This window comes from Rhinolophus sinicus, chromosome 8, assembly GCF_057876585.1.
Source record: "Rhinolophus sinicus isolate RSI-liver-muscle chromosome 8, RSI-T2T, whole genome shotgun sequence".
NCBI lineage: Eukaryota > Metazoa > Chordata > Mammalia > Chiroptera > Rhinolophidae > Rhinolophus > Rhinolophus sinicus.
In genome coordinates this window covers 40,621,804-40,846,218 of record NC_142508.1, presented here as the reverse complement: position 1 = coordinate 40,846,218, position 224,415 = coordinate 40,621,804, and the positions used below count along the sequence as shown (strand labels likewise).

Here is a 224,415-nt window from a genome sequence, read left to right as displayed (position 1 = left end):
CTGTAGAAGACACCAGGTTTCAGCCAGGTGCCCAATTGTTATGTTGTCTGGATGGCTGAGGAACTCAGCCACCAAGCAAGGAGATTGAACTGGAAGATCCTTGAAGCAAGAAGAATCACGTATTTGGGATCAAGGAGTTAGGAGGCTGGAAAAGTCAGTAAGGACCAGAGCAAAGTGGTCCCGTGGGCTGTTGTAAGAAGCCTGGACTATTCCCCCAAGGGCACAGGTTCCGAGCAGGAGAGGGACAGGGTTTATATTTTAGTAAGACCTTTCTGGCTGTATCCTGGAGGTAAACTGAGGAGAGGAGGGGCCTGGACTTAGGGAGGAGGATGAGGAGGGGAAGGAGAGGAAAAGGCAGATTTGAAAGACAGTCAAGAGACAGGAAGGACCAGACTTGGTGGCTGAAAGGCTGTGAGGGGAAGGTGGGCCCCAGGATAAGGTCCAGGTCTCCACCCAGGTGACAGGGTGGATGGTGGCATCTTCCCCGAGATGAGACTCAGGAGGAGGAAGGAGCAGGTGTGGGTGAAGGATGCCCAGATAAGTTTCAAAGTCAGTCCAGAGATGGTAATTTTTAAATAATAAAAAAATGAGTTTTGTTAAAATATTGGCTAATACTTTTTCAAGGTATATAATGCCCTTTTGTAAATTTCCCTACTCTCTCTGATCCCCACTTGTTACTGTTAACTATTTCTTAAGTACCTTGGCCAATAGTATTCACTGAGCTCTCATAATATCCCCAGCCTGTGCTAAGTCTGTCACAGAAGTGTCCTCGCTCAAATTACCACTACTATGCCCATTTTTAGAGAGGTGGAAACTGAGGCTTGAAGTGGTGCAGGGATGTCCTTTCGAGGACCTGGCTTTGAAGGCTTTTCAAACTTGAAGGCAAACTGAGTGGGAGTGGGTGAGCTCAAAAAGGGAAGGTCCAAAAGGCCAGAGCCCAGTTGAATTAAAGGAAGGCTGCCTGGAGGAGGAGCGAGGGTAGCCAGGAAGGTGCCTTCCAGAGTCTTCTGATTAAGGGTTTGGATGGACGTAAATCAATCCCTTTGGGGGACCGAGGTAGCAAGAGGGCAGTGCCTCCTCCTCAGACCCACAGGGCCCCACAGGTGTTTATGGGAGGAGACTGAGGCTGCCTGATGACATCTCAGGGACACTATGATAGCACAGCAGGCTCTTATGACGTCTGAGTGAATCGCCAACTGCCTGTTAAAACCAGCATCTCTAGTCATGCCCTGTGGGGGAGATGAGAATAGGAGGAAGTGACAGTCCATGGGGTGGGGGTGGGGGCAACACGGATACAGTCATGCGGAGACCAGGGACTCAGGAGCTGAGAGATGTGTTCTGCCCCCTGCATTAGGGAAGGGTCTCCCAGAGATTGGCTGTGAGGATCCACATTTTGGGGCTGTGTCTAGTGAAAGAGGTCTGGCTTCAAGGAGGTGTGGCTGGGGTGTAGTCTGGGCTCAGAATGGGGTCAGTCCAGGGACTGCTGGGCTCAAGGACTTCTGTTTTGTCTGCTGCTGTGTCCCCATCACCTAGGTTGGTAACTGGCACACAGTAGGGGCTCAATACATATTAATTGAATGAATGGATCAGATGAAAAGGGTCAGCACGCCCTGGCACTCAGTTTACACTGGGGTAATAGCCTTGACCAGCAGGCCACTTCAGCCAACAGCATCACTAGGGACACCCCTCTCCCCACCCAGGGTCTCAGCTCCCAGTCCTAGATCTGAGTGTGGGGTAGGTGGCAGCAAGAAAATCACGCCTCTGGAGTTCGCGCCTCTGGTGGACTCCTCCCACCTGTGAAGTCACAAGCTGCTGGGGGATCCTGACCCGCGGGGGCGTGGAGAGGAGCCCAGGAGTCCTGACTCCGGCCCCTCCCTTGGGCCTGGCCGGTGTTACATAACCTGACGTAGTGTCCCCAGGGATGTCACCGGACTTCCTGGCCAGGCCAGGGACAATGGGCAGGGAGCGGCCCTCTCACCAGGAGCCTGAAAGTGGCAAGGGAGCCCCCTCTGATTCACCCTTGGTTCCGGCCCGTTTCAGCCTCCTCCTTCTCAGGGATCCTTATCGTCCCCAAAGCCTCACTTCTTGTACCCCCCACAATTCAGCTCTTTCCCCGACACTGCACACATCTGCCGCCTACACCTGGCCTGCCCTAAACTCTCTGCCCTCAAACCCGTCACTTGTGATTCTCGAATGTCCTCAATTTCCAGGTTCCCGTGCCTTCCTTCACTCACCCATCCTGCCCCCCCCAAACTTCACCCTACTTTCCTACCCCTGCCCTCCCAGTCTCCTCCGGTGGCTCCCCCAAGCTTCCCTCATGATCTCTGCCTTCCCCAAACTCCTCCCCACCTCCTAAACAGACCCTATATTCTTTGTCGTCCCCAATCCCAGCCACCTAGCCCCTCTTGTCTCCCTGAAACTGTCCCAATATCCCAATCGTGTCCCCCGTTAACCCCCTACACCGCCCCAGACAACCTCCCGTCCTCCCGGCCCCTCTGCACATCAGGCTGGGGCCGCTCCCACGCTCGGCGCGGGTTCCCAGGCCGCTCCCCCCCTTCCCGCCCCCCCACTCCCGCGCGGTGGCCCAGAGACCCAGTTTGCGGTGGCAAAACATTGGTTTCCGGGCAACAGGCCCCGCCCGCCCCAGGCGGCCGGTACGAGCTCCATACGGAGCTGCGCACGGAGGCGGGGCAGGCGCAGCGAGCCCGGAGCCCTAGCCCCAGAGGCCTACAGGGCGCAGAGACCCAGAGACTGAGAGACAGCAATACGAAAGTAGAGATTGAGGGACGCCCCCCACCCCAAGCAAAAACTCGGAGAAATTGGTGGCGGCTGGAGCCACAGGGAGTTGTCTGGGACGCAGTGATTAAGAGATCACGCGACCGAGCGCAAGGACTGGGCCTGGAAATAAACACGGAGATAGTGAGATTAAACACAGACAACCCCAGGCCCACAGGGATGCCCCTGAAAGCAGGATAATCTACCTCTGGTCTCAGGGCCTTTGTGCTTCTGTCACAGTGACTTCCCCTGTCCGACAGTTTCTATATCTGAAAAATGGGTAGCTTAGGAAATAGGGTTGTCACAATAGGGCTGCTTTGGCGATTCAGTGAATACGCCATCCTAGAGCTTGTAGCGCAATTCCATTTGTCATTCATTCAACAGGTATTTCTGGAGCACCTACTATGTATGTGCGAGCACTGTGGTAAGTGCTGGGTATACAATAGTGAACAAAACACAGTTCTCTGTCCTCCTGGGAGCTTACACTTTGGGAGTGGGGAAAGGGGTGCTGAACAATACATAAATAAGCAAATTATATAGCACATTGGAAAGTAGTAAGCGCTGGGGAAGGTAAGAGAGAGGGAGAAGTGGGGTTGCCACTTTAAACAGGGTGGTCAGGGTAGGCCTGCATGAGAAGGTGATGTCTGAGCAAAGACTGGAAGTTGGTGAGGGAGAAACCATGCAGGTATTTGGGTGGAGAGCATCCCAATCAGAGGGAGCAGCAAGTGCAAAGGCTTTAAGATGGGAGAATGTCTGGCATGCTGGAGGAACAGGGAGGAGGCTGGTTGTGCTGGAGCAGAGATCAAGGGGAGGGGAGTGGCAGCGATGAGGTCAGAGAGTAAGGTCAGAGTGTGCAGGACCTTAGGGGTGACGGTGAAGCCTTTAACTTTTACTCAGAGTGAGTCAAGAGCCATGAGAAGGTTTTAAGCAAAAGAGGGACATGAACTGACTGATTTTAATAGCATCCCTCTGGCTGTGTGTGGGGAATAGACTTTGGGAGGCAGAAAGACCAACGAGTAGGCCCAGGCAATGGTCCAGTTGAGAGGGGATGGTGCTTGGACTAGAGATAGCAGGGATCCCATTCTGGAAGTGTGTGAACTTACAGCTGCAGAGTTTGCTGAGAAGCACATTAGTGGCAAGCCCTCAATAGATGGCAGCAATTCCCATTATGTTAGGCAGTGCTCACAACATCCCCATAGACATCATTATCATCCCCATTAGACAGATGCAGAAACGGAGGCCCAAAGAGGTCACTCAGCTTGCCCAAAGACTCACAGCTCAGTCTGGCTCCAAAGATGGTACTTGTCTATTAGGGCGATTATTCTCAAGTCCACATACCCAGACACAACACCCTCAGTGACTGGAGCTACACCAAACTCATCCATGAGGGCCCTAGGACCACTAGAACAATTTCCTCATCAGCCACACCCAGTGGGTATAGAAAGTGGTGGCCTAACAGGAGAATGTTGCCTGACTGGTATTTGGGTTGTCAGGCAGTCATCGGTGCTGGCCCGGGACACTTGCTTAGAGGCAGGCATGTACACGTAGAGAGGGTCCACCCAGAACCTTCCAGCCCAGCATCTGCCTCCCACACTATCCCAGCACTGGACCCGGCACACCCCAAGGGCTGCCTGCAGCGACCTGTTAAACATAGTCACGCATTCACAGTCACACAGGTTCACGGCCCTCCATTGTGGAGGTAAGTTTTCAGGCAATGTGCAGAAAACACAGTTTTTCTTTCTGTCTCTTTAGGTCTTGGTATCTTTTTGTCTCTATCCTGTCTCTATCTCTCCTTGTCTCTGTCTTGCTATCTTTGTCTCTCTCTGACCGCACCCTCACCTCCAGCTCTGTCTCTCTCACTCCTCCACACTCAAAATCCTGTACCTGCAGTGGAAATCACTTTTATCCCTGGCTGTGTGTCTCTGTGGAACCTCATCTATTATGTGACTTCAGAACCTGGCACTGGGACAAGTGTGTGGAGGCCTCAGGCCAGCAGTTCTGGCTGGCTGCTCAGAATCTCCTGGAGAGTATATCATCTGACATGTTCCCTACCATCTCTTCCTCTGAGATGTTGACCAACAGCTTTTGTATGCTGGCCTGGAGAAATTTGCCTTTAAAAACCTCCCTGGGTGATTGGGACCCCTGTGGGCTTGCAGTAGTTGTTCCACCTATAGGTTGGTGCAAAAGTAATTGCAGTTTAAAAGGTTAAGAATAATTGCAAAAACCACAATTACTTTTGTCCCAACCTAATAATTTGATAGACAGGGAAGAGCAGAGGCCCAGAGAACAAGAGGGCACACTCCAATATCACACAGCAATCAACTACGAGGGGCTTGGTGCTTCCAGATTCTCCTTGGAATCCCTTTGGGAAGAAGTTTGGGAGTTAAATAATAACAGAGAATCACAAAGACACAGAGAGACCCAGATATGGATAGAAATTCGGGATCCAGAGACTCAGTGTATGAGAACGGGGGTGGGGGGTGTTGGGGTGTTGGGGAGAGGAAGAGACCCAGAAAGGGAATCCAGAACAGAGACAGAGAGTGACAGAGATACACAGAGATGGTGAGACAGAGACAGAGATATAAGGGTCAGAAAGATGCAGAGCGAGATGGAGACCTACTAAGAGGCAGAGACTGAGAGACACACACAGCCATTTAGGAGGACAGACTCCAAGAGGGGCACATTTTCTTTTCAATAAGACAGAACACAAATAGTCCACATTTCATAGGCCCTACTTCCTAGAAGCAGCTGGTGCCATTGTTTGGCAGTTGCAGGCTTCCCAAGCCAGGATCCCTCCCCAGGCCTGATATGTTAAATACACATTAAACACGTTTATATAACCTGCCCTCTGTACAGAACCTAGGAGCTTTACATAACATAGCCCCATGAGTCATGCTGCTGACATGGGGCACTGACTGGACATGCCCAACAAGAGGGAACCCCTAACCCAGGACCGTTAGTTACATGGAAGTGACTCTGTGAGATGTGAGGGGTCACCAGTTTCACTGAGGAGAAGCAGAGAGTCAGAGAGGGCAAGGCACTTGCCCTGTCTGACCAGGATCCAGCAGGACAATGACTTCAACCATATGATTGCACCCAAGTCACTAAAAAAGACAATGACTCCCAAAGCCCTATCATGTGTTCCTTTACAGAGTGGAGGAAATAATAAAAACAACAGTAATAATACAACAGCCCCTGTGTATTGAGTGCACTATGCTGCAGTAAGTACCTTACAAACATCGTCTCATTTATTCCAAAACCCAGTGAGGTTGGGACAGAACTCAGTTATTAGATAACATAATTATACCCATTAAGTCTGGAACATTTACTATGTACTAAGTGCTTAATAGGATTTCATAGTCACAATTCTGGAGGTGGGTGATGTTATCGCCCCCATTTCAGGACGGAGAGAGTCTCAGAGAAAGGGAATCACAGGTCAAGGTCACAGAGCAGGTATTTGACCCCAAGTCTCTCTAGCCCTTAACCTCTGCTACCCATTCCCCAGCGGACGTGCCCACAAGTGCGTGCGCCTATACACACGTGCAATCTAACATCTAACACTAGCATCTCAAATACTTTAGTTCAAATATCAACAGCTTTCCCCTCATATGCTTTCTCTAGCCTCCAACCCCCCATATCTCCCCGACGCCTAGGGAGCGAGCGACCCTCTGTTTTCCCTGCAGCACCTCAGACCCACCTCATGGCCTGAGCCGGAGCTTGTAAAATGTTTCTGCCCCTTTAAGATAGGGAACAATCGGCCTGCGTTGCCCAGCAGCGCCTAGCCGGTTGCCAGGCAACGTCAACAAACGACAAGGCCGCCGTCTCCGTGCGCCCCACACCCCGCCCGCGCAGACGCGGTGACGCGACGGGCTGTGGAACGCCGTCGCCTAGCAACGTGAAGGCTGTTTGTTCCCGGCCTGGCCGCGCGGCCGCACAGGGCGCAACCAGGACCGGCCCCGGCAGACAGAAGGGCCGACCGGGAGCCCGGGATGTGGGGGCTGCGGTGATGGGAGCGGGGGAGAACTGGGTCCCCAAATTGCTGGTTTCCCTTTAGACAGCCGCAGTCTGCTTTTCGGCCGCTCCTCCTGTCTGACCCCGGACCACCTCCGCTCGGGTATCTGTCCGTCTGCGCCCCTTCCTCCCCGGCATGTCTGTCCGTCCCGCGTCTCCCGCGCCGTGCCTGTCTCATATTCCCCCAAACAATAACGAACAAAACAGATACAGGCACGCTTTTCTGGCCTGCCGCTTTTGCCTCAGACTTTCGGGTGCGCATGGGGTCCCAACCAGTGGAAACAGACGCACGGTGGACAACCAGTACCCACATACACTCGGAGTCACAGCCCGAAAGCTCCCTCCCGTTCCTTTCCCCGCTCCCCTCAGGTTCTCTTGCCTGTCTTTCTGGAGCCTCTTCCATCAGACAAGCAGCCCGCGGTCCTTCCATCCTGTGTCCGGGAAGCTGTCCACAGCTGGGAGGTTCTAATAACTCATCCCCACCACACACACCCACCACCCCCCATCCAGTAGCTTCATGTGATCAGGACTGGGGCGAATCTCCAAGCAGAGAGAAGAAATTGGATGTGTGACAGTGTGAATGGATGTGACTGTAGGTGAGTGACTCTGCCAGTGACAGTGTGTACATCTGGTATTTCCTGTATGAGAGCGTGATCATGAGGGCTTCCTCTGTATATAAGAGCAACAGCTGGACTGAGTGAGTGGTTTCCCCAGTTTGCATTTGTTTATCTGGATGTCTAGGTATTTGGAGCCCTGCTGATTGTGTAAGAATGAGTGTCCTATGGATGTGCATGGTTTTGCCTCCAACTTACATTTCTGGATCTCTGTATATGTCATCTGTGTGTAACTTTGCAGGTACCTGTGTTTGTGAACACATTAGCTCTCAGTTTTCTTTTTATCCCAATTACAGCATTTATCACAATTTCTAATTCTGTATTTGTTTCTCTACTGTCTGTCTTCCCCCCACTTGATTGTGCACCCCTTGAGGACAGAGCCCAGGGCTGTTGTGGTCACTGCTGGGTCCCCAGCACCACCCTGCATACAGTAGGTACTCAGTAATTTGAGTAAATGAATTAATGAACTCGTGTGTCCATGTCAAGTGCACATGTCTGTGTAACTGTGTGAATGGTTCTGTGCTTCTGAATGGTGGTCCCCTGTGTGTGTCTTTGTGGGTCTGAGCACAGGAGCATCGCTGTAGCTGTGTCCGGCTGTGTAGCTCTAATTTCAGCACCCATCTTGCTGTAACACATTGCAGGGCTTCAGTCAATACTTGTGGACTTGAACTGTGTGGTTCTCTCTGTGCATTAGGACCTCTCTGTACCTCAGTTTTCTCATCTGTCAAATGGGGATAATAATTGTACCCATTCATGGGACTGTTATGGGGAGTAAATGAGTTAATATAGAGAACATTTGGAAATGCCTGACATTTCCCACCATTACAAAATCCCACTTATGATTGTCAGCAGTATTCTCACTTTCTTTTTGTATGCCCCTGTATGTATGTCTCCAGAACTCAAGTTATGGACTCAGGTCTTGTGTGGTCCTGAGCTAGTAGGTACCAAAATACTTCTGGGTCTCATTTTCCTTCCTATAAAATGGGCATGATAACAAACCTCCTCCGGGGTGGCTGGGACCAAATGAAGCTATATCTGAAAGTCTTGATCCTGGTGTAAGTATGCAGTCAGCACTTAGTGGCTACAAGGTCCAATCATGACCATCACTGTGCAGCTCAGGTTCTGGGAAAGGCAGATTCGGGGTGAAGTATGGGGGTGGGGATAGGTTCAAATCATTCAATTGGACTGGAGATGCAGAAAGTCAAAGAGGGAAGAAAGGGGACCTGCTGAAGCAGGCTGGTTAAAGGTTGGATTCCAGGAAGGACTTCCTCCAAGGACTGTCTGGGGGCTAATGATGAAAAGGCGCTGGAACTGTTTGAAGAGCTGCCTGGAGAAACAGACACCAGCCTGATTCCTGCAGGCTGGTGAAATGTGGGGTGGGGGGTGACAATAGCAATAATAATAACACAGTGTATAGACTCTGTTAGGGGCTTTGTGAGGAATTTGCCTTGTTCTCAGCTCTGTCTCCAGTGCCTAGGGTGCCTGACATAGGGAGGTGCTGAGTAAATGTGTTTGAATGGATGGTTGAATTAATAAATGAATGAATAATTTTCATCCCACAACAACCTGTGAGTCCTAGTCTTGGGGGCAGGTGGGAGGGCCTGATGGGCTGCCAGGGCTGGTGTGCGGCCCTAGCCTCTGGGACCCGCCTCATTCTGTCCCTCAACCCGCTGCTCCTACAGCTCATGGCTGGGGAGAGCGTTGAGGGGGCCCGGAAGGGAGGGAGCGTTAGGCGGCTAAGCGGCTGCCTAACCTGGACAGATGCCCAGAGTGTCTGCAGGATGCAGAGGGCAGCTCAGGCGCCTGAGTCACCTCCGAGAAACCCCGGCCGCATACCTGGCCGCTGACATCACCCAGATAGGACACCCCTGGCGGCCCAGACAAGCGTACTGAATCACAGGCAGAATTCAGCCACCGCGGGCTTGGGCACGTGGCCCGCTGTGGCCACCCCCATAACACCCCCGCTTGTCTGTCTGGCTGCGGGGGCCGAGCAGGCCACACTGGGGTCAGTGAGGGGACAGGGGGCCTGAGTCAGGGACCAGGCGGCTACAGCCAGAGATCCCCCCAGCCACAGACGCCTTCAAGGTGCAAGAAGGAGAGTTTGAGGAGGAGAGCTGGTGGGGAGGCCCCTGGAGGAGAAGAGGAAGCCCGTGTGGGTTTGACCGGGAGGCTGCGGGTTGTGGGCAGCTGCTGGATAACCCACTGGGGGTGGGATAGGGTCTGGGTGATTGCGCAAAAAACCACGGGGTCGGGGAACAATGTAATCTCTGTACAAAGCGTGTACACACGCACACTCAGAACCCTAGCATGGAGAGGCCAGGCCTCCATCCACCTAGGGACTCTGTTGCCTCACTACCTGGGTTGGCACCCAGGCCTCACTCCGCACAAGCCTGCAGGTTGGGCAAGTTCCCTAAGGGCTTGGGCCTCAGTTTCCTTATCTATTGAGCGGGGGCAATATAAATCATTGCTGCAGTAATAGTTTACACTTACAGGGACATACTTTCTGCCAGGAACTGTTCTAGACATTTTACATATAAACTTATTTACTCCTCAAAAAAACGCCAGGAGGGAGGTGCTGTTATTAGTCCCACTTTACAGATGAAGAAATTGGGGCTCAGAGAAGTTAAGTTACTGGATCAGGGTCACACAGCTAGTGCCCTCTTTACAGTTAGTGATTTTGGAAGGTTAAAAATACTGATCTGTATAATGTAGCACCTGGCCCATGGTTAGTCTTCTCAAATGACTGTCAGCCATATTGTTAATACAGCACATATTATTTACATCCTAAGGCCAGCTGAAAAGGTCTCCAAAACAGTCATCCTCACCACCTTGGTCTGGTGCTTCCTCTTAGTTACCCACAGTCTCTCTTGCTTCCTCTTCTTTGGTCTTGCCTGTCCACAGTAGGGAGGGAGTGCTCTAGGGGATTCCCTCGTTATTTAAATCTTCTCAGGACTTGACAATGGTTGGCTAGACCCACTTCCACCAGGAAGCCCTCCTGGCTTGCTCCAGCCTCACTGAGCTGAGCAAGTCTGTGGAGGCCCTTTGTGCCCCTGCAACTGTGGGTGGACCTCTGCACAAAGAATATCTAAGAAATCCTGGGAGCCCACAGCTCTGGGGATCTTACTGGCAGTGGGGGTGCTTGGCTCTGCCAGTTGTGTGTGTGGAGTTGTGTGTCTGTGCAGACAGACAAAGGTGTATGCCTGTCATTATCTGTGTGGTTTGGTGTCTGCACACCTCTGTGATGTGTATGCACAACAGTGTGTGTGTAGCTCTGTGTGTACAATTGTGTGTTCGCTTAGTTATCTGTATGTCAGTGCAGACAAAGATGAAAGGTCTGTGCATGTGCAGCTGTGTTCGCCTGCACGTACATCTGACTATCTGTCTCCCCGGTTTGGATTCTATAAACCAAGCCTCCTTCTTCCCACCCCTAACAAATGTGTCCACCCCATCCCACACCACCCCTGGGAAGACCCAGGGTCACCAGCTTAGCCCAGTTCCTCCTTGGGAACAGGCAGGAAGAACGGGCAGGCTGATTGTTCATCTATACCTGGAGCCAGGCCCCAAATCCATGTACAGTCTTCTCTGCCTGTCATCTGGTCTATAACATCTGCCCCCATGAACCAAGGCGATGGCAAAGGAACAGAGAGGCCCAGATAGGTTTCTGTCTGAGACCATCTGTCAGAGTTTATAAATGAATAAATGAGTGAATGGTGAAGATTCATTTGACCAACAAATATTTGTTGAGTACCTACTGGGTGGCCAGTACTGTGCTAGGGACATGGCAGTTACCAGGACAGCCTCAGCCCAGGCTTCAATAATAATACAGCCCAGTGGGGGAGACAGGTCTGTCCCCAGACATGCAGAGCTGGGAGGAGGGTCCTGCGGGGGGGGGGGGGGGGGGACTGACCCAGCCTAGGATTAGGGTGATCCTGCAGGAGGGGATATAGGAGCTGAGACCTGGAGGAAGCGTATGAGGAAGCAAAAGGAAGAGAGCTCCAGGTAGAGGGAAGAGCATATACAAAGACCTGAAGACAAGGCAGAGAGACCATGACATGTGGAATGATGAAGAGGAGTGGGGAGAGGTGAGACCGGGGGGGGGGGGGGGGGGGGGGGGGAGGTCAGCACTGAGCCATGGTGAGTAAGGAGTTGCAATGCAGAATGCCAGGCTATTGGGAGGGTTAAGCTAAGAGTCCCCAATCTGGATCATTCTGCTTTCCTGGAACCACAGACACGCCCTCCAGGAGGACCTCCAGGACTGCTCAGTGGGGAGCTGGCCCTGCCAGCAGTAACACTCACTATTCAGTGCTGGGCACTGAGGAGCCGGCAGTTACTAACCAGCCTGGCTCTACCCTCACAAAGGTCACAGTCATGCCACCAGGATATACAACCACACATGCATACCCCTTCTCTTCTCATCTCTCAGCAACACTTGCAGAGCCTTCTCTTGGAGCGGAAGTCTTGGCATCCCCCAGGGGCTTGCTGGAAATGAAAAAGACGACATCAGGTCTGCATTGTAACCAGATCCCCGGGTGAACTGTGGTCACATTAGCAGCTGAGAAGCACTGCTCTCAGGCTTAACCTCCATGTACTTCAGTTTTCTTCTCCAGACAATGGGGAGAATAACATAACCTATTTATGGGGCTGGTGTGGCGCGATGATTAACTAAGATAATGCGAGTGAAAGCACTGAGCACAACTTACTAAGGGTTTGCTTTCAGAGCCATCCTCCTCCTTCTTATTTTTATTATTAAATTTTAGAGCCCACAGTCATCCAAACTTCTTGCTCTGTGGATGGGGAAACTGAGGAACAGTGTAGCAGGGTTTTACCAAAGGAAGGATAGAAGGACATGCTGAGGCCTTCCTTTGGCAGAGTCAGCCCGGCGCTGTTTACAGGATGCACTGAGCAAGCCAAGCTGGTACTGCCACCCCACCTCTCACCTGTGGGGGCAGAAGGCTGAGGGTTCTCCCTGCCCACTTCCCATGCAGAGCCAAATACTGGGGAGTCAGAGCAGGGGTCCTGCCCTCTCTACACACCCAAGTCCCCCTCCTCCTGGAAGCTCCCCAGATTGAGCCCCATAATTGCCTTGCCCATCCCGTGCTCTGTGCGTAGGTGTGCATGTCTGTTTGTGTGCATTTGAATGAGACTCTGTGTGTGTGTGTGTGTGTGTGTGTGTGTGTGTGTGTGTGTGTGTGCCAATTTTTCCCTTAGGCACAGCAGGCACAGTGCTAGGGCCGATGACAATTTTAGGGGGCCATAAAAATGTCTAATTTCTTTTAAAATAAAGAGAAAAAAACTGAAATTCTAGGTAAAAGAAAATGTTTTCATATTTAATGTTGTTTGTTTTTATACCAATGCAGTCATGAAATATAACTTAAAAGATGTCTTTATGGAGGAAGAAGCCCACATAGGCAAAAGTGTCAGGTGCCTGTGAAATATGTTATAATGTGATTTGTGTGTCTCCGCTTCCAGTGTGTCTCTAGAAATGTCGATGTCTGCGAAGATCAGGGTGGCTTTGTTTTGATAACAGAACAAGCCCCTGCAATGTGCCAGGCTTGTTCCATGAGCTTTACTCACATAATCCTCCCACCAGGCCCATGAGCTGGGCACTATTCTGTCCTCATTCCCAGATGAGAACACTGATGCTTTCTCATCACTAGCTCAAGTTCACGCAGCCACTACTTGGTGGGGCCAGAATGTAAGCCCAGGCTTCCTAGATCCCAGGTCTGCCCATCGGGAGTAAATGCCCAGTGTCTGCCTGCGTGTGGCCATCTATGTGTGCATATATTGACATACATACCTCATTTTAAGATAACTGAAATCACAGGCTCTGAAGCCCACACACTGCATTCTTATCCTAGCTCTGCCAGTCATGTGCTGTGTAACTCTAGGCAAGTGACTTCACCTCTCCGGGCCTCGGTTTCTTGCCTGTAAAATGATAGTTCCTACCTTATAAGAGGGTGCTGAGAATTAAATAAATTAATATAAGTACTCGTGAAGAATTAGACCTTGTTATTGTTGTGTGAAGATCTGAGTGCACCTGTAGTGAAGGCGTGCATGCTGTGTATGTGTGCCCTGTGCTGGTAACCATGTGATGCTGTGTGTTCTGTGTGTGCAGGAAGCTGTTTCTCCACGTGGCTGTGTGTGTTGCTGCTTGTGGGTGAATGTCTGAATGCCCGAGTGTGACCCTGGGAGTATTTGCCAGTGGCTGTGTATGGGCCACCTATGTCAGGGTGTGACAGTCTTTGAGCAGGCAGGCTAGGTATTTGTGTGTCTCTTTTATATCATGAGAGAGGAGATGAGGGGCTTAGATGGGACAGGGGAGTGAGGGGTCACTCCCTGTCTGATGCTGGGGCCGAGTCACTGCCAGCTGGTGGTTGCTGTGTCATTTCCTAGTCCCTGTCCCTCTTTCTAGACGGGTGGCAGACAGGGGGTGTGGGGGAATGAGGCAGAGGGCAAGCTTGAGGCTGGGCTTTTGTCTGGAAACCTCCACCTTCCCATATTACTTCCCATGTCCCTGCAGCCTTTCACATCTCCCTCCATCCTCCCCACTATTCAAGCAGAGAATCAAGGCTCTCCTGGAAATCAGGAACCACTCCCTCCAGCTCTGCCTCAGACCTGCTGTGTGACCCTGAGCCAGACCCTCCCCTTCTCTGGGCCTGTGGGATTCAAATTTTAAAGTGCTTCTCCTTCTGTGTGCAGGGCTGGGCCAGGCTCTGCACTTGGAGGGAAGTGCCAGGATCTCTGAGATTTGTGAAGCAGCTGGTGGGACCCTTTCAAGTGGATGCTTTGGAGTTGGGCCTGTGGCTTCCAGAATACTCAAATTAGACTCTTGAACCCCAGCACCTAACTGGGTGGCCCCAAGTAAGCAGCTTTACCCCACTGAGCCTGGGTTATCACAGTATGACTGAGCAGACAGGGGTGGGTCTGTAAGGATTATAGCTCCAGAGGACTGGAAACTGCTATTATCACCACTGTCACTTAAACAATCACAACACTCAGGTTTTTTCTCCAGAAGTTTTACTGAATCAGGCAGCTCTCAGAAATCAAGAGAGTAGGAGCTCTAGAGTTTGACAATTTGGGTTTGAATGCCTTGAGATGGGACCTGGGGCAAGTCACTTAACCCCTTCAAGTATAATTTTCCTATTTTAGAAAATGAAGATTTTCCTCCCTTAACAACTTTCCTCAAAAGTTGTTTTAAGGATTATAAATCTTGTACTGAAAGGCTTAATACAGGAGCTGGCACTTGGTAATTGTTAAATATATGGCATCAATAATTATTATTACATTAATTATTACATTGTTTGGTACACCTGAAACTAATAATAAAATAATAACAACAATTATTCTTATTATTATTAGTTACCCCCCCCCCCCACACACACACACATATTCTTTCTATCTATGGATTATAAAGTGAGAAGAAGAGGTTACCAACAACATCAGCAGGGACTTTTCACCCTAAGTTTCAATCCTCATCCCCTCCAAACTCGGATACCTCCCAAACGCTGAACCTAAGGGGGCCAGTAGTGTCCAAGACACACATAACTTTGTTCAGCTGGAAAAAACTGAAGCTCAAACTCAAGAGGGGGAAAACATTTCCCAAGCTCGCACAGCAATTCAGGGCAGAAGCTGCCCTGAGCTTCGGGACTCCAGCCCAACCTCCACTTTCACCTGGAGTATGCCAGCCCCTCCGACCTAGCTCGGGACTCAGTTTCCCCACCTAGGTGACTACAGCACACTAGCCAAGGTCTCCTTTCGGAGATCTAACCTTCCTCTCGAGTCGGGGCGCTGCACCACTGGGAGATTTGGGAGGGGCTGCCAGAGGGAAAGGGTACCCGCTAGCTGGGGTCTCCCCCACCTGAGGGCTTCCCTGGGCTAGTTTAAGAGACTATTAATACCTGCCCCCGGGGCGGCGCGGCACTGCGCAAGCGCGGGCTGGTTCGAGAAGCGCGCAAGCGAGCGAGGGATTCCCTCTGACGTAATTGCTAGGTTACCAAACAAACACTCTGCCTTGCCGGCCGAGCTCCTTATATGGCTAATTGCGTCACAGGAACTCCGGGGAGGCGGGGCCGGGATCCCCTCCGGCTGGGTGCTCCGGAACGCAGCCCCCGAGACCCTTGGGGCCGCAAAGATGGTACAGGTGACCAGATCCAGGCTAGGGCAGACCTCTTGCCGGGCGGCACGAGGCTCGGTTCAACAGGGCGGGAGATCTGGGGAAGTTTGTGGAGCCCGAGACAAGTGACGTAAGCAGGAGGCGGGTCGGGCATATAAATACAGGCTGATGGTGTTGGGCTTCATTCATAAGACTGAGAGCTACCGCCGCCGCAGGGACACGCGGAGCTGGGACTTGGGACTTTATTGTTGTGGTTCTTGGAGACTGTGAAATTCGGTTTATTATTTTTTTCCGGAGAAACTTTTTGGAAGGATTCTTCTAGATAATTCTACATTTTATTTTGGAAGACCGATTTACTTTTTCGCCTTCTTTATTACTTCCCTCCCACCGTGGGACCCGCCGGACGCGTGGAGGAGACCGCACCCGAAGCCGATTCTGTACAGCAGGACAGTGCTTTCCGCCTCGAGGGGAGCAACCTTCCCACCCCCCTGGGTCCTACCGAGCCTGGACTTTCAGGAGGCACAGCGGCATCTTGTGGGGGCTTGGGCACCACAGAGGAATTGCACAGAAACTTTGCCATTGTTGGAGCGGGACGCTTGCTACCCCCACCCCGAATTTTCCCGGACAGCGCACTTTGGGGGCGCGCTCGGCTCACACCGGACTCATACATTTCTTCCCCCACCCGGCCATAGCCTTGGCTTCCCGGCGACCTCAGCGTGGTCACAGGGGCCCCCCTGTGCCCAGGGAAATGTTTCAGGCTTTCCCCGGAGACTACGACTCCGGCTCCCGGTGCAGCTCCTCACCCTCTGCCGAGTCTCAGTATCTGTCTTCGGTGGACTCCTTCGGCAGTCCACCAGGTGCCGCCGCCTCTCAGGTAAGTTTTAATGGTTTGGGGTACTGCTTTGTGGGGTTTAATTTTTTAAGTCAAGAGTGGAATGAGCAATCTCCCCACCCCTAATAAAGACGCGTCAAAACCCAGGATATGCGAGGGATTAGGCTCACAGCGCACTTTGCAAACTGCAGAGTCGGGATTTCTTTGCAATTGGTCGTGTGCGTGGAGTGCAGGAAGGGAACGCAGAGGGATAAGCTTTGGGGGTGGAGAGAAACCACTCCGTTCAGTGCAACGTGTATGCGGTAGCAAGGCTGAGAACTTTTAGCTGGTTCCGGGACTGTCCCGGACCTAGGTCCCCAACCTGCAGCTAGCGCGGTTAGGCAGGTGAGACAAATCCCGGGGAAGCTTCCAGTAGCCTCTTCCCTTTACCTCCTCCACCGGTGCGCCCACTCCGGCGCCCGGTCGCCCTCTATTCTGCGGGAAAGCGGGCCTCGAACCCTCGGCTGCGCTGCCTCCGCCTCCTGCGCGGAGACGTAACGGGGGACCCGTGCGTAACGGCTGACGCGCTGGAATCCTCCGTCTGACGCGGGGCACGCACGGCGCGCGGCGCCCCCTTCGTCCGCCCCGCCCCTGACGTCCCGGGAGCGTTCTATTTTGGAACGCCGGGGCCACGTTGCTAAGAGAGGGGGTAGTCCGGCGTTCCGATTGGCCACCGCGGTGCGGGCTTTGGCCAATCAACTTCCCCTTCCTATTTGTAGAGTGCAGTTCCCTTCCTCCTCTCTGTCCCCGGAACCCGTGTTTCCTCCGCGCTAGGGTCCTTTTGCGGGCTTCTACAGGCAGAGCGAGGGGATTCCTGTCGCGACAGGAGATACCTTCTGCGACGCAATGGGTCCGCGAGGACCTATTGGGGATCCCATCTCTCTGCTCAAGGGGACAGAGGATGTCTGTTTGTGGGCCGGGGTTTCTTCGGGAGATATGGTGACCGTCATCCTCTTCTCCAGGCACACAGGCACACTCCCACTCCCTGCGCTACGGACGCCCGGTTCCTCCCGGGAGTCCGACGACAGGACCAGAACCGTTAAGTCTAGGAGGGGCAGCCAGGTGGTCTCCAAGAGCCCCACCTCCTCTGGGTTTCCAGGGCGTTGATTGGCTAGCAGGCCAGCCCATCCCTCACCACGCCCCCTGGGAGAGTAGTTCAGCGTTCTGAGCAGTTCCAGGATTCCATTTAGAGGTGGGGGGAGATGAGCGCTGCTTGGGCTTGGGGGCCCAGGACCTACACCATTCCCCCTCCGCTACAGTCTGAGGGAGCCCGGGTCGCCACTTTTCTCTACCTGTCGGTCCACCGTAACCTGTCACTGTCAGCCTCACTCTGGAGAGAGACAATTACTTGAAACGTTGTTCTAAACTCCTAGGCCCGTCCCCTAACACCCTTTTAACTGGGACCCCCGCCCCTGCATGGGGGTCTCATGGACCTTCCAATCGCTCATCCCCTCGCTCAGAGGGGTGTGTGTCTGTGTGTGAGTGTAGAGGAAGGCTTGGCCTAAGGCCTCTCCCTCTCCCTCCCCTTGCCTCTGGTGTGGGGGTGGGGAGTTGTGGCTGTGTGTGTGGCTGTGACTCCGTCCCGGGGGTTCTGTCACCCGGCTGTGTCCAGCCTCCTCCCCACCCCCCACACCTAAGAGTCACCATCCCGGGGTGTGATTCACCACCCGCTGGAACCGTGCAACCTTTCCCCGAGGAAGAAGGAGGAGGTAGAAGCCAGTTGAGCAGAGATCCTCTCATTAACCACTGCGTCACGGTGTAGTGGAAGGGTGGGTGTTGTGGCTTTTTGCCTGTGACACACAGATCCACACCCGCTCACCCTGTGCTCACTCACGGGGTCGGTGTGTGTATGTGTGCTGGGTGTGTGTGTGTCGGTGTCTCTGTTTGTGTGTCTACGCCTGTGTGTGTATGTGTCACCCTGTAGGAGTGCGCCGGTCTTGGGGAAATGCCCGGTTCCTTCGTGCCCACGGTCACCGCGATCACAACCAGCCAGGACCTCCAGTGGCTCGTGCAACCCACCCTCATCTCTTCTATGGCCCAGTCCCAGGGGCAGCCACTGGCCTCCCAGCCCCCGGCCGTCGACCCCTATGACATGCCTGGAACCAGTTACTCCACACCGGGCATAAGTGGCTATAGCAGTGGTGCAGCCAGTGGCAGTGGTGGGCCTTCCACCAGCGGAACCACCAGCGGACCTGGGCCTTCCCGCCCGGCCCGAGCCCGGCCTAGGAGACCCCGAGAGGAAACGGTGAGTAAGGGGCATCAAAACTTGGTCTGGGAGGAGGAAGCAAGAGAGGCAGGAACTTTCTCACTATTGGGGTGAGGGACCACTAAGGCATCAGTGCTGCAGAAACCCTATCATCCTTGCCACAGTCAGTGAGGAGTCTGGCTCCTTGGGGTTCTGGAAGAAGAGGACGTTCAGGATGGGTGGAGAAGGTACACTGTGTCCCCAAACCTCATGGCCTCTATCTCCCCTACTCAGCTTACACCGGAGGAGGAGGAGAAGCGAAGGGTTCGCCGGGAACGAAATAAACTGGCAGCAGCTAAGTGTAGGAACCGTCGGAGGGAGCTGACTGACCGACTCCAGGCGGTAAGAATGGCTCCTGGGGTGGGGTGAGGGTATGAAGAAGGGGGGTCTCTCCCCATCCTGTGTCACCCTCCACCTGCGCCCTTATCCTGGGCTGAGAACCAGAGGTTCCACATATGGAACTAGGTACAGGTGTGGCCAGAGGGGGTAACCCTGTGCACACTTATGTGCACTTATGTAAACTTCTGGACATTCCTTGCCCTGGTTTATGACACCCCCCCCACTTACACACCACTTTCCTGGCCCTTAGTTCCTCCTGAGGAGACATGTGAGGGACCTTTAATAGAAGGGAGCTCCAGGCATTTCTCCCTTTTGGTCTTGGGCAAGCGATTACTCATTTTGCCTCAGTTTCTGCATCTCTTCCATCCCTTATCAAATCTCTCAGGTTCCTTCTAGCTTTAACATTCTGGAGAGTCTATGAAATGAAATCCTCTTATCCTATGTCAATTCCCCACCACCTGCCCCAACTACCCATAGTTTTCTCAAACCATGGGCTGATGATGTCTGCCAAGGCCTCCTCCCCTTTTATGCCCTCCCTCAGTCTGAGTTTCCTACTTTAGACTTGCGGGGTGACCTGCTGCCCCTAGAGGAACCTTGGCAAATTTTGTACCTCCCTGCACTACCTAGTTTCTTCCCTGGGAGGCAGAGTGGGGCAGGTAACAGAGATGGCATTAAAAACATAACAATCGTTAATTCATTCAACAAACCTCTGAGTGCCTCCTGCAACCAAAGACTTCCATGTGTGCCTGGCCGCGTCCCAAACATCCACTGGACAGATGGGGAAACAGGATCCTAGAAGGCAAGACCCTGGCCCCAAGTCCAATAGCACACAAGGACTCCATCTCAGCGGGTCTTTCCTATCAGTCCAGAGCTGGCTTCCAGCCCTTGGGCCTCAGCAGCAAGTTTAGGGGAAATGGCTTCCGCCACCACCCACCCTCTCTAGTCGCTCACAGTGTTTTTCTCCTTCCTCCCTCTTCTCCATGACTTGGCCACCGGGGCTCAGGAGACAGATCAGCTGGAGGAAGAAAAGGCAGAGCTGGAGTCCGAGATCGCCGAGCTCCAAAAGGAGAAGGAGCGTCTGGAGTTTGTGCTGGTGGCTCACAAACCCGGCTGCAAGATCCCCTACGAAGAGGGGCCCGGGCCCGGCCCGCTGGCGGAGGTGAGAGATTTGCCGGGGTCAGCATCCACTAAGGAAGATGGTTTCAGCTGGCTGCTGCCGCCCCCGCCACCACCGCCCCTGCCCTTCCAGACCAGCCAAGACGCAGCCCCCAACCTGACAGCTTCTCTCTTTACACACAGTGAAGTTCAAGTCCTCGGCGACCCCTTCCCTGTTGTTAACCCTTCGTACACTTCTTCGTTTGTCCTCACCTGCCCGGAGGTTTCAGCGTTCGCCGGCGCCCATCGCACCAGCGGCAGCGACCAGCCTTCCGACCCCCTGAACTCGCCCTCCCTTCTTGCTCTGTGAACTCTTTAGCCATAAAGCAAACAAACACACAAGGGAGAGAGATTTGGAAGAGGAGGAGGAGTAGAGAGAGGGGACAAGACTAAGCGGGTGTGTGGCCTCTCTGCCTCTCCTGTTTGACTCTGCCGCCACTATCATCTGACAGGAGGACCTTGTGTTTTGTGCCACCTATTGTTTCTGTGGCCTGGGGAGGCCAGAGCGCTGGTGACTTTGAGGACGGGGTGGGGAGGGGATGGACACCTCTGGCTGCCTGTTGGTCCTCTCACTTCAACCCAATATCTGGAGATGGGTGGGTGGGGAGTGATGCCCACCTGTGGGCTGGAGGGAAAGGGGTTCTGGCAGTGGGCTGTGGGGTGGGCTGCAGTCCTCTCTAGAGAGGCCCAACAAGGAAGTGCCACAGAGCCCCCCACACCCACCCTTCAGGGGGGGTGACTATGCTGGTTTTCCCTGCTCCCCCGACCGGAGCTTATTTATCCAACATTTCCATGTGGTCAGATCCTCCTCTGAATTGAGCCCCCCTTTAAAGGGAAGTTGATGTCCCCTTATGATAATCTTCCCGCCACCCAGACTTAGTCTGAAATGTGAACCTCCCTCACTGGCCGTCCAGCCACTTCCTCCCCGCAAAACCGGCTCTGGTTCAATTTTTCACTTCCTAAGGATCCCCTCACATTCAGCCCCAGCCCTCCTGTATGATTACAGTATTAGTCCAAGCCGACCCTCTTCCCCTCCTGGCCTTCCTTGTTGGGCCTCTCTGATTCAGGCAGCAGGGGGCGCTGTGATGCCTGTCCTGCTGGAGTGTTTATACTGTGAAATGAATTGGCCGATTGTGGGGGGAGCCGGGTGGGACAGAACTCTTCCGGAGGGATTGTGCCCCCCATTCCCCAAAACCTTTCTTTGGTCTCCTCTCCCCCCATCTGCTTCCTTCCTCCCCTCAACAGAGAGTTAGACTCAAGGGGGTAAGAGAATCGAGAGGGGTGTGACAGTTATCTATCTGTGTGGCCTCTCTCTTCAGGACCCCCAGCCTCCAGCCCTAGCCTTTTTCTATAAGGCCTGTCACCCTACCCCGGCCTAGGACGCCAACTTCTCCCTCTTCTTGGCACCCCCACATCCTTTTTAGAAAGGGAGTAAGGGGGGCGTGCCAAGGAGCCCGACATTTTTCCGGAGATTTAAAGGCTGAGGCTTTGGCCCCCAACACCCAATATTTTTGGACTGGCAAACTCGAAGGGGCTGGGTTCCTGTGATCCCAGCTTCCCCACCCCATCCCCCCAGCCTCGAATCTTGGTTTTGGCTCCCCCGCCCCGCGTTTCCTTGTGCTTCACTTCATGAGAATTTTATTGTGAGGCAAATTGATATTTTTTAATATCGGGTGACCAAGTCGCCCTCGTGCTGCATGGAGAACATTCCACGTGCCCTGTCCCGTGCCTTCCCACCCTGAACCCAGACTCCTCCCGTTGCTATTTATCCCTTTCCTGGTTCCCGAAAGGCACTTATATCTATTATGTATAAATAAATATATTATGTGTATGTGTGTGTGTGTGTGCGCGCGCGCGAGCGTGAGTGTGTGAGCGCTTCTGCAACCTCGGCCTAGGTCACATTGGCCCCCCAAAGCCATGCCATTGAATTGGAAACACTGCTTCTGGAAACTTTGAGGCAGCCTGTCTCTCCTGCTGTCTCTATCGGCCTGTCTCTAGCTGTCTCTTTTCTGATTGTCTTGGCCCTCTGATTGTTTCTGGCAGTCTCTGGCTGTCTCTTTGACCAGCGTCTTGCCCCCTCCGCCTATTTTTCTCTGACCATTTCCATCTGTCTCCTTTCTGACTGTTCTTGATCCTCCAGCTGCCTTCTGACTCTGGGTTCTTTGGGGACATGAGATTTTATTTTTGTGAGTAAGCCTGAGAGATCATAGATTTTTACAATCTGTATCTTTGAGAATTCTGGGTGCGAGTGTGAGACTGTGAGCAGGGCCTGCCCCTGCCGACCACAATTTATTGAACCCCCAACCCCCCACCCCATTCTGTATTTGTGATTCTCTTTTTGTATTTTGCACCTGACCCCCGGGGGTCTGGGGCTGGCTGGCACTAGGCCACTACCCTCCCCCCATGGTTCTACACTGTCGCCAATAAAGAGCTCTTAAAAATGCATCCACCAAGCCTCAGGATATATTTTCTTCTGACTCCCATCACCTGCCTTCCTTTCAGCATGAGAGAGTGAGGTTAGATTGCTGAGGGGGTGGGGAACTACAAACAAGTGCTGGAACTCCTAGTGGATCAGCCTACAGCAGGATGGAAGAAGGCTAGATAGTCAGGAGGACTTCCTAGAAAACAGGTTGTTCCTCTTCCTAGAAAAAAATGATCCATGAAGTGTGTGGTGCTAAAATGCTAAAGGGCCATGGAGGCTCCTGGTGAGGGAGGAACTTTTGCTAGATCATGTATGCTCTGAACAAAAGGTGTAAAGAAAAGTAGAGAACTTTACAGAATGTATTCTAGTTTATTGAAGATTAAGCCCAGTAGCGTGTCCTCAGAATTATGTGAACCACAAAAATAGGAATCCCTTTTTTACAGTAAAGATGAGTTTCCTTTTGCTTTTCACAGGACCATTTCTGGGTTATTAATGTATTGGGGCCAACCAAAGATCGACTAAACCAAAAATATTGTCTCTTTGTGAGTCAAAAGATACAGCTGAGCCATCCCCCTTATAAAAGCCAAGCCTTCTCTTATTTGCATAACAGCAATCACTCTGGGAATTGAAGTGATGGTCCGGAGGTCATTTAAATGCCTTAGGACCATAATGAACTAGCAGAGGAAGTTGTTATGATGCAATCACTTAATTTATTAATTAATCTAAATGTTTTGCTGAGTACCTACTGTGTGCCCAGCCCTGTGCTGGACAGTGGTGGGGACATTACAGGAACTGAAACAGCCCCAGGCTATCCCCCCCTAGGGTTCACACTCCAGTAGGGGACACAGACCTGTCCCCAGTCAGGGGCGATCCAGAGTGGGCAGGATTAGGGGAGTCTGTGGAGCTGGAGGAGCCGAGTGGGAGTATCTAACCTGGTTTGGAGTCAGGAAAGACTTCTTGAAGGAGGGGACAGTTAAGCTGAGTCCTAGAGGATAAATAGGAGATACATTAGATTGGTGCAAATGCTATTGCGGTTTAAAAGGTTAAAAATAATTGCAAAAACCGCAATAACTTTTGCACCAACCTAATAGAAGAGAATAGAAAAAGACTGAGGTTGCTCAAATAGTGAGTTCAAAGAGCTGTTTGTGGAGAGAGGCCTTGAAATATTGAGGAAGCTAGAGGTTCATGGTGGCTGGGACAAAAAGTGAAGAGAAAGAGATTAGCAGGGACCAGATTCTGCAGGCTTCAATTCCAGAGGAAGAGTTTAGATCTTCTCTTGACGGCACTGGGGAGCCACAGCAGATTTGGGACACAGAAGGGCAGGGACAGGTTTGTGCTTTAGTAAGACGCCTCTAGCCTTCAGGTTGAGAGTAACTGGGAGACAAAGCGGCAAGAGACCAGGGAGGAGGCTAGGGTGGGGACACTGGAGAGTGAGGGGGGCCTGGAACAGTGCCAGCGCTATGGGAGAGAGAGAGGAGGGGAAGTATTCAAAAGTCATTCAGGAGGTAAAACAGACAATACTTGGTGAGTAGCTAGCTTGGGAAAGACAGACCAGGGCACTGGTAAACAGCATGGACCAGAGGTCTGAGAGCTTGGGGCTGGAGGTCCTACCAAAGCTGGGTGACCTTGGACAAGAGACTTCATCTTTCTGAACCTGTTTCCTCAGTTGCAGAAGGGGGCTTTTGTGAAGAGTCAGTGAGCTCGTGTGTGCCAGCGCTGAGCAGAGTGAAGGTGCAGTTATCGACATTATTTGAGTCACCCTGATCCCCAGCCAGGAATGTTCCCTTAGCCACCCCCACCCCCCACCCGCTGCTGGCTAATCCTTTCTCATCCTTCAAGTATGTGCTCAGATGTTACCCTGACACCCTACCTGAACTCGGGTCTCCTTAAGGATTAATTGGCCTCATATGATCTGTACTTTCCTTTCCAGTAGTCATCACCTTTCTAATTAATTGTGTAATTAATGATTTGTCTGCTCCACTGGACTGGGAGTACCATGAGGCCAGGGCCGGGATTGCCAGTCACCACTGTGTCCCCAGCACCACCCAGTGCAGAGACGGGCTCGGAGCAAATACTTGAATGAGTGAATGAATTAATGAACAAATGAATACATATTGGACTGGTTAATAAAGTACATGCGTCAAGGGGATCAAATATATGGTGATGGAAGGAGAATTGACTCTGCGTGGTGAACACACAATGTGATTTACAGATGATACAGAATTGTACACCTGAAATCTATGTAACTTTACTAACAATTGTCACCCCAATAAACTTTAATAAAAAACAAACAAAAAATAAAAAATAAAGTACATGTGTGATTAAATACATGAGTGAGCAAATGACTGAATGAATAAGTAAGTGAAGGGGAGAAACCCAGCATAGTTCTCAAACCAGATATCCTAGAACTGAGAGTGTAGATGAGTTTTTCTTCATCTTTAGGCGTTGTCTTTGATATTCGCGGAAAAGATATAACCACAGGAAGAGACCTGCATGGTGGGGGATAAACTGCGATGCAGAGGACTGCAGCGAACTCTTCAGGGGCCGGCGTCAACACACTCTAATGTCCCTTGTGGGGGTGAAAAAGCACAACAAGGAAGCCGCCCGAAAGGTGGAATTGAACCACTCTGTCGCTAGACAGCTACAGGTTTGAAGCCTGCACCCCAGACCACTGAGGATCATCCGGGCAGAGCTTAGCTTTCCACATACAACTATATAAAATCCAATAATATATATCTTTTTAACTTATGGTTTTATATCTTGCCCGGGTGTAAGATTGTTCATTTCAATATTTACATTTTTCCAGTCGTCTATTATGGCATATAACTCTCCAAAATGTTATATTTGTCTCGCATGGCATGAACCATCTTCGCTTTGGAAACCGTCTTATTTGCATAGCGCCGCGCATTCTGGGAAATGGCTCCTGAGACCCTGGCCCACTCGCCTGTAGCTGTCACATTTTTCCAAGTGAGAAAACAGTGTTTTAAGAGAAGAGACTCATAATTCGGCCTTCGGTAGCCCCTTCTCTGAAAAATTCGAATTTGAGTGAGTGGGTTCCTGCTAGAGTCTGGTGTAACCAATTCACGGAGGCTTCGGCGGGCAACTGTAGGGCTGGTGCGACACCTGCTGTTCTTCTGTGGAATTTCAGCGAACCACGGAGCCCCACGTTCAAATGTTTATTGAGCGCGTACTGAGTCCCAGGCACTGTCCTAGCTGCTGGGGATGACAGAAATTCTGTCTTCATTCACCTGAGACACTAGAGCTCATCCATTTCTGCACCTGAATTTTATGGCCGGGGAAGCTGAGGCTTAGAAACGGATAGTACTGTGCTCCGCTTCACAAAGCCTCCCTCCCCCGGAGGAATTGAACCTGTGCCATAATAATTATTACCAAAAAGGTGATCCTTTAATAACCTAAGTCAGTGAACCTTTGACAACAATATCATTCCCTGACATGAAACTTTTCCATAGCTCCCATATCAGAGCTCTCACCACGGCCTTACAATCCCTATAATCTAGACCCTTTCACTCCTCTGACCCCATCTCCTATTCCCCTCGCCTCATATTCTTGACTTCCGGCATAAAGGTCTTCTGCTACACACACCAGGCATACTCCCTTCTCAGGGCCATTGCGTTTGCTGGTCCCCTTTGTCTGAATCTCCTTTCCTTTACATGTTCATATGACTCACTGCCTCCCTTCACTCTGGTCTCTGCTCGAATATCACCACTTAGTAAGGACTTCCCTGACCACCCAGTTTAAAATAGCAAGTCCTGTTACTCTATCTCCTTACCCTTCTGGCCTTTTCTCCATCACCCTGATCACCACCTGCCATATTCTATGTCTGTTTGTTTACTCTCTGTCTGCTCCCACTTGAATATTAGTTCCATAAAACTATGGACCTATGTTTTGGTTCATTTCTGTGTACCTAGTGCCTAAAACAATGCTTGAGCACATAGCAGATGCTCAGTAAATGTTGTAGGATGAATGAAAGAATGTTATTACTATCATTTACTGAACCTGTTTCTCCATCTGGAAAGTAAGACTAGTACAACTGACTTCGCTGGAGGAATGGTAATGAGCAGATAGGTATAAAAGTCTGGCATGAGGCCAGGCAACGCACTCAATAAAGGTTAAGTCAGTCTATAACCTGTTTCCTGCCTGTGGGGGGCAAGGATGGGCTTGGGGGCTTTAGCCATTCCTGGACCCATAATTCTAACCAGTCCCTCTTCTTTCATTCTTTGATATAGACAAATGGACACTTTGTCTTATGGAAAATGTGAATAAAAACATCTTTAGGAAATTTTGCTCTTTTTTTAAAATTTGCAAATTTAAAATAGTGTCTCTGCTTAGCAAATCCAGGTTCAAGAGAAGCCCCTGAGCTCTGTTTCTTTTAGTTAGATACCTACTTCTAGGCAATCCCTATATACAAATTCTGGGGCTGTAACTATTACTCGTATAATTTCATTCTCTATCTCCTAAAATGTGATGTGCAATGCTAGAGGCAAGTGAGATGATTTTAGGTGATGCACAAACAAACATTTTAAATGAATAGTTTTGTGTTTATTTTTACTGTTATCTTCTATTTCTGGCAAGCAATACCAACTTCCTTAGTGGTGAAGTAATATTTCCTTTAAAAAGACATTTGTTTTATTTCTTTTTAATAAACCGATTTAAAGAAAAGTATTAGGTAAAGAGCTGAACAGGTGATATAATGATCAAAAAGCTCGTGAGGGAATGACTGAGATTTGGGAAAGCACATTATAGATGACAATACCAGCTTCTGTTTGCTGGACATTTATTATATGCGAAGCCCTGTGCCAACAGCTTTACATGTAGGTATGGTTACAGCGACACTTTTCCGTTTGAGGAAACAGGCTTCAAGAGGTGAAGTCGCTCAACGTCACACAGCCGGCAGGTAGTAAAGCTGGGATTCAAATCCAGGTTTGTGGATCTTTAGACCTCATGGTCTCTCTGGGCCTCAGGTTCCTCCCTCAGTTTATAGTTTAGGAACCTGAGGCCCAGAGAGGCCATGATGGTCCCAAGGCAATTGGAGAGAAGTGGGTGGATGACAGACGTTTGGGAGATAGAAGAGACCTGGCTTCGTTATTGATTAGATGTAGGGGTGAGGGAATGGAAGTCCAGAGCCAGACCTGGGTCTCAGGCCTGGTGACAATGTGGGCAGAGAGGACATCCCTGAGTTGGAAATCAGGTAAGACAAGTAAGAGGTTTGGGTGTGTTTGCGGGGGCAGTCATTCAGAACGCAGTTGGACACAAGAGTCTAGGACGCTGGTGAGATGGCTGCATAGCAGGCAGTGTAGTAATAGACTAGTGATGTCTGCCTTGAGCACAATATTGAAGGGGGCTGCCAAGTCTTGGTTAGCTCTGGTATGGGCAGTCTCTTACCGTCCTCCCCTCAATCATTTCATAATCTAAACAGATGGTTGATGGGGCTTCTGCAGAGATGGGGAAGGTTCCTCCTTGAATGTCACATAGGTGCTTTTCGGTGAGGAAAAGTGAAAGCTGGAGGGGGCTGGAAGCACAAGAAGCTTTGGGTTTTTCACAGAAGTCTTTATTACAGTGTAAATCCAAGCTCAGGCCTCCCCTGGGCCCCATGCAAAGCCCCCGCGTTGGGGCTAGTGGCGTCCCAGAGACACCAACCCCTCACAGCGCCTCCAGCGGCGGGGTCACGTAAGTACAGGGCGGGTGCCCTAGCTAGGTAACTACAAGCCCCAGCAGGCCCCGTGGCCAAGGTGCCTCGTCTTTCCTGGATTCCTAGAGCAGAGCCTCATGGGAAATGTAGTCCTGGCCGCTCAGGCAATTTGCGCAAACTCCCTGGTGTGAGTGATCCGGACACCCGCCAGGAAATGGCTCAGGCCGAGGCGGGAGGAGGGCGGGAATGGAAGGGTGGTGGCGGAAGGCAGAGGGTTGCAGGGGTGGGGGCAGGCGTCCCGCAGGTAGACACCCTTTTCATTCAGCTTTGGTTTTGGATCCGGAGACTGCAGCTGCTGCTGAGGCAAGGGCTCCGGTCCCTGGGATCTTAGCTCGAATCCTGAGGGAGAAACAGGTGGAGTCAGGAGGTGGGGAAAGAGACAGGGTAGGTATCTGAAAACTGAAGGGAAAGCTAGATGGAGGAACTAGCTGAGTGCCCCAAGCCAGCCCCTGCCCTCCACCTAATGGCCTGCGTAGGAATTGTTTGGCACCCTTCTTCGAGAAAGGGGCATTCAGCCTCAGGATATTTAAGGACAGAATGGTGGTGGAATGTGGGGCGGTAGTTCCCAAGTTTCCCTCTTTCTCATCGCATCCATTGCCACACTATGACCTTACTTAGCTTTGATGTGGCTCAACTGATTGGTCACCAATCCCACATACTGGTCGATCTGGGCCTGGGGAGACCAAGAAGGGGTGAAAGGAGAGATTAGAGGGGGTTCCTCTGCCTAATTCAGGAGGCTGCTTCCTCCCTAACCTCCAAATCAGGAGTTGGGGGGAGTGGCCCACCACTTCACTTTCAACTTTAAACCTAATAAAATACCCTTGGAACTCAGAAATTCAAGTTGCAGTGTCATTCGGGCCATGCTCTGTGTGGGGAATGATGTCAGGTAGACACACAATAATTTGCTGGTGAGTCTGTGTCCTGGGCATGACTGTTAATCTTTGAGTGGTGTGTGTGTGTGTGTGTGTGTGTTTAGGGGTGTGGTGAGGGTGGAGGCCATTAGTGTTGGCTGTCATTGATTTAAATATTAGTTTAATTCAGTGTTAGTTGACTTTGAGCATGTGAGGAAGTTAGGACTATCTCTCTGGCAGGGACATGTATCATTTGGTTCTCGGCTGTACTGGAAAAGGGAACATCAGTCCATCTGTCTGTCTCTGGATAGGATATATGTCACTTGACATTTCTGTCAGTGTTTTGGGCAATAGTCATCCACCTGATTTTCACTGAGATGCCAGTCTCTGGCAGTTTCAGTCAGTTCACTTGTTTGGCTGGGATAGTGTCCATCAGACCCAGACTATGTGTAAGGATAGATGGCATCAGTCTGTCCATGTGTCTGTCTGTAACAGGAATATGTGTTTATCAGTTTCCGGTGGTATAGGGGGAGAAGGCATTCATCTGTCTGCCTGTTTCTGGCTAGGATGAGTGTTGTTCCATTTCAGGCTATGTCAGGGAAAGACAACATCAGTCAGACTGACTCTCTATAGCTAGTACATGTCTGTCAGACCTTGGATCCACTGTCAGGGAGAAGCATCAGTTAGTCCACCTGCCTTGGGTTGGGGCATGGCAGTCAGATCCTGGCTCTGTCACGGGACACCAATCAAACAGCCTGTCTCTGGCTGTTGAAACATATTAGTTACACTCTAGCTGCATTGAGGTGGAGGCAGCAGCCAGACCACCTGTGCCTGGCTGGGACATATGTCAGTCAGACCCTGACTCTTTCAGGAGTGGAAACACCAGTTGGTGCTTCTGTCTCTGGCTGGGACATCCATCAATGGGACCCTGACTGTAGAGGGTAGGCCACCCATGTTTGGCTGAAATACTGCCAACTGAGGCCCTGTCATACTCACCTGGTGCTGCCGATACAGCAAGGGGACGGTGAATAAACCAATCACTCCTGTGAGCACAGAGACAGGGATCAAGGTTCTCCCAAGAGATTAACAGTTCCATTTAGAGCCCCGTCCACCACCAACCCCGATGACCCACCTCCTCACCCAACCCTCCGCAGTCTTCCCAGCTCACCCAGAATGAGAAGAGTCAAACCATTGAAGACGGCACCCACGAAGGTCAAGATGTAGAATAGAAGGGCCAGCTGGGGGTGAGGGTCAAGGTCAGCAGAGCCTACAGGGCATTCCCCAGGCTGTGAACTTACCCAGAAATGACCGTCCTACCCCCAGGGGCAGGAAGGTGAATGTTGGGAACCCAGGAAGGAGTGGGGGATTCAGGGCACCTTGAGGGAGTCCACGAGGTCTTCTACCAGGAAGAAATGCCGCAGCTGGGTAGCTGCAGAGACCACTTGAGAGGCAATCTGCTGGGACAAACGTTCTGTCTGTTCCCGAGTCAGGGTCAGGTCCACATCCAAGTAGGCCCTGAGAGGACAAAAAGATGTGAGGTGACTCAGTGGGTGGATGGGGCCCAGGCTAAGGGGTATGGCTGGGATGAGGGCAATAAATGGGGGTTGGGCGAAGGCCAGATGTAGAGGGTTAAGGTCAAGGTCAGGGTCAGTCGATGGGATCAAGGATTAAGGGTAAGAGGTTAGGATCAGAGGTTAGGGCTGGAAGTGAAGCATCAGAGAGCAGTTTATAGTCAGGATTGGGATCGGGTTGGAGTCAGAAAGAGAAATAGGATGGGTCGGGGCCAGGATCATGACTTAGGGTCAGCACTAGCATCTCGACAGAGTCATGGTTAGGGGCCTGGGTTCTCACTGAAAGGGGTTGGCACCGTCCCCCCGGTGCACAGCATGCAGCACTTTTCGGTAAACCCTGAGAGAGATGGTGCCGCAGAGCAGCAACAGGGCGACATGGGCTGCCACAGACACGATGCTAAAGTGCAGGAGGCACAGCAGGGAGACCATGAGGCCTGTGAAGATCACTCCTGATGTCCTCGTGTCCTTCCAGTACAGCAGGTCCACCACTGTGGAGGAGGCAGGCGATCAGGCTGGGGTTTGGACCTGGCCTGGCTGACCTCTTGACCTCCCATTTCCTGTCTCAGGGCTGAACCATGACCCCATGACACACCTCTCAGCCTTTACCTGATCTCCAAAATTTTAGTGTCTTCTTTTATTCTGTGTTTGCTTCCCCTCTCCTCTAACTAGAAAACTCAAGTTAAGCATCTAGCAAGTTCCCTTAATCTTAACCCTTACCCATAGATTACGTGTGGACACACTTTTTGGTCATTATTTATGAAAAATGGAATCATAGATACACTTTTCTACATCACGCATATCTCACTCTACTTTCCCTCCTAGAATTCCCTGCTAGTCATCAGGAATAGCTCTTAATTCATTCTTTTTAAGGGCACCATGATATTCTGTAGTGTGGCTACACCATCATTCATTTTATTCAACTGTGTATCTATTGTTGAGCCATTCACTTTGTTTCCTACTCTCTTTTCCCCAACAGTGCCACAAGCATCAGCCTTCTACATATATTCTTACCTCCTGGAGGTTCTATTTCTGAGATAGAATTCCAGGGGTGGAATGTCATAAATATTCCCAGAATGCTTACTAGCAAGACTAACAATGTTTATTTCCATGTGCAAAGTGAAGGTGGTGATCTTTTCCCAGCATCCTGCCCAGCAATGGGTGTTATTGTTCATTTTATTTTTGGCCAATCTGACAGGTGTGAAGTGGTATCTCCTTGATACCCCTACCAACACATTTTTCTCAGTACTAAATGTGTTAATAACACCATCCTCCTTCTTAAGCCCTAATTCAAATTTCTAATCCTTTTCTGAGACCCTAAACTCACCTCCCAAGCCCAAACCGAGCCCTGATTAGTGACCTTCCCATTCCAGCATTTCATCTCATCCATCTAAACTTTAATAGCCCTCCCAATAATCCGCACCCATCTGAACCCTGAACCAGGCCAGTAGTACCCTTCCATTTCTTTCCAGACCCTCTCCAAACTCTAACCCATCCCGACCGGTCCTCTACAGAGTCTGACTTCCCTCACGTCTGTATCTTCCCTATATACACTTTCCCATCTACCTCTAACTAGGGCAGGCCTCCCCTCCACCCCAAAGCGCAGGGCCCTGCCCTGCAGGCTCCCCGAGGCACGCGCCAGAGGGTGGGGGAGGGGCCGGGTCGCCTGAGGCGGGGGCTAAGTTTAGGCACGCTGGGGGGAGGGGGCCTCGCCTGCAGCTGTGCTGGCGCGTCCTGCTCCTGAGTGACAGCACCGCCTGGGCCTGAAGATGGGGGAGGGGCCTCCCTGCTCTTAGGCCCCAAAGCCCCATCCTGGGGGGAGAGGGCACCCCACGCTCCCTCCACGCCCTCCCTAGACACCCCCAAAGCCCCCAACCCCAATCTGCAGCTCTAGGGAATCTGGGACCCATATGAAACATCCCCCCCCAGAGAGATAACGAATCTGGTTCCCTTTCCGCTGTCCCCCAGCTCCCGTTCCAGCCCGCCCCGCAATCCCACCTTTACTCCCCATCTCTGCTCCGAGTGAGAGGCTGCGGACACCGCTGCTTCTCGGGGATTTCGCCCACTTCAGTGGAACCCGGAGGGAGGGAGTAGCGGGGCGGGCCCCTTTGTACCCAGCCAATGGCTCTCCATAGAGGTGGGGTCACTTCCAAAAAGGGGTGGCTCTCTTTGTAAACAGCCAAAAGCAGTGATGCCTATAACCAACCCTTGGCCGTTCGTGAAGGCTGAGAGTATTTTAAAGTAAGGCGGGGTCTATTTGTCACCGGTTAATTGATGCGGTCAAGGAAGAGGAGAGTTTTTAAAAGGCGTAGAGTTTACTTATAAATGTCCCAGGGCCACATCCAGAAGAGAACCTTATTTCTTCAGGGATTTGGCCTGTCCAAAATCAGTCTCTAGGGGGAGGACTCCAAAAGAGGGATAGATTTTTAGCAATCAGCCAATCCTAATGCTCGCAGGGGAGCTAACTTCTCATGTGGCGAGGGGGTGGGGGTGGGGGGGGACTAGTATATAAAAAGAGCCAAGGGCAATTTAGATTATGGGGAACATTTTTTAAAGGGTGGAATTTATGTCTAGCCAACAGCAATACCTCCTCCCTTCTCCATTCTCCTTGTTCCTTGGCAAGGTTGGTTGGTCCCTTTAAATTGGCAATCCTCCCACCCTTGCTGTGGTCCAAAAGAGCATCTTCACTCAAGCAGTTTACCTAGAAGGTGTAGTTCCAATGTGAATTCTGATTGGTCCGTGCTAACGAGGCACTGCCCCGTGATTGGCTCCCGCTCCAGCTGCCCCCACGGCTCTTCCTCTTTCTCGTCCAGCGAGGGCTCATCAGGCCAAGAGTTCGAATCCCGGGATTCAGGTGGGGTTGGAGTATGAGTCTGGGGGGTCCCAAAGCCAGGAGTGGGCTGTGCAGTCAAGACTTCGGGCTGGGAGGGCTGAGCGAGTCCGAGTTGTAGGTCCAGTTCTGGTGCATTAGAGAGATAAGGCAGTGAGATTTCATCTTGGAGGTGCTCTGCAAAGAGACCACCCACCCCTGGTGACTTTGGTCCCAGTACCTCGGACATCTCACCTTTCCTAGCCTCTGATCCGTTGGGCTCCTCGTCTTCCAGCGGGGTGGAACTACTGGTGGCAGAGTCCTCCGGCTCCCCGGCTCCCGGGGCCGCCCAGCCCAGCTGGTCTAGCTGGAGCCCCAGGTCCTCCAGTGGACGCTCAGCCCGAGGGGCAGTGTCAGGGTCACCGCGGCGCCGGGGCTCCGGGGACTGGCTCAAGCTGGGGATGCTCTCCAAACTGTCGCCCAAGCCAGGTTGCGGGGGCAGATCTCGCGGTTCCGAGACAGAACGGCCCTGGGGCCGGGGGCGGCGTGCAGCTGAATCCCGGCGCGCCCCGGCGCCCACCACGCCGCCGTCAAAGGCGATGTAGGAGAAGGTGAGCTCCCGGGGGGTGCTCCAGTCCTGGGACGTGGTTTCTTCCTCGTCGTCCTCCGAGAATTCCCGGGCTGTATGCAGCTCCCGAAAATCCGAGTCGTCGTTTCCTCCTTTAGTGAGCAAAGGAGGGCATTAGCTCCTCCAAGCAGGACCCTGACGCACTCTCCTCAAACCCCCTACCTAGCTGTGAGCCCCCTTCAAGTCTCACTCTCACATCCTTGCCCTCCACTTACCTTCCGTGGAGTCAGGGGTAGAGGAGGCTGTAGAGGGAGCTTCTTCTGCGAGAGGGAAAGAATCGAAGATTCTTAGAAGCTTCCTGTTAGAGACACTGAAGTGTGCCAGTCCTGGGAACTTGGATGGTCCGAATTAAGGAATCTTAGAATGTCACTGCTTTATCTTAGAAGTTCAAATCCAAGAACCTTAATCTTAGACTCTTCAAATTAGGATTTTTTAGGTTTCTGTTCATTCTTTTAACAACCATTTATCGAGCCTATGTACCAGGCACTGTTTTAGACCCTGAGGATACAACTGCGAACAAAACAGACAAAAATCCCCGCCCTCATAGAGCTTACACTCTCTGAGGGAGATAATAAACAAATATATGGTGTTGGGTGCTAAACATATGGAGAAAAATAAAGCAGGGTAAGGGAAGAGAAAGTGAGAGGGTGTTATTTCAGACAGGGTGGTCAGAAAGACTTCTCTGATAAGGTGACATTTGAACAGAGACCTGAATGAAGTGAGGAATCCATGCAGATATATAGAGAAGAGTCTTCCAGGCAGACGGAAAAGCTCAGTGTAAAGGCCATGAGGCAGGCACTGTTTGGAACATTGTGGAACAGAAAGGTGTGAAGGTGTGACTGGAGCTGAGTGACTGAGGGGAAGGGGGTGGGAGATGAGGAAAGAGAGATAAAGTGGGTGGAGATCATGTAGGGTCATCCTTTGTAAGCTGAGGTAAGGACAGTATCTTAGAATGTTGAGATGGTACTCTAAAATGTTGAAATAACAATTTTTAGAAATTTGGCATCTGGACTCCCCAGATATGCAAGTGGCTAGATCTGAAAGTGTTGAAATCCCCAGCTGTCAGAACCATGGGAGTGTGGGGCAGAGAATGTTAGGCAAGGATTCTTAGAGCCCTGGGGTCAGAGATCGCGAGGATTAGACACAGCGTTCCCAATTGTAGAATCTAGCCCCTCAGAGCTAGCTTTGGGCTTTGCCTAGCAGAGATGCTCAACACCGTTTGGAAATTGAAATCTGACGCCCCACACCCCTACCTCATTTCCTCAGCTGGAGAATCGGAGGCTGGGAGTCAGAGGCCCTGAATAGAGTGGGTCTCCTCCAGGATTACTAATAATCAGTGGTAAAGCCCACTAAGGAGCCAGGAGTCTTGGCTCCAACCCAGGGATGGCTGTTTCCCAGGGACAGAAGGTTGGACATTTTGGGCGAGGTCTAGGCTGCCTGTGAGTCAGGGCAGAAAATAGAGGTGGGATGCGAAGGTGGGTGATGAGGGTATCAGACTCCTCTTCTCCACGATGGCTCTACCCCTCCATTCAACTGCCCTCCCCGCCGGCTGCGGCCAGCACCAGGGCGAGGGGACAGCTCCCCGCGTGTCCTCATCCCCCGGCGGGGCCCGCCGCACATCCCAGCTCCCAGCGCGCCCCCACGCCAGCTATCTCAGTGCCCCCCAACTCCGCCCGGTCTCACTCAGGTCCTTCGGGTCAGGTCGCCCCCGTCGCCGCTAGAACGCGGGGGGGAGGGGAGAGCTTTCTTTGTCTCCTCTGCCTCCTCCCCCATCCCGGCTCTCACACCGCGGGACGAGAGGATTCCGGGGAGGAGCCTAACCGGGCCTCTGAGACCCACACCAGGCCTGAGTCTCCCCCTACTCACTGCAGTGGGCGAAGACCGGCAGGACCTGCCCCATGGCCCCCCTTGGGCCTGCATCGGGACCCCCGCCCACTCCGGCCACGCCGCCCTGGGCCTGGGGCCGCGAGCACTCATCTCCGCCGCGCCCACGACGCTGCCGCCATCCTCGCCGCCTCCTCCTCCTGGTCTGTTCCAGCAGCAGTCGCCGCCGCCGCCGCCGTCCTCAGTTCGGCTTGGAGGGGGCGGGCGGGGCCGCGGTGGGGAAGGCACTGCAGCGCGAAGCTGGGGGCGGGGACAGAGGAAAGCGGGGCGGAACCTGAGGGAGGGCAGGGGGCGGGGAAACACCCTGGGGCTCGCGTTGAGGGGCGTGGCTTTTCTACCAGAGGGGCGGGGCTAGAAGAGTAGGCTAAGGGGCTGAGAAGGCTTGGAAGGCTGTCAGAAGGAGAGTAGGGTGAAGCTCAGGGTAAGGTGAAGACCTCTGGGAGAGAATGGTGAAGGTGCCCAGGCGGAGAGGATGGGGGCGTGGACCTCAGAGTGGATTGGGGCTAGAGGAGGTATTGAGGAGAGGATATAAAGATTCTACTTCTCTGAGGTGGGATCTAAGTCTAGATTCTCAGAGGGAGTGGAAAGAGGGGCGGGAAGAAAGGACCTAGAAAGTATTGAGACAAGGGGAGGAGCTCAGACGTGGGTGGAGCTTAAACCAATTTAGAATTACGTATCAGACAGTTGGGCGGGGCTAATCAGACAGGAGCTAGAGGCGAGGCCAGACTGGGAACATTATAAGAAGTTGAGGCTGTAGACTTGAATGGGTGGGCGGGATCTGGAAAAGAAGATGCAGGGAAGGGGGGCGAGACCCAGAGGGGAGGGGTTGAACCAAAAAAATAACGGATTGAAAGATTTTGAAAACGGGGGCGGGACCACTGAAGTGGGCGGAGCTTGGACCTAGCCGGGCTGGGGACTGGAAGCCAAGAGTGTAGGGTTGAGAACACGGATTATAGAGTTCGTGTCCTTGCTTGTTCTGTGACTCAGTTTCTCCTTCGGTAAGTAGGAGATGAGGATGTAAAATAGTGGTAAACGCTAGTTTGCTACTATTATTTTTCCCTGACCCTGATCCCAAAACTCTCTTTGAAAGAGCAGGAGAGAGGAGACACAGGAGTCCAATCTCTTCTAGTGACTTGACTTGAGTGCAAGGCAAGGGCATAGGAAGGAGATTTCGGTGGTTTAAAATCTCACAGTAGAGGGAGAGGCAGGTGCAGAGGTGGACATTTCCTGATCCTAGGGCCAAAGGTGGTGGGCCTTGCCCGTCTGCTCGAGTGTCTTCTCTGGCCAGCTCGTAAGGAAGAGGAGGCGGAGGAGGAGGAGAAAGAGGAGGGACGCAGAGCTCCCTACGGGCCTCGGTCCCTCCTGGACGCACCACGTTGTGCCCAGAGGCCGCACCGGGGGTGCGGCCTGCGCTTCCCGGCGAGCGCTGCGCAGGGCTGGCGCACGCACATTACGCTTGGCTCGCGCTACCTGGGCTGCCCCCCGAGATGGGCTTTCTCCGCTGTCCTCGAAGGCCACGGTGGGGCGCGAGCCTCCCTCTTTGGCGCGCGCCACCTGCCGGGCCACGTGCTGGAGGTGTTGGGCCCAGCTCCTGGTGAGCCGCAGGGCGTGTGCCGGGCGCTTCGCCTCGCCTTTCTGAGTGCAGACGCACGCCTCCGCTCGCTCTGGCCCCACCTCGAGCCGGGCGGCTCCACCGCGGTGGCGTTGCTCATCTTCCCGAGCTTTCTGTACTAGGCGCTGTGGCGTTCAGCCCCGAGGACCGTAGGCCCCTCGGGCCTCCGAAACGCGAGCGCATCCATGACTTGGGCGGCAGCATCTGCCGCCGGCGCCTGGAGGGCTCTCTGGCAGTGTTGAGAGCACAGGGAGACTGCCTACAAAAAGGCTCCTGAAAGGCCCCCTGAGCTGCAGCTCTTTTCCGCGGAGCCTGAGGTGACCGTCCTGGAACGGCGGGCCAAGGATGGCGTGTGGGACGCGAAGTCTGGAGTGGACCTGGTGGGACTGGTGGCATCACGCCTCTGCTTGGGCCTTGCCCCAGAACTTCTCTGCGCTCAGCTGTTGAACACGTGTCTGTGCAAGGTCCTGGGGGCAGGGCTTGGGACCACTGAGGGGACGAACTTAAGGGATTTAGGAGGCAGGAATTTTAATCAAAGGCTAGAGTAAAACTAGAGGAGAGGTTGGGGCTCCACGAAAAGGGCGTGGCCTGATGAAATGGGGAGGGGCCAAAATACGGAGAGGGTGGAGCCTGATGGAGGCCTTGCGGCAAGATGGCAAAGTGAAGTGTTAGATAAGTGGGAGGGATTTAAGAGAAAGGGCAAGGATAGGCTCTGGGACACAGGAGTGGGCCCTGAGGTATAATTAGTACCAGAAGCAGGAGCAGCTAAACAGCAGAGTGGGAGGGGCTTTGGAGAAGGGGCGTGGTTCTCTGAGAGCAGGGTGAGAAGTGAAGGGGAGTCATCTAAGGGATTGGTCCTAGTGAGAGGGATTGGTTTAGACTGGCAGATGGGCAGGACTTGAGAGAAATGGACAAAACCCAATTAGGGAAAGGAGCAAAAGAACACCGGGATTGTTGGGGAGCTCAGCTTCCAAGGGCATGGAGCCTTGTGCTGGGGCATTCAACCAGGCTCTCCTTTCTCCACCTTCTCTAAGGCAGCCTGGACAACATGACCTGGTCCCGGTCTGTTTCTCGGGGGCCCCAAGGCCTTGTGAGGAGGCAATCTGGAAGGAGCAAGCACTGGATGTAGCTCTGGGCTGCAGGGTCGCCGGTAGGCAAGCTTTAGGAGCTCAGCGGGAAGGGTAGTCGACAAGCAGGGCACCCGAGTAACTCTTGCCTCCTTCTCAGAACTGTGTTCCTCTGCCTAGGAGCCTCCCAGATTGAACACGGTTTTCAAGACTCTGGGTGGCCTCAGAGGACATCCCGGATTTACCTCCTGGGGGAGGGCTGTATGGCAAGTGAGTCAGGGTAGGATGGGGGTAGAATGGGGAGAGGGGTGGCAGGAGGAGGGTCCCCTCCTGAGGGTCTTCCTCTGCTCTCCAGGGCCTCTGTCATGGCTGAAGGTTATTCTCAGCTCTGCCAGGCCTCAGGGGAGCACTGGGAGGTAAGGACCCTGTGTTCTTGAATGTTTCTCTTAGAAACATGTAATCCAGCACACCCTACCTTCTTTAGTGATGAGGAAACTGAGGCCAGAGGGAACAAGGGACTTGGCTAGTATATTAAAATAAATTCTCACTCCTGGCCTGAAGCACTGTTGGTGGGGCAGCAGAAGCAGACTGTGCTTCCCCTTCAAGAAATGTGCCCCCAGCAATGCTCTGTAAAGCCCCGTCATTCCAAGCACGACCCCCTCCATCCAGGAATAAGGCAGAAAAATTCAAAGAATGTTGCTAACCAGTCCCCAGGCCTGGATACACTGCAGACACTAGGTAATCTCTGAGGATGGTCTGGATCTTGGAGAGAGGTTGTGAACTGGACCCAGATAGTTTGGGGGCATTTGGAGAGGTCCAAATATGTGGTGGGTGAGGTATAAAGAAAGTGTGTAAGGTGGGACTTGGGGGAAATGGGAGGGAGAAAGCTGGGGCCAGAACCCAAAGGCCTTTGCATAGTAGAGAAGACAGTTTTGTTATTCGCACTTGAAGGAGGGCTATTGTTGATAGTACTCAGCAGCAGAAGGAGGTATTTGTGAGGGAAGGAAACCCAGTTCAACCTGGAAAAACAAAACAATTTACTGGGCCATGTTAATTGAAGAGTTCAGGGACTTAAGGCATGACTACATCGAGTTGTCAGATGTAGTTTTATTTCCTCTGAGTTGGCTTCGTTCCCAGGCAGAGTCTCTTCATGAGGTAGCAGAGAGTTGCAGCTCCAGCCTCACATCCCCCAAACCTAACATCCTCAATGGAGAGAATGTACCAGTTCCCCAGTAGTTGCAGCAGTAGTTTCAGAGCTGGTTCTCCTTGGCAGCACTGGGTCACATGTCTGCTCAAGTCACTGTTGTCTCTGACTGGCCAGGCTAGGGTCATATGTCCATTCTTAGTGCTTATGGTTGGGATTCACTGCATCCAAACTTGATGGTTTTAGAGAGGGGGAATTGTGGTCCCTCAAAGAAAAATAGGAGTGATGCTTCCAGAATATAGGGGAGTAGATACTGAGAGGAAAAGAAATGTACCGTCTCTTACATTTTCTGTTACAGAAGGGGCAGAATGGGAATGGGAAGGCCATTGGCACTCATTCAAGCTCTGCCTTAGACTTGGAGGCCTGACAGCTGTTGTCTTTTGGGAACCCTCTGCCCAGCTGGGGCCCCAACGGAACTAAGAAAACTCCCCTTCCCCAGCTACAGACCAGCGGAAGGAAGACGAGCCGATGGAGGAACCCCAGAACGCCTATTTCCCCTTCTCCTACTTTCCTGTCACAGAAAGTCTTAGGAGGAGAAGTTCCTCCCACCATCTACAGGGGGGAGGGGGAGAGGGGGAGGAAACCCCAAACCATGGACCTGAGAGAGTTCAACCAGTTCAATAACCTTCTCTTTCCATTTTTCATCTGTTTTGGGAGAAGTAGGACAGAATTTTTATTATTAAATGTTAATTACATGACTCAAAATACATTTTTCTTGTAGAAAAATAAACCCGCAAACATTATTTACCCAGTCATTTGCAAATACGTATGGAGCACTGTTCGTGGCCATCAACCGGGGGGACTCACTGAGATTCGTGCCTATTGTAGGGGCCCACCTAGTATGTGTGTGAGGAAAGAGCAAACAAGAGAACCGATAAATAAGGTCATCTCAGACACTGACAAGTGTCTCAAAGAGAATAAAACGGGATGCGATAAGTAAATCTACTTTGGTTTTTTAAATTGTTATTCATTTATCTTTTGAGTGGTAATAAGTTCAGTTGGTTCAAAATTCAAAGGGTACAAAATGGTGTACAAGGAGGTCTTTCTCCATCCCCTGTCCCTCAGCCACTCAATTTTCCACCCGGGGATGGATGCTTTAGACAGGGGTATCAAGGAAGATCTCTGAGGAGGGGACAATTGAGCAGAGACCTGACAGAGAAGCAGCCAGCCATGCAAATAGCCCTGAGAAGAGTGTCTCAAGACAGAAGGAACAGCCAGTGCAATAGCCTAGAGGCAGGATCGAGCTTGGCATTTTCAAGAGGAGGCTTAAGATCTCAATCACCATCGAATTCCCCACAATCCCATTCCCTATCCTATTGGTAACCACTGCAATGAGTTTGGAGTGGATTTTTCCAGAACTTTTACTCTGCATGTACACCCCAGTTGTTTCCTTGATTTTTTTTTTCATACTCTATCATTTGGCAATTCTTAAAAAAAAATTTATTGGGGAATATTGGGAACAGTGTGTTCCTCCAGAGCCCATCAACTCCAAGTCGTTGTCCTTCAATCTAGTTGTGGAGGGCGCAGCTCAGCTCCAAGTCCAGTTGCAGTTTTCAATCTTTAGTTGCAGGGGGTGCAGCCCAGCATCCCATGGGGGAATTGAACCAACAACTCTGTTGTTTAGAGCTCACGCTCCAACCAACTGAGCCATCTGGCTGCCCTTGGCAAATTTCTTTTTGATTTTTGTTTGTTTAAGTGCGTTTTTCCAGGACCCACTAGTTCCAAGTCAAGTAGTTGTTTCAATCTAGTTGTGGAGGGCACAGCTCACAGTGGCCCATGTGGGGATCCAACCGGCAACCTTGTTAAAAGCACCGCGCTCTAACCAACTGAACTAACCGGCCGCCCTCATTTGGCAATTTTTTTCACTCAGTAATATGTTGGGGACTTCTTTCATGCCACTTACACACCTCATTCTTTTTAGCTGCTGCCCAGTGCTTCAGACAAGAAGATGTGCAATGGTTTTCCTATCCATCCTCTTCTTGATGGACAGGCTATTTTCAATTTCTTGCCCTCACATCATTGCTGACATAAAGATCCTTGGTCAGGCTCCTTGTGTATATATGCAAGGGTTTCTCTAATGCAGGGATCTTGCTGTTTTGCATAGCACTTGAGCTAAGAATGGTTTTTACATTTTGTAGGAGTTGTAAAAAAAGAATGTGTAAAAGAGACCCTATATCGAATATGCCTAAGATATTTCCTATTTGGACCTTTGTAGAAAAAGTTTGCTGACTGCAGTGCAGGTGGCACACAGAGACACCACACCTCCCATTTCACAGATGGGAAAGCTGAGACCCAGAGAGAAGAAAGGATTTGCCCAAGGTCACACAGAAACTGGGGTTCTCATTCAGTTGGATAAATGTGTATTGCACTGTTGTTCTGGGCTTGGCTGGCTTAGTGAAACACAGAAATCGATGAAGTCTACCTGTGCCCCCAAAGAACTCACAGCCTGAGAAGACACACAGAGAAACAATTATAACCCAGGTGGATCAGGGTTCAAGGTCTCCCAGGGTGGGGTAGAGTAGGGGAAAGGATTATTCAATTCTGCAGAGAAGAATTAATGTTAGAACATGTCCTAGAAGTATGAGATGAGGTCAGGACAGCATCCAGGCAGAGGATTCTTCTTGGACAAAGGCTGGGAAGGTTGACTCCTTAACCTAGTCAACTGGGCCTTAAGAATTGTTGGTTTTACACTCATACCTTGCACCCAAGTATCACTGGAGTTCTGGGGGTTCAGGCAAGAGGGCTTATAGCCCAGATGTATTCCCTGCCTCCAGGCCTCAGTTTACACATTTGGAAACGTCAAACTGATGATTTCCCAGGCTCTGGCCCCTGGCTAGGGCACCTTACCCAGGACAGGTGGCGCTCTACGGGAGAGGCGGGATCGCAGAAGTGACGTCACGTGGGGCGGAGCCTGCGGGAACCACTGCGGAAGCCTTGGAGGGTGTGCGGGCTAAGCTTGGAGCTGGCCTGTGGGGGAAGGGGCTCGCGAGAGCCACCACTAGGGAGTATCTCCCTGCTTCGGTGCCCTCCAGTTGTGGGATGATCCCGCCATCCTCCGCGGGCGAAACTGAGTCACAGCGGGGCGTGCGTGGGGAAGGGGCCAAGGGTTTTATCCCGGAGTCCAACCCCCACCCCCCTGCGGCTGTGAGTCAGCGGCCGGCCGCGCCCCCTCGGCCCACTTCCTCCTCACCTTCCCGGGCTGGGCGGGGGGCAGTGATGGGGGTGGGGCCCTGCCCACCCATCCCCCTCCTGTGGAGGGGGAGACGGTTCATTCCTAGTAACCTTTTATAAATTGGCCAAGAGAGACACTGGGTCCGAAGAGAGGATATAAGGGAGAAAATTTGAAAGAACCTATGCTAAACCAGAGGGTCCTCCTCGCCCCCCAACCCCCTAATTGAACAGAATGTAAAGAAATGGAGAGGTCGATAGGGAAGAAGGTGAGAAGAAACTGCCCCCATTGAGATCCCCCTAAGAACTCCTATCATGGGAGAGAACTAGGGATCAAGGAAGGATCCCTTCCCGTCCACCAAGCTTGCTCCCTAATTTGGGGGTGACCCCAGCTTGCATCCCTGCAATAATGATGGGGGAGAGGGAAATAGCGGGTCTAGGGTTCCGCGTTGCCCTTTTAAGCGCCCTCCACTCCCCTCTCCACCTTGAGTAGTCCGCGGCCCCTTTAAGGCGCAGGGCATTGTGGGTGTGGGGAGTGGAATTTTGGAACGAAATGTAGCGAAGAGAAGTACAGTAGTAAGAGTAACATTGTAGCTGCCGCTGGCCGAGGGGGCGCGCCGGGGAGGGGACGCCGCACGCCCTTTCCGCCGCAGGGACCCCCGATCAAACCCCCACAGGCAGGAGGCGCCCGAAGACCCGCCCGGGCCGCGTCCACGTTCCCCTCAGGAAGCCGGACTCTATGGGGCGGGACCCTGGGGGAGACTGAGCAGAACCTGGATCCAACCCCGAACCTCTGAACCTCGAGCCAGGGGCTCCCCGGCAGCACCCACCCAGTGGGTGCGCTGCCCGCCTGCCGAGCAGCCATGAGGTGAGCCTCCAACTTCCTACAGACCCTTCTCCACCCGGGGCGGGTTCCCCGCCCCGCCTTTGTCCCCCTCCCCCCAGCTCGCTCCGGGCTGAAATTTGGGGACCGGCCACTCGGAGCCTTGGATTTGAGGCCGAACCTGCTTGGATGAGCTCCAAATATTGCCCATTTCCCCATGACTCCCAAGGCTCGAGGTGGTGCCGGTGAAGCTCTCCAGGGAGCCCTCAGATTTGGGGCGCTCGGAGGACTCCCGAATTTCTTAAAGACTTCTTCAAAAGACCTCCAAGTTGGCAGATACTCCCTGTAGGGAGGTCAGGATTTAGTCAGGGCTCAGACTCCCCCCAAATCTAAACTCGGACTCAGAGACGGATTGTGGGGGGCCAGTCTGAGGGTCCCTGGCACCTGAGAGATTGAGACGTAGACATTGGTTTGCAGGGTTCCTCTTTACGTGACGCTGGAAAGTCTTACCATGTGGGACCTCGCTCCTTAACTTCGAGGGTACTTAACCCCCTAAATTTGGAGGGGCTCTCATCCAATGGAAGAGGTTGTTGCGGACGGAGACAGACGTAGCCTACAGGGTCTGCTTAGGACGCCCCTCCCCCGCCGCTCCGCACTCCCCATCTGTTTAAAACAGGCAGTGCCTAGGACCGAGGGAGTGCTCTATGCGGAGGGCGGCTCCCCGGCTCTGGGCCAGAGAAGGGCGGCCCCTCTACCCCACCTGCGCGGCCCTGGGAGGGAGGGGGTGCGGCAGCTGTGGAAAGGGGGGCCTTTGTCTTACTGACTCACCTGTCGAGACAGCTGGTGTGTGGGGGGCGGGCCAGGAGCGCTGTGGGCAGGCTGCTTTCCCCACCACGGCGCCTCCCCCTTCTCGCTACCCCAACTCTCCAGCCATCGGAGCTCTGGGGTTGGAGGAGGGGGCGCCGGAAAGCTTCAAGGTCATAGTCCTCTCCTCCCGAGACCCAGGCTTCCCAGATAGTTTCAGCTATCTTCCCAGGAATTTAATCCTGCGGGAGGGGGGGGGGGCCCAGGTACCTAAGGATTTTGTCTTATCCAGGCCTCCCTCAAAACTCCTGGGCGCACCTGAGGGCGGGGCCAGTGCGGGCTGGGACACACGACTGGATCCCCTCATTCTCTCCTCCCCTTGACCCCCCATAATCTCTCCCTTGGGGCCAGAGCCTGACAATACTATCTCCCTTCCTTTACTCTCTCAGGGACTTCCTGCCCCAAAGCCCCCAGTTTGAGGAGGCGGCCTCTGGGGACGGCTGGGGATTAACCCCCTGGTGCCTACATCCTCCCACTTCCCCCACGTTCCCCATACCTCTGCCCTCTGACATGAGGGTGGCATTCCTTTTTATGACCGTGAGAGAATCCCCCTCCCGTATTTGTTTCTTCTGATGTGAAGGAATGGTTGGAAAATTTAGAGCAAGGGGGCACCTAGAGACACCCTCAAGACTTCCTGCCTACCCTTTCTCCCATTATAGCAACAGTCCCTTCAAGGTCTGTCTGGACAGGGGGCAGTTTTCAGGAGCCAGGCTCTCTTCACCCTCTTCCCGGAGGTAGGTGGGGGGACTCTTCTCCCACAACCCACAGCCCCCAGCCTCGCCCCTCGCCCCCACCCCCCCGCGTTTCCGGTCCCAGGGACGGTGGAAGGCGGATGGCGGATGTCCGAGTTAGTGCTGCCTCACTCACTGAGACCGTAAAAGGGCAGGAGCAGTGTCTGGGCCGGCCTCCCGCCCCCCCCTTAGCCCAGTCCCGGAGGCCCCGGCCCTCCCACAGGCCCCCTACTAATGGCCGTGGCCAAACCTCCCACTTCCTGGGGGGTGGGCAGAAGTTGCACTGTTCCCTGTCCCACAAGAAGGTTACTCCCACCTTCTGAGGGGTCTTCCCTGCCAGTAGTCACACCCGACTACCTGAGCTGTGCCCCTTCTCCAAAGACAGCTAGGATTCATATTGACCCAAGCCCCTGTATGCAGCTGGGGAAACTGAGGCTCAAAGAGAAAGGATTGGCACAAGATCCCTCAGAAATTCCTAGGCAATATTGAGGGAGGGGAGGGGACTGGGATCCTTTGATTTCTGGCTGGTTTAGCTGAGGACAGCCTTGGGGGCAGTTGGAAGAGAACATGTTAAGATGGAAAATTACAAGATAATAGTTCTTTTTTCTCCTAGTTTGACAAATATTTGTTGAGTGTCTGCTGTGTCCGGTACTCTGAGCAGGGATTCTGGGAAGGCGGGAAAGTTGGGCAAAGGTCTGAGAATCTCAGGGCAGAAGGGATTCTGAAGAATTTGGATCCGTTTCTTTCTTCTTCCAGTAATAGTAATTATTTTATTTTAAAAATAATAAGAGACAATTTAATCAAGCATCTACTTTGTGCCAGGCGTTGTAGTAGGAGCCTGATTCAGTTTAATCCTCACAGCAATTCAGCAATTCTAAGAGATTGACTATTTTGACGGCGCCCCACCGCCTGCCAGTTTACAGATGGAAAAACCAAGGCACAGACAAATTAAGCAAATTGCCTATTACAGCCAAAAGAGTTTGGAAGTGGGCAAGGCTGAATTCGAACCTAGGACTGTCTCCAGACTATTATGCTGTTAAAGAAAAATAAAAATAAAACCTTTAATGAGCTTTACAAATAAAATACATGCTTTCATTGTACGAATAGTTAAGATAATGGAGATACACAAAAACCCAGGTGGAAACCTTTACCTTCCTGTTTACTTTCGGGAAACTGAGTTTGGTCAGGGAGGAGGGACTAGAGTGAGCCAAACAAGCCCCACAGACCCTAGATCTGGTTTCCTCTGCAGGGTTGTTGCAAAGATTTATAGTTTGGAAATGTTGTGTATGTGTGGGGGTGATTGTGGGTCACAAGTTTTATAATTTAAGGAAGCTATAGGTTAAGTCTTGGGGTAGGAGTGAGGGGTGAAGCGAAGGGCAAGCCTCTAATCTGGAAGGTTTACGTAAACCGGAGTGACTATGCTTGATTGCCTCCAGTGATGGCAAGCTTTCTCCCTCCTGTTTTGACTTTCAGCTTCCTTGTATGGACCCTGTGCTAAATTCCAGGTCCTGAGCTTTAGGGCTTTTCTTATCTCTTTGAATCCTTACAACAAACCCAGTGAGTTATGGTTTCCAGGGCTGGAAACCATAGAGGTAAAGCCACACAGCAAGGGAGTGACTTGAATGCTCTCTCATCTACCTCATGCTAGAGTTTTCCAGAATATGGGGACTTGTGGGGAGGGGTGGGTGCTAGGCTGGCTGGGGATTAAGGTTCTCTCATGTCAAATCAAGTGTGTGAGACCCCAGGGAACCCCTGGAATCAAGCAAACCCTGTTTGAACCTTACTCCCCAGCTTCCTGGCTGTGGGATTTTCCGTTGCAGCTTTTGCCTGGTTTATAGTTTTGTTTTTTGAACTTAAGTGATGAATGAGTTTTTTATAGGTAATACCAGCCCATGCTGAAAAAAAAAAGAATCAAGCAGTTCTAAAGAGTAAACCGTGAGATGTGTCCATTTTCTCCTTCCTCGGGTCCCCAGGACCCCCCTCAGAGCACGGTTAGTCTTCTGAGAAGCAGCCTCTGCATATATCACCACTGCGGTGCGGATGTAGTTATATCCTCCCCACCTTTTTTTAAAACCTCTGATACCACTTTAGGCCTTGGCTTTTCAAATTTCAGCTTAGCTGTTCCCTCATCTTTAAATGAGGTTAAGAACTTGGGCGGGCTTAGGTTCAAATGGGAGCCCCTCTGCTTACTTGCTGTGTGACCTGGGACAAGTGTCTTCATCTCTCTTGACATTGCAAGGTTCTTTGTGGAAACTGGAGCTGAGTGCCTAGAAAAGTGTCTGGGATGCACACCAATCCGTTACTATCAGCTGAGTTTTCCTTTTTTTTAAACGTGGCTGATTTAACAACTGTTGAATACCTCCTGTGGGCTGGGTAGAATTCTAGGTTCTGGGGAAAGAGCAGTGAACAATAAGGACAAAAATCCCTGCCCTCATGGTCCTGACATTTTGGTAGAGGAGACAGGGATCAGTTAGGCAGGGACAGCTGCTACGACATGTGGGACATTCGATGAGAGGGAGAGGAACTTTACAGATGGGTCTCCACTTAGACAGCACCCAGAGGAAGGTGAGGCTCCAGGTCAAGGAAGGACAAGTGCATAGGCCCCAGGCAGGAATGGCCTGGCTTGTGGAAGGAGCAGCGTGGAGGCCGGAGGGGCTGGAACAGCGAGCTGGGGGGACGGAAGGGATGAGATCGAGATCACACAGAGCAGAAAGCCACAGATCACCACGAGCCAGGGGAGCCAGGGGAGCTTCCGAGAAGAGGAGGGACTTGATCTGACTGGTGTTTTCACAGGGTCCTTTTGCTGTCATGGGGACACTATGGCCTGGGGAGGGGTAGGACCAGCCTGGGGTCACTCAGCAGGCACCTTCAGGCCAGACCAGGGCCTGAGCAGGCCAGAGCTCTCTGCTTGGGAGAGCAAAGTGCAGCCAGGGTGGGGTAGCAAAGACAACCCTGGCACCTGGCCAGAGTCTGCCCTGGGTATGGGTGGCAGGTGTGGGCGAGGCCTTAACCCTGCCCTGCCAGGGGCAGTAGTGGGAGCCAGAAATGGCCCCTGAGGCTGAGCTTGTCTGGAAACAGCACCTGGTGTTGGGGTAGGGCCCACGCAGTCCCTGGTGGTTAAGACTATGGGCTTGGGAGCCAGGTGGCCTGGGTTCAAATCCTCGCTCTGCTACTTACTAGCTCTGTGACCCTGGGGAGGGGGGCAAGTCACTCAACCTGTCTGGGCCTCCATTTGCATTCCTCACTTGCGAAATGAGGATAAAATAGTGCCCACTTTGAAGGACTGTAGTGAGAATAAAATGACAGGAGAAGGCTTAGGACTCCTGACCAGTGGAAGTGCCTGGAAGGAGGTGCCACAATTATGTAAACTTGGGAGTGTCAGGGGCTCAGCCTCCTGGCCTGGGAACCCAGAGCTGGGTCTGCTGAGGGGCTTTCCCTGCCCTGTCTTCCACAGCGTCGTCGTCACACCCCAGCCCCCAGCACCCGCAGACCAGAGACATAGTGGGGTATAATTTCTCTCCCCGGAAACCTCTGACCACCAACTTCCTCTTTTCAGGAAAAAGTTTGATGGGGGTGGGGTGGGGCGGGGTGGGGCGAGGACTAGCACTTCCCCCTTGTCTGTGTGGGACCTTGGGCAAGTCACTTCCTGTCTGGGAGCCTGAGTTTCCTCATTGGGGGAGGGGAGATTAAACCTCCTCACGACTGCTGGGGGATGGTTCCAAAGGAATGTTAGGGTGCCTGTGAAGGATGCTGACAGTTACCAAGTGGTCAGTACATGCCAGGCACTGTGCCAAGTGCTTTATGTGCCCAGACTCACTCCTTCCACTGCCTGGGAGGTGGGGACTGCCATTTCCCCAGTTTGCAGTTCTTGAGGGGGAGAGTCACTTGCCTGAGTCACATGGAGTAGATGGCTCAGTGGGGATTTGAACCCAGGTCCCTGGATATCAGATCCTGAACTCTGAACCAATTTCTTGACCCCTCCTCCCAAGGCTGAGTCAGATGTCACCTGCTCCAGGAAGTCCTCTGTGACACCCAGGCCAGGGCAGGTGCTCCTGGGCATCCTGGGCCTAGCCCTGGGTTGTCACTGTCTGGGCACTGGACTGTCTCTTGCAGTGGAGGGTGGGGCTGGGGCTGTCTGGGTCACTGCCCAAAACATGGGTCTGACAGAGTGGGGAGTGTCTGCTGATGGCCATTGAAGCCTCGGGCTGGGGTGGGGGGACAGATGGATGAGATGGGGGGGCAGCAGGAAGTGGAAACGACTAGGATGTAGCATGGGCCCCCAGCTTGCTACAAGCCTGACCCTTCTCCCTGAGCCTTAGCTTCCTCCTCTGACCTGAGTGGGGAGTGGGGACGGGGAGTGGTCCCTGGCAGAGATAAGGAAACTGAGGCTCTGGGCAGGGGCTGGTTCCCAGTGCCACCTAGAGTTCCTGCCCTGTGCCCACTTCCAGCTCTTACTCCGCCCTTACCTGCATCTCTCCTGACTGTCCATCTCTGTCTTTCTCCATCTGCCTATCTCTTTCTCTACTGTGCTGCTTTTCCATCTGTTTTCCCTTCACCTTGTCTGTCTGTCTCCCTTTTGTGAGTCTGACTCTCCCTCCCTCCCTCACTTCTCTCTCCATATCAGCCTGCGTGTTTGTCCCTTTTCAACCTGTCTATCCGACTTCTCTCCCTGCCCCTTTCTCCCTGTCTCTTTCCTCATCTTTCTCACATCCCCAGTTTGTCTCTTTGTCTCCCAGTCTGTCTGTCTTGCTCTGTCCCACCTGTCTGTTTTTCCTTCCCAGTCTGTCTGTTGATCTCCTCAAGGGTCTGTCTCCCGTAGCCTTATGGTGTGTCTCTCTCATCCTCTCACATTGTCTCTGAATCTTCCAGGGGGACCTAGACGGAGAATGTGACCAGCCCTGGAAGGAGGGTGCCATTCTCCCCTCGGCTAACCGGCTTTTGTCCCTTTCTCTCTCCTTCCTGGCAGCGAGACAGTTATTTGCTCCAGCCGGGCCACCGTGATGCTTTACGATGACAGCAACAAGCGGTGGATGCCTGCTGGCACAGGCCCCCAGGCCTTCAGCCGAGTCCAGATCTATCACAATCCCACGGCCAAATCCTTCCGGGTGGTCGGCCGGAAAATGCAGCCAGACCAGCAGGTGAAGCCTCCCTCTGCCTTTCCTTCTGTGGGCTGTGCTGCCTACCCCCGTGCCCACCACCCCTCACCTACCTTGCTCCTCCTGCCAGGTGGTCATCAACTGTGCCATCATCCGGGGTCTCAAGTATAACCAGGCCACCCCCAACTTCCACCAGTGGCGTGACGCCCGCCAGGTCTGGGGCCTCAACTTTGGCAGCAAGGAGGATGCCGCACAGTTCGCCACTGGCATGGCCAGTGCCCTAGAGGCGTTGGAAGGTTAGAAACAGTGGGCAGAGGGGACACCGAGCCCTGCCATGTGTCCAGGGGCAGACACTTTACCACTTGGGGCCTCAGTTTACTCATCTGAAAAGGAGGTTAATGCATTGCTACTATGGCGAATTATTCTGACAATTTTGTGTGGGTTCCCATGTGTTCCCTGTGCACCTGATTTCAAGGGTATAGTACGTTCTGTGAAGTTTTGCACACACATACACTCTCCTGTGACCAACTCCCAGATCAAGATATAGGTATTTCCAGCCCCCAGAAAGCTCCTTCTGTGCCCTTTTGCCAGGCAACCATTGTACTGGCTTATGTCATCATCAGTGAATTTTCAGGCATCAATATTAAGAAAAAAACATCCAGTTGGTAGTTCTTAACTTGAATGTGCCTACAAATCATCTGGACATCTGGATAAAATGCAGGTTCTTGTTGGATTGGGCTGGGGTGGGGCTTGAGCCTCTGCTTTTCTAATAAGCTCCTGGCTGATGCCGGGTGCATGGACAGTGAGGCTTTAGATGACCACTGAGTATCCAGGAGCTGCTGTGGAACTTCAGATCACCAAACGACAGAGGTGTTTGCCTCCTAGAGCAACCTCAGCACCAGTGGGGAAGGGATTGCTTGTCTGGGGGCATAGAGAACAATATGGTGGGCAGCTCAGGTCCCTGGGAGCCAGAGACTTGGGGATTGGTGAGGAAGAGACTCTCAGCCTTTCTCGGGTTCTCGGGCTGGGGATCTGAGTGGCTGGGCTAGTGATTAAGAGTGGATGCTGGAGTCAGCCTGAATTCAAGTGTTGTCCCTGCAAATCCTGGTCGTAGGACTTGGGGCAAGTGACTGCTCCCTCTGGGCCTTTGTTGTCCCACCTGTCACTTGGGCATCACCATAGCACCAGGTGCCCACACCCCAGCCCAGAGTGTCAGAGTCCCAGAGGAAGAAGGAAGTGGCACCTCAGCAGGATTCCTCGGAGGCCTGGGAGAGCTGGGGGAAAGTGACAAGGGCTGGGGCAGAGTCCTGGGGTTGATTCGTCACCCTTTTTTACTCTCACCTTCCAGGAGGTGGGTCTCCAGCACCACTACCACCATCGCAGCCGCCGGCAGCACCTCCCATCTGGTCTGTCCAGAATGGTCCCTCCCCAGAGGAGGTGGAGCAACAGAAAAGGTGGGGCCAGTCCCTGGGTGGGGAACCTTACCACTGCCAGAGTTCTAGGATGTTCCAGAACCCCTGACTCCTAGAGTTCAGAACTCCAACTTTTTAGTTTCCAGAGTGTTCCAGCTCCCAGGGGACTAGAAATTGACAGCTTTCAGAAACTCCCGTCTCCTGGGGTTTGCGAAAGTCCTCTGACACCCAGAGTTGCAAACCTTCTGACCCTTCAAGTCCTGGTTCTCCAGATTCCCAGAGTCCAAAATTTGGTTGTTTAAAGGATCTTGGGCGTGTTGTAATTCAAATGTTCTTGACAGTCTGATGACTAGAATGCTTGCATCTTGGTCTTACCCTGTCCCTGCCCTCCCCCCCACCCCCATTTCCTGAGCCCCCAAGGAAGAAAGGCACGGGTTGGGGTTAGGAGCCAGCATCACTGGAGACCTCAGAGACAGGCCAGAGGTTGCTGGCCATTCTTGGGGCCCGGAGTGATGGTAGCTCCATCATCCCTCCTCAGGCAGCCAGAGCACGTGGAGCGGGAGCGCCGAGTCTCCAATGCAGGTGATTGTTCAACTAGCCTCGGGAATCGGGAATCGAATCAGGGGATCTTCCCAGAGGAAGGGGTGGGCCAGTTAGACAACAAAGAATGAGGCTTCTCTCTCAGCACCCCTCCTTTTTTGTGTTTGTTTCAGGAGGCCCACCTGCTCCCCCAGCTGGGGGACCATCCCCACCTCCAGGACCTCCCCCTCCTCCGGGTCCCCCCCCACCCCCTGGCCTGCCCCCCTCGGGGGTCTCAGCTGTGGGGCATGGAGCAGGGGGAGGCCCGCCCCCTCCGCCCCCTCTCCCTACAGCAGGCCCCAGTGGTGGAGGGACCGGGGCCCCTGGCCTGGCCGCAGCCATTGCCGGAGCCAAACTCAGGAAAGTCAGCAAGGTGAGGGGGCCAGGCATGGCTGGCTGTGGGGTGACTGGGGCCCTGATGGAATAATGGGAAATGAGACCAGAGTTGCCTGGAGCATCATGGGAGTGGCTGGGAGGCCATAAAGCCTCCTCCTCTTTGTAATTTCTCCAGCAGGAGGAGACCTCAGGGGGGCTGTCGGCCCCCAAAGCTGAGAGCACTCGAAGCACAGGTGGGGGGCTCATGGAAGAGATGAATGCTATGCTGGCCCGGAGGTGAGCCTGAGCCTGGAGCCCTCAGTGCCTGTGGAAAACTCTGGAAACAAACCCTCAGACCTGCAGTTAGCACCAGGAGATTCCTGCTCAGTAGGGCGAGGTGGGGGGAGGGCTCAAGATTCCCGCCTTTGTTTTTTTGGGTGAAATTTCCCCCTTTGATAGCCAGCTTTGGGATATGCCGGAGATTGCATTCTCCTGAGATGGCCGAGGTTGCAGCTAGCTAGTAGCCTCACCCAGGATTCTAGGACTTTAGAAATTACTGCCTCGGTTCCTAGAATCCCAGCATCTAAAATAGAACCCAGAGCCTTTAGAATTTTGTGATGCCCAAATGTGAGAAGCATAATCCCCCCACCCTACTTCGAGAACAGTATTCTCTTTAACTGCTAAAACTGAAGTTGTCTTAGCCTTCATGAATTCCAGAGCTCTGTACCCTAAAATCCACCTTTCTGGAGTTTGGGAAGGGGAATTGTTGAATGGCTGAGGGTGGACTGAAGTCATCTGTTTTTTGCGTTTCCCTCCTGCAGAAGGAAAGCCACACTAGTTGGGGAGAAACCCCCCAAGGATGAATCTGCCAATGTGAGTGAGGGGCTCTTCCTGCTGTATATACCTTCAACTTTACCATTTGGGTAGAGATATTGGGGAGGTGATGTGACAGGGATGGGTTGGGTTGAACCTGGAAAAGAGCCAGAGGGGTGGCAGGGGCTGGCTCGTGACACTTTTATTTCTCACCAGCAGGAGGAGCCAGAGGCCAGAGTCCCAGCCCACAGTGGTGAGTGAGAGCAGTCCAGCCACAGGAACTACAAGTCTCAGGATGCCCGGTTCTCACACATAAAGCACCCTTCTGAGAGAGTGTGCGCAAATAATGCTGGAGATAGTCTCTGAGATGGTTCTTTGAACAGGGGCTAATGAGGCTGTGGGAGAAAGATTGAGGCGAGGCATGCTTTGCTCCTAATCTTTCTAATTTGTTGCCTGTCCCCCAGAGCCTGTACGGAGACCCTGGGAGAAGAACAGCACAACCTTGCCAAGGTGGGCTATCAGTACTGGGGCCCCACCTACCCAAAGTGGTTGGATTTGCCAAATTTGTAGGGAGGAACATAACGTTGACCCCTGGAAAGGGAGGCAGGCTCTCTCTAACCTCGTTTCTGTCCCAAACCGCACCCTGTCTCGTAGGATGAAGTCGTCATCTTCATTGATCACTTCCGAGGCCCAGCCCTCTACACCCAGCTCTGCTGATGAGTCAGACTTGGAGAGGGTGAAACAGGTAGCCTGGGGAGGGGGCTGGAGGTGAGGTTTGGGAGCTACCAAGGGGCCCCAGGAAGGAAGGGGATGTGAGTCCAAACTGCCACTGACCTGCGGTGTGATTCTAGAAAAGGCCTTGGAAACGCACACTTTTCCAAGTCTGAAAAATGGAGATTGGATCGCATCAGGGATGGCACAGACACCAACCTCCTTTTCCAGTGCCCTTGATGGACCTTACTAATATCACTGCTCACATTCCTGATGAGTACCCAGAATCCTCTTCAGCACACTGGCCCCAGACATACATCACCAACTGGAGTTGGCAGGAGACTAGAACTTACTTGCCAACCCTGGTACTGGATCTTCTCCAGTACTTTTCTTCCTGCCCCAAGGATCCAGAATTCTCCCCTAGGTTTCTCCAGTCCCTCTGTGACCATGTCAGTGATGTCATCGTGTGTGGGTGGGTGGGAGGAGCTTGAACCTCCTTCCTCTGGCCCTTCAGTCATTAAGAAAGGAGATTCATTTCTTCAGGTCTAGGCACTCTTCCTGATGGGTTGCACCCCATTATTTTCAGGAGCTTCTGGAAGAGGTGAGGAAGGAACTGCAGAAAATGAAAGAGGAAATAATTGAAGGTGAGGTTTTTTATTTTAAACATTTATTTGTTTTGGAGGCATCGTGTCCCTTGGAAAGAGCCTTGTTTTGGAAGGGAAGGGGGAAGAGGCTCTGCCCCTGATCTCTGCCCCTTGTTTCCTTCCAGCCTTTGTCCAGGAGCTGAGGAAGCGGGGTTCCCCCTGACCACAGGGCCCCAGAAGATCCCGTTTCTCCTTCCCGCACACCCCGCCTGTCACCCTGCTTTCCCTGCCTCTACTTGACTTGGAATTGGCTGAAGACTACACAGGAATGCATCTTCCCCACTCCCCATCCCACTTGGAAAATTCCAAGGGGGTGTGGCTTCCCTGGCACCATGTCCACGCGCCCATACTGGCTGCTGATTAGCTGGGGAGGTCCCCACCCTTTGCTCCCTTTGGTCCTTCCCCTCTGCCATCCCCTTGGGGCTGGTTCCTCTGCTGGGGATGTACCAATGAACCCCACGGTAAGGGTGAAGGAAGGAGGGAATTTCACATTCCCTTGTTCTAGATTCACTTTAACGCTTAATGCCTTTGAATTTTTGTTTTTTTTAAGAAAATATATATATATATTTAGGTTTGGGGGGGAAAGGGAAATTTTTTTTCTCTTTGGTTTTGATAAAATGGGGTGTGGGGAGTTTTTAAATGCCATAGCCCCAGGCTTGTCCCATTTGGGGCAACTATTTAAGGGGGGGGGAAGTTCCACTGGGCTGGGGGTGCCTCCCCCTCCCCCAGGGACCTCCCTTCCCTCTGGCTCCTTCCCCTTTTCTATGAGGAATTAAGATGCTGTAACTTTTTGGAACCTCAGTTTTTTTGTTTTTTATTTGGGTAGGTTTTGGGGTCCAGGCCATTTGTACCCTCTTAGGGGAAAATTAAAATGGGGGAGAAAGGAAAGGGGAAGGAAAGCTCCCCTCTCCCACCTTCACCTTTAGCTTCTTGAAAATGGGCCCCTTGAGAATAAATCTGCCAATTTTTATAAATGCTAAGATTTCTGGAGTGATTTGAAGGGGTGCTCTGATGAGGATGGGGAGCAGGTGTCATGTCCGCCCCTCCCCCACTCTCCCACCCCCCAGTAATCTACCTGCCTCTCATTTTCCTTCTTCCCACCCTACACCATTTTCCTTCTTCTCACCCTGTACCCATTCCAGTTCCCTCAGGATCCTGCAGCCAGGGTGCTCTCTGGCCCCTCTGGACCTCTCAGCAGACCTCCCTCCTTCCCCTGCCTCTTACCAGGCCACTTCCTCACTCCTTTCCACCCACCCCCCCCAACCAATTCACCACTATAGAGAAAGCCAGGGTGGCAGTTCCTCATGGACTGTGTGGCCTTTGGCAAGTCCCTTTGCTTCCCCTGGACCTCAGTTTTCCCATTTGGGCTCGTAGGATGACTGACTGCCCACTTCCCACAAGAACCCTCCCAGCTTCTCTAATTTTTTCCCCCTTCCATCTCTCCCTCCCCACCCCCCACCCCTTTGGTTCAAACCGTTGTTTCTCAGTCTAGTTGTGTAGGACACAGCTCCCTGGCCCGTGCTGGTGTTATGAGCCTTGTGCTCCCCCCTGCTGAGGCAGTTGGTCGCTGGTCATCAGACAACCATTCTCAGCAGGTCATGGCAACTCGCGCTGGCTGGCGGCCTCCCAGGATGGCTGGCGGCCACTCACGCTGGTCACTGGCTGCTCCTGGCAGCACACAGTAGCCCACAGCAACACAGCAGCCTCGGCAGCCGGCAGTCCCACAGCAGCCCACGGCAACTTCCAGCTGCTCACAGCAGCCCAGCTCCAGGGAGAGCTGTTCACATCGTGGCTGTAGAGGGTGCAGCTCACTGGCCCATGTGGGAATCGAACCTGCAACTTCAGCTTTAGGAGCACGGCGCTCCAACCACCTGAGCCACCAGGCTGGCCTTTCTCTCGTAATTTTAATGAAACTTGTACCCACTTTACAGACGTACATCATGGTTCTCAGACACGTTCTTAAGGTGACTCCTTTACCCCAGAGCTCCTTTAATTATAAAACATTTACAGTCCAGAAAAATGGAATTCAGTAGTCACAGAGCTCACACACACCTTCAGTGGTTCAGTGGGTTGGCAGGGAGTAGGTTGGGTGGGCAACACTGCCTGGTGGAATAGTCTCTTTGGATGGGGATGGGGAACTTAAGGGCTGAGAGGCCAGTGTTCCCATGGAGGAAGGCTTTGCATGGAGGTTGGGTGTGCCCAGTCCAAAGGCAAGGACAGGGAATCCCTGAGTACTCTGAAGAGCAGTTTTAGATGGAAGATGGGGGAATATGACAGTTACCCATGTAGTAGGGGAATAGGTGGGTCCTTATGAGGGCAGCAAGGGAGGATGGTGGGTACCAACAGCAGTAGGTCCAGAACTTCAGGACAGGTAAAAAGGGGCTTTGACCAAAACAGAATTGTTCAGCCTTAGGCAGGATCAATTTTTCCACCCCAAAGGGTGATGTCCTCCTGAAACAGATCACAGAAGGGTGGGGGGCGAGGAGGAGGTAGGAGATTTGGTGGAATTGCATGTGGGGACCCTGCATAGCCTTTCCAATGGGTTGTGCCACAGACTAAGGGTGTAGTTCTGTTGGGACGATCCACTTGGGAGGACCCCAGTAAAGGTAGACTAAAGATAGGTGCCACAAGGTGACTTATTGCAGCAAACGCATTCCCACAAGGTGAGGTAGATGGAAGTTCTTTGGAAGGACCTTAGGTTGGTGCAAAAGTAATGGCGGTTTTTACAATTATTTTTAACCTTTCAAACCACAATTGCTTTTGCACCAGCCGAATACATTCTCATTACAATGGTCTGTACCAATGAAAAAAGGGCAACGGGTATTCTGGTGTAATGGATGAGGGCCCTCAGGGAAAGGCCACTCTTCAGGTAAGTGGAGGTGTGAGTGACAGAATGAGAGTTGGATAGGGCCATGTGTCCTGCTGGCCCACCCAGTGGCAGGAAGTGACCGAAAGCCTGATGGATCAGCCCGTCTAGACTACCTTCTGCCCCTAAAAATACCGGGTGGTATTAGGCCGGTTCAGAAAGGGACAGTGTGGAACGAAGGCTACGTCGGAGGAATCGCAAGCAGGACAATGGTCACGTCCAAGACCAGGGCCTTGCAGCCTCCTATTCCTCGGGCGTGGGCTCCGCCTGGGGCGCCGACGGCGCATCCCTGTCCGAGGCGTCCCTGTCCGGGTCGCAGAGCTGGGCGCGCACTTCCTGTATCTGTTCCCGCAGCTCCACCAGGGCGCTCAGCGGCGCCACCGCCTGCATTTGCGTCTGCAGCGCCTCCAGCGCTAGCTCCAGGTGGTTCACCTCGTCCCGCATCGAGTCCCAGGCGACGCGCTTCTCCCTCTCCTTGCGACGCTGCTGCGCCTTTTGGCGCCAGTACTCCAGCACCAGACAGCCGCCGGCCACCACAAAGATGGTGGCCTCGCCCAGCAACTCGGAGCCCAGCTGGGTGGCCACCTCCTCGTTCAGCGGCTTGACGGCTTCGGCGTTGAAGCCCAGGATACGCATCTTGGTCCGCATCTCCACCCAGTGGTACACTGCGGGGAAGAGACGGGTCAGGGATCTTTTGCTGGGGAGCCCCTTGCCAGCCCCGCCCCTCGACTCCTCGGTGTCCTGGTGGGAGAGCCTTGGGGACACGACAGCCCGGATCTCTGTGATTGGGCGCGATAAAGACCTGCGCGCGCTGAGCTTCGCACGTGGAATGGGGAATTAGTTATCTGGGCTGGGGTAGCCAGGAGCGCATCTTTTGAGTGTCCAGAAGATTGTAGAGAGCAATTGAGGATGAGAAATGCTGCCCTGGACGGGAGGTCCTGAGTGGGGGCCGCACCTCTGGGGTGGTCACAGGTCCAAGGCAGGCGTAAAGCTTGCTCCCTCTGATCCTAACGCCCTCCCGCTCTGGGCCATCAAGGCTCCTTCCCTCCTCCCCAAAAGGTGGAGCTGACAGTTCTGAGCTCCTGAAGTGTGTTCACTACGCGGTTTGGGGCTTTGGAAGGAGCTCGGCTTGAGCAACGCTGCTCTAACGACAACTTCTTAACCTAATCACTTATTCACGTGAATAAGGATTATCAGTATTGTATTGTTTATATATATAACACAGACATAGAGTTGATGCTGAAACCTCACTCATGAAGTAATAATCTTCATGCATAGGCACATGAATTAATGAATTAATGGGGGAAAATAAGCCTCTTCAGGCTCATTAAGAGATGAATTCCTGAAAACATTTTATACTTCACCCCTTCCAACTATCCAGCTTCCCAGGCTGAGCTAATTACCTTTTCTTCCTTTTCGTTAATAACATGCACATGAGGGGGTAGGGATTATTTAGATTACATAGAAAGGGGTATATTGAAAAAGGAAGTCCATCTTCCCACCTGCAGCTTTATTCCTACTCCTCAAAGGTTAACCACCTTTAATCTTTTCTACATTTATTTCTTCCACATTAACCCTATGATGCCAAATTACAAGCTTATAAATCTATTTCTTAATTTACTAGATTGAATTAAAAATATGTATTATGACTTGATTTTCCACTGCCACCCCCCCCCCATTGTGTGAATTTAACACATTCGGTGTCCTTTCCTCTCTCGATCTTTGCAAGTGATTCTTATTTTATTTGCTACTATTCCTTGGTAAACTTTGTAATTGTAAAGAACATGCCTATTGCCTCAACTTCCTGATGTATGTGTGTATATTAACTGCCCTACTCTGACTTTACTCTCCACCCTCTCCACCTCCAATGGTCTGTCTACCATACTATTATTTTTATATTATGAAGGTATTTTCCTGAGGTTATAATAAGTGTTCACTGTGCTTTGTACATAGGCTGAGTCTGAAATGAAATATAGTGCATGTATAATATTAAGGTTATGTAAATACTAATCACTGTGGATCCATAATGGAGATGTCATTTTATTTCACTAAACCCGTGCTATCTGAAGCATTAATATTAACTGGCGGCTCTACACATTGCTTCATGTCATGCCATATTTTAGCTTTCTCCTATTTAGACCTTGATTTTACTGTATGAAACTTTCAGTTTTCCCTACAGTGGTGTTCCTCAACCTGCCAGATGTGACCCACAAATGGCTAACTCACCATATGACCAAGATCATCCAGTTTTTTTGCTCCTATTCTCTTTATTAAGTCATCAGCTTAATACGTGGACCCATTGGTTGTTTTCTGGGCTGCTGCATGGCTGCCCTCCCACCGTGTCTTCACATTGCCCTCCTTCATACTGTTCTTTCTCTTGAGGAACCTGCGTCCTCTTTTTTGTTGAATTCCATTTTAGTTTTGCTGAAGTATATCCCTAAGTACCTTTTTTCAGAAAGGGTGCTCCATAGGTAAGTGATCTCTGCATATTTGAAATATCTTTTTCCACTTTCACACTAGACTAGATGATAGTTTCTAGGCCCAGAATTACTGGTTCAAAGTTATATTCCTCAGCAGTTTGGCGTCCTGATGCCATTACTTGTAATGGACAGAGGGGTTTTTTTGTCATTCCTGTGGCTCTCACATTGCACCAGGATGGCTTTATGAGTGAGTTTCTTGTTTCATTATTTTACACTCTTCTGTCTGAACCTTGTTTCTCTCTTTAGTCCTGGGAATTTTTCTTGTCTGCGCAGTAAAGGATTAAGTGTACCCAAATAGGGGCGTGGTCTTTGCCGTCAGGTCCAGAGAGGTAAATGTTGAAGTCCTTGGAATGTCCTGCCTGATAAGAGTGTCTTTGTTTACCTGGGCCCTTGTGCTGTGCCAGGTAATCTATACAAGAAACATGATTTCTGTTGAGGGCTTTGAGCCCCATGGTATCAGCTCAACCTCTGGAAGGGCGAGAAACTAAGATCAGCCACACGGTACACCTTGTCTACATGACCCCTCCCCATTATAAAAACCCTAGATACCATGGCTCAGGTGAGCTTCCCTGGTTGGCAATACTCCATGCATTTGTCACTCACTGTTGCTGGGAGAAGTTGAGGCTGTCCCCTGGGAGAGGACAACTACAAGCTAGTTGACACTCTCTTGAATTCTGCCCCATGTACCTCTTCCCGTGGCTGATTTTAATCTGTATCCTCTCTCTGTAATAAACTATAACTGGGACTATAACAATCAGTGAGTCTTGTGAGTCCTCCTATCAAATTATTGAAATTGGGGCCCCTGGAACTCGCAGTTGTTATCAGAGTGAGGATGGTCTTGACAAACCCCTAAGTTTTGAAGCAGGGCCTGGTTAGCACTCCCATAGCAGAGGCCTCACCATGTCCCCAGCCTCACCTTTCTTGACCTACCTATAGTTTAACAGATCATCTCCCTGGGGCTTGAGCTTGGGACCTTGTCGCACTGAGTTCCCAGTTTTACAAAATTACCCTGAAACTTATGATTAACTTACGCCCTTAGGCGTATTGATCATGATCTCTATGGTCTAGCATTCTTTCCAGGCTACTCCCGTCATTTTTTCTGGGTTGGGGATGCCACCAGAGAACCACATTGCCAAAGGGCAGGCTCCATGCAGACCCCCAAAACCATCAAGTAGCCTCTGGAGGAATGCCCAGATTTTCCCTTAGATTCCCCAAGCCAGTCTGAGAATGTTAAGGCAGCTTTTGGAGGTGTTAACCCGCTGTCTTCTCGGACCCCCGGTGCTCTGAGAATAAACGCTTCTTCTATGACCCAAGCCCTGTGTCGGGCTATTGGCTGAGCGGCGCAGGCAGCAGGAGCCCCGGACTCAGTTGCCCTCCAGTTTCATTTGTATACATTCTGCATTTCCTCCTCTCTATTTTATCTTTATACTCTTATGAAACACTTCCCAGTCTGGAAAGCTGCCCTGCCCTGGTCTCTAGACTTTCCTGTTTCTTTCATCACTCCTTTTTGTTCCATATTCTGGGAACTTTCATCCACTTTTCCTTCCATAACATCTATCAGTTTGGATTTTTTTTGGAATCCTATTTGTGATTTTCCTAGTCTTTATTTAAAAAAAAAAAAAAGGTATTTAAAAGATCCAAACATAGAGACAAGTTTAGATCTCCATTCAGCTTTATCAAATCTACATCTTGATAAGTGAAACTGAAAACTCTGAGAATATGGGTCCATCATGTTAACTGACAGCTGCACTTGAAGTTGTGGTGCAGGGAACAGGAGGGCAGGCCCCACCCAGCCAATGCCAAAATCAAGGCTGGACTGGCACCAGGGGCTGACTCACGAAGTAGCTCTCCTGGGGCCTCCTACTCCCTCCTTTCCCATCCCGTAGCTCATTTTCGGATCCAGGCCTCTCCTCTCTCACCCAACTCTTGCCCCAGCTTCCTCCCTGGTATTTCTTCCTCAGTCTCTCCCCCCGCAACCCAGCCCCCATGAGGCAGCCAGAGGAGGCTTTCTAAAGCATAAATCTGACCAGGACCTACCCCTGCTCAGAACCTGCTATGACTCAGTACCCTCAGGAGAATGACCAAAATCCTTAGCATGATTTTTAAGGTCTCTGAACATCTTTCCTGGCTCATCTTGGAAAGAACTCCCCTCATGCCCCCAAGACTGTTGTTTCATAAAGACTTTCTCTGTATTTAATTTTTAAATGATCAGATATCTCTCATGATAGAGGTATATGCCGGTTCCTTTCCCCCTGCACCCTTGGTGCAGGTACGTTAACCATTGGCAGGATGCTAATCTAGGAGACTTCAGAGAGGTCAGTTCACTGGGAAATCCCTACTCCAGGGCAGGCCAGGACAAGCTTCCATTAGTTGAGTGAAAATGGCAATGAAGTGTTGGAATTCATTCCAACACTTTTGGTGGGAGGGGCCCTACTGGCTGCTCTGCATGATCAAGGTCAAGGTAAAAACCCTGGAGCTGGTTTCACAAGGTTCAACAAATGCCACTATTAAACAGCAGGCAGGGTATCCTCTGACTGTGGCCTGGACACAGTCAGATTTAATCTATGTGAACTTTATAATCAATTCGTTAATTCACACATACACACATACAGATACACACACAGCTTTTGAGATTATAATTGGGATTAGTTGAGTCTATAAATCAGTTTAGTAAGATCTGACATCTTCATAATATTGAATCTTCAAATCCATGAACATGGTATCTCTATTTAGGTCTTTTCAAATTTATCCCAATAATGTTTTGTAGTTCACTGAATAGAGGTTTTGTATATATTTAGTTCAGTTAATTTGCATGTATTAGATATTGTTTTATACCATTTTGATGGCATCATTGTAAAATTTCTTTTTCTGTTTGTTTGTTACTGGTACTGATGATAGGAATAAATTGATTTCTATATATTGACCTTAAATCCGGGGACCTCGATAAATTCTTATTCTTATTAGTTCTTATAATTTGTCTACAGATTCTTTAAACTGTACATACCTGATAAGCTGCAACTTAGAACCATTTTTTTCCTTCCCAATTCTTTTGCCCTTTATTCCTTGGCTCCTTTTGTTATCAAGGAAGAAAGCATGATAATTGCTTTAGAATTTTATCAAATTAAGGAAGTCCCATCTATTCCTAGATTTCTGAGAGTTTAGTTTTACTTTTATGAATTGGTGTTGATTTTTATTAATTACTTTTCTTAACCTATCTAAAGGATAAGTCATTTTTTCTTTTTATTCCTGTAAATATAGTGAATTACATGGACTAATTTTTCAAAATGTTAAGACACACTTGGATTTCTGAAATAATATATTTTCTTTTTTATATATTGTTGGATATTGTTGGATTTGATTTGCTTGTTTTATTATGGACATTTATGTCTTTGTGCGTGAGAGAGTTGGACTTTCATTCTTGCAAAGTTCTTGTCGGGTTTGGGTGTCATAGTGATACTGGCTTCATAATGCAGGTTGGGGTGTGTTGCTAATTTCTTAAATCTCTGCATGAAAAATTTGTAGTGGATTGGAATCAACTGTGTTGTAAAAATATCAATTTTCCTTGAATTCATCCACTGATTTGATACAATACCAATCAAAGTCTAAGCAAATTCCTTTTTCCATAGAGAAAAATAAATAAATCTTGACGCTTACCTCACATTTTACACAAAAGTCAATTCCATAGGGATTACAGATCAAAATGTGAGAGGCACAAAAATAACACTTTTATTTAAAAAAACAGAGAAAAATATCATCACAACTTTGAGCTGGGTGGTATTTGTTAAACAAAACATAAAAAGGAGTAGGTATAAAGAAAAAGTTTGACACAGTGGAATACACTGAAATTAAGAACTTTCATTCCTCAAAAGACACCAGCAAGAGCAAGAAAAGGCAAGTTCTAGATTGTGAGAAAACACTTGCAATCACCTATCTGACGAGGAACTCAGATTCAGGACATGCAAAGATCTCCTGTGAATCTTAAGAGAAATGCCCTTTAGTTTATTTGGCCGGGTCCAAGAGGTATGACCTTGAGATACTTAGAGGGCATTCTGTTTTGTTGAGGGTTTTATGTGGCATCACCATGGATATTTCTGAGGTCTTAAAGAGAATATAACAGCCTCACCCTGGATTTGATCTTTGCCAGGAATCTGGTTTCAATTTGGGAATCTTGCAATTTGAAGAGGCAGTTTTATTTTTGAACTCAGTTCGTCCTGGTAGTTCTAGATACATAACCTAAAATTTGCTTGAAAACTGAACTCTCTCTCTCTCCCTACATCTCATATATTTACTCTTATCATATGTGGTGATAAAGATAAACTAAAACTTTAAGCAAACATAATCAGTCCGGAGGGTTTATGGGAAGAAGAAGGGCTTAGGGAAGTTCTCTAGCTCTACTAAATCGTGAGAGCCCTACAGGAAGAACTCTGTTTACAATAACGCTCTACGGTTCTAACTTCCATGTCTCTTCTATAAATACCCCTCCATCTTGAAATGCAGGCCATAGTGACTTGCCATGTCTGCATGCACTGGGTTGCAACCTTTCTTTTTCCTGAATAAATCTTCTTTGGTGATGAAACACCTAGTCAATATTATATTTTAGTCAACAGTGGCTAAAAATACCCAACTGGTACATTCAATATTCTCTCTAGAAATAGTCTTAACTCAAATCTACCAGTTTGTTAGGTATATTTACTATTGTAAATGTTCCCTCAGGAATCAGTGCCACCAAAGTTTTGCTACTATATGATATACTTTTTCTCAGCTTCCATTATAATTTCCCCCCGTCCTCCCAGCTTGCACCAGGAGTCATATTGAGGCCCATCTAACTTTCATGAACTGTCCCTTGTAGGATCTTGCAGTGTCTGCCCACCACCCAGTCCCCAGCCAATACCATATGGTTTATGTCTCTCTTTTTTTTAAAATTAGTTTCAGGCGTACAAAACTATGTAATAGTTAGACAGTTACACAAAGTGATAACTCAATCTACCAGCAATCTACTACCCCTCTGACATCATATGTAGCTGTTACAATTCCATTGACTCTATTCCCTATGCTGTACTCCACATCCTGTGACTATATATATATATATACACACACACTTTAACCAGGTACTTTAACCTGGCACCAGCAGTGGTTATCCTCTGAAGTAAGTGGGAAATTATAGATCACTCGGCCCTTGAGCAGTAGGTGGTGGCTCTATGCTTATCAGAGTAAACTGGCTGAACACCCTTGTTCCTTCTAAGTAGCGTAAAGTACATATCTCACCACCATCTCCATGGTGCACAATTTACATTCAAGGAACACATCCGTCCCAGGCACTACTTGACAGAAGACTTGCTTCAATTTTCCCAAGGCTTGGTCCAGTAGGCAGGGCTCCTAACTGATACTAAAACTACTTCCCAGACTATTAATCAGGTCAAAACATGGCACACGGAATGGTCACCAGTAAGAAGCACAGTCACTGCATCTTCTACAGGTGAGGAGATCGAGGCTCATTGCCGCATTGCAATATGGTTTACTTCACAGAGCCCAGAAGTGTTTGCCTCTTTTCTGTCTTCTAAGGAAGCTGCATATTGAAAAATAAAGCAAGGCAAAAAGAGTTTTCAAAATCATGCTTTATTTTAAATGCCCATATTTAAAAAAATGACTAGCACAAAAATCCCCTGCAATGTTGGGGGCTATTTAAAGGCTTTATAATAGTATGACAATCGTGCACTGCAGGGGGAGTTGGATGTAATGGGGCAAGTTACAGCTGTAGGATGGACTCGCCCCATCTGTCGGGTCTGTGATGGTCGTAGTCACCCCTTAGGAGAAGGAACCTAGTGAGGCCTTTGGGGTCGTGAGGTCTGATCCAGGGGCACCTCACTGCTTGGATCACCTGGGACAGGTGCAGCTGAAGTTTCGAAAAAATACACCTTGGAAGAGCCCGAGAGATTGGAACCAAATGAGTCCCTGGAACCCAGAGCTCTCCCAGGACCTGCCGACTTCAGCCGTAGCTCAGAACTGTTTTCCAGGTGAGCAGATCTTGGAGGACCTTGGGGCCTGGTCAAGAACCCTGAGATTCTCTCCTAATATACTGTCCAATACTGCAGGCACTGGACACACTGGCTATTTTAATTAATTAAAATTAAATAAAATGAATAAAATGCCTCAGTTTCACTGACTGCATTTCAAATGTTCAGTAGCCCCGTGTGGCTGGTGGCTCCCATATTGTACAGTGCAGATAAAGGGCCATTGCAGAAAGTTCTAGAGGATAGTGCTAGTCTAGACGCCTTCAAATGAAAATTCAAAGAGTCTCTCAGTGACTGACTGAGTTGGTAAAATTAACACAATGAAGAAAGATTGGGGTTTCCCGACTTTGTGGTTCTTCTCCTATAATGCAACCCACTGTTAATGATTACAATGCATCGTAATATTTCTGGTGTTACATCCGCTGAAACTATAGGATATGATGATTTCGGGTTAACGTTTTTTTCTGGGTGGGAACGTTGGTTTTTTTCTCCTTGTCTTGAGGGGAGGAATCATCTGTTTACACAGTAAAAAGCTATGGGAGGGGGTCTGTTGGTGCAGCACTTCGTAAGTTAGGACAGATAAGCAAAGAGTAACTTTGTTGATGTGTAAGGTAGTTTACAAAGGCCAGGTTCTGTAATATTAAAGTCTGAGTGTTGCATATAAAATTTTGTATTGTTACATCAATATTAAGTAAATTTGTTGGTATATCAAATTTTAGTTTTCCAGTTACTAGAATGTGATTTTCACATTTACAAATACTGAGGGAGTTCAAAGAACCTAAAACGGGGTTTAAGGAATATTGAGCACTGTCTTGCTACAGTTAATTGTATCCAGATTCTAGGAAAAATGATCTTGGAAGTTGAAAGAAAAAGTGTACGATTCAGTTATTTTTCTTATTTATTTATTTATTTATTTATTTTGCTGACTACATTTTAAAATTGAACATTTTGGTTCTGCAGTGCAGTAATGAGCATAATCAGACATTTCCTAGGAGTTTGTTCTGGGTGGAGACAATTCCCACATGTTGATGAGAAAAGATCCAGGTGACTTTTGCACACATCGTAAAACCTTCAGAAGAAAAGTTTAATGAGAAACCTGTGTGTTCTTTTGGTCAACACTGTAACTTCCCATAGTGCTACTTAGGTAAGAGACTTAGAGTTGCCCATAACCTATTTCTAAATTGGACCCGAGTGTGCAGTTGGTGCCACCAGGTACGACAGATGCACCCCTGGGATCCTTGCAGGGTTAACCACTCAGGGAAGTGCAGGGAAGGTGACACAGAATGCGCCACACGTATAGACAAGCCCAAGACGGAATCCAGTCAGAGGAACAGCTGACACAGGACCCATCAGCCTCCTACCAGGACTCCTGCCCAACTCAAAACTCTCACACGCTTGTACATGACAACAGTGATTCACGTTATCTCTTTTGGCTCAACAATGTCAAGTGTGTCTATCAAATATATTCATTGTATAAATTTACATAGTGAGGAATACCAGTGCCCTGTAAACTGAGAGAGAAATTCATTTAACTTCATAAATGGACTGGTTATTTGAGGTTTCTAGATGGAAGGTAAAAGTGACGACTACGGGCAATAACAATAGTCCACGTGTACAAAGCCCTTCTGGTTGTCAGACTCTATAGACATCGTTTCTCCTCAGAACAGTTCCTTCACCCCCCAAAAACAAACAAACAAACAAACAAACACACACACACACACACACCCTGATGAGGTCTTTTTGTGGTCACACCTCCCCCCCGCATCTTCACTTAAGCCCTGGCAACCACAGTCTATTCTCTATCTTTATAGATTCTCCTTTCCCAGATTGTTACATAAATGGAAGTACTCCACACATAATCTTTTGAGACTAGCTTCTTTCACCAGGGAAAATGACCTTGTGATCCAAGTGTTGGATGTTGTCAGTATTTCGTTCCTTGAATTGCTGAGGAGTGTTTCATCGTATGGATAGTTCACAACTTCTCTAGCAATTCATCTATTGATGGACATTTGGGTTGTTTATAGTTTGGGGCTATTACAAATAAAACTGTGATGACTATTCATGTAAATATTTTGTGAGAATATCAGTTTTTGTTTCCCTGGGATAAGTGCCCAGGAGTGTGAGTGCTGAGTCATATGATAAGTGAATCTTTAATTTTTTTAAATTAAAGTTTATCGGGGTAGGAAAGCCCCAATATGGTTAGAAAAGTTACCATAAGAAACTGCCGAACTGTTTTTCTGAGTGCTGGACCATTTTGCATTTCCAGCAGTAACGTGTGAGAGGTCCGGTGTCTCGGCATCCTTGTCAGCACTTAGTATTGTCAATATTTTGTTAATTTTAACCATTCTGATAGATGGGAGGAGGCATTTCATTGTGGTCTTAACTTGCAGTTCCCTGATGGCTAACGAGCTTGAGCATCTTTCGTGTGCTCATCTGCCATCTGTAATCCTCTGCAAAGTGCTGCTCACCTTTCCCCATCTGTGCTCATTCTTTGTGTTCTTACTGTTTACTTTTGAGAGTTTTTCATGTCCTTGTATATCCTGATATCTACTTTTCATAGTCTTGCGTATTCAGGATACAAGTCCTATGGCAGATAGGTGATGTGCAAATATTTCCCCCAAAATATTTTAAATTTTGACAAGTGCAATTTATCAATATTTTCCATTATGGATTCTGTTTCTGATGTCATGTCTCAGGACCACTAATATTTTCTCCATGATTTTCTTCTAGAATACTTGTAGTTTTGATTTTACATTTGGATCCATTTGGAGTTAAACATTGTATTAATATAAAATGTGAGGTATAATTATAGATTCTCACCCCCCCCCAATATATGAATGCCTAATGCTTCTACTTCCATTTATTGAAAAGACTCTAATTCTCCAATTCCCTTGGCATCTTTGTGTATATTTGTGTGGGTCTATTTCTAGCCTATATTCCATTCTGCTGATCTATCTGTCTATCCATTTGCCAACACTACATTGTCTTGACTACTGTGGCTTTATAGTAATTCTTTAAATTGGTAGCATGGGTCCCCCAATTGTTTTTTTTTTCCAAAATTGTTTTGGCTATTGTAGTATGCTTTGCCTTTCAATAAAAATTTTAGAATTAGCTTGTCTGAATCACCAAAAATTCCTGCTGGGATCTTGATGGCAATTATGTTAAATCTGTAGATCAATTTAGGGAAAAATGACATTTTAATTATATTTATACCTCAATTTAAGTCACTATGTAAATAAGTCTCCTTATTTATTTATTTCCTCTTTGATTTCTCTCATCCATTGTAGTTTCCTGCATGTACGTCCTGTACATGTTTTATTGACTCATCCCTATTTCAATGGGGGCTGGGGGTAAATGGGATTCTTCTTTTAAATTTCAATTTCTAATTGTTAATGTCAGTGTAAAGAAACACTTGATTGTTTGCATGTTGCGTTTGCATCCTACAGTCTTTCCAAAGTCAATGATTAGTTCCAGGAGCTATTTTTATTTTTTTATGTTTGGTAGGTTTACGGAGATGCTTCAAGTTCCCTGGTACTTTCACGTCTCCGCCTGGGACACACAGCAAGAGTTAAGTGCAGCGAACGTCAGTTGTGGTGGAACACGCTTATCCTCTGGGCCAGGAGAGCACAGGAGGCTTATGAAGAACCGCCATGAAGTTGTTCTCACTGCTTATCTGTCTTGCAGGGATGCCGCCCTAAGAACGTGCTCCTTGCTGCCTCCCAGGGATGAGGAGGCACGAGGCTTCCTACCTCCCCCCACGCCAGCTTTAAAACTGCTCAGCTGCAGCATGGCTTGTCTAGCCCTGGGGGGAAGATGTTGAAGAAAACTTGCCTTCATTGGTTGATGTGAGCTTTGGTCTATTAGCTTTTTTTAAAAAAAGATTTTATTGGGGAGGGGGAACAGAACTTTATTGGGGAACAGTGTGTATTTTTAGGACTTTTTCCCAAGTCAAGTTGTTGTCTTAGTAGTGGAGGCCGCAGCTCAGCTCCAGGTCCAGTTGCCATTGCTAGTTGCAGGGGGCACAGCCCCACCATCCCTTGTGGGAGTCCAGCCAGCAACCTTGTGGTTGAGAGCCCACTGGCCCATGTGGGAATCGAACCAGCAGCTTTCAGAGTTAGGCGCTCCAAGCGCCTGAGCCACCGGGCCGGCCCCTAAAATGACTTCTTTAAGCAGAAGAAAGGAGAAAACAAACAAACCAATGAAGATAAAAAATATGAATCCAAGTTCCATGGAAATCAGTTTACATCAAGTGATGGAATCTTGAACTCTCTATTCCAACTCTCCAAGAGGTCACTGAGGGTCAGTCAGAAGATAAATGGATTCAGGATCCAGGCCCGAGAAAGTCCAGTCCCCACTCAAAATCGGAGAGGGAGGGGCACGACCATGGCCTTGTTAAGGAGACTCAAAGATACAACAACAGCACATTTCTTTCTTATTCAAAAAACAAAATTTGATGAATGGTTAATAGTGTCTTTTATATTTTTATAATACAATTTTATAGTCTGTGTTTTTATACCATATATTTTTTTGAAAAGTCAAATTCCATAAGTCAATTATGTCCATACATCTAAACAGTCCCTTAAAGGTCAAGGCTCAAAAGGAAAAGTCAGCCTAAAATTGAGGAGGATTTTCGTATCACAATCTATAAATTAAGCTATGACTGTCCAGCACAATAGTTAAAAGAAAACAGCAAAAATGGTGAACTCACTCATGTTTACTTCTCCAGCAGTGTCTCATACCAACAGGCAAGCTTTTGCCAACTGACAACAACTCTGAAATGTTTCTTGACTAATAAATCTCATGGTTTGCAAAGGAAAAATAATGAAAAGAATGAGTGAGTTTTACGTAGTTCAACACAGAAAAATCCCCAAAACATAATGTGGAGTAAAGAAATACAAGTTCCAGAAGATATGTACATGGTGATAAAAACAAAAAAAAATGCATTCACTATAGATAGACATATATAGGAAAAGTATAACATTTCACATGGACTAATACTCAGCAACTTCAGGTCAGATGAGGGGAGGGAGGGAGAATGGGGTGTCTAGCTTTACCTCCTAAAAAAGGGGAGAAAGTCAAAGCAAATAGGGCAAAATGTTCATATCTATTAATTCTAAGTGGTAGATACATGGGTGTTCATTATATTATATCTGCAACATTTCACAATTCAACATAAAATATTGTTTTAAAGAGTATTATTTTTGGCCATTTGGAAAAAACTTTTTCTGATGAATGCACAGTGAGCAGGTCAGTGGTTCCCTGAGTGCAGGGGTGGCAGGAGGGATGGGCTGCAAAGGAACACAAGGAAATTTGGGGGGTGATGAAAATATCTGTATCTTGACAGTGGTGGTGGTTTCATGGAGTATACCTGTGATCACAATCTATAAATTAAGCTATGATTTGATAAAACCTATCAAATTGAACACCTAAAATAAGTACAGCTTTTTACAAAAATAGGTACAGTTTACTGCATGTAAATTATACCTCAAAAGTTATTTAGAAAAATAATGTTACACCATTAAGAAACTGAGAAAGCAAGCCACAGACTGGGAGAAAATATTTGTGAATCGTGTATCTGATAGAGGACTTGAAACCATAACATACAAAAAGCTCTTAAAACTCAACAATAGGAAGATAAATAACCCAATTAACATGGGCAGAAGGTTTGAATAGACATTTCAACAAAGAAGATATACAAATGGTCAATAAGCCCATGAAAAGATGCTCAACACATTAGCCATCAGGAAAGTGCAAATCAAAATTACAATGAGTCTTGTGGCCGGATGGCTCAGTTGGTTAGAGCAGGAGCTCTCAACAACAAGGTTGCGGGTTCAATTCCCCCATGGGATGGTGGGCTGTGCCCCCTGCAACTAACGATTGTAAATGGCAACTGGACTTGGAACTAAGCTGCGCCTTCCACAACTAGATTGAAGGACAATGACTTGGAGCTGATGGGCCCTGGAGAAACACACTGTTCCCCAATAATAAAACAAAACAAAAAAACCCCACAACGAGTCTAACCACTATGCTGTATACCTGAAATAATATAAAATAATATTGAATGTCAACTCTAATTGAAAAATTTAAAAGGGGGAAGAGACAAAGAAGAATAAGAGGTTCAAAGTTCCAGATATAAAACAAGTAAGTCTTGGAGATGTAATATACAGCATAGAAATACAGTCAATAATACTGTGATAGCGGGTACAGTGCCAGGTGGTTGCTGGACGTAACATAGTGATCACTTTAGCACAGGGAATATTATCAGTAATGTGGTAATAACTGTATAGTGCCAGGTGGGTACTGTTGAATAACTATGATGTACACCTGAAACTAATATAATATTGTATGTTAGCTGTATTTTAGTAAAAATCTTTTTTTTAAATTTAATTTAATTTAATTGGGGAAGGGGAACAGGACTTTACTGGGGAACAGTGTGTACTTCCAGGACTTTTTTTCCCCCTAAGTCAAGTTGTTGTCCTTTCAGTCTTAGTGGTGGAGGGTGCAGCTCAGCTCCAGGTCCAGTTGCCAGTTGTTAGTTGCAGGGGGCGGAGCCCAACATCCCCTGCCAGAGTCCAGGAATTGAACCAGCAACCTTGTGGTTGAGAGCCCACTGGCCTATGTGGGAATTGAACCGGCAGCCTTCGGAGTTAGGAGCACGGAGCTCCAACCGCCTAAGCCACTGGGCCGGCCCTAATAAAAATCTTGTTTAAAAAATACAATGAGATACCATTTCACATCCACTAGAATAAACCATAATCAAAAGAACAAAGAACCCCAATTGCACTTCCTAAGTGTTTTATCATGTTGGTGCAAAAGTAATTGCGGTTTAAAAGGTTAAAAATAATTGCAGAAAAAGGTAACTAGATTGTTTAAGGAGGTCAGAGTTTCTGTTTGGGATGATGAAAAAGTTCTGGAAATAGATGGTGGTGACAGTTGCACAACATTGTGAATGTATTAAATGCCACTGAACTGTACACTTAAAATAGTTAAAATAATCAATTTATATTAAGTATTTCTTGCCACAATTTAAAAAGAAAAGCTAATTTGGAGAAATTAGCTTAGGTATAGCTCTGTTTCACCCCCAACTGGGTGTACTATAATGCAATTCTGACCATAATCACCCGAGTAGGTACAGACTCCCCAAGGTAAAGGCTTAGTCCCACAAGACTGCCTCCCATCCCAGACAGCAGCCACAAGTGGGGCTCCCAGGCCACATGCACTTCTGACAGACTGGCTACAAATCCAGGGACTCCCACAACCCCCTCAGGTTCAATAATTTGCCAGAAGGACTCACAGAATGCCCAGAAAATGTTATTACAGTTTCATTATAAAAGTTACCAAGAGGGCGAGGTCTAGAAGGGAGTACAGAGATTCTATTCTTTCTGTATGAATCAGAACGCGTTTCCAGAGAAAGCTGAGAAAGGGACCACGTCCCTTTGCACCCACGTCTCCCATGAGGGAGGGGACAGTTTTGCTGCTACTGACTAAAAGTTTACACATGTGATTATTTCCTGAATGTAATCAGAACTACTGTCGTGCGGGCAGGCCTGTGGGGCCTCTGGTCCCGCTCCCCACGTAAGAACGTAGGACACGGCTAGGCCAAAAAGAAACACTCACGGAGCCATGTATAGGGGAGTCACACCACTATATTCTCTCTGACTGCCGGGCAAGACGAACGCAGTCCGCCATTCACTTCTCTGCCTGCCAACCAACCAACCAATCAACGCAGCCCTGGCACTTACATCAGTAGCCAATTGGCTAACCAGTTACAGCTGATGGCAAACCAATCACAGTTGACGGTCATTCACTATCACGCCGCCGCCCAGAGCCTGGGAGGTCCGGGACTCTGTCCCCACAACTACTGTTAAAAATTATCCCCTTTGAATTGTCATGAAAGTCAAGTATCTAAAATCTGATGACGTAGAGAGAAATCTTGAAGCCAGAGTTTTACAGTATTTCCCTTTTAAGTCACATAAGTCAACTTTTGCTTTAACTGCTTTAAACAGAAAATCATGATCCCCCGCTCCCCCTCCCAACCCATTAATAGACTTGTTTTTGTTCATTAGTGCTCTCTTTTCCCATCTAAGTCTAATACCCAGAGTAGTTAGTTAAAAATGCAGGTTGTAGGTTGCACTCTATCTGTTCTATTCTCAGTTATCCACTAAATGAAGAAAGCCACCTGTAGCCTTCTGAGCTTTTGAGGGTACACATCTAAGTCGCTCATATTGAAATGGCACTTTTAAAAATTTTATTTATTTATTTATCTGTGTTTTTCCAGGACCCCTCAGCTCCAAGTCACATAGTTGTTTCAATCTAGTTGTGGAGGGTGCAGCTCACACTGGCCCACGTGGGGATCTATCCGGCAACGTTGTTGTTAAGAGCACCGCGCTCTAACCAGCTGAGCTAACCCACCGCCCCAGAAATGGCACTTATTTTTTATCCTTCTCATTTTCAGCCCTCTCACTTAAAACATTTAATTTGAATAAATTTCTTCCACCTGTTAATGTCAAACAAAATAAAACAAACCACCGTTTCATTCTCTGGCCCTTCAACTGTGCCGGCCTGCCAGGGAGTGTGTCAAGCAGGTGAGAATAATGAAATCACTGGCTACAGGACTGAATGCTTTCTCCAGATATCTCCCCTCCCAGAGAGTTGGGAAAGTCTGATCACAACCCTGTCTAAATTTTTGCCAGTCCCATCCCACGCAGTTACCTCATTAGCATACTGCAGGATTTATAAACTGTCTTCCCCAGGCACTGTGGCCTTCATAAACGTGTGCCAGCCAGAGGCAGCAAGATGCAGGCCAGAGCCCAGGACCAGTGCCAGCAGGGAGTACCCGGACTCCTTACCTTGTCAGGTACACCTCCCACACCCCGGGGCCTCCCACCATCCGCCTCCTCCAGCTGGGACCCCAACCCTCACACCTCTCTCCCCTACAGTTTTCGTCCTCCTGCCATTCTCATTGGTGCACGGAAGTCCCCATCCCTTCAAAGGTGAGTATGGGTGTGGCGTACAGGGAAGTCTGGCCTCTGAGGTGGCCGGGCAGTAGTGAGGGGCAAAACTTCCACTTCTGTGCTCCTGCTCAGCTGAAATGCCAGCCTCAGGGCTGCATTCTGACTCATTTCCCACCTCTGGGGATTTGGGGGAGGGGGCCCTGTGAGGATCCCGTGCCAGCCCCTTGTGCTGAATGTGGGTGCTGGGGCATAGGGAGGGAGCAGAAATGGGGCATCTGCTGGGCTGGGAGGGAGGAGTAATTGGCTGAGTCAAAAGCCAAAGTCAAGAGTCCCATCTCACCGTAGGCCCAGCTGGAGAAGGTTTCTGTTAAAACTCCCTTCTGTCAACACCACTTGGTACCCCCCACCTTAGAGCCACCCTCAGGCTGAGTGACACCCCCATGAAGCAGAAGAGGCCCTTTTAGGGATGGAAAAAGTGTGGCTCAGAGGGGTGAAGTTCATTGCCTGAGGCCACACAGCACAGGCGAGGGAGAAAGGAGCTTGAACTCTTCTTACCTGTAGCTGAGGAGTCCTCTGTCTTCTAATTTTTGAAGCAAACTCCTAACATGAGGTGATTAGTTTCAGCCCTGACAGGAGCCCGAGGACCAGGTAAGTACAGTGAGGGCGTGAGGGATGAAAAGAATAGAACGAACCAAGAAGAGGTGAACCAGCTCCAAATCCTGGGGCTGAGAACTCTAAGTGAGGGAGGTGACGCTAATTCACCTCGGATAGTGTGAGCAAGAATGGAAATTGGCAGGGACAAGTGTCTCCTTGCCCTGGAATTCGCCGCTTGCCCTGGAAGCTTGCCGCCTGCCCCCGCAGCGGATGTGCGCTGCCTACTGAAATATGCTTGACCTCATGCCTGCACACCCTGATCTGTTCTGTCACAGGAGGGTGTCCACACCCTCAGTTCCTGGGGCCTGGAATCGACTTGATTATTTTGGCCATCTCATGGGTAGTAGACAGGGCCATCTCACTGTCCCACTCACTGTCATTTGGTAACCTGAGTGAGGTTGATCCCTTTTAGGACTACAGGTTATATGCATTTCTTTGGCTGTGACCTGGGCAGTGCCCAAGGTGAGTGGTTGGTAATGCTGCCCACAAGGTCAGGAGCCCACTGAGGGCCTGGGAACTGAGTGCAAATCCCACCCCCTGCGCCAGAAAGAAGGTGGGTGAGAAAGGAGGCAGCCAGAGGAAAGGGGGCAGGACTGCTTTGGCACTTAGGCAAACCGGACATCTGACATAGGTTCTGGGTCAATGATCAATGGATGAAGGAAAATGGAAATAAAAAACCACAAGGAGATACCACTTCCCACACAATAGGGTGGTTATAATAAAAAAGTCAGATAACAAATGTTGGTGAAGACCAGCACTCTTATGTGCTGCTGGCGGGAATGGAAAATGGTGCAGTCAGTATCCAGAATAGGCAGATCTATACACATAGTAAGTAGATTGGTGGTTGCCCAGGGCTGGGGTGGGGCGAGGTTGGGAGAAATGGGGAGTGACTGCTAATGGATACAGGTTTTTTTTTTAGGATGATAATGTTCTAGAATTGACTGTGATAATGGCACAAGCCTTCAACTAAGAACGACTGAACTGTACACTATAAATGTGTTAATTGTCTGATATGTGAAATCTAGCTTAAGAAAGGTATTAAAAACAAGAGAGGAATGGATGCAAGGGAGATAAGGCGCAGGAGAAGGCTCTCCGCCCAGGACTGTCCAGGCCTCACGCTGAGCTATCTGGCCCCAGGTGAGTTGTTGGTGCTGAGAGAAGAGAGGTGGCGACCGTGTGGCAGTGTGGCCCTGGACCCCAACGACTCCAAGTGGAGCTGCTGCAGAGACTTCTACCCCTTCCACCGCCCCACACAGAGGTGCTGCCAAATCAAGGGGAAGTTTTTTGTCATCCCCATGAACCCCAAAAAGTCAGAGGCTGAAGACTGCAGGACATACACCTAGGGAACCCTAGGTAGGTCCCAGCCCCGCTGGCAGCTCCCCTTCTGGTCCACCTGAGCTCAGGGACCACAGAGACACGTTCTTCTCTCCCTTCTTCCTGGGAGCTCTGAGTTCCATGGAGGGGCAGGCCTGCTACCGGACAGGGGGTTCTGTGCCATCAACTTAGCTTCGTCCCAACTTCCCACTGTGTGACCTCAGACAAGTGTCCTGCCCTCTCTGGGCCGAGTCTATCTGTCACCAGGTGAGGGGTATGCACAACAGTTCTCATCCAGAGGGAGGCTGTAGTTTTGTGGTCCCTTCCCCTCGCTCCCACAGTGACATGTCTGGGGAGGGGGTGTTCTCTCCCTTTGCAAGTCATCAGGGGCAGCTCCTTTGTATTCTGCCCTCTTCTGAGCCCGTACCCGCTCCTAGGCCCCGATCTCTGTGTGTGATGGGAAGTCCCCTAGGTATCCCACAAGAACACGTGCAGGGTTGGGGGTGGGAGCAAAGAAAGAGGCTCCTCTCTGGGTTAGAAGTCACCAGATGGCAGTCACGCGAGGGTCACCATACCCTTCAAAGGTCTCACAAGGTCATTTGCAAGGTTGGGAGAAGCTGGGCTGAACCTAGGTTGGTGGTGACCTGTGTATTTCGTTTCTTCTTCTCTATGTATTACAGAACAAAATGAAAATTGCTGACTAGATTTGTGTGCATTCGCACGCAGAGATGCAACCAGCATGATACTGAAAGGCACACATTATGATCTGGTTTTGATGAAAAGCAAATTGTACCATTAACAGGCTAGAAATGTGGGCCTTTCTTGTTCCTTCTTTTCCTATTGGCTGATTATATTTTAAACGAGCAGGCAGAAAGAAGTAAGAACAGCGATCTCCTTCCAGAGAAGCGCCCGCAAGAGGTGGGATGAGAGAAGGTAGAGGTGGGGCTTGTCTCCCCTGCCCCCTCCTTAGCTGAGCCACAACGGGCTTACCCTTGACCTAAGGACGCAGTTCTTACACGTGCTCATCTGGGACCTGCTTCTGGTGCCCCTCTGCGACCTGGGGGTGGTATCAGCTCTGCTGTGTCCAGTCCCGGGCTGGGTGGGGCCTCAGCGCCCCTCCCTAGATCCCTTCACCCTACCCACACCTGCCCACACTGCCATCTGCACTGAACTCTCTTCAGGAAACACCACTAACAAAGCAAACAAAAGAAAAACCTCCCACATCTCCCCAGGGCTCTCAAGGGGGCGTTAGCCTGGCCCTTCAGGCCCTGCACAAATCTGCCCCCCACCCCCCAGCTCATCCTAGCCCCACTCCTGCTCTGCTCCTACCACTCCCACCACTTCCTGGGCCAGGGGGGTCTTTGCACACGCTGTGCCCTTTTCTAGGACACCTCCCTTCCGGAACTGCTGCTTAAACGAAGCTCTCTGAGACCCCTTATCGATCGCTTAAAAGACCAATACAGAATGCTTCATCAGAGGATTGATTCCTGCTTTGTACATAGGTGTAACTTATATATAGTGCATAACTCTTTCTCTGTACATACACATTTAGGACATGAAACAGCTAAAAGGTAACAATGATTATTTCTGGGTACTGGGATTACAGATGATTTTTTTCACTCCATTTTATGTTTTTCAGTGTTTGCTGAGTTTTCTCGTAATGAGTCTGCTCTGCCTTGAAATATGTAGAAAACGATGATTGGGAAACAAAGAAATGATCGGAATGGAATTCCTTTCCATACTGACTTCTCCAACTCCAGGCTGTTCGGTGTCGTCAGTTGTCAGTCATGCAGGGACCTGGGGCCATACCCTCCTTTCCGTGGCCCCAGGCCTTGGGTGATCTTGTCACCCCCGTATGTTCCAGTACTGGGACGTTAAATTTCTTTCTTTTGCACATACCCTTCTCACTCTCATCTCTGGGCCTTTGCATGTACTGTTTTCCCCTCTGTACCTGGTCTCTCCTGGACTTCACTCCATGTGCCTTTTCCCTTTGCTGATTTTAATCTGTATCCTTTCACTGTGATAAATTTTAACTATATGCATGTTGTCACACAACAGTCTAGCAGACTGTCCCCCCATGTCATTCCTTAAGGAAAGAAGAGTCTGTGAGACTGTGCATCTCTGGGACTGTATATTTCTCTCTATTTAGTCTCCAAAAGAGGGTTTGCGGCCAATGACGAGTAAGATTCCCCACGAGGGGGACAACTCAAGACAGACGGAACCCCATGGAGACCCCCGATGAGCTACCTTAGAAAGATTTGGGAAGGGCCCTTGTCTCCCCTTCCTCCTGCCTGGGAAAAGCTACTGCTGGCTCTGACTTTTCTTCCCTCTCACCTAATTGGGGGAAAAGTCTTGAGAGTGGTAAGATTAAGCTTTCTCTGCTCAGCTCTGTGAAACAATTTCAACATATGATATATGTCCCTTAAAAGAGTTGCATACCTCACCTCAAGGACTTTCTGCTTCAGCTGTCTGAAGATCAACAAAATTGGTTTGGGTTCACAAGATGGTCATGGGGGTTTGAAAATTAATTTGGGGAACGTACAGAGGGATAGTGGATGGGGGAGGGGGGTTCACACAGAGTGAGGGATATAAATGATAAATGTCTAAGTTTTGCTTTGTCTTGTGCACCTGAAACTAATAAAAAAAAAAAATTGGTTTGGGTTGTTTCTATTGTTGCGGAGAAATGACGAGGACCGAGAGACTCAAGCGGCACGCAGAGATCAGGGAGAACACAGCTTTATTACGCCGGCGGACTCAGGGGGATTGTTCCGGGGACTTACTGGGGTCGGGTGCTTTGTTTTATAGGGTTAGGCCTCCGGGTTTGGGAGGATACGCGCTATTGCTATTGCGACGCTATGGATTGGTTAAATCTGACCAGGGTGCCGGGAGGTCTGTCCCTAACAGCTGTGATTGTTCAACATTGTTTTGACGGGGAGGCCTCTAACTATAGTGCCCGCCGGAGACAGCTCCTATAGGAGGGGGATGGAGCTCTTAGCGGGGGCCTGCCGGAAAAAAACCATCCCGACACTATAATGTGATAAGTGAGTCTCACAGACCATGCCAGAAAAACACTACTACTCCCTATCAATAAAATCCTCCAGTTGGCTTTATTCTGGGCTCCAGTCTCTGAGAACTGTGAGACCCCTGGCCTTCTGAGATTTAACTGCACTAAGTCTCTGTATGTTTCTTAAAACTTAACCCAAAGCCGCCCCTTCTCGCACCCTCACTGCCCATGTTGTGCTGGATGCGACATATGCACATCAGACTTTCTAAGTCCTATGAGTTCTTCTAGCAAATTGTTGAACCTGAGGGTGGTTTGGGGGACCCTCCGCAACACAAGGAGGTTCAAGGACTCAACGATATGTAAAATCCTTCACACAGTGCCTGGAACGTAAGAAATATGAAATGGAAGCGATTCATTTCCTCTGTGCCTCAGTTTCCTCCTCTGCAAACTAGGAATCATAATCACCCTACTCTTAGGGTGGGGATGCTTATAACTTGGGGTGAAGTAGCTCTTCCTGAACAAGTGAGGGAAAGTAAGAGCCATAAAGGAAAAGATGGGAAAATCTGGTTTGTTAAAATGGGAAAACTTTTGTAGGACAGAAGACACCACAAACAAGCATTAAGGACAAGAAAAGCAGGCTTTACTCACAGGAATTCAAACGTCCAGCAAACAGCTGACAATTCACTGAGCAGACTAGGGACCTCCAGGGAAGCACAGACCACAACCCCCATGCCAATCTTCTCACCCCAAGGCTCCAAAGAGAGGCTTCCCAGAAAGTATCCCCGCCTCAAAGAAAGGGACTGTACACAGATTCTGCAAAGATCACCTACAAGCACTGGGAGAAAGACTGAACACCCTGAAAAAAAGTGGATGTGATACATTACACAGTGGGCCCCAAATATGTCCACATCCCAGTCCCCAGCACCCGTGAATCTCACTTTACACGGCAAAAGGGTCTTTGCAGATGTGATTAAATTAAGGATCTGGAGATGGGGAGATTGTCTTGGATTATCGAGGTGGGTCCTAAATGCAACCTAAAGTGTCCTCAGTAGAGGGAGGCAGGGCGGCCAGGGCGAGACTTGATTACTGTAGTAGGTAGAAGGGTGTCATAAAGACGAAGTGGGACTTTAAGGAAACTGATCAGGCTGGGAGGGCTCAGGTGGAGCTGAGCTCATGGAAGTTCATGAGCCCACCTAGCCCAACTCTATGGTCCTAACTTCCTTTTCATAAAACTCTATGGTTCCTGACTCCCTGACACAGGCCAATGTGTGCACATAGTTTGTCAGATCTGCACGTGCAGGTGCTGAGTGCCAGCGCTTTTTCCTTTTTCTTATTCCTTTTCCCGAATAAAACTTTTGGTGACAGACTACCTAGACGATATTATTTTTTCAGTTGACAGGTGGCAAGGAAGAAGAAATGTCCACACCCAAATAAATCCCTAGACCATATTGAGTGTTGCCTTATTTGGCAAAAGGGTCTTTGCAGATGTCATTCATTTAAGGATCTCAAGATGAGATCACCCTACATTACCCAGGTAGGCCCTGGATCCAGCGACAGTGTCTTTATAAGAGACAGAAGAGGAGAAGACACCGACACAGAGAGGCCATGTGAAGCGGGAGGCACAGATGACAGTGAGCTGGGAGAGGCAGGAAGGACCATCCCCTAGAGCAGTCAGAGGGAGCCGGCCCTGCCCACGCGTGGATTTCAGCCCAGTGACACTGACTTCAGTTTTCTGGCCGCTGGAACTGTTAAGAGAATAAATGTATTGTTGTTCAGCCACCAAGTTGGGGGTCATTTGTTACATCAGCCACAGGAAACTAATACAATGGACAAAAAGACTTGAACAGATGCAATTATTATCTTCACAAAAGAAGGTAAGAAGGATGACCAATAAGCACTTATAAGATGCTGGGCGTCATTATTTATCAGAGAGAGACAAATTAAACCCACAATAAGATACCACTACCTACTTACCAGAATGGTTACAATTCAAAAGAAAAGAGAGAGAAAAGAGAAGACTGTCAATACGGAGCAGTGTCAGGGATGCAGAACTGGTGGAACTTTCACACCAGTGGGGTTGGGGGCGAGGGAGGGAGCGGGAGGAGAGTGTCATGTGGCACAGTCACTTCAAAAAACACCGGCAGTTTCTCCTAAGGGTAAACATACCCTCTTCCCATGACCCAGCAATGCCACACCTAGATAGTCCCAAGAGAAATGCACACAGTGCCCACCAAAGCCTTGCACCAGGGTCGTCCCAGCAGCTTTGCTCACAACAGCCAAAGCCTGGAGATAAGCTAGTATTGCTTGATCAGTTAATTGGTAAACAAAGTGTGTTACAGTCGACAATGGAACATTACACGGCAACAAAAGAGAACAGAACAGCACAGATGGATCTCTCAGATCTTATGCTGAGCAAAAGAAGCCAGGTCCAAAACAACATTGCATACGAGTCCAGTGATACTAAGTCCAGGAACAGGCAAATCCAATCTACAGAGATAGATTTCAGAATAGCAGTTTACCTGGGAGGGGTGCTGCCTGGGAAGAAGCAGGAGGGAGACTTCTGGAGCCCTGGAATGTTGTCTGTCTGGATCTAGGCGTTGGTTACATGTGCATGCCCCTCTGTGAGAATTCATTCAGTTTAGGTACTTCACTGTATGTCTGTTTTATCCCAATCAAGAAAAAAAAATTAGAAGAAAAAGGAAATATCCAATAAGGAAAATGACTCAAGGTGAGAAACAGCTTTAACAATCTGGAAAAAATAAATTGCTTAATAAAATGTGAACTAGTAAAGGTGTGATTACTCTTTGGACACAAACTACTTAAACGTTCTGTCAAAATACCCACGTCCAGAATTGAGAAATTACTTTTTTTTTTTTAATTGGGGAAGGGGAAAAGGACTTTATTGGGGAGCAGTGTGCACTTCCAGGCCTCTTTTTTTTCAAGTCAAGTTGTTGTCCTCTCAGTCTTAGTTGTGGAGGGCACAGCTCAGCTCCAGGTCCAGTTGCTGTTGCTAGTTGCAGGGGGCACAACCCACCATCCCTTGTGGGAGTGGAACCAGCAACCTTGTGGTTGAGAGGACAGGCTCCAACCAACTGAGCCATCCAGGAGGCAGCTCAGCTCAAGGTGCTGTGTTCAATCTTAGTTGCAGGGGGCAGAGCCCACCATCCCTTGTGGGACTCGAGGAGTTGAACCGGCAACCTTGTGGTTGAGAGCCCACTGGCCCATGTGGGAATCGAACCGGCAGCCTTCGGAGTTAGGAGCATGGAGCTCTAACCGCCTGAGCCACCCGGCCAGCCCCGAGAAATTACTTTTTTTCCCCAGGCAACATTGCAGAAAGCCACGAGAAGTCTCTGGAAAATCCAGGCCCTCCACACCCCCAGCAAAGTGAAGTAGGTTTGGCCTTTCTTTTTTTTTTTTTTTTTTTTTTTTAAGGAGGGCACAGCTCATAGTGCCCCATGTGGGGATCAGATCAAACTGGCAACCTTGGTGTTATTAGCACACACTCTAACCAACTGAGCTAACTGGCCATCCCAGTTTTGTCCTTTCTTTAACTGGGAGATCACAGTTACTCAAGATAAGCCATCAGAGAGATTGTGGGAGTGTGTTAGTTTCCTGTACCTACTGTAACATATTACCATGAACTTGATGGCTTAAAATCACAGAAAGCTATCCTCTCATAGTTTTGGAGGACAGAAGTCCAAAATCAGCATTGTTGGGCCAAAACCAAGGTGTCAGCTGGGCCACGCTTCCTCCAAGAGCTCAAGGGAAAGTCCCTTCTTTCAGCTTGCCTCTTCCAGCTTCTGGTGGCTGCTGGCACTCCTTGGCTGGTGTCTACATCACTCCAATCTCTGCTGCCATCTTCACATCACCTTCTCCTGTGTGTGGGTAATCTCCCTCCCCCAGGACCACACTGTGACAGCTTTTAGGACCCAGCTGCATAATGCAGAAAAATCTCTTCATCTCAAGATCTTTAACTTCATCACATCTGCAAAACTTTTTATCATGTAAGGCCACAGTCACAGGTGCCAGGGATTAAGACGTGAGCTCTTTGGAGGTCACTCACCATTCAGCCAGCTACAGGGTGGAAGGGCCTGGAGGCTACAAGCTGGCTGGGATTTGGCCAAGTAACTTGTGACTGTCATGGGTTCACTGACTCAGCGAATGAAGGCATGTCTGAGTGACATAGGCTCCATGACAGAGTGGTCCCTGGCCAACAGCCCAACCAACATGCCAGCCATGTGAGTGAACCTCCTTGCAAGCAGACCCTCCAGCCCCCGTCAAGTCTTTGGATGACTGCAGCCCCAGCCCAAACCTCCTGAGAGACCTCAAGCCAGAACCAGCCAGCGAAGCTCAGCAACCGTGTGAGATAACGAACGTTTATCATTGTTGTTCAAGTTTGGAGTCATCTGAGCAGTAGCTACCACATGTGGCGAGGGGGTGGGGCTTGGGGCTGGAGCTGGGCCCGCTGAGGGACTTCATCCTCACCTGAAATCTTCTCACTTTTCTCAAGGACCCCGCATGCCTGTGCTATTACACAGTGGGAACGTAATTTAGGAGCTGCAGAGAGCAGAGCCTTCACCCCCTACCACTGTCCCTGCTCTGTGCACGACGAGCCGAGCACCAGCTCCCATGTGACTGCGGGCATCTCAAATGAGAGGCAGACGTAGGGTGAGGCAACATCCAGCCGCATGGCCCGAGGCGGTGCTCCTGCTTGAGTGGGACCTGGTAATCCTGGGGGTGCTAAGGTCTGGAAGACAAGCTCTGACCTCAGCCTAGAAGGCACAACTCTAAACTGGCAGATTCTCCCCACAAAGCACTTCCTCTAAAAAACTTTGAAGGTAATACATGACATTCACCTGCCACATGGAAAGACTGACGCTGGCTGTCAGTCCCACCAGCGAAATTCTCGGTGCGTCTCGTTTTTAACATGGGGTAATAAGCAGACCCCAGTCCTAGAGGCTTGGAGGGATTCAGTGGGGCTGTGATGAAGTGCGCTGACCTCCCAGCCTGGTGCTAAGCAGTCAGTAGATGGACATTATTAGTGTTATTTTACTCTATGGGACTTAGAGGTCCTGGAGGAAACAGGACACCTAAGACAAAAGAAACAAATCAATCTTGCAACAAAAAGACAGCTTTTTTTTTTTTTTCAAGGAAGTTGAGAAGCTGTTTCAGAAATTCATTTCAACAATAGATGAGTGGATACACAAACTGGAACATCCATTCAATGGAATATTGTTCAGCAATAAAAAGAAATGAGCTATCAAGCCACAAAAGGAAATGGAAGAAACTTAAATGCACATGATTAAGGGAAAGAAGCCAATCTGAAAAGACTGCATACTGTATGATTCCAACTATATGACATTCTGGCAAAACTACGAAGACAATAAAAAGATCCGAGGTTGCCAGGGGTTGAGGGAAGGGAGGGTGGAGCACAGAGGATTTTAGGGCAGTGAAACCATTCTTAGCATGCTCTAATGGTGGATACATGTCATTACACATTTGTCCAAATCCACAGAATGTACACCACCAAGAGTGAGCCCTAATGTACATTACGTTTCTATATAATGTATTAGTAATGTATCAATATCGATGCATCAATTGTAACAAATATACCACACTAGTGCCAGATGTTAAAAATAGGGATGTATGTGAGAGGGAAGGGGTTGGGGGGGAGGATATATGGGAACTCTGTACTTCTTGCTCAATTTTTCTGTAAACCTAAAACTGCTCCAAAAAGGTCTATTAATTTTTTAAAATGCATATCAAGGAGCAAAGGCACAAGAATAACTTTAGATAAGTTTGAAACTAAGAACAAGACTGCCAAGTTGCCTAGAAGGGACCAAAATTATTTTCAGATTCTTGTCATTCAAACGCAATGGTGATGCCAGAACAAGACTAAGAAAGAGGCGCTGGTGGAGGGAACACAGGGTGCGGCTCACCCAGTTTCAGGGGAGGAGGGAAAGAATGGATTATCCCACCCACTTTGAGACATTCATTTGAAAACTGAAGAACGCACATCCTGACCTGACCCATCAAAAAACAAAACAAAACATAATGAATAATCCCAATGAATGACTTAAGCACAAAGAAAACTGGAACAGGGAATATTGTCAATGGTATTGTAATAGCAATGTATGGTGTCAGATGAGTGGGAGACTTGTTGGGGTTACCACTTCGTGAGGTGTGTAAATGTCTAATCACTATGTTGTTTTGTACATCTAAAGCTAATAATAATAGTAAGAAACCTTGAATAAAGTATTAGAAGAAAGTAGAGTTGAAGACATAAATCCTTGAGGTAGAGGAGCTCTCCTCAAATCAAGGATGAAAACACAAATTCCTGAAAGGAAAAAGACTAATATATTTGGTTACTTAAAAATGAAAAACTTCAGTAGGACAAAACACACCAGTAGCACATGTTAAAGGGACAGACAGTTAAAACAGGCATTTTTCAAAAGCAATACAAATGTCACGTCCAATAAGTGGCTGAAAAGATGCCTAATTTACAGGTAAGCGGGAAGGTGCAAATTAAAACAATGAAATTCCATCATGCACTTCTATGGTTTAAAAACAAGTTTGCTTGCAAGTGTTGACAGTTCCTCTGCCACTCCGACCTTTCAGGGGTCATTTTTACATTAGCTATAAGCCTTTTTAACATATTCAATTCTTTCAGCTCTTGATTATCTCCCTACGGAAAGGCACATGCCAGTGAGAGACACATGCAGACTGCTCAGTGTCACAAGAGGAAAGAAGTAGACACGGCAGTGCCCACACAGCAGGGGTCCTAAGTGAGCCTGGCATGGCCAGGCCACTCCTGAAAGGGGTCTGCCAAAGGTCCCCTAGCCTAGAGATAGGACTCCTTTCAGGAAAAGGACTTGGGTTTCTCCGAAATGGCTGAACTTTAATGATGAGACTGCGCAATTTAGAAAAAATACCAAGGTGCGGGGATCTGCCCTCCGAGTGAGGCAGGCATCTTGGATGTGACGCAGCCCTCAGTGCCCCCCAGATCCACATCAGCCCTTACCTGGCAGAGGCACCTTTGGGAACCTGGCCTGGGACTGCCTGGGACCCTAAGACCATGGTCCCAGGTCCAAGCCCTCCACGTCCATTTGCCTCCTTTCTTCAGGTTGTCCCAAATGGACACCAGGAGTGTCCCTGATGAAGGAGTAGAGGAAATGAAGAATGTTACAGAGCAGGATGAACTCAGTGACGTCACATGTTAGTAAAGGCGAGGACTGTCTTTCCAGGCCCAGAATAACAACCGCCTGCCAGAAGGCACCCAAATCTGAGGCCACCAGGGGGTAGGGAAGAGCAGTCTATCAGTAGCTTCTCATACCTGGTTCTGCTGGACACTCACCGTCTCAGGATTTGCCAACATTTCCCTACTAGGTGCACAGAGCAAAAATCTAGAAGCCATCAGCTGACTCTCCACATCCCATTGCTCAGCAAAGCCTGCCTTCTCCACCTCTGAGATATTAATATGCCCAGAATTCCCCTTCTTCCTACCTCCACTGTCTGCCTGGCCCAGCTACCATCACCTCCCACCTGGATAAGCACAGTCGCCTCTTTGTGGGGCTGGCGGCTTTCTACTTTGCCCCGCACAGGCTGCTCCCCACGTGGCTGTCCCAGCAGGGATCCTGTGGAAGTAAAAAATGTCAGCTCACGGCCCTCCTCTGCTCAGACCCTTCCTGTGGCTACCACCTCGCTCTGAGTAAAAAGCAAAGTCTTTACCGAGGCCCCAGGCGGCCCATTTTAGGTATGTTTGTATAATATATACATAGGAATATGCTTTTATGAGATAGAATAAAATAGAACTGACAGAGTGCACTGCATGTGGTAAGGGCAAGTATTGTTAAGCGAAACTTTTGTTCTAACAAGATATCTAAAATGTATGACATTAACATAAAAGCCATGTGTTATATAACACATACAATAGGTTTTATATGTTTATAATACATATTTATATATATATATATATATATATATATATATATATATATATATATCTGTAGTTTTCTTTATGAACTGGAATACAATAAGAAATATCAGACTGCACTGCACATATTAAGGGTAATTATTTAGTTGGATTTTCATTCCAATAATATATACTGGGGTGCCAAAAAATGTATACAAATGGACACTTTGGTCAACGTTGCTCAAGCAGTAGTTTGCCATAATCAGAAGTGTCTGGAGGCTGATGGTAACCACTTTGAGCACCTCTTGTAATTGCAGAAGTCAAACGTGACTTGTATTCATCTTTTGTTATCGGTATATATTGAATATTATAATTTTAATAGTTTTCCTTTCTTAAAGTGTGTATAAATTTTTTGGCACCATATATATATATATATGTGTGTGTATACACACGTTACATAAAATTTATATTCCATTATAGACTACGTCACATAATGCATGAATTATGAGGTATTTATAATACATATTTAGGGTGAATTAAAATTATTATGTAAGTATGCATGTTGTGGGTTACATAGACTATATGTCGTAGATTGAGATGGGGACAGATCTGTGTGCCGTAGGGTTGTTGCGGAGTCTCTGGGAACGGCTCCTGTGGGTGGGGAATGAACAAAGCAGGGCTGGGCAGAGAGAAGCTGAAGTGGATGCAGCCCCAACAGTTGATCCGATGGGGTGCCTGGAGCTGCTGTGACCCTCCAGAGTTGTGCCAAGCCGGCCTTTGTTCTCCTGACCCCCTCTTCATCCCTCTCCTTGCTTACTCTATTCCAGGGCTGGTAAACTCTTTATGCAAAGGATTAGACAGTAAATATTTTCCTCTTTGAAGGCCAAATGATATCTATCTCAATACTCAACTCTGCCATTTAGTGCAAAGGCAGACATAGAAAACATGTAATGGCTGAGTGTGGCTGCTTTTCAATAAATCTTTATTTACAAAGACAGGCAGTGAGTTGCTGGATCTGGCCTGAGGGCCTCAGTCCACCAACCCCCACTCTATTCTGGTAACAGAAATCCTTGCTGTTCCAGAAACAGGCCAACCCCACACCAGCCTCAGGGCCTTTATACATGCTAATAACCTCAGTCCTTCGGGGCTTGTCTCAAACGCTTCCTCCTCTGACACTCCTCTGTCCCTGTCTTGCACTGGATTTCAGCTCCATAGTGGTGGGGATTTTGTCCTGTTCCCGATTTATTCCCCGCTACTAGAATAGGGCCAGGCATGCAGTAGGTGCTCAATAAACGTGTTTAACGAGCAGGTGGATGATGCCCACTCAATTCTCCTTTGGGCATGCTTCTCCTCTCCCTCTGTCCACTGGGGCTGGGGGCCCCAGCCTGGCCACTCAGCGTCACAGGGGCTCGTACAGGGATGGCTGGATGAGCCAGTGGATCAGGCAGCGGCTTTATGAAGTCCGTTTGATTCTGCGGTGGCTCTCGCCAGACAACAGCCTACCAGGCAGGGAAACCAACACAGGGGACAAAGGGCCTGCCAGGAAATGGGAGAGGCAGAGCCCTCGCACATGGCTGGAGGCTTTTGTGAGCCAGTGTGCATGGGTTTCTCTGTGCTTCACTCCCTAAAGCCCTGAGTCCCTCAGGAGGGGAGGTGTCTAGAATCAGCCTGGCTCCTTCTTGCCAAATAACCTGGGGTGGGGCAGGCAACACGGGAAGAGAAAGGTCTGTGTGTGCATCTGTCTGTCCCCCTACTGGACTGTGAGCCTTGTGAGGGCAGGGTGGGGACTGTCATGGTCCCCATTGGCAACGCACACGGCACAGGGCAGGGCAGGACACACAGTAGACACCTGGGGGACAGGTTCTTGAATGAAACAATAAACGAATAACACTTTCCCTAAGGTTGACGGGTTTTTCAAATATGAAAAAAAATACATCAACTTGAAGACAACCAACTTGAATTACAAATTTATTCTAACCCCTCTCCCCAAGTCGCAAATGTATACAAACTTTTGCTAGTAGGAAGCCAGAGGGATAAACCCTCCATCCTCTGGCCTCAGTGCACTGTGAGAGGCTGTTCCTTCCACTTGCACACACCCGCTCACACCCACCACCCGGGGGTGAAGCCGCTGCATCCCTCAGGTCTGGCCACAGGTCAGGGCACGTGACAGCTAGGTTTTGAATCTCACAGACATTAGGGCAGTGCTACATTAGAGGCAAAATGGCGCAGGGGTTAGAGGCTTGCACTCTGGTCCAGATTGACTGTCTTCATGTCCCACCTCCACCTCTTCTCTGCCTGTGTGACCTTGGGTAGGTGATTTGCCTTCTCTGTGCCTCAGTTTCCTCATGAAATGAAGAACATAATATTACTGGGATATACAAAGCCCTCAAACAGTGCCCAGCACCTAACCAGAGCTCAATAAACTCCATCTGTTAGAATGACTGCTATTTACCATCCCTGGCCCCCCCGGCCTCCAGCAACCTGTGTTCCAGAGATGACAGTGCTAGAGTGGACCCCCAGGGGTAACCATAGAAACCAGGCACCGAGCCTGCTCACCTGGCTCTGTCCATCACCCTTTCATGCAGTGGTATCTCTCTTGCCTTTACCTTTCATCATTTAACCCAACTGGGACACCTGCAAAGACACGGCCCCCCCAGCTCCCTCTACACCAGCTTCTCCCCCTCTTCTACAAGGAATTCAGATGATGTTTCAGAACCCCCGTTTCCTGGTTTTCTATCTGCGTAGATCTTGCGTCCAGATCATTTTTAAACCCCTGGGGAAGTGAGGTGAGGAAGTGAGAGAAAACCTGTCTCCCATTTCTTGGAAAGGGGCCCCGGTGGAATGAATCTAACCCCGCTCACTAAAATGCTCAGTCTCAGGTGTGATGTGGGGCTGCTCTGACAGGGGATGGAGGGACCCCACGCCCGACACTGCCCCTCCCCCACCAATCTGCCTCCCTCTTATCTTCGTCCTTCTCGCCCTGCACCTAGGAAAATCTGGACTCCTCTGTCTCCCCAGTGAAACCAGTCCTTCACTGGCTTCGTAGCCTTGGACAAGTCCCTTTGCTTCCCTTGGGCCTCAGTTTCCCCATCTGAGAGAGTTCATAGGATGACGCTCTGCCCACTCACCCCCATCAGATCTCTCAGCTTCTCTCCTAATTTTAATGAGCTTGGTACCCATTTTGGAGCTCCATATCATGGTTCCCAGACACATCCTCATTCCGGGGCTCCTTACATCTACAGTCTGGAAAACAGAATGCATCCCTCCCTGCTTCAGGGGTGAGTCCTGGAAGAGAAACCAAGTTGTGAAGGGTGGTTCCTGGACTGTTCCTTTAACCCATTTGGAAGGCTGAATGTCCCACGGGGGTGGCAGCAGTCACAGCATACTCTCGGAGTGGGGAGGTACAGTGGGTTGAATGCTGCCCCCCCAAAAGTGTCTACATCCTAACCCGTGGAACCTGTGAATGTGAATTTACTTGGGAAAAAAGGTATTTATAGATGGAATTAAGGATCTCTAAGTGAAACCATCCTAGATTTAGGGTGGCCCTACATCCAATGCCCAGGTGTCTTTGTAGGAGACAGAAAAGGAGAAGGCTGTGAAGATGGAGGCAGAGACTGGAGATAAGCAGCCGCAAGCCCACAACACCTGAAGCCCCCAGAAGCTGGAAGAGGCAATGAAGGACCTTTCGCTAGATCCTTCAGAGGGGGTGCAGCCCTGCTGACACTTAATTTTGGATCTATGGCCTCTAGAACTGTGACAGAATAAATTCTTGTGGTTTTAAGCCACCAAGTTTGTGGTAATTTGTTACAGCAGCCCTAGGAAACTACCAAAGAAGGTAAGACCAACAAGTGGCCTAGTCCAATGGGATGGAGGTGGGGTTTGGGGTTTTGGGAGGCAGGAGGTACCACTGCACGAAGGGGGGCTATTGGACCAGTCCAGAGTGCCAGGGGTGGAGGGCAAGAGCACACAGATCGACAGATTTAAATGAAACATGGGGGATGTGATCATCTAATCCATGGCCGGCAGTCCCCTGAGAGGCCACTGAAAAAGACAGTGGGAAAGGTCAGAAAGGACATGTCAGGAAAGGCCCATGGACTTTGGGGACAGGTAAACAGGAAGCTGAGGCTGAGAGACAGGATGGAATAGCCCTAGGTAGGATCAATTTTTTCACCACCAAAGCGGGGTTGGGAGGGCACTGCCTGAGAAGACTGCACAGCCACTCCAGGGGGTTCCGCCATAGACTGAAGGATGAGGGGGGTTGTTGGAATATTCCACTTGGGGCCTCGGGGGAAGATATCGAGGATCAGGTTAAGGGTACAATATTCAGTGGATCAACTGCAAGCCAGGATCCTTTTTTCCCCTCAAAAAGGGGACGATGCCCAGCTACAGTGCACCTCAGAAGGTGAGAGGGTCAGAAGTCCACTGAAAGATACTGCATGCCTTACAATGGTCTGTACCAACTGACAAAAGGAAGGGGGTGTCCAGTGTGATACAAGCGTCCCAGGGAAACGTAACACTGACCAGGTAAATGGGGGATTGACAGGTTGATTGGGCTCAAGTACTGGTTCCATTTTTTCTTCTGCCAGAAGAGTGAGCTGTTGTCCTGCTGGCTGGGACCTTGCAGGTCTGCGCGGTGTGGGGAGGGGTTGGGGATGAGCACTGTGGACTGTACCAATGAGCTAGAGGTTGGAGGGGGCTATGTTGGAAGCTTCACAGTCCCAGTGGAAGGTACCACTGGTCAATAGAGGGTGACCAAAGCCCAAGTTCTATCAAGATCCCGGTGGTTTCCGCTGGGCCAGCACAGGCAGGGGTAGCGCGGGGAGAAGGCCACATCAGGGCACACATGGCCACATCCAAGTTCAGGCTTCAGCATCCTCCTATTTCTCGGATGTGGACACTGCCTGGGACGAAGACACTGCCTGGGGCGCGGACGGCGCATCGCCGTCCCGGGCGCAGAGCTGGGCGCGCACCTCTTGCATCTGCGCCCGCAGCTCCTCCAAGGCGCCGGGCGGCGGTGTCGCCTGCATCTGCGCCTGCAGGGCCTCAAAAGCTAGCGCCAGGCGGCCCACCTCGTCCTGCATCGCGTCCCAAGCGGCGCGCTGCTCCTCCTCCTTGTGGCGCTGGTTTGTCTGGTGGCGCCAGTACTCCAGCACCATGCAGCCGCCTCCCACGATGAAAATGGTGGCCTCGCCCAGCAGCTCAGCGCCCAGATCGGCGGCCGCAGCCTCGTTCAGCGGCTTGATGACCGTGCCCCGGAAGCCCATGATACGCATCTTGGTCCGCATCTCCACCCAGTGGTACACTGCGGGGAAGAGACGGGTCAGGCTGTGCTCCCGGAGCCCCCTGCCAGCCGCGCCCCAACGCGCCTCGGTGTCCTGGTCGGAGCCATGGGGACATGGCAAACAGAATCGCCAGGGGGCGCATGAAACAAGCCACGAACCCCGCCTCCCCCGGGAAAGCCCAGCCGCCCAACCTCGGTGACCCTGAGGGCATCTTTTTAAATCGCCCAGAAGATTCTGGCAAGCAGCCAAGAATGAGAAACGCTGCCGCAGACCGGAAATCCGCAGACCGGGAGCTGCGCCCCTGGAGCGTCACAAGGAGCTCCCAGAGCACCAAGTCCCGGCAAGGTATGAAGACTCAACTACCTGCCGCTCAGCTCCCTCTGCCCCTCCCTCAAGCCACTGGCTGGCCAGCCCCTGTCCTCCCCAGGCAGTGTTGCCCCACCCATTTCCCAAGAGGAGGGTCAACCCCTTTCTTCCCAAATCTTCCCAAAGTGCAGTTAGGGCTGCAGCAGCAGGTGACCTCCTTGATCCAAAGAAAGGGCAGCTGAATTGTGGGAACTGATGCTAAGTGACTGTGAACGCAGGGTAACCAATCCTCTTTGCAAAGCTGGTGGCTCCTAAATTTTCCATCAGCCTGGAAGAGGGAGCCAACAGTTGTGAGCCTTCACCATGAGGTTCTGGAAACATACCTTGGAGGTAGCTCCAGAGTTGACAGGTGCTGCCGGAACAGAAACTTCCTTGCCTAGCTGCTTCTTTGTGAAGGAAAGTTCTCAGCACTTGAGTCTTAAAAACCAAGGCAGGATTGATGCTGAACCCTGACTCATTCCTGTAATAATGAATATTCATCCAAGGACACGTGAAATGATTGGGGATGCCCTGTCTAGCTCAGGTGGAGATCCAGTTCCAACACACCATTTCACTGTTAGGGTTTAAGAATTATTCATGAAAATACATCATACGTAAAATGCTTTATAGTAACCATGCACTTATAATTTTAAATTTATTCAATCCAGAAGAAAATATTTTAACATTCAGAACCTTATGGTCACAGGAAGTTAAATAAAGTTAAAACTTGAATTTCTGTACATATTTTGGTTGCTGATACATAATTCAAGAGACAGAATTCTGTCCGGAGAGGCACTGTAAGTTAAGTCCAAGGACAAAAAGGAACAATGTAAAATTTTTGACTGTTAAAGAAGAGCTGGTTCTTTTTCTATTTTTCTTTTTTAAGCCAGACATTGGCCGGCATGAATTCACCAGACTACGTTAGATGCTTCAAAGGAAGGATGTGCCAGCTCTGTTTGAATATGTCAATATTCATAATACACTACAAATTATTACCTTTTGCAACTACTTGAACTTATAAAGAGAAGTTTTAGTTGTCAACTTGAAAATGCACTAGAGAGGATATAGTTTTCAAATTTTTAAAGGGGCAGGGCAGAAAATGTTCGTGGAGCTCTGCCTGGAGCCGGCAGTAAGATCCAAGTAGCACCCCCAGGGTTCTCAGTAACTTCCGGCTGCATGCTCACTACTACTGCTGTTACACAGGCCCTGGTGTCGTGAAGTTCTGGGGTCCAGGCTATGGAGCCCCCTCCATGAGGTCCTAGTGTCAGGGCAGCCTGGGATCCACCCAGGACTCTACACCTACTGCCTGCGCGATGACAGCCCCTTTGAGCCACCTCTGTAAAATGGGGAACGGGTGGCACCTGCCTCACTCCTGATGACCATATACCAGCCCAGTGCTGGGCCCAGAGCTGGGCCTGTAACTGTCACCTGCTTCTTTATGTCAGGAGGATAGTGGCGGGACAGCAGCTAGGAGAGACACCGTGGACCAGCTTCTGCTGGCATCCCTGGGTGAATGGCCCTGCATCTCAGTGTCAACAGTGTGGGGACCTGGGCCAGTGGGTGGGTCTGGGTGTGCAAATGGGAGTGGGTAGGCGGGGGAGGGGGACACACACAAAGGTCACAGGAAATTAAGTTGAAGGTGTGGGGGGTGAGAGAGAAGAGGGCGAGAGCTTTCAGAGCAAGTCCTCACACGATCTCTCAGGCCAAATGGCCAGATTTAGGGTTCAGAAAACAAGGTCCGGGTGGGAATGGAGAGTTGGGAAGAAGGGGCGGCACACGAGGGGCCAGGACGGGACAAGACAGGATTGTAGCAGCCCGGGTGTCCAGCAGGTCCCTGGACATCCCCAGGTACTTCACATTCACCATGTCCACACCTGACCTCAGCTTCCCCACACACTTGTTCCTCCTCCTGGGTCCATGCTGTCATCCAACCAGAGACCTGGGGCTCAGGTGTCCCCATAGCCTCCCCACATTCTGTCTCTCCCACACCCCCCTCCCTGTCCTGGTCCAGGCTCCATCCCAGCTCTGACCAATGTCCCCTCCCTGACTTCCCTATTCAGGAACGCTCTGATCTTCTGTCATTCTGCGTATTCCTCTGGAGCGCCTATCTCAACTGGGAATGACCTTGTCATCCGGCCACTCGTCCATGTTCTCTCTCCCCCACACTGGACTGTAAGCCCCATGAGGGCAGGGCTCGGGGCTGTCCCAGTCACTGCTATGCCCCCAGCACCGCCCAGGACCAGGCCAGGCGCACACATGATGCTCAGTATATCTTGTTGAATGTGTCAGTGGGTCCCTGCCCCAGCCTCCTCCCCGTCCCCACCTGGCCGCAGCCCCTGCAACTGTCCTCCACACAGCAGCCAGAAGCTGGTTAAGAGACAACAAAACCCAAAAAATTATCATTGTCTTCACTAACAAAACTACCACTGCATGAAAATAAAGTACCCAAACTATACATGGACCCCGTCAGCACCGGCCCTGATGCTCAGGCCTGCCTCATACATACCCCAAATCTTGCCCTACTCAGCCTTTTTCCCCTCGCATCATCTCCCCAACATCTGGTCATAAGCGTACGTCAGTCTGAGTATTTCAACTGGAAATTTGTTTGTATTTACACAATTACTTTCTTTGGGCTCTCCAACCCCACCATAAAAGATGAGCACTTTGTCCTCACCCCGCTGCCTCTCCACTTTTACAGGTGATTTGTATACATTTCTTATTCTTCTATTATACTCTTTTCACCTCAGCTCCCAACATGGCGAGGGAAGAACAAGTGTCCCCACCGCACCCCCACATCCCTAGGCCAGACCATCCTTTCACATCATGAGGGTTTAACACACAGGCTTTCAGTGGCTATAATAAGGCTTCCTGTACTTTGTGCATCAGCCGAGTCGGAGAAATGAAACTAAGCACATACAGGACGCGGTGCATGGAAACTATTCAATCTGATGTGGCTAGGCTAGAGCGGGGCCCCTGTCATGTTGCGTCATCAAGGGGGCCACCTGGACAGCATTCTGAGTATCAAGGTCAGATGGCTTCTCTATGCATCAAGCCACTTAGAATGCCACATGTCATTTTGCTCTCAGATAATGATTTTCTAGAACGACTTGGTCTTTACTCACAGGGCCCGTCTTGTCCCATTAGTGGGTTATGAAATCAATGTATTTGCACAAGCCAGCGTTAAAAAATATGCTCGAGGGCGGCCGGATGGCTCAGTTGGTTACAGCGTGAGCTCTGAACAAGAGTTAAGAGTTGCTGGTTCAATTCCCACGTGGGATGGTGAGCTGCGCCCTCCACAACTAGAATGAAGGACAACGACTTGGAGCTGATGCGCCATAGAAAAATATACCGTTACCCAATATTCCCCAATAAAAAATTAAAAAAAAAAAGATTGAGATATAACAGAAAGTCTCAAAGCCAGTCTTAAACAGTCAGGGTAACTATTGTTTCACAAAACTTTTGTTCTTTTTTTGTCTATGTCTGTGTGGATGTGTTTATAACGAGAACACAGTCAAAACGTTGAGAGCCATTGTCCTAAACTTTGGTTGGTATCCGTGTAGTTTACAGATCACTTTAAGGACGCTGATGTCTTCCCAATATTGAGTCTTTCAATCCACGAGTGTGGCATCTCTCTCCATTTAGTCTCTAATTTTCTCTGTAAGCCTTGCACTTCTTTCATTATGGTTATTTCTGGGTATTATTTTTTACATTATTGATAGTATTTTACATCCCATTTTTTATTTGGTTGGGGCTCGTATATAGAGATACAATGGAGTTATTTTTTTCTATCCAGTGACCTCACTAAATTAATTCTTTTTTCTTCTTTTTAATGAAATACAATTTATATAAAGTACACAAATATTAAGTGCAGAGCTGGATAAGTTTTTAATATGTAACCATCACCTAGATCAAGATCTAGAACATTCCAGCACCCCAAATGGCTCCTATCCTCAAGCCCTATTCCAGACTGTACCCTCCAAAACCACTATTCTGACCTTTCATGACAGATGCTGTTTAAGTCCTATTCTGACTTCTTCGTGAAAGACAGTTTAAACTCTTTGCAGCCTTCTTTTGTTCAATATTACATGTGTGACATCTTTTATGTTGCCTTGTGTTTCAACGGCCAATTCTGCCAGGTTGGGATACCTAGAATAGAACCATTTCCAAGAGTGTCACTCAACTGTTGAGTCATAGGGAGCGGCATCGCCTAGGGAGACCTAGAAAGTCATTTCCTCATCCATCATTTGAGCAATCCAGAGCACAGGCTGAAAAAGAACAGTCTGGGAATTAACAGCTGGGGTTCAACTTGGGATGTGAAAAGTGCCACAGCTGTTTATTTTCAGTGGACGTTGTGCTGCCTCCCAGGTAAGTTCTAGAGGGCACAGGGGGCTGCTTTTAGCAAGAGGTGTGAGTGTGTGAGTGTCAGTGTGTGTGTGTGTGTGTGTGTGTGTGTGTGTGTGTGTAACTTGTCAACTGAGGAATGATATACCAAAAAATGCACGGATCTTTAGTTCAGTCTCTGAACTAAAAGTCTCTGTGACTTTTTACATTTGTGTATGCCAGTGGCTCTTAGCTGGGGACAATTTTGCTCCCTGCTAGTAGCACTACTCATGCAGCCCAGGATGGCAAAAGGGTTATGACCAAATGCCAAATACTGAACTGCCAAAAATGACATAACTGGTAACGGGGATTGTTAACTATTGAGAGGGGAACATCTTTTGTTTGTTTTTTTAATATGGGAGGGGGAGAGTAAAAGTACTACATCCTTATCTTCCATATTAGGAAGTCAAAAAAATTAGGGACATTTTTTAAGAGCTAGGAGTATAAGTGCCCATTAGAAATATGGTGGTAAATACCAAAAAAAAACCAGCTGCAAGAGTTAAAGTGGTTACCTGTGGAGAGCAGGAATTGAGGTGGAAAAGGAGATGGTTAGGTTTTCTTCTTTTTTATCATAAATCATAGACTTATTTCACTCTTTCAGTACTTATACTTCTTGGCAAAATTAGTAATCAATGTAATTTTAAAAACACAAACACATTTTTTAAACGTGTGCAAGCCAGAAACGTGAGCACTGCCGTTGGGTTCCCAGGCCCTTGCCCTGATCCCTGGCCAGGGTCTTTCTCCCTCATCTTACGCACCTTCCACATATGAAGTCACCATACTAAAATGGCTTCTGTTGATTCTAGGATAAAGTCTAGATTCCTTCAAATGATCCTGTATGATCAGCACATCTTTTGCCACCAGTCCCCCATACATGTGGAATTAGTTTCAGTGTTCAAAACATTTTATACTCTCTTTATATGTGCATTCCAGGGCCCAGGGCTCAGCTCAGTGGCTCCTCCTCTAGGAAGCCCTCCCTGATCACCCACATGCCCCCTCTGGGCTCTCCCAGCCTCCTGGGCTCCCCAGCCATGCCCTGCCCACTTGGGCCATCGCTGTCTAGGGATGGGTCTGTTACCCCAACAGACGCTGAATCCTAAGACGGCAGGGCAGGGCTGGACTCACAGTGAGCACTCAGGGAGGGTTTGATGAATGAAAAACTAAATGAAGGAAACACACCAAAACTTAACTTTTGGTTATTAGTGAGCACTGGGATATGAGTGTTCTATTTTCTTATTGTAGTAAAATTTTTCTACAATAAACGCGTATTGCTCCTCTATTTTTAACAATAAGGAAAAAATGCTAATTGCATATCCTTGGAACCACAGTTCTGATTCTAGGAATTTATCACCTTCTTTACCAAGAAAGGAAGTGTGGGTTTATAGAAAGATTTGGATACCCAAGGAATGTACCCAAGAAATACACTCACTTGGCCCATTTAGGAGGGAGCTTCCTTCAGTTCTCAGGCCAGGGACCTGCTGTCTCCTCAGCAGTGAGCACCGGCCACCAGTAGGGGCTGACTCACAGGACCGATGGGATTCACTGGGATTGACGAGGAGGAGGGTTTATGGGTGACTTCTACAGCAAGAGGTAAGTGGTGCACGACACCATTTGGTGACCCAAAGGTCTATGGCCATGTGACAAGGTCATTATGAATACTCCTCATATGGGGGTGATGGGTACTTGGGAAGTTAATCAGGAAGAACCACAGTTGGGATCTGAGGAGACTGGTTCCTCAGGAAGCTTCACTGCTGCAGATTGCGTGGGCCAGCCGGGAGATGCCACAGGGCAGTGGGCAGCTGCCAGCAGCCAGTATAATGGGACCAAGCACCTGCTCCGCCTGGAGGACCTGGCTCCTCACCTTCTCAGGTACTGGGACCCCAGCCCTGCACCCAGGGGCCCCTGACCCCCCTTACCCAGGGCCCCCTGCACCCAGCCCTCACTCTTCTCTCCCTCAAAGCCCTCTGCCTCCTGCTGCGGCCATTCTCTAATGGAACGCCTGTGCCTCCCTCGCCCTCCTTGAGCCAAGCATCCAGGGGTAAGTAGAGGGATGAGGACCTTCTGTGGGGAGGGAAATAAGAGGGGTGAGTGGAGGTAACGCAGCCTTCAGGGAGTTTTTAAACTTTAGGTCTATGATTATAAGTTGCAAAATCAATTTGGTGCGTTATGTATGAGCAGCATAAACATATATATATATATATATATATATATATATATATATATATATATGTAAAACAATACATATATACTGTATAATTCAATTTATAGAAAATTCTAGAAAATTCAAACTAATCTATAGTGGATCACTGGTTGCCTGGAGATTGGGGAGTGGGGACAGGGGCTGGGATTACAAGAGGCATGAAGATACTTTGGGGGTGACAGATATGTTCATTCTCTAGACTGTGGGGATGGTTTCACGGGTGTGCATGTCTATCAACTTACCAGGTTGTACACTTTAAATATGTGCAGTTTATTGTACGTAAATTATACCTCAATAAGGCCATAAAAAAATAAAGGAAACAGAAGAGAAAAACACAGAACCCGAGAGACTAAGTCAGCCAGGAAGGAAGAGGAAGGAGTGGGTGTTAGCCAGGTGAAGGGACAAACACCACGGGAGATGTGGGGCAGTCCCTAGATGGGCGATAAGAGCTGAACTAGAGGAGGGGCGGGGGGGCTCCCATGGCACCCCCAGGCTGGGACCCCGCCTCCCTGCTCTGCTCAGGCCCAGGATGAGCTGTTTCTGGCCCCCAGGCGAGGTGCTGGTGACCCGAGTGGAGGCTTGGAGACGCTGCGGCAGTGTGGCCCTGGACCCCAATGATGGCACATGGAGCTGCTGTGGGTACCACTACCCCTTCCATCGAGGCTCCCAGAGGTGCTGCTCAACCAACATGGAATTCTGGGTCATCCCCAAGGACAACAACATGTCAGAATATGACGACTGCAGGAAATACAACAGCAAGGACCTGTAGGCTTCAGGAAGGCATCCTTCCCTACCCTCAACTTCCCCCGACCCACCCTTTCCTCCTAAGCCTTCACTGTGAGGGCGTGGGAATTACCCATGTCCCCTTCTTTCCAAGACTCTAAGTTATGGGCTACAGGTCCCCATGGTGTGACCTTGCATAAGTCACCTCATATTTCTGGGCCTTAGGCTCACTCTCTGCAACAGACCTAATCAGAGAAGCTTCCAGCTCTAGTTGGGGGGAAAGGATGATGGCCCAATGGCCAGGGAAGATGAAGCCTGCAGTTCCGGAAACCCTTATCTGGAACTCTCCTTGTAGGAGGGGAGGTTTCTTTCTATTAGCAAGTGAACAGGCTGAGCTGAAGGCCCCGGGTTGCTGAGTTCACCCCATAATGGTGCTGGAACTTCTCTCTGCACCTTCTCCCTCCTAGCAATTCTCCTGAGCAGTAGGCCTCGTCCTCCGAGCACCTGGGAAGCAACAGGTCCAAGAGGGGAAAGACGGGCGTGCAAGGAAGCTGACTGCAATGATGCTGAAAGTGGTGAGAAGTGGGAAACAACCCGTCCAGAAGCAGATGAGTCCCAGTTCGTGCGTGACGGTCCCCTGTGACTGGGCCTTCCTGTACCATGAACGTATGAAGCTCTAAAGGATACTCCCCGACTGCCTGACACAGGCTGGGGATGTGAGCGTCGGCCAATGAGACCCATTGCTCAGGATCTGCGATGGAAGGAGGAAGTCAGGGCCCCCAACTGCAGCTCTGGCGGGGTTGTGCTGGAGACAGCAGACTGGGGACACGGGGGTTTCCCAAGGTGAACTTCCAGTGTCCTGTCACCAGCATGTCATGGCTTCTCGGCCCCTGGATGGCATTAGGTCAATGCGTTCTTCAACACAACACTCAAGGGGGCAGCTTCAAAGGCAGCAGCTCCCTGGGGTCAGTTCTGCGGCGTCCTTCCCAGCGGCCGGGCCAACAGCCAGTTCATCGAGCCCTTCCAATGACTGTGCAAGCCTCAGTCTCTGTATTAAATGCTTTCTGCCTAATTTACTTGGAAATGCACCAACAATTGGATGGACAGAAGGGTGGACCAACAGACTGAAGTGTGACAAAGCAAGTACAGTAAAATGTTAGCAGGAGTATCTTCGTGAGGGTACGTGGGTGTGTTTCAATGTAAAATTCTCTCAATGTAGCCATATGAAAATGCCCCTAATAAAGTGCTGAGAAAATGCCTTTTTCCTTAAAAGAGCCGGAGTGTTTTCTCTTTCCTCTAGGCGAATCGTGGTGATGCAGGGGGCCCTGGAAATGACCAGTTTTCTATGGCTGATGTGGCATGGGGCCCTGAATACAACAGGTGAACCAAGCAGCTGCCTTGGCTGCATGCCCAGCACAGGGGAGAACTCTCCTCCCAGGAACAGGCACTGAACAAGGTGCAGGGCTAAGGAAAGGTCTAAGAAGAGGGGCCTCCAGAGTCACTGGGTCTCCGACTCCCCCGTGGGTTGCGATGAAGGTGGGAAGCACTCCCTCAGGCACTCTCAAGCAGGAGAACCTGCTAATTAAGACAAAGTTCATGCTGGGATTCAGGGCTTCCCAGGCTGGAGTCCCCAAAACGCTCCCTCTCCAGGCCTCAGTTTCCTCCTCTATAAAATAGGTTTAATAAAAACCCCGGTTTATTCAGTGGTTAGAGCTCAGTGCTCATAACACCAAGGTCGCCAGTTCGATTCCCACATGGTCCAGTGAGCTGCATCCTCCACAAGTGGATTGAAAACGACTTGACATGGAGCTGACGGGTCCTGGAAAAACACATTGTTCCCCAATATTCCTCAATAAAAATTAAAAAATAAAATAGAATAAAATACCAACCATTTGGGGGAAAAAAAAAATACCCTTACCCACAGGGTTCTATGAGATCCAACAAGACTGTGCGTGGCTGCATCCAAAGATTTCAGTAAAGTGCAGCCATTGTTATTTTTATAAATTAGGCCCAGGCTGGGGCCACTGAATATCAAAACTGAAAGGTTTCATCCGCTGGGGGAAAGATGACAGAAAATACACTGGGGTGTGCTCCTAGAGGCCTGGGAGGCGAGGGCCTTGTTAGAATCCCTAGAGGTTCTTCTTTCTTCCTGTAACTGCCAAGAACACAGCCTGGAGACCAGCCGGGCCTGGACTCAGGCCCAATCTCCACTTCCTCCGCAAACCCGTTTACCTCACCAGGGGAATGACTGGTAAAACAGCCTCCAAGAAGAAGGGACAGCTCTTCTTAAGAGTAGACTTCTAATTAATAAATGGAGAAGGGAGAGGAAACAGAAAATGAGTATCAGGCAAATACCATGCAACAACTGCTGTTGCACTCAAGGTCCACTGACTCCTGCTAAAAGGAGTGGGCCAAAGTCTGAGAAGAAACAGGGTGTTTGCGTAGTCTTCAAGTGTTTTCCCTAAGATATTTATTAACAAAGGGGAAAAGAGTAACTTTACAATGGGCAAACCTAGCAGACACCACTCTAACCACACTGACCTTGGTCGACATGACTAGAAATAAGACGTACTAAAGTCATAGACCCCCGGATGTGGTGCAGAGGACACAACATCATTTCTCACGAGAAAGCATCAGACAAACTCAAATTGAAGGGTAAATTGAAGGACAAAATAACTAACCAGTACTCTTCAGAAGGGTCACCATCATAAAAGACAAAGACTGAGAAACTGTCATAGATCACAGGGGACTAAATAGACGTGAGAACTAATTGCAACGCAGAATACCAGATAAGATCCTGGGACAGGAAAGGGACATTGGAGGAAAAACTGGTAGTATTTCAATGAGGTTTGTAGTTGCATTAATAGTATTGCATCCATGTTCATTTCCTGGGTTTGTTCACTGTACTATTTAAGATGCTGTCATGGGGGAAGCTGAGTGAAAGGTGTGCAGGAACTCTCTGTACTGTTTTTATAACTGTTCTGTAAGTCTAACCTTAGTTCAAAGTAAGAAGATAAAAAAAGAAGTTGCCTTCAGGTGGCGAGACTGTGAGGAAATGGACCCTCTTAAAAATATGTTTCACACCCTTGAGTTAGTAATTCTGCTTCCGGAAATTGATGCCGGATTTTACCAGGATAAGTGTGGAAGGCTTGCCTGGCACGTTACTCTTGTAGCATTGTTTATAATAACAATAAAAAAGCCAGGAAAAAACCTATAATTGGACTATCCTACAGTCTCATAAATTAAAGTAATTCTGGCAGCAGCTGAAATAAAGACTCAGGAAGTTTTCAGTCCTGACAGATAATTCTCCCAAGGATAACATGGTCAGTGAAAAGCAGTGATGACGAGCATAATGATTGCCCCATTCATGAAAAAAAAGGCAAGGTGGGGTGCGTATTGGCATTTGCTTGGAAATGCAGCTGTTGTTTTGTGTTTTTTTCCTGGAAAATACACAATTGTGAACGTAAAAGGGACTACACAGCAGACCTGACAAGCTCAGTGACCAAAAATAACCACATGGGATGGCCTGACATAAATTCCTAACTGGGCAGGTCATGGCAGGTAGTCAAGTCCCAGGCCCACAGCTTCCTTAGCAAAGGTCGGTCTTTACCTTAAGTGAGCCCTGTCCACTGTTCTTATACATCTCGGATAACATACGTTTGACATGCCAGAGTCATTTTCTCTTTTTTAAAAAAACTTACAAATTCTTTATTTCTGTAATTTTCCATTTACTATTTTGGTAACATGGCTGACCGCAAGTAACTGAAACTGCGGGTAAGGGGGTCTACTACATATCCAAAACTTAACTCATCTACCGTATAAAGTACACAAATCTTAAGTATACTCGCCCAGTTGATTAATTTCTATGTATGTATACACCCATGTAACTGTTATTCAGATAAAGATACAGGTTATTTATAGCACCCCAGAAGCCCCCCATGTCCCCTACAGTCACACACCTCCCTTCCAAGGTAACCATTATTTCAACCTCACCATTGATCAGTTTTGACTGTTGTTGAACTTAATAAAATGGAAGGATACAGCATTTCTTCCTCAAACTTCCTGCTCTGTTCCCTGCCTCTGACAAAGGCACCACCACTTACCCAGTTACCCAAGCTGGGAACCCGCCGTGGCTCTTCCTCCTTTTCCCTTGCCTCCTCCCCCAGGGCCATTGGGACACCTGGTTCGACCCAGTTAGGGAGACACCTTGGAGATGGGTGAGGAGCAGGTGGGGCAATGGCAGTCCCAGAGTCATTTTCTTTTCCAAACACCTTGGAGGCAGAGGTGTAACCATTTCACAGAAGTCCATGCCCTGAAAGTCCTGATTGTTAGCTTGTTGCCCACACACCATCTCTATTTACTGTAAATGTTAAATGTTAACTACCCTGTACCTACCAATGTAAAAAAAAGCATGTATCTCTCCATTTTGCTTTTTATCCAAACCTGGAGATTCCCCGTCCCCCACTTCGCTTTCTCCCATCCCCCAATCTACCACCAATGGATTTCATGTAAATTTTCCTTACATTTTATTCCTTGATTCTAAATGTATAAAATAAGCTGCCAAACTGCCATTCTCCAGAGAATTTTCTCAATCAATTCAGGTCTTTCTTCTGGGCATGTCCTCAGTTTGGCTCAAATAAACGCTAATAAACTCTCATAAACTTTTTCTATAGATTTGGATGTTCTTTTCTGGACATGGGAAAGAAAATAAGAAGGATCCCTACCTCACACCTAACACCCAAAATAAATTCCAGATGCATCAAAGACTTAAACACTATATAAATAAGACTGTACAATTACTAGAAGAAAACATAAATCATTTATAATCTAGAAATGAATAGTCTTTCTAAGGATGCCAGAAAATCTGAAGGTCATAAAAGAAAAGATGAATTGATTTGACTAAGTTAAAAAAAAAAATAAAGGTTTTACATGGTAAAAACAAAAACAAAAACTACAATAATGTCAAATGACAATGTCGGAGATAAGATTTGCTCCTTTTCTTACAGAAAGAGCTCCTATAAGTTAATTAAATAAAGACTCCGACAACTTGCTAGAAAAATGGGCTAAGGCTACAAACAGATTGATTACTGAAAAATTCAAAAGGCTCTTCAACAGATAAGAAGACATACAACTTTGTTCACAAGGAAATGCAAATTAAAACTAAAATGAGAAACTGATCTCCATCTGTCAGGTTGGCAAAAATCAACAAGTGTCTCAGTCCATGGGAGGGACCTCACTGCTAGGAGCAAGGTACTCCAGACCCACCGCCAGGAATGATTAGAGACATTTGAGTAGGAGTCAAATTAACACACCTCGCATCTTGTTGCTCCTGTATACTCTCAACAAATTTTGAAAAACTTACGCACCCTCTTTCAAGTTGTCATATCCATTTTGTCATTGTAAGTTGAAATAATTGCAAAAGCATAACTTCTGGTATATGACCGATATTAACATTTTAAAACAAATCTGTTGTGTCACTTTTTTTTTATTGGGGAATACTGGAGAACAGTGTTTCTCCAGGGCCCATCAACTCCAAGTTATTGTCCTTCAATCTAGTTGTGGAGGGCGCAGCTCAGCTCCAAGTCCAGTCGCCATTCTCATCTTAGTTGCAGGGGGCGTGGCCCACCCCATACGGGAATTAAACCGGCAACCTTGTTGTTGAGAGCTCCCACTCTAACCGAGCCATCCGGCCACCACTCCCACAGCTCAGTGGCAGCTCCGTTGTCTTCAATCTAATTGTGGAAGGAGTAGTCCACTGGCCCAGGTGGGAATCGAACTAGCAATCCTGTTGTTCAGAGCTCGTGCTCTAACCAACTGAGCCATCCAGCCGCCCGTGTCACTCTTTTAAGCCCACAGAAATTTAATACCTACCATCATTCATTTTAAAGATACAGCAATCAGCTCTTCCGAGACAGTGTTTACATCATTCCTTGTTCTCCTTGAAGTTCAACTACATTTTACTTTCTCACAAAATTTTGTCCTAACAGAACATAGTTTTATGCTCAAATGTCCTATTATATTTCTCTGAAACAAAAAAGTATCTATAAATGAAAATCAAAATTTTCATTTCTGGGGATCTTAGTTAAAATTTTTCTCTCGAATTAAGTTACCATTACAATCACTATTAGTGTACCACTGATCAAAACAGCATATATTATACAATTTGATGCATAATTATTAAATATAAAAAGTAAAATTTGACCGGAGCCGCATGCCTTAGTAAAGTGGACTGGGGAGAACATTCCTGCCGTCGATATTTCAAAGCGTTCCTTTGTGATCCTGGAGGAGTTTACACCTGGCACATCATCATATCACAGGAAGGGGGAAGAGATTTGCCTGTTTTTCATACTTTACTTCTCCCATAATTTCTTTTCCTGGGAGCAAAGCCACTGGAAAGGGAAGGAAGGAAGACCAGCAGATTCCTCTGGCAAGTCAGGTAAAGTCGGAGATACGAAAAGGATTATCCTCTTCAAACCCTCCCTGTCGGGGTGTAGGTTATGGGGTGGACATGGGGCACTTGTCCCCCAACATAAAAAGGCTGCCTGCCAAGTGCCACATAGACTGGAATACTGGTGGCAGCATTCTCTGGGAGAACATAACCCAGAAATAACCTAAATGTCCACCAACAGGGCCTGGTATATCCACATTATAAACCAACTGCTATGAAAAAGAATGTGGGAGCTCTAATGTACACAAATATGGATGGATTCTCAAGGTATGCTGCTAAAGGGAATAAATGGCACAAAACAGGGTAAATAGTATATTATCTATCATATGTGATTAAACATATGCATGCCTCGAATATGCTTGCTTATGCACAGGACACTCTTTAAGGTGGCTGAGGAGTGACCTTTGGTGGCTCACTCTCTGATCTCTGACCTCCTACTTTCCCACTCACCCTCTGCCCTAGCCACACAGACCTCCTCACCATTCCTGGAACCCAACAAGTATATTCTAGTCTCAGGGCCTTTGCACTAACTGTGCCTTATGCCTAAAGCACATTACCAACTAGCCACACTTTCTCACTTTACTCGAGTAAAGTGAGAAATGTTTACCTCCTCAGAGAGGCCTTCCTAAACCCAACCTAATATAGCACATGCCTTCTCCCATTACATCCAAACCTTCTTCCCTGCTTCATTTTTTCCTTAGTACTTATTACCATCTAACACATAATATATTTTGCTTTCTTGTTTATTATCTGTCTCCTATCAGCAGAATCTCAACTCCATAAGGGCAGTAAACTTGGGTCTCTTTTTACACAATTGTATCCCCAGTGCCTGGCAAGCAGTAGGCCTTCAGTAAATATTCCTTAATGAACAAAGGAAATAAGGAAGGCAGAAAGGCAGACAGGGATGGGAAACATATGTACTTTTCACCATATTACCTTTGATACCATCTGAATTTTTCTACCATGTGCATTATTATTGACAATGGAATTAAATTAGAAATCAGTAACTTGAGAAATCTAAAAAGGCCCTAATATTTGGAAATTAAACAACACACCCCTAAATAACCCATGGGAAAAAGGAGAGATCACAAGAGAAACTAGAAAATGGCATGATAAACAGAAATGAATGACAAAGAAACTAATTTTATGGTACATATCTAAAGTAGTGTTTAGAGGGCAATTTATATTTAAATGCTTACATATAAAAAGAAAGATTTAGAAGTAATAATCTGAGATTCTACTGTATTAAAAAAGAGCAAATTAAACCCAAAGCAAATAGAAGAAAACAATAAGGATAAGAGCAGAAGTCAATGAAATAGAAAATATACAAAAGAGAAGAAAATAATAAAGCCAAAAAGTGATCCTTTAAAACATATATTGATAATCACAAATAGGATTAGTGACCAAAAATAAAGAAAAAATAAAACATAGATTACCATTATTTAGGAATGAAAGAAGAGACAAAGCACTACATATCCTACAAGTATTAAAAGGATACCAAAGGAATACTATGAACAACATTATGTCAATAAATTCAACAACTTATGTGAAATAATATATACCTTGAAATACATTATTTGTAACCACTGACACAAGAAGAAATACAAACTCTGAGTGGTACTATGTCTACTAAGGAAATTGAATCTGTTATTCAAAACTACAAGCCCAAATGGACATTTATGTCAAATATTTAAGAAATAATTTCAATTTTATACAAAATCTTACAGAAAATAGAGGACGAGGGAACATTTTCCCAATTGTTTTATGAGGGCAGCAAAACCATGATATTAAAACCTAACAAAGACACTACAAGGAAAAATGACAGAACATGTCACTCATGACCACAGTTGCAAACATTTTTAGGAAAATATTAGCAAATCAAAGCCTGCAGTATATAAAAAGAATACTACACCATGACCAAGTCAGGTTTATCCAGGAATACAAGATTGGTTTAATATATTTTTTAACCAATATTTAATTTGTAGTAGTAACAGAATTGTGGTAAGTCAGCCTCCAAGATGGCCCCCCACAATCCCTGTCTCCTACTCTTGACAGCCGTGTATAATCCCTTCCTACACTGTATCACAGTTGGTCTGAATGACCAATAGAACACGGCAGAAGTGGCAGAATGTCACTTCCAAAATTATGTTATAAAGACACTGCCTCGTCAGTGTTGGTCATTTTCACCCTTGGATCGCTCTCTTTGGGGGAAGTCAGCTATAGTCATGAGTAGCCCTAAGGCAAGGTCCATGTGGAGAGAAACTAAGCCGTCCAGCAAGCACTGAGACCACAACCATGTGAGTCATCTCGGAAGTGGATCCTCCAGTGCCAGACTGAGCCAGAGCCACTCAACAAAGCTGCTCCTAAATTTCTGATTTTCAGAAATTTACAATCAATGTTATTTATTATCATTATATATAATATTTATATTAATTATCCTAACAAATGTTTACTTATCACATGAAAAAGTACTCAACATCACCATTCATCAGAGAAAAACAAATGAGTTTCCAACTGGAATGGCTAAAATTAAACTATGAAAACATTAAATATTGGTAAGCAACTGGAACCGCACTGGGAAACTCTTCGGTAGTTTCTTATAAGATTAAATATACCTTTACTGTGTAACTCAGAAATTTTACTCCTGGGTATTTAGCCAAGAGAAATGAAAACGTGTATCTACATAAAGACTTGTATAAGAATGTTCACAGCAGCTTTACTAATAGTAACCCAAAAATCTGGAAACCCAAATGTCCATCATTAACAGAGTGGAAAAACAAAGTGTAGCATATTCATATAATGGAAAAAAAAAGAAAAGAATACACACTACAAGCAATAAAAGAAGTGAACTACTCATAGATGCAGCAACAAGGAAATATCTCAAAGGCTCATCATATAACCAAAAGCTAGACTTAAAAGTTCACACTGCACTATTCCATTTATATGAAGGTGAACAACAGGTAAAACGAACCTACAGTGAGAGAAGTCACAGAGGGTGACAGAACAGGAGAGGAAGGAACTTCCCAGGGTGACGGAAATGTTTTATATCTTGGATTCCGTTGGTTACACGTGTATATGAACTTATCAATACTCATTAAATCATACACTTTAGATCTGAACACTGCATTGTACAGATATCGTACTCCCATAAAGAATATGCAAAAACCCAATATTAATAACTAAACGTAAGAGGAGGGGTCTGGGTGCCAGTAGAGCTTGATTTCTTATTCTGGGTTGCAGCATGGAATTAGTTTCTCTCTCTGAGTTATTTCCCCACTCATAAAACCAGGACAATCATATAAACTCCCTAATAATAAGGTGGTTAATACCATTTGCTGAGATCACACAACACATAATAAATAGAAACCATTACCATCAGTTAAGAAATTATCATTCAGAGTAAACATAGCTTTGAGCCAGTCCGTGCCCTGGCTGGCCTTTCCTGGCTGTGCTCCAGCCAGCTGCAGCTTCTTCCCACTCAACACTGTTCCAGGTGTTAATAGGCTTACGGTGCCACAAGCAGAGCGGTAGCTTCCACCCACAGACTTGGCCTCATCCATCATTAATTACTGCCTTCGGGGACAGTAGAGATGCACAGTGCACCAGTCACGGGAGGGACCATAACTGGGCCTGCCTGCCAAGCATCTTGGGGAATCCCATCTTCCCAACTCCCGGTCCAAAGGATTCAGTAGGGGCTAACCCCCTCCCTCCGACTGGCCAATCAGAGCACTGCTTTTCTCAGTGACTGGCTCAAGGATGGGGATGTGACCCAAGCCGGACCACTGAGATTCAACCTGGGAATGTGGGTAGAACCCCTCTTTGCCCTGGAGTCCCTAGGCAGGTAACTAATACCCCCAAATGTAATCTCTGTGAGAACAGAAAGTTTTATCTGCTTTGTTCACTAATGATTAGTCATACTTCCTAGCACACAGCAGGCACTAAATAAAAATTTGTTGAATGAATGAATTATATAGCCTATTAATGGACTGACGCATGTCCTTGTCCCAGAAAAGAATGCCACCTCTACTTCCTACTCCGACCAGGAGAGACCAGCACAACTTAGTGCTACAGACAACATCCGGGAATTTAAGAGGCACAAGGGAAGCAGCTGACACAGAGGCTAAGAGCTTAGTGTGCTCTGGAGTGGGGTGGTCCTGGGCTCAAGTCATGGCTCTGCTGTTTACTTGCTGTGTGACCTTGGGGAAGCTTCTTAAACTCTATGCATCTCCATTTCTTCTTTTTCTTTTTTTTTCATTTCCTCTTTTTCTAAATGGGGATCACAATCCCTCGCTCACAGGGTTATTGGCATGTTCAAGGCTTGTGCATGAACTGATTTCTAGTGGGAAGACTCAGCACAACTGTCTGCAGAGACCAAGAATGGGACTGAGCACCATGGTGCAAACCAGAACCAGACAATCTGGTTCTAGCTCTACCACTTAGCACCTGCGCGCCCTCGGACAGGTTACTTAACAGCTCTTCTTTCCTGTCATTACACTCTAGAAGTGACAATCACCATCCTGTCCTCCCATATAGCAAGGGGTGGTATGTGACTCCATTCTGGCCAACTAGCAGTGAGGGGAGTCTCCTGGGAGCTTCAGAAAAGATTTTTCTCTTCGAAGAGCTCTCTCTCATTTCCCTGTTCCCCCATCATGTTATTCTCTCTCTCTCTTTCTCCTCCTCCTCCTTCCTTCTCCTCCCTTCTCCCTTCTCCCTTCTTCTTCTTCTCCTTCTCCTTCTTCCCCCCTTTGGACAGTGCAGTATAAAGGCATGATACCTGGAGCTACAGCAGCCCTTCTGAGGCCTTGAGCAAAGTTATTACTTGAATACAAAGATGGTAGAGACAGAAAGAGTCCTCAGGTCCCTAATGACATCCCGAAGCCATCAAACCAACAGAGCCACCTTACTTCACCAATAAACATCCTTCTGATTTAAGGTTTGATTAAGATTTATTGGCTGGGTTTTCAATGAATTAGAGATGAGCACAAACTGATTTATGCCTTTCTTTCACAATAAATATATATTAGTTTTGTAAATTTAATGTCTCCTCCAAAAACTTCGGAGGAAAAAAACCCCATAAAACCCAAAAGTAAAATAAACTTTGATTCAATTTTAAAAAGAAAAGAGATAAAAATGGCAACACACTCAGCAGGGAGTGCTGAGCCCTCAGAAGAGGGCAGCTGCTGTGGCTGAACACTCATCAAAGCCAGGACCCAGGTGAGTCTGGAAGCCTGAAGACAGCTTAAGAAAAATGGGGAGTGAGGGAGCTCTGAGCAAATCAGCAGCTACGTGGAGGCTTAGCGGTCTGAGTTGGGGTCAGCTGCAGCCGGGGCAGCAGGAAAAGAGGAGGGGCCAAGAAACTGAAAGTGGGGATAAGACCCCATTTGGGGGCAGAGGCACACCTGGGTGGCCGAGACATTCGGGAAAACCTCTAAGAAACTGAGCACGGACGGAGTCTAAAGGAGGGGTGAACAAAGGGGCGGACACGGTCTTTCTTTGGGGCATAGGGAGAAAATATCAGAACTTCTGGTTATGTTTATGTTTGAAGGAGGAGGAGGAAAGGGAAAGAAAAAGAAGGAAAAAGAGGAAAAGGAGGAAGGGCAGGAGGAGAACAGAAGAAATTAAGCTTTACTAGGCATATAAAGAGATATACTGAGGTCGACTACAGAGATATGGCCTCTAACGCCTCTCAGCAAGCAGGTGCCAATCACCCCAAGGGGCAGCACCCAGATGCCCAATGGGTGACAAAGGCGCCCTCTCCTGGCCACATAACATAATGCAGCCTGAGGAAATAGATTCTCTAGGATATTCTCAGGTTGCAAATCAACCAACCGTCACACATGGGCTTCTTCTCCTTCTTCTTTTTTTTTAAAGTTTCAGGTGTACTAAACAATGTAATGATTAGACATTTACACCCCTCACAAAGTGATAACCCACCAAGTCTACTACCCACCTGACATCATACGTAGCTATTACAATACTACTGACTATATTTCCTATGCTGTACTTTACATCCTATGAGTACATATATACATATATATTACAGTTGCCATTCAATATTATATTAGTTTCAGTTGTACAGTGCAGTGGTTAGGCACTTAATATAATCTATGAAATGATCCCCCCAGTAAGTCCAGTACCCATCTGACACCCTAATAGTCTTTACATTGATTATATTCCGAATACTGTATTTCACATCCCCGTGACTATTTTGTGACTGCCAATTTGTACTTCCTAAGCCCTTCACTTTTCTCACCCATCCCCCAACCCCTCCCGTCTAGCAAACATCAGTTTGTTCTCTGTATCTATGAGTCTATTTGTTTTGCTCATTTCTTCTGTTCTTTAAATTCCACATATAAGTGAGATATGATATTTGTCTTTCTCAGTCTGACTTATTTCACTTAGCATAACACCCTCTACGTCCATCCATGTTGTTTCAAATGGTAAGATTTCATTCTTTTTTGTGGCAGAGTAATACTGCATTGTATAAATGTACCACAATTTATCCAGTCGCCTACTGATGGGCATTTTGGTTGTCTCCATATCTTGGTTATTGTTGAATAGCGCTGCAATAAACATAAGGGTGCATATAGTTTTTTGAATTCGTGTTTTGGATTTCTTTGTATCAATACCCATGAGTGGAATTGTTGGGTCATAAGGTAGTTCTATTTTTAATTTCTTGAGGAAACTCCATTCTATTTTTCACAGCGGCTGCATCAATCTGCAATCCCACCAACAGTGCATGAGGGTCCCCTTTTCTCCACATCCTCACCAACACTTGTTTGTTGATCTACTGATGCTAGCCATTCTGACAGGAGTGAGATGTTATCTCCTGTGGTTTTAATTTGCATTTCTCTGATTAGTGACTCTGAGCATCTTTTCATATATCTATTGACCGTCTGTATGCCCTCTTTGGAGAAATATCTATTCAGGTCCTCTGCCCCTTTTTTAATTGGATTGTTATTTTGGTGTTGAGTTACATGAGTTCTTTATGAATTTTGGATATCAACCCCTTATCAGATGTATCATTGGCAAATATCTTCTCCCAGTCAGTAGGATGTCTTTTTGTTTTGTTGATGGTTTCTTTTGCTGTGAAAAATCTTTAGTTTGACATAGTCCCACTTGTTTTGCTTTTGTTTTCCCTTGCCCAAGGAGATATATCAACAAAAATATTACTATGGGTAATGTCTGAGAGTTTGCTTCCTACATGTTCTTCTAGAACTTTTATGGTTGCAGATCTTACATTTAAGTCTTTAATCCATTTCGAGTTTATTCTTGTATATGGCATAAGAAGGTGGTCCATTTTCATTTTTTTGCATGTATCTGTCCAGTTTTCCCAGCACCATTTATTAAATAGACTGTCTTTACCCCAATGTAAATTCTTGCTTCCTTTGTCCTAGATTAAATGACCATATGGGCATGGAATTATTTCTGGGCTCTCTATTCTATTCCATTGATCTAATGTGTCTGTTTTTTAATCAACACCATCCTGTTTTGATTACTATGGACTTGTAGTATAACTTGATACCAGGTAGCATGATACCTCCAGCTTTGTTCTTCTTTCTCAGGATTACTGTGGCTATTCGGGATCTTTTACATTTCCATATAAATGTTAGGATTGTTTGTTCTAGTGAAAAATGCCACTGGTATTTTGATAGGGATTGCGTTGAATCTATATATTGCTTTGGGTACTATGGGCATTTCTTTTTAAAAGATTTTATTGGGGAAGGGGAACAGGACTTTATTGGGGAACACTGTGTACTTCCAGGCCTTTTTTTCCAAGTCAAGTTGTTGTCCTTTCAATCTTAGTTGTGGAGGGTGCAGCTCAGCTCCAGATCCAGCTGCCGTTGCTAGTTGCAGGGGGCGCAGCCCACCATCCCTTGCAGGAGTCGAACCGGCAACCTTGTGATTGAGAGGACGTGCTCCAACCAACTGAGCCATCCGGGAGCTAAGCGGCATCTCAGGTCAAGGTGCCGTGTTCAATCTTAGTTGCAGGGGGCACTGCCCACCATCCCTTGCGGGACTCGAGGAATCAAACTGACAACCTTGTGGTTGAGAGCCCGCACTCCAACCAACTGACCCATCTGGGAGGCAGCTCAGCTCAAGGTGCCGTGTTCAATCTTAGTTGCAGGGGGCAGAGCCCACCATCCTTTGTGGGACTCGAGGAGTTGAACCCTCAGCCTTGTGGTTGAGAGCCCAGTGGCCCAAGTGGGAATCAAACCGGCAGCCTTCGGAGTTAGGAGCATGGAGCTCCAACTGCCTGAGCCACCAGGCCGGCCCTGGACATTTTAACTGTATTAATTTTTCCTATCCATGAGCATGGTATATGTTTCCATTTATTTGTATCTTCTTTAATTTCTCTCTTCAATGTCTTATAATTTTCTGAGTACAGGCCTTTTACTTCCTTGGTTAAATTTATTTCTAAGTATGCTTGTTTGATGTGATTGTAAATAGGACTGTTTTCTTAATTTCTTTCTGATAGTTCATTATTAGCATATAAAATTGCAACCGATTTCTGAATATTAATTTTGTATCCTGCTACTTCATTAAATTCATTTATCAGTTGCAATAGCTTTTTGTGTGTGTGTGTAATCTTTGGGGTTCTCTATATACAGTATCATGTCATCTGCAAGTAATGACAATTTTACTTCCTCCTTTCCCATTTGGATACCTTTTCGTTTACTTGTCTGATTGCTGTGACCAGAACTTCCAGTACTATTACTGAATAAAAGTGAAAGTAGGCATCCTTGTCTGGTTCCTGATTTTAAGGGGAGTGCTTTTAGCTCTTCCCCATTGAGCATAATGTTAGCTGTGGGTTTGTCATATTTGGCCTTTGTTATGTTGGGATATGTTCCTTCTATTCCCACTTTGCTGAAGAGTTTTTATCATAAATGGGTGGATTTTGCCAAATGCTTTTTCTGCGTCCATTGATATGACCATATGATTTTTATTTTCCATTTTTTGATATGGTATATCATATTAACAGATTTGTGGATACTGAGCCAAACTTGCACACCAGGAATGAATCCCACTTGATTGTAGTGTATGATCTTTTTAACGTAGTGCTGAATTCAGCTTGCTAATATTTTGTTGAGGATTTCTGCATCTATGGTTCATTAGGGATATCGGCCTATAGTTTTCTTTTTTTGTAACGTCTTTGTCTGGTTTTGGGATCAGGGTAATGGTGGCATAGTAAAATGAACTTGGGAGCCTTCCCTCATTCTGGATTTTTTGGAATAGTTTGAGCACAATTGATGTTAATTCTTTTTTCAATGTTTGGTAAAATTCACCTGTGAAGCAGTCTGGTCCAGGACTTTTGTTTGTTGGAAGCTTGTTGATTACTGATTCAATTTTGTTGGTAATAATTGGCCAGTTCAGATTTTCTGTTTCTTTTCAATTCACCTTGGAAGAGTGTATGCTTCTAGGAATTTATCCGTTTCTTCCAGATTGTCTGATTTGTTGGCGTAGAGTTGCTCGTAGTATTTTCTTAAATTCTTTTTGTATTTCTGTGGTGTCTGTAGTCGTAGTCTGTAGTCGCTTTCATTTCTGCTTTTATTTGGATCCTCTTTCTTTTTTTCTTTATGAGTCTGGTTAAAGGTTTGTCAATTTTGTTTACTGTTTCAGAAAACCAGCTCTTCGTTTCATTGATCTTTTGTTTTTTTAGCCTCTATTTCATTTATTTCTGCTCTGACCTTTATTATTTCCTTCCTTGTACTCATTTTGGGCTTTGTTTGCTGCTCTTTTTCCAGTTCCCTTAGGTGTAAAGACAGACTGTTGATTTGAGATTTTTCTTATTTCTTTAGGTAGGCCTGCATTGCTATGAATTTCCCTTAGGGCTGCTCTCACTGTGTCCCATAGATTTTGGGCCATTGCGGGTTTTTTTTTATTTAATTTTTTTATTGGGGAATATTGGGGAACAGTGTGTATTTCCAGGACCCATCAGCTCCAATCGTTGTCAAATCGTTGTCCTTCAATCTAGTTGTGGAGGGCACAGCTCAGCTCCAAGTCCAGTCACCGTTTTCAATCTTAGTTGCAGGGGGCGCAGCCCACCATCCCATGCGGGAATTGAACCAGCAACGTAGTTGGTTAAGAGCTCACACTCTAACCAACTGAGCCATCTGGCTGCCCTGCATTTTCATTTTCATTTATCTCAAGGTATCTTTTGATTTTTTCCTTGACCTCATTGCTAACCCTTTCATTATTTAGTAGCATGTTATTTAGTCTCCATGTGTTTGTGCATTTTTCAGTTTTTTTCTTGTAATTGATTTCTAGTTTCATACCATTGTGGTCAGAGAACACGCTTTATACGATTTAAATCTTCTTAAATTTATTGAGACTTGTTTTGTGGCTCAACATAGGGTCTATCTTGGAAAATGTCCTATGTGCACTTGAAAAGAATGTATATTCTGCTGTTTGAGGGTGAAATGCTCTAAAAATATCAATTAAATCTATCTAGTCTAGTGTCATTTAAGGCCACTGTTTCCACGTTGATTTTCTGTCTGGAAGATCTGTCCATTGGTGTCAGTGGGGTGTTAAAGTCCCCTATGATTGTGTTATTGTTGTTCTCTGCCTTTATGTCGGTCAATATTTGCTTTATATATTTAGATATTTTTAGGTGCTCCTATGTTGGGTGTATGAAAGTTTACTAAGGTGATGTCCTCTTGTTGGATTGATCCCTTTATTATTATGCAATATACTTCTTTGTCTCTTATTATAGTCTTCATTTTAAAGTATATTTTGTTTGATATAAGTATTGCTACCCCACTTTTTTTCTCATTTCCATTTGCATGAAATGTCTTTTTTCATCCCTTTACTTTCAGTCTGTGTGTGTTTCGATCTGAGGTGGGTCTCTTGTAGACAGCATACGCATGGGTTTTCTTATCCATGCAGCTACCCTATGTCTTTTGATTGGAGCACTTAATGCACTTACACTTAAAGTGATTATTGATAGGTACATAATTATAGCCATTTTATTATTTATATTTTTTATCTTCATTTGTTTTCTCCTTTCTTCTGCTTAAAGAAGTCATTTTAACATTTCTTGTAATACTGGCTTAGTAGTAATTAATTCTTTTAGCATTTTTATTTTTGGTCTGGGAAGCTCTTTATCTCCCCTTCAATTTTAAATGATAGCCTTGCTGAGTAGAATAGTCTTGGTTGTAGAGCCTTGTTTTTCATCACTTTGAATATTTCCTACCACTCCCTTCTGTCAGGGAGTTTCTGTTGAGAAATCAGCTGACGATCTATGGGAGCTCCCTTGTCAGTAACTAGTTGTCTTTCTCTTACTGCTTTTAGGATTATCTGTCTTTAACCTTTGTCATTTTAATCATTATGTGTCCTGGTGTGGGCCTGTTTGGGTTCATCTTGTTTGGGACTCTCTGCACTTCCTGGGCTTGTATGTCTATTTCCTTCGTCAGGTTAGGGAAGTTTTCAGTCATTATTTCTTCAAATAGGTTCTCAATCCCTTGCTCCTTCTCTTCTCCTTCTGGTACTCCCATAATGCAAATGTTGTTACGCTTGATGTTGTACCACAGGTTCCTCAAACTATCTTTGTTTTAAATTTTTGTTGTTGTTGTTGTTCTGATTGGGTGTTTTATGCTACCTTATCTTCTAACTTGCTGATTCAATCCTCTGCTTCATCTAATCTGCTGCTGATTCCTTCTAGTATATTCTTTCTTTCTGACTGGTTCTTTTTCACGGTTTCTATGTTCTTCTTTATGTTTGCTATCTCCTTGTTGACATTCTCACCAAGTTCCTTAAGCATTCTTATAATCAGTGTTTTAAACTCTGTCTCTCGTAGGTTGTTCGCCTCCATTTCATTTAGTTCTATTTCTGGAGGTTTCTCTTATTTGGGACATGTTTCTTTGTTTCCTTATTCTGGCTGCCTCTCTGTGCTTGCTTCTATGTATGAGGTAGATCTCCTATGTCTCAGTCTTTGCTGGGTGGCCTTATGTAGTATGTGTCCTGCATGGTCCAGTGATGCAGTCACCCTGATGTCCTGTGCATGTGTTCCAGGAGCATCCCTTGAGTGTGTTCTCTGGTTGTAATTGAGACTTGATTGCTTTTGGCATGTCTGTGGGTGGGACTGAATCCCAGGCTGACTGACTGTGGGGATTGGCTATGCCCACTGTGTATGAGCTGCTGCGTGGAGGCTGACCCCTCAGAGGAGGATTCGCTCCCATGGGTGCTTGTGCCTGTTGACAACCCCCCACACACTTTGGGTGTGACCCTGTGCGGCTAACCAGGTAGTACTCTGGTGTGGTCTGAAGCTGGCCTCTGGGTATGTTGTTTCTAGTGTCTCTCGGGTGGAGCACCTGTGCAGGCCAATTTCAGCCTTCCCTGTGACCAGCCCACGGCCACCTGGTAGGAGCCTCAAAGCTATATGTGATTGGCTGCTGCCTGTGCTGGACCTTAAGGTGTGTGGGGGTAGCCTCACTATGAACCAAGGCCAGCTGCCATCAGTAATAGGTCAGAGGCAGCTTAGCAAAAGGTCCAAGGTCCCGTTGGCCTATTGCCACCCACAAGCTACCCGCAAGGCCCAGACGTTGAAAGAGCCTCCTTAAGTGAACGGCCCGGCTGGCTGACCTGGTGCTGAGAGAGCCCTCGGCGATGCAGCACTAGCTGGGCGGGGCAGAGTCCCAGGGAATCAGGAAATGTGGCTGGTGGTGGTTTTTACAAAGTTAATGCAGATTCAGTTCTTACGCCAGTGCCCAGCCTGTGATCACTTCATACTGCCCTGCTTGCCTTGGGGCAGTGCGTGCACTATGACCACTAGGTGAAACGCCCTTAGAGCACCAGGCCAGCTACCACTTGCCTCCGGCTAGCCCCGAGTGGCTGCAGCGCAGGTTTTGGGTCACTGTTTACCACCAAAATTTCCCCAGGCCATCAGGGGCTATAAAAGGCCTCTGAGGCTTGTGGGGTGGGGTGGGCCACCCAGGAACCGAGAGTGCCCCTGGAAATGCAGCTCTAGGTGGGCAGGGTTCCAGGGAGCTAAAGGGTGCAGTTGGTGGTTACTACAAAATCAATGCAGTCTCAGCTCCCGGACCAGACAGGTGCTGGGCCTACGACCACCCTGCAAAAATGCTCTGAGAAAACCCAGGCCAGCCACCACCCATCTCAGGCCCAGAGGTCCCCGAGAGCTGCCCAAGAGACACTGTGGTGCAGGTCTTGGGTCACTGCCCACCAGCAAGTATTTCCCGGGCCACCACGGGCTGTCCACAGCTGCAAAAAAGGCTTTCGCAGCCTGTGGGGTGGGACCAGCAATCCAGCAGTCAAGAGTGTCCTGGGCAATGTAGTGCCAGCTATGCAGCGGGTGGGGACCAAGGGCGTCACTAAGGCGGTGCACATGCACAGATTCCACCGGACCACTGCAGTCCCAGACTTGGCCCTTTGGGGGAGGGCTTAACACTGAAAAGATGGCACCCTCCTGTAGGCCACACGTGTCAGGCTCCATACAGAGACAAAAATGGCTCCCTCCCTACAGCTCCTGCCCCGAAGCCACACAGCTCAGTCCTTTCCCATGTCCCTGGGACTCCCGAGCTGCTGCCCCTCCACCAGAGAGATCGGGTGAGCGCCCGCAAGAGCAAATCTGTAACCTCCTTCACACAGGAGCTTCTTAAAAAAAACTCCTGGGCCGGCCCGGTGGCTCAGGCGGTTAGAGCTCCATGGCTCCTAACTCCGAAGGCTGCCAGTTCGATTCCCACATGGGCCAGTGGGCTCTCAATCACAAGGTTGTCAGTTCGATTCCTTGAGTCCCGCAAAGGGATGGTGGGCTCTGCCCCCTGCAACTAAGATTGAACACGGCACCTTGAGCTGAGCTGCCGCTGAGCTCCCAAATGGCTCAGCTGGTTGGAGCGCAGGCTCTCAACCACAAGGTTGCTGGTTCAATTCCTCGACTCCCCGGAAGGGATGGTGGGCTGCGCCCCCTGCAACTAACAATGGCAACTGGACCTGGAGCTGAGCTGCGCCCTCCACAACTAAGACTGAAAGGACAACAACTTGACTTGGAAAAAAGTCCTGGAAGTACACACTGTTTCCCAATAAAGTCCTGTTCCCCTTCCCCAATAAAAAAACAAAAAAACAAAAACCAAAGAAAAACAAAAAACTGCTCTGAACCTAGAACTGAAGACTTACATAATAATGCCAGCACAAGCAAATTCCAACAAAAGCAAAAGTCTTCACATATGAAGGTGGGACTGAAAAATGAACAGCAGGAGAAAATGCAGCTGACGGCACACTGCTCTCATCTGGATCTCTGTGCCTTAGTTAGGTCTTTGCCAGCTGTGACAGCCATACACAAAAATGTCAAAACCAGGCTCTCACGGAGGGCTGCACCAAGGGTTTCCAAATGCATTTAACAATGCACAAGAAAACATTTTTAGTGAGAGCAAAAATATCTGGTGGGCCATGAATATATAAAATAAAAATTTTATTTTAAAAATATCAATTTCAACCCTTCTAATTTTTGTGTTTTTAAATGCACATAATACATGCACAGTATTATATGCTAGCACTATACATGGCTGCCAAATAACTATACACATACATACATACATGTATACATACGATGCTCAAAAATGTTTCCTTAACAGGAGAGCATAATAAAAACCATTTAGAGGTCACCAGCAGCAACCCGGCTGTCACCATGACTGATGTGGTGCTCTGGAGATTACAGGCTCCGGGGAAGTGATTTTCAAATACTCATGTACAGGAGAATCCTCTGGAGAATGTTAAAGATAAAAATGCCCAGCTCTTCCCCAGATGGACCCATCAGGGACTGCAGGTGGCACTCCTGGGCACCTAAGGGCAGCACCTCACAAAGCTCCCGTTTGTCCCTTCAGATCAGCTATCAGTGATCGATCCTCCAGACAGCTGTATTTAATCTGGTATATCTTTAGTCCTTCTACTGAGTTCTGAACATCAATTTCTGTATTTGTCATTTCTCGAAGTTTTATTTGGTTCTTTTTCTAACTTCCTGCTATTTTTTTTATTGTACTTATGTTTCATATTCCTCCTATTGTATCCTTTTCATATATAAACACAAGTATTTTATCTCCACCTCTGATTATTCCAATATCTGCAGTGTTTGCAGGTCTTGATCTGCCATGTCTTGTGCCGCTGACTCTCACTCATGGTGCCCACGTCTCTGTAAGGTACATAATTTTTTATCACGAGCTCCTCTGTGCCAGAACTCTGGTTGAAGGAATTCTCTAAGCCCCTGGCAGAGGGGACACTCCTGCAGAGAGGGTTTGTTGTCCTTACCAGGAGCTCAGGGTCACACAGACCCAGGTTCATTCTCAGCCTGCTGCTTCCAGGACCTTTCAAAGAGTATAATTCAGGCCCAAACCCATATGAGGGACAGTCAGTGGCCACAAATTCTACGATTTTTTCCATCTCCACCTAGATCTAAGACTACATGCCTTCTTCGCAGGGTGGGTTTTCTCTAGTTCACCCTTCCCCTGAGGGGTACCTTTCCCAGGACCTGGTTTTGCACAAGGCAGTTCCCTGGCCAGTTTTCCCACAGCATAGCCCCTGTCCCCAAGGCTATGTGGATTTGTCAGTGTCACTGGAGTATCAGGCAGCTTCAGTGCTCACACCCCGTCTCAGCTCTTTACCGTTGCTTTCTCCTTGCTCTGGGAGGAGTCCTTTTTCTCCTTGTTGGTATACCCATTCATTTCAAAGGATGCTTTAAATATTTTATGCAGTATTAGGTAATGTGAGGCTCTCTACTCAGCGACACTGCCCTCTGTCTGGTTGACTGTGTCACTTTTCTTTACTCAGAAATATAACTCCAAGCCCAGCGCTTAATCAGACAAACATAATCATTGCCCCACGCTAGTTAGAAATGTTCCCATGAAAGCCCAGCCCGTTCCGTCTGATGTAAGCCTGTGAGGCCTGACTGAGGAAGAGGGACAACATCATCTACTCGTACAGCTTGAAGTACTGACTGCTTGGCCGCGACAGAGGACCCGGGAGTGGGCACCGAGAAGGACGTTAGAAGGTTTAGCATTAAAATGATGGGGCAAGGGGGTGCGACCGGGTGGCTCAGTTGGTTAGAGCGCAAGCTCTGAATGACAGGGTTGCTGGTTCTATTCCCCCATGGGCCAGTGAGCTGCGCCCTCCACAACTAGATTGAAGGACAACAACTTGGAGTTCATGGGCCCTGGAGAAGCACACAGTTCCTCAATATTCCCCAATAAAAACTAAAAAAAAAAAAAAGTCAAGAAAAAAATAAAATAAAATGATGATGATGATAAATAACAATGATGCCTGACATTTCTATACATTCAACAAACATTTATGCAGAGCTTAAGGGCCACTATTTAATGCTTTATGGATATTAACTCACAGAATCAACCTAACAACCCAATTTATAGACAACAAAACTGAGGACCAGAGAAGTTAAATAACTGGCCCAGGCGCATACAGAAGGTGGCAGAACTGGCATTCACATGCAGGCAGCCCAGCTTCAGAGGCCAGGTTCTTATCTACTCAGCCACACTGTTGTTTACTGAACTTAGAAAGTGCCAGGCCTATACTTAGGGTATTTGTGCACATAATAGATCCTCCCATCAGACCTATGATGTGATACTATACTATACAGAGGAGGAAACTGAGGAACAGAAAGGCACACTGAGTTACCCAGAACACATACCAGAGCATGGATCTGAGTGCAGGAAGCCTTTATGTGGAAGCAGGTTTTAGCTTCTGGGTAGTAATACCCACATATGATAAGAACAAATTCTATATGTGCCCACAGCCAGTACTAACAACCAGATATGCATGATCTGTGTGAGCCAGGCCTTGATAGTCACTGCTTCTTCTTACATCCTCAGAACAATCCCAGGAAATGAGTTCTATTACCCTCATTTGACAAATAGAGAAACTAAGGCTCAGAGAGGTCAAGATACTTGCCCAAAGTCACACAGCAAGTAAGTAGTGCGAAGATTCAAACCCAACCGTATCCACCCTGCTGTAGACTGCCTGTGCAGTCCCCTGCCACACTCACTCTCATCTGTGCCAGAGCTGCTCTGACCAACAGAATGTGGTGGAAATGACAGTGCAATTCCAGGTCTCACTTTTAAAAGGCCTGCAGCTTCTGCTTCTTGCCTCCTGGAAATCTGGCTTTTGGGAGCCCTGAGTGACGATGTAAAAAATTCAGCTACCCTGCTGGAGACCATATGGAGAAGAGATCCTGAGACAACACTGAGAGGGAGAGAGGGAACTGGTCGTTTCAACATCCCAGTCGAGCCTCCTGAGGACTTCAGCCCCAGCTGCCCTCTGACCACACCCCATGAGAAACCACCCAGCAAGCCCAGCAGAAGAACTGCCCAGCTGAGCCCAGTCAGGCCACACAACTGAGAGAGAGAGTGAAAGGGCTACTGTTTTAAGCCACTAAGCTTTGGGTCAGATTGCTCTTCAGCAATAGAAAACTGAAACTAACTCCAAGGCCTAAACACCGAAGAATGAGCACAGAGTTAAGCACTTCGGAAAAAATTAGGCCAGCAACCTGAAAGAGTCATGTGGCGTATTAGTGTCCTATTGCTTCTGTAACAAATGACCACAAACGTAGTGGCTTAAAACAACACTAATTTATTATCTACAGATCCAGAGATCAGAAGTTCAAAATGGGTCTCACTGGGCTAAACTCAGGTGTCAGCAGGGGAGAGTTCCTTTCCGGAGGCTCTAGAGGACAATCCATTTCCTCGCCTTTTCCAGCTTCTAGAGGCCACCTGCATTCCTTGGCTCCTGGCCCCTCCTCCATCTTCAAGGCCAACAGGGTAACATCTTCAAATCGTTCCCTTTCCTGTCTCCCTCTTTAACTTCTAAGGACCCTTGTGACTACATCGGGCCCACCTGGATAACCCAGGATAACCTCCCTATCCCCAATCCTTGATTTAGTCACATCTGTGAAGTCCCCTTTGCTGTGTAAGGTAACACATTCAACAGCTTAGGGATTAGGATGTGGCCATTTTGCTTTTTTTTTTTTTTTTTTTGTGGGGGCATTATTCTGCCTCCTGTGAGTGGTAAACAATAATGACAGTACACTCCAAAGGAATAAGCAGAAACGAACCGGAATCCTCCCACTGCCCAGAGCGATCCCACAGCTCCCCAGGAAGTGTCAGCAGTGCACTCTGCAAGAGTGGCTTCAACCTCCCCGCATCACCAACCTCTTTTATTTGTCCCTCCCCCAGAAATCTTTGTTTAAAAAGATGCTTGCCTCCGCAACACAGTGCATCATCAATAAGTTATGCTTCTGGCATTTACTGTTCTTTCCTCAGGCAGATACACCTACCGCTCCAGCCTCTCCTGTGAGAACCCAGACAACCGGGCTTCCCCTGCTGAGCCTAAAGAACCCGAGCCAAAGGTACTGATGCTGGATGTGTTAGTCAGCTCGGGAGGCCTGACCCCAGAGAACACAAGGCTGCTATTGGCTCTGAGAAATTCTAATCGCACGGGCTGGGGGCCAAAGCAAAGGGCAATTAGCAGTGTGAAGACAATAACAACATAAGAGAAGACGTGTAAAGATTCAAGTCAGTGCGCTCCAGTATCTAACAGCATCTCCACCTAAACCTGCCCCGGACTGAGCTCCTGGTCCTTTCTATGCAAACTGCCCCTCCTCCAGTCTGCCATGTCACACCCAATCCACAGGAAATCCTGCCAGCTCTACCTTCCACACAAATCTACTGGTTATTCATTACTAAGGGGAAAAGGAAAGGTTCTTTTAGTGGTCACCACCTTAACCAAGGGCTCCAAGTTACCATCACAAATGACGGAAGCAACAGACAGCAGGAGCCCCCTGAGGTGATGTCCTTAGGACACACCATCATGTCTGTGTTCCTGCCAAAGATGCTCAACATGAATCCAATCAGAGGAAACGATCAGAAAACTCCAGATTGTGCGACGCTCTAAGGGACAATTGGCTTGGACTCTTCCAAATGATAATGGCAGGAAAAACAAGAAAGAGCAGGGTCAGCAAACATTTTCCGTAAAGGGCCACAGAGTAAACATTTTAGATTTGTGGGCCATACAAACCCAACTGTGCAGCCACATACACTATGCAAACAAATACAAGCTGCTGTATTCCAATAAAACTTTATTTACAAAGAAAGGCAGTGGGCCAGATTACCAAGCCCTGCTGTAGATTAAAGGATACTGAAGAGGCATGATAATCAAATGCAGCGCATGATACTTGAGCAGACCCTCGATTAAAAATAATAATAATAATAATAGTAAACAGTGAAAAGGGCATTTTGCGGACAAGTGGAGAAATCAGAATACGATTATAGTTATTGATGTTAAAATTCTCAGGTATAACATTGACACTGTACTATACAGAAAGTCTTTGTTCTTAGGTGATACATGCTGAAATATTTAGGAGTGAAGTGTCATGTTCACAACTTATTTTCAAATTGTTCACGGGAACAAAATGTGTATACATACATACACGCATACATATACAAGAGCAAAGACATGGAAAATTTGTTGAAGGCTAATAACAGATGAAATAGGTGGTAAAGGGTATGTAACTGATGACTACGCCATTCTTTCTTTCCACTTTTCTGTGGGTTTGGAATTTTAAGAAGAGTTAGGGGGAAAAATTTCTCTGGAATCTGACCTCTCTTCCCCATCCGCCTCTCACCTGGACCACTGTGGTCGCCTCCTCCCTGCATCCATCCTCACCCTACGATTGCCAAATGGATCCTATTAAAATACAATGCAGATCCTGTCCCTCCTTTGCTCAGACCCTCCAGTGAGTGCCATCCACTCAGTAAAGCCAAAGCACTTGTGCTGGCCCACGGGCCCTGCACGATCTGTCCCCCTTTCCCATCACCACAGGTTTCCCCTCTGCCCTCAGTCTCCACTTAGTCTCTCAGCTCACTGTTTGTCCAACATACCCGGCACACTCGCACCTCAGGGTCTTTGCATGTGCAGAACCTGTGGGCTAGAATGTTCTTCCCCAGATACCTGTACTGCTTGCTCCCTCTTCTCCTTCTCGTATTTTCAGTGAGGTCTCTCTGATCATCCTATGTAAACTTACAACCTGCCTCCAAATACTCCTTCTGCATCCCTGATGTTTTCTCCAGAGCGGTTACTGCTATCTAATATACTTCATGTTTTTAACTATTAATTTTGTTTGTCTGGCTTCCTCACTGCTTGCCCAGAATGTAATGGCCCTGAGGACAAGAATGTTTGCCTCTTCTTGTCTGCTGCATTCACAACATCTACACAATAGCCACAGGTCAGTGCCAACCACTGACTTAATAGTGTATATCCACTTACTCCTCATAACAATGTATCATTCATAGTATAAGTGCTCATATAGTATATAGTACACAAAATGGGAATAACAACAATCTATCTCATGATAATTTGTGAGGATTTGATGCTGGAAGGCCTGTGCAGTGCTTAGCACACTGCCTGGCACAAAGTGAGTGCGCATTAACTGTTGCTATTATTAATACGCACTATACAGAAAAAGAAGCTGAATCTCAGAGGGGTTCACTGATTTGCCCAAAGCTACCCAGCTGGGAAGGGGTGGGGCCCAGACTGGAACCCATGTCAGTCTAACTCAAGCCACTTTCTAAACCACAATGCTAAGACATATCACAGTGTTTGGGAGAAAGGCAGCGGTAGAAACAAAAACTAGCTCTGGGAATCCACAGTACAGGATTTAAGTCCTGCCTATGGCACAAACTCATGCACGACCTCAGCAATTCACTCCTGCTCTCAAGGCCTTCGTTTTCTCTTCTCTAAACCAGGGGAAGGCTTTCCCCCTCTCTGACATGGGTACAAAATAGTGTGAGAGTCAGATGAGATAGCCGATATGAAAGCACTTGGTAACTGTGCAATCAAGCACTTTTTCCAACCTAAGATCTGCAACTCTGGCAGAGGGCCCACCAAACACCAACGGACTAAGAATTGTAGGCCCTGGAAAGCAAACTTTAAACACCCAAATTTATAAGGGAAAATGGTGTGCTCCCCTGAACCATCGGACTTTTGCACATGTTCCTCCCTCTCCTTCAACATCATCCCTGTTCCTGCGTTGTTTGGTGAGGTTCTCCTCACCCTTCAGGTTCCAGCTCAGAGGTGTCCTCTGCCAAGAAGCCCTACCTGAACCCTAAGCCAGGTCAGGCATCTGGTGGGCTCTCCCATTCCAGCTCGGCCCACTCTGAGTGGCCACTCTTGCAGGATGGGTCTGTCCCCACTGAACTGTGAGCTCCTTGAGGGCACAGACTTGGTCCCTGCTATTTCACCAACACTGCCCAGCACAAGGCCAGGCAAGAGCTGATGCACAGAAAATACTAGCTAAAGGAAGTAATGGATGGATGAATGGATGAATGGTAGTTCTCTGGCCCAGCAAATTGTTAAATGTTCTTCTTCTATGCTCCTACAGGACTCCAGCATATAGTTCATCTTTTTAAAGCAGCTTATATTTTGAGTTTACTATGCCCTTGTGATCTCAGCTCAGGCTGCCCTTTCTAGACTTCCTGGCATTACGCCCGTGTCAGGTGGCCTCGATGAGCTCCAAAGTTCCCACCAACCTGACCACTGTGGGTTGACAACAAAGGGTCATGAGTGTGTCTCCCAGTACCCAGCAAAAAGCCAGCACGGCCTGTCTACTGAATGAATTAACAAACACGGTGTATCAGTGGGTTAATGAATAGAGGAATGAGTATCCACTCTGGTTAAAATTACCCTTTTGCCAGATTCCCAGGCCACGTACCCAGATCCCAGCTACGCTTCTAATCCAGACATATTTCCCCGAGTGTAACTGGGGCAAACCGATGTCCTAAATGGATGCCACACAAGCACCTCTCACATCCCAGGACAGGAGGAAAACTGAGGCACCGGGTGGAGTTTTGGAAGCCAAGGCGCCTAAGGATGGCCTGGCAAATGACCCCGTCTTGTCCCTCCTCTGCTAGGCCCCTGAAATGCCCCGCCCAAACTACTCTTGTCCCCCAAACTATTGGCTCGCCTAGACCTCAGTCTCCACGCGCTCTTTTCCTCCACTGGCCGGTATTTTCAACAGCTGCCCCGTCTCTTACCCCACTCCCGCCCTTACAATTGGACTATCTGTGTGCCCTTATCCCAGGAGCCCTTCCTATTGGCTGCAAGACTTTGCCGGTTCGGGCTGTGATTGGTCGTGAAAAGAAGTCCCTCCCCTGAGCAACCACCTGAGAGGGATTGGAGAATGGAAAGGTTGGAGGGACGTGGGGTCAGACTCACGCTGAGCTGGCGGAAGGCAGATATAGGTCTTGAAGAACTCGCTTCGCCGGGCGGCCTCCTTAATGCGGTTGGCAAGCGGCTTGCTGATCTGCCGGATGCCCAAGTATAGCAGCTTCGCCATAGGGAACGCGCCCACCACCATCTTGGCGGTCGCACGGGGCACGCGCAACTCTGCGGACTGGGCGGGGCTCCTCTAATCGCTCCCTCCTCTCCCGCCCACTCGTCGCCGGGCGTGCTCGCGTACGTACGCACGCTCGGGGGTAACTGCAGGGGCGTTCCCTGACGTCACCGCGTCGACGCTGACGTCCCGTCGTCCGTTTGCTGAATATGCAAATATACTACGGAAGTGATACAGTCAGAGGGCTGTGCCGTTAAACGGCTGCTCGCGGGAACGCGAATGATTCCCACGCCTGCTTCAGCTAGTGTCACCGCCGTCTTTGGAGACATTACGTACCTAGGTGGCCTCTCCGCCCAAATGAGGCTCTTAATTAGTCCTAATTAGGACTAATGAATCCCAAATACAGCTACCTCCGTCGGTTAGAACTCTCCCTGGGATTAAGAGAAAACTAGCTGTATATAGTCATACAGACTTGGTTAGGGATCCCAGTTCCGTCATTTACTTGCTGTGTTATATTAGGCGAGTGACTTAACCTCTCTGGGCATCGGTATTCTTGTCTACAAGAATGTAGACAAGTGTGACTTTTAATAGCACGTACCTAATTGGGTTGCTGTGAGGCTTGCATAAGAATCTTGAATGTAAAAACAGTGAACTATATGTTAAGTGCTTAGAATGGTGCCAGTCACATAGTAAGAACTCCATAAACAGCCCCTATTACTATACAGGTACTATCTTTGTTATTGCTGCCTCTAGCATGAGGGTGCATTTCCTCTCCAGAAACAGCGAATTGAACGCTTTTCCAAGTAACTGACAAACAGGCTCAGAGAGGAGCAGGGCGCTGGCGCAAGGTCCCTCAGCCAGCAGAGGTTGATAGCCCAGCATCTTGGCAAATAAAACCATACCCGTTCTCAAGCAGCCGCACTTCCTCCATTGAGGGGCGAGGGTCCCCAGGGAGCTGGCTCAGGAAGAAGTTTAAGGACATGTCCCAGGCTGTCCTCCGTTAACCAGCAGGGAGCAAAATCATATAAACAAAGTCAGGAAGGGGTTGAGAGAAATTCCTGGATGGTGGAGTGCTGATGGGTAATTGAGGATTCTAGGAGAGAAGACAGGAGCAGAGGAGTGGTGTGTAGGAGGGAACAAAAGTTCAGGACATGGAGTCAGGGGACCCTGGGTTTTCCTTGGTATCCACTCTGACTCCCTGTCCATCCTTTGTCAAGTCCCAGGCACCGATGGACCTCTATTTCATTTGTAATGATGGCACTGGCATGTGTGAATCCAGATATTCTACATTACGTACTAAGAAATGTCAAGACCATAAAAATAACTCCTCCTCAGGATCCCCTTCTGGACTGAAGGTGTGAGGGAGCTTGGGGCCTATTCAAGGTCCATAGCCACTTGAAACCAACCCTTTCCCCATTTTACAGACTGGTCAACTGAGGTCAGAGGATGAAAAGGACTTATCCCACATTCCAGGGGTCATCGGGATGGAGCTGAGGTTGGGATTTCTTGAGACCCAGCCCAGAGTCTTCTGATCACTAGGGGTGTTGTTAGCCTGGGGCCCAAGGACCTACTGGGGGGCTGCAGTACCCCATGATGGGTTTAAGAAACTTCCAAACTTGTATATGACTTTTCTGTGTAATTCACTGTTGTTTCCTCAGTTCCTAGAACAGTGCCTGGCACAATAGGTGCTCAATAAATATTTATTGAATAAATGGGAACGAACATTTGGAGGGGTAATGTGCAGGCTTTCATCTGATTCTCTTCGGTGACTATGTTCAAAATATCCGTCCCCCTAAATCTCCATCCCAGTAATTTTATGGCAACGAGACAGGATGGGAAAATTACTAGGGCCCCCAAATCCCAGGCCCTCCTCCTTTCCTCCTTTCTCTCCCCCCTAACACCAAAGCCCCAACTTCCTGCATCTCAGTAATCCCCCTCTTGCAAAACCATTTTCTTCATTAAGTTGATTTTTTTCTCATTCCCCTCCTCCCTCCTCTTCCTTTCTCTGAGAAAGGTTTCCAGGAACCTCTTCTGGGAACTTCTGGGGCAAGGGTTTGTGTGTGTGTGTGTGTGTGTGTGTGTGTGTGTGTGTGTGTGTGTGTGTTTAGGGGGATTGTCACATTTCATCAGGAGCTTGGAGCCTGTTACACACCCAAGGGGAGAAAGGCAGGGAGGTGACCTACCAGAAGGGATGAGGCCTGTCCAGATCTGGGTGCTTCCTCACATTCTATAGCCTGGTATAGAAGGAGGACCATTCCTGGTGACTCCTGAGGGCCAGGGGAGGGAGGAGGTCACCAGCCAGGGCAAGCAGCCTTGGCCAATCTGGGGCGTGGGAACAGAGGCAGAGACAGGGAAGGGAGAGGGAGTCCAGGATGGCCCCAGGCTGACTCACCGGCTTTGAAACCCTGGGCTAGTCACTCGGCCTCTCCAGTGACCGCCTGGAATAGGGCCTGGGATCATTCCCAAAGGTCCTTCCAGCTCAGGCTCTCAGTCTCCCTTTTCCCAAGATGGGCAAGAGGCTCGTGCTACACAATCCTACGGGCACTCGTGCTTCTCCCATCATTGTATTCCTTCAAAATAAATCCCAAAACTGACCACTGCTCCTGCTCACTCCACCACCCACCCTGGTCCAGTTACCAGCATCTCCCACCTGGACCACTGCAGTTACTGATTCACTGGGCTCCCAGCTTCTGCCCTAACTTCAACTATTCTGCTTCCCACTCAGCAGCCAGCAGGATCCTGTTAACATTTAAGTCAATTCACATCCCTCCTCTTGCAGCTCCTATTTATCTCAGACTAAAAGGCAAATTCCTTACCAGGACTTAAAAAGGCCCAAAAGACGGACCTCTGTCTCTTTGCCAGTTTCACCTCCCACTCATGTCTCCCTCCCTCTGTTCCAGCCACACCACTGTACTTGCTGTGCCTCAAAATTCAGGCACTCTCTTATTCCAGGGCTTTGCACTTGCTGTTCCCTCTGCCTGCAGTGCTCTTCTGCCTGACAGCCACAGGGCTGACCCCCTCCCTTTCTTCAGGTCTTTGCTCAAATGCCACTTTCTGAGTGAGCGCTACCCTGACCTCATCTAGATCCATGTCACTCTGTCCTTCCAATGGGCTTTATTTTTCCCCCATTACACTTATCAATTCCAAACATAATCATTTTTAGTTACTCATTTACTGTGAGCCCCGTGAGGGTGGGGACTGGGCTATCTCGATTGCCATTGTGTCCCCAGGCCAGGCCAGCCCAGGCCAGACTGTAGGAACAAATAAATCTTAATTGAATGAATGAATAAATATCCTTCCTCTTGTCTCAAGACTCCTTCCCCAGCCTGCTCTCTGCTCACCCCTCCTCCAGCCAGTCTGCCTTGATTGCCCTTCACTTGGGTTCTGACATTTTCCCTCTTCTTCCTCAGTCCGGACTTGGAGAATGCTGTTTATCTAGAAACTCAAAATTGGCCTGACCTGCTCTTTCTCCTTTATATGACCTTGGGGGCTTCCCAAAAGCAAAAGTGATCACTCCATTCTCCTTCCACTCTCCTCTTGAGTCACCAACTTTTACCCCCGTGTTGGAAATAATCCTAACTTTTTTCTCTTTTTTGTCTTTACCCCACCTCCAAGAAGTCCTCCCTGACCCCCAGATTGGGTCAGATGCCCTCATGGGTTCCCCCGGACCCTGGCTTCCACTATCTGAGCCCTGCCCATTCAGAGTCATCACTGTCCATTGGAGGAGGAGCCCATGGAGGCAGGGCCAGGTCTGCCATTCGTCACCACTGTGTCATAGCACCGCCCCAGCACAGGGCTAGCCACAGTTCAACAGAATTGTTAGGAGGAGGATGGTTGACCCATGACACACCAACCTCACTGTTTTCCTATTTTCTTATGAATAGTAACACAGCCTTATTTACATATAATTTGCATACACTGAACAAGAAGGGAAGAGAGTATGGGATGAGATCTGAGGAATGGGGGCTCCACGATTTGAGGTTCATTGTGCCGGTGGCAACATCTTCAGCTGTACCTGGTCCACCTGGGAGGAGGGAGCTGCCACGCAGCTGGCTGCCATGGCCTTTGCCGTGCTGTTCCTCTTGGAAGTGAGTGGCGTCTCCAGGGTGAGCGAGGCATTGGCCATCTCCTGGGGCTTGTCACTGGCCAGGAAGCGGAGCAGGTTGTGCAGGGCCTTGGCTACATCACTGCGAGCGCCCTCGTTGACGAGGCAGTAGAGGATGGGGTCGGCCACACAGTTGAGACTGGTGAAGGCCAGCGAGCTGTGGTACGCGGAGAAGACGCGCTCCTCGAAGCCACAGTCCCAGGGGCGGCCCAAGTAGACGGCGCTGCGGGAAAGCAGGAGCACGTGGTAGGGCGCAAAGCAGACCAGCACGATGGCGATGAGGCTGAGGGCCAGCCGCTTGATCTTGGCCTTCTCCTGGCGCTCAGTGGACACGCTACTCCGCACGGCCCGCAGGATACCACGGTAAGACAACAGCATGAGGGCCCATGGAAACAGAAAGCCCACGAAGACACGGTACAGATTCATCCAGGCCACCCAGCCCTCCATGGGAAACTTCTCGAAGCAGAAGGTGTGGTTGTAGCGGTCGCGGAAGAGCTCATCATGGAAGAGGGGCGCCGAGTTGGCGCCCAGCTCCGTGGCCCAGACCACAGAGCTCACGGCCACGGCTGTCTTGACGCGGCGCAGGCGGGTGAACCGCAGTGGGTGGGCCACGGCCAGGTAGCGGTCCACCGAGATGCAGCACAGGAAGGCAATGCTGATATAGATATTGGTGTAGAAGATGAAGCCGAAGAGCTTGCAGGAGCTGGGACCGTGAATCCAGTTGTCGTGGTGCAGGAAGTAGTCGACCCACAGTGGCAGCGTGCAGATGTACAGCAGGTCCGCGATGCTGAGGTTCATCAGATACACGCCCAGCTCGTTGCGTTGCCGCACCTGGCGGTAGGCGGCCCACAGGGCCAGGCAGTTGGTGGGCAGCCCCACGCCAATGACCACGATGTAGAGGGACGGCGGGAAGAGGTGGTCCACGCGTGAGTCCACGTGGCAGCCCTCCCATGTGCCGTTGCCCATTCTCAGCAGTGGGGCTTTCAGGAGCTTCCCCTGGCCCACGGGGGCTATGGGGCCACGGGGGGCGGGAGGCCATCGGGGCCCTGAGCCCCCTTCTTGGAGGCTCAGGGGCACATGGTGGGAGGCAGTCCACGAGGAAGAAATGAGGTTGACTACGAATCCAGGGCCAGGCTGGGCAGGAAAGAGTGGAGCTTGAGAGGGGAAAGTTAGAATTACAACAGGCGGGAGGCTTTGAGGGTGGTGGGATTAACAAAGAGCTTTGTCAAGGGGGTGTTTATAGACTCAGAGTGTAAATGAGGGCATATTGGGGTATCAAAAAAATTGGCTGGGGGGAGTGTTTATCGAGGAGATGAAGGCATCAGTGGGCAGTGGTGAGAGGGAGATTATCTGTACAGAATGGAGGAAGTAAGTGCGGCTGTGATGAAACAATGGTGAGATGAAATGTACTAGAAGACACCGGCAATACAGAGGATAGTGTTGAGATAGGACAAACTACAGTTAGGGCATGTTGAAAAGACCAGGTAATGTGGGTGGGGGCACTGGCATTTCGTAGGACCCCAGTAAGAAATGATAAAATAAGTAAAGTAACCACTGAGGAGATGACAGAAAAGGAGGTGTCCTGGGTGGGGGGTGGACAGAGAGGAATTGTTCAGTCTGGAGAATGTGGGAAGGGTTTTTAAGAAACAGGAAGGAGGTGAGTAAGGGCCAGACCAGAGGAAGATTATAGATGGAGGGGGGATTTGAAAGGGGCAGGGGCGGGGCTCTGGCTTGGTCCTCCTAGGGGCTGAGCAGCTGAGATGAGGTGGCCCCACCTCAGAGTTCAAAGCTGACTTTTCAGGGCCTGTGGGGAGAGAGGACCGCAGTGAGGGGAGTCAGGGAACGCTGCCTTCTTCCCATAGCCCTTGCCATCTCTTATAGGCTATGGAGGGTGGACACCCCAATGATGCCTTATTGAGCCCCGTTCTAGACAACAGATCTCTGAAAGCACAGCTTTGAGGTGCCAGATATATTTTTGCCTAATCGATGTTAAAATAAAGACCCAACTCAGATTTTAGAACTTTCTTCCAGAAACCATGTAAAACCGGCATAAGAGCCGTATCACGCTTTGGAAAATGCTGCTCTAGGTTAACGTTATCACTTCACAGACAGGGAGAAGGGGCCCAGGGAGGCTAGCCACTCCCCTCAAGGACCAACAAGGCAGTGACAGAAGTGGAACCGGGGCTGGAACTAGCCTCCCACTCCTAACGCAGGGCACCCCATTCTTGACAATGATAATGACCATGGTGATAACAGCTAAAGTTTATGAGTCCTACTAATATCGGACCCCGTTCTAAGCACTTTTATGAGTATTAATTCATTAAAACTTATTGAACCCCATGAGGAAAGTACTGTTTATTTCCCGTTTGACAAACTGAGGCACAGAGCAGTTCAGAGACCTGTCCAAGGTCCTGATGATGGGAGAGGGGAAATCTTGGCTCTAGCCCCCTTTGCTCCAGCCTGTGCTTCTGTTTCAACCCAAGAATAACTGGACAGAAAGAGGTCCTGGGCTGATAGTGGGGGCTGAGAACCATAGCTGCAGAGGGCTGGGAGGGAGGGATAAGAGGGGCTGCTGGACTCCATCAAGGTCGGGGAGCAAGGGCAAGTCCCCTCCCTCAGGGACCACATTCCCTTCATTGCCTCTCCCCACTCCCCTCTGACTTTCCCAAGTGAGAACCTTAGGTCTGTCACCGCCTTGGTCCCGGGAAGACCTGCAAGCACAAGGTAGAAGATAGTCATGGACCAAGCCTCTGACTATCGTGAGCCCCAGAGAGAAGGGGAGCAAAGTCTTGAATCAGAGCCTTCTTCGGAAGCCACTATATCCAGGGACTTGCACAGGTTTAATTTTATGGGTTGAAAAAAATCTTTTTGTATTTTTAAATAAATTTTATTGGGGAATATTGGGGGACAGTGTGTTTCTCCAAGGCCCATCAGCTCCAAGTAGTTGTCCTTTAATCTAGTTGTGGAGGGTGCAGCTCAGCTCCAAGTCCAGTTGCTGTTTTCAATCTTTAGTTGCAGGGGGCACAGCCCACCATCTCATGCAGAAATTGAACCAGCAACCTTGTTGTTGAGAGCTCGCGCTCTAATCAACTGAGCTATCCAGTCGCCCAGAAAAAAAGTCTTAACTGGAAACCCTATCTAAGACAGTGAAAGGGGGAAGCTGCTCTGTGCTCTAGATGAAATAAAGTGGGGGAACCTCAGAAGAATCCCCAGGACACATTTTGAAAACCACTGAAGGTGGGGGGGGGGCTTTGGGGTCTGGGTGAAAAGGTGAAGGGATTAAGAAGTACAAATTGGCGGGGGGTGGGAGATGAGGGTAAGGGGGATCGAATATATGGTGATGGAAGGAGAACTGACTCTGGGTGACGAACACACAATGGGATTTATAGATGATGTAATACAGAATTGTACACCTGAAATCTATGTAATTTTACTAACAATTGTCACCCCAATAAATTTAATAAAAAAAAAAAAAAAGAAGTACAAATCGGCAGTTACAAAATAATCACGAGAATGTAAAGTCCAGCATAATCAATAATGTTGTAATAACCATATATAGTGTCAGGTGGGTGCTAAACTAATGAGGGGGATCTATACTTCGTGAATTGTATAGGTGTCTAGCCATTATGCTGTACACCTGAAACTAATATAAAATATAAAATAATATTGAATGTCAACTGTAATTGAAAAATTAGAAAAGGAAAAGGAAAAAAAAAAAGAAAAGCACTGGTTGAGTCAGTTGGACAGATGAAGAAATTGAGGCCCAGAGAGGGGAAGGGATAAACACAAAGTCACACAGCAGGTCCTTGGAAACCTCCCAGATGCCTGAGCATCCTTCCATGGGAAAGTCCTCTTGGCTATACCAACCTCTACAATACATCGTGAATCCATGCATGACTCTCTCTAAAGCCCCCGCCACGGCCTGCTCTGTGCTACCATCACCACTCACTTGCTTGGACCCTTACAGTGGCCTCCTTACTGCTTTCTTGGTTGCCATTCTGACATCCTTCACCTCACTTCCCACACTGCAGCCACAAAGTTCTTTCCAACATGGAAATCAGCTCTGGTTACTTCTCTGCTTGAAAGCCTCCAATGGCTTCCCAGTGGGCTTGGGGGTAAAATTCCAACTCCTTGCCCCAGGTGACAAGGGGCTACCTGACTTTCTTGCCCACCTCCCCTCCCCTGCCTCCAACCTTTCCAGCCTCACAACCTGTGCCCTTACGGTACCCTCCACCTGGAATGCTCTTCCTTCAGATCTTAGGACTCGCTGCCTCACCTTCTTCACTTCCTCAGGGAGGTCCTCCCTACCCAGAGTCCCACCTACTCCCCAGGGCTCTCTTCCTCACACCTAGTATCTTGTTTTTGTCTGTCAGTCTAAAGTGGACATTCCAGGAGGTCAGGGACCTTGTGTTGACTGCTGTATGCCTGGCATACAGTAGGTGCTCAACAGACTGTGAACTGAAAAAACTTGAATTGGTCAGCCCATCCCCCAATATAGGCTCCCTCTTACCTGGTGGCAGCAAACACCCCTCCCACCCACCCCCACCCCCTTCAGGCTCAAACAAGTCCCTGCAGGGTCCCAGAGAAAGGGGGATGGGAAGCGAAAAGAGCAGGTTATATCCCATACATAATTGACCCTGAAAGATCAGGACTGAGTCCTGCTAGGTAGTAAATCCTACCCCCTGTGGGGTCCTCAGCTACAGAGCTTCTGCCCTCACCCCAGACTCACAGAGGCTCCTGGACCTGTGGAGATGGGATGGAAGGGGCTTCCCCTTGGCTAAAATAGTGCAATCCAGTCCTTCCCTTCAAATGGGAACACCCCCCGGACCACCACCCAGACCAAGTCACTCAAAACACCTCTCATCCCGGGGCTGGCCGGGTGGTTCAGGCGGTTGGAGCTCCGTGCTTCTAACTCTGAAGGCTGCCGGTTCGATTCCCACACGGGCCAGTGGCCTCTCAACCACAAGGTTGCAGTTCAACTCCTTGACTCCGGCAAGAGATGGTGGGCTCTGCCCCCTGCAACTAAGATTGAACTCGGCACCTTGAGCTGAGCTGGGCCCCCCACAGCTAAGACTGAAAGGACAACAACTTGAAGCTGAACGGCACCCTCCACAACTAAGATTGGAAGGACAACAACTTGACTTGGAAAAAACAGTCCTGGAAGTACACACTGTTCCCCAATAAAGTCTTGTTAAAAAAAACCCAAAAAAAAACATCTCTCATCCCTCAGCTCTGTCTCTCCCACTTTTGTAACATTGAGGGAATTACTTCTTTTTCAAAAGCCTCAGTTTCCCCTTCTTACAAAGAGGGGCACAGTTTTTATACTAGTCACATCACAGATATGAAACTCCTTGGTGATAGCATCTATAAATTATGCAGTATTAGAACAATTATTATTCTTCCACAGGCACTGGAGAGCTGAAAGTAGAAACCAGTTGGTAGTGGGAGGAGGCCCCCAGAGCTGGGATTTCCTTTCGCCCCACCCCCTGAAGACCCCCTGGGTTTAACTAAGGCCGGAGCCCGGCAGGCAAGCTGGAGACTAATTTCTGGCAGCCAGAGGAAATACACTTCCCATTGCTAATTTCCTCAAGGGGGAACCAGCTGGCCACTCACCCCTCCCTCCTCACATCCCACCTCCTCAACCCACCTGCTTCTAGGAGGCGCTGGGTATGGGGGGAGGGGCACTCAGACAAACCTCTCTTCTTCACCTGAGATCTGCTCACCATCGAAACCTCAGAAGACAGCACAGGAAGGTCAGACTCAGAATTCCACAATGCATCAGGCCTATATGTGATAACTCGGTGGTGAGAGGCTATTTCTGACCACTTCCTGGTACAGAAGGGGAAACTGAGGCCCAGAGGGGCAAGGCAGTTGTCTAAGTCACATGATGTGCCACGAATGGGCAGATCTGTTGCTCTTAACTGAAGAGCTTCCCTTCCCTGAATGTCTTCTCTCCACACTCCCTGAACTCCTGTGATTTTCCTCAAGTCTGGCGTTCGCAGACCCACTGCAGAATCTGCTGAAAGATATACGGACTTTCTCACCATAAAAAAGCAAGTGACTGTTGTGTCTTGGGCGTCCCTCCATCACCTGACTCCCTTCCACCCCCAGCGTCAAGACCCTCTTCAGTTGGGATCTAAGTTGCCTCCTTTATTCAGGCTTTACTGGGGACACAACTCCCAAGTCTCACAGATGCCACAAGGAGCTACCCCGGTCCCCCCTTTTTAGTCCCCGCTGCCTCCTCCTCAGAGGGACAGGGAAGAGAGGAGCCCGAGTGTGGAGCAGTAGTTGGGGACAAGAGGCACTGGTCAGACCCCAGCCTCATGTCTCAGCTGCTCAGGCCAGATAAGTCCCTCGGTCTGCCAGATACCCCGAAATCCAGGGAGGCTAAAGGACCGGGGATTGAGAGGACAAGGAGAAGCGATGCAGCCCCCATATCCCCAGCACCCTCGGCTCACTCACCAGCCTTGTCCTAGAAGCCACCAGGCTGCCTCTCCCCACTTCTCTCCTCTGTGGGCTCTGGTTCCCCCCTCCCCTGGCAGCCCCAGGGGACCGGCCAGCTCCGGTCTGCTCATTAGGGGACGAAATGTGATCACCATGCCTCGCTCCCCACCTGGTGCTCTGGCGACAGGCGGAAACCATGGAGCAGTTCGGACACCCTGACTGTCCTGCTGGGCCTCAGTCTCCCCTTTTCTACCAAAGGAGTCCCCATCTTCCCCAAAGCCCACACTGCCAGTAAGGGACACCAGGGCCCTCCAGTGTTCTAGATTCCAACATTCTCAAATCCTCAGGTTCTATTGTTAGTCCACTTCATGGTTTACCCTTCTATTATTATAACATTTTAGAGCTTTACTTTTTTTCCATTCTACTATTTTATCATGATGGCTTTCCATGCCCTTACCCAATATTCCAGGAGGTTCACATTCCAAGATTCGAAAGTTCTATTGTTAGAATGTTCTATTATTTTTTTAACATTCTATGACTTTCATAATCTATTATTAAACTCTGATTATTATCTTTGTCAAGCAAAAACATGAACACGTATTTCCCTATTTTTACAGAAATGGGAACATACTCTATGTATGGTGAACGCTACTTTTTCTTTCCCCTTTTATCTATTCTATTTTTTAACATTCCAGCCGCCTGAAGTTCTAAGCTTATACAGAATTCTGAGATACTAAGGAATCACGGGGTGGAGGGTTAAGTCACCACCTTCATCTAGCCCCTAAATTCTCACCACCTGGTGGGGGGGAGCCCTAGGAGCCCAGGCTGCCTCCCAATCGCTTGCCAAGAGGGCCTGGCTTCATCCTTCCCTGCTAGCTCACACCAGCTGAGTTATTATTTGTCTAGACACAAACCAAATTATAGGCCCTGTCCCACGGGAGCAGTGGGCTTCATGGGGAGGGTCAGGAGACAGAGGCAGGCGGGAGTTAATCCCTGCCCCCACCCCAACTTCCCCTCCTCTCTCTCCTCCTCCTCTGAAACTCCTCTCCTTCCACCCAAACCAACTCTTGTCCCCTCTCCCTGGCCACCACCATGGTTTTAGAAATATTTTCTCTTCTCTGCTCGTAAAAGGCTCCCTTCTGGATTCCAGCCATTCAAACTCACCCTGGCGTTCTTCCCTCCTCCCGGTGAAGACGCCTTGTCCAAAAGAAGCCAGATCGCTTTATTTTCTGTGGAACTAGAGTCCCAACCCCAGGTCTGACACTAACTCACTGTGGGGACTTGTGTTCTTGGGCCTTAATTTCCCCATCTGTAAAGTGGGTGCTTGGCCTAGGTGGCTCCAAAAGCCCTTTAGAGCTCACAGCTGCGAAAGCTGAAAACTGCCAAAATTCCGGCACGAATCCTTTTGGACTGAAGGATTCAAATACCCTGAGGACCTTTGATTTGAAGGTTGGAGCATTCCCAGGCCTCCTCTCCTGTCATTCTCACATTCTGGGTCGTTCCATTCAAAGACTTCACATTCAAGACTTCTTGATTATATGATTCCCAGAGTTCAGGAGCCCCTACCTCATCAGTCTCTCTCATCTCCTACTGGGACCCACTCCAGAAAGGAAAACCTCCCCATCCTCACCCCAAACCTGAAGTCAAGTTCATCCACAGAGACAGACCCGGCGGTGGGGCACCCTCTTAGTGGGTTCAGGAGGACTGGGGCCGGTGGTGGTGAGCCCTAGAGGGGGTTTTAGGGGGTGTGGGCGCCATCATCTCCATCTGTGCCCCTAAGCAAATACCCCAGCGCACATCCTGTCTGAGTGCACAATACACATCCTGCAACCCATGCCTCACAGAAACTGCGGACCTGCCCCTCAGCCTGGTCTGAGGCAGGAGGGGGGCCCAGTTCAAGGAGTGGGGATGAGGCCGATGCAGGAAAGAGTTAATGGTGATCCAGCCAAATCCTGGAAGGGAGGAAGTGAGGGAGGAAGTCCACCCCCCAGCCAGGAATTCCTGAAATTGGAGGGTGGGGTGGGTGGGACCTCAGGAGCAGTGAGGTGACTGTGAAAAAGGCACTGGAGACACAGTGTCACTCAGAATCCACTTGCCCCAGATAGCAACCCTATGCTCCTTACCCCACTCCCAAGCAGCACCCCAGTCCAGGGGAAAGCTCTGGGGAGGGGTGAGGATTTGGGATGAGATGAGGGTGGCTGAAGGTGGCAGTATGGGGTCTAAGAGACAGAGACAGAGAAAAGGGAGAGAGACACTAGAGACAGAGAGACAGGAGGGGAAAAGGCAAAGAGATGCACAGAGACAGAAAGACGTGGAGATGGAGGCAGACAGGTCCACAGAGATGGAGAGCTCCTCAAGACACTGCGGGACAGAGGCAAACAGACACGGAGAGAGACAGAGACAGATGGACGGAGATGGAGAGGCAGAGATAAAGAAATAGACACAGAGACCTCCAGAGATGTAGAGGGAGAAACACACCCAGAGGGAGAGGGCCAGCGGATACAGAGACATCAGAGACAGGCGGAGAGATGGAGACAGACCGTTCAACCACAGAGACACCGAGAAGCCAGCATCTGAGAGGGGCGGGGACCAGACGGCACGGGAGACCGAGGCAGTGGATCTAGGGACGCAAAGCCCGCTGAGGGGCGCGAGGAGCAGCGGCCCCGAGGCAGCTGGACGACAAGTGCGGGCCCGGGAGGGATCAGAACCTACCACTGCGCTACGGCTGGACGGGGCGGGCGGCGGCGCTCTCGACTGCTGAGGGGTCTGGGCTCCACAGCGGCGCGGGGACCCGCCGGCGACTCCTCCCGGCCGAGGCCCCGCCCTGGCCAGGCCCGCCCCCCATTAACCCCTCCTTTGTCGCTCCCCCTTAACCCCTTTAAGCCTTCACCGGGGAAGTCTTACCTGCCGCTGGAACCCCCAACCCCCCCTCGTCCCGCAGTCGTTCAAAGTCCCCAGCCTGGAGGCCCCCATCTTATTAACCCCTTTGCTCACCCTGCCTCTAACCCTGCACTTCAGACTTGATAAGCCGCCAGCTATGGGGGAAAGGGACTCTCCCATTGACTTGCTGTGAGCCATTTCCTCCCTTCTGGGCCATTTCCTCCCTTCTGAGACCCCAAGCCTAAGTCATTGACTTTGTGGTCATTGCACGCCCCCCACACACACACACCACCACCACCACCACCAAAGGAGAGAACAAAGGGGTCTGTTAAGTTCCCACTCCCAGGGTCAGGGCCACCCCTGGAAGGAGTCTTGGGGCTTGTAATTCCAGCGCCACCTCGGCCAGACCTCTTTGGTTGGTGGCCTCTCGGTGCTTGTTTCCTCTTATGTCAATAGGGCCACAGCATAGTCCCTTTGTCATGGGGATGTCATGTCTAAGTGTCAATACTATCAAGTCTGTAAAACGTGATCCCCCATGCTCCCATTCCTCCCTGCTTTATTTACTTTTCTCCACAGAATTTGTCACCATCTAATGTCCCAAGTAGTTCACTTAATATTTTTCTAGTTATCTGCCTCCCCACCAGGAGGAGTGTCATTTTTGTGTCTGGTTTGTTTACTGTTGTGTCTGTTGCCTAGAAGAAGACCACTGGCACAGAATAGGTGTGCAGTACACCTTGTTTTCAGGGAGTGAATACGTGACAGGTGAGTGCTCCAAACATATTTGCTTATTTTTATTCTCATCTTGTCCTTCATAAATTGGTCCTGAGAATTCATTCTCCGTCGAAGTTCCTTCAGACAGACCTGGCACGCAGCACTCAAAAATGGCAGCTATTAGGTCTGCAAATTCTTTTTCGTTTATTTTCTTTGTAATAAAAATAATGCCCGGATCTTAAGGGAACAATAAAATGAGTTGTAACAGATACACCCATGTGCCTAAGCACCCAAATAAAGACAGAGAACATTTCCATCACCCAGGAACGTTGTTCTTTGCCCCTATCCAGAAAATATTCACACTCTACTTCAGCCCAAGAGGCAACTCTGTGCTTTCTTTTTTCACCAGAGATTAGTGTTGCCTGTTCTAGAACTTCATATAAATGAAGTGGTAGTATTTTTTTTAAAGGTAGCTATTATTATAGTCATTTGCTGTGTGACCTTGCACAAGTGACTATACATCTCTGAACCACATTACTGCCTTCCTCTTAGGGCTCTTGAGAGAACCAGAAAGTGAGAATTAACCAAGGGCCCAAGTGACCTGCAATGCACAGCACACAGGAATAAAGGCTTTTTACTTCCACTTTCCCTTAAGGGGACAGTCAGGGACAGCTCCAAGGAAGGCGTCATGAAGGCTTTAGCCCCTTCCTCCAAATAATCCCATATACATCCTATCAGCTTCACAACAAGCCCCACAGAGCTCTCCTATCAGCCCCGTGGCCATCCCAAGCTCTTTCTGAAAAGAAATTCTGGGGACCCCTGGTGTGCCAGGGTCCCCTTCCCTCCTAGGCTCTCCCTAAGTTTGTGCTGTGATTCAGTCAGGGTCCTAGCAGGAAACAGGTGGTCACTCAAAGAGTTTAAGTGGCAACAATTATGAAGGGACATTTTAGAGGAGTAGATAGGGTGAAGGACCCCACAAAGTATGGGGTGGTACCAGGGGTCCAGCCTCAGTGAGAGCCAAGCCATTATCACCCTTTGGGCAGAAAGGTAGAGTTTGGAGAAGAGCCCCTAGGAGCTGTGGTTCTAGGTACAGGAATATAGCCACTGCCATAAAATGGCAGGGATGCAGGGAGGGGCGCAGAAAATAAATACTCCCACCTCTCTCCTCCTACCCCTGGGTTTCCTGTCAGTGCCTCTGATCAGAACCCAACCAGAAGACGGAGGGCAAGGGATCTCCGTGGATGGAGTCCTCACAGGGCAGTCTACCAGGGTTCGCGGCAGGAGAAAAGCTGAGAGTGACCCTGGCGGGCACGTGGAGGCTAACCAGCCCTGTTCCAGTAGAACTGCCAAGGCACATTCTTTTTATGCAGGTCTGAGGCTGGGCACAAGGGGGCGACAGAGCACCAAGAGACCCAATGAAAGGCACGCTTCAATAGCACTGGCCATTTCCCCAAGACTTGGACTACTAGTATAGGTGACGGGTTTGCAGGTTATCTCCTGCTATGTCCCTCCTTAGGAAGAGACGGGTTTGATTGTCACACTGAAACTGCAAGGCTCTGAGCTGTCCATCTCAAGTGATTATCTGTAGAATTGAGACAAGGAAACACAAAGGTGTAATGTTCTACAAAATTTTGTTCTGTCCAGAAAAATCCTGTTTGCTATGGTACCTTATTATAGTTCTATCAGAGCAGTGGTTCTCAAAGTATGGTCCTCAAAGCATCAGTATTATCTGTGAACTCCAGAAATGCAAATTCTTGGGCCCCACCCCAGACCGACCAAATTAGAAATCCTGGATGGGGGGGGTTGAGAGGAGCTGCATTGTCATTACAAGCCCTGCAGGTGATTGTAATGCTCCTTCAAGTTTGAGAACTACTAAAGAATACAATAATAATAATAATCTCTCAATGTATCAAACATTAATATTATCTTGGCCACAAAAGATGAAATCAGAACTCAGTCCCCACCTAAATATATAGTAGTTACTGTGGGGGACAACGACTGGGAGGGGGCACCAGAGGACTTCTGGGGGACTGGGATGTAGTTTCTCCATGTAGGAGCTGGCTGCATGGATGGGCTGTTTGTGAATTCAGCAGACTATACATGTATAATGGGTGCACTTCTCTGTGTGTTAAACACCTATAAAAAGTTAAACAAAATGTTCTAGATATCAAGTTGAGAAATCACTGAGAATCCTGATAACCACATTTGAGCCCCCTGAATCCTGATGGGCCTCTCTGGACTACCCAGTTCCAGGACCTGGCATATCTTATTGTTTATGACGGATGGAGTTGTGTTTGTCTTTTGTAACCCAAAGTCCTCATACTGTAACTCCCAGACATCTTTTGTGTCATCGCCCCATTTCTTTGAAAGCATACCTTGCCCTACTTCAAACTTGTGGGACAGGTGGAGGCTTCTGAGTTTTTGCACAATCCCACCTCCCTGGCCACAATCATTGGTCCAGGACTGGTACTTCACCCAATCATAGTAGACCAACTGGCTGGTCAAGTTAACTGATATGCAGATGGGCCAATCAGAATCCTTCCCTGGGATTTTTGGACTTGGAGCCCAAGGCTGGTTGATGTGACCTTTGCAGCTGCTGGGTGCCATGTTTCTGTGCTGTGGAGAATGCTGGTTTGAGAAAAATGCTGACTTGCAGGTCACAAAAGGTATGGCCTGAGTGTCCTGGTGGCCCTCAAATCCTTGGTTCAATGGCCCTGAAGCCCAGAGGCACATCTGCCCTTCCTTGTTTGATTTGTGGGCCAACTGAGTTCTCTTTTGTCCTAGAGCAAGGTTCATTTCTATCACTTACATCCAATAAGGACCATAATAATGGTCCCTCCTCACAAACACTGTAATATATACACACACACCCATAGGCACACACCTATAGACATAATCTATGAACACACCACATATGCAGACCCTGACACTCCACCTCAGTGCACATGTCTTTATTTCTGGATGATATAAAAGAATAAACTTAAAAAACACCCCAAACCAAACACCCTAATGGCTTCCCCAAGGCAATGTGACCCCTCTTCCCACCCCGATAAATAGAGACTTCTGTCTGTCAGTCTACCCTCCCACCCCCATAACCCTCTCTTCTATAGACATACTCTGGGTATATATTACTCTACTCGGCAATAGACATCTCCCGAAAATAGAATTCCAGCCCTCCCATCTAACTCTACCCTGGCCCCATGTCCCTGGGGCCCCCATATCAGACCACCCTCCACTGCAGTATGCTGGTGTCCTTGCCCCCTGTGGTCAGGGCCATACTGTCATCCCACAAGAAGGCCACATTTGTCACATGGCTGCTGTGTCCACCGTATTTGTGGCTGAGAGCCTGTGGTAGGGAAAGAAGGAAGTGAAAGGTCAGAGGGGGCAATGTCACTCCATGTCTTCCCAACCTGACCCCCTTCTCCTCTGCTTAATAAATCCCCCTTTAAGAACCAACAGGGCAAATGATCTGATTTCTTCAACAATTCAATGGTATTAAAAAAAAACAAAAAAGAGTGTGCATGTGGGGAAGGCTGTTCTGTACAACCAGATACAAGACCTAAGCGCATGCAATGTTTGGACCTCGATTCAAACAAACCAAAGTGTGTGTAGAAGGCCATTTTTGGAGACAATCAGGGAAATTTGAATACAGATTGGGTATTAGATCATATTTAAAAATAATGTTAATTAGTAGGTATGAACATGGATTTGTAGATATGTAAGAATTATCTTTATTTTTGAGATATGAATGCTAATCTGGAGAGCTAAAAAGTCATATATTGGGTTGTTTTTTAAAAACTTCAGGAAAAAAAAGAACAGAAGAGAAAAAGAGAAGATCCAAGTATGCCAAATCTGGTAATAGTTGAACATGGGTAATAAGTACAGGAGGGATCACCGCACTATCTTATCTGCTTTTATGTATGCAAATTTCATAATAAAATATTAAAACAAATTTCGTCTCTGTTAGAACCAGAGAATGGGAAAATTAACATCCAGTTTTATCTTAGACCCAGGTTATCTGTTAGTGGCCTGTGGATATGTTGAATATACTCTCAGTGTTTTTAGAAAGATAGTCGCTGACATTTGAAAATCAAGGAAGTGAGGCAGCCGATTAGCTCAGTTGGATAGAGCGTGGTGCTGTTAACAAGGTTATCGGTTCGATCCCCTCATGGGCCACTGTGAGCTGCGCCCTCCACAACTAGATTGAAACAACTACTTAACTTGGAGCTGACGGGTCCTGGAAAAACACACTCAAATAAAAATAATAAATAAATAAATAAATAAATAAATAAATAAATAAATAAATCATGGAAGCTCACTTTAAAATCCTGATTTCCAGCTTCTGTCAAAACCTCAGAAGATCAGAATGCACTGAACCAGCAGCCCCCCAGTAGTGAGGTGTAATGGGGTGTAAGGAGTAGCTGCTGCCCAGCCTCATTCAATTATTCTCACTGCCTGTCTGACCCTGTGGCCTTGGAGTTTGTGTCCCTTGTTCGAAAACTGCAGATGTTGCAGATGTTGTAGAGCACAGATGCTGTAGATCAAAAATAACCTTACACTTGTAGTTACTTGGAACCATCGTGCCACTTAGAATGTCAACTTGGTGAGGGCAGTGACCTAACTTGTTTACTGCTGTATTCTGTGCCCAGGCACACAGCAGGTGCTCAATAAATATTTATTGAGTTAATGAAGATAAAAGAATCAAAACGCTCAGACTTGCAGATGCTCAGAGGTTTAGCACTACAGACTGAAATTCATCAACCTTCAGATTAAGAAAGGCCCTTGAGATTAAGCCCACTGCCCTCCTTGTACAGGTGAGTAAACTGAGGCCCGGAGAGGACCAAGGCTGCCTCAATCTTGCCCCGATGGCTGCTTGTTACCTCCACCCTGCCAGCCCCCCAGAGGGACTCACTCGAGGCTGACAGCAAGGGTAACTAAATAGGTGGACTTTGCCAAAGTCATCAGCTGAAGCCAGCAACTTGCCATCATGGGAGCGAGCCACGGCGTTGATGTCAGTACCATCTGCTCCCTCAGACCAGATCCCTGTGGGTGTGGCGGTGGAAGGATATCAGCGGGAGCCATGGACTCTCCAAGAGGAACAGGCCCCATCCCAGCCTCCCTATCTTCATCTCACCCAGACTGTCTCTAGCCAGGGGTGGGAGTCAGAACCCTTTGGAAATGTGTATCTGATCCTGTCCCCCACACTACTCAAAACCCTTCAAGGTTCCCTGGTGGCCTCAGGAGAAAGCCCCAGCTTCTCACCATGACCCCTAAACTCTGCGTAGCCCTCACACATACTGCTCTAGCCTTGTCCTCACCAGAGTCCCCCTTGAACTCTGCAATGATTTAGCCACCCTGCCTTCTTAAATTTCTCCAAATGCCAAGCTCTATGTCACCTCTGGGTTTCTGTACATGCTATTATTCCATTTACCTAGAGACAGCTTTCCTTCTTCACTGCCCTGGAATCTAACTCCTCATCCTCCAGGACCAGCCTGGATGTCCCTTCTTCCAGGAAGCCCTCCCTGACTCCCTCCCTGGCTGGGGCAAAATGCCCCCTCTGGGCTTCCTTGTCCCTGCCTGACCTACTCCAAGTTGTCCAGGGATAAGTCTGTCTCCCCCACTGGACTATCAGCCCCATGATGGCAGGGCTGGGACTGTCGTGGTCACCACTGTGCCCCAGCACTGACCAGCCCAGGGTTGGGCACAGAGATGCTCAGGAATTACATGTTAACTACATTAATGCCTGAATGAAGGGGTGACTAGGGCACCTGCAGTGTGAATCTTTCTGGACCAGGTGCCACCACCCATTTGGCCTCATTTCATTACATCTCCAAGGAATATCAATGGTCGTCTCACCCTACCCTTTCCTCTTACACAAATACTGCCCACAGGTGTACTCAAGAAGTGAGTTTCCCACTCTGGAGGTAACCAATAGAAAGAGACTGTGAAAACAACCAGACGGGGATATTCCTTGGAATTTCTGTCTTTAGTGGGACTTCCCCATTCCAGAACTTACCGAACACCCCAAATCCCAGGACACAAGTAGCTGTGGCCCATTCCATGTTCCTAACAGCATCTGCACTGGTGATCTGCTTACAGGTAGCTGGGTCCCCTGGGGCAGAAAATGGGGGGAGGGGTTCAGAGTGGAAATAACTACTTACTTAACCCATCCATTTCACACACCATGGACACTGATGTCCAAGACAGGAGGCTAGGGTCCCAGGACTTATTCTACCTCTCCCGACTGGCTTAGAGGGCTAGACCCTAGGTCCTGACCCCCCAAAACGTGAGCAGGGGCATCTGCTTAGAAACCTGCACCCCACCCATCCAATCAGAAAGGGGAAGGACTGGTGAAAAATGGGGTCCACCAGGGAGGTAATCAAGCCAGGAAACCAACCAATCAGAACAGCCTTTAAATACAATAGTCACAGGAGAGATACCTGAAGAAGCCCCTGCCTCCCCTCCCAGAACTCAGGGAAGTCTATGCAAATAAGGAAACCGAAGGAGGAATGCCTTTGGGTCTTGGAGAACTCACAGTACAAAATCTCATAGTCCCCGGAGTTGGTGACAAAGCAGCTGCTGTCCTGGGCCCAATCCAGGTGGGTGATGAAACTGGAATGGCCCTACAGTGAGGGAAGGGATGGAATTAGAGCTGGAAGGGGCAGGATTAGACCAGAAAGAATGGATGGCAAAATACGGAGGTTCGGTGAGAACACAAGGGGCTAAAAGGATACACAGGCCTTTAGAGCGTGGGGGCAGGGCCAGACTACCATGGGCGGGGCCAGACTGTGATGGGGGGCCAGACAAAAGGCTTAGAACACAACGGAAGCTTAGAACATGTGGGCAGAGCTAGACACAGAGGATTGGGCTTTAAATGCAAGGGACTGGGCTACACAGAAGGTGTGCTTAGAACATGATGGGCAGGGCTACACGAGGGGGTGGGGCTACATGAGGGGTGGGCTTAGAACACAAGAGAGGGTAAGTGTGTGGGCGGGGCTTAAGCCTTCTTCACGTGATCAGGGCAGTCAGTTGAGCGTTGAAGCTGTGCTCCCTTAAGGTAGAAAACTGGTTAATTTTGCACCCCCTGGATGGAGTGGCGGCGCGGGCTGGGGGTCACTGCCCACTCACCGAGCACTTGCCCAGGCGGCTGACCTTGCGGCCGCCTTGGTCCACCGTGTACACGTACACCAAGTTGTCGTGGGAGCCCACGGCCAGGTACGCCCCGTCTGGGGGAGGGGGAGGGGGGCTATGAGGAGGCACCCAGGCTCCACCCCTTCCTCTCTCAGATTCAGCCCCCCACTATCCCAGACTCCTCAGTAGTCCCAAACTCCATCCCCTTTTCAGTCCTAGACCCGCCCCCCAGGCCTGGACACACAGGTTCCACCCCATCCCCCTGCCAGTAACTGAGTCTCAGTTCCCAGGCCTTGCCTCTCCAAGGTCCCAGGCCCACCCCTTACCTGGGGAGAAGCTGACCACTGAGATCTGTTCATTGCCATCTGTATGGATAGCCACCAGGTCATGGGTCTCTGTGTCCAGCAACAGCCATCTTTAAGGAGAAGGCATGGGGGAGGACAGAAGAAGAGGGGTGAGCTGATCTGGGAGGAGGAGGGCAATCTGTGAGACCTGAGGAAGGGACTCCAGAATAGATTTGGAGAGAAGCTCACTCCCAAGGAACGTTGGGAGATCAAGTCTTGGCAAACAGTTGGTACCTAATAATGTTCTCTGCAGGCTCTGGGCGAGTAGGGAAGGGGGTGTCAAGGGACAGTTTGGGAGGGGGGGAGCAAAGCCTGGGGGAGTAGGGGAGGGCGGTGTCAAGGGACAGTTTGGGAGGGGGGGGAGCAGAGAAGACCTCCCCAAATGCCCACTTCAGCTTTACCTGCCAGTCACTGTGCCCACAGCCAGGACAGAGCCACTGGGATGGAAGCCAGCAGAGCGGGCAGGGTCCTGTGGAGAGAGAAGAGATGTGGCTCAAGGCTGGGGTCCCCTGTCCTTCTGGCCATACCCCTGCCTCAGAGCCAACTCTCAGCCTGGAATGAAGGCTCTCACCTTCCTCTGCTGCCCTCCAGGAACCCATTGCCCCAGGCACTCTGGAAACCATTCCCCTTTCCTTTAATAAGCCAGCTGGAACAGAAAACATCCCTCCTGTCATTGTGGATTCTGGATCCTTTTTAACTCCTATTTTAAATACCCACAGCTTGATTCATCCAAGATGATTTCCTTAGGTGTTTTTTCTAGAGTGAGACAAAGGATATCTATAAAGTCTATCAACTTATCACCAGGCGAATCTGAATGCCTGTTTCCCCACATCTTATCTAACACCCAGCATTGGGTATTATCATTTTTAAACTTTGGGAGGGCATTTGGTTGGTTCGCAGGCAATAGAGTACGATGGAATCAGACTTGTGTACAAAATGTGGCTGTGACACTTCTACTTATATGACATCAAATAACTTTCTCTGTCATAGCCTTGGTTGTTTCATCTGACAAATGGAGATCAATACACATTTTCCAGGATTATTATAAGCAAGGTGTAAAGTCCTTAGAATGGTAAGCTGGTAAATAAGATGGCCCACAGGAAGCACTCAGTAAAGGTCAGCTATGATTATAATTTCACTGTGATAATGGACAAGTGATTTTATCTTTCTGAGCGGGGATCCGTCATCCCTACTTCCTTGTCGTGAAGGTCAGGGAGAGGAGTTAAAAACATGGTGTGCATGAAATGCTAAGCCAGTTTCTCCGGGCGTGGTCAACAGACCACCTGCATCAGAATAACCTGAGGGAGTTCGTTACAAATTGTACATTTCTGGTCCCAAACTCAGACGTCCTGAATCAAGACTCTCTGTGGACAGGACTCAGGATTCTGTGTTTTTAACAACTCCCAGGAGGGTGGGCCCAGTGGCTCAAGTGGTTGGCGCTGTGCTCCTAACGCCCTGCCAGGAGTGGCCAGAAGCCAGTTTGAGTGGCTGGCAGCCAGCGTGTGCTACCATGGGCTACCATGTGCTGCCATGAGCTGCCGGTGGCCAGTGTGAGTGGCTGGTGACCAGCAGCCATCATGAGCGACCGACCGCTGACCGACTGCCTCAGCCATGGGAGAGCGCAAGGCTCATAATACCAGCATGGGCCAGGGAGCTGTGTCCTACACAACTAGACTGAGAAACAACGGCTTGAACCGGAGTGGGGTGGGGAGGTGGAAGAAGGGGAAAAAAAAAAAAAGAATAAAATATTTTTAAAAGACACCCTGAAAAACAAAAACAACTCCCAGGTGATTCTGATGCCCTGGCAAACTGGAGAACTGCTGTGCTTTGAGCACAGGGCCTAGCATACAGTAGCTGTTAAATTAGGCAGTCAGGATGAGGATTACTATATATGCCCTAACAATTTCTAGGGCACACCATCCCTGATTCATAGAAATTCAAAGGTCATCAAGGGTTCCAGGAACAAAGGTAATCCTGGATTCCTGAAGCAAAGCCTCAACGGGACGGGTGGTATGGGGGTTATGAGGGACTAACTTTATAGTGTCCCATACTGCATAGGCAGGAGAGCTTAAAAACTACACTGCCCAGAATCCCTTGCAACTATGATTCCGCTGTGATTTGGGATTGACAAGAAGTTGAAATTGGGTGGGTTCTAGAAGGCAGAAGGCGGAGGCCCTGCTTCTGCCACTTCCTTTACCTAGTTGGATGGTGAAAACAATGGCATTTGCTATGCTAGTGATCAGTCACTAACCTTGAAAAGCAAGGGCACAGAGTATGTTTTTGGTCAGTGCAAATGCAGCCACCAGTCGGTCACTCTAGAGCAGGGGTGTCCAAACTGTGGCCCCGCAGGACCAACAGCGGCCCGCGATCAATTGTTAATTGGCCCGCAGCAAATTCCAAAAATATATTTAGTTTACTTAAATAAACCAGGTGAGGCAATACGTACTTCACCTCGAGTGAGTGGCCCAGCTGTTTGTGTATTTTACCGCATATGGCCCTTGGTGAAAAATGTTGAAAAAAGTTTGGACACCCCTGCTCTAGAGCAACACAGTCCAGTAGAACCTTCTGCAATGATGGCAATGTTCTCTCTTAGCACTTTGAAATATGGTGGCCATTAGCCATGTTTGAAATGTAGCCAGTACAGCCAAGGAACTGAATTTTTAATTCTGTTTACATTTTAAAGTTAAGTTTGAGTAACCACATATATTAAACAGTGTAGTTCTAGAGCCAACACTTGCAGGGACCACAGCTTCCTGGTTCCTGAATTGCAGCTACAATGACAATGGCATTTTCTTGAACTCAGCAGTTCCTGACTCCCCACCCTCCTGATTCTGACAAAGGCAGCAGCTCCCCTGGAGGGTCGGTTCTGTGCTTTTGTTCTGGGCATTCTCCCTTCTAGTCCTTCCAAGTGAATATGGAAGCACCTAAATCCCTTTCTGCTTAAAAAGACCAGGTGCGGGTTCTAGCTGATGCACTGAGCCCCGACACATCGAGACAAGTGGTTCGGTTAGAACACTACGTCACCTCTCCAGTTCCCTTACCTCAATGATCCTGCTCCACAGGGGCTGGTGGGACTCTGCACTCCACAGATGCACCAGCTTATCTTGCCCACAGGTCACAAACTGTGCCCGGCTGGGGTGCGTGGCTAGGCCCCACAGCTCTTCCACATGGCCCTGGCAGAAAGGGAAGACTATAAGTCCTGACCCTGTCCCCTCAAGTCTGATGCCAAAAAGAAGTTCTGGAGTAGCCCCAGCAACACACCTGCCCACAAGTGACCCAGGGAAGACCCTTTCCACTGTGTTTCTTAAGGAGGCTGCGATCGAACAGACCCCTGCCAGTGTGTGGCTTGAGGCAAATGCCCCACCCTCACCCCCAACTTTGCTTTTTAGTTTGCAGTGGGAGGCAAGAGAGCATGATGGGTAAGAGCTTGACTTTGGGAGTCAGACAGTACCCAGAAGGCTGTGGGATCCCATGGAATACACGCAGTCCAGTGGATCTGCCTTCAGCTTTCTGTTACTGACTGTGGCAGTCACCTAGGCAGGTGACTTCTCGTGAAGCCTCAGTTTGAGATTCTGTAAAATGGGGCTAATCATTGTACATGCTTCATAATGTTGTTGTGTTCACTCAAATTGTGGATGGAAAGTGTAGAAGGCTAGTACAAAGTGCTTACAAAATGGAAGTGGCCATTATTATCAATAACACATATTAATATATTTAGTCATAAATCATTAACATTGATAATCAATGTAATTATAATAATCAGTATCAATATAATGATAATAAATCTAACAATAATTAATATATATTAATAATATAGGATATTGATAATATTATTAACGGTCTCCAACGTCCCTTCTGGGGATACCTAGAAAATCCCTCTAGCCCTTGTTTTTCTTCATCTCCTTCCTACGGAAAATAAAGCCAGAGGGGGGATGTAAATGCAGCACCATGATTTCAGCTCTCCTGTCAGAGGGAAAATGCATGGAGGGGGTGAAGGAAGGGAGACCACTGAACAAGGAGTAATTTTGGCTATGACTCTCAGCACTTACTCTATGCCAGGCAACATCCAAAATGCTGTATATGAACTGACTCATGGAATCCACAAAACCCCATGACGTCAGCTCTCTTATCCTCCTTTCATAAAGGCACAGAGAGGTTACTCACTTGCCTCATACCACACAGCTTATGAGTGACAGGGCTGTGATTAGAACCCAGGCAGTCACAATCTAGAATGCATGTTCCTAATCAGCATACTATACCATCTCTCAGGAGCTGGGATTTTTAAGTGTGTGGGGGTAGGGTTTTGACACATCAGGAGGGAATTGTGGGTATTTGAGCAGCAAGAAGAAAAACAGAAGGACGCCAGAGGGCCTTCTTAGATCCCTGGAGCTGCAGACCTGGACCTGGGAGGTGTGTGCACCACGTTATGTGCAGCCTGGGTGACAACATGTCAGGGCACTTACCGACAGAAAAGGACACCGCCCTGATCAGAAGAGCTGAGGGCAGCACAGTTGGAGGATCCTGGGGACCCTCTGCTGTGCTAGCAGTTACCCTAATTGGTTGCTGGATCATGGGGAGTTCTGGGAGGAGTCCTAGGTCCGGGAGCAGGTAAAGGGAAGGTAAGTTGTATTGGTCAGGCCAGAAGAAAATGGATGGGGCAGGGAGGTGAGGAAAAACCAGAATGGGAAGATAGGAGAGATGAATGGTGCACGGAAGAGAAGAGAGATCGTAGGGGAGGGAGGCGGGTAGGCACAGAAGAGAGAGCTCACCTGGATGAGCAGCGAGAAGCCCGTGTGCACAGAGCCCTGCAGGATGGAGTTGCGGGTGGTCCCCACATACAGTGTGTCTCCCCGGCCCTCCGCCACGGTGCGCACAGGGCCAAAATCCTCGGGCACCTGGGCAGGCAAGAGAGGAGAAGGCAGACAGATGAGTGTAGGACAGACATGGGTGGGGCTGGGAGTGACAGGCTGGGGAGAGGAGGGTCTAGTATTAGGAGCCCTGGTGGGGTGAGGGGAGGTCTCCTTACTTCATAGGATCCTCACCTCCACCTCCTGCAGCTTGCTGTAGTCGGAACCCCAGAGGACCACCCGCCGATCACGGCCCCCTCCGGACACCAGCGTCCCGTCCCGCAGGGCGCAGAGCCCAAACACACCACCATCATGGGCACCAGGCACCGCCTGAGTGATGCGGTTCCCACCTGTGGGGTGGTCAGGGCCAGGGGTCAGCATGGGGAGGTTTCCCTTGTACTGACCCCTGAAAGCAGCTTGAACTCTCAATCCTACATCTCGCCATTTACCCACCTTTCCTTCTATCAACCCTCCCACCCCCACACTCATCTGTTCAAATACCCTGTTCAGTAAACCATCTGAACTAATATCTATCCATCCATCCATTCACCCTTTGATCCATTCACCTGTCTACTGGTTTGTCCATCCATCTATCCACTCACTCAGCCATTCGTTCAGCCATTCATCCAACCCAGGGGTGTCCAAACTTTTTTAACGGTTTTCAACAAGGGCCATATGTGGTAAACTACACAAACAGCCGGGCCACTCACTCAAGGTGAAGTACGTATTGCCTCACCTGGTTTATTTAAGTAAACTAAGTATATTTTTGGAATTTGCTGCGGGCCAATAAAAAATGGATTGCGGGCCGCAGTTTGGACACCCTTGATCCAACCCATCGATGTACTGATCCATCTATCCATCCACCCACCCACCCATTCATTTATCCATCCATCAATCCACCTATCATCTAGTCATTCACCCTCTCTTTCATTCAAGTACCCATTGATTGATTCACCAGTCAATATATCCATCCTTCTGTCCAAACATCCACACATGTCCATCTGTTTTCCCATCCATCTATCCATTCATTCATCTATCCACTCATCTGTCAATCTACCCATCCATTCTCATTCATTTATTCACCCATTCAAATCAATAGTTATTTAGCTAACGTTTACACTGGGCACAGCCTCATGCTGGGGGATACTGGGTACACAGTGGTCACCAAGACAACCTCAGATGTTACCCTCACAGGGCTCGTGGTCCAATTTCAGAGACAGACTTACTACCAGTCAGTGACAACCCAAGGCTGGGAAGTGGAAACCCAGACTGTAGGGGTCCCATAGAGGATAGCCAGCCTGGTAGGTCAGGGAGAGCTTCCTGGAGGGGCTGGCTGAGCAAGGATCTGAAGGTTGAGTAGGAGTTGGCTAGGACAAGAGGGTGGAAAAATATGCCAGGCAGAAGGAACAACACGTGCAAAGGGCAGAGAGTAGGACAGAGCAGGGACTATTTAGGGAACTAAAAGAAATCTGGTGTGACTGAGTGTAACATACAAGGGGCAAGAGAAGGCAGGGCCAGACCAGGCAGGGTCTTCGAGGTCTCAGCGAGGAAGATGGACCTTGTCCTGAGGGAACAGGGGAGTAATGGGAGGGTTTGGTGGGGGAAGGACAAGGTCAGGTTTATATTTGGTTCTGAGAACAAACAGAACTGGAAACGGCAAGACGGGCGGCTGTAAGACTAGGGAGAGGCAGGGACGCAGAGGAGAGGAGGAAGGAACCCTCTTCAATTCCCATCCTTGAAGATGCAGATATGGTGCCACATGTAATACATCATTTTTCCCACCTATCCTTCCACCCATCCGACACCCCAAAGCCCCACAGGCTGGACCCAGTGGTAAAATTGGGGATATGGAAACGAATCAGTCAGTCCCTGGCCTCAGAGAGCTTATAGTCTGCTGGAAAAGACACACTGCCAATTACTCAGAGCTTATTCTCAGCTGTCTAATCTCAAGATAAGCTCTGAACAACCCTGTAAGGGAGGTAGTGATATTATACCCTAATTACAGATGGGGCAACTGAGTCTCAGAAGGGACGTGACTCTCCCAATGGCTACCCAGACAGCACACAGCACTGCTGAGACCTGAATCCAAGCCTGTTCAACTCCCCAACGCATTTCCCTCCCATTCCCCCCGCCTGGGGTAGCCCAACAGGGAACCAAGCTCCCCTAGGTCAGGAGAACTGGCACTTAGAGATAATCCCTGCCTCCCCCTCAGTTTACAGGCAGAAATCTGAGGCCCCAAGAGGGAAAGCCTTTACCTGAGGTCACAGAGTGACACCTGGTTCCGGCCTGTCTCCCATATACCCATGAGCAGTGGGGCAGATGGCCTGAAAAGGGCAGGGGCCTTAAAGACCAAGTGCCCTGACTGCCCAGCTCAGCCACTTGCTGGGTCATTGCCCTTCTCTGAGCCTATTGTTTTTCATCTGTGAAATGGGAATACATTCAGTGCAACCTTGAATAAGGAACATAGTGTATGTGAAAGCAAAAGTACCCAGGCCAAAAATTCACTCGTTCATGCCATCCATTCACAATTCACCCAAAGGCTGGAACAACCCAGTAAGCCATTGGTTGGGACCACCATTTATTCATCCATCCACCGCCTAGGACAACCAATTCATTTATTAATTCAGTAATCAATCTACTTTCTGGAACAATCCATTCTTCCTAATACATTAATCCATTGGCTGAGATAATCATTCATTCATTCATTCATTCACTCATCAATGTATAGACCCACTGCCTGGGAAAAGACCTATTCATTAACACAGTCAACCATTATGGGGACAACCGTTCGTGTTTTGCAGTTGTTCATTCACCCAATCATCTACCATTAAGTAGCACAGCACATTCATTACTCATTCATTCATTGACTAAGAAAATCCTTCCATTTTTTCATTCCCTTATTAATTTATCTGCGACAAACTACCTCTCCATCCATCCACCTACCCACCCACCCACAACTGGGTTAACCCATTCATTTATAGCTCAGATTTGATCCCTAACATGGGATTTGCAGAGGACAAGTGTGGGAAATAAGTAAAGATTTCGCGGAGGCAAGATATTGGAGCTGAGCCTTGATGGGGGTGTTGGAATTGAACAAGTAAGGATTTAGCCTGCTTTATCATACACTGCACACAAGCAGGGTCAGAGAAAGGGAGACACAGCCGAAGGTGCTTAGGAAGGACCAGATAAGGGACCAAATAGGTGGGGTGACACTGACCTTTGCCCCAGACATAGAGGTTCCCCCCAGAGTCCCCGGTGACCACATCGCCACCTTCCAAAAAGGTCACACACAGCACATACTTCGGTTTCTCGTGTTTCTAAGGTGGGGCAGAAGGGGAAGGTGTCAGAAGTTCGCCAAAGCCAGGTGGTCTCCCCGCGCTTGCCCATCATCCAGGACCATGGTCCAGGGGACCTCCTCCATGCTCTTGGGAGGCCCTGCATGAAGCGTCCCCATCTCCAGCCTGCCCCAATGAGTGCTCACGTCGTGTAGTTTCTGACTATACTCTCTCCCTTTCCCATCCCTGGACCCAGTTCCTGCCTCCTCTCTCCTCCCTGATTTCTGTCCCCTCTGTCCCTGGTTTCCCCTGCTCTCTTCCCCTAGGATTCCCCTCTCTCTGCCTTATTTCTCCCCTCTCCCTCCCTCCCTCCCTCCCCATCTTCTGTCTGTCTTTAAGTAGGTCCCTCTCCTGGCCCCACATTTTTCTCAGTATCTTTTCAGTATCTCGTCTCAGTATCCGTTTCTTTGCCATTTGTGCCTAGTGTTCTCAGGGCCTCCCTTTTTGGGATGAAGCCCCAACTCTCACCAAAGGCAGGAGAGCCATATCAGAGGCTTATCCTATTGAATCCTTGCAACTTCAGAGTTAAGGAAGATCACCCCCATGGTATGGGTAAGGAAACTGAGGCCCCGGCAGGCAACGGCACAGTGTGCTTGTAATCTGCAGCCTTTGGGACTCCTTGGAGTAGCCTGTTGTCTGCCCTAGGTATCCCTGCCTGCCTCTTTCAGGCCCAGGCCGTCCCTGTACCCATGGCACTCACCTCAAAGAGGCCCTGCCGCTTGCTCAGGCTGCCGCCCTCCAAGCTCCAGAAGTAGATGTGGGATTTCCCACAGGTGATGAGCACGGTGGGGTCTGTGGGGTGGAAGGTGGCTACCAGCACGGCCTCGTTGGAGCACTTTGGGGAATGGGAGATCTGAATGAGGTCCTTAAAGCCACCAGGGCCACCACACCCACCCATGTAGGACTGCCCTCTACAGCTGTGTGGGCTGTGCACTCACACCCAACTTGCCTGTATCTTCTATCTGGGCAAACTTAAATACAGGAGGCAGGGCCAGCCAGTGATGCATTATTGCCGTTCTTACCAACATAACAGCAAGACACTTGGACAGCCCTGCTCTGTATCAAGCACTGTGCTAAACACTTTGAGGGGAAGACTCTTGCCTAACACCACACAACCAGGTAAGCACTGTGTCCAGAATCAACTCATGTAGGTCGGACGCTACTGTCCAGCCTCGCAACCATTTCTCCTTCCCCAAATCGTGGGCCCTGATCCAGAACCCAGTCTCCTGCTCCCAGCCCCGGAATGGGCATGTGACCTTGTGCAAGTAGTTCTCCCCAATACCGTGCCTCAGGTTCCTCATCTATAAAATAGGCCACTGCCCAGGGATGCAAGTCAAGGTCTGTCTTGGACATTGCAGGACTGCAGAATCAGCAGTCAGCCACCTTGTACCAACCCCTCTGTTGGGCCTGGTCCACCCACCCCCTATCCAACATCATAGCCTGCAAGGAAGATGCTACCATTATCCCCATTTTACAGATGATGCAACCAAGACTCAGAGAGGGCAAGCCTCTTGCCCAAAGTCACACAGCCAGCAAACAGCAAAGCCAGGATTTAAATGTGAGTTTATCTGATTCCAGACTCCTGACCACTGAGATCTGACCAGTCCCATGGGACACCCCAAGGAGAAGAAATGAGGACAGTTACCCCACCTTGCTATCCACCACCTTGGTCTCCTTGGCCCAGTCCCACACGGAAAGCATGTGATCGTTGGATTCGTCTACTGCACAGAGCAGGTTGCCCCCGTTCTAGGAGGAGGAGAGAGAAGGGGGAGAGGGGCAAGGTGGGTCAGGATCCACCTCCCCCAACACTTCAATCGCTGGGGCATTTGTCACTCAGACCTATTTTAAGATGTTCAAAGTCTCTGGCTCACGTCACGTGAAACATTAAAATACATATTCCCCATCCAGCAGCCATACACACGTTTAAAAGGTTTTTATAATTTCCCTTTTGAAATGACTCTTCCCTAAGAAATCAATCTAATTTTCCCTCAGCCACAATTTCTCTGCAGTCATCACATGGTCAGGAATTCTTCCCAAGACCTTCTAATCTGCATTTTCCTGTGGAATGACTTTTATGTATATGAAATTAATCAAGTGGTAAAATGCTGTTTTTTTCATACCTTGAAACACAGGTTAATTTTGATTTTGCAGGGCTCCCCACATACACATACACTTTGGCAACAAAATAAGTTTTTTTCCTCCGAAAGTTCTAAGATGTCTCCTTAGGTCTCAGAAAACTTGTGAGGCTCTAATCCTGGGACTTCTTAAACTATCTGTGGGAGGACTGGCTGTTTTTTATTCCCCAATCCATTGTAGGCCAACACTTAGATAAAATACGGTTAAAATGTAAAATATGATTAAAGAATAAACAATAAAGCCCAGCAATCACGTACTTGGATGTTGTGGGAATGTCAAATTGCTCTATAAATTCCTAAAGGCTTACTCTCAATTTCTGTACTTATCTTGCCCAGACCTGCCAACACCCATCTAAGATAGTAGCACAGAGCCTCACCACCCTGGACGCTGGGCTGAAAATACCTAAGGGATAAAGACCCTTGGAGAATGAAAGGTGGTGTGAAAAATAATGCAACAAGCATTACCTGATCTACAAGGCGTCACTGAGGAGTATGTTGGGGCAGTCAGGAACCTTCAAAAGGGCTAACAGGGCAGATCTGTGAGGCCACACAGATGGGCGTCCAGCCTAAAGTGCTGCCAGGAGGCATGGCCTACACTTGCGACATCACAGTGAATGCACGGCCTCTATCCCAAAGGGGCAGGTGGGAAGACGCAACACTGGCTCCTGAGTTTGGAGGTGAGGGGCAGGTGAGGGTCGGTGCAGGACTCACCGATTTGGAAAAGCCCACACAGCACACAGCTCGGTCAAACACCCCCAGGCCCAGCACGTGTAAAGTAGAGAGGGAAACTGAGTCCCAGATGCGCACATGGGGTGGCAGTGGCTACAGGAAAGAAAGAGTCCTGTTACCTGGGGGTCCAGCTGCCTGTGGGACCCCCACCCTGTAACCATCTCCCTGTCCTGCCCCCCCACTCGGTTACCTTCCCCTCCTTAGTGGTACCTGCCACCTGTCCAGTGGCAATGGTGACCATATCAGGGTGGACCGCCAGGCTGAAGGGAGAGAAGACAGACGGACAGGGCTCAGTGGGAGGGAGCAGTCCCCAAGACCTTTCCCGTAGCAGGCCACAGCCACAATGCCTGCTTATTCATTCCACAAGTTGGTTGACTGAGTTTAGTTAATAAACATTTCTTTAGTCTTTCAGTAGCAATACCCCCAAAGGGTACCCCAGCTCAGAAGCAAGACTCAGGCCTGGGGTCTCTAACTCAAATGCCTACAGGGCTCAGGCCTCTACCACAAATGGCCAGGAGAGGGCATCCATTTAAAGGGGCCCACAACCAAATAGGCCCAACACACTGCAGTATTGTCTGGGGTGTCCGCTCTGAGTTTTCAAAAGTGAAAAATCCAGGCAATTGAGTGGGTTCACTGACATTTTAAATATAACCAATCTATATTTTCCGCCCCGGAGTTCAGCCTGCAGGCCAGTGGAGGCCTGGCACCACTCTGCCGCCCCAACAGAGCCGGAGTTCTCTTCCCACCCCCTCCCAGGCCTCACCATTTGATGTCATCATTGTGTCCCAGGTAGTGCCGCTGCCTCTGCTCCTCTATGCTGTACAGCACGGCCACGGAGGCCACAAAGTACACTATCTCCCCTGTGGGCAGCAGGTAAAGGTTGGCGCGGCAGTCTCGGCCACGGTAGCCATAGCTGGAGATGCCCAGGCCGGTTAAGGAGCCTGTTTGTCATTGCTCGTACTGACTACCAGACTCAACAAGGTAACGGAGCTAGGTTCTTGCTTCCACTCTTATATCCGTGGGGGCTTGAATGATGGTAACCCTCCCAAATTATGTCCACCAAAATATTACCCACTCCCGAATCTGTGAATGTGAACTTACTTGGAAAAGGAGTCTTTACAGATGTAATTAAGAATCTCAAAATGTGATCATCTGGATGGGCCCTAAATCCAATGACCAGTGTCTTTGTAACACATAGACCCAGGGGTGGAAAAAGCCACGTGAAGACAGAGATTGGAGTGAGGCAGCTACAAGCCAAAGAACTCTTGGGGTTATCAACAGCCACCAAAAGCTGGGAGCCAGACATGGAACAAATTCTCCCCCAGAGCCTCAGTACGGACCGTGGCCCTGCTGACACCATGATTTGGGATTGCTGGTCTCCACAACTGTGAGAGATTTTCCTGTTATTTGTTACAGCAGCCACAGGAAACTAATATAAGCTCTGGACCATCCCCCTGCCCCCAGAGGGATGTTGTTAATACTTATGAACACAAAGCTCACATCCACCTCTGCTCAGAACCTTCCCATGGGTCCCACCTCACTCATAGCAAAAGGGAAAATCTTTACAAAAGCCCAGGCACAAGTCCTGGCCTGATCTGGGCCCTTATTCCTCATTCCCCTCATACCTACCCAGCTCTTCCATGTTCTCACCTTTGCACTCGCTGTTCCCTCCACCTGAGTATGCTTCCCCCTCTCCCTCCATGGCTTCCTCACCTCCTTCAGATCTTTGCTCCACTGTCAGCTCCTGGGAGAGGCCTCCCTGCCCATGCTATTTGAAACTGCAAACTCATGCACCCTCACTGCCCTCATCCCCCTCCCCCCTCATATTTCTGCAGTGCTCTCATCAGCATCCCACATGCTATGTGTTTAACTTATCTGTCTCCACTAGTCTCTGCTCCAGGAGGACAGGGATCTTTGTCTATTTTGTTCACTGTTGTATCCCTTGTGCCCAGATCAGGGCCTGACACACAGCTGACATAAGAAATCAGTACCTGCTGAAGGAATGGCTGACGCTCCCTTGTTCAGAACTAGCCTGGTTGGAACCTCCCTAGCCTTAGCAGGGTTCCTACCCTCCCTTGCTGTCTGATTTGGGAGTTCTTCACAATGCTAGATCATTAACTGCCAACCCAAGCCTTGGCACTAACTTTCCCTTTGCCTAGTACATTCTACCTGCCACTCTTCTTAGCTTTCACCTCCTCAGAGCTGCCCTCAGGCTCATTTCCTCCACTGAACTTATCCCATTTAGTAATTATCTGGTTAATTGGTAAACTATCCCTACTCCCCAATGAGACTGAGTTCCATGGTAGCTGAGACTGAGATGTTTTGTTCAGTTCTGTAACTCCTCCTCTGAGAAGCCCTCCCTGACCCCCAGGCTGGGGCAGCTGCCCACTCTGGGTTCCCCCATTCCAGCCCTGCCCACTATAAGTTGTCACTGCCAAGGAGTCTGTCCTCCAAGGACTGAGAGCCCAAGAGGACAGTTAGACACTGTCATGGTGAATACTGGGTCCCCAGTCTATGGCCCCAGAAAATGTTTAGAAAAGATTTGAATGAATTTCAGTATGTGTATCCTGACTCCATAGAAACTGCCCCACCCTCCAGTCATTTTTGAGACGGGAAATGAGCCACACTAACTTTTGTTGTCTCGGCTGTCTCTCATCTGATGCTTATCAAGCCAGGCCTGGTATGACAGCTTGGTATGCCTTGATTCCCATGTATATTTCCAGCTGCCTTGAGGAGACTCTGAGCTCCACCATCCCTGCCTCCTCCAGAGCAGAAACCAAAGCCAAGAGAAGAGCACAGGGACTGGGTCCCTAGGATTAAGGATCCCAAGCCCCAATGGACTTTTTGAAAAAAGCTTGGGGCCTAAAGTCAGAGTTCTTGACTCAGATCTGCTCTGGCTCCCTAGGACAGGGCTCAGTTCCCTCTTGGCCTCAGTTTCCTCTCTGGGAAGTAGCAGTAGTAATTCCCATCCTCCAGGCCTCAGAGAACTCTCGGAAGCCACTGGCTGTAAAAATGCATTCTTAATTCTACAAAAGAGAAGGATGGTATTATTCAACATATTTACACATCAAAGAACTTAGAACAGTGCCTAGTATGTAAGTGCTCAATAATGATTATTTTTATCAATTCCTGTTTATGGGACACACATTATGAGCTCAGTACCTTTACACATTGTTTCATAGCCCAATGAATCTGAGATCATGAAACCCATTTTTCAGGAGACAACTGAGACACAGAGGCAAGGTGACTTGTCCAGGGTCACACAGCCAGTCAGAGGCTAGGCTGGGGTTTCAACCCATTTCTGCCAGTCTCCAAAGACAGGGTTCTTAACCATTACCAATTTCTGCTTCTCAAACACACCAAGCCCACACCAAGCCCTTGTACCTGCTGAGGCCTCTATTTGGAATATTACAGTTCTTCCTATGCAGGCTCGTAATTGTTCAATTTGAAGCTCAAATGCCCCCTCCTCAGAGAAACCTAGTTATTCCCTTTCTATAAGCTTAGGTTACTGTATTCCCAGCATTTATCACTATCTGAAATTATCTTGTTTATCTAATGACTGGTTTCTGTGTTATCATCTGCCCATCCCCCCCTTTAGGTGAGCTCCATAAACCAGCTCACCAGTACAAGAGAATTTGACATATTGAAGACGCTCAGCAAATATTTGCTGCTTTAATGAATCACAAAAGAGAATTTCAGCTAACCTGCCTTCCTCTGCCCCCTCCTGACTACAGGGTCAGCTTGACCCCACCAGCCACAGAAGCCTGGAAATCCCACCTTCAGTACAAAGACCTCCCTCCTGCTGAAGTCCCACACCAGAAGGGCTTTTGTCCCCTCTTACTGGGGGATGGGGTGGGGGCGGGGAGGAAGAGATTAAAGCAAAAGGATACACCCAGTCCAGCTTGAATCGGCGGGAAGGCAGCTCTGAGCGTGTCTCTAGGCTGTAGGTGGGCGCCAGCTCATCTGGGATGAGCATGAGCACAGGGCGGCCCCTCAGGAACATTTTCACGGAGCCCTCCTCTGTCAGAATACCCCTAGAGGTCAGGTGCTGACTCCAGCCCCCATCCCTTTTTCCTCTCCCCTTCAGGCTTTACTTTTAAAAAAGAAAAAAGTAGGAGGGGAAACTGAGGCCAGAGAGGCAAAGGCCTAGCAGCCAGGTCCCCTGACCTCCAGCCTCCCCCCTCTCACACCAGCAAGCCCCCAACCAAGCCCCTCACCCTCTCCCCACTTACCCACGCTGAAGATAACTTCTTTGGTTTTGCTGTCAGGACAGGACAAAAAAAAAAGCACCCTAATTAGTAGGCAGGTCAGAAAAGGGGAACCACTCTTCCCCCACCCCAACGCTCCCGGTTGGTCTGATGCGTAAGGGGGGGCCGCGTAAGGAGCGGAGCGCTGCCTCTCTGCAGGCCGTGTGCTTTGCTCGGTTGATCTTGCAGAGCCTAAGACACAGGCCCAGAGAGGCAGTGATCGCCAAAGATCACACAGCACCAAGTGGCAGGAACGCGATCCTTGAAGAGGGGAGTCAGCAGAGACCCCACCCTCCTAACCAGAGCGGCTCTCCCAACGCTCCCCACCCCCACTCCCACAGCGCCCCGAACTTCAAGCAGCAAGGGAAGCGGTGAACGTTTAAGGAGAGGGGTGTGTCTCCACGTTCCCTCCGCCGGCGGAAGGGGGTGATGCTCGTGGGCCTGGGTCTCTGGCGAGGGAGGAGACCTGAGATCCAGGACCCTGAGCGCGGGGAGAAGGGGGTCTGCAAGAGGGTCTCACCCAGCTCCAAAGCTACTCATGGCGGCGGCTGGCGGAGCTTCGGGGCCGGGGGTGGAGCCGGGACCGGTCCCGCCGCTTCCGGCCCTGGGAGGCGCCCGCGCCGCCGCGCCCTGACCCGCCCCCCGCGGTTGACCCCGCGAGCGGGCGGGTCACAGAGGGTTTCAGATCCCGGGCTGTGGGGTCCTGATACCAGGCTCTTTTTAGGGGATGGAGGAGAGTGTGGCTTGAGAACATGAACTCAGTGGCGTGTATGGCTGAGTTCAAATCCCAGCTCTTCCACTTCCTAACAGTGTGGGCAAGTTACCCAACTTCTGCCTCGGTTTCCTCGTTTTTAAAACGGGGGTAATAAGAGTACCTGCCTCCTGGCGTGGTTGCGAGAGTTAAATTAATTAATTCCTGTGAAATGTCTGGAGTAGGGCCTGGCACAGCGCTCTGTACGTGTTTGCTATTATTTGAGTGGGGTTGAAACGTCTAGTTTTGGATGGCGGCCCTGCCTTAGTCCTGCCCCTAGTCCCTGACCACGCCCATTGAATCACGACCCCGCCCTTACGGTTTTACTCCGTTTAGCTCAGCTCTGCATTATGGCCCTACCTCCGTGGAGTTGACCATGCCCAACATTCTGATCACACACACCTCTCCAGATTCTGCCCGAGTTGACTCTTCTCTGGATAATTGACTGTTCCCCTGGGGCCCTCCACTGGTACCGCCAGGAATTCTGACAATCACCGCTTTCACGTGACCTTGTCCCTGAGTCGAGTCCCTTCAGAACTCCAGGTTGGCTCCGCCTCCAGAGATTTGACCGTGCCGCCTATAGCCCTGCCCAACCCTCAAGCCACGCCCATTTCCTCCTGGCGGTGACCCAGGCTCCGCTCCGCCCAGCTCCTTGCATCTGACATTCCCCCACCTGGTCGCAGTCCCAGTGACCCCCACCCCAGGTTCTGATTTGACCAGGCTAACACTTCTGGCCACGCCCTCAAATTCCCATCACGCCCCTCCCTCTGATTCTCCTATTCCCTGCAGAAATTTCTCTGATGCTTCTTCCCTGGTAGTACCCCTGATACTCAATGGGGACTCTACTTTACCTTAATAGCCACGCCCACAAACTTGGCTCCTCCCTGACCTCTACTAGAGCTCATCCAGGAGACAAGACCAGCCACATCCCTCTGTTCTAATCCAGCCCCTTAATGCTTTGACCACGCCCCTCAATGTTGGCCCCGCCTTTCCAGGCCTTCCCCTTTCTACCACACTGTCAAGATTGGTCCCTCCAAGCCTCCGGCACGGTTCCTCATTCTGAACTAGATGACAGCGCTTTAGGTTATCACATCATGGCCTGGGGCATTACCATAAATCCCCATTCTCTTGGATGCCCATCTGGGGTCCTGGCCCCACTGTCTGTGACATGGCCCCGCCTCGGACTCTTACCCTTCCTTTTTGGCACTGCAATTGCTGCTAGAGGATGTGGTGCGGCTGCGGGGGTCCTCGCGGCGCACCGAGGCCAGGCGCTCCGGCGACAAGTAGCGGCGGGCACTACAAAGAGAGAGCACACATTTAGGGCGGGAACCTGCGAGGTCAGCGGGCGAGTGCCGGAGGCAGACGAGAATCTCCCCGCACCTTCCACTGCTGGAGTTCGAGAACATGAGTCTATCCCTTTCCATATATACTGTCTCTGTCTCCCACAAGGTTAAGAAAGGAGGCTGAGGATCCCGGCTTTCGGGCCTTACCTGCGTCCGGAGGTCGCCTCCTTCTTGGGGGAGGAAGGCGACGTGGCATAGCCACCCACGCGCCGCTGGGGTCCTGAGCCATTGAGGGGCGTCCTGGTGGGAAGGCCTTTCAAGAGCTGACACACTAGAGGGATGAGGTTAAACAGAAGCCCGTGAGTGTGAGGTCCGAGCACCGGCCCCTCTCTATCTCACCCTTCCAGTCTAGAAAAGATACCCGAGGCTGTGGTGCCTAGGCGCGGAGGCGCGCGGCCCTTGGGGGTTCCCCGCGCGCGCAGTGCAGCGCCCTGCTCTTCGCATGCCCGTAGGCGACGCAGCGCGTCAGCCAGCGCCGCCTTTAGGACCGCCAGCTCGTCTTCCTGCAGCTGCAGCCGCTGCTCCAGCGCCGACACGCGGTCGTCCACCTCCATGCCGCTGGTGCCCGATAAATTGTCATCTGGAAGGTAGTGGAGTACTGGCTGCAGAGGCCACTCAGGAACTCCAACGCCCGAAGTGTCCTTCCCGCCTTCCCCGGACTGAGCGGGGCCAGCCACGCCCCCTTCCTCTCCCGCAACCTGGGCCTGAGACGCTTGGAGATGGGCCAACAACAGGGCTCGGAGGAGGGGTAAGGAAATCCCCATGGCTCTCAGTCCTTACCCCCACACTCCTTTCTGCCGCAGCGCCCTGGAGTGTGACCTTAGGGAAGTCCCTTCCTCTCTTACCTTGAAGAGTCTATGAATCTAGAGCCTCTCGACTCTGGTTTTAAGATTCTATGACTAAGATGCTAAATATTTGTGAGTGATATCAACATTTTAAGGATGACATCAACTTATTCCTAGTGACACCAACGTTCTAGAATTGATCCCCAATATTCCCTGATGAATAACAATATTTTATCGCGGTTACTAACGTTCCACCTCTGACTTTCCTAGCCGAAAGGTCCTGTGTGGTCCCCTTCCCTTTCTCTCCACGCTGAGGGGGTTCGACCCCAGAGCCTGAGGCAAGGACAGAGTTTCTGCGGCCCCTGGCGGGAGACTTGGGGGTTGCAGGCAGCGCGTCGCAAACCCAGGAGACCCACACAAGGGAGATGCGGACGAGGACCTGACACCCAAACTCTCTTCTCCAGCCGGAGCATCTCTCCTCTGTTCCCCTACTTTATTTCGCTTCTGTACCCCACGCCCCAGATTCGGCTCTCCCTCTCCTCTCCAGCCCAAGGGTGCAGCCAAAATAACTCTTCCATCGCCCCTCCCCACACACATTTTCCCGAAATGGGAGAAGCGGAGGACCGAGGTGCCCCCCTTCACCCTTCCTCCCAGACCGCTCATACCCAGACTCATTGCTGGCAACAACCGAGGATGCCCTGGCCCCAGTCACGTGGTAGCATTAACAGGGACGGGACGCGTACGTCGCACCTGCCATCCCTCAGCCATACCTCTCCGCCCGACCGCTGGGCTCCGCAGTGCAGCCTTCAGTCCCTCCCCGCCCTCCCCCAGCGGCCCAATAGTCTGCCAGGCTTCGCCTGCCCTGTCCCCCACCCAGCGCCAGTCTGGTCCGGTGCCTGGACCTGAAGAGGAAGGTAGGGGCTTCCCAAGGTCGGAAGGAGATAGTTCTCTGGACTTGGAACTCAAGAGGAGGGAATCTCAGGGTCCTGTTGGCATCACATATGCAAAGGAGGAAAACTAAGGACAGAGGTTGGAGCAGTGTGCAAACTTGCCAAAGGTCACACAGCAAACAGGTGAGGGGCAGGAGGGCCCAATCACCTCGTTGTGTGGAGCCCCCTCTTACTTAACATTAATAATACCTACCAAAAAACAGATTTGTTAAAGTGGGCTTACATGTGGCAGGCACTGTTCATGCAAAACACTTAGCATGTTTCCCAGCTCATGGTATGTGCTAAGTAAATCCAGAATATAATTAACTGTTATTATGGTACCTAATGCTCCCAGCGACTCTAGTAGTTTACTATTATACCTATTCTAGGAGAAGGGGAGGAGGAAAGGGACAGAGGTCCAAAGAGATGAAGTTACTTGTACAAGGACACATGCCTTTTCAGCAGCAGAGTAGGTACTCCACCCAGGTTTAGGCACCCTGTCATCCTGCCTCAAAGAGGGGCACAGAGTGAAAAAATGAGCAAGCATCCTGGTCCTCTGCCAATTTCAGTGGTCCCTGGCACTGAGGTGTGTGTCCAGGGGAGTGAGCCTCTAAAGTGGAAAAGGGTTCCTTCTCAGGGCCCTTTGAGTGAAATAGAGGAGCTTTCACCTTGGTCCTACAGCCTCCACCCAGAGAGGCCAGTGGCATTCTGAGGCCTTGGCCTGGCCTCCACCCCAAGACTCAAGTCCTCTGACCCTACAGACCATTCCCCACCTCAGTCCTTCTGCCCAGAGACCATGCTCCACTTCCCACTTCTCCCATCTCCCCTCCCCTCTGCCTTCACCTCCCCTCATCTGGGCCTGACACGCACAATGGCCCTTCTAGTATCATACTAATTTGTCTGGAGAGAAGAAGGGAGTCTTAAGGGGTGGGAGGGGTGGGGCCTGAGAATTTGGGGGGTATAGTAGAGGGCAAGCCCTCTGGTGGTCCTCCCCAGTCCCACACCCAGTCCACAAGTCTACACCAAATCCCACCCTCCCTCTAATCTGTCTGTCCCTCTGCCAAGAAGGGAGAAGGTCCCAGAGGATTGAGAGGGGATAGGGAGGACAGAGTTTCAGACCTCCAGGCCTTCACCCCTTCAACCCCAAGCTCCTGAAGGTTCTGACCCCTTGTCTCCATCCAGTCACCTCTGGAGAAGGGGGGAGTCAAAGCGGGTGGGGGACTGCGATCAGGATTTTGGGGATCAAGGACCTTGCTCTGGGGTGAGGGTCCTGCTGGAAGACGAAGGAGAATCTTCAGCAAGGGACAGGGATGGGGACTTGGAAGCAGGAGGTTAGGGCAGGAGGAGATGTGTCCAGCCCTGGGCGGGCCCAGGGTCAAAAGTGAGGAGGGGGGTCTCACCGTTGCAGTATTGAAGCAGCGAGGACGTGTCATAGAGGCCGCAGAAGGCCGGGCCGCGCTCAGCCATCGCCCAGCCACAGCCACCGCCGGCCCCCCCGGCCCCAGCCCGGGCCCGGTCCCCCCCCCAGGCCCTGCCTCCCGTTGCCATAGCAACGCCCTTCGTTCCAGCATCCCCGGCTCGGCCCGCCTGGCATCAGGCGGCCGACTCCGGGCCTGGCACCCAGATCATCTCCCAGGATGCCCAGAAAGGGGGGGACGGGACACCCCCTACCAGGCCACACAACACAATCCTCGGGCCAGGATTGGTTGCGCCTAGATCCCCCCCCTCGGTACCGTCTGGTCCCGCCCATAACCAGCGCGTATTCTCTCTAGACCCCCCAAAGAGGTCTAGGACCAATGAGAGCCTGTCGCGCAGGCCCCTCCGCCAATACGGACATAGAAGGACGGGAAGGGGCAGGGCCTTCCCTGCTTTTCAGCCTGAAGCCTAACCACCGACTCTGAGAGAAAGATAGGGTGGAGGAAGACACTCCCATATTCCCAAAACCTTCTCCCTAATCTTTGAATGGATTTCCCAGAAATGGATTTCCCAGAATCTCCCTTGTGAGACTAGAACCCGACCCTGGAGTCTTAAATCCACCCAGATATCCACTAGCTCCTCCCTGGAACTCTTATTCTAGCCCAGTTCCCAGAGTCCTTGTTTATTAGATCTAGACCCGCCCCCAGCGGTTTTAGCTCCACCCCCAGAATCCTGCGGGAGCTAATGTCCTATTCACGCCCCCAAGAGCCTTTGGCACCGCCCCCTGGAGCATCCGAGGGCTTCGGTACTTCGCCCAGGGCCCTTGACACGACCTCATAGGATTAGCTCCTCCCTCAAGTCTGTTGTCCCTCCCTAACCTTTCCTTCCACTTCCATATCAGCAGCCCCTTAGTTCTTTCTCTACAGCCCTGATTTCCCACAACTTCATTATCCAGTCCGAATTTTGACACGGGTCCAGCTATGACGCCTGGCGGGCTGGTGGTCTATCGGAGCTAGCTCAGATGTTGGGGGAAGAGAGGAGGGTAGAAAACCTGACAATTGACTTAAAGAATAGTGGACTCCCGTCAACTGTAAAATAAATTAATTAGTTAATTAGTTAATTAATTAATTAAAATAGTGGACCACCTTCCCCAAGCCCCCAATGAGGGTCAGCACCTAGACATGACCAAACCTTGTTTTATTGGCAAGGGAAGAGAGCCCAAAATGGGAAGAGATTTGCGGATTGCAAAAGCCCAGGGCTTTGGAACCAGATTTATCTGGGTTTGACTCCTGACTCCACCCCTTTCTGGTTGTGGCCCTGAACGTCAGTTACCACGTGTGGGACATGGGGAAGCCCTATCTTGCCTACCTCTCTCATTCATTTAAAAATGTTTACTGAGTGCCTACTATGTGCCAAGCTCTGTCCTAGGTCCTGGAGATTCAGTAGTAACCAAGTCAACCCTAGAGTTTGTTTCTTATGGATCTTGCAGTTTGTGGAAGAAGTAAGCTACCATACACAAAGCAAATTAAAATAGCTAGCATTATTAAGTATCTACTACATGCCAAGCACTCATTTATCTTTACCACAAGCCCTATTGTCATCACAATTTTACAGATGAAAAAACAGTCAAGGAGCTGGTACGATAACTTCAGATCCCGGTATTACAGGGATAAAACAAAGTGGTATGATCAAGGACAGGAGAGAGGTTAATTTAGGGAAAGTGGGCCCAAGGAAGATCTGTCTGAGAAAGTAACATTTGAACTGAGATGTGAATGACAAGAAGAAAGGAAACAGTAAGTGCAAAGGTCCAGAGGTAGGTATGATTTTGGCATATTTCTGGGCAACAAGAAGACTGGTGAGAATAGAGCTGCAGAGGGAGAGGAGAGCAGGAGGCAGATGAGGTCAGGAAGGTAATGAGCTCGCCAGATCTTGCAGGGCCTCGAAGCCTGTGGGAAGATGTTTGTGATTTGCCACTGTATCCAAGCCCCCACTGAGGCCACAGATGTAAATCACCCATGAGTATACTGCTTGGCACACAGTAGGCGTACATAAATGATAGTAACCATAACCCCTATTCATTTCCCAGTGAATACGTACTATGTAAGTCACCAAGTCCCTGTTGACCTTAAAAATGTTATTTTACCAGCGAAAATGGAAAGTGGGTTTATTTGGGAACAGTAAAGAACTGCAATTTGAGAAAAGCAAGCTACAGCAAAAGCCATAGGCAAGTCCAACAGACAAAGGAGAGGAATGTTATTTTGGAGGAAGTTGGGAGGGGTTGTTTTGAAGGAAAGTCCATCCGAGAAAAGCGAGAGTTCAGGGAGATGATGGTTTCTCATTAACTGAATTGCTGGAGTAGTCGATTTCTTATAGAAGATGCAATACATCGTTTCTTTTTGGAGCCTATAATTGATGATTCTTTTCTGTTGAGGATTCTTACTCATATGTTGGGTTTATAATTGACGGTTCTTCCGGTAATTGACAGGGAGCGCTACTGTGTGAGAGCTCCCCCTTCTGGACTCCCAGATCCATTTTAGTGAGGTTTCCCTTTATTAATTTTCACAATCAATAATGGGTTCAAAATGACCAAAATAGATCTGGGCCATTATTCTATGATCACAGCTAATTGTTTTACTGATAGAAACAAAGCAGGAGTTCAGATTTCCTGCTCCGCAAACTCCCTCTTTTCCCACCATCCATCCGGATGATTCTAGGAGAAGGGAAGTCAGACTCCTATGTACAGAACTCTGCAGTAGGCTGCAGTGTGCTAAGGGTTGTTATGGGAGTGTCCCCAGAGGACTGTGGGAACCCAGGGGAATTCAGACCCTGTGTGGTTTATGTGTTGGGGAAGGGAGTAAAACCAGGGTGTGAATGAGGGAACCACAGGCAGGAGTTTAGGCTGGTGGGTTGTGTGTTGGGGGGTGGGGGAGGTAGTGAGGCTGACACACAACCTTGGGGGAATAGTCTGGCTTTTCTTTCTCTGCAAAATGGGAGTCATCCCAGCACCCGCTTCCCAGGGGAGAAGAGCAGGTTCAGTGAGCTCATGCCTGTCAAGTGCTCAGCATAGTGGCTTTTGGGTACAGCTAATGGAGCTGGTTTTATTACAAGTGCTTTCACAGAGAGATGTCAAAGACAGGAATGGGGAGGGGGCGGCTCTGCCAGGTGGCAGGGGGCAGGGCTCATGGTCTTGCTTTGTCTTTTCTCTCTGCCTCTAGGCTCGCTTCTCCATGCTACTTTTCTCCCTCGTCTCTGTCTCTGTCTCTCTTTATGTCTCTGTCTGGAAATTGGGTCCTTGACCCATCACATAGGAGCTCTGTCACCTTGAGCAAGTTATTTATCCTCTCTGAGCCTCAGTTTTTTCACCTGGAAAATGGAGATAAAAACACGTCTGCTGCAGGTCTGTTATGAGGATTAAGTGAGATACATATGTGTAAAATGCCCAATATATGGTACTTATTACTACTACTACTGCTACTATTACTACTACTTCTAATCTTGGACTTTTTCTCTTTCTTCCTCTGTCTTTCTGACTCTTTCTTTCTTTGTGTTTCTCTTTCTACCTCTCCTTCTGTCAGTCTATCTCTCTATTTAGGTCTGTGTCTGGGCTGGGAGTTCCATGAGGGCAGGGCAAGGGCTACCATGGTCACCTGGGTCCTCAATATAATGAATTGAACCCTGCTCTGTGCCAAACCAGTGTTGGGGTAAGGCAGGGGACCCAGCAGTGACCGAGACAGCCCCAGCTCTGCCCTACAGAGCTCACAGTCCAGGAAAGGAAATAATTATTTGTTGTATGAATGAATTAGCTAACTTTGAAGTGGGCTTGAAAGACTCAACACAAATTGGTGGAGCCATTTGAGGTAGAGAAAACTGCTGGAACCAGGTTGGGGACTGGGAAGAATTTAAAGAGTTAGGAATACATGGAGAGAAGGCTGGAGAGCTCAGAGAAGGCCTTAAAGGCTGTGCAAAGGAGGTTGAGCTTTCTCCTGAGGGTACTGGGGACCCATGGAAGGTTGTGAGCAGGTGAAGGACAGGGGCAGGTTTGTGCTTTAGCATGATCACTTTGGCTGCCTGGCTGCCCTATTGGACAATTGGCGGGGTGGATTGAAGGGAGAAGGGCCCGACTGGGCAAGAGATCTGAGAGAGGAGGGTCCTGGACCAGAAAAAGTGCTGCGGGGAGAGGATAGTGGGGTCAGATTCCAGAAACCTGAGGGAAAATACCTAGGCCAGCCTGCTCTGCTTGAGCTAGGAAAGGGGCATCAGGGCTTACTCACCACCACCACCACCAGGGGGCAGCCAAGGCTACAGGTTTGGGCACCTCCCAGGGCCGGGAGGTTTGCACCCAGATTTGGAGGTGGGGGTGAGTTGGAGCTGTCTGTGAGGCCCCATCGGAGAGCCCCTCTGCTTTCCTGCCCCCTCATCCTGGCCTCTCAGGCTCCTGGAGCCCCCACCCCACCCGCGCGAGATTATGTCAACACAGCCCCGCTGCTTCTGGCCAGGACAATATTTGCCCTCAGGATCTGGGAAGGTCGCTATGGAGACGTACTGCAGGGGGACAGGAAAAGGACGAGACAGAGTAGGGAAAGCACCCACCACCTCCCGGAAGAGGGCGAGGGGACCTGGGCATCTCTGCTTCATCTCTGTCTGATTGTGTCTTTGAGACACAATCCATATCTATCTGCGTTCCAAGTCTCTCTCTCTCTCTCTCTCTCTCTCTCTCTCTCTCTCTCTCTCTCTCTCTCTCTCTCTCTCCATGTCTGTCTTTCTCTGGGTTTCATGTCTCTATGTCTCTGTCTCTCCCTTGGATCCCATGATTTTTATGTTTGTCTCTCTAGGCGTCTGGATAGTGCGCACACACATACCCCTGTCTCTGGAGCACTGTCCCTCTCTGTCTCACTGGATCCCCTGTGCCCGTGTCATAGGCTCTCAGTCTCCCCTTCCTAGGTCTTCTCTCTCTGAGTCTCTGTCTCTGTGCCTCTCTTTGGGTCCCCATGTTTGTGGGTGTGTCTCTTTCAGTCTCTGTCTCTCTTGCTATCTCTCTCTGTCTCTGGGTCTCTTTCTTTCAGGCCTCCTCTCAGCAGTCCTGAATCTCAGGAGGCCATCTCAACCTCCCATTTCTGGCATCAGTCTTCGTGGGGTGCCCCCTCTTTCCATCCCTCTCTGCCTCATTTCTCCTGCACCATCTGCTGCCACTCCAGGCCCCTGCCTGCTCCCACACGCTCTGCTTGGCCAGGCAGCCCCATGGGGGAGGCACAGGCCCTCCAGCTTCCTCCCCACCACTGCATCCTGAAGTGGGGGGGCACTGCCTGGTCATTGCTGGGGTGGGGGCAAGGGGCCAACAGCCTGGAAACCCAGGGACAGAGGCAATGGAGAGAGAGAAACAGATAGGCACCCAGCAAGAAGATGGGAAAAAAGGAGAAGAGAAAGGAGAAAGTGTAAAGAGAGGCAAAAACAGGTTGATCTCTGTATGAGAGAGAGCAAAAGAAATAAGCAGAGGAGCGGAATGAAACTGGACGAAAGAGAAAAGACAGCTCTGCAAGCAAGAGAGGAAGACAGACAAACTGAGTGGGGTCTTGGAGAAAAGGAGGAAGGAGAAATTCAGATCAAAGAGAGAGAGAGAGAGGGTGGCCTGGATAGAAATGGACAACAGAGAGAGAAGGGCAGAGGAGAGGGCACAGTTGCTTCTCTACCTGCAGTTTCCGGAAGCTCTGAGCACAAGAACTACGTAATTCTCTCCAAAGATCCAAAGAGTGCCCGTGTGGCTGTGCTGCCCTCTCCCCAGACGCTGGGAGACTGAAGAGGACCCCAGGAGGGCTGAGAGGGGCAGGGGCATCTCCCCTCCTGTCCTCCATGCCCCCCCCAGTGCTATTCTGCCCTGTGTTCTCCTGGAGGGGCTGATGTGGGGGTGGTGCTGAGGGGTTCTGAGCCATGGCTCCTGACTCAGTCATCTCTCCTAAGACTTCATCTTTCAGGCTCTCTCTCCCTTCACCCTCTCCATCTTCATCTCTCAATATCTCTCTCAGTTTATACCTCTTCTCTGTCTCCCTCTCTTGGTCCATTTTTTCTCTCCTAGTTTCTCTCTCTCCATTTCTCCTTGTTTCTGTCTCTTTCGAATTCTTTTCATCTGTCTGTCTCCTCCTCTTGGTCTCTCTCGTCTCTGTCTCTTCCTGTCTCTGTTTGTCTTCGATCTTTCTTGGTTTCTTTTCCTGTCTCTCTCACCACCTCAATTCCCCTCCTCTGCTTCTCCCTCCCTTCTTTTCTCTCCCCTCCTCCATTCCAGCCTTTCCCCCTCCACCTTCGCAGTCCCACCAGAGAGACCCCTAGGCCCTCTGGGGGCCAAGGAGAGACTCCCTCCCAACCCCAACCTCTCCCTGAGGTGCCGAGGTGCTGGGCAATCTCTGACCCCTTTCCCTCTCCCCGTGAACTGAGCCTTTCCCAGGACCCAGAGGGCGCCAGGAATGTGGGGCAGAGAGCAGGGAGGCCAGCTGGAGGCCAGGAAGCCAGGACCCCCCCAAGTCACTCCCCTCCCCCAACTTGTCTCCTTTTGGTGCTGGACCTCACGCCATCCCTTACTCCCTGCCCCTCCTGGAGCCTCTGGGCCTCAGTTTCTCCTCTGCAAAATGGGCAGACTGGCCTCTGACCCACTTATCTTATAAGTCTCAGGGGAGTGTGTGCTCATAAATGTTAATAGCATGATTAATGTGCATGAATTGGTGGTTTGTGTTAAAGGGGGAGGAGAGTACTGAGAGCTGGGACTCCCTTTCCAAGTCCTACCTCTGACATGTACAGATGTTCCCCATATTTTAGGGCAAAGGAAGAGACTGGAAGTGGAGATGGTGAGGTGTGTGTTAGTGTGATTGTGGCCATGAGACCACGTGAGGCTGTGGGTTCGTGTGTGATTGTGGGATGTTGGTATGTGATCCTGTGTGACTTGTGAGTGCGGGTGAGTCTGTGATGGAGAGAGTGGTATATCTGTACAACCATGGCACTTGATGTGACTGTGAGGGTGACAGTATGACAATGTGACATTGGGAGCCTGTGAAAGTGTGTGCCTCAGTGATGGGGAATGTGTGTTGTTAGGATGTGACAGTAGACCCTGTAGGTGATTATGTGAAGTGTGAAACAATGTGTGTGGTTGTGTAACATTGTGCATAATCTTCAGATTGTGTCACTAAAGGAGTATATCGGGGTGGCCGATTAGCTCAGTTGGTTAGAGCATGGTGTTAATAACACCAACGTTGCCGGTATGATCCCCACATGGGCCACTGTGAGCTGCGCCCTCCTTAAAAAAAAAAAAAGAGTATATGACTATGTGAGAAACCATATAACTGTGTGCATTTATTTCATCAACAGTCATTCTTTGAGCCTTTCTGCTGTGCCCAAACCTGTGCTGAGTGACGCTGGGGACCCAGTGGTGACAGAGACACCCTGGCCCTGTCTTCACGGGGCACACAGGCCAGTGGGGGAGACAGATGGTGATGCGACCTCCATGAATGTGTGATTGACACAATATCACTGGAACTATGGAACGTTGTGATTGTGTTACTGTGTGAGGGGAGGAGTCCACGCCCCATATATGTGGCTGTGTGTCATTGTGCATGACTGTCAACCTTTGGGTGAGAGACCTTGGCTCTCTGGGTGTGACTGTAGCTTGTATGACTGAATGACTGTGAGGAACACATGTTCTGTGAGGAACAGTCTGTGAGATTCTGTTCTGAGCCTCTCTGTGGCTAAGTGAATGGGATTATATGTGACACTGTGCCTGTGACTGCGTGACTGCTTGCAGCTCTGTGGGCGATGGCTGGGTGGGACACTGAGAGACTGTGCATTGGGGGGATCCTTAGGATGATGACTCTGTGACTGCTCTCCCACGTGATCTTGAGTGACTGTGATACTCACAAGTGACTGGCCCCCTGCTCTGGGTCTTTGCCCCAGAGCTCCCCCCTCCTCTTCCCTGGCCCGCCCTGGCCCCGCCCCCTCCCACCACCACAGGCTGTCACCTATTCCAGAGCCTAGGAGAGACAGTGGAGGCAGCAGTGGAGGCAGCAGCAGAGGCAGCAGCAGGACAGGTGAGGGCTCTCCCTATCCTAGTCCCCATGTCCCCCTCAAGTCTCTGGGTCCCTATCTTTCTCTCTGTTTCTTAGCGTGTGACTATGTCTCTCTGTCTCTCTGTGCCCACAATCTCTTCCTCCTGTGTCTGTCTCCCAATTTCTTTTCTTTTTCAGTGTTCACAAGATGACCATTCACTTTATTAATTTTCAAATTATCAAGCACAAAACAATGTCCACATAAGTTATTAGTCAAGCCATTGTTTCTCATTCTAGTTGTGTAGGACACAGCTCCCTGGCCCATGCTGGTATTATGAGCCTTGTGCTCCCCCCTGGCTGAGGCAGTCGGTTGCCCGTCGTGGTCAGCGACCGCTCACAGCAGCTCACCACAGCTCTCACCGGCTGCCGGCCATCCCAATTTCCATTTAGTCTCTTGATAGTTCTGTACCTCCATCTCTCTTTCCCCCATTTTCTGTGTCTCTCTCCCATGTCTCTCTTCTCTTTGTCTCCTAGCCCACATTTCTGCCTCTGTCTTTCAGTTTCTGGTCTCTTGCTGTGCGTCTCTTCTATCTCCATGTATCTCTGTCTCTATATTTCTGTCTCATGCATCTCTGACTCTGCGTCTGCCTTTCTGGGGCTCCATCTGAGATCCTGCCGGCCCCGCTTTCCCTGCATGGTGCTAGATGGGGGGTGTTGGGAGTTAGACCAATGTCCAGACGTATGGGTCCCTACAAACCTCAGCCCAGGGTGTGACGCCTCTCTAGTCCCTAAGGAGAGGGTTGTCCCATCCACTCAGGCTTTATCCACAGTGAGGAAAGTTTGTAAGGTCGGGTTCCTATCTGCGATTTGAAAACCCTTTGGGCTCCGAGAGTGGGAATTCCGAGGGTCATTTCAAGCTCCATGCCTGACGGTTTCTGTGCCCTCCTTTCCAAGATGGTCCCCAGGTTCCCTATAGTCTCTAGGTCTAGACTCCCTGTGACATTAGTGCTTCCGCCCAGCACAGCTCTAGGGCAACCGCGCCCTCAGCAAACACCCCCCCCCCTCCACAGCCGCTGCTCCAGAAACAGCTGGGGGTGAGCCCCGGAATCACGTGTCGAATCCCAGCCTCGCCCCCTCCTCACGCGTCTCTCCCCCCAAATTCTCACGTGTGTGGACAGCGGGGAGCGCTGCCTCCGAGTCCGCGTGTATGAATTCCGGAGCCGAGTGGCTCTAGGGCGGAGGGCAGAGGGTCCGGATTTTGCTCTTGGACCCTCCAGGCCGCGCTGCCCCTCCGTGACCGGACCTCCTTCGCTCCCCATGCCCCGCCGCCCTCACGATGACAAACTGTCCGTCCTGGCGGCTGCTACTGCTGTTCTCGCTGTGGGGGCCGCTGCTCTGGATGGCGGAGGTGAGGACTCGAGGAGCTATCGGAGTTCAAGGCTTGGAGGGAGGTTTGGGGGAGGTTTTAAGTCTTCCCCCACTGCCGAGAGAGTTTTAAGACTGCCCCACTTGCCAAGATTCACGTTTTCATGGTTGTTTCTAGTCTCTCTTCTTTCGCCCTCAAATCCTCCTGATGATTTCCAGCCACTCCCCTAATTTTCCTGGAGGTGTTCAGTCCCCCACAGCCACTCCCCTGGTGGTTTCTAGGTACTCCACAAGAGTTAGAAGAGGTTTCTCAGCCACCCAAGACTCTGGGCAAAGCGAACAGCCCCCCCTCTAAGTCCCTCTCGGGTGTCTGGCCCACACCATCTGGGAGCGGGTGTCGGTCGGGGGGTCCTCCCTTCTCTCTTTCCGTAGACAGGCTCTGAGGGGCAGACGGCGGGGGAGCTGTACCTGCGCTGGGAACGCTACCGCAGGGAGTGCCAGGAGACGCTGGAGACGGCGGAGTCCCCAGCGGGTAGGACTGGGAAAGGGGTGGGCTGGGTGGACGGGACGCGCTGGGGCTGAGAGGGGTGGGCTTGGGGCGGGCCTAGGACTAACGGGCGGGGCCTGAGAGAGGAGCTGTCTGGGGTAGATGAGGGCTGGGTTGGAGAGGCCTGGGTGAGCTTGGCCTCGGTGGGAAAGGCTTAGAGCTGAGAGCGTGGGGACTGGGGCGAAACTCGGATTAGTGGGAGAGGCCTGGAAAGAAGCTTGAAATGGGCAGGGTATTGGGTGGGGCTGCACTGAATGGGTAGAGCCTGAAATGAACCGCGAAGGAGGTGGGGTTTGGGGTGGAGCCTAGGAAGGGCCTCGCAGAGTGGGAAGCACGTGCACTGGGAACTTGCATGGGGTGGGGGCAGAGCCGAGAGTGGGGCTGGAAGGATGGGCAGGGCCTTGGGGTCCGATGGGCAGAGAGCTGTGGAGAAGCAGGGATGGACCACTCTAGGTGGGCGGGGCTAGGGCCGGGCTTGTGTGTGTAAGGTGGGGCGAAGCATTGGGCTCAGGGTGCAGTAGGTCCCCCGACATCTGACCCCCACGCCCACCTCAGGCCTCGCCTGTAACGGGTCCTTCGACATGTACGTCTGCTGGGACTACGCTGCACCTAACGCCACTGCCCGTGCGTCCTGCCCCTGGTACCTGCCCTGGTATCGCCATGGTGAGTGGCCCCCAGGCTCTCCCTGAAACAAACAGCTCCTAAATCTTGCCCCAGACACCACTCCCTCAAAGCTCACCTACACCTCATCTCCTGCTCCTCTCTGGGTGTTTCTCCCTGTATGTCCGACCCTGGCTGGGTCACCCTGATCCTGTCTCTGTCACATAATGCCCCTCCTCTATCTCTGTATCTCTGAGGACCACCGGGTTTTTACTTTCTCTTTTCTGAGTCTGTCTCTGGGCATCCTGGTCTTCCTGTCCTAACTAGCTATGTGGCCTAGGACAGTTTATTTAACTTCCTCAACCTCCTCATCTGTAAAATGGGATTGATGACAGTACCAATTCCATAGGCCTTCTTATGAATATTAATTAATGCGTGTAAAATGCTATATGAGGTTTTTTTATCATCACCATCACTTTGGCTCTCTCTTTCTCTGCCATTTTATCACAGTTGGTCTTTCTGTCTCTGTCTCTTTCTCTGTGCCTCTGATCCCCTACAGTGGCTGCGGGCTTTGTCCTCCGCCAGTGTGGCAGTGATGGCCAATGGGGACCTTGGAGAGACCATTCTCAGTGTGAGAACCCAGAGAAGAATGAGACCTTTCAGGTAAGAACAGGTTAGAGATTCAGATTGAACGTCCAAGGAAAGGTGAAAAGGCAGCATCCTCATACCGAGCCTTGTACTGTTCAGAGCTCTGGGTTCCAAGGGACAGAAACTCAACTTAAACTTGCTTGATGATGGAGAAAAAAATGTACTGGCTTCTGTGATTGAAAAGTAGAAGGCCACAGCCTCAGGCACAGCTGAATCTAGGTGCTCAAATGATGTTGGGAACCTCTTTGTCTCTCACCATATCGTGCCTGTTTTTTTCTGTTCTGGCCTCATCTTTTCTGTGGGGTGGAAAAGGTGTTCCCCATTAGCACCAGGCTCACATCCCACCAACCAAGCAACACTGCGGAGATTGAACTTCGTTCTCAATAGCTCCAGCATAGTAATGTCCCAGGACTGACTCTTATTGGCCTGGTTTGGGTCATATTCCCACCCTGGACTAATCACTCTGTGTGTGTGTGTGTGTGTGTGTGTGTGTGTCATGGCGGCGGGGGCGTGGAGGGGGTTAGATATAATGCTCTGATTGGCTGGTCACATATCCAGCCCTGGAGCTGAGTGGTAAAGTCAGTCCCACTCAAATAAGAGTAGCTGGATCCCCCAGAGAAAATTGGGGTGCTGGGCAGAAACAAAGAGCGAGAGACAGATGGGAGAGGCTAACTGGTTGGGGAGGATTTGGTAGATACCTAGCCCCTTCTGGTCCTGGGGGAAGGGCTGAGCTCTTTCCTTTGTCCCCCACCCCCACAGGACCAAAGGCTGATCTTGGAACGGCTACAGATTGTGTACACTGTGGGCTATTCCCTGTCACTGGCCACACTGCTGCTAGCCCTGCTCATCTTGAGTTTCTTCAGGTGGGACCCCCCAGCCTGGAGCGGCAGTGGCAGTGACTGGGCCCCACTTTGCCCAGTAAGATGGAATGGTCAGACTCCAGACCATCAACAAGCACCCAATGGTGGTTCTGTGGGAAGATGGGCCATGAGGTGGTTTAAAGGGCTCTAGATAGTGGAGGACAGGTCTCCAGGGGTCTCCAGACTGCCTCCCAAACCCCCAGGCGGCTGCACTGCACTCGCAACTACGTCCACATCAACCTGTTCACATCTTTCATGCTGCGGGCGGCAGCCATCCTCACCCGAGACCGGCTGCTACCTCCACCTGGCCCCTCACCTGGGGGCCAGGCCCCGATCCTGTGGAACCAGGTGAGCTTCACCCCTCTTTCTCATATTGGGATTCTGCCTCCTCTGGTGGGCCTAGGAGTTTCCCAATCTATTTACTACCTCCTACACTATCAACAGTATCTCTCTTTTGACCCCTCCAAACACATTTGGAGAGGGGGCCCTCCCAACTCAGCTTCCTCCATTATTGACACCATCACCTCCTTTACTGGAATTTTCCATTTCCTTTCTTTCATTATCTTACCCATCATTGGACTTTTCCACCAATGAAAGAGTCTTCTGCTGGAGATGAGGAAGAGACAGGATGGGAGAGGCTAACTGGTGGGGGAGGATTTGGTAGACACCAGTTTGTTACTGGGAGACAAGGTGGGAGAGACTAGAGACTGGGGGCAAAGGTAAGAAAAAGTATCTGGTGATGAGTTGGGCCATGCCAATTGTTAGGGAACCATGCGTGAGAGAGTCCATATGCTGGTGGGAGAGGGGTGAGGAAATGGGAGAAACCTTTGGATAGGTGGAGTAGTTGAATTCAATTCTTAGGGGATGCGGTGGGTGAGGCCATATTTGGGGGCTCTGGGGGGAATTCTGATAGCAAGATGGAAGATATCAATTGTTTAAGAGGGTGGAGTGGGAGACATCTTGTATGGTGAGAGAAACCAACCACAGATACCATCCTTTGGTGATGTAGTGTGGGAGGAGAATATTTGATGGCAAGAGATGGGGGTGGAAGGACAACCAGGTGGAAGACTGTTTGGGGGCACCTGGGGAGCCCTCACTGCCACCTCCCTGTCTGGCCACCCCCTTAGGCTCTAGTCGCCTGCCGAACAGCCCAGATTATGACCCAGTACTGCGTGGGCGCCAACTACACGTGGTTGTTGGTGGAGGGCATCTACCTGCACCGGCTCCTGGTGCTTGTGGGAGGTTCCGAAGGGGGCCACTTCCGCTACTACCTGCTCCTCGGCTGGGGTGAGCCCCGACCCTGTCCCCTGCCCAGCCCAGCGCGCCTCCGTTGCCCCACTACCCTACTGGTTTGCCTCAGGTCTCCTCCCGTCTCTAGTCTTTTGCCTCCCCACCCCGGCGTGGGAATTCCGCGGGTCTTGGGCCTGGCGGGGCCCGTGCGCGCTCTGACAGCTGCGGCGGGGTGGGGGGTGGGTCGGGGTCTGCACAGGGGCCCCCGCTCTTTTCGTCATTCCCTGGGTGATCGTCAGGTACCTGTACGAGAACACGCAGTGAGTCGCTGGGTCTGGGTCTGGGCCTGGGAGGTGGGCGGGGCTTTAAGGGACACGGTCGGGGTGTGATGGAAACGTGGGGTGGTTCCGATGTCACCTGGGGGCTTGGAGGGGATGTGGGTGGGGTTCTAAAGGAATGGGAGCTTGGAAAGATCGTGTTCGTAGACTACTGGAAGAGGCGGGATGAGGACCTGGACCTGGATAGTAGCGGGCGGGGCTTTAAAGGAATGTGGGTGTGGCATTAAGGAAGGTGGGCGGGGCCTGGAGAATGAATGAGCGATCCCGTGCATCTAGTGGTTTTCAATCTCAACTCTAAAACCCTTCCTTCAGGTGCTGGGAGCGGAACGATGTTAAGGCCTTTTGGTGGATAATACGCACCCCTATCCTCATGACCATCTTGGTACGGCCGGCCCCGCCTCCTCCAGGCCGTCCTCAGGGATTTCCCATCCTGGGAAGCGGGGCTCCACCCTCTGCCTCCCAGGACGGGGTCGGGCTGGGTCAGCTTCTGTTTCTCCCCGTAGATTAATTTCTTCATCTTTATCCGCATTCTTGGCGTCGTCGTGTCCAAGCTGAGGACACGGCAGATGCGCTGCCCGGACTACCGGCTGAGGTGGGGGAGGGGGAGGACAGTAGGAACGAAGGGAAAGGGTTCCGGGTGTAAGATGGGGGATCCGGGGCCGCGGGACCACTGCCACCCTCTACCACTGCCACCCCCAGGCTGGCTCGCTCCACGCTGACGCTGGTGCCCCTGCTGGGTGTCCACGAGGTGGTGTTTGCTCCCGTGACAGAGGAACAGGCCCGGGGCACCCTGCGCTTCGCCAAGCTCGGCTTTGAGATCGTCCTCAGCTCCTTCCAGGTGCTCAGGCTGGGCACAGGGGCTACATCCTTCGACCTGTGGCCCTTCTCCCCAGAAGGGCAGGAGGGCTACAGTCATCCTCTGGCGCGGCCACTTAATGGGATGTGACGATGGGGTTCGGTTCATTCATTCCACACAAAATACTGACCTAGCGCTGTGATGAGCTGAGGCAGCAGGAACCTAGACAGGAGTTGGGTGGTCTCAGCTGTACTGCCTCCTGGGGGAGATCAGGGGCTTTGAGACCTGACAGGGATGGGGCCAAATCAGGTCTGTCACTTCCCAGCTCTGTGGCCTTCACATCAGGGTAGAAGCTAGGGTGAGGCAAGAGACGTGCTTGAAGCCAAAATGTAAGGAGGCTCTCACTCCAAAATTTAAAACTGGCCTCAACTTGCTTGCTCTGCCCTAGTCCCTACTATGCTTTACCTCGTTGGGCCTCAGTTTTCTCATCTCTAAAGTGGGACAACAGTAGTGTCTCCCCACAAGGCTGTTCATTAAATTCAGCAAACATTTATGAAAAACTTACTATATGCTAAGCACCCTTCCAGGTTTACTATGGGGGGATAGAGCCAAGAACAAAATGGTCCCTACCCTCTAGTGGGAGAGACAGATGCTAAACAAGCTATATGAGTAAAATATACAGAATAGCAGATGGTGAGGTGTGCCTAGAAGGGGGGGGGAAGCAAGAAAATAGAAGAAGTGAGGATCAAAGAAGAATGGGGTTACAGACAGGGGGTCAGGGAAGGCCTCCCTAAAAAGAAGATATGGGAGCAGAGATTGGATGAAGGTGACGGGTCCAGGGAGACAGATATTTTGAGGAAATGTTCCAGGAAGAGAAATCTCAAGTGCAAGATCCCTGAGGTGACAGAGAGTACCTGTGGTGATGGTGGAAGGCTGGCATCCAGGGAGTGGGAGCCAGCAGGAGCAAGGAGATAGGACAAGTAATATCTTAACAATAACATAAATAATTGATTTGTATTAATGTATCAAATGATTTATTAATTATAAAGTTTTATATTTATTTAAATTCCTATGTAAAACATGCATTTATACAAATATAACACAACTAATGATTATTTATTAAGAATTAACAATCATTAACAATTAAGTAAATAATCATAAGTTGGTTTATCAATAATTAATAATGATTATATCATGTATAATAATGGTAAGATAAGTTATAATGAAATTAAGGAAAAGGTTTAACACTATGTGTCAGGCACTACAGCTTCTTGCATATTAATACCTCAGTTCTCACAACCACCACTGTACTACCCCATTTTCCAGATGAAGAAACTGAGGCCCAGAGGGATTAAGCAGCTTGCCCAAATTGGGAAGCGGTTATCACACCCAGGATCCCCTGTGCTTAACCTCTTTATTGATCAGCAAACCAGGGGGGACAAGGGGAGGAGCCGAGAGCCAGGGAGAAGTTGACTGCAAAAGTCTGGGAGCAGGGTGGCAGCCAAAGTGGTCTGGGGCCTGGCAAGGGTCCGAGCTCTTCAAGGGGTATTTATAATGCCCACCCCGATTTAACCGCGCGCCTCTTCTGGCAGGGCTTGCTGGTCAGCGTCCTCTACTGCTTCATCAACAAGGAGGTAGGGAGAGCCCCGCCCCGCCGCCCGCGCCCTCTGGCGGCTGCGCAGGGAACGGCGCGCCTGGCACTGCCTCTGAGCGCCATTCGGTTGCAGGTGCAGTCGGAGGTCCGCCGTGGATGGCACCGCTGTCGCCTGCGCCGCAGTCTCAGCGAGGAGCAGCGCCAGCCCCCGGAGCGCGCCTCTGTGTCCCTGCCTTTGGGCTTTGGATGCGGCCAGGTCGCCACTGGCCGCGTCCCGTCCTCGGGAACTCTCCCAGAGCCTGGGGATGCTGCTGCCAGCCCAGTCTTGGAAAGTTACTGCTAGGCAGTGGGATTCCTGTGTTGTTAGCATGTATTTATTGAGCGCCTACTGTATACCAAGCCCTGTGTGGAGGGCACTGGGGAAATGGGGGTTAAGGAAACAGAGGATAAGGGCCCTGTCCTCCTAGAGTTCACAATTCAGTGTGGGAAACAGACCGTGAAGGCAATACATCAAGTTACACATACGCTGTGGAATGGCTTATGAAGAAAAATTCGAAGGGGAATTAAGGAGGTCTGGAAGTACATCTCTGAGGTGACATTTTTAAGCCATGTCTGCAAGAGGTGAAGGAGACAGCTTTGAGAACTGGAAGACAAGATTGTAGACAGAAGGAACAGCACCTGCAAAGGCCCTGAGGCAGGAAGGAGCTTAGATGTGTCTTAGGAATAGAGGGGTGGACTGGACTGCATGGCTGGAGTGGGATGAGTCAGAGCCAACACCAAGGGAGAGCGAAGTGGGCAGGGGCACGAGAGTTGCGATTTTACTCCAGGTGCACTGAAAATTCTTAGCAGGAGCACCTCATGGGCTCATGTTTTAAACAGATCCTTCTGTCTGCCCTGTGGGGGGAACACGTTATGAGGGGCGGGGACGGAAGCTGGGAGCCTAGTGCAAAGACTGCCAGTGGGAGTTGATGGTGGCTGGACCAGAGTGGTGGCCACGGAGGGGTGTGAAGTCGTTGGATTTGAGCTGTTTGAAAGGTAGAACTGAGGATTTGGCTATGGATCACATGAGGAAAGTGTAGTAAGGAGAGAAGTCCAGGAAGACTCCTAGGTTTGGGACAGTGGAGAGAGGAGAGAGGGAGATGGGGTTCAGAGTGGGGAGAACCAAGCTGGGACTAATGGTCTGGAGCTCACGGGGAAGGTCAGACTCGGAGACAGAAATGTGAGCGGCACTGGGGTCCAGAGAGGATTCAGTGTGTAAATATAAACACGGGCAATTCAGGGCAGCTCAGAGCCGAAACCTGACATCCAGAGGCCAGGACCACTGCTAGCTAGGGAGTGAGGCCACACATCCCACCCCCCTCCTGGGCAGCCCCTGGGAACTGGGAAATGGAGAGGAAGCCAACAGCTTCATTGTAGCTGGACCACCTCTATACACACAAGACCCTCACTCCTAAATCCTTCCCCCTCCACACACACTTAGATTCAGTTAGTACCTGGGTGTCATTCTTTCCCTTGGAGTCCCCAGCTCCCTGGACAGATAAACTCAGTCCTTTAAGCATGAGGTGCCCCTGCTGGATCCCTCTTGTGGGTTCTGGGAGGGTAGGGCCCTTGTAAATAAAGCATGAGAAACAGTTGTTTTCTGTGGGGTTTTTGTGTGGGGTGAATCGTCTTGGCCAGGCCATAAAGGGACATGACTGAGGCGGGATGCAGGGCTGGGTGCCTAGAGTGGCCTCGCACACCCTGGAGGGTAGCACTGTGCATCTTCAGCCACGTTGCCATGAGAACATGAATATCGTGCTGCCACTGTCGTCACTGCCTAAGAGAAAACCCCAACTGGAGATGTTTGCATGATCTCCTGATAATTTAACTGTTTGCAATGTGTACAAGTAAAATTAGTGTGTGCACACGCGTGCCAAACATATTGAGGGCTGCTTCTCTAGAAAGGTGATGTAGGAGTAAAGCTGCAGGCCACAGCCTGGTTCAAATCTTCGTTTGGCTACTTATTAGCTGTGTGACTTGGGGAAATTCTCAGCCTCCCTGTGCCTCAGTTTCCACTCTGGGAAATGGATGTAATGATGGTACCTTGCCTGAGAGTCCAATGAGTTCCTCTTAGGTTACTGTCTGAGGCATGATGCACATTAAACGCTTGGCCTGGTGCTATTCCTGCAGCCTCTGCTTTCACCTTCAGCACTGAAGCCAGAGGTGATCAGGAACCATCTGGGCAAGGAGCTGGGTGGAAAGGAGCTGGGTGAGGATGGAAATTCAGATTGACACAAATCAGGGTGCCAGGCTGGAATCTTTGCCACCAGCCTGCAAGGCAGGGGAACCAAGTTCCATCTCCTAGGAAGGACACATCAACAACCAGGGGCAGGTGGGACAGATATGAACACAGGACTGTGACTCCAGGGGTTGTCTGTCCTTGCTCCTGCACGTGAACCTAATTGCCAGGGATATGTCCTGCAGCAGCACCACTGCTCCCACTTTATGGAATATTGTGGCTCCATCCTGCTCCCCCATGGTCAAGACTGTTTATAAGGACCTGGCTTCCTAAGTCTGAACGTGGCTCCATCATTTCCTGAGTGACGCTGGGCAAGTCATTACCCTCTCTGGGCCTTAGCTCTCTCATCTGTAAAATGGGATGGCTCTAGTGTCTACCCCCCAGATGGAAGTTCCAATTACACCACCTGGTAAACATGCGACTTTATAATCCCACAGCTGTCGCCCAGTGTGTCAGACCCTCTCCTGCTGCAGGGCCCCCAGCTTTGCCACTACCGGGCTTACAGGGTAACTCAGGCCGTGCCTTTCATAGTTCAGTGTCAAAGACCCTGACCTCAGGCCTTCCAATTCCTGCAGCCACCTGGCGGTCAGCCCTATCTGAGGACAGAGAGATGCAGGCAGAGACCGAACACAGAGCTCTGGGTTGGGGAAAGCCCGATGTGTATCCGAGGAATCTCCCCCAATACGTAAGGCCCCTTTTCTCACCTCTATTTCCCCAAGCTTGTCAGAGAATTTCTCTCAAGAGTAACCAGGTTCTACTTTGAGGGACAGCAGAACTCAGGGGTTAAGCCACAGGCTCAGGAACAGGATGGGCTTGAATCAAAGCATCACCACTTCCTGGCTGGGTGTCCCTGGGAAGTGACACAACTTCTCTTGTGCCTCAGTTCCTCCTTCTGGAAATTAGAGGTAATAACTAATAGTGCCTGCTCAGAGGTGTTGGGAGGAAGTCTAAACAGCACGGGGGTAGGGCTGGCACCCCAACAGCTCAGCAGGTGATAGCATGATTGCTATTAGTATTTGGGTACCAAGTGCTTTAAATGTGTATCCCCTACTGTCAGTGAGGGCAGGTCGGGAGCTCTCCTGGGCACTGATGCGTCCACAGCATTGCAACACAGAGCTGGACACAGAAGAGGCACTTGGGGAATGTTTCCTGACTGAACTGGAAAAAAAGACCAGAAGAAATTTCAAGCAAGGCTGACTCATTGAGGAGAAAGGAGAGACAAGGTGACGAGGTAAAGGTAGAAAATAGGAAAAGAGCAAAAGCTTTCCTCATCCGAGTCACTTCACAAATGGGGAAATTGAGGCCTGGAAGGGACACAGACAGGGCCTCTTCACCTGCTCAGAGGTCCTGATCCCAGCGCTTGGACCCATACCCAGCTGCCTCCCTCCCCCCAAAGCCACCCCACTCACAAGGCCCTGGGAACAGACAGAGGCCACTAGAAAAAAACAAAGGACTTTATTACCATCTGGGAGGGCAGGTCTTTGCAGGACAGGGGAGCAAGTTCTGATGGCAAGAGGAGGCCCCTACTTGCCAGCGATGAGGGGGTTCCGCAGGACCACGATGACCGAGTCCCCTCGCAGGAACATCTTAGAGATGTAGCGGTCCTTGTTGACTGGCTTGGACTTCTTCTTGCCCTTGCCACTCTTGGGGACCTCCGTCCACATCTCCTTCACATTCTCCAGCACCATGTTGCAGTGCCTAGTGGGGACAGGGGGTGGAGAGGCACTGCGAGTGAGGGGGCCGCCTTCAGACTGCCCGGCTGGGGGAAGGTGTAGGACCCGGGCCAAGACGCCACCTCTGCCAATCCTCAGTTCGAGGTCGGGCAAAGGCCTTCACCCCTGTGTGCCTCGGTTTCCTCCTCTGTAAAATGGAGACATTCACAGGGCCCACCTCATAGGGCTGCTGTGAAGATATTAATAAAATGAAGCAACACAGCATTTCTGTGAAGGAATAGGGCCTGGCACAGGGTGAAGGCCAACGAAATGGTGCTTTTTAACTCCGAGTATTTCGGAGGCATCAGCAAAGGACCCGCTTTTCTTTGGAGAACCAAAGGCCCCTGGGGCAGCTCATGAGCCTCCACTGCAGTCCTGCCTTGTCCCCGTCCTCAGGGCGCCAGCTGGGCACATGTGGTAACTATGCATCTGCTCACTCGACAAATACAATGACTATAGCAAAGAATTAAAATACACTATCCCTGCCCTCATGGGGTCCGCATCCTAGTGAGGGGAGAAGGACTCTAGGCAAGTGAACAAAGAGACCTGTAATATGCTGTCAGGCGGTGGTAACTGCTATGAAGAAACACTAAAGCAAGGTGAAGGGATAGGAGGATACACGGAAACATCACCAAGTGGTAAGAAAAAAATGGTGGCAGTGGAATCACCTAGGGAGACTGGAAACAAGCCAGAGGGAAACTTTTCATTGGACTGTTATTACTGTTTTTGGAATTATGTGAACAGATTACCAATTTAGAGAAAATAAGTTAAAAAAGTAGTAGCATTCCAATACAGAAACATTTCTGAGGTATTAGGTTGATGCAAAAGTAACTGTGATTTAAAAGGTTAAAGACAATTGCAAACAACGCAATTACTTTTGCACCAACGTAATATATTAAGGGGAAAAGCCAAGGTCTAAAACTGTGCTGGGATGGCTGGTTGGGTCAATGGTTAGAGTGCAGCACGCATAACACCAAGGTCGCCGGTTCAATTCCCACATGGGCCAGTGAGCCGCGCCCTCCACAACTAGATTGAAAACAACTTGACATGGAGCTGATGGGTCCTGGGAAAAAACCCACTATCCCCCAGTATTCCCCAATAAAAATTTAAAAAAATAAAAATAAAACTGTGTGCTATGCCATTAGCAGTGATTCAAAAATAAACAGAAAAAACATCCTCCTATACGGTATCTATATGTATGCATATCTATACGTATGATACAGTCAAGTGACACTCTAGGAGGAGACCTGAGAGATTAGCCATGGTGAGGACCCTGGGGACAGCAGTTGGGGGGGTGGGGAGGAAAGACTTGCTCTTCATTGGGCGCCTTTTATATCTTTTGAATTTTGCTTCAACTGTGCATTACACTGCTCACTCAAGAAAACAACATAATGAAGCAAATAAATAAGGTGGTTAAGAATGTCTTAGCTGACTTGCAACGATGTCCTCAGACCACTGATATGTATGAAAAACAAGATGCCTACGAGCACAAGGAAGATTCTATTTTAAAAACTATTTTGTATTAGGACAGGTCAATTATACCTCAATAAAGCTGTCAGCTAACACCACAAAGGACTCCCTAGATATAGGTATGTATGCGAGTCAAACGTGGCAGGATACATACTAAGGTAGGAGACTAATATGCGGGCAGAGAAGGCACTAGGGGAAAAGGAGAAAGAGTCACCTTGAAAGAAAAAAAGAATTTAAAACAAATATATATAGGGGCGGCCGCTTAGCTCAGCTGGTTAGAGCGCAGTGCTAACAAGGTTGCTGGTTCGATCCCCCACATGGGCCACTGTGAGCTGCGCCCTCCACAACTAGATTGAAAGTACTCAACTTGGAACTGATGGGTCCTGGAAAAACACACTTAAAATAAATAAAATTAAAAAAAAAAAATAAATAAAATAAATATATATACACACACCACCACCAACCTACTGAGCAAGCACCACGCGCACAGGCCTCTTCTGAGCACTTTCTAAGCATTAAAACCTCCTCACTGCACCTCACCCAGGAGATGCTATCTCCCACGTCTAGGGCAGGAACTAAACACAGTGGGGTGATGGGAACTCAGCCCAGATCATAAACTTTGGAAGTGACAGAGCCTGTGTTCAAATCCAGATCTATCTGCCTCCATGTGCTTGGCACTTCCTGTTGTTCTTATTCTCATTTTACTCAAAAGGAAACTGAGGCTCAGAGGGAAAGACTTGTCCATGGTCACATAATAGCTAGTGGCCAGAACATTCCAGAATCAAGCCTCAGCACACTACAGTGAAGAAAGCACTTCCCAGATGCTAACTATGCAGCTTCTATGTTTACTGAGCATTTGTCATGTATTAGGCACGGGGCCCTTTGCTCTTCATACCCAGTATCATTTGGTCCTTACAACTGTTCTCTGAGGGGTATTATAAGGAGACTGAAGCCCAGACAGGAAAACTCCTAGTCGCTCCCTCTGGCTGAAACACTCAGACCCTCGCTTACTCCTTTCTGTTATTCAGGTCTGTTCATTGCTGCCTCTTCCCATGAGGCTGCTCTGATTACCCATCTAAGAAAGTACTCCCTTCCCAGTACTCCATACCCTTACCTGGCTTTACTTTTCTTCATATGAGTTCTCATCTTTTGTCTTTTTGACACATTATTTGTTGTCGGCTTCCCTATCTATACCATAAGCTTCCTGAGTATAGGAACCATGTGTATTTTAGTCATTGAGGTATTTCCAGAGCCTGAAACAGTACCTGGCACGGGTGCACACTCGTATTATGTAATAACTAGGTAATAGCATACTGTGTGCCAGATGCTGTACTTCTAGTGACTTACTACACTTCCCATGTATTAAGCCACTGAATATTTACAAACACCATGATTACTGCCACCGCATGGACGAGACAGTCACTTGCCGAAGGTCATGTGGCCGCTAAGAACAGAGTGGCGACATAAACCCAGGAGGACTGGCTCGTAAGTATATGCCCATAACCACTGTACTGCACAGCTGGAGGGGCAGCGGGTTTTAAGATGCTCACTCCCCTGGCCTCTGAGAAACCTGGTATTTAGGCTCCTCAGACGGGAGCTGGGACCGCTTCTCCAGCCTGATCAGAATAGACCCAGGCACTCACCTGTCAAAGGCCTTCACACGGCCCAGGAGCTTCTTGTTGTTGCGACAGTTAATGAGCACCTGGGTGTTGTTCTTGACCGACTGTGTGAGTACGGAGAGTGGGCCTGTGTTAAACTCCTCCTCCTCCCGCTTCTGCAGCTCCTCCGGGGTCATCTCACTCTTGGGCTTGTTAAGGAGGCTCCTGAGTGGGCAAGTATGGAACCCATAGGTGAGAGGGCTCGGTGCTGGAGCACGGTCATGGCACTCAGTGTCTCTCCAACCTTTCCCCAACACACCCACCCTCCTGCTCCGTCCTCGCTGGCATCACCATCTGGATGGTGATTTCCAATCTTGCACGTTCTAGGTTGTGATCCACAACACCCAACCACCTCAACTTACTCTATCCACAGCCTCCCTCATTTCCATCAATGGCAACTCCATCTTTCTAGTTCTTTGAGCAAAAACTTTGGTGTTGACTCTTTTTTGTCTTGCACATCCTACAACCTGACAGCAAATCCTGTCATCTGCCTGTCAAATATATCCAGAATCTGACCATTTCTTACCACAACCTGAATCTCCATCATCTTTCTCCTAGTGTCTTACTGAGCTCCCTGCCTGCACCCCACACATGCTCCCCAATAGTGTGTTCTCCACAGACCAGTCCTGGGGTTTTGTCAAGATCTAAGTCACATCATCTTACTCTTCAAAATCGTCCTGTGGCTCCCTTCTTAGTGTAAAAAAGTAAAATCCGGGCGGCCGGTTGGCTCAGTTGGTTAGAGCACAGTGCTCTAACCAGGGTCGCCGGTTCGATTCCCACATGGGCGACTGTGAGCTGCACCCTCCACAACTAGACTGAAAAAGACTTGACTTGGAGCTGATGGGTCCTGGAAAAACAGTTTCCCAAAAAAATTTAAAAAAAAGTAAAATCCAAATTTTTTACCATACCCTACATCTCTCTCTCTCAGTTCCAGTCACAGTGGCCTTCTGGGTGGCCCTTTAAGGTATTAGGCAAACTTTTCTCTTGGGCCCCTGCATTTGCTTTTTCCTCTGCCTGGATGCCTCCCCAGTTATCTTTGTGGTTCGAGCTCTCACTTTCTTTACTCAAGTGTTGCCTTCTCAATGTGTCCTTCTGTGACAGTTATTAGTTACTGTCTCTCAAAAGTGGCACTCCCCATTGTTTTCACCCTGCTCTGTTTATTTATTCATAGCCCTGGTCACCTAACACACCATATACTTTACCTGTTTATTATCATTACGCTAATTATCTACCTCTTCCCACCCCATAAGCTGCAGGTGGGAACTTTTCTTGGAGAGGGGTATTCACTGATATATCTCATATACCTAAAGCAGTGCCTGATACATGAGCACTTAATAAATAATTGCTTAATGGATAAACTAAAATCATTCCTGTGACTCGTTATCCGTAAAGTTGCGAATTAGGTCGAAAGGCGAACCGTCTCCAGCTCAAATTATCCGGATAGTCCCTCACCTCTAATCGTTGTTCCTAAAAGTCCGCACTCTCCTCTCCCAAGTTCTTTTTCGTAAAATCGTTTCCCCTTAAAATTACTTGGAAAGCTCCCAGCCCATTATCTGCTAAAGCTGTTCCCTCTCCCGAACCGATCCTGGGTCAAAGGCCCCATGCCCGTTCTCAAACTCAACACAAGAAAAGTACGCCACTTTACCCCTAAAAATCTCTGCCTCAGCCCTCCGTTCTCCCCACCCCCTTCCACCGGTCAGTGACCAAATTTCCACCCTCCACCCCACGCCCGCCGCTTTAGCCTCGACCGGCCTCACATGGTGGCAGCCGCTGCGCTTTCGGATCACTCTGGTTTTCTCCGCGCTTCCTCCGCTTCCGAAGAGAAAACGCGAAAGAGGCGGGACTTCCGCTTCCTGTGGCCCACTTCCGTGGCCGCCTGCGCAAACCCAACTAGCTGTGGGGGCGTGGCCGATTCTTGCCATAGCAACCCCCGCCAGCCTTGCGCCACGCTGGGGTAAAAGCCTTGCTTAGTGGTTCATGGCCGTTCAGGATATACAGAACAGATATTCACAACAACGGAGAGAAAAAGAGAGAGGGAGGGCCCGAGTCAAATCATGTTGTTGTGGAACAGTACAGGTTGCGAGAAAGGACACGCCATTTCTAAATGCCCGCCGGCCCTCCTTTCGGGGGCGCGGTCTCCGAGAAGCCAATCCTGTCTTCACTTCAGGGATAGACTCCGCCTATTTCCTGCAGAGAAGGTTCATTTACGCGTCTACTGATCTTTCCGACTCCACAAAACCAATCATTTGCCTACATCCGGGAGGGGCGTGGACCTGGGCCCGTTAGGTCGAATGTTTTCCATTGTCAAACGCTTCTCATAGGCTTCCCCTCCAAGGCTGAGGCGGAGCCTACTCCTTCTTGCTCCCTTTTGGGTTGTGCAACCCTCAGTGGAACCAACGCCAAAAGCCCCAGGGAGACAGTGAGGCGGGTCCTCAGAACGAAAGTCCCCATTGGCTTCACTGCTCGCGGGAGGGTGGAATGGTGCAGCCGCTCTTGTTATTCATTGGTCCGGTGATTCTATGGGGTGGGACTTGGCTGGGCCTAAATTCGATCCGCGGTCCGGGACCGGTTTCAGGGCGAAGCTGCCATGCGTCCCGGGGGCCGCGGGCGGTCCCGGCTACGGCTCGGGGAACGCGGCCTCTTGGAGCCATCCTTACCGCCCAGTCGCCGCTTGCTACCGCGGGTGCAGCTGTTGCCCCTGCTGCTGCTGGCTCTGGCCGTGGCCACCGCGTTCTACACCATCTGGAGCGGCTGGCACCGCCGAACTGAAGAGCTGCCGACGGGCCGGGAGCTGCGGGTAAGGCCTGGCGGGGGCGCGGCCACCGCGCGGGCGCTCATTACCCGTCTCCCTTTTCCTAACGTCTCAGGTTGACGTGGCTTTATCGTGTAGCCCTAGCCGCAGGTGCCGCGGTTTCGGTCATAAAGACGCATGCCCCTTGTCAATAGAATGAGGCTTCAGACTTGTTCTGTAATAGTGGCTCCCCCTTAAGAGGAAGGGTCTAGAGTAGTAAAACTGGGAGTTCTGGGTTCTAATCCTAAAGTCAACTATTTGGAAAAGTCCCTTCCTTTCGCTGCGCCTCGATTTCCCTTCAGGATTGGGGTGGGCTGGACCAGATGGGCTCGGAGGGACTTTTCCTGCGTCTAGGATTTATCCTAGAAACCTCCGATGCTGGAGGCTGCGATTAGGAAGAGGAACCCGGCTTCTTAAGGGCAATGGCGTCCGGGGTAGCGTCGGAATGGGGTTTGTTCTCATGCTCTGCTCTTCCCGTCCCCCAAGGGTCCATTGATCGGAAGCCTCCCCGAAGCCCGAATGCGGAGGGTGGTGGGGCAACTTGACCCACAGCGTCTCTGGAACACTTATCTGCGCCCGCTGCTGGTTGTGCGGACCCCGGGCAGCCCAGGCAATCTCCAAGTCAGAAAGGTAAAGGGCCACACCTGATTCCACAGACTGTTGGGAAATGGGAAATAGGCTTTCCGCCCAAGATCCCGAAGCACTACGTTTTGAGTGGAGCGTATCTGACTCTAGAGTAACCACTAGGCTGTACTGCCCTCACTGAAAGCTTATGTGCTAGGCACAAGTAACAGTCTTATGAGGTGGGTACCTATGTGATATTCATTATGCAGATTGGGAAACTGAGGCCCAGAGCAGTTGGGTATTTTGCCCAAGTCCCACAGCTAATAAATGTTGTACCTAGGGTTTCAACCCAGACAGGTTGGCTCCGGAGCTGGTGCTGAGACATCCCTTTATTACCTCCCAGAAAGCATCAAGAGTCATTTTAATAGTGCCTGAGTTCAAAACCCACTTCAGCCACTTGCAGTGTGACCTTGGAGTAGTTTCTTAAGCTCTCTGTCAGTTTCCTCACTGGTAAATTGAGCCATTGACAGTCCCTATCCCATAGGGTTCCTAGAACAGGGCTTGGCACACAGCTACTGAAGAGTGAGCTGTGATTAGTGTTGGCCTCAAGAAGCAGGGTCGCTCCACACCTGGCACTTGGTAGGTACTCAGCAGAAGTGTCAAAGGAATGATTTAAACCAAAGTGGGACTTGTGAATCAGCCAGACTGCTCTGCATGGCTCAGGTCACGTGGCCCTTCTCCCGACCTCCTCCCCAGTTCCCACCCACCCTCCCACCTCTCTCTTGCCACTAGTTCCTGGAGGCCACTTTGCGGGCCCTGACAGCAGGCTGGCATGTGGAACTGGACCCCTTCACGGCCTCAACGCCCCTGGGGCCACTGGACTTTGCCAACGTGGTGGCCACACTGGACCCAGGAGCTGCCCGTCACCTCACTCTTGCCTGCCATTATGACTCAAAGCTCTTTCCATCTGGGTCAGCCCCCTTTGTGGGGGCCACGGATTCAGCTGTGCCTTGCGCCCTGCTACTGGAGCTGGCCCAGGCCCTCGACCAGGAGCTTAGCAAGGCCAAAGATCAGGTGAGGAGCAGGGATAGGGTGGGATGGAGGGCAGAGGCAGCCATGACCTTGGTTGAAGCCACCACTCTCCCTTACCTGGTCTTGCCTCCATTCCATACGCAAAGTCACAAGGATCTTTCTACCTCCTGAATGTCAGATCGTGTCCCTCTTCTGCCCTAAACCCTCCCATAGCTCCTACTTCATGCATGCACACATGATGTGTGTCCTGTTACCTCTCTAGTCCACTCTAGCCACCCACCACCTCCGTATACCTCAAACCCACAAGATTCACTCCCACCTCAGGGCCTTTGCACTTGCTATTTGTTCTGCCTAGAATGTGCTTTCCTCAGATATCTTCCTAGCTGGCTCCCATCCTTCATTCAGGTGTCCACTCCAGCATCACCTCAAAGAGGCCTTCCCAACCACTCTAACATAGCTCCCTGTCACTATCCCATGATTTATGGTGCTTTATGTTGATGTATCTGTGTCTCCCCAACTAGAATAAGTTCCATCTAGGCTGAGACTTGGCTGCTTTTGTTTCCTTCTCTATTCCCTGAGCCCAGAATATTGCCTGCTATAAAGTAGGATGTCAATAAAAATGTATGGAATGAATGAATGAATGAAAACACAAGTCTCCTCATGCACCTCCCCTGCTTAGGCCCTTTCTTCCATGGTTTAAACCCCTGTGTCCCAAAGCCCAAGCTCCCTGACTCTTGCTGACTCCTCAGGCCTCTTCTCAAACCTCTCTGGCCCCAGCTCTGGTCCACGTTGCATCCGTGCCTGGGAACACTCTTCCCTCTGCTCCATTTTGCCAGGCCAGCTGCCACTCATCCTCAGTGCAAACATCCCTTTCTAAGAGACCAGACGTTCTCCCCAGGCCAGGTTATCCCCCACCCCCTTCCTGTGTTCTTTCAGGATCCTATAGTTACCGCAAGCATTTGTCCCAACTGCATTTCACTATTTGTATAATTATTCATTTGTGGATCTCTTTTTCTAAACAAGCTTGAAGAATACCCAATAATCAGAGCTTCACCCTTATTTAGTATATGCCAGGCAGTTTTGGGACCTGGATTCAAATCCTACCCTATGAATAGAACTGTTACTAACCCCATTTCTTCCCCCGCCTTCTTCTGCTTTTTGCCCCCTTCTTCTGCCTCCCCTGCCCCCACTCCGGTTCAAGTGTTGTTTCTCAGTCTAGTTGTGTAGGACACAGCTCCGTTGCCCATGCTGGTATTATGAGCCTTGCGCTCCCCCCTCTGAGGCAGTCAGTCGGCAGCCAGTTGTCGGTCGGCCGCTCATAGCAGCTCATGGCAGCTATCGCTGGCTGCCGGCCACTCACGCTGGCCGCCGGCCGCTCATGGCAACACACAGCAGCCCACAGCAGCACACGCTGGCTGCTGGCCACCAGCAGCTCACGGCAGCCCAGCTCAAGGGAGAGTTGTTCACAATCTTAGCTGTAGAGGGCGCAGCTCACTGGCCCATGTGGGAATCAACCAGCAACCTAGCTCCAACCACCTGAGCCACCAGGCTGGCCCACTAACCCCATTTCTACATGAGGAAACTGATACTTCAAGAAGTTAGTGACTTACCTGTGACTGCTCGGCCAGGAAGTGGCTGAGCCAGGATTTAAACCCAGGCAGCTGGCTCAGAGTCTGTACTCTAGGCCACCACGCTCTGTGAATGAGGAGACTTAGTTTGTCCCATTCAGCTGTGCAAGCGGGCAGGAAATGGGGGTGGGTCGTGGCGAGGGCTGGCACTGAGCTGGCCCTGACCACCGGCTTCCACAGGCAGCCCCGGTGACCCTGCAGCTGCTCTTCTTGGATGGTGAAGAGGCGCTGAAGGAGTGGGGACCCAAGGACTCTCTCTATGGCTCCCGGCACCTGGCCCAGCTCATGGAGTCTGCACCCCACAGTCCTGGCCCCACCAGGATCCAGGCTATTGTAAGACAACGGCCCCTCTGGGTTCTAGCAAGGGAGGGAGGGGGTAAGGCAAGGTTGGCAGCATCCCACCTGGCCTCTCCAGTCCTGGCCTCTCTCTCTAGGAGCTCTTTATACTTCTTGATCTCCTGGGAGCCCCCCATCCGACCTTCTACAGTCACTTCCCTCGCACAGCCCGCTGGTTCCATCGGCTAAGGAGCATTGGTAAGGGTGATGGTAGAGGCAGGCTCCAGCTCGGGATGCCGCAGGACATGACGGGCAGCCACCTGTCCTGTAAGGGGTTATCCAGCCTTCCCATGAACTTCGTAGCCTCTCTCTAAGGCACTGAAACAAAGGCCACAACACAGAAAGCTCCACAGTATAGTGATTACAGAGGCTTGGGGTCAGATAGCCCTGGGTTCGAATTCTGGCTCTCCCTATCATCTGTGTGAACGTGGGTAAGTGGCTTCATCTCTGAGCCTCAATTTCTTACCTGTAAAGTGGGCATACTGGTGATGATAAATGGAGTACCCCCTCCTAGACTCAAGGGGATTAAATGAGACTGGGAACATGGTACCCCTGCAGTAAGGAGTAACCAACATTCATTTTTGTTGGGGGATGATCACCAGTTCCTTACTTTCAGACCCCCTGCCCTCCTGATTTATGAGCCAGGGGAACCTCTGACCTCTGAGGGGCTGACCGTTGTTCTCTAATCCCCACCGCCTCCAGAGAAGCGCCTGCACCGTTTGAACCTGCTACAGTCTCATCCCCAAGAAGTGATGTACTTCCAGCCTGGGGAACCCTTTGGCTCTGTGGAAGATGACCACATCCCCTTCCTCCGCCGAGGTACCTGCTGTGGAAGAGTGGGGCGCAGGGGTCCAAGGTAGTCACAGATGGGACCTGGCCCAGCCTCTTCCCAGGGTGGAAGTCTGGTGGCAAGTTGCTTAACCTCTTTGTGTCTCGATTTCCTCATCTGTAAAATGGGCATAACAATAGATCCTGTCAGCCCCTATCTTGTTGAGGGGACTGAATGTGCTCATACAAAATGTAAAGACGTTTCGTGCACCAGTGCCCAGCACGTAACACACTTTGGAGAAATGTGACCTAGGATTGTTTGTGCCTCAGTGATTGAAGAGTTTCTTCTAGCCCTGCCTTCCAAGGCCCAGGCAGCCCAGCAGAATCATCTGAGGAGTTTCGAAAAATGCCCAGTCACATTTCAGGCTTATCAAACCATAAGCTTGGGCCTCTGCGTTATTTTTATTAAACTCCCAGATAACTCTGATGCGTGGCCAGGATGGAAGACATCTGGTAGAGGGGTTCAGAACATAGGTTTTAGAATTGAACAGCTCTGGGTTCTAGAATATGCAATTTAGCCACCAGTTGACCTAAGGCAAATTATTTAGCCTCTCTGAGCCCCCGTTTCTTCTGGAAAATGGAGGCATTCATACAAAACACATCTATATGTATACTTATAATCATGGAGTTGAAAGGATTAGGTATGTGAAATACACGGTGCTTGGCATGTAGTGTTAAAAACTGCTTTTAAAACTTTTACTCCATAATTTACGCATTCAACAAATATGCATTTCATACAATGCCTTCTTTATTGATTCACTCAGTGAACACTTCCCAAGGCAGGTACCGAGTGAGATGTCAGGGACACAGCGATGGGCCATAATCCGCCTGCCTCCTGTCTAGTGGAGTGACCGGTACTTAGCAAACGTGGACAAATGCAGAGGAAAGTGTTCTGAAGATGGGAACGCAGTGTAGCGCAGACACTCGAAACAGGTGGCCTGGGTTCAAATCCTGACTGTTTACTAGAGGTGGAGCCTTAGGCAAATCACTCTGCCTGCCTCTGTGCCTGTGTCCACAGCTGTAAAGTGGCAGGAATTACGGTACCCACCTGAAAGGGTTATTACAAGGAGAAAGTGGGTGTGATATGTATAGTCTTAGACTAAGGCCTGGAAAAGAATAAGTACTTTATAAGCGTTAACTATAACGTATACCTAATAACGTAGACCTGGCGAGGACGATCAGACATCTTTCCTTTCTTCTGGTCTTTCCATAATCCATTGTTTTGAGTTTCTGTTATGAAAACAGTAGATGTACTGGATATATATTTTAAACTAACATGTACCCTCGCACACTTAAAATCATTGTTCAGGCTCTTTAAGTGCCAGGACAGAGTATGTTTTGGGGGTGGGCAAGGCCTGGGGTCCTGGCTCAGCTGCGGACCTGACCGAGTCCCCTCTTGCCCCTGCAGGCGTCCCAGTGCTCCACCTCATCTCCATGCCCTTCCCCTCTGTCTGGCACACGCCTGATGACTCTGAGGCCAACCTTCACCCACCCACGGTCCACAACCTGAGCCGCATCCTCGCCGTGTTCCTGGCTGAATACCTGGGGCTCTAGCCTGCCCTGCTGACTGAAGGAGCAGCGCCCAGCAGGGCTGTGCCCAGGACCCCTGGAGCCAGTGGAGCTCAGGCCGGGCCCGCCTCGGGTGTGCCGGCTTGTTCTTTTTCATTTTGGCTCTGCTTGTGTTATGATTGGAAGACCGTCTTTCCTTTGACTATCTCAAGGTGCCACTCTTCAAAGACTTGGAAGAGACCACTGTGGGGTGAAAGCCAAAGGAATAAGAGCTTGGCCCCTGCTCTGAGGGAAACACTTGGGCTGAAGGTTTACAGGGGCCACACGCTGTTCTCAGTCAGCAAACCATGGACTGGCGTATGGACCAGCACCACCACCCAACCAAATGAATTCTCTGTGGCTTTTATCTTTGTGTCAGTTCGTTTTCCAGAATGGCAGCCTCGCTACTGCACCAGTCCAAGCCATGTGAGGCCCACAGAGGCTGTGCTCATAGGCAGGAACAGAGATGAAAGCCAAATTTTGGGAACTCAAGACTGCCAGATCCAATGGGCGATAAACCAGTGTTTCTGCAAAACGTATTCTGCAGAACTAGCATAATACGTGTTGCATGGAAAAAGGGATCAAAGAAGCGGGGCGAGACAACATTAAAAGAATTTCATTGCATAATGTGAATTTTCAAGGGTAAGACAGAAGGCAGTATTTTCCCAAAGTATTTCACCACAGAACCGCTTTTTTGGGGCAGCACCTCACAGAACTATGGTACCTCAGAAGATACTTTGGGAAACACTGGGTTTTGATAGTTTATGTTTATGGAAAGAGTGACAGACCTAGAATCACTGCCAACTAGTTATGCCAAACTATCCTGTCCCTTTTAGTTGTGGGTAGAGGAAGGAGTGTGAGATGGTGGGTGTAACTGCAACTCTAGTGATGGCCTGAGGAAGTATTTCTCAACCCTCACGTCAGACTCAACGGGGGTGCTTATTAAAAGATGCAGACTCCCAGGTTCCACCTAGACCTAATGAATCAGAACTCCAGGCAGGGACTGGGGCTCCGTAACAAGTACCTGAGGCAGTCTTGTGATCAGCAAAGTTGGACATGCTGTCCTTAAGGCTACAGTGTGGTGCGTGCCTGGCTGCTTAGCAAACCTACTCCATAGAAAACTTACACGGAGGGCGCCTGGAAAAGGAGTCCTATGCTGGGCTGTGTGCCTGCTGGTTTTGTGCCTTTGGTAGGTAGCAGGGATGTCAGGCCAGGATGGAGGATTATTAAGTAGTGAACGGTGAGCATCGGCCTCCTGAGCCAACTCAAGGCTGGAAAAGACTTGAGAATTCAGGGGCTGAACCTTAGGATTCCTAATGAGAAGGATAGAGGTCCTAGATTCGCGTTCTACAGTAGCTGACATTTACATTTTATATGTATCAATTCAGTCTCCCCCAAATCCTGAGGTAGGTACAATTTTGGTTCTCACTTTGCAGCTGAGAGGGTCGGGTCTGAGGTTTATGAACCACTTGTTTACAGAGCCCAGATTTGCGCGTGCAGCTGTGCTCCTAACCCCATGTCCTACTCCCGTTCCAAACTCACCTGTGCTGGACCAAGAGCTTGTTGACAAAAAGCTCCTCCTGAAGCTTTTAAATGGCTGCAAGTTCAAGTGGGGTTGGGGAGGGGATCCTAGCAGACAAAGAGGTGGAACTGGCAGGAGTCCACAGAGTTCAGAAAGGGAAATTGACAGACCTCAGCAAGGTGGCAAGAGGATCTCAAACCACAGGGAGATTCCTATTTGTTCATTTTTTGTGTGGCAGACCTGGTGCCAAGTACTTAAAGTGTACCATGTCCCTTTACTTCACAGCCATCCCCGAGGTAGAGACCATCATCTCCATGTTAGAGACGGGAAGCAGTGTTGTTACATTCCCAGCCCTCCATGCCGCTGCCAAGACGTCTTGGTTGAGTGTACTACATGCCAGGCACTGGGCAAGGGGCCTGATGCACATTTTCTGCACAAATCCAGGGTAAGGACTGTGAGCTCCATTTTACAGATGAGGCTGCTGCTTGGCAAGGTGTTCTCCTCACCTCCCTTTCGTCCCCCAAACTTGGGGTCCCCCATCCTCATGCTATAAGGGGCCACTAGGTGTTCTGATAAGCACAATTGTTGAGCACTCTAGATGTGATGCACTCACATGTCAGTCTTTTGAGGAACCATCAGTATTCTCATTTTTCAGAATAAGAAACCAGAGAAATCTGTTGCAGAAGACTGCGCAGCTAGACCCTTTCACTGCAACGTGTCTCGGTCTCAGTGTACATTTTTAAAAATCTATCCTGCTTATGACTCATTGGATTTACTGATCTTTCATCACCAGCCTGGAATTCGGAACCATTGTCTTTAAATATCTTTGCACTATTCTCTTCTGATTCTAGAATGCCAATTAAATATTAGACTTTCTCACTCTATCCTCTGTAGCCTTTCATATTTTTCTTTTTGGCTCTGCTACTTTTCAGATGTTATCTCTGGTTCCATAGATCTTATTTCAGTTGTGTCTAGTTTGCTGTTTAGCCCAGCCATGTGGGTTTTTTCCCTTTCCTATCTGCTAAGCCATTATTTAGTTCTGGATTCCCTGCAGTTATTTCCAAACTCTTGTATCTAATCTGAGGCTGACAGTCTCATCATCTGAAGCCTTTGTGGGTCTGTTGTTGGTGGTGTTTCTGCTGGTTCTTGCTCATGCTGGTTTATTTCCATGCGTGTTTGGGTATTTGGCCGTGTACTCCTCATTGTCTAAAAATTATTTGTGGGGATTCTAGATGACAGTCCTTTCCACCAGAAGATTTATGTTTGTTTCTGCCAGACATGTCAACTGGAAGTACGCTGAACACGTAATGCAAACCCAGACTGCAAACCCGCGCCTGTCACCGTCAATTCTCAGGTCCACTTTTTCCTTCCCTTTGGTCCTGTGCCCCGCTCACCACTGAGCACATCTCGGCAGTCTTCCAGGTCATGCTTACCTGAGCTTGTATTTCGATGGGATCCCAATTTCTATTAGATTCTCCACCTGGGCAGGCTTTGGCCTTGACTTCTCCCTGCTTGTAAGGCTACGAATAGGAAACTCAAATTTGTCCACATCAGCAAATACCTTCAGAGCAAAAGTGACTTCAGGACCCATATATCTTTCCCTCAAACTTTCAGCTTAGTGTGTCCTTAACTGTATTTTATTGGCTATTTGATTCTTTTAAGATTTTTTTACTTCCCTTTTTCAGCAATAGAGTCCAAATACTCTGGCCCTCCCTCCACAGGAAACAAGTCCCACAAAACCAAGCCACGATTCAAACCCAGCTCTCTTTGATTCTAAACTCTAAGTATTGAATAACTACTATGATATATCCTAGCCTCTCTGGAAATTTTGATTCCCTGATAAGAATATCAGAGACTGTATTTTCCCTCTCCTTTTATACTTGAATTTTTTAAATGTCTTAACCCCTCCCCCCTGTTTTATTTAGTAAATTAAGTGACTATTTTAAAGCTTTCATTACGGGGATCTTTAGTAAGAGAGTTTTTTGTTGGGCATAATATACCCAGCTAAAAGACTGCATTCCCAGTCTCCGCTGCAGCCCTTCCATATGGCTAAGTTCTAACCAGTGAGCTGTACACAGAAGTACAGTAAGTCCTCACTTAACATTGTCAATAAGTTCTGCAACTTTAAGCAAAATAACATAACAAAACCAGTTTCACCACAGGCTAATTGATATAAACAAGAGTTAAATTCCTATGGCACCTCATCAATGTTATAATGAAACAATGTTGAACAAGATGATGTTACTTGCGGATCTGGTGTATAGTGTGCTCCTCTGGGTGGAAGAGGGCTTCCTTCCTGCAGAACGGTGATGGCTGTAATTCTAGCTGCCATCTTGGACCATGAGGATGAGGGCCACAAAGAACGATGGAATAGTGAGCTAGAAGGGGCTGGGCCACCATACCTGCCCAACACTGGATTTCTAAAGACATTAAAACTATGTTGTTTAAGCTACTACTATTTTGAGATTTTCGAGTCCAAACTGACACAGACGAAGAGTCAAAAATAATCTCATGCTAAAGGACTTGGCTAAGGATCCTTTTCTCTCAACTTTTTCCATCTCACCATGCACAGGCCCGTGACTCCCTTCTCTCCCAAACACCCTCCCTGAACAACACATAAACCAGTCTGGGCCCAGCCTTATAAATATGGATTTTATAGAAAGGACCAATTCAAAACTGGTCAGATGCCACACGCTAGAAGATTCCAGAACCACAGGGATGAAAAAACAAGAACAAGAAACCCCCAAAAGAACAAACAATAACACCCCAGACCAAATTGCCTTAAAATTAAGGTCTCAATTGACCAAAGGATTCTAAAGAAACACATATAGCTGGGGATGTAGAGACCCCAATGCCTGAACAAGTACCCAGAGCAGAAGGAAAAAAACGCAGAAATTCAAACCCACAGTCCCTGCCCGCTGGCCCCCCACGCTGTCGAGAGCGAGGCAAAGGGCTTCACAGCTTTTTTTTTTAGGGGGGAAGGGAAGTGATACAATAGCTTAAATAATGGGGGGAGGGAAATTTTTATACTTCAACTCTTTTTTTCCCCTCTGGGGGAAGTGGAGAGACTAGTAGCTTGAGGTTCAGGAGAAAACGGTGATTTTTATTTGTTTTAATGGGGAAAACATCTAGATATGGCAGGCAGGCTGCCATAAAACGTGTCCAGTTTGATCTGTCACGGGATGGCCCCCAGTTCCTAAAGAGGAGGTAAGCTGTGGTGCGGTAGGTTTGGGGAGGTACCAGCCTTGGGTGCTGCAGCCTCTTGGGAGAACACAGCTCCAGAGACAGCTGGGGGAAGGAGTGGAGGGGGCCAGGATGGGGGAACCCTTAAGTAGTACCAAAATTAGCTGCCATCTGCTCCCTGCTGGTGGGTCCCTGGGGTATAGAGAGTGGCAGGAAGGGTGCTGGGGCTTAAATGGAGAAGAAACTTGAGATGATGATAAAAAACACCCTCCTTCTTGAGGGTCCCCGGCCCTGGGTCTGAAGAGTAGAAAACCAATAGGGGTCAGTCAATCAGAGTGCTTTCTTGAGTCATCCCCCTGAATCCCATCTCAGTTCTGGCGGGGGATCAACGCTGCCTGGACTGGGTATGGGCAGTGACCCAGTCCTGGCCCTTGGCTCCCAGGGGGAGGGGGTAGGGGTGGGCATGGTGGGCTCTCCCCCCCCCTCCCCCGGCTTCACCTCCCCTCCTCCCGGCCAGCCCTGCCACCACCCCCGCCTGGCCCATTGCAGGGCAGCACCCAGTTGTTATCATGCAGACCCAGGCGGCAGCCAGGTGTCTCGCGATCGGCTCGGCGGCAGCACATCCAGTAGGAACGTCCATAAGGCAGGTCATGGTGGTAGGGCTTGGGGTGCCAGCGGCAGAGCGACACATCGCCCTTCTCGTATCTCTTGCGGCACTGCTTACAAGGGTCATCCCGGTAGAGTGGGTCACGGCTCCAACGCGAGTCTGTGGCCCGCACACCAAATGCCTCAATGATGCCTTTGAAATGGTGGCAGGTGCACTTGAGGGCCGCCAGGGCCCGCGTGGGCAGGAAGCTGAAGATCTTGACCAGCACGTGCTCGGGCAGCAGCAGCATGTACTGTCTCGGCTCCAGAAGCCTCTGGATCTTGAAGCGGATCTCCAGGAAGTCATGTGACACATGCCGGTACAGGCGGCACAGGGAAGTGTCTGCCGTGCCCTCGGCATCGTCCGGGCCGGGTGCAGTGGCTGGCGAGTCAGCTGGGGGTGGCTCGGGGGGCCCATCTGGCCCACGGGACTGGAGGAAGAAGAGCTGGCCGGGTGGGGGCGGCTCCTCAGGGCTGACCGTCAGGCACACTGTCTCCTCTTTTACGTTCTTGGTGCCATCCTTGCCAAAGAAGATGCACTCATCTACCACGCCCGTCACCACCACATCCACGTGGAAGCCGGACGCTCCGCAGTCCCGGGCAGGGGGTGGAGGGGGAGCCGGAGGAGTGTCCTCGGGCCTGGCAGGGGCTGGGGCCTCCCCCTCATTGGCTTCGTCTGCCCTGGCCAGAAGGAACTCCACATTGCTGGGGAGGGCGTCTCGAGAGGGGCTGATGAGCTGGTACAGGTCACAGGTGATCTTGTCCTTGGCTCGGGGCCCAGGCCCTGGGCTGCCAGGGTAGGCACAGCCAGGCCGGCCCCCACTCCCATTGGGCAAGCTGCCGTCTGGTGCACGGGGCTCTCGGCCGTTGGAGATCCGGAAGGCAATGCGCACCTCCCCGGGGCCTGGCCCAGGCCGTTCCTCCTTGCGAAGACCCTTGGCTGGAGCGTTGTCCCGCTGGGCCTCAAAGTGGGCCACTGCCTCGGCTACACGGCTGCAGTCCCCACCACCAGACCGTCGTTCAGACCCCAGCCCCTTGGCAGGCCCGCCTTGCTCTGCTGACACAAAGACCACAGGCGCTGGGGTGCCAGGGCGTGGGTAGTTCTGCAGGGCCAGGGCTGCCCGCTGTTCTACCAGGGCCACCATCTCAGCCACAGAGAGCAGGTCCACGTCCTCACTGGCTGAGGCTGGGGTCCCCTCAGCAGCAGGGGGCCCCTCCCGGCCTCCTGGGTCTGGCGGAGCTTTAGTAGGCTCAAGACAGCGCCTCCTCCGCTTGGCCTTGGAGCTGTCACTGCCCCAGTGCCCCTTGACCTTCATGGAGCTGGCCCGGCTGCTGCCACCACACTGGTGGGCCACAAAGAAGGCCACCTTCTCTTTCGTATTCCCGGGCTTGATAACATACCATGTGTCCAGCAGGACTCGACCCTCGTCGCCAGCAGCTGCTGCGGAGAGGAGCGGAGCAGGCTGGGAGGCGGGGGCCTCCGTGGCCAAAGCGGGGGGTGTGTTCTCTGAGTGTGAAGGCCCACGGTCTGGCTCCGCCCCACTGCCTGGCTCAGGGCAGGCGGATGGCTTGAGGGTTGCGGAAGGCGGACGTGGCTGGTTCTGTGAGTAGGTGCCAAAGGGCCGGGGGCACCATAGCTGGAAGGGCAGGAGGCCACTGCGGTCCATTCTGGGGAATGGTGGCAGATAGGCAGGGCTCACTGCATCTCACTGCCTAAATGGTGGTAGGGGATGCCACAGGCCACCTGGAGACAGGAAAGAGGAGGTTGGGGAGCTGGGGGAGCCTGCCCTCTAGTACCACCCAGACCTCAACCTCTCTTGATGGAACAGACCTAATTAGGCCACCAAGAACTCCATTGCTGCTCCACTGCACAGGTGAGGTTGCAGAGGGACAGGACCTGCTCTTTCAACACCCAGAGCCAGTCCGCAGCTGGCAGCTTGCTCCAACCCTACAGATCAGGAAGGTTCGCTGGCTGACTGCCTTCACTCCTGATCCAGAGGCCTGCTGCCTTAACCCTTAAACTTAAGTGACAAGGCCAAGTAACATATAGCTCCTCCTTTTGCTATTTGCTCACCCAGTAGCCAGTTCCTGAAAAGACAAAAATTCCCAGCCCTGCCCACAGCTATGGCTGCTTAAGCCAACACAGGAAGGAACGAAGTGGGCTGGGCAGGCGAAGAAAATCTGAGGTCAGAGCCAGACAGGCCCTTAAGAAATTAGCTCTTGACTTTGTTCAGGTTGTGGGGATCTTTGAGAATTTCTCAAAGCTGTGTATCTTCCTCCAGCAAAATGCACACACTTGAACAGACTGTGCCGGTAATTCCCCTAAGCACAGCCACAGACCCCTGGGATAAGAACGCCTGTTCTAATCTAGTCTCCTCTCCAAGATGCACACGAGTAAACTGAGGCTCACAGTGGGGAAGGGTTACGTAGTGCAAAATCAGGCCATCATACTTGCTTTCTGGACTTTTCAATTCAGGACTCTCTCAATAATGACCACTTTATTTTACAAGAACTTTGTGTGCATGACCTAATCTGGGTAATTCTGATAGAGTCGGACATGACCACTTTCCACTGCAGGACCAACAGGGAGCAACCATGTCCTTTCCCTTCCCGTATCAATCCTTCCCTGGCCCTTCTTCCAGATACCAAAATTCCCTCCAAACCTCGAACCTTCCACATGCCTATAGACCAGGTCAGCAAACTATGGCCCGAGGGCCAAATCTGGTCCACTGCCTGTCTTTGCAAACAAAGTTTTATTGAAATATGCTCATTTGTTTATGGCTGCTTTCACACTACAATGGCAGAGTTGAGTAGTTACAACAGAGAACATATGGCTTTGCAAAGCCTACAACATTCATTATCTGGCCCTTTATGGAAAAAGTTTGCTGACCGCTGCAGTATAGACTGTCCCTCTAATTATAAGCAATTCCACAAACACCACTAAAACCCCATCACTTCATGGTTCTGTAGATACCATTCAAAATCCAGACAGCCTTCAAACACCAACAGACACCAGTCACAAAGAGAGTCCTAATCCTACAAATCTTTACCTCCATAATACCTAATCCCACCTATCCCTCAAATACTTACAGCCCCTGCCGAAATTCCAATTCCTTGCTAAAGTCAATCAATCACCATATGGCCCCTAAAACCTATAGATGGCTAAGTTTCCCAACCACCAATACATCTAAATGTCCAGGAACAGAAACTAACAGGACTCTCTCAATAATGTCCAGGAACAGAAATTATCAGGACTCTCTTAATGGTCTTAAGCAAAGACCATTTCTATAGATGCTATCCCTCGATAGCAACCTGACCACCTCCTGAAATTCTCCAATTAGTTCTTACCCTTATCTTCAGAATATCAATGTCCCCCCAAAATATTCAGACGCTTCCAAATCCTATTTTAAACCTAAAAACCTATAAATATTCCCTCCAGCACAGAAGACCCCAATCTCAATGAACCCCACATAGATCCCATACCTACCAAGAAGTCCAACATACACAGCAATTTCCAAATCTCACAGATGCCCCTAAAGACCAGTTTCCTGAAATCTTACACTCACCTCAAACTCTTCCTAAACCTCTACATGTATTCCCTAGTTCCACAGAAGCCCCCAAACTGCAAAAGAACTCACTAAAACATAAAAGCTCCCTCATACATAAGACTAATCCCAAATTATATATTTCTCAAAGCAAAGGAGCCCCTCAAATATTCCCAAAGAAACCCTACCAATGTTACAATAGACATTTGTTATAACAGACCTTTTTGCAGCCTCACTGAAAGCTAATTAGGTACCATTCTAACAAATCCTGCTGCTAATCCTCCCGGTCAAAAGAGGCAGGTAGTGTATTAGTCCGTTCCCAGATTAGGCACAGAAAGGTTGAACCCCAAATCTGGAATCAGACAGGTAGGAAGAAAGCGAGACGGGAGAAAGCCCAGGCATTCTGGCTCCAGAATCGGTACTCCTGGATTCTTTGCTTTTAAGTCTCTCTGTGAGCTCCCAAATCATAGACCCACAAAACATCCCAAACCCCAAAGGGGACCCCTACAACACAACCGAACCTACCACGTTACAAAAGAACCCAAACCCAAATCCCAAGGCGCCCCTTCAGCTCAAGGGAACCCCAAGTATCTCCCACAACCACACAAACACTTCCACAAGCCCTAAAATATCACATCAATGCGAATGGAACCCCCACGTTTTGTAACCGCCCCCCCCGGAATCCGCCAACCCCCAGACGACAGCCGGGAGCCCCGCCCCCCTGCTGCGGAAGAAAGTGGCAGTCCACAAGCACGCGCACTACGGGAAAGAAGGCCCGCCCCCTTGCTCCTTTCCTCCCGCAGTCGTGAGGGCGGGCGCGCGACTTGTTTCCCTCCTCCCCTTTGTTGACAGACTCGCGCGTGACGCCCCCAGCCAATGAGAGGCTGCCGTTCGGGGCCTTGCCCATATAAGGAAGGCCTTGGCGAAAGGGCCCAACTTCGAAAGAGGGAGGAGTAGGCGGGAGGTGACGAAGGAGGTGTGGAAACAGCCGCGTGTAAGAGTGTGTGGAACAATTCCCAACTTTCTGCTAAACGGAGGAACAAGGCCAATACAGAGGCCACCGCATTCAAGGAGAGGTTTATTACAAGACGTTCCCTCTATACAGAAGCCCTGATTGACAGTAGAGATTTAAAGGGACCAGCAGCTCCGGGATTGAGACTCCAAGGAGGGAGGGAAGGAAGCGAGCACAAAGATTTGAGAATGCCCAGCTTTGGTTGGGAACACTGGGGGCCAAGATTTCCTGCGGGAGAAACGGGGCAGCGGGATCACCTCACTCTTAAAACCAAATCGCAGAACCCCGCGACGGCTCTCGCAGCACTGAGTCTAAGCCTGTGGTGGCATTCAAGGCTGAGGCCCTGGGGACAAACGGACCTCCCTGTTCAGTCGTTCAGTCCTTTCAACCAGGCGCCCCAAATCTGACTCAGACTTAGTACAAGAAAAGAATATGAAATACCTTCATAATGATTTTAATATACTGATTAGTTATTAAAATGATAATATTTAGGATATAATTTAATTAAATATTTAAAATTAACTTCTTTCTTTTGACTTTTTACATATGATTACTAGATTTTAAATTACACATACGCTTCGCATTATATTTCTATCGAACAACATTGGTCTAGGTCCTTTCAATGCCACGCTGACTCCAGAGACACCCAAAGGTGGCTTCACTGCTGGTGCCTGTCCAGGCATCACCTGTTTCCCCCACCAGCCTGCCCCAGCGTTCCCTGCTTCCCAACCATCCTGCACATAACAGCCAGAAGGGTCTTCTTAAAGCATAAATCTGACCCTCCGCACCCTTTTCAAAACCTGCCAGGACACTCCAGTGACCTTGGGGAAAAGCCGAGGTATCTCACCGGTCCAGCCTCATCCCTCCCCACTCCTGCACACCCTCAGTTGACCCCGGTGGGTACATGATGTGGCATAGAGAACAGTTAGAATACTGGGCCCTGCCTGATCCTCAATGGGAGCTATTATCATCGCCACTGTGTGGATGAAGACACTGAAGCAGGACAAGTTGTCTAACCAGCCCAAGGTCACACGGAGCTGGTGTGACAGGGAGCAGGGATACGAGCCCAGGGAATCTGATTCCAGATCACTGGGCTCTATCTACTGTTTCACTGTATGTTCTCTGTGGTCTCAGCTCAGCCATTCCCTCCTCCAAGAAGCTAACCCACCAGGGCTCCCAGCCTGGCCTCCCTGCTATCTATTCCTCAGAGTCACCTAGCTCTTCTTCCCTTCCATGGTCTTTGGATTTGCTGTTCCTGCTAACTAGAAGGCTTTTCCCCCAGATCTCCACATGGCTCAATTCCTTATTTCATTCTAGTCTTTGCTCAGATGTAACTTTAACAGGGAGGCCTTCCCTGAGCCCCCTGCCTATGTAGAACCACCCACCTGCCTGCCGAGAGGGGCCTGTTGGTTCCCTCGTCCCAGCCCTGCCCACTCTGTATCACCACTATATAAGGATGGATCTGTCTCCTCTACTGGACCCGCAAACCCCCTGGGGGAGGGGAGGAAGGGCCAGAGCTCTCAAGGTCATCATGGTGTCCACAGCATGGGACTGGATGGATCAAATCTCCCTTCCCTGTGGCTCCAAGTCCAAAACTTCATGAAGCCTTGGCAGTGTAAACTCTGTTTTACACCCAGGTGCTGTCTGTGTCCTAGCCGGCGGGGTCACCGGGGCAGAATTTTCTATCTCCTCACACACTGAGCCTAGCACAAGGCTCTACATTAGGTCAGCTTTCAAAGAATGTTCCACGAAGATCCTTTTTTTGTAAAACATCACAACACAGAAAGACTGAAAGTAAAAAGCTGGAAAAAGACTGACTAGGCAAATATGAACCAAGAGACAAGAAGAGTGAAGTTACCACTTAAAAAAAAAAACTGACAAAAGCAAAAGGTATCAGGGACAAATATGGTGACAAAACAAATTGACCCATTACACAAAAAAGTTCTCAACATAAGTGTTCCTAATACTATGGCCTCAAAATATATACAGAAAAACAAAAACAAAAAACAAAACAGAGAGTTTGGTACATCCACAATTGTAAGGGGAAACCTTAACATATCTCTCCAAAGAAAGCGAATGAAAAGATAAAATCAGTAAGGACCTGAACAACATAATCAACGCCGTTGTTGGAGAATCCACATTTTACATTTCTAGTTTGATATTCAGAGGTCCTGCTGCATGCTGGCCCTGGGTTGGGCGCTGGGGACACAGAGATGACACCGAGCTCACCATGAAGAGCTCATGAGAAAGGGGGCAGACATCCAAATAAACAATCATGACCAACATGAATATATTAGAGAAAATGATCACAACAGCAGTTAACACTTAAGCGTGCACTGTGAGCCAGGCTTTGCTCTTAGTGCTCTATAAATATTAACTTATTCAGTTCTCACACCTCACTATTTTTAATCTCATGTTAAAGATTAGGAAATGAAGATATAGAATGGCTACGTAACTCGCTTTGAACAGCTTTGTGACTGCTTTGAATCAAACAGCACAAGTTCATGAAACACAAGCAGCTTCATTCATTGAGTATACCATGTTTCCCCAAAAATAAGACCTAGTCGGACAATCAGCTCTAACGCGTCTTTGGAGCAAAAATTAATATGACCCGATCTTATTTTACTGTAAGACCTGGTCTAATATAATATAATATAATATAATACAATACAATACAATATAATACCGGGTCTTATATTAATTTTTGCTCCAAAAGATACATTAGAGCTGATTATCCGGCTAGTTCTTATTTTCGGGGAAACACAGTACTAAGCATTTTGCAAGGATCTTCTTGTTCAGTACTCAAGGCCTTTGCACTCTGTTCCCCCTGCCCAGAATGCTCTTCCCCAGGTACGCACAAGACTTATCCCCTTACCTCCTCTGGGTTTTGCTCAGAAATCACCTTCAAGAGAACTTCCTTGATTTAAAACTGCAGCCCCCGCCACACCCTCTCCTCCTTCCCTGATTTATTTTCTCCTTAGCACATATCACTGTCTAATATACTGTAAACTTTGTTTATAAAGTTTCTCGTCTCCCCTCACTAAGATGAAAGCTCCCCCAGAGCCAGTATTTTTGTCCAGTTTTGTCACTGCTGTATCCCCAGCTTTTAGGACAGCACGAAGCACTTGGCTACTGTAAGTGTGGTGTCCAGAGCGGTCGCCCTGGGAGAGTTAGAAATGCAATCTTGGGCTCCAGCCTATACAGTCGTACGCATATTTAAGTCTGAGATGCAATACCCTAGCACATGGTACCGTGTTTCCCTGAAAATAAGACCTAACCGGAAAATAAGCCCTCGCATGATTTTTCTGGATGACAGCCCCTGAACATAAGCCCTAATGCGTCTTTTGGAGCAAACCTTAATATAAGACCCGGTCTTATTTTCAGGGAAACATGGTAGGTGTGCAATGCATATTTGTTTGAATGAATGAACGAATTCTTAACACTGTCATGCTGTCTGCCTTTAGCACATTTGATAACGGGGACCTCCTGGAAAAAGCTTTCTGATTCCAGCCAAGTCCACCTGTGGAAATCCTGCTCTGGGGACTGAGGCAGGATGCCACCTCCTCTAGGAGCTGTCTCGCTGCCCTCCCAAGCTACATGGGATCTCTTCCTCCTGAGGCCTCCTCTTGCAGCACCTGTCACCTGTCATTGCTGAATGACCTGAGTCAAGGCCTCTCTCTCCTGCACGCTGTGGGTTTCTGGAAGGCTAGGACCTCTCCTCCAAGGCACAGCTGCTCTAGCCTCCACACTTGGCTCACTGGGCTAGTTTAGCTCTTCCAGCTCCATCCTAGCCAGTGAGAGCTTTCCAAACACAAATCGGACCCTATCACTCCCCTGCTTAAAACCCTTCCAAGAGGTGCAAGTTCACAAAAAAACCCAAAAAACATGTCCATGAACCCTTTCTCAGGAAGTTACTGGAGGGTGTGCTTCTCCAAAATGAAGGAGTAAACCAAGAAAAAGGAAGTGATCAGATCAAGGAAATAAGATCTAGCCCAGAAGAGAGGCCAAAGGAATCCCCAAATGAAGGTAAAGGGAGAGCCTAGGACAGCTGTGCAGCAGCTCTAGGGAGAACCTGTCTCCGTAAATGCACAGACAAGAGAAAAGCTGACAACTAACAAGCTAACTAAGTGTGCAACTTAAGACGTCTGAAACATCAACAACAATAAACCAAAGAAAGAAGGAAGAAAATGATACAAAACAGATGCCTGACCCTCCCAGGCTGACTCAGGTGACAGCCCTCTCCCATGCTGACTCAGGTGACAGCCCTCGCCCCACCTTGGGGCGCCTCCATTCCAGGGTTGGGGCTGTCTGGGTCCACACCAGCACAGGGCTGGGCATAGAGCACCTGCCCACAGACACACAGGAATTGGTGGCAGGACACCAGGGCCCTGGTCCTGGTCCTTCTATCCCCCACCCTCCTGACCCCATCACCCACCCCGCCACCATTTGTCCACAATCCTGATCCATCATCTGTCGCCCTTTCTTGGCTTTTTGGCCTCAGGGTCTGCTGGCCTCTCTCACCGTCAAGTTTTCCTTCCCAACTAAAAGCTCCCTAATGGTAAGAATTATCGAAATCCAACATGTCAGGATATAGAGATCTAGGATGCAGACAGAATCCAGGCAGAGCCTGCCAGCGTCCCAGCTCTCCCAATTCTGGGGGCATGACCTCAGGCAGGGGGCCTAACCCTCCATGCTTCAGTTTCCCCCACTGTGAAATGAAGATAATAACAGCACCCACCCGTGTGTGGGTTGACCACTCACTGAGATCAATCCAGGAGAGTGCTCAGTGCCAGCTAGGCACTGAGGAATGGTTGGCTCACTATCCAGGCGCTGGAATTAAGAAAAAGTGAAACTACCTGAGAGTTTGGAAATCACTGACCCAGCCAAAGACTTCTTCCCTCTCTATTTCACATTCTGAAATTAAATTGATCCCATTCCCTCACAATAGCCAAAATATGACCATTCCTTTATTATGGTTGGGTATTGGGTCTCACTTATTAACTGAACAGACATTTACAGAGCAGCTACTGTGTGCCAGGCACTATTCCAAGCACTAGGGATATGCAGAAAAAAAAGGAAGAAATCCTTGTCCTCATGGGGCTGATACACTAATTGGAGAGAGGGACAATAAACATATAGTGTCAAGGTGGCAAATACTGTGGGAAACAAAGATAGCAAGTAAGAGGGATTGGGAGTATAAGGAGGGGAGGTTATGATCTGAATCAAGGGGTCAGGATGGCATCACAGATCAGGTGAGGGGCCAAGCCTTTTAGAAAACCTGTGCTTTTAGGAATAATACGGCTTTACCACAGCTGCTAGAAACACACCATTAAAATGGTAAAAATATCATTTTATATGAGTAAGCTTCAGACAAGCACAAGTTGAAAATACATTTAAGATTTTAAGAAAAGGCAAAATAACTTGGAAAGCAGGCATATTTTCTAAAACAAACAAAGGGGAAAAAAGTGTCACACACACACACACACACACACCCCGCCGGGTGCCCAGATGTGACATACAGGAACAGGGATGAGTGGGAGGTTGGCAACTTTTCCCCAAACCAATACCATTTCAGATAATTCACTGAGAGCTGGAGGCAAAGTGTTAAAAATCCATGAAAACAATGACAAGCAGGCAAAGATGGCATGAGAGGCTAAAAATGCATCAGTAATATAGAAACCCAAACCTGGAAAATGAGCACAAGTGCCACCAGAGTTGCAAAACTGCCCCAGCGCTGTGACAACAGCAAGCTCTACAAGAGCAGGGTATCAGCCTCCACCTGGTAGACCCTGGCACATTGGTTGATAGAGCAGGTGCTCTATCAACACTGTAGACTACTCAAGGAATAAACCCGCATTTTCCAGAAGAGGAAACTGAGGTCCTGAGGGGTTAAGTGACTTGCCTAAAGTCACATTGCTGCTGGGTGACGGAGCCAGGATTCAAATCAGTATTCTGGTTCCAGAGTGCATGCTCAATAAGTTTTTCTTGAAAGAATAAAAATCATGAAAAGACTTCCCATTTACTGAGGGCTTCATAAGCACTAGGCATTTTATATATGTTACCTCATCAACGCCTTACAAGAGCCTCATGGTTGGAATGTATCCCCATTCTACATATGAGACAACTGAGGCCCAGAGTGAACCAAGGACACACAGCGGCAGAAGTTGGCGATTTGAACCTGGGCCTATCTGACGCCAGTGCTTTCCTATCAGAGCCAGAGAACTTATGTGATATTTAGGAAGTCTCACAACAAATGAACAAATGAATTACAAAGTTGCCACACTGCCCAGTGAGGCCCCAATGACCAAAAGGTTGGGAGAGAGGAGAACACAGTTGTTAGAAACATTTCCTTTTCACTGAAATACCTGGAGTTGGGCCAGGTTGGGCATTGCCAAGTGAATTATTTATATTTGGCTGGGGATAGGGATGGGAATGGGGACAGATTGAATTTCTGAGCACCCCCTTGGGGAGCCACTCTTGGACGTGGGAGCCCAGGGGTAGAGGATGGGGAACTAGAAGAGTCAGGATATGGTGGCGACCTGGGAGAGAAAGAAAAGGAGGCAGCCTGGCTGATGTCTCACTCACTGGTCCCTCTTACTGCCTTCTCTCTCAGGTCTGATTTCTATTCATGTTCAAAAAAGTGACAACTCACTAACTCCAAGCACTTTACATGCTTACTTCTGTGAACCTTCTAACCTTCCTATGGTTACTGATCCCATTTTATAGATGAGAGGCCAAAAGACTTGCCCAAGGTCACACAGCAAGTAAATGGCAGAACTAAAATTCAAACTGAGTATTGCTTCAGTTCTCCAGTCCCTGTCCTACTCATGACATTGTACTTCAGTATAAGGAGAGGGAACTAAATTACAGCAGTGAAAGCACAGATTCTGAGGCTGGATTCCTAGGTGTGAATCCTGACTCTTATCATTCAATGCTGGATGACCTTGGGAAAGTTGCTTAACTTCTCTGTGCCTCTGCTTCTTTTCTGTAGAATGAAGATAATAACAGCACCTACACCTTAGGAATGTTGTCAGAATTAAATGAGGTACTACTCACAAACAGATAAGAACAGGGCCAGGCACTTTCTAAACAGTAAGTGTTAGCTGTAATCCACTGTGGGGAGTCCATGCATGCTTCTGAGCTGGGGTGTGCCCAGATCAGTGCCAGATTTTAAGAAAATGCCCCTGGGGCTGGACTGAAAAGGAGGGAATCCATTAGCACCTGTGACCCAGTCACATTCCTGGGGTGGGGAACATCCCAGCAACAGCTCTACTGAGGACTTACTGCTAGCCAGGGTAAGGATCTTATGGCACCTCCCCTCTTCTCCGTGCCATGCTATTCCCACAATACATACAGATAAGGGCACTGAGTTTCAGAGAGGGGAGACTTGCCCAGCTCGGTCACAAAGGAATGGCAGAATAAGAGATCTTAATTATGGGCTGCCCACACACATAAACCACTACACTTTTCTAAATCCCACTGGAGAAATGAGAGTGCACAAGGTTGTCTCTATGGCCCCACTGGCCATATTATCTTACAGTTGTGATTGTCCAGTTTATCAGGAGTCTCTGGCTGGACCAGGCAAACTATCACTACAACCCGGCCCCTAATCTCACGCTCCTCATCCCACCCAGTCCTGAAGCCTAACCCACACACCACTCTACCATTGATTTCTCTCTTCCACCATCTCAATTTGCTCTCCTCTCCCTAATCCAATACAGAGGCCCCAATCCACCGCATCCAAAGCTGGCCTCTTCCTCGAAGCCTCCAGACCCCCTCATTCATCTAGCTCTGACCCCCATGCCTTTCCACGTCCCCCAGCTAAACCCTTCAAAATTACCCCTTCAGGGCCTCTGCCTGGACGCCTAGCCCCTTCTCCAATTCGGGACCCACTTCCCCAACTCTGGGCTCCCTTACAATCAATCCCAAAGCTCGACTCCCTTCCCACCTCCAAGACCCGTCCCCAACCCCCATTCTCTTACTACTCCCTCCGGCTCCCATTCCTCCCAACCCCCTCCCCCAAGTGATCTCCCCTTGTCCAGTCTCTTCCTTAGCCCCTGCCTCTCCCCTCTTGCCACCTGGTCCCGAACCCCAGCCCCAGCTCTCAAGCGCCCGGGGCCCCCGCTCTGGGTTCTCACCATCTCCCTGCGCCGCAGCTCCCTCGGCTACGCGGGTTTCCCCCACTCGCTCCTCTCCAGCCTCCCCTTCCGGGTTCCCGCCCCGAAGCCCGCTGGGAATTGGAGTCCGGTCGGCTACGGACTACACCTCCCAGAAGGCAGCACGGTCAAGCTTTCGGAGGTGGTGGGGGGAAGCAAACTGAAACAGACAACTGTAACTCCCTAGAGGCAGAGAGGGCGCTTTGCAGCGCAGGCGCAAAGAGCGCCCCCGCCAGGCGCGCTGGGAGATGTAGTCCAGTCTCCTCCATTTTGGCCCTGGGCCCTTGGAAAGGGAATTGAGAAAACTGCAAAGGGGCTTTATGAGGGGTGGAGAGTTGGGAAAGAGCAAGTTTATCGTTTTACGTAAACTGATTAACGCAATAATTAACAGAGCCTTGTACTTTCTCAAACACTTTCCCATCCATTTTTTCCTCTGGTTTTACTAGGACCACCTCCTAATTTACAAATGAGAAAATTAAGCCTTAGGAGGGAAGGAAGCCCCATGCACCAGGAACTCCACGTCATAGAATAAAAGCTCCACGAGGACAGGCACCTTTGTGTATCTTGGTAAAGCGCCCATAACAGTGTAAATAAGTGTTGAGTAAATATTGCATGCTCATTATATGCCAGACAACCTCAGTAACAATTATTCGAAATTTATAAATTAAGGCAGGAAAAGATTGAGCCTTTCTCCATGGCAACACAGCAAGAAAGTGATTGGAACTGAAATGTGTTGGACACCAGGGCCTCTACTCAATGTCGCTAGATCACCTTTCCTTAAGCTATATTTTCCAGTCCATCCGCTTCACAGACCATGAGAATCAGCTTTCTAAAAGGAAAAGTTTGGTATATCAAGGCACATACAGCTTCGTGAGGGGAACTGCTACCAAGGCACAATTCCAATGGCTCTTGTCTTTGAATCTTTAACGCAGGCCCTGCCTCACTAGATTCTCACGGTTTGCGAGCCTTCCAGACACCACTGGGAAGTCCGTGGCTAAATTCCCAACTTCCAGCATGGTGCTTGGCACACAGAAGGCCCTCGTTAGATACGAGGGAAAAGGTGGAAATGGAACACCTGAAGGCCTGAAGGGAGACTGGCCAGACCTCTCCTCCAGAGAGTTGGAAGTTGGGGAGACCCCCCTCCTAGTTAGTATCCCTTGGCTAGGACCTCGGGAGCCGTCGGGGGGCGTGGCTAGGTGGGCGTGGCCCGCCGAAAAGGCGGCAGCTGACTGAGCACTGATTGGTCGGCATTTTGGCGCGCACCAGCAAAAGTTGTGTCAGGAGGCTCGAGGCTGACCTCGCGCTGTGCTTGAAGACAGGGTCCTTCCCCAGGCGCGCGTGCGCACGGCCACTTGCACCCTACCCTTTTCCATTTCCAGTTTCTCGCCCAGCACACTTGGCGGGAACTGGTGAGGGCGTGGCCTGGCGTCAGGAACACACTCTTGCTCCCCTCTTCAGGCCTCACTGAGGAGCCTCGCACCGAGGGGATTCGCGCCCACCTCAGGCTGGGGTTGGGAACGTGGTGACCGAGGCCAGACTGGGGCCTGCACGCGCCACCATCCTCCCGCGACCGGCGTGAGACGCTGTCTGATCGGACTCCCAAGTTTGGGGCTGGAGAGAAACCAGAAAGGGGGGCCTCACGCCATTTTGCACGTCCTGAGGCGGGTGCTTGAGGCTGAGGGGAATTGGGGTGGGGAACTGACTGGCACTACTGACTACTGACTAGAGGGGAGCCTGGGGTCCACTCAGGAACAGCACTTTGTGTCCGTGGTCTTCCTCTGGGGGGCCTTAAGGGGCCAGGGGCCAGCGTACCCTGGGTGCAGAGTGGTGGGCAAGGCAGGACTGAGGCAGCAGAGCTGAGTTTGGGTTTGAGGCTGGGCCTAGGTTTTGGGATCCAGGCTCAAGTTTAATACTGGAAAGCTCTGTTTGAATAGGGTTGGGGATCTGGGATCTCAGGATTTGTGTCTGAATATAACTAATTTTGGAATCTGAAGATCTTCAGTTTTGTGACATGAAGCTTTCCTGTTGGATCCGAACCTTGGGATCTGGAAATCTTAGTTTTGAGTTCTGGAGTATCATTTCAGGGCCTGGGGTCTGATTTGGGAGAATTGAAGCCTCAGTATAGATTTAGGGTCTAGAATTTCAACGTAGAGTATGAAGTATGAGATTTAGGATCTGGAGTCATAGTTTGGGACCTTGAGAATTAAGTTTTAAGGCCTGCAGTCCCTGGAGTATGGAGCTTCAATTTTAGTCTGTGTGTCAGAGTAGGACTCATATGGAGATCTTTGTTTTAAGGTTGGGGTCACAACTTGAGGGTCTGAAGTGACAGTTTTGGGGTCTTGAGGTCTTTATTTTAGGATCTGAGGTCAATTTGGGGGAAGGGCCGAGGCTTGCTTTGAAGGGGTTTAGATTTCTTACTTT

General features: G+C 49.5%; 12 protein-coding genes, 1 long non-coding RNA gene and 1 other non-coding gene across 33 annotated transcripts; 7 read left to right on the top strand and 7 right to left on the bottom strand.

Annotated features, from left to right (window-relative positions):
- Positions 1–15,543: 15,543 nt before the first annotated feature.
- FOSB (FosB proto-oncogene, AP-1 transcription factor subunit) lies at positions 15,544–22,570 on the top strand. Of its 2 annotated transcripts, none has more exons than XM_019754912.3 (4): positions 15,544–16,387; positions 18,309–18,629; positions 18,864–18,971; positions 19,972–22,570. In XM_019754912.3, the coding sequence occupies exons 1-4, from the start codon at positions 16,262–16,264 to the stop codon at positions 20,431–20,433; spliced, it is 1,017 nt and encodes a 338-aa protein (XP_019610471.1). In that variant the 5' UTR covers positions 15,544–16,261; the 3' UTR covers positions 20,434–22,570. The 2 variants fall into 2 exon arrangements, with proteins under 2 accessions (XP_019610471.1, XP_019610472.1); XM_019754913.3 differs by lacking the exon at positions 15,544–16,387 and adding an exon at positions 16,694–18,153.
- Positions 22,571–25,146: 2,576 nt separating this feature from the next.
- On the bottom strand, positions 25,147–25,233 carry TRNASTOP-UCA (transfer RNA opal suppressor (anticodon UCA)). The gene has a single exon. It is a non-coding gene; the product is annotated as a tRNA-Sec (tRNA).
- Positions 25,234–28,098: 2,865 nt separating this feature from the next.
- Positions 28,099–36,254, bottom strand: RTN2 (reticulon 2). 5 transcript variants are annotated; one of them, XM_019754850.3, is made up of 10 exons: positions 35,978–36,254; positions 34,327–34,371; positions 33,739–34,203; positions 33,376–33,633; positions 30,958–31,165; positions 30,483–30,621; positions 30,275–30,344; positions 30,103–30,149; positions 28,870–28,928; positions 28,099–28,594 (listed from the first exon to the last, which is right to left on the bottom strand). In XM_019754850.3, the coding sequence occupies exons 1-10, from the start codon at positions 36,009–36,011 to the stop codon at positions 28,513–28,515; spliced, it is 1,407 nt and encodes a 468-aa protein (XP_019610409.3). In that variant the 5' UTR covers positions 36,012–36,254; the 3' UTR covers positions 28,099–28,512. The 5 variants fall into 5 exon arrangements, with proteins under 5 accessions (XP_019610409.3, XP_088656223.1, XP_088656224.1 ...); XM_088800097.1 differs by having other exon boundaries at positions 35,365–36,250; XM_088800098.1 differs by lacking the exon at positions 35,978–36,254 and adding an exon at positions 35,795–35,965.
- PPM1N (protein phosphatase, Mg2+/Mn2+ dependent 1N (putative)) lies at positions 36,010–37,729 on the top strand. Its single transcript, XM_088800739.1, has 2 exons — positions 36,010–36,241; positions 37,284–37,729. Exons 1-2 carry the CDS (start codon positions 36,010–36,012, stop codon positions 37,727–37,729), a joined length of 678 nt encoding a protein of 225 aa, XP_088656865.1.
- A 5,829-nt stretch (positions 37,730–43,558) lies between these two features.
- Positions 43,559–56,014, top strand: VASP (vasodilator stimulated phosphoprotein). Of its 4 annotated transcripts, none has more exons than XM_074314140.2 (13): positions 43,559–43,914; positions 50,431–50,602; positions 50,691–50,856; positions 51,909–52,014; positions 52,511–52,554; positions 52,686–52,924; positions 53,066–53,163; positions 53,688–53,739; positions 53,899–53,932; positions 54,144–54,189; positions 54,334–54,424; positions 54,977–55,034; positions 55,160–56,014. In XM_074314140.2, the coding sequence occupies exons 1-13, from the start codon at positions 43,910–43,912 to the stop codon at positions 55,195–55,197; spliced, it is 1,149 nt and encodes a 382-aa protein (XP_074170241.2). In that variant the 5' UTR covers positions 43,559–43,909; the 3' UTR covers positions 55,198–56,014. The 4 variants fall into 4 exon arrangements, with proteins under 4 accessions (XP_074170241.2, XP_074170240.2, XP_074170239.2 ...); XM_074314139.2 differs by having other exon boundaries at positions 53,896–53,932; XM_074314138.2 differs by having other exon boundaries at positions 43,562–43,914; positions 53,063–53,163.
- A 910-nt stretch (positions 56,015–56,924) lies between these two features.
- OPA3 (outer mitochondrial membrane lipid metabolism regulator OPA3) lies at positions 56,925–131,505 on the bottom strand. 3 transcript variants are annotated; one of them, XM_088800100.1, is made up of 2 exons: positions 129,835–131,505; positions 56,925–58,565 (listed from the first exon to the last, which is right to left on the bottom strand). In XM_088800100.1, exons 1-2 carry the CDS (start codon positions 129,974–129,976, stop codon positions 58,144–58,146), a joined length of 564 nt encoding a protein of 187 aa, XP_088656226.1. In that variant the 5' UTR covers positions 129,977–131,505; the 3' UTR covers positions 56,925–58,143. The 3 variants fall into 3 exon arrangements, with proteins under 3 accessions (XP_088656226.1, XP_019610412.3, XP_088656225.1); XM_019754853.3 differs by lacking the exon at positions 56,925–58,565 and adding an exon at positions 90,185–93,531 and having other exon boundaries at positions 129,835–130,074; XM_088800099.1 differs by lacking the exons at positions 56,925–58,565; positions 129,835–131,505 and adding exons at positions 90,185–93,531; positions 94,201–95,048.
- LOC141567433 (uncharacterized) lies at positions 74,409–79,968 on the top strand. The gene is made up of 4 exons (XR_012490016.2): positions 74,409–75,248; positions 75,331–75,384; positions 77,137–77,352; positions 78,953–79,968. It is a non-coding gene; the product is annotated as an uncharacterized LOC141567433 (long non-coding RNA).
- On the top strand, positions 93,529–102,431 carry LOC148757546 (uncharacterized). Its single transcript, XM_088800101.1, has 3 exons — positions 93,529–93,856; positions 100,197–100,274; positions 100,988–102,431. Exons 1-3 carry the CDS (start codon positions 93,625–93,627, stop codon positions 101,203–101,205), a joined length of 528 nt encoding a protein of 175 aa, XP_088656227.1. The 5' UTR covers positions 93,529–93,624; the 3' UTR covers positions 101,206–102,431.
- A 133-nt stretch (positions 131,506–131,638) lies between the features above and the next one.
- On the bottom strand, positions 131,639–143,313 carry GPR4 (G protein-coupled receptor 4). 3 transcript variants are annotated; one of them, XM_019754909.3, is made up of 2 exons: positions 143,214–143,313; positions 131,639–135,861 (listed from the first exon to the last, which is right to left on the bottom strand). In XM_019754909.3, exon 2 carries the CDS (start codon positions 135,021–135,023, stop codon positions 133,935–133,937), a length of 1,089 nt encoding a protein of 362 aa, XP_019610468.1. In that variant the 5' UTR covers positions 135,024–135,861; positions 143,214–143,313; the 3' UTR covers positions 131,639–133,934. The 3 variants fall into 3 exon arrangements, with proteins under 3 accessions (XP_019610468.1, XP_019610470.1, XP_019610469.1); XM_019754911.3 differs by having other exon boundaries at positions 131,639–135,211; positions 143,214–143,312; XM_019754910.3 differs by lacking the exon at positions 143,214–143,313 and adding an exon at positions 139,705–143,193.
- Positions 143,314–147,027: 3,714 nt separating this feature from the next.
- Positions 147,028–172,302, bottom strand: EML2 (EMAP like 2). Of its 3 annotated transcripts, none has more exons than XM_019754901.3 (22): positions 172,069–172,302; positions 169,316–169,534; positions 169,102–169,225; positions 168,803–168,907; positions 166,846–166,874; positions 166,504–166,633; positions 163,377–163,526; positions 162,804–162,873; positions 162,596–162,706; positions 161,400–161,495; positions 160,450–160,584; positions 159,632–159,731; positions 156,610–156,764; positions 156,337–156,462; positions 154,609–154,740; positions 151,969–152,036; positions 151,550–151,638; positions 151,221–151,318; positions 150,628–150,715; positions 150,109–150,204; positions 149,005–149,135; positions 147,028–147,438 (listed from the first exon to the last, which is right to left on the bottom strand). In XM_019754901.3, exons 1-22 carry the CDS (start codon positions 172,214–172,216, stop codon positions 147,313–147,315), a joined length of 2,526 nt encoding a protein of 841 aa, XP_019610460.3. In that variant the 5' UTR covers positions 172,217–172,302; the 3' UTR covers positions 147,028–147,312. The 3 variants fall into 3 exon arrangements, with proteins under 3 accessions (XP_019610460.3, XP_088656222.1, XP_088656221.1); XM_088800095.1 differs by lacking the exon at positions 172,069–172,302 and adding an exon at positions 170,405–170,429 and having other exon boundaries at positions 147,181–147,438; XM_088800096.1 differs by lacking the exons at positions 168,803–168,907; positions 169,102–169,225; positions 169,316–169,534; positions 172,069–172,302 and adding an exon at positions 167,381–167,492.
- Positions 172,303–180,723: 8,421 nt separating this feature from the next.
- GIPR (gastric inhibitory polypeptide receptor) lies at positions 180,724–189,209 on the top strand. Its single transcript, XM_019754816.3, has 13 exons — positions 180,724–181,516; positions 181,906–182,005; positions 182,576–182,683; positions 183,180–183,283; positions 184,028–184,131; positions 184,332–184,476; positions 185,256–185,415; positions 185,618–185,678; positions 186,009–186,078; positions 186,200–186,288; positions 186,396–186,534; positions 188,085–188,126; positions 188,220–189,209. The coding sequence occupies exons 1-13, from the start codon at positions 181,445–181,447 to the stop codon at positions 188,427–188,429; spliced, it is 1,404 nt and encodes a 467-aa protein (XP_019610375.2). The 5' UTR covers positions 180,724–181,444; the 3' UTR covers positions 188,430–189,209.
- Positions 189,210–191,800: 2,591 nt separating this feature from the next.
- Positions 191,801–197,119, bottom strand: SNRPD2 (small nuclear ribonucleoprotein D2 polypeptide). The gene is made up of 3 exons (XM_019754873.3): positions 196,962–197,119; positions 195,190–195,369; positions 191,801–192,062 (listed from the first exon to the last, which is right to left on the bottom strand). Coding segments are annotated over exons 1-3 (357 nt in total). The 5' UTR covers positions 196,964–197,119; the 3' UTR covers positions 191,801–191,887.
- Positions 197,120–197,555: 436 nt separating this feature from the next.
- Positions 197,556–207,803, top strand: QPCTL (glutaminyl-peptide cyclotransferase like). Of its 5 annotated transcripts, XR_016021992.1 has the most exons (9): positions 197,562–198,001; positions 198,482–198,625; positions 199,352–199,633; positions 201,400–201,552; positions 201,654–201,753; positions 202,258–202,374; positions 203,792–204,573; positions 205,739–205,898; positions 206,109–206,337. XR_016021992.1 is itself a non-coding variant. In XM_019754872.3 (7 exons), exons 1-7 carry the CDS (start codon positions 197,792–197,794, stop codon positions 203,847–203,849), a joined length of 1,101 nt encoding a protein of 366 aa, XP_019610431.2. In that variant the 5' UTR covers positions 197,556–197,791; the 3' UTR covers positions 203,850–207,803. The 5 variants fall into 5 exon arrangements, 2 of the variants coding, with proteins under 2 accessions (XP_019610431.2, XP_019610429.2); XR_012490015.2 differs by having other exon boundaries at positions 205,739–206,337; XR_016021991.1 differs by having other exon boundaries at positions 203,792–205,898.
- Positions 207,804–208,085: 282 nt separating this feature from the next.
- On the bottom strand, positions 208,086–222,089 carry FBXO46 (F-box protein 46). 2 transcript variants are annotated; one of them, XM_019754869.3, is made up of 2 exons: positions 221,977–222,089; positions 208,086–211,025 (listed from the first exon to the last, which is right to left on the bottom strand). In XM_019754869.3, exon 2 carries the CDS (start codon positions 210,946–210,948, stop codon positions 209,131–209,133), a length of 1,818 nt encoding a protein of 605 aa, XP_019610428.1. In that variant the 5' UTR covers positions 210,949–211,025; positions 221,977–222,089; the 3' UTR covers positions 208,086–209,130. The 2 variants fall into 2 exon arrangements, with proteins under 2 accessions (XP_019610428.1, XP_074170237.1); XM_074314136.2 differs by lacking the exon at positions 221,977–222,089 and adding an exon at positions 211,113–213,485.
- Positions 222,090–224,415: the final 2,326 nt, after the last annotated feature.

Excerpts from the sequence above, each read along its gene's own strand:
- SNRPD2 (XM_019754873.3), bottom strand. Across the intron at positions 192,063-195,189 it reads CGTGTGAAGGCCTTTGACAG|GCACTGCAACATGGTGCTGG; the intron begins GTGAGTGCCTGG and ends TGTCCCCACTAG.
- LOC148757546 (XM_088800101.1), top strand. The coding sequence starts at position 93,625 with ATGGCAAACAGAATCGCCAGGGGGCGCATGAAACAAGCCACGAACCCC. Across the intron at positions 93,857-100,196 it reads GAGCACCAAGTCCCGGCAAG|CCCTCTGCCTCCTGCTGCGG; the intron begins GTATGAAGACTC and ends TCTCCCTCAAAG. Across the intron at positions 100,275-100,987 it reads CTTGAGCCAAGCATCCAGGG|GCGAGGTGCTGGTGACCCGA; the intron begins GTAAGTAGAGGG and ends TCTGGCCCCCAG.
- FBXO46 (XM_019754869.3), bottom strand. The coding sequence starts at position 210,948 with ATGGACCGCAGTGGCCTCCTGCCCTTCCAGCTATGGTGCCCCCGGCCC.
- RTN2 (XM_019754848.3), bottom strand. The coding sequence starts at position 35,019 with ATGATCTCCACCCACTTTATCTCTCTTTCCTCATCTCCCACCCCCTTC. Across the intron at positions 33,634-33,738 it reads CGGATCAGAGGCTAGGAAAG|AACTGGACCTACAACTCGGA; the intron begins GTGAGATGTCCG and ends CTAATGCACCAG. Across the intron at positions 28,595-28,869 it reads TTGAGCCACATCAAAGCTAA|GATTCGAGCTAAGATCCCAG; the intron begins GTAAGGTCATAG and ends TTTCTCCCTCAG.
- EML2 (XM_019754901.3), bottom strand. The coding sequence starts at position 172,216 with ATGGCAACGGGAGGCAGGGCCTGGGGGGGGGACCGGGCCCGGGCTGGG. Across the intron at positions 169,535-172,068 it reads GCTGCTTCAATACTGCAACG|ATGACAATTTATCGGGCACC; the intron begins GTGAGACCCCCC and ends ACTACCTTCCAG. Across the intron at positions 151,319-151,549 it reads AGTGGTCAGCTTCTCCCCAG|ACGGGGCGTACCTGGCCGTG; the intron begins GTAAGGGGTGGG and ends CCCCTCCCCCAG.
- OPA3 (XM_088800099.1), bottom strand. The coding sequence starts at position 94,357 with ATGAATATTCATTATTACAGGAATGAGTCAGGGTTCAGCATCAATCCT. Across the intron at positions 93,532-94,200 it reads ACTCTGGAGCTACCTCCAAG|TGTACCACTGGGTGGAGATG; the intron begins GTATGTTTCCAG and ends TCTTCCCCGCAG.
- GPR4 (XM_019754909.3), bottom strand. The coding sequence starts at position 135,023 with ATGGGCAACGGCACATGGGAGGGCTGCCACGTGGACTCACGCGTGGAC.
- GIPR (XM_019754816.3), top strand. The coding sequence starts at position 181,445 with ATGACAAACTGTCCGTCCTGGCGGCTGCTACTGCTGTTCTCGCTGTGG. Across the intron at positions 184,132-184,331 it reads CTCATCTTGAGTTTCTTCAG|GCGGCTGCACTGCACTCGCA; the intron begins GTGGGACCCCCC and ends CCAAACCCCCAG. Across the intron at positions 188,127-188,219 it reads ACTGCTTCATCAACAAGGAG|GTGCAGTCGGAGGTCCGCCG; the intron begins GTAGGGAGAGCC and ends ATTCGGTTGCAG.
- QPCTL (XM_019754870.3), top strand. The coding sequence starts at position 197,792 with ATGCGTCCCGGGGGCCGCGGGCGGTCCCGGCTACGGCTCGGGGAACGC. Across the intron at positions 198,626-199,351 it reads GCAATCTCCAAGTCAGAAAG|TTCCTGGAGGCCACTTTGCG; the intron begins GTAAAGGGCCAC and ends TCTTGCCACTAG. Across the intron at positions 202,375-203,791 it reads CATCCCCTTCCTCCGCCGAG|GCGTCCCAGTGCTCCACCTC; the intron begins GTACCTGCTGTG and ends TTGCCCCTGCAG.
- FOSB (XM_019754912.3), top strand. The coding sequence starts at position 16,262 with ATGTTTCAGGCTTTCCCCGGAGACTACGACTCCGGCTCCCGGTGCAGC. Across the intron at positions 16,388-18,308 it reads CAGGTGCCGCCGCCTCTCAG|GAGTGCGCCGGTCTTGGGGA; the intron begins GTAAGTTTTAAT and ends GTCACCCTGTAG. Across the intron at positions 18,630-18,863 it reads GGAGACCCCGAGAGGAAACG|CTTACACCGGAGGAGGAGGA; the intron begins GTGAGTAAGGGG and ends TCCCCTACTCAG.
- VASP (XM_019754851.3), top strand. Across the intron at positions 50,857-51,908 it reads TGCCCTAGAGGCGTTGGAAG|GAGGTGGGTCTCCAGCACCA; the intron begins GTTAGAAACAGT and ends CTCACCTTCCAG. Across the intron at positions 53,740-53,895 it reads CCAAGGATGAATCTGCCAAT|CAGGAGGAGCCAGAGGCCAG; the intron begins GTGAGTGAGGGG and ends ATTTCTCACCAG.
- PPM1N (XM_088800739.1), top strand. The coding sequence starts at position 36,010 with ATGGCCCCCCTTGGGCCTGCATCGGGACCCCCGCCCACTCCGGCCACG. Across the intron at positions 36,242-37,283 it reads ACTGCAGCGCGAAGCTGGGG|CTCGTAAGGAAGAGGAGGCG; the intron begins GCGGGGACAGAG and ends TTCTCTGGCCAG.